The sequence below is a fragment of the Myodes glareolus genome, chromosome 3 (assembly GCF_982192425.1).
Source record: "Myodes glareolus chromosome 3, mMyoGla1.1, whole genome shotgun sequence".
NCBI classification, from domain to species: Eukaryota; Metazoa; Chordata; class Mammalia; order Rodentia; family Cricetidae; genus Myodes; species Myodes glareolus.
Genome location: NC_142028.1, coordinates 90,431,878 through 90,720,235, shown reverse-complemented (window position 1 = coordinate 90,720,235; position 288,358 = coordinate 90,431,878). Strand labels below are relative to the sequence as shown.

Here is a 288,358-nt window from a genome sequence, read left to right as displayed (position 1 = left end):
AAAATGGTAAGCAACCCCCCTCCCACCCCCAATTTATTTAATCAGAAGCCTAGAGTCACCCAACCAGAATGAAGCATTTCTTCCTAATGACGGCCTAGAAAGGTGTGCTGTGATTGCGTCCAGTCTCACAGGATTAGTCTTGGGGATGTCTGTCTCAGAGCAATGTGAAGCTAAAGGTGGTGTCTCTCCATGTGCACATCCTCAGCCTCAGGGTGGTACTGATCTGTGGGTAGTGGGGGCAGGAGAAAGAAAACACAGGGCGCACAAACCGCTGTCTCAACCAGCTTATGGGAGACAGAAGGCCGTATTGTTTGAGGCCGTTTAAATTGGGCTTTTAGCAACTGCACGTGAAAGCATCTAATAAAGGCATTTGAACAAACAAATACAAACCCCGAATACGGTTTCAGCTAGGGCTGCTTGCTATGAAGCAAAAGAACAGGAGGTGGGATGCGGGGAAGGAATCTGCTTTGGGTTTGATGCTCACAGAAAACGGGCAGATGTGACATCTTGGAAGTGGCTACCTGCCAACTGAGAGCCAGGTGGGGTGCAGGAATGGTGGGGAAGGCGAGCTTTTCAGGTGGTAGGAGGCAGAACAGGCCAGGACCCAAGTGAGGCAAGGCCTCTGAAGTTAAAGCTTATTCAGCAAAGGGCGGTAGGGTATGATGAGAAAGAAATGAGGTCCTGGGCTCTATAGTGAGAAAATGTGCCAGATAGGGAGCCTGTAGGGATAGTTTAAAAGGGAAGGAGTGGGGAGAGGTTACAGTTGGAATGTGTGTGAATGTGTATGCTTGTATGTGTGTATGTGTGTGCGTGTATGTTTGTATGTGTGTGTGTGTGCGTGTATGTTTGTATGTGTGTGTGCGTGTATGTATATGTTTGTGTGTGTTGTGTATGTTTGTATGTGTGTGTGTGCGTGTATGATATGCTTGCGTGTGTGTGTGTGTGTGTGTGTGTGTGTGTGTGTGTGTGTTTATAGGCCAGTCTGAGTTGAAAGATCATAGGCCAGTCTGAGTTGAAAGATCATAGGCCAGCAAGGCTAGGAAACGCGGGTAGGAAACTGCTGCAGAGGTCTACGTGAACACAGGACGATGGCAGCGAAGATGGAGGAACGCAGGCAGGGGACAGTGACATGCTCAGGCTTGGTCAGGAGAATCACAAGGTTGAAGACTAGTTCAGAATATTTTTTCAAAGAGCACAGTGGAGAACATGTCGCGGAAGCAGAAACCCCAGGTGTTGTTTATCAAGCGCTCTTGCCTTGAACAACTGTGTGAGACACGCTGTTGCCTTCTGCTCTGGGGAGACCAGAACAGAACCAGTGTGAAGAGGAGGGTGATGAATGAGAAATGAGTCGGTGTTCGATGGTACGGTCAGTAAGGTGACTAGAGCTGACCTGTGCCCTGGATAGCTCTCCCGGTAGTCGTAACTGAATGAAACATTGGTTGGCACACAGAACACTTGCTTTGTGGTGAGCACCATGGGCGCTGTCTTTCCACTGAGTTTACTGCAGCCCAGTCAATGTGATGCATGTGCTTTCAGCGCTGGCTGCTGCTGCCCTGACTCCCCTGGTGCCCTGCTCCGCAGTCGTTCTGACCACCCACCCTCTCCGCTCTCCTCCACTCGCCCATGCGGCCCTCACGTGCTTCAGCTGCCCTAGCGGCCGATGCCCTGACTCTCACAGTATGAAGTATGCCTTTCCTTCTGTTTTGACATATTTGTATGTTCTCTTCTATTCGTAAAGACAGCAATCACTTCCCTACCCCCAGCGTGGGCCAGGTTTCTTAGCAACTCCACTTGCCCAGCCCATGCCTGAAAGGGCACTCTGATCCCTCCCCCCTTGGTCTTTTGAAGACCTTACTTGAACCCCAGTTGTGAGTGTTCACCTCATCCTGATGGATGCAGTCACATGAGAACTGTCCTGTAATCCAGCTGGACTCCAGCTTTTCGGTTGTTTTTGTTTTTGTTGTTGTTGTTGTTGTTGTTGTTGCTGTTGTTGTTTTGGGTTGGCTGCTTTTTTTTCTGGTATGTGTGTGTGGTGTGCATGTGTGCTCATAAATGTGGAAGCCAGAGGTTGACATTAGATGTCTTTCTTGGTCCCGCTCCACCTTGTATATGAGTCAGGGTCTGTCACTGAGTCTAGAGCACGCCAGTGTCTATCCAGTTTGCCCAGGAATCTCCCATCTCTGACTCCCATGCTGGTGGGTGCTGGGGATCCAAACTTAGTTCCCCATGTTTAGGCGACAAATGCTTTTCCCACTGAACATCCGTCCAGCCCCGGACTTCAGCCTTCTAAATCAGGCTCCTTCTTCCTTTTTTTTTTTTAAATATTTATTTATTTGTTTATTATACAGTATTCTGTCTGCAGGCCAGAAGAGGACACCAGGCTTCATTACAGATGGTTGTGAGCCACCATATGGTTGCTGGGAATTGAACTCAGGACCTTTGGAAGAGCAGGCAATGCTCTTAACCGCTGAGCCATCTCTCCAGCCCCTCCTTCTTCCTTTTTTATTATCATATTTTATTTATTCATGAGGGAAGCGGGTGTGTGCATACGATGGTGAGTGTGGAAGTCAAAGGATAAACTGTGAGAGTTGGTCATCTCCTTCTACTATGTGGGGCCCAGGAATCGAACTCAGATTTTGGGCTTGGTAGCAAGCATCCTTAACCACTGAGCCATTTTACTGGCCTCGACAGGCTCGCTCTTATTCTTCTGTTGTAAAAGGAGCAGCGGGCCGCTTCCCACTGCCCAGCTCCCGGCTAGCTTTACCCAAAATAATTATATGGAAACTGTATCCATTTAAACACTGCCTGGCCCATTGTCTCCAGCCCCTTATTGGCTAACTCTCACATATTGATTCAACCCATTTCTAATAATCTGTATGTCACCACATGGCTTACAGGACTTACCGGGAAAGATTCAGCATGTCTGACCTGGCAGTTTCATGGTGGTGGCTCCCTCTCTCTGCCTTCTTTCTCCCAGCATTCTGTTCTGTCTACTCTGCCTATCTAAGCTGCTGTCCAAGGCAGTCTCTTTATTTGATCAATGAAGGCAACACATAGAAAGAAGACCCTCCTACACCATTCTTCACAGTATGCATTATGCAATTTGCTGTCTGTGAAAAGTTTTAGTGTTTTTGAAGACCCCTGGAGTGTCCATGGCAGCCATGATTATTTACAAACTATAAAAGCACAGAGGGCCTGTGGTAATGAATCGGCCAGCTGACTTCTCCAAAATATATACACAGTCAGTTAGTGTGACTGCCTCTGGGGTTTGTCCCTACCATATTGCACTAGCCATTGACCTCACTACACAAATGTGTTTCTGTCTTTCAGTGTTCCTTGGCAAGCCTCTATCCAGACCCACTTTCTAGCGCATCAGCCAGCTCTATCACTATAACAAAATACCTGAGGTAACTGACTTATAAGAAAAAAGGTTTCTATAGCACAATTCCGGAAGTCCTGATAATCGTCCCTGTAGCTTTGGACCTCTGATGCAGTGGTGGGGAGGGTGTATGGAGCGTTGTTGCTCAGGCAGGAAACAGGAAAGAGAATGAAGATTGGATAGAACCCCATAGTAGCCTTCAAAGCCACGCCCCCGGGCACCCTGGGGCCCAGGTCTTCATGGACATTTGCAGACCCAGCTGTATGTTGCTTGGCTCCCCTAGTTGCTCCACAGCTGCATCACATCTGTATAGAAGCCCCACAGCCTCACCATGATGCTCTGAAGGAACAGAGCCGACCTGGCCACTCTCTGTGCCCTCCCATTCATTTCCCAGAGGCACCTTATGCTGCTACCAGATTTATTGATTTATTATGTGTACAGTGTTCAGTCTCTTCACTTTTCTGAGGGGTGCCATTCCTTTTTCTTTTCTTAGATTTATCTATTATGTATACAGCGTTCTGCCTGCATGTATGCCTGCACTCCAAAAAGAGGGCACCAGATCTCATTATAGATGGTTGTGAACCACCATGTGATTTCTGGAAATTGAACTCAGGACCTCTTAACTCTTAACCTCTGAGCCATGTCTCCAGCCCCTCTGGGGCCATTCTTTAAAGCCTCAGAATGGCTAGACCCTCGCCACACTTCATTCATCATGGCCCCATGCTGTGCTTCTGGTACCTGCAGGGCCTACAACTCACCATCTGTCTGCAGACCTCAGCTGGAAGCTGGAGGCTACACCATCCCTCCAGTCTCCCACATCCCCCTCTTCCCTGAAGCCCTGAGCTCCTTTCCACGACCTATGTGATGCTCGACAGCCAGGTGTCCCCAAGCTTTTGTCATGATGACACATCGTCATCCACAAAGATCACATGGTAGAAACTCTCAATAGATTTTTTTGTTTGTTTGTTTTAATTCATGGTGTTCAGGAAGTTTACAGTGTTGTGTTGGGTGGCATCCATAACTACTCCCAGCAGTGTGGATGCTGCCTGAGGGCCACAAGTTGACCTAAATGGCAGGAACATTTCCCAGACAGCTACAGTGCCAGACATTCCATTATCTCTGCCTTACTCCAAGTCAGTCATTGTCCCCCGCCCCATACTACAGCAGTCTCTGCATTGTCCTCTTCATTCTTCCCTCTCCTAATTCATTTCCACATGCAAATCCAAGGGTTTGTTTTTTTTTTTAATTTGAGACACCACTCTGATAATTTGTAACTATGGTGATGAAGGATGCTAAAAAGAAATCCCACACTAGCTCAGCATTGAGTATAATAAAGGGTTATTTATTTAGGGGTAGACTCACAGATCACAGTCCTCTGCATGAACGAGAACAGGAACCGAATCCAGCAGCCAGAAGAGAGAGTGAGAGAGAGCCGCTTTACATGGGCGTTTATAGTATAAGAGGCCATGCCCAAGTGGGCTGGTAACTTAAAGGCTACTGGCTGAAGGACTTCCTCTAGCACTATGGTGTGTCACATCTAAAATTAATGACTAAAATCTATTGTATGTGTTCAGAATGCTGTACATCCATCCCCTCTATTCACTTCGAAACATTTTTGCCACCTTAAGGGAAGCTCCATACCTAACAAGCAGTAGTATCCAACTGGCCCTCTCCCATGCCCACACACTGCCAATCTACTTACTGTCTTCATGGACCTAATTGATATGTTCCTTGTAAACAGATACATGACTGTTCCTGTTTGGCTTCTTTCTATTGGTATAAAGTTTATGAGTTCGATCCCCGTTCTAGGCTGACTCCGTGCTTTGCATTTTGCTAATCCAGCCATCTGTTCGTGGGCCTTGGCTGTCTCTACCTTGCTAAGCAATGGGACACAGGTATTTGTGCGTCATGTGTCTGAATACTGGTTCTTAATTCTTTTCCAGCTGCTCAGCCATGGAGGGAATCCCCATGCAGTATTGGGAGGGCCCTCCAGAGCACTTTCCAGGCTGGCTAACCCACTCAACTTTCCCAGCAGCTGCGCTGAAGAATCTATTCTCTCCCTTTGCTAGCCAACACTCCTTTCTTTCTTTTGTTTAAATTACAGACAGATCTCCTTAGATGTGGTGTTACAGGCCCTTAATCCCAGCACTCAACTGAAGTCAGGTAGGGCTATATTCTTGAATTCTTGGCCAGCCAGAGCTGTATAGTGACACCCTGTCCCCCCAAAAGCAAAAAACAACCCCCCCAAATTACTACTTACCTATTGTGTTAAAAATGTCTTTCTGTTTTCTGATATATTGGTGCTGTGAGCTGAACCCAAGGCCTCATGGGTGTTAATGTACATTCTTCTCCTGAGCCATACCTCAGCCTACAGTAATCCTCTGAAAAATGTGAAAATAAAACCTAATTTGCCTAACATACTTTAATGTTTGGTCATTTTTCTTGAAATGAAATCTCTTTCCAATCCCCACACACCCTTCTGTCCATCAACCTCTTCTTTCGTGCTGTGTTCTAATTGATTGAATGAGTCTGACTCTGATATACCTCAGGGCCTTTACATGTATTATTCACAGTATCCAGAATGATTCCTCTCCAAATCCTGCTCTCTTCTGAATGCAATCCCTTTTCCTTCAGAGTTCAGTGCTGAGTTGCCTCTGTGCCTATCCACACCTCATTTAGCTTCCACTGTTTCCCCTCTGAGAGGGGAAGAAAATGCTAAAATTCAAAACTGAATATGGCTGTCAGAGCGAGGGTAACCCCATCCCTACTAAAGAAAGGTTCTCCTGTGCATGCGCCCCGCCCATTTTCAGAAGAAAACAGAAATCCACAGTGCCGCTGTCCCCGTGCTGCGAAGGACCTAGGAAGTGACTGCTCCACGAAACTGATGTGTTTTACAGTTTGTGTGACAAACTGGGAATTCCCAGAGGACTGGGGATGCAAGAAACTAGGAGACATTTGGAGTCATGAGACAGAAAGAGGACCCCAGACGCAAAGACCCAGGAACACGCAGAGAAAGGTGAGAAAGGAAATACAGACAGGTACTGGTGGCAGTGACTCTAGGATTGCTCTATGTGCCCATGTCTGGCTGACATGTAAATGCCCTATCTGCCCCAAATTTCCCTGAAATCTCATAAACAAGACCCTAGAATGGGTGACCAAAGGGGACAGCTGCAGGGCAAGAGCACAAGGCAGTGCCTAAGGAGAGCCAAACTGGACCAAAGATGGCAAAATGTGAGGATGCAAATATTGGAAAAGTTACCTCCAAACCACCAAGGGCAGGCAGCTTGTCTCCAGCAACATCTGGACACAGGGCAGCACCAGTGAACTCATTTGCCCTTCCCCATCAGCGAGCTGATGTTGGCTGCTGCCTGCCTTGCCTGTCTGCTTGCCAGGTGTTGGTGTTTGTCCAGGCAGGCACCCAATGAGAACTGACTACATTTTCTTCCGACTGACACTTACAGTTGGATTTCGATACAAAATGCATATATACATATAAGCACACATATATATGTGCATGTATGTCTACATGTGTGCATACATATATACATGTATATACATACACACAAATACAAAATACCAAAATGAGACCCTCTCGATGCTTATTTAGCCTGCTACACACACACTGGGTGAAAGACATAGCAGAAATTTTAAGATGCCTAAAGCAGTAAGGAGACGTTTTCTTATTAAAAGGCTGGAAGAGGTGAGAATCGTCTACTTATCAGAATGTTCCAGAAACATATCAGCATGAACCTACACGAACATCAGAAGGAAATAAATCCCTGTGTTTATGACCTTGGGCTAAAGAAGAATTTCTTTAATAGGCATAACTTAGTGACTGGCATAAGTTAAAATTCTGATACGACAAAAATAGTTACCCAGATGGGGGGAGGGGAGGTTTACTTACAAAAAAAAAGACTGACGATGACAGTCACGTGGTGGTCAGCCAATGCCTGTAGCCCATCAAGCAAGGGAAAACAATCCAGCAAGAAAACTGGGCTGAGAGGTCTCCGCAGTGAGAGGGAGACACAAACTGCTTCTGCTCCTGATCACACAGAAGGTCAACCTTTTCCATTACTGACAAGCTCATGAAAATGAGGCAGGATTATTCTTCTGCGCCATGAATAGGGGCTCATACTTGCACTCATGAGGCTGAGGCAAGGTCAGGAGTTCGAGACCAGCCTGAGGTACATAGTGAGACACTGCCTCGGGAAAAAAAAGTATTATGTATATAAAATATTGAGTGCGCACAATTTCAGAAGTGTTAGGACATTCGAAACATCTATGGGAGTTTATAAATTTATGTTGGTATTTTGGCAACTCAATAGCGACTTAGATGTACACTTTGACTCAGAAATTCCACGTATCCACACCTCCAGCAACACGTGCACAAGAATACTTGGTCTAAGGTGTGGTTGTTGCATGTCCTGCCTAAACAACAGAATGTTTAACTCAGGATACAGTGGCTTGATGTTTCAAGTATTGAAGAGGTAATTGCTCTGTTTGTTCTTTGTGTGATGTTAAAGCAGTCTTTTGCCTCCCCCTCTCTTTTGGATTAGGGTATATGAGTTATAGAAAATAATGCAGGTGTATTCCATACTCACTGGATTGCCCTCCTGGTTCTATCCTATGTCTCTGTAGTTCTTTCTATCTCTGTTACTCCTACCTAATTTTTCTAATCCACACGCCCCTACCCTGGAACATGCAAACCCCACCGAGGCTGGACCCCAATATAGTAGTGCATTTTATAATTTATCATCTCAGTTTTATTTCAGGACTGAGTTAAGAATTCCTGGCTGGCAGTGGTGGTATATACCTTTAATCCCATCACTCAGGAGGCAAAGACAGGCAGATCTCTGTGAGTTCAAGGCCTGCTTGGTCTACAGAGCAAGTTCCAGAATAACCAGGACTACACTGAAAAACCCTGCCTCAAAAAAAAAACCTTTTTAAATTTCCTCAAATAAAGATCACTATTCCCTATTCTATGTAGACCTGTGAGAATTTATACATATATAAGTTTAATCCTGTGCTACTTATGAATAGTCAGTAGACTATAGTATTTCCCATGAATGTTAATGCTTTATGATCTTAGCATATGTTTATATGCTTATAAAACAGAATCGTGCGTTTTTTTCTTTGACTTGCTGTATATATCTCATGTAGCAATAGGATGTGCTCCAAAACATTCACAGATTTTCAAGCCTAATGACTATATTTATTTTTTAGACATTTGTGTACTTGTATGGATGTAGCTTTTTATCCAGTTTGACATCTACATCCCAGATATTAAAAAAGAGAACATTTTATATAAAGGGGAGGAAAAAATGCTTAATATTACGGAATTCTGTTGTAGAATATCATTTTAGCTATGCAAAGATGCGCCATATTTATTTATGCTATGGAATATTACTTTAACTGTATTAAGGTGTGTTACATTTGTTTCTGCTGCATTTGTTCAATTAAGTAAAGATGTGTTACATTTGTTTCACCTTGCTTGCTTAAGGCACCTGATTGGTTTAATAAAAAGTTGAATGGCCAATGGCTAGGCAGGAAAAGGATCGCAGGGGCTGGCAGGCAGAGAGAATACATAGGAGGATGAGAGAATCTAAGAATAAGAGAGAAGGAGAAAGAGAGGGACACACATGGGGCCAGAAGCTAGGCAGCCACCGGCCAACCAGACCTAGAAAGAGCACGAAAGTAAGACATACAGACAGAAAGAAGGTAAATAAGGCAATCAAACAACAACAATAAAAAAAATCCAAGGCAAAATGTAGAAACAGATTAAAATAAGAATTAAGATAAGGTCAAGCATTCATAAGAATGAGTCTCCGTGTCGTGATTTGGAATCTGATTTGTGGCTAAAAAGGAAAAGCCTGCTACATAACACTGTTGCAGAATGTTTGATTAGCAAAAAGCACCTTCTGACTATTTTAATAAAGAGCTGAATGACCAATTGCTAGGCAGGAGAAAATAGGCGGGACTTCCAGGCAAGGGGAGGAACTTAGAGTTATGGTCTAGGTGCAGGAGAGACGCCAGCAAGATGAAGAGCAATGGACAAGAGGTAAAAAGCCACGTGGCAGAATGTAGGTTAATAGAGGCAGGTTAATTTAAGCTATTAGAACTGGGATCAAACCTAAACTCAAGGCCAAACTTTCATAATTAATAATAAGTCTCTGTGTCATTATTTGGGGCCTGACAGTCCCAAAGAAAGTCTGACAAAAATGTCCAGATACAGAATAGAAGTGGTTTGTGATCTCACGAGCATGTGGAATCTGAACCAGGGGGTCTCACAGAAGCTGGAGGAGACTGGTGCTTCCCAGAGGCAGGAGGCAGTTGTGTAAATGGAGGGGGAGGAGACAAGCAGATGGGTCCTGATTTATATTTCACCGGAAATGAGAAGTTCTGGGGCCAGCAAGATGGAAAAAGGTGCTTACTACATAAAGTACATACATACACCATCACCGACACCTACACGGGGGGGGGGGGGGTAGAGATTAAATGGCTTAAAATCTAGAACAAAGGCGGGCATGGTGGTACATGCCTTTAGTCCCAGCACGTGGGAGGCAGAGGCAGGCAAATCTCTAAATTTGAGGCCAGCCTGGTCTACAAAGTGAGTTCCTGGACAGCCAGAACTACACAGGGAAATCCTGTCTGTCTCAAAAAAGTGAGGTGGGGAGCTCGAAAGAATTTGGGATGTTTTAAATCAGAAAGGAACGATAAACATTGGAGGAGATAGATAGGCTTAACCTGACTTCGGCATTATACAACGCATGCTTGTAAGAAACTCCACACAAACCCCTATTAATGTGCATATTCATATAATTAATGCAATTAAACAATGCATTAGTGCTCTTACCATTAAGGGTGTTGATGTAATTTTATTTGCAATTAATATATGTACATATTTATGTACAAGTTTAAAAATGAATTTAAATTGAAAATATTAAATGCCTCTTATTAAATATAATAAGCAGTAATGAACAACTGATCCACACATAGAACAGTCTTGATGAATCCCCTAGAGGCTGAATAACAGAAGCCAGCCCCAAAAGCAGGAGGGGGCGAGGCACCAGAATAAATCCATGTAGTTAAACTTCTAGAAGATGCAAGGTGAATCTGTAGAACAAAAGATGCAAGCTGGTTCCTTTGCATACTTTTTCTCTTTCTTGAGCCATGTTCAGGTGCATGGCTAGGGCCACCTGACTACCCTTCCATGGAGATGTGGGTGATGAGACACAGAGATGGGAATTACTGGGTGAGCTGTGTCGTGGGGAAAGGTTAGGTTAATTTGGGACAAAATTTGTCCTTAAAGCACTTATTCACGGCACAACACTAAACATTTCAGTTCATCTTTCTATGGTGTGGGTAGGAGAAGGATGGACCAACTATTGAGAGGCTCTGGGTGAGAACAATGTGGGTCACAGGCATGAAGCCATTTATTATCTAGTTCTGGAAGTTCATCCCGGTGTTAAATAGCTTGCCCAGCGTGCAAGAGACTTCAGGTTCACTTCCAAGAACAACAAAAACAAAATGTCCAGGTGTGATCTCTACATGCCAATGTCACTCACTTAAAAGCCATGGCTGTCCCAGAATACCCTACACGCATAAAATAAAAAACAAACTGAGCTCAGTCTGGTGACACGTGCCTTTAATCTTAGCTCTTGGAAGGCATAAGCAGGTGGACCTCTGTGAGTTCAAGGCCGGCCTGGCTTACAAAGACAGTTCTAGGCCAGGGAAGGCTACATAGTAAGACCCTGTCTCCAAAAAATAGTCAAGTTAAGTGACTAGTGGTATTTCACGATTAAATGTTTTAGAAGTCAATTTTGCCCTAAATTGACCTAACTGTTCTTAATGAAACATCTCATCCTGCACTTCTCATCTCTGCATCTCCTCTTTCTTCAGCCACTCAAGTCTCCATGAGCAGAGAGCCAGGCGGCCCTACCCGGACGCCTGAACACGGTACTAGGAAAAGAAAAAGTATGCAAAATGTGTTCAGTGTGGGCACTTGGCTGGAGTTTTCTTTGCAGGAGAATGAATTGGGATGCCCAAAGGTCGACCCCACCCACGAGACAGAGCTGCCTAGCGTGCATTGCTCGCTGGCTAACCGATGGGCATATGTTCAGCCATCAGGAGTCAGTTTACAGAGCTGGGAAGCAGAGCAGATGAACAGGAAAAGGACACCAGCTCAGCCCTTTAATTATGGAAAGGATGGAAAGGGCATAGAAACACAGCAAACCAGCAGGCAGGTTGGGAAGGAATGGTACAGCCTCCGCACCGTGGCCTCCGTGGCCTCCGAAAGGCAGTGGCTTTTCCAGATCAAGTCTCTCCTAATCATGTAAGAAACTGATGCAAATACAAGATGTTTGGCAAGGACAGAAGCCAGGCAGGAGGTGGGGAGAGGAGCAAGGCAGCAGCCCTCATCCCGGGCTGACGACTGGAATTCCAAACAAGGGATAGGAACTTTCAGCCAAGTGAAGTGTATGGTTGGAATCGTAAACACTTGGCAGAGTTACAAGGAGCTCATGAATTCATGCATTAACATTGCCTGGCATTAAACAGCCTGCAGTGAGCCACGCCCCAGAAGCGGCAGCGGCAGAGGATGAGACGGGAACAGGACCAAGCTGAGTTTCAGAGCAAAAGCTTTGCAAACATTTCTAAGTTAATTTTCCTTTTTCAAGAGACCATTCTTTTTTCAGCAGGCAAAGAGAAAAATAACATGTTTGTACAATGCTGTCGTGTTGGTGTTTCCTCCATTGAATGAGAGGTGGCTGGTAGGGACAGGCTAGGGACTCTGCCTATCCCTGCTGTGACAGCAGCTGGGGAAGTCAGTAAGTCAGCATCCAGGTAAGAGGGTATGGGAAGTATCTTGTGTCCTGCACCTGTCGCCCAGCCGTTCCCAGCTTACAGTTACTCTAACTTGGGCGGTTCTCTCCAATCTTCCCCATTCCGTAAGCCTCATTTAATGGTGGATGACTCTAATGTCAGATAGTGTGCAAACCTATGTGAGTACCTAAATTAAAAAGAAAGGAAGAGAGAGAGAGAGAGAGAGAGAGAGAGAGAGAGAGATGTATAAACAGTCATATGCCACACAATGATGGCCACATAGATGACCATGATCCTATCAATTCATATACCCTAGTGATGTCATAGGCATCTTAGTTTATGTGAGTCTATCCCTTGACATCCATACAATTGACAAAACCATCAAAGGGTGTCTTCCTCAGAATGTATTCCCATTGCTCAGGAACACATGACTATAACGTAAAATTTGCCACTTAAACCTTTCTAAGCACGCAATTCCATCGAGCTGGGAAGATCTGCAGTGTTGTGCAACCACCACCCCTACTTATTTCTGAAACTTTCTCTTCATTCCAGTTTACAGATACTTTTCACCTCCCCGACTTGCAAAATAATTCCATAATTAAGTGTGAGAGCTAGGAAGAGTTTGGAGATCTCATCCAAACTTGGATAAATAAAGAAACTGATGACATTCAGAAAGGTTTTGCTCAAAGTCACCTAGCTAGATGTTGGCATGGCTGGAACTCAAATCCAGGCCCCTTGACCCTTAATGGAGAGTTTGGGCAGCGGGAGAATTGGTTCTGCTGTGCTCCCGTCTCATCCTCCCCGACCTTTTCCAGATATCCAGATGGATTAGAAAAACATAGATGTCATATGCCTACCAAGGGCTAAGGTACAGGGCAGACATGCTATGCTATCAGTGTTTCGTGGATGAATGGGTCAATATCCAAGCCTGACATAAACAAGGACAGCCAAGTTTCACTTATTACTGTCATATAGTCACAAGGTTAAAAAAAAAAAAATTGGAACTGTAAGTGAAATGTTATCTATTAGATATGGGGGTGGAACAGGTTTGGAGGCAATGCCGCTTAATTTTATGTGTCAGTTTAACTGGGCTTTAGGGTACCCATATATTGAGCAAATGTTATACTGGGTGTGTCTATGAGGACATTTTTGGTTAAAAGCCTGGATAGATCAACTCTTGAAGACAGAATTCTATCTTCAGGACCACACTCAAACTGGACTGCATTTGATTTGTTTTGTTTCTGGCTTTAGGCTGGAACTAGAACATTGACTTTTTCTGGGTCTTGAGCTTCCTGGCTCTCCCAGCACTCTTCAGGCATGGACTAGAACTAAACCTTGGGCTCTTCGGAGTTCCAGTTTGCTGACTGACCTGTAGATTTACTGGCATGGGCCAATCCTTCTGATAACTCTCCATAAACATATGTATGTGAGACTCATTGAAGACTATGTCCTTGGCACCTTTCACGGTGCCTGGCATGTAACAGATAATGCATAGAGGTTTTATCACATAAGCAGTAGAATGCATTGCTGTGGGATAATGCCCGTGTACACTGTAAAGATTTGTCACTCATATTGGCTTAATAAAATGCTAATTGGTTAATAGCCAGGCAGGAAGTCTAGGCATGGCAACCAGAGGAAGAGAATTCTGGGAAAAGGAAAGGCAGAGACGCAGTCACCAGCCAGACGCAGAGGAAGTAAGATGAGAATGCCTTACTGAGAAAAGGACCAAGCCACGTGGTTAATCATAGACAAGAATTATGGGTTAATTTAAGTTATAAGAGCTAGTTAATAATAAGCCTGAGCTAATAGACCAAACAGTTTATAATTAATATAAGCCTCTGTATGTTTCTTTGGGACTGAATGGCTGTAGGAACCAGCAGGAAACAAACTTCCAGCTACAATACATCATGAATTTCCTTCATTATATTTCCTCCACAGCCTAGAATATTGACACTATTGAAGAAAATCCTACAGAAAAAACACATGGTGTGTGGTGGGAAATTGGGCAATGGCTCATGAAATCATTTATCTGCTTCCCCATTCAGCAATCTATCAGTGCAGCGATATGTTATTTGTATACTGTCTACCAAGCAGCTCTTGGGCATTAAACACATGAAGAACATGAATATAGAGAACATGTGTACAACAGTATTATAGTTGTTCCCAGAAAGACAGTGCCTCATGCAGGTAAGCTAGAACTGTACAGTGGGAACATGTTTTCCCCAACAGAAAGGGAGAAGAGCTGGGGGACACGAGCCGCATCTTAGCAGTCACAGGATGCAGACACAGGATGAAGATGAGGTGGCTGGGCAGATGTTGAGTGCCACCCCAGCATTCTATATTCCTTTTAAATATCTTGGGAATGTGGCTCCTGAGTGATGGCAAGCCTGGCTCGTCAATCCTGCTCTCTCCATACTGCCCTACCATACATCTCTCTAAAACTTTACTTCTTGTCCCTCACTTAATGGCTAAAGAAATGACTAACTTCAGAGATCATCAATGTTTCTTTATAAGATGTGATTACCTCATTAGGTCATCATTTTCAGAAGTAAAAATTCAGAAACAAGAAATTACAGAGAACAGATTCAGGAAATATTATGTCCCAATACCACAAAAGAGAAAAATATCAAAAGAAGGAAGAAATTATCTTGCGGTGGAATATCTTACAGATATTTCGGTTTCTTTCAAAGAATATATACTTATGTGGGGGAATACACAAGTGTGAAAAATATTATATGTTCAATGTTAGAGATAACATTTTATGTGAATATATATATATATATATATATATATATATATAGAGAGAGAGAGAGAGAGAGAGAGAGAGAGAAAGCAGGTGGTATACACAAATACGTGAAATGCCTGTGTGTGTTAACGTTGGCTTTTAAGATTGTATCATAAATGTTACAGATATTTAATGTTCTCCCTATTGTCCTGGTTTTGTTTTTGTTGCTGTGATAAAACACCATCATGAGAGCACTTCCAAGGCAGAAAAGTGAGGATATCAGCTCAGCATTCCAGGTTACAGCCTGTCACTGTAAGGCTGTCATAGGGCAAAGAATTTAAGACAGTTGTTGCGTCATCACCGCAGTCAAGAGCAGAAAGAGGATGAATATGTACGTGCTGCCTCCCACTTGGCACCCTCCCTACATGTGCGCTGTCCAGGATCTTCCTCCCAAGTGTTGATGCTCTTCCCAGTGGGCATGTCTTCACACATCTCTTGAGGCAATCGAGACAGTCCCCAGTAGACATGCCCATAGGCCAAACAGATCTAGACAATTCCTCATTGAGACTCCTTTCCTAGTTGATTCAGGTTAATAATTAAAAGTAACTATCACTGGGCTAGAGAGATGACTCAGCATTTAAGAGCATTGGCTCCTCTTCCAGGGGACCCAAGTTCAATTCCCAGCACCCATAAGGCAGCTTGTAACCTTCTATTACTCCAGTCCTAGCAAGTCCTTCTAGCTTCTACATGCCCTGCATGACTGTGGTGTATAGACATGCAAGCAGGCAGAACACCCACATACATAAATAATAAGTTAAAGTTTTTAAAGTAACTATCATATCTACTTGTCTTTATTTTCCATACTTGTTCTTACTTTCTTAGTTTAATAAACACGATATTTTTGCTATGCTATTTGAAATGTATATTGCTTATCTTGCCATCTAGACAACTTGCCTAAAAGTGTCCCTAAATCCACAGCATCGTGGAACTGACTGCTGGTACCCATGGCCGTCTCTGCAGTTTTCAAGGGCCGCAGAATGAGCTGCAAGAGGCCAGAAGGCAGTTGGACACAACAGAACTCAGTAGCGAGTGTTGATTCAAACTTCAGAAGCCTGACTCTGAGTTGTTTATTTTAGGTGTGTTTAAAGACAGCACAATCTGGTGGAAACTATTCTTGTGATAATTAACTCAGTCCCACATGCATAACAAAGCATAACTGAACCTCTTTGAGAAACACAGTGAGTGAAATACCAACGAGACACGGCAACATCAACTCTCTTCATAAAGCCCGTGTGACACTTCCCATCAAGATAGCTTCTACAGATTGACTGAGAAAAACAAGTCCATGACAGTGAGTCTAGAGGAATATCCAGTGCTGGGAGATCTTCGACCCCACAGATGGTGCAAAGGTCACCAGGCTAGTTAACATGTCTGCCCCAGCCCTTTGAGTGGAAAACAGGTTTTGCCTTCCCTCCCTTGAAGGAATAACCCTATGTGAGTAACTTCCCAGGCTCCCCTAGTGCATGTCTGTGAGCAGAAAGATATCTGTGCCCCCATGAGAGTTCAAAACCAGCCCATCCCCTTGGCTATAGTCCATTGGTCCATGCCAGGCATTTGACCCGACCTAAGCAAATCAATTATATTCCCTGACAATGTGGAGAGTGAAGTGGTTTCCCAGTGAAAAGTCCCTTTGAACAGAACAAGTAAACAGGAGGGCTGCAGAGCAGCCATATTCCCTGCCTTGTAGACTAAGAAGTACAGTAGACTCCGAGGAGAGAGGGAAGGTGCTGATGTGAAAAGTGAAGAGATGGCTCAGCGGTTAAGAGCACTGACTTTTCTTCTAAAGGACCCGGGTTCAATTCCCAGCACCCCACATGGCAGCTCACAACTGTCTGTAACTCCAAGATCTGACACCCTCACACAGACCTACATGCAGGAAAACACCAATGCAAATAAAATAAAATAAAATAAAATGAGAGAAGGGACCAAGACACAGCTGAGTTTCCATGACAACTATATGAGCTCCCTCTGTCCTTGATGAAGTTGTGAAGCCCTACACTTAAATCTGAATGTTTATGTCGTATAGTTTGGGGCTGGAACTCGCTTAGTTGGTGCAGTGCTTGCTGCACAGGTCCCAGTGCCCGTGTAAGAGCTGGGCATGGTGGCAAAGGCCCTATAGCTCCAGTGTTGGGGACAAGGAGGATCCCTGAGACTTGCTGTCCAACCAGGCTAGGCAAATCAGTAAGTTCCAGGTTCAGTGAGAGATGCTGTCTCAACATAGAGGGTAACTGAGGAAGATACACACTGTACCTCTGACACTCTGTGTTTACATACACATGTATAAAAAGAGGAACAAAATGTTGGGTTTAATTTGAATCCATTAGCTTTTGTTTATCTCCTTTTTTTTGTCTCCTTTTTTGCTGTTTTTGTTTTTGAGATAGGGTTCTGTAGCATGAATAATAAAAACCCAGAGACAAACATTGGGGTTCATCCTGAAGATTAGAAAAGCAAAGCAGCCAAGCCACTAGAGAGCTCTTACCTCTAAGAAATCCTCAGACTGAAAGAGCAATCCTACCTCCACAAATCCTCAGAATGAGGCCGAGCTGAGAGCTGTCTCCTCCTGTCTTATATTCCTCTCTAGTGCTGGAATAAAAGGCAGGCACCACTCCCACCTGGCATCTGGGGCAAACTAGTGTGACTACTGGGATTAAAGGTGCGTGCCACCACTGCCTGGTCTGTAAGGCTGACCAGTGTGGCTGTTTTACTCTCTGATCTTCAGGCATGATTTATTTATTAAAATACAAATAAAATATCACTTCAGGATTTCTCTCTGTAACAACCCTGGCTGTCTTGGAACTCGCTCTGTAGACCAGGCTGGCCTTGAACTCAGAGAAATCCATCTGCCTCCCAAGTGCTTGGATTAAAGGTGTGCGCCACTACCGCCCAGCTGTTTGTTTCCTTTAAAAAATATTTTATGTTATGAAACCTGTTCTCATTCTGTAGCCCAGGCTGGCCTGTAATTTACCATGTAGCCTAGGCAACTCTGAAACTCGGGCAATCCTCCTGCCTTTAGCTTCCCTAGCATTGAGATTATAGGTGTACGCCAAAACACCCATCCTGAGCTTTTGTTAATTGAAACCAAGAATACTACGCACGCAAGCATCTTTAGGTAGATAAAAGTAGGCGCCTGGTTACCTAAGAGACTTACAGAACGGTACTGCTCTGTGAGAACAAGGATGATATATCCCAACATAGCTCCAAACACCTGGCCATCCTTGGAGCTGACAGCTGGTGCTAACTACGGAACCTGCTGTTGGATGGGCAAGAAGGAGTGAGTGAGGGTCTACCCTACCTTTGTTTTTAAACTTGACCTACATTTCTACTTAATAATTAGGAAGAACAGAACAGGGTTGATGAGAAGGACATTTCTAATCCTGCCTCCTTTTATAGGAAAAGGACTCGATACAGGTGGCTGGAAATTCCACAGCAATCTCATTGGCCCTCAGATGCACTTGCAATTAAGGAAGGGCAGGTTAAATGTGGCTGGAAACCTACCTCTTCACTGCTTAAAAGGCTTCATTGAAACACACAGAAAGTTCCTTCTTGAGGGAAAAGAATTGGGAGACTTGAGAGACAGTTAAGTATACTCGTTGCTCTTGTAGAGAGCAGCAAACCTAGGCTCGGTTTCCATCATCCATGTTGTCTCGGGGTTTCTATTACAATCATAAAACACCACGACTAAAAGCAACTTGGAAGGAGAGAGTTTATTTTGGCTTCCAACTCTCGGGTGGTGTCTCTGTCACCAAGAGAAGCCAAGTCAGGAATTTATGGCAGAAACCTGGAGGCAGGAACTATAGCAGAGCGAGGGGAAGATGCTGCTTACGTGCTTGCTCCCCATGGCTCACACAGCCTGCTTTCTTACACAACTGAGGACCACCTGCCCAAGGGCGGCACCACTCACAGTGGGCTAGGCCATCCCACAGCAATCATTAATCAAGAAAATTCCGTATAAGCTTGCCTGCGGGCTGATCATGTACGGATATTTTCACAGTTGAGATTCCCTCTGCTCAGATAGATCTAGATTTGTGTCAAATTTACAAAAAATGAACCTCTATACACATGGAGGCTCAAAATATCTGTAACTCCAGTTCCAGGAGATCCACACCCCACTTCTGGTCTCTATGGGCACCAGACGCACACATATACATGCAGACAAAACATTCACACACATAAAAGAAAAATAAATATTTTTTTGTATCTACCTCGATTCCTTTCTACCCTATATTTTGAGACAGGGTCTCTCTTTCCCAACCTGGAGCTCCCTGATTTGCCTAGCTCTGGATTAGTTTGTGGACCTTAAACGCAGATGATATCTGAGTGTCATCTAAGGCTACTTCCTACTGTGATTATTCCATAGTTTGGGTGCCCAAAAGCAGCCATAACATACCAGGTGCTGCCAGGCCATTTCTCTACCTTGACTGTCATCAAGAGTTAGAGGAAAATGCAGAGTCACTTCCCCCAAGGCCACGGCATCAAGCGTGTGTGGTGTATAAATAGGGTCACTTAGAAAAGCTCCGGCTGTTTTTGCAGCGATGAAATCAGGTCAGTCGCTAGAGTTTTCAACAACACCACGGTCTGACTGTGGAACATATGTTTTGAAGTCGTGAAGCCACTTGTCTCAACAGCATCCCTCAGTGCTGTATCGGCGTGAAATCTTCACAAGGACTTGTCTGACCTACAAAATCTAATCAGAGATTGCAAGGCCTCCCGGGAAATCGTGTCACCGACTCCCTTCAGAGTACAATGTCAGGCTCTTAACTAATGGATTAGACTACTGATCTGAAGCACTTCTACTGTGACCCTGTCTTGAGACCCCAGGGAAGCCTCCACGACAAGAAAACAGAAACCTTGCAAATGTAGCCGCCGTGTGTTTAGGACACACACGTTTAACACTCGGGGCACAGACTTCTAATTTTTGCCCAAACTGAGCTTTATAAGGTGTTAGCTAGTCCTCATTCCTATTTCTCTCTAGAACCACACAAGTGTTCACAGAGCCTTGGCTGTGTGCCAGGTGGTAAGAGGACAGAGTCTGTGCCCACACAGACTTCCGTGATGGGTGACCTTCGAATTGGGGTCGGAAGGGAAAGTCACAGTCACACAGAACAAAGGAAGAGAGACGGGTGTCCCAGGTGAGAGAAAGTCTACCGAGACGTCCAGATGAGGCAGCTGCTTGAGCTACAGCTTAAACACATGCCCGTCCCGCGCGCTGTTATTTTCTGTGGGGGATGACGTGTTGACACCTCTTGGCGCTAAACAAATCTCTGAAAGTTGCAAAGCACGTGCCTGTGAGCAGGCCTTTGTAAGGCGGTCCAACCGATCTGGAATCATATCCCTAACCAACTCTTTGCACCAGGCAACCCAGGTCCCCATCCCCCTGCTCTAAGTCACGCCAGGACCAGGTACAGGACAAAGAGGAGCCAGTCCTATATTGAAGAGTTTGTCAAAATATTAAAATATATATATATATAACCAGATAGCTCTGTGTTTGCTTATCCCACCTTGCCTTCCATTCCCCACTGTATCCCCATTAGAGCCCCTGCCCATGCTTTGCCTTGACCCCGGACACCAGGCCCATCTGGGCCGTCTCTCCAGGTGAGGCCTAGCCTCTCTCTTAGGAGCTGGGAAGAGCAAGCTTTCTTTATAGGAGCCTGCATTTTCTCAGCAGTTGGCCTTGCCATCAAGAAGATCTCCGACACCTCTCCCTCTCTTAAATCTGTCAGTTTTATTTCCAAACAGAAACCTCTAGTCGGTCTGCATTAAACTGTGTGATGGCGCAAAGTTTCCAAAGCATCTTTAACAAATGGAGGAGAAATGTAAAATGCTGTGGTTTGGTTTGTGGCTTTGAACTGCAGAATTTCTTCTCCTTCTTCTTCTTCCTCTTCCTCTTCTTCTTCTTCTTCTTCTCTCCTCCTCCTCCTCCTCTTCCTTCTCCTCCTTCTCCTCTTTCTCCTCCTCTCCTCCTTCTCCTTCTTCTTCTTCCAAATTGAGAGGCATCTTAGAGCAGACCTAGCTCAACCTGTTACCAAAAACGAAGAAATAGTATCAGGATAAATATTGCTGAGAAGTATTTGCATGTATACCACTAAAATATTTTTCATGCAAACTTTCAAAAGGCTCCGATATTAATTCCACACTTCGCAGGGAGTGTGGGGCTTAGTCACTTAGTGTTGGGCGTTCTGTGTCTGGGTGCTTGGACACAACGCTGGTCTCGGGGGTGTGCAGCTCCTTCCCGGTGGAGGAGAGAGGGAGCTAGGAAGTCCATAGGATGAAGACATGGTGGGTGCTGCAGGGAAACTGTAGGAGCATGGTGTCCGAGTAGCCTCACTGAGCAGGAGAGCTCTAAAAACACTCCATTTAGGAACCTCAGAGACAGGCCTTCCAGTCTAAAGATGCAGCTCACAGCAGGCCCTGAGATGGGTTGTGTGCAGGTGCTGAAGACACAGAACAGTGATAGAAATGACGTGATGCGGCTTCTTTGTCATCTGCTGTCATATTTATCAGAGGAGTAGAAGGCATTGTTCTTTCTCCAGAAGGACAATGTATGGACCTGGACCCTGTCTAAACAGCATTCCTATAATGAACTCCTCAATTCGACATACTATACAACACCATTAAGAAAACAACTAACCCTATTATTCCACGTAGCTAGTATTTTCATTCATCACTAATGTTTAAGGTACTCTATATAAAGGAAGTAAAACACTGGATGCAGCCACCTAGTTAGTAGCTCAGCATAAGCATCACCTACGGAGCTCTTTTTTTTAAAAAAAAAATGTAGTCCATCGGGCTAGAGAGAAAGCTCAGTGGTTAAGAGACCCTACTGTGTTCTTCCAGAGGACCTGGGTTCAATTCCTGACACCTACATAATGGCTCACAACCATCTCTAACTCCATTTCCAGGGGACTTCAGTTCTTTTCTAGCCCCTGTGGGCATTGCACGCATTTAGTATGCAGATATGCAAACAAGAGGAACACCCATCCATACACATAAAATAAAAATAAATAAATCTTTTTAAAAAATGCAGCCCTGGGAGTACGTTCTTCGATATTCTTCTCCCAAAGCCTCGGGTGGAGTCTAGGGGATCTTAATCTCCAGAAATTTCCCCGACTGATTGTGTTACGGGGCATGTGTAGAAGCCAGTGGTCACAGACACTCATACTGTCCCCTAGAGTCTCCTCGTCCCTCGCCGATGCAGACAAGTAACAAAGGCAAGCAATCTGAGGAGGGTGGTTTCATATAGCTCATCTCCTTTCATTGCCCAGCACAGGAAAGATGTGGAGTTTATCCCCACTGAATCATCCGACCCTGGGGAAGTGGGAAAATTTCATTCCCTCTGTAAATGAACTGACCTCTGGCCCAAAGTGCTCGGTTAGATAAACAACATGGTTATCCTGAGCCGGATCACTGCCGTGGGGGAGAATTTGAACTGGAGAGCCAGACAGACCCAGGTCTAGACACTGCCTCTGCCCTCCACAGACAGACACCCCACCTCTTTCATGCTGCTTCCCCACTGGTTATGTGGAGAAGTTGTCACCCGTTTAAGATAACTGTAAAGATTAAGTGGGAAAACGTGTACAAGGCTCTTGCCACATGGAAGGGGCTAAATGTGAAAATCAACTGCATGCCGTCTCCATTTTCTCCATGCAGAGTTGGAGAGCATGGCTGTGTGGTGAGAACAGGAGAAGCCAGATTCTGAACCACAGATATCCTGCCCCAAACCTGGCCAGCCTCTGGGTTACCGTAAGAACGGCAGCCGAAATGAAGCGCCAACCAGTGCATTGTCACGGTGACTCTGTGCTTCTCCTTGGCTTTGGGAATCAGCGCAAGCAAGCGAGCGGCAGAGAGCAAACTGTTGGAACACATTGTCACCCATTTGGTGGCTGGAAACCCTGAGAACACACTCTCTCGGAGCTCAAGAAAGAAGGTGGCAGCTGGGTAGACTCTCTCTGAAGGCTCTAGAGAGCAACCCCTCATCGCCTTTCCCAGAGACTGGCGGCATAGCTGCTGTGTCTGTTTCCGTCTTCATATGGCCTCCTCTCTGATCTCAGTGTCCTCTGCTCTGGAGTACCAGTCACTGGATAGAAGTTCCATTCTATATCCAGAAGGCCCTCGTCTCAGGAGTCTTAACTAAGTACACATGCAGACACTGTCTCCAGATTATGTTAGGTTCTGAAGTTTGGGGTAGACACAAATGGGGTCAGGTGGGGCACACTATTCAACCCAGTACACTAACTATGATTCAGATTGCTAAATATCCCCGGGGTCTGTTCTGTATTCATCCCTGAGGAATACCATCTTTGATTTAAGTAGATCAGGGCAACTAAGAGTATGATCGCATGACCAAGTCCTAGGCAACAAACTACAGTCAGAAACGTAGTGTGATTCCTTAAATAGCAGACATAGTCTCTCTCTCTCTCTCTCTCTCTCTCTCTCTCTCTCTCTCTCTCGCTCATTCTATCAAATGAAATAGATGTGATGGCTTGACCTAAACAGCTACTCTGGACCGCAGTGTGAAGCCAAGTGTCAAGAAGACCTGAGCTATTGGTTGCTCTCAAGAGCTGCACTCCCCTGGCTCACTCTTACTAAGTCTGTGTAGCAGAAGTGAACTCTGATTTCATACACTGTTGTTATTTAGGATTCTTTCTAGCACAGAGAGTTGGACCTTGTAATGAGCCTTTCTCTTTCCCACCAGGCACAGAGACTTCTTATTAATTATGAAAGTTCGGCCTAGTTTAGGCTTGTGCCATGAGCTCTTATAACTTAGATTAACCCATTTATATAATCTATGTTTTGCCTCATTTTTATCTCTCTTCTATCTTTTTTTTAAAGATTTATTTATTTATTATGTATGCAACATTCCTTCCATGTATGCTTGCATGCCGGAAAAGGGTGCCAGATCTCATTACAGATGGCTGTGAGCTGGGAATTGAACTCAGGACCTCTGGAAGACCAGTCAGTGCTCTTAACCTCTGAGCCACTCTCCAGCCCCTCTCTCTTCTATCTTGCACCTCCTGTTTCTCTTTATCCTCTGGTGTCTCTTCCTTCTCCTACTTCTTCTCTCTGCCCGGAAGTCCTGCCTGTACCTCCTGCCTAACTACTGGCTGTTCAGCCTTTTATTATACCATTCACAGCAACACGTGTTCACACGGCGTGCAAATGTCCCGCAGCAGGACCCAATCCTAACCAATCTTCCATCTATCTCCTGTCCCCTGATGGCTCTGAGGTATCTGAGGCTCTCAGAATTTAAAATTTATATATATTTATATTTTTAATGTATATATAAATATATATTAATATTTAATTTATATATAATAAAATATATTAATTTTATATATTTAAAATTATCATACATTTATATAATTTTAATAAAAATCATTGTGGTTCCAAAAAGCAAGTCTTCCACATCAAAATCTTACTGTTAAAACTGAATTAACAGTATTAATAGTGGATTAAGAGTTTATAGTATGTTTCACTATTGTATGTGCTTGTAACTTCTTTATGAGACAAACTGAATAAGATTATTTTCTGGCGAGGTTCCTCGGTCTCTGGTTGGCTGAGCCTTGACATTGCCAATCCAGGATCTATTATTCACAGGGTTGCCTCTAGGGTGATGCCCCTGCAAGCCCATACCCACATGGATTACAAAGAAAACACAAGAGATTGAAGAGGATCACTCGTTTAAGGAGTAGAATGGTCTTGAGACATCCATAGTGGCCAGGTTTTCAACTGTATGCCAGAGTCACATTCCTGGACTCCACTGCAGATGACAGAGTCTCTCCAGGGTCTTAAGCAAGGGGCGTGTGGCCCAAGGCCAGACTGCATGCAGTAGTCAGCAGCCCCCAAGCCCCACCTTTATAAACCAGTGAAGGTTGACTTCTTACCCAGGCCCCGTGAGCACGTGGACTGCTTGGGATTCCATTCCATGGCATTCTTATCTACACGAAGGGAACAGCCAATTTCAGGAACATTGCTTTCAGCCATGGTGTGGAGACGTGATGGGTTTTGTGCTGGCTGCCTGTCTGATTTGGTTGCTCAGTATGACATGACTTGGGGGTCAGAATGGAACCAAAAAAAAAAAAGGGACAGCTTTTCTATCACACACACCGTCTTCCAGCCACCATTTCTTCTGTTCTTTCACGTGACAGTGAGGAGCTCTCGCCATGTCTAGCGCCTTCATGACTGTGAAGAAAGGTGGCAGACAGCAGGAGCTCCATGGCACAGGGCCACAACAGGATAGCCGAGAGGTGTCCCTGTGGGGATCCATCGAGGGCATAGCAGAAGCCAGAGCCTCAAACCAGACCCTAACTCATTGCAATGAAGATTTGTAAGTAAAACCGCTGGGGAAAAAGGGTAGACTGAGTGTCAGTCACATCATGACACACTGCAAGGGTGAGGGGCAGAGATTGAGGGGCAGGAAAATCAATGGGATTGGGGTGCACGGTGTGAAATGCACAAAGAATCAATAAAAAGTTAAAAAAAAAAAAAAGACCGGCAGAAGGTGGGTGGTGGTGGCACACACCTTCAATTCCAGCACTTGGGAGGCAAAGGCAGGTGGATCTCTGAGATTGAGGCCAGGCTGATCTATAGAGTTCCGGGACAGCCAGGGTAACACAGAGAAATCCTGTCTCAAAACAAAAACCAAAAAGCAAACAAAAGAAGGCTGACAGGAACACGTATGGAAATGGTGACCCGCTTTAAGTGATGATAGGCTCCCATGTTTCTGGATCAGACTGAGTAGGTCACATGTCTAAATTTGGAAGCACCGTGGAGGTGTGGAGACACATCTTTTTCACACATACCACAGGAAGCAGGTTTTCATAAAATAATCCAAATATAAAATAATTTAAAATGTGTAGAAATCAGAAGGTTTGCATCTGCAGGAGGGAGCCGGCAGCAGGTCCTTGAGTGGCATTGGGAGGATGCATGGCACCTAGTGGCTGGTTCCTGATACCTAAGTGCCAACCAGCACCACCATGGTTGTTGCTGTGATGAACAAGGAAGTCAGCCACATTTACCTTAATCAGCTGTGTGACTGGCACCGGAGGGACAAACTACAAGCCCCTTGTTCCCCCACTAAGAACACAGAGGTCTTCACTTGAGGGCACAAAGATGTTTATAAAACTTCAAAGCCCAGTGAACACAGCCATTCAGTTGAATGAAAAACCACAGCTCCCTAAGCGCCCATAGGATCCACACTGGCAATGTCCGATTCCTCCCCTCTTTCTCCTCCTCCTCCCCCCCCTCACCCCCACCCCAGCACTGGCTCCTGTTGCCAGCCAGCATCTCCGCTGCGAATTTTAACATCAGTTATGTAGGTGTGTTTTCCTTCTGAGATGAAGGGGGAAAAAAAGACGAAAACCATCTTCCAATTATCTCTCATTCTCTCCTTAAAAAAAAAAAAGACTGTGTTAGCAGTTCAGCATAATTAATTCTTTCATTTAAAAAAAAATAGCCTTCCTCTTTGCCTTACGTCCCGTGACATCGCCTGGACCCTCTTTCTCCCTAGTTGCCACACTGCTCCGTGTGTGACGCTGTGGCCGCTGACCTGGCATCCTTGTCTTCCCTTCACTCCTTAGCAACTATTGGTAATTTCCAGATCTTTCCTCATACTGAAGCCTTCATGGCAAGGCCATCACTTTCCCCCAAAACTCAATGGACTTTCTGTCCTTGTTTTTACTGCCTTCAGCAGATTGTGAAAACATTCCCTTTGGCGCTTAGACCACGCATTCAGGCCAAGCATTTTCTTCTACCTCTTTGGTCCGGGCTATTTAAAGATGGAATAAAATGTTAAATGGAACTTTTCCTGATGTCTCAAATTCAAGTTGGAACCTAAAACTAGAAGGAAAGGTGAGTAGCCCCCATTCAGGAAAACTGTGACTTGCTAGGGAAGGACCAAGCTCTTGTACCCCTAGGTCATCTGAGGCCTCACTAGAGCCACTGTGATAGGCTGCTGGTGGCCAATCAGGAAAGGCTAAGGCTTTTCCCTGAGTGAGGAAGTCAGCACTTTGTCCTATTTCCCAGGAGATAAAATTAAGACAGTACTCAGGGTCTCAAAGGGCTGATGGCACTGACCTCTCACCCCAACTGGAAGTTTGAGCAATGTCTTTGGCCAGAGACAAACATAAGCCTTTAGAACACCTGAAATGTTCTAGGAGCTGAAAAGTCCGTGATCTGAAGACAGAAGCTGGCTGGAGGGGAGAAATGGTGGAACAGCCTAGTCCTGAGAGTCTAGAATGTTCCCTTGGGTCACCTGGAGTCCTTTCCACCCGATGTGTGGATTGCACACTCTCACCTTTTACACTAAATCAGTATGCAGGCAGTTCTTGGTCCATGGGGTCTGGACACAAAGGGAGGCACCCCCTTTAGGTCAAGAGATTGAAGTGGTACAGGGCTCCTCATTTCCCACATGCAGTAGACATCACAGGATCTGGGCAAGAGCCTACTTCTCAGTCAGCCCCGAGCTCTGATAGACGATGCTAAGCGGAGTCTTGATGCTCACTCCATGGACCTGGAACACAAGTAAGGGAAAACTATGGACATTCTGGAGCTGTTGTGGCAGGGCCTCACCCTGACTACTGCAGGGAAACAACATGCTCTTGCACAAGAAGTAGGATATGCTGGGGCTAATTTCCCTAGCTAGGGAAAAAGATGGGGCGTTGAGGGTAATTCTGAGACGTTGGTTAGATAATTTCTTCTGAATCGTGATCGCAGTTTGTACAGCTGTTTCCGGAGAGCGACCCAGGTCCCCTGCAGAAGGTAGACCATTTTGTTGTCTGTCATGCGGGGCACGTTTGAAAGCCAGTTCCCAAATACACACTTTGTCGGTGCTTTCTTTCCTCCTACATTCGTACCTTAACCAGAACAATCCAAGACCCAGAGAGGAAATGGATAGAAATATGGAGTGTTAAAAAACAAAGTTGACAAACCCTTCTACTTGATGATCGAAAGTAAAAGAAATAGGCTCCATGTGACATGGAAATTTTAATTTTCAGTGGTCTGGATATTTTCTATATATGACAATAGAAAATCTGAGTAGCTATGCTGTCCCAGGAGGAGTGGCTTGAATGAGATGATGGAAGAATGAAACTGGTTTGTTTATTAAATGTCCAATCAATGTAATAAGCAAGCTCTGATTCCTAAGGAGAAAAGAAAAAAGAAAATCAGAAAGGGAAGGAGGGAGGGAGGGAGGGAGCGAGCCAGCAAGCAAGTGAGCTAGGGACTTGCCTTCATGTAACTGGTAAGCCTTCTCCAAGACTCCCAGAGCACAGGCGGCTTGCTTTCATCTTCTTGCATGCTGGCTTCAGGTTTCTGTGTGGTATTCATTCCCAAACCTGTTTGTCAGGCACGGCCTTTGTCTCCCGCTCTGAGTTGAGGAAGAAAGAACTAGGCACTGATACCTGAGGAGCTCACCGAACATGGGACTCCATACCAGCCTCTAAACTTATCCCTCTTCAGGGTTGCCTGTTTATTTCACATTCAAAGAGGAAAATTTGGCTTTTGTCCCTTGGCTCAAAACATTTAAGCACCAAGTTCTGTCTACCTTGCTTTCTAATTATTTTTGTTTCATTTTTGTTGTTTTGTTTCGTTTGGGTTGTTTGTTTGGTTTTGGTTTTTTGAGACAAATGTCACTATGTAGCCCAGGCTGGTCTCAAACTCACAGAGATCCGCCTGCCTCTGCCTCCCGAGTGTTAAGATTAAAGGTGTGTGCCACCACCCCCGGTCCTCTAATTATATCTTAAAAGTACATTTGTTTACTTTGTGTGTGTCTGCATGTGAAGAAGTCAGAGGACAATTTAAAAACAAAAAATAAAAAAACAAAAAACAAAAAAACCCCAGCATTTTCCTTCCACCATATGGAGCCTGGGAATTGAACTCAGGTCATGAGGCTTGGCAGCAAGTACCTTTTACTGGCCGAGGCACCTCAGTGGCCTGACTTGATTGCTAAGTTCCTCTCACATCAATTCATCTTCCTCCATCCTCACTGCACTGGCTCACTGGCCAAAGTTTACCTCCCTCTCATTCAAAGGACTGCAGTGGTCTCCACCTGGACTCTTTGCTTCTGAGATAACTTGTTGATTCTTCTTGTTGATGAGACAATTTATGGATTCTTTTTCTCAGTATCCTTATTTTAAAAAGTTACAAAACAAACGTGTAGTGTGTCTTCTGGGTGCCAGAACTTAACACTAAACTCTGGGGATAGTATCCAATTACAAAACAAAATCCTAGGGCTAGGGATGTAGCTCAATGGTAGAGCACTTACCTACCATGCTAAGGCTCAGGTTCAATATCCACCCCCACTAAAAAACAAACAAACAGAAACCTAGACCAACGAAACCAGAGTCTTCCTTATGAAATTTACATTCGGCGGGCAGAAAGCAGATAGCAAGCCAAGAGCAGGTTCCACATCAGGAGTTAAAGGACTCAAAAGCTGTAGGCATTCAGTAAAACGCTCATAGAACTTTTGTGTGTGTGCATTCAGGGTCTGTCTGTGTTGAATTAGTAGAGAAACAGTATAGCCATTCAGTAGGATTAGGGGAATGTGCTTTGCTCAGTAATGAGAAAACAGATGGGCTGCAGTAATAGCTTGCCTGCCTAGAAGGTTTGAGGCTCCCGGCTTGATCCCCAACACAGAAAATTGCAAAGATAAGTAGACTATAATCTGTTTGCGTTTTTGCAACACTCTGCCTAGGCTGGGTTGTATAGGCAACACTCCCATCTCCGTGCTACCGGCCTCCCACCCTCCTTCCATATTAGTAATGCCCTTAGGAGAAGGATCATGTGCAAACAAAAGTCACTGTACTTAGGAAAAGAATAACCTCCAGAGCTTTCCAGGGAATGAAAAACATGTATGTCTCCATATATCAGCCACAGACTTGCAACCAGTGCCGATACCAACTTTGTGGTGGTGCTGGAATTCAGACTCACAGTCCAATGCACGCTAAGCAAGTGCTCCATCTCTGGGCTACGTCCCCTGCACAGGTAGTTTTTGATTCACTATTTTTTTCTTAGCAGATCACGTCCTTGATCAGATCACATGAGAGGTTTCTTTTCTGGTGGCTTTTTGAGTTTGCTTGGGTAGGAATAGAGTATCTTGATAACTGACTGCTTTTCTGCCCTTAGCAAATAGTGATAAGGCAAAAATGAGGCTGCCTTCATTGTAAAAATGGTGGGGTTACTACTGCAATCAGCAGTGTCCTCATCTGGCAGTGGGAAACAACAAACTATGGCCTCTTATTTTTTAAAGGTTTATTTATTCATGTATTTTAATATATATGGGTGCTCTGTCTTTATGCACATCAGAAGAAGGACTCTTCTTTCACTACAGATGGTTGAGAGCCCTCATGTGGTTGCTGGGAATTGAACTCAGGACCACTGGAAGAACAGTCAAGTGCTTTTAACCACTGGCCATCTCTCCAAGCATTATGACTTATTATTATACCCAGTGGTTGTGGGTAAGCAGACAGGTACTGTGCCTTTGAGAGTCAACCAGAGAGCCACATGTCAGAGCTGACATCACTTGAACTGTTGACGAACGCTTCATCAGAGGAAGAGGGAGGAAGTGGATAATTAGAGTCTTTCATTGCCTCAGCCAGAAAGTGACATGTCACTTCTGCTCCATTTACTAGCTAGCTACATGGCCTAGGTTAGTTAGGAGATGGGAATGGGCAGAAAGGAATGCTAAATACCTAAATCATTAGGCACTTTGTTCAGGAAGACTGCTTCGCCAATACCCCTTGCTCCCCAGTCTCGGTAAGTGTTACCATGACATGCTTCCTTGGTCAATGTCTACCTCTTCTGTGTCATATTGCACATATTATTATGCCTAATTAATCATTGCCTAACCTTCCTGGGTCTTCTCCATGCCTAAAACTCCCTTGGCCCTCTTTCTCCATCACCTAGCTAACTTCTATTTCCCTTATAGAGTTCTATTTACTTTCAGTACTCATGAGCAGTAATCATTGCGATGAACTCCAGATTCCCTGGCTTTCTCTCTACTCACCGTTCTTCTGTAAGAGTACCAGGGCTCCATAAGAGCTATGAAGTCAGACATGTTAAGAAGGGCAATCGTAGTATGAATGAGAAGACCTACCATAGGCTCTTATATTTGAATACCTGATGTCCAGTTGACAGAACTGTTTGGTAAGGATTAGGAGGTGTGGCTTTGTTGGAGGAGATGTTTCACAAAGCCCAAAGGTGAGCTCTGAGGGCAACATCCCACACCATCACCAGTTAGCTCTCCCCTACCTCGTGTTTGTGGATCAGATGTAAGGTCTCAACCGCTGCTTCAGGCTGTACTGACCCAGCTGAAGCCATATTCTCTCTCGTGATGGTCATGGACTCTAACCCCCTGAAACTGGATGACTCCAAATCAAATTCTTCCTTTTATAAGTTTCCTTGGTCATGGTATTTTGTCACAGCAATAGGAAAGTGACTAAGAGAAGCTGTCACTGGGACATGGGCAACTGTTGTGATAGGCCTGACCTGACCATGCCGGGATTTTTTTTGAGCAGTGTGAAAGAAAGATTTTTGGAACTTTGGGCTGGGGAAACAGTTGAATGTTGTAAGTGGAGCTTAACAGGCAGTCCTAGTAGGAGCTTGGAAGGCAATAGTACCAAGAGCAATGCAAACTGTGGAGGCCCAGCTCAAGAGGTTTCAGAGGGCCGAATATTAGCAACTGGACTAGAGACCATCTTCGTGATACTTTGGAAAAGAATGTAGCCGGGTTTTACCCTTGTCCTAAGAATCTGCATGATGCTCAATAAAAGAGTTTGGAATTTCTTTCATTAGTAGAGATTTAAGACAACCTAATAGCATTTGGTTACTAGTAACACTCTTAGGCAGATCTACAATGAAAAAGAGCAAATGGGGGCAAAAAGAAACACAAAATGTACAGTTTGAGGAGAAAAGAATCCCGGGAAATTTTGTATTGGAGCCTTGATTTGTGCTGCAAAGGATGAGGAGAAATGGAAATCTACAGAGAGATACCCGAAGTGCAAGGTTCCACGATTAGTGTAACTGGTGAAAGGAAGAGGCCTAAGAGGGTTTCCTATCCTAAAATGCATCAACAATCAAAGCACATGCAAATGTAATTCAAAGATGGGGCCAGGTTCCATTCCAAGCAGGCAACTTCAGTTATGTGGTTCTGGCTTCAGAATCATGAAGGAGATAGGAGTAAAGGGGTTGTGAAATCTTCCTCTGCAGTGAAGGAAAGCTGCTGAGGCCTGGCATGTAGCAGGGGAGTCCCTTCCTGGACACCCAGCAAGGCCACTGCATAAAGCAGGGAACGTGAAGCTGGATTGTGGTGGATACCCCAAGATACTGGAGCCGCCTGGGCAATGGGCTTCCTGCCTAGGAGAGCTGCAGACAGCTGCTATCTAAGCTACAGTGTTTGGAATCTGGCCTGCTGGGCTTCCTTCTTGTTTTTGCCCAGTGTCTCCTCGCTCTGCCCCTAGTCCTCACTTTTGGGATGTGTATTCTGTGGCACTTTATACTGGGAGTATATAATCTGCCTTTTGACAGAAGGTTACCATTAAGAGATTGCCTTAGGTCTTAGAAGAGACTTTAGACTTTTGAATGGTGTTGAAATTGCCTGTGGGGACTTGTGAAGTTGTACTAAATGCATTTCACATTATGATGTGGCCATAAACCTATGTGGGCCAGGGTTTAAATGAGAATGGGCTCCCATGGGCTCATAGTTTTGAATGCTTGGTCCTCAGTTGGTAGAACTACTAGGGAAGGGTTAAGAGGTGTGGCCTTGTTGGAGGAACTATGTCACTGGGGGTGGGCTTTGAGGTTCTATCTATCTGTCTATCTATATATCTATCTGTCTGTCTATCTCTATCTATCTCTCCCTCCCTCTCTCTTTCTGCCTCATGCTTGTGGATCAGAGGTGAGCTCTCAGCTCCTGCTCCAACACCATATCTGCCTACTTGCTGCCATGCTCCCTGCCATGATTGCCGTGCCGTTTAGAACCAGGAGCCACCAGATTAAAGCTTTCTTTTATAAGTTGCCTTGGTCATGGTATCTTGTTCCAGCAATTGAAAGTAACTAAACCAGCAACGCAAGAAGACCTCAACACATCTTATTGTAAAAACAAACAAACAAAGTAAAGGTTTTTAGAAAATAAGTGTTAACAGTAAGAATTCAGTCGGGCGGTGGCGGCACCCACTTTTAATCCCAGCTCTCAGGAAGCAGAGGCATGTGGATCGAAGCCAGCCTGGCTTGGTCTACATAGAAAGTTCCAGAACAGGTGGGACTGTTATACAGAGAAACCCTATATCAAAAAACAAAACAAATCAAAAAAATTTTAAAAAAAGGAATCCAGCCCACGGAGAGTAGAAATTCAAAGTAGGGGCTGGAGAGATGATCCAGAGGTTAAAAGTGCTCAGAAGTTTTGCAGCACTGGGGTTCAGTTCCCATTGTCCATGGAAGCTACAGCCCCTGTAATTTCAGCTCAAGGTCACTTGAGATCTTCCAGCCTCGGCAGCTCCTGAATACGTGTGGTGAACATAAATTCACATAGGTGTACACACATGCACAGAAATAAAAATAAGTTCATTTAAAAAATGAGCAAAATAATCAGAGGATGTTAGTCCTGTCTGACAAAGAATCTGTGTGGGTCCGTAGTGACTTTTAAATCGGAGATGCTAAAAAATTGCTAAGTGCTTCTTTGAGATCGAAAGTGTTGAATAAATGAGTTCTATTTCAATAAAAATAGAAAACGGTCATTTCCATGAAACTTTACAAGAAAAAAATAGTTGGAATGTAGGAAATACCTTCGCTTGCTGTGGAAAATACACATAATCGGGATTTTAGCTTCTTTATCAGACTTACTGTAAAATGCGTTTGAGCTACAACATAAAGATTACTCTACTTAAAGAAGAAATTCCTGACTGACCACCATTAAAGTCTAGGTGAGTCTGTTAATTTTTTTGTCTACACTGTATTGTGTATGTCCATTCTGTCTGGAGGCAGGAGGGCAGGGCAGAGCTCTGTCCAGGCCTCTGATGCTTTAGGGTATCATTAGCGAGGAGCTATTAATGCTTGAGATGAGTTAGCCTCTTAAGACTCAATCCAACGAAAACTTGGTTGGGCTTTGTGAATGAGTACCAAGGAAATATTTACAGGAGTGCCACGTGTGCATCTGCCTGAACCACACAGGTTCCTACGGCTACGGCACCTGGGAGGGTTTCAGCAGCATGTATGGAATTCACATTAACCCGGCTCACTGAAGCCCTTTGTCATACCCAGCCTTGGACTCCTTTTCTGTTTCTGAAGTAAGTTCAGCAGCTTGAAAGTATCTCAAAAGAAAGACTTGTTGCTCATATGAAAACTATTCTCGAATCATCGACTTTCGAAGCTTGGGTTCCCGTTACCGGCTTAATAAAAGCAAAGTGTTGCCCGTAAATGGTCAATTGAGCACCAAAGCAGAAGTAATGGAATATTACAGCCATAAAAGAAGTTGGATAAAGCTGGTGCGGACACACGTATGGCAGAACGAAGAAATGCAAAATTAGCTAAAATCAGAGGCGGTTGTAGCAGCACGCCTTCTGATGGAGCAGCTCTAACAGCAGTGACCCTACACGGTTTAACTAGAGAATTCTAGGATGACTGATACATTTGCTGGATATGGGATGGATATATCCAGCAATATATTTGGGGAAAACCGGAAAGAATTAAGTTGAAACCTTATCTCCAAGTTGGTTCAGAGGGTATACACTAATGGAGGGTCTATCAAAGAGGTATGTGGGCAAATTTGGAAGGTTTAGTGTCTTTGTGTAGGTATGGGCACTTGTATGTAGGTGCACACTGAAATGAGAAGTATGTGGCCCTATGGAGCTAGACCTGAGGGCGGTCGTGAGCTGCCCAGTATGGAGGCTGGGAAAAAAAACATGTGTCCTCTGCAAGAGTAGTAAGTACTCTAAGCCACTGAACCATCTCTCCAGCCCCACGTGTTAGTGTTATACAGGACTCTAAGCTAAACTGCTTCCATCTTTAGGAGTTCACCTGTGCTTGCTTGCCAAAGATCATCTCAGCTGGGATTGTAGACCTTACCTCGTGGAAGGAGGGCATGGGAAAGGTCACAGGATCCTCACCTGGGTATCCAGCTGCCCTTCACAGCCAGCTGTATGAAATTCTACCCTAATTGCACATGACCTGGGCATCTCTGGGAAGGGCTAGAAGATATTAAGTAGGGAAGGTTAAGGGAACAGGACTTCATCTACACCACCATGGGGGTTTCCTCACAAAGACTGGGTGCCAACCTTCCAGTGTGGCTGCTTTAAAGTTACCCATAATTCCTCACTCATTGCCTTTTAGGTGAGCTTGATAAACTCATTGGTTTCCCAAAGTGAAGTTCGGTGGACTCCACCATGGCTTGCCATTGAGACTGCAGGAGGAGGGAATAGATGCATTTACATCTCGCTAAGGGAAGGAACCTAGCAACCTTTGGTTAGTTTTGATTATCATATTGGATTGAGAAAAGCCTAGGAGAGGTAGTATGACCTCCCTCCCCCTCCCCGTGTGTGTGTGTGTGTGTGTGTGTACACATGCAGAGGTTAGAGGACAACTTATTAGAGTTGGGTCTCACCTCCTATCACGTGAGTCCCAAGAATGGAACTCAAGTCACCAGACTTGGTAGCAAGCACCCTTCCCTAGTGAGCCATTAGGACTCTAGGTATAACTCGACCAGTAGAGTACTTGCTTAATATTTGTGAGGCCCTGGGTTTCATCCCCAGCACTTCGTACACTGGATATGGTGGACCACATCAGCAGTCCTAGCACTCAGCAGGTGAGGGCAGAAGAATCAGAAGTTCAAGGTCGTTCTTAGCTGCATAAGGAGTTCTTGATCAACCTGGGCCACATGAGACTTTGTCTTAATTTTTTTTTTTAGTTTGGTCAGAAAATAACTCATTTAAAGTTATAGCATAGGGGGTGTGAGTATTAAAGAGATGAAGGCATTAAAAAAAGAGCCAAGGAATCTTCATCAGGAGAACAAGGAAGATGCCTTGTGATATCTCAAGAACTGGCTAGATCTCACCCGTTGAAGGTTCAAATATATGAAAAGCAAACTCATGTGAAAGGCTTTCCCTAAAGGGGAAAATAGCATTGAGCGCTCGACCTCCACAGATCTGCCTAGGAAGAAGTTGGTTCACCAGGGTTTGCTTTGCTATTCTCAGCTGCCCCGGTATGCAGAGGCCAGTGTAACTGTGACTCAGCTGTGAGGGGGCCACTGTCACTGAAGCCGGTGAGCCTCCCCCAAATTTCAAAGGGGAGGTCCAGCAGTGTAAGACGGGCTCTGAGTTCTTCTCGGCTGTCCCTAAGGTTGGTGTGTGAAGCTGTGAGGCCTTCGCTTCAATATGGAGGAGACAAGGAAGGTGGAGATGCTGAGAACATGGCGTCTTAGGAATAAAGACATAGGTGACAAGCAGAACCAACCCAACAGAAAGGTCTTGTGGGATGCAACCAGTAAGGTTGCCTAAGCGGTCCAGTAGTGGCATCACACCATGTGCCCTCAATGCTGGACATAGGATTTAAGGTTTGCTTTGATGGATCTGGGGCTCACTTTTGTCTAAATCTACCTCTCTGCCACCCCACCCCTACTGATTCCTCCCTTTTCAAATAAGAACATTTACTCTGTGCCACTGCATTGGGAGTAGTTAGCTTCCTACTTTACAGGATCCCATGACTAAGAATTTGTCTCAGAGGAGACTTTGAACTGGAACTTTTGAGCAATGCTGGAACCGTTAAGGCCCTGGGGGATCTCGGACTGAATGCATCTGCCTTCATAAGATGGACAGAAGCCTTTGGGGGGTGGGGGAGGTGAGGTCAAAATGTGCTGGTTTGAGTGTGAAGGGTTCTCAAAGGCTCACGAAGGCTTGATCCCCAGCTGCTGGGGCTACTGTGTGCAATTCTGAAAAGTTTAAAAGGAGAGGCCTACCTGGAGGAAATAGGTCACTGGGAACATGTCCTTGGTGGCCAATATCTTGTCCAGAGCCATCTCGGTCACTTTCTTTCTGTTTCCCATGCTCTGTGAATTAAGTAGCCTCTGCCATGTGCTCTTGCTATGAGGATGTTGGGCCCCACTGTGGGCTTGGAACCAGTGGAGAGAGGCACTGTGAGCTGAAACTTTGCCTCACACAGTAACTCTTCCTTTTAAGTTGTTTCTCTTAGGTGTTTGGTCATGGCACTGAGAAAGACTAACACGAGAAACCTAATATTTGTTAATTGCCTATGAGGTTAGGTAATTCGTGCATTGATGATAGGTGTCACTTCCTAGCTTGGCTTCATATGCGACAATTGCCTATACTGGTCAATATAATTGACCATAATTCACTACCCATCAATACAGAGACTACCATCGGGACTCAGGTAATTGATCTAAATGTGTGCTCAAGTGCCGTACTTCAGTATAGATTCACATAGCTAGGAAATATGCCAGCGTCTGAGTGCTAACTAAAGAGGTAAACTGATGGACACTGTCTAAGATGGCAGATGAAACAGAAGAATGAGCGTGTGTCAGCATTTGCCGAAACCTCAGTACTGTTAATTCTTTCAGTTCAGTTCTCCAAGAAGGAAAATGCCCACTAAAAATGTAAAGGACAAGAAATTCACGCAATGAAACGCCTGCAAAGGCAGGAATAGAAATGGACACACAGTACTGGCCCCAGGGAAGGAGAGAAGACCTCATAGTAAGAGTTCTAAACTACAGCACAGCAAGGCCAATGAACATGCCCTATTCTTCAGTGTGGAAGAGCGGCCTTATATTGAGAGTAGCTCTAGTACCCTTGCTGCCCAGGCATTGGCTGGGAACAACAGAGCTATGCAGAAACCCTGTGGTAGATCAGAATATGAAGTAGTTGGGCATGTTCAGTCGGCAGGGTCTTGACGTGGGAGATCTCGGTGGCACATCCAATGACCTTCATGATCTTCTCTTGTGTCCCATGGATATGTTTACCCAGGAACCTTTAGAGGACAGTTCCTCCACGGCTCCTGTGGTTCTCTGTTCCTGAAAGGATACTTTAAAGAGGAAGGTCAGTAGGTTAAACAGTGCCCCAGCTGCGATAGCTGATCTCAGAACTGTAGTTGGAAATGACCATCTCCTCCCTCCATTGTTGATTCTCCATCCCTCTCGCTCTCCACCATCACCTCAGCTGACACGGGTCTCCCCCCCGCCCAACACCAGCATGTCCCAACCCTTCGTTTCTGAGGGAATCTGATTACTTAGCAACCATACCTTCTCAAGACCGCACATCTTCTCATGGATATAATGGGACCCTTGCGAACTGGGGTGCCCAGGGAGATCAATACAGGTGAATACAACCCTGCCTTTTCCTATTCTCCTGGATGTATTGCCCTGGCTTGGAGACCAGCTTCTCCACACATCAGTGAAACCAAAGAACCCAAAATACTCAACCATAACCGTAATTCATAATTAAGTGCAACATTTGTTACCAGACCCGATCATGGTACTTTGAGAATTAGGACCTCACTCTCCCTGGGCTCAGAGTTCTGGGGACAAGAAGCAAAAATGACCCCTAACAGGTTCTTGGGAGATATCATGAGTAAAGCACAGCTACTCCATTCTTGGTTTCGACAGCCATCTTTTCTTTCATTTGGAAAATTAGAGTCACGTAGAGGTCTCTGGTCGCATGTGTTTGCAATAGCCTAACCGATGTCACCCTTCAGAGCATTGCCTTTGAGCTGGCATTTCAGTTGTCCTTCAGTAAAGCCATCCCAATCCTTTCTTAGGCTGGTTTCTCTAGGATAGCGAGGGACCAGTGAAACCCACAGTCACGGGCCTTCTCTCAAATCCCCTTCCCTTCAAATGGGAACTGGGTCCAGTGCCACGATGTATGAATGCCACATCCATGAACTGAGCTTGCTTTAAACAAGAGCTTGCTTTAAACAGAGCGTGCCCTGGAGGAAGGGCATGCACAGAGGAAAAATCCACTCTTAGAATAAATATCTACCCCCCGTAGGATAATTTCCCAACCCTTCCAGAACAGAACTTAGTAGCAACACTTGACTTTGTGTCCCTTTGGGGAATGTCTCCTCTCAGGTCCTCAGGTCTCCATGCCAGTTCCTAGCATTGAAAGGTGGGCAGAGATGAGCCTACTTACATAGGAACTCATGGATATAGGACCCACAGGAAGATGCCATCTTTGTCATCCGGCCATGCCATGTATGTACTCATTGTACCCGTTTTGGCATGGGAAATGGTGACAGCTGGCAAACCATCAAGGTTCTATCATTTTGACTGTTTGGGTTTTTGTGTGTGTGTGTGCCTTCCCAAATTAGATACTGACTGGTGGTATTAGTATGAAAGACAGAAAAGAAAATAGTCGCACTTCATGCCTACTCCTTTGCGTCCAGCTGTGCTTCTACTACCAACCTCCTCATTACCATAGTTGTAGCGTTTGGGCTGCAACCTGGCCCCTCAGAGTTCTTGTTCTGCAGTTTCTACTCAGTGCTGGGGGCAGAAGCTGCATCCGCAGCGGTGTTGAGTGTGATGGGGTCGTTTCCTGAACAAAGACATCCCCCAGGTCTCCTGCCCCTCTGTTCCTCCTATTAGGTACATGATGGGACAATTTTTCTTTTACTCTGAAGGCGTCTTGGCCTGGTCCTGGTCAGTGAACTTCTAAAAACTTGACTGAAGTGGCTAGTCCTGGATCTATGCAGGTTTTACCCCCCAACAAGTATGTGGCTTCCCGCAGCCTCCAGCATTAAGATCCCCCTTCCTGGAACTCTCAGAGCATCAATGGAATGACAGGGATCTTCAAGCGATAGTCTGACTGAGTAAAGACTTACCATAGGGCTGTGTGAGATGGCTGAGCAGGAACGTGCACTTCCTGCCAAGACTGACAACCAAGTCCAATCCCCAGAACCCACACGGTGGAAGAAGAGAACCAGCTCCCGGAAGTTGTCCTCTGACCTCCAGATATGCACACAAAAAGAAAAACGCAAAAACTGGGGGGGGGGGGGGGGAAAAGCACTTTTAAAGAGTTAGTGTGGCCCAGAGTTCAAAGCTGTGTAGGTGTTGCTGTCCATTCCACGTGATTGCATGTGATTTCCTGTTTCTCTCTCATTCTCTTTCTCACCTCTCCCACACCCCTGGAGTAAAAAATAAGGTAATTACCAAGCCAGTCACTGTGTAATATTGCAGGGTGAAAACCAAACGGATACATTTTTTCCATGACTCTCATTCCCAGCACAATTATGACTGGAGTTACTTTTCTTGGTGGAGTTTGCAGGAATCCGCCGTCCGTCTCTGGAATCTATTCGACAAGTCGGTGACTTCAACAGAGACAGGATAGGATAGTCATCCAGACACCCTTAAGGTCTTTAATGACGGTCATATTAGTTAGGGTTTCCCAGAAAAGCAAACCATGGGGTATGTACGTGGCAGTGGGGAGAACACAGAGAGACAGAGATGAAGACAACTTCTAAGGCTTTGCCTTTAACTCACACGACTATGGAAATTCAGTAAGCCCAACATGGATGAGGAGAAAGGTGGGGTAGAGGCTAGTTCAAGTGCACAGGCAGTCTGCTGGTGACCCAGGAGAGCAGAAATTGCGGGGAAGTTCGGCGTCTACTGGTAGCATTCCTCCGGCTGGGGGGGATGGGCTTTCTGTTCTGTTCAAGCCTTCAACTGATTGGTTGAGGCACCCACATTATGCTGGGCAGTCTGCCTTAATAAAAGGTCCCTGCTTAAAATATAAGTCATATGAAAGTGGCTTCGCAGAAATACGAGAATAATATTTAACTGAGTATCTGGGCATTGCAAGCCAACAAAGCTGACGCATGAGCTAACCTCCACAGTCGCTGACATCATTTCTGGGATGGGATTTTATTTTTGAGTCACTGTCCTTGCTCAGGAAGTCACAGTTGCGGAGGCAGTTTCTTGGCCTCCACAGAGAGATTCCTCTTGCCGCACTAGCTAAGGGTCTAAACCCGTCAAGCCATGGGAGTCAATCCTTTTCTCGCTAAGGATGGATTGGCCTCATGGGTAGCGAATCCTCTAAGATTTAGACAAAACATAGGTTCAAATCCCAACCCTACCAGGGGACCACAAGGGCATCATAGGATATCTGGTAACAATATTAGCTCAGGAAGTTGTCAAAATGCCCTCACTCGGAATGGTTATTCCCGAACACCCTTTTGGTACAAGCCTGGGACTGGTGACTGTTAATACCCTGAATTGCAGGCGTCTTCTCTTTTGGACATGGCCACTGCTCAGTCATTGCCTTCTGGGTCTGTTTCCTCAGATGCAGAAACCGAACCATGAGACATGCACTTTTATTTGAGGAACCACCTTTGCCCCCTTGTCCTCTCCTTCTGCTTGTTCCCGGATCCAGGAGTTAAATGATGTATTCATTCAGTACTTGGCCCTCTATTTCTTCCCTAGGGACACCAAATTCTATTAACCATCTCTGTATCTTTCGGTCGTTACAGTAATGGGCCCGGTTTTGGGTGTTAAGCGTAGTTGCCTGACCTCTGTCATTCTGGCGGTTTGTCACCCCTCTGGCTCTGTGACAGCATCATCCCTGAGCCATAAGGAGAGCCACCACTGGGTTGCTGGTGCCCCTCTCAGTGCTTACTAAATGGCCCTGCAGAATGGTCTCTTCCTTGCAGTGGATGTAAGCCTTCAATGGGGTCTCTGACATTATGTGAGGAATCTGTTTTAGATTTTTTTTTTTTTTTTACTACCTGCCATAAGAGCTCCAGAGTTTTCCTTCCTCCACCATAGTCCATCACTTTCCCTGGGCACATGGGAGACACAATACAGTTGATTTTACCCAGTCCCAAGGGAGAAGGCGGCAGTGTCCTTCCAACCAGGGTAAATCCTGCAGCCCCAAAAGATGCTTCAAGATAAATAGGTTCTCTCTGTCTCTCACACTTTGCTTCTTATTGCTTCACCTGATTCTCTTTCCCATCCTTTTGTAAAACCTTGTAGAACTCTGACGTAAAAATGGGGACATGACTCAGAGGCAGGGCACTTGTCTAACGTGAGTTTGGTCCCCAGAACCGAAAACAAAATAAAAATAAAAATAGGAGGTGGAGAGATGGTTGAGCAGTTAAGAACACTTGCTGCTCTTGCAGAGGACCTGGGGTTGGTACCCAGCATTCATATGGCAGTTCACACCTGCCTCCCATTCAATTCCAAGAGATCCAATGCCCATTTATAGCCTTCTCAAGGACCAGTGATAGCATGTGTGTGGTAGACTTACTCATAATAAACAGGCAAACAAACAAACAAACAAATAAATCATTGAAAAATAAAAATGGGGGCTTAGGAGATTGTTCAGTAGGTTAAGCATTGGCCCTACAAGCATGAGGACTGGAGCTTTGACCACCACAGCCTTGTGAAAAGTGAGTCGTGGCAGCGTGTGTTCCTAACCCCAGCTTTGGAGAGGTGGAGATGGGACTTCCTGGAGCTTCCCGACCAGTCGGTCTTGTCAAGTCAGTGAGTTCCATTATCAGCGAGAGACCCTGTCTCAAAACACAAGCCAGAAAATATTTAAGGAAGACACCCAACATCAACATCCGGGCTCCACATGCATGTGTACAAACATGCCCATACACATGTACACAGGTGTATAACACGTGTGTATACACAAACCATCTTAAAAAGGCAAGAACTTTGAAATAAGTTGATTTTGTTATTCCTTTTTTAAAAATATTTTACTTACTTGTTTACTTATGTGCATATGTCCATGTGAGTGTATGCCGAATGTGTGTGTGTGTATGTTTGTGTATGTGTGTATGTGTTCCCGCAGAGGACAGACAAGGGCATTGCATCCCAGCACGCACATGGCAGCTCACAGGTGCTGAAGTTACAGGTGGTTGCCAAGCTGCCGGATGTGGGTGCTGGGTACCAGACTTGGGCCCTTTGGAAGACCAGCAAAAACACTTAACCACTCAGCCACCTCTATAACCCCTAAAGGAAAATTTAATCTTCTTTTTTATGTGTATATGTGTACATGTGTGTGTGCATTCATGTGTACTCTATGTGTGCGGGAGCATGAGCATACAGAAGTCAGAAGAAGACATCTGAGAGTTGTGTGTCACCATGTAGGTGCTGAGACTGAACCCCAATACTCTGCATCACACTATCCAAATAGCTCAGTATAACAAGATTCTTCTATATCTCCTCTTTTCTTCTCTCCTCTCCTGTCTTCTCCTCTCCCCTCCTTTCTTCTCCTCTCCTCTCCTGTCCTCTCCTCTCCTCTCCTCTCCTGTCCTGTCCTCTCCTGTCCTGTCCTGTCCTCTCCTCTCCTCTCCTCTCCTCTCCTCTCCCCTCCCCTCCCCTCCCCTCCCCTCCCCTCCCCTCCCCTCCCCTCCTCTCCTCTCCTCTCCTCTTCCCTCCTCTCCTCTCCTTTCCTCTCCTCTCCTCTTCTCTTCTTCTTATGTTCAGTTCCCAGAAGTTAAATCGTCAGCAACAGTGTGTCAAACCTCATACCAAGGACCTCTTCTCCACTGTGGAATCTGATGAACAGGTTTCACATCTAGTTTTACTGCCTCTTTTCATTTTTCCCGTGTTTTTTTTGTTTTATTTGGTCTTGCTTTTGTTGTTTCTGTTTCCTTACTGTGTCAGTTTTTTAGCCTCCGAGTAGTCGGCATGAAACCCAAATCAAATGTGTAAAAAAAAGTTATGGAGAAATTGTGAGTGAAGGCAAAAATGAAAACAAGAGGAGGAGGGAGGGACACCATGAACCAGATCAGAACAGAGGAGGGGGCAGAGCAGAGGGGCGGGGTGGGGGAGGGGAGGAGAGAGGGAAGGGGATGAGAGGGGGTAGGAGAGGGAAGGGAACGGGAAGGAGGGGAGAGGAGAAGAGAGGAGGATGTAGAAAGAGCTCAGGCTGCAGTGGCACTCTGGGAATGTCTCGGCTGGGCGATTGGCAAAGGCTGCCCATTAGAGGAACGTTGTGCCTGGCAGAAATCTCCTCTGCACTGCATTCAGGCAATGCTGAGAACAGAGTAGGTGGGGTGGGGAGGGCACAGCCTGAGTGTGAACGTGTGGGTCTGGAGGATAGCTGCCGGTCAGAGGTTGCTAGCCAGCAACACTTCATAGAGCGTGTTCTCTTGGACAGAGATCTGAGTAACACTTCCACAAGCAGATATAAGCACAGAAGCGGAAAGGAAAGGAGCCAAGGTTTCAGGGCCGAATGCACAATAGAAGGGGAGCCGGCCAAGAAGCGTCATGGGTAATAAGCAAGGACACTCAATAAGGTAGGATGCATAGACTTCAGTATTCTGGTGCACTGTGGAGCGGCTACTTAACAATGATGCATCGCATACTTCAAAATAGTGTCTTCACCACAAAGTATCAGTATGATTTAATTCTTAGTGTAATGTTTACAGGTACCAATTCATCATATTATGTCCCGTGTGTGTGTGTGTGTGTGTGTGTGTGTGTGTGTGTGTGTAGTTATTGTGCATCAATAGCAAATATAAGGCAAAGGCATGTGTACATTTCACCTCTATTTTTGAGTGTACGGGTGTAGATAGCTGGTTTAATGACACGATTGGCATGAACAAGTCTGAAGAGATATGCTATTTAAAAGTGGTCGGAGCCCCCAGTCAGCGTGACACACACCTGTAGTCCCAGCCTGGGTAGAGAATTCAAAAGTCAAGGCCAGCCCACAGGAGTTCCTCTCCCTCTCCCATCCCCTCCCCTCACACACACACACACACACACACACACACACACACACACACACCACACACTCTGGGGTGCGTCTCAATGGCCAACATGTAGACAGACTTTGCTTCATTGATTTTCTCTGAAGCCCCTTTTTTCCTAGCTCGTGTCCAATCTTTTATCGTTCCCTAGGTATTTAAATTTATTTCCCCATTCATGGTCATAGCTGATCTGACGTGGGATGTGAGAGCAGCAAGCGCTAATGCTGCGGCTAGGTTTCCTGGGGAGGCGATTTCTACTCACCTCAGATAGACAGGGCTGAGGCCTGTGGTACCGAATCCAGTTCGGTGAATGGAGCAGTTTAATGGGTGTTATTTATAGAAGCATGCGTGAGGGGTTACCTACAGGAAGACTGCCAACCTTAAAGTGTGACACTCTTTAGAAGCCCCCGCACTAGCAACTGTATCAACTGAATCAATACTTAATCAATTATGTATCTTGGGAGAGAGATGGGGGTCTCACAAGCCTGTAAACCTCTCCCCTTCCACAAAGGATTATCACTGAGCCCAGCCTTGTGAGGGTCTCCTGCAGGTAATCACAGGCTCTCTGACTGTGGGAAACAGGGGTGTGTCCTACCAGGAGGACAGAGCTCCACGACCCAGAGGCTGGTTCAGTTGGTGATTCAAGATGGATGCTAAGAACAGCCAAGGCCAAATCTATAAAGACTTAGAAATCCAGGAGGAGCTGAGCTAGGAGCAAGGCTCACAGTCAGGAGATCACTGTTTCCCTACCCCAGCTGCTGGAAAGGCAGGCAGGACATGGGCTCAATGCATGATGATGTTGTCCAATTACCTGGTGTTTCTCCATTTTCACCTGCTCTGTCCCAGGAACTAGGCCCACAAAACACAGAAGTCCGAACACAGAGCCAAACACTTCGCGCTTCCTCCCTCTCGGGGACCTTGACTTATTTGGTGAGGTTCTTGAACTCCTCCTTCAGTCCACACATGCCGCCTCAACAATCTTTGGAGATGATTTTTTAGTCCACACTTTCTAGACCATCTTCTGTAAGTACCTCTCCCGTGTGCCCTGCGTGGCGTGAAAGTCGGCTGCTGGAGTTGAGTTGCTAGTCTTTCCTTCTTTCGCTTGTAGCATCCTCCCCCGTCTCACATTAGAACAGGAATACCATTCTCTCGGCTGGCAACTGAACATAGAACCAGGAGTGAACAATAAGAAGCATTCCTTAGCATTATTAACATTGATACAGCCCTTGGGCCGGGCCCTCTGCTAAGTGCATTTGTGTATACGACCTCAGCAAATCCTCCCGATAGCCTTAAATAACATACTTCTGTGTGTCTAGAGACACACTGAAATATCTCACAGTCCATGATTGCTCAGTAGGCAAAGGCGTTTGGTGCCAAGCTTGACCACCCAAGTTCCATGCCCGAGGCCCACGTTGTAGGAGAGAATTGACATCCACAAGCTGTTCTCTGACCTCCACATACGTTCTGTAACATTCAAACACATACACACACATGAAATAGATACGTCTAATTTTTCTTTAAAAAAAAATCTCTCATGCTTTTTATTTTAAGACAGGGTCTCTGTGTTGCTTCGGCCAGACTAATATTTCTTATTTGTCCTGCCCCGGCCTCCCAAGTGCTGTTGACAGGCATGGACTACCGCATCTGGCGGTTTCTCATGGTTTGAGCAGTTCTTCCAGTTACCCAAAATTGCACTGAGGTCACTGGACTCTGGATCCTGTTCTCTTGCTTCTATGGAACTTAGCTCTATTCCACCCATCTCAGGAAACTCTCACAGATCCAGCCCTTCCTGTGGCTACTGCTTTACACTATTATTATATCGGAGTATAAAAGTAGATGATTTTACACCGGGCCCGATGGCTCCCCCGCTGCGTCCCTGACAATGTACCCAGCCTTCCCTGTCCGCCATTCTCACTGCCATAAAGGTCCAGTTCAGCTCTATGGCAGGTCAGTTATAGGGTTCAAACACCATCACATTAAAGAGAGAGAGAATAAAGGCTCGACTAACCTACATAAAGTGTATGGATCCGTGGCTTTCTTGTCTTTATTCTTCCCGGTAGGAACTCCAGTGAAATGTTTTCACTGTACCTCACAAGGTTCCTAACACAGAAGGCACTAACTTCCTCCATTGTTTTCAGAGTTGTTTTTCAACGAGCTAAATTTATGGGGCCATTTCTCTGCTGAAAAGTCTCTGCTTTCCTGTTCTCTTTGGATTTGACACCGATGCCACCCCGAAAACGGAATCGTGAACACTATACCTGGATGCTCCTTATGTCACTGGTGCCTGTGTGCTCTGTCTCGGGACTCGCCTCACGCACAAAACCACTTGTCTGTCAAGACGTGACTTCTCAGTGTGTTCTCAAGTCAGAATCGAGCCATAGCCCAAGTTATGGAGCACTTTATTAAAAGCATTAACTAAAACAGAGCTCAAAATTCCTGAGAGTAATTATTCTAGGGAAAGATCCACTTCTGAATAACACTCAAACCCAGTGCCCTGTGCTGTGTCTGGCACATTGAGCACACCGTTATATATTGTGGGATAGTCAAATGTAATGCTCTTATAATTAACACTCTTTAACTTTTCCCCCTTTCTCTTTTCCGGTCTCTTTTCTTTTTCCTGGCAGTCACATGTGTCCCACAATGACCTCGAATGCACGATGTAGCCAAGAAAATCCCCAGCCTTTGATTCTCCTCCTGAGCTGTGTGGTTAAAGGTGTGCACCTTCATACCTGGTTTATGCAGAACTGAGGGTTGAAACACAGGGCTTCCGCGTGCTAAACAAGTCCTCCACCGACTAAGTACTTCCCCAGCCCTACTTAACTTATTTAATCCTACTATCATAATGCATAATTACAATGTTTGAATACAAGAGGCTGTTTTTATTAGGAGTACTAAGGCTTATTACACCTCTGCAAGAATTGTAACTCAACCATCCACATATTTTTTTTTAAAAAGGCTAACGTGAACACATGGTTCATATTTTAAGAACAAGGTAATTATGTAGATCATGATAATGGCCCATGGATATTGGTAAGTCCGTTGCAACTTGATAATTGCACTCCACGGTTGAGATTAGAGTGTTCCTTGTGTTTTTCTATAGAAGCTACAATTTAGAGTCGGCTTAAAACCCTGCAATGAAAGGACCTCTTCGGAATCATAAAGACTAGAATTCGCAAATCCTTGTAGCTTTCATCTCTTTTTCTCTATTTTTTTTTTTTAATGTGGCAAGGACAATCAATTCAATTTTTAAAAGTTTAATCAGTACACTGTCATTTTTTTCCAAATTCTCTGAAAACAGTTGAAGGAAGGTAACAAGAAAGGATTGATGATCTGAAACGTGGACAACGGTCATCACGGTTGTGTGTGTGTGTGTGTGTGTGTGTGTGTGTGTGTGTGTCAGAGAGACAGGGAGAGAGAGAGAGACAGACAGAGCGAGACCTAATTCATTCACCAGACTTGACTTCAAACAACACTTCACTTAGAATAATTTGCTGTAGGGTTTGAACCTGCCGTTGGGAAAAGGCTTCAAGCATATGCGGTTGTTGTTGAAGTTGGGTCAGCTCCCTGCTTCCTAGGGCTGTCCCTGTAGGTCTGCTTGCATACTTATTAATTACACTTAATTATAATCATTACATAATTCTCTCCTAGTGAGACCTGGCCCTTATCTATTAGGACATTTATTGTATTTTTTTTTTCTGTATTCCCAATGCATTTATATATCTATTGTCTGGAACACAACCGGCCTTTAACAGATGTTTGTCAAGGAGACGGTATTCATTTGGATAAATACATGTTCTGATCCTTAATGAAGGAGTCTGGATACAGCGCTTGCGGAGGCTGTTCCCGGTTCTTGCCCACTTTGAAGAATATCCCTTTCAAAGTCCCTCGGTTCTATGAAACCAGCCTCCATTTAAGTTTAAGATGCATGAGATTTAAATCAAAGGAATAAAGTTTAAAATAAAAGTGAGATAGTTTTGACATCAGAACGCTGTGGGTGTGAGCTGAGAGAGGAACACTTTCTTGCAGGGCTCGTGGTGGGAGAAACGGAAGAAAATGCTTCTGAGTTACAATTCCATATCTTTAAACTATGCTCGCTCCTCGGCCAGAAGTCACTTCTATCCTTTGGTCTCTGGAAAGGCGAAGGTCTCCAAATATAGACACAAGGATATTCAACCAGTGCAGACTGACGTAGGTTAAAAAGTCTACTATATCAAAATTAGTGAAGTACTTCTAGTCATTTTCACCATAGAGCAATATACAGCCCCAAACAATAATAATTTTTAAAATATTGGGAAAGAAAAGATTTCAGCGGCTAGACTGTGGTTGGTGTTGCCAACTTGGCAGGATCTGGGATACCTAGAAGACCAGCCTCCAAGCATACTTACGAGGGATTATCTAGATTAGGTTAGCCTATAGGCCTATGTGCTGGACACTGTTCTATTGCTGTGAAGAGACATCATGACCATGGCGACTCGTATAAGGAAAACATGTAATTGGGCTGGCTTACCGCTCAGAGTCTTAGTACATTATCTTCATGGTGGGAAGCATGGTGGCATGACACAGTACTGGAGTTGTCCCTAAGAGTTCTACATCTGATTTACAGGCAGCAGGAAGAGAGAAAGACACCGGCCTTGCTTCAGCACCTAATCCTCGAAGACCACCCCCCAGTGACACTTCCTCTAATGAGGCCACACCTCATAAGTGTATCATTCCCTATGAGCCTATGGGAGCCATTTTCATTCAAACCCCCACAACATACCTGTGGGGTTTATCCTGATTCTGTAAATGAAGGTGGGAAAACCCATGTCTTAATTTGCTTTCTGTTGTTGTGATAAACATCTAGACCAAAGCCTCTTTGGAGGAAAAAAGGGGTTTATTACATCTTATAGCTTACAGTCTATCCCGAAAGGAAGTCAGGGCAGGAGCCAGGATGCAGGAACTAAGGAGGACCACAGAGGAACACTACTTACTGACTTGCACCCTATGACTTGCTCAGCTCACCTGCCCAAGGCTGGTATTACCAACAATGTGTTGTGCTTTCCCATGTCAATCATTCATCAAAAAGAGTTCCCACTGACTTTTCGACAGGCCAGTCTTTTGGAAGGCAATTCCTCAATTGAGGTTTCCTCTTTCTAGATGACTCTAGCTTGTGTCAGATTGACACAAATACTAAAAATTAGTAACCAGAACATCCTTCTGATGCGGGGTATCCTTCTGTATATGTGTTGCTTTTATTGGTTAATGAATAAAGCTATTTTGGCCAATGACTTAGAAGAGTAAAGCCAGGCAGGAAACCTGAACAGAAATAGAAAGAGAGAATAGGTGGAGTCAGGGAGATGCCATGTAACTGTCGAAGGAGAAAGATTCCAGAGCACTACCAGTAAGCCACAGCCTCATGGCGACACATAGATGAATAGAAATGGGTTAGTTTAAGATGTGAGAGTTAGCTAGGAATCGTCTAAGCCATTGACTAAACAGTGTTGTAATTAATATAGTTTCTGCGTGATTATTTGGGTCTGGGCGGCCAGGAAATTAAAGCTTCGTCTCCGTTTACATAATGGCGCCCAAACGTTTGGCAAGAATTTCCACATAAAGCTTTAAAAAAACAAAAAAGGATTCTAGACAAACAAGAATAGAGTCAAGCGCAGCTTCTTGGTGACCATCTTTACTCTGGTAAGCTCTGTTTGCTGGTGGCAAGCAGAGGCTCGGCTCCTTTAAGAAAGGCTTCCTAACTCAAAATTAGCAGCAAAAACCTTGCAACTCTTTTAAGAGGCTCTGCCACCAAACACTTAAATGGAGTTTATGAGCAGTTGGTGGCATGCTTCTTGATGGTGGCATGAACTAGAAACGCCACAGAGTTGTGGCAAAAAACATGACTCCAGTCAGTACCACCACCATGAAGCTAGGCTCTCAGGAAGCCAAGGAGTGGGGAGGAAGTAGCTGCCAAAACTGCAACTTTAATCCTAGCCATACCGCTTAGCAGATTAAAGACTTACGTGATCAGAGAAAGATAGAGATATACAGTAAAGACAGATTCATATTAAAAGAAAAATTCTAAACAGTATGTTTAGAAATATACATAGCCTTGGGAGAGAAAAGAAAAATGATAGAGAAAGTCCTTAAGAAAAGAAATAGAGTAGCCAGGTATGGTGGCACACACCTTTAATCTCAGCACTTGGGAGGCAGTGGCAGGTGAATCTCTATGAGTTCAAGGCCAACTTGGTCTACAGAGTAAGTTCCAGAACAGCCAAAGTTATACAGAGAAACCCTGTCTAAAAAAATCAAAAATTAAAAAAATAAAAGAAATAGAGTAAAAAAAAAGCCATGTAAAGATGGAAAATAACAGACAATCTGAATACAGTATGTTATTGTGTTGTCTTTAAATTGTTTGACTGCTGAAGAAGAAGAAGCAACAGCTGCTAAAAGACATTTGATTATAAATGTTGCTGGATTAAATCAACCTATATATTTTAAAAATATCTTGATTTCAAAATATAAGCCAAAAGATATATCATTTTTGAAAAGAGATTCTGCTTTTGTTTCCACAGAAAATGAGATGCTGTGGATTCAATCTGGGTTAAGAAAAATAAGGTTTGATTAAGGAAGACCCCCCTGAAAAATCTCTGATAGGAGTGGATGGCCCAGATTATAAACATTTTAGAGCAGCTCTGTTGCAGTTTCCTCTGAGTTCTACATTCAGAACAGCCTCAAGACTGCTGCCTGAGAAAATACAGTCTCACAGAATACTCCAGTGAGGACTTGACCATAATCCTAAATTTTTTTTGGTACCCATAAGATTATCAGTGTCCCCAGTCAGCAGGAAGTAGCTTAGAAAACTACGCCCACATTCCCAAAGACAGATTATGGATATTTGTCTTTGTTTAGCATGTTGGTGACAAGTTGTTATGGCTAATGATCAGGGAAAAAAGCTAAACAAAGGAGATTAGATTCAGGGTTTTTGTTTTGAAAAGAAAAAAAGGGGAAATGCTGTGGGATCATGTTCTTGTACACTGTAAAGATTTGTTACTCATACTGGTTTAACAAAACGTTGATTGGCCAGTAGCCAGGCAGGAAGTATAGGCCTGGCAACCAGACTAAGAGAATTCTGGGAAGAGGAAAGACAATGATGCAGTCACCAGCGAGATGCAGAAGAAGTAAGATGAGAATACCTTACTGAGAAAAGTTACCAAGCCATGTGATTAACCAACGACAAGAATTATGGATTAATTTAAGTTGTAAGAGTTAGTTAGTAATAAGCCTGAGCTAATAGGCCAAACCGTTTATAATTAATATAACACCTCTGTGTGTTACTTTGGGGCTGAACAGCTGTAGGATGAGGCAGAACAGAAACTTGTGCCTACACCCTTCTCCTGTGGGCATAGCTACTCTCTGACTGGGATCCTGGAGTGTGCAAATGAGAAAGAGCTAAGCAGCCTGCAAACACTGCTTTCTGCTCCTGATTGTGGACGCAGTGTGATCAGCTGCTTCAAGCTTCCACCACTGACTGCTCTGCTAGGGTGGACCCTGTCCTTGAACCATGGACGGAAACAAGTCTCTTCTACCTTAAATTGCTTTTGTCGGAGTATTTTATAGTCACAGCAACAGGAAAAGAAACAAAGTGAAGGGTTTATAAGGTGAGTTTCACATTATTAACCAGTTAAAAGCGAACTGAGGCAATACTGAGTACATTCCCAGCACTGGCCTCCTCTCTCTAGCCCCAAAACATTGCTTCAAAGGGATATGTGAGCCTGTGGTGTTGTGGGAATTCATTCCATGGGTAGTTCCGGGGTACCGGTCTTAGGGCATGGCTTCTATATGTAGATGTGATCTCTTCTGAGGAAGAGGAGGGGTCTCTCTCACCCCTACTTGGCATGTCGGAGCAGAAGCAAGCCTTGTGGTTGTTCACATCTCCTGAGCAGAACCTGGCAGCTGGACCCACGGCCGCTTCCACCTTGTCTCGTATTCGTATATTTCCCGTTGAAACCCCGTAATAAAGACGTTTGAGAATTCTCACATTACTGTGGGGCAGTACTGTTCAGTGATGTGCTCTTCTCAGCTCCTGTCTACCTGACTCTGGGTTTTGCTCTGTGGATTTCCCTGTTGCTTCTATGAATAGAATCATGCAATACATAGCCATTGTCTCCAGTTTTTCTCACTTAGTGATCTGGAGGTTCACCTACCTTTTGGCAGTAGTTGCCTTCTTTTGATGGTGGAAAAATATTCCTCTGTATGTGCAGACTGCAATAGGCTATCAGTTCTTCACTCTGGGAATAGGGTTGTGTAAATACTGGGGTACTGCCCTGAATAATTTTAATGATAATAAGTATTTGAGAACAGTGTGAGGACTAGTAACCATAATTTGGGAGTAGAGTGATTACAGATGACTTATATTATTTATAGCATTGAGCCTAATCAGACTAGATTCCATTTCTTCATGTGTTATGTGAAAAAAATAAACCTTGCCTAATTGGATTTGTTTGTTTGTTTTTCGAGACAGAGTTTCTCTGTTTAACAGTCCTGGCTGTGCTGGAACTAGCTCTTGTAGACCAGGTTGGCCTCGATCTCACAGAGATGCACCTGCTTCTGCCTCCTGAGTGCTGGGATTAAAGGTGTATGCCACTAACTCCCGGCTGCCTATTCGTATTTTTAAGTGAGATACTGTAACATAGTTAGAAATATGTGGGTGGCCCATGGTAAGTACTGAATTCATGGTCTTTATTTGTGTGTGTGTGTGTGTGTGTGTGTGTGTGTGTGTATGTGTGTGTGTGTGTGTGTGTGGTGTGTAAGACAGAAAAGCACATCAGATCCCCAGGAGCTGGAGTGACAGGTGGTTGTGAGTCATCTGACTTGAGTACTGGGAGCAATACTATAGTCCTCTGCAAGAGCTGTAAGTTCCTATAAGGGCTGAATCATCTCTCCAGACCCTTAATGAGAGTAAATACCCTTTATTTATATACATTGGTTCTGCTTAAAGCATTTCCCTTTAATGCATTGCATGCTGGTGTGATGCAGGCTATTTTTGAGTGCATTTTCATGGGGCACCCTTCAGGTCCATGCTCCCATTTACTAATGGTCATTCCAGCTGGTGCCAGTCAAAGGCCATTAGATTTGGGGATCTCACCGACTAGGTAGATCTCTACACAGCATTTCTCCTTCCAGGTTTCAATTCCTATAACCAAGGAGCTGGCTCTCCTACTCTCTGCCATAACTCTCCCAGTCTTTGCTTCTGCTTTAATACATGTTACAAACACAACCTGCTAGGTTGTCCATCATAGGGGGCATAGGGACCAATGAAAGACAATGACTTCTTATACACAATTAGGAAATTTATGCTCAGATCTTACCAAATATACCACACCTTGCCCCATAATCTTCTTAGATAGACCTCTTTTTTTTTGCTTTTTTTTCCGTTGATGACTTAAACTTTTCAAATAACATACATCTTGATATATTAGAATTGAGGCTGGGAGTTCTCCGGGCTACATAGTGGTGCCTAGGGGCCCCTGAATTTGGAACGCGAAACCAAACGCGGGGAGCCAGGGCAGAGTCGGTTAGGAGTTCAGAGTCCTGCCACCACATTCTCGCTCACGCAGGTGTCATGGGGGAGGGGCGGAGCATCGGGGGGCGTGTCCGGGCTGGGCGTGTCTCCGGGCTCCGCCCCCCCTCCCCGCGTCGGCGGCTGCGGCGCCTCCCCCGCCCGCGCGCCCTTGCTCCGCGTCCGGCCCGCCTCGCCCCCGCGCGGCCTCTCCGCTTTCTCTCCCGCTTCGCTCCGGCCTCGCCGAGTCTGCAGCGGGGCGCCGGGAAGATGGCGGCGCGGGGAGGCAGCGCGGGGGGCGCGGGCCTGGGATCCGGACCCTCTGCTGGGACGGCGGGGGAGGCCGCGGAGCCCGCGGAGCCCGCGCTGCGCCCGGGAGAGGTGGCCGCGCTGCACCCCCAGGAGGTGGCCGCGCGGCTGCAGCGGATGCGACGGGAGCTGAGCAACCGGCGGAAAATCCTGGTGAAAAACCTGCCCCAGGACAGCAGCTCCCAGGTAGGGGCACGGGCTGGGGCCGGGGTTGGGTCACTGCAACCCGGAGGAGTCCACGCTGGTCCGGGTGCTGGAGAAAAGCAGGAGAGGAGGAAGGTATGCGCACCCAGCCCAGGACCCTTTGCCTCGAAGAAACCCTTCTGCCGCCAGCGAGGGAAACTGAGGCTGGGAAAGGCGGAGCCACTTGTGCAAGGGCAGGGGAATCCGGGGCGGGTGCCGCCACGTCTGGCCGGGACTTTGTGTTCCCTCCAGCCCACCGCGGCTGTTGTAGGTGAAGGCGCGTGGAGGAGAGCTGGGGAGCTCAGATTTAGGGGACTGGCTTCCGGAGACTCTCTCGAGAAGGAAGGGGTCCCTCGTAGGGTGTTGGGGACTTGGATTGCCACGGGGGCGGGGTCACGGGAAAGCTGGGAGAGTTCTGCTGCAGGAGCACTTGACCAAGTTTGTATGAAACAACTTTGCTCCGCTTGCTAAGGCCGCAGAGAAACGGAGGTTGATACAGCGCCGGGAGAGTCTTGCAGCCTTCTGCCAAACCAAGTATGGCAGGATTTGTTCAATAGCTTGCGCGCAGTTTAAAGTTAAGCTACTTGGTGTCTTTAATCCAGATTAACTGTTGCTTCTTAATTAGAAAGCCTGGACCGTTTTAACTTTTATTTTCTCACTGGGAACGTTAAAAGCTTATTGTAGGAGAGCGGGAGAATTTGGAGGAGAACCTGGGGTTCATAGTCATTCATTTTCATTCATGTTTAACCCCCACACTCTATTTCCTCTCTGTTTTTCCCTCACTTTCTCTCCTTTCTTTTTTTGAGACAGCATCTCAAGTATCCCAGGCAGGCCTTGAATTCCTGATCCTCTATCCTCCACCTATCACGTGCTGAGATTTCAGGTGTGCATCACACATTCAACAAAGTGTGTATGTGTGTGTGTGTGTGTGTGTGTGTGTGTGTCTCCGTCTCCCAAGGCTTCATGAATGCTATAGCACTCTGCCAACTGAGCTACGTTATCTTTCTCTCCTTTCTTGTGCACATGTATGCGTATGCATGTGTTTTTATCAAAAACACAGAACAATTTACTATTCTTTAGGTTTCTTACATGTACAGATGTTTGCACATTTCATCTATAGGTATTGGACAATGAAAACTAAAATGGGATGAGCTGCCCTGATAGGTTGGCCCACAAAAGGAATTTCATAAATCCTAATAAGGCTGATTTATGAAATTCCTTTTGTGATCCATACACAGAGTTGTAAGAGGACTGGCTAGTGACAGTTACATGTTCTCTGTGAGTCATAGATTATGACAAAAGCCTCCCTCATCACTGTTGGTAGACCTTATGTAGAAACAGTAAACACGAACCTACAACTTCATAACATAGGTGGGAACACAGTGCCTGTGCCCCTGGCAGGTGATGTTTTGTGTTGCTACCTGAAGGACCCCTACCATGGGAAGGCAGCCTTTCTGCTCATGAGTAGCAAAGGTCTCCATGGAGCTCAGGGAGAGGGGGCTTGGGAGAGGCAGATGGCATTTCTACAAAACAAATTAGACGAGTATCAACTCTGATGACAACCTAGCAGAAGATGGAGAAGTGTCTGGATTTCCTCTGTAGAATGTCAACTATTTCTGTTCTAACATTTCCCTGCATGAAGTCTAAAAATACTTAATGCAAATTCGAGTCAGTTCTGCCTGTTCCTGCTTCGTTGTTATCTTTTGCATTTGTGTTCCCAAAAGAGGTGGAAAATAAACCCGAGGGTCTTAGGAACTATTTCAGTCCTACCTCGGATCTATGATGACAGAAGGCTTTTGGAGACTTACATCTGTGATTGTTTGGGGGCGGGGGACATATTTCTTTCTCTGTTATGAACTTATGACTACTCCTAGTCTCAGGATTTCTGTAAAACTAGCAAGCATAAACTAGCAAAAAAAAAAAGTGGTTTAAGCTAAGATGTCTCAGTGAAGTCATTTAATATGCCACTTTTTTCCCCCCTGAACTGGAGATTCACCTAAAAGTCAAAACAGAGTTGCCGGTCAGTGGTTAAGCAAAGGTCCTGACATCGATCTTTTCTCTAGTACTGTGTATCATAAAATGTTTAGATAACTCTGATACACAGGTTTGAAATCTAAACAGATCAGTGTTAGATTACATGTAAAGAACGTTGAAGCATGTTCTTTGTTCCGCCCCCATGTTCACCGCGAGCCCCCTCATCCTCTATGTATGTTGGAGCATGTTCTTTGTTCCGCCCCCATGTTCACCGCGAGCCCCCTCATCCTCTATGTTGGAGCATGTTCTTTGTCCTGCCCCTATGTTCACCGCGTGCCCCCTCATCCTCAGTACTGTATTAGCTTTGTCCATATTCTGTTCATGTTCATAGCTAACGATGGCCAGTGTTACATAAGGAAGTAAAATTGGCTTAATTTTGTTAACTTCAAATAATAATTGAAAAGAAAGTCCAATAGATAATTTTTGTATTTTCACGAATATGTTCAGTATGATCTTTTTTTGGAAAATGTCTTTTTTTTCCTAGTGACTATATTTTTCTTTTTTTTCTCCTCTTCTTCTTCCTCTTCCTCCTCCTTATTCTTCTCCTCTTCTTCTTCTTCTCCTCCTCTTCCTCCTCCTCCTCCTCCTCCTTCTCCTCCTCCTCCTCCTCCTCCTTCTCCTCCTCCTCCTCCTCCTCCTCCTCCTCTTCTTCTTCATCTTCTTATTTGTCGTCTTCTTCTTCTGACAGGGTTTCTCTGTCAAAAAAAAAAAAAAAAAAGCTGTCCTGGAACTCACTCTGTAGATCAGTTTGGACTCAAACTCAAGAGATCCATCTACCTTCGCCTCCCCAGTGCTGGGATTAGAGACGTGCGCCACCACTGCCTGGCTAGATTTTCAATTTACTAATCAAAGTTATATGTTTTCATCAGGAAAGACTATATTCTATAACTTGAACTAGAACTGCGTACTTAACTGTTATACATGATTGTGTTTAATTATTAACCATGTGTTTGAAATACTCTATTTCTAGATGAGTTTGGGTATCCATTCCTTTATTTTAAAATATCACATTAAGAGCTGACTCAGTTGACTTCCTAGTACTGTGATTGAAAACCGTAACTAAAAGGGTTATTTCAGTTTATAGTTTATTATTCATCATTAAGGGAAGCCAGGACAGGAACTCAAGGCGGGGTCCTGGAGGCAGGAGCTGAACCAGATGCCTTGCGAATACTGCTTCTTGGCTTGTTCTCCTTGGCATGCTCAGCCTGCTTTCTTACACAACTCAGGACCACCTAACCAGGAGTGCCACCACCCGTGGTGGCAAGCCACAGGATTTCTTTAATCCTTTGGAGGTTATCTCAAACAAAACAAAACAAAACAAAAAACAAAAAAAACTACTATTCTTTGCTTTTCGTTTTTATTAGTATGTAGCCATTGAACCAAATGCCCGTCGTCCTTCCCTGCTTGGCCCTTCCCCTGGCCCCTTCCTCTCCCCAATAGGCCCCCTTCTTCCATGCCTTCTACAGTCACTAGCTTTTAAATGCACTGTTTCTTGCTGAGAAAAGGATGCTGAGGCCTAAACAGACTCCCTCTTGCTTGTCTAAGCGGCAAGAGGTCTTCCCTCTGAAGACCCAGCCGTACCTCACTGTAGTGTGGATGAGCTTTCTTTGTGTTCACCTTACAGAAGTGACAAAAGCCAAAGAACCCGATCCTTCCCCTCTACCTGAGGAACTGGTTAAAACCAGGCAGTAACTGGACCTCAGCCCATCTCTGCACAGTAGTGCCCTCCCCAAAGCGATCAATTAATTCATCTGGGTACAACACAGAAGACAGGCTGCCGGGGTGGGTCAGTGGGTAAAGGTGTTTGCTCTTAAGCCTGGGGCCCACATGGCGGAAGGGAAGAAGCTGTGCATGTGTGCACGTGAGCACACCCGCAGAATAAATAAATAAATGTAATAAAAATGTAAAACCTAAAGAAGCCGTGGCAGTTGTAGGGAAAAGAATCTTTCTCTTCCCTGGGGCACAAGTTGAAGAATGTATTGGCTGGGGACAGAGTGGACAGGAGAGCTGACAGGACACTGAGAAGCTGAGCTAGAGAGTCCTCTGAGGCCTCCCTCAGCTGAACTCCCCCCTCCAGGTGTCTGGATATTCGAGCCCTTGGTCTCCTTTGGTTTTCACTCCTTACAGATTGATTCTTCTTTAAAAGGTGTGTGTGTGTGTGTGTGTGTGTGTGTGTGTGTGTGTGTGTATGTGTTTGCTAGAAGGACAACTTTGAGAGTCTGCTACTTACTCTGTCTACCTCTTGAGGCAATTTCTCATTGGCTCACCAAGTAGGCTAGACCGGTTGACCAGTGACCCTCAAGGAACCCACCTGTGTCCCTTTTGTTAGTGCTGGGATTACAAACACACGTCACCGCACCTGGCTTCTCTGTGTGCATTCTCGGTATTCAGCCTAGGCTTTGGGCTCACAAGGCACATGCTTTCCTGACCGAGCCTCCCCCCCCCCCCCAGCACCTCGAATTGGTTCTGCTACAACAAGCAATAGCATAACAAAGAATCATAATAAAATATAAAGTCTTGGCACTTTCTATCCCTCCGGGGCTGTAGAAGGCATCTCTCATTTAACACAAGGGATTCTAGCACGCTTTTTAAAACTTTATTTTTAATTGTGTGTCGGTGTGTGTCATGTCTGCATGCACACACATGCGTGCAACTGTAGGTGCTGGAGGCCTGGAGCTAGAGTTCCAGAAGGTTGGGAGTCGCTTCGTGTGGGTCCTGGGAACTGAACTCTGGTCCTCTGGAAGAGCAGCGTGTGCTTTCCATTGCTGAGTTGTCTCTCTAGAGCTAACAGAAAGTACGTTTTGTTAATTGTTGTGTATGTGAATGTGGAGGTCAGAGGACAGCTCTGCTTCCGCCCTTACCAGCATTGAGCAGTAAGGACCTTTGCCCGGTGATCCATCAGCACTGGTCCTGAGGCTAGCACATTGTCAACACCTTTTGTTACACAGACAGCACAATGAGGAATCCTACTCCGCCCCTTTCTTATAGCCGGCTTGATCATATTGAGTGGATAGAATTTGTTTCCTTGAATTGTGATCGTTGATCCCTTTTTGACTAGTAGCTAAGCACCCTTCAGTTCACTGTCTTTAGGACAATTCCAAGTTTCCCAATCATCTTAGTTATTTTCTCTGAGCACACACTATCACCCTTTTTCCGTGCTGTCTCTTAAAATGTAGTTCCCCAGCTTGAGTCCCGTAGGATTGAGAAGCCCCTAGAGTTCCCTTTCCTCTGGGTATCTGTGATAATAATAGGTTAAAAATTTTTGTGTGCTTACCATTATCTGGATCACAGACTTAGTTTGTCTATAAATGTCATTTGAGGCTGTATAATCAAAATTTTCTTACTCCCATTTTTATTGATCAGGGAACAAATATAAATTCATCAGTGAACAAGTTGCCCAAGACCAGTGAACTTATTAGGGGTAGAGTGGAGAGCTAGCATGTTCTTTGCTTCCAAAGCTTGTGTTCTTGTCTCACACAGGGATACACCTTTAAATCCTCTTCCACAAGCTCTACTCTAAGTGTCTCAAAGGACGGGGATGTAACTGGATGTTTCTCTCCCACCAACCAGTTCCCAAATAACCACTCTGAGGCTTAACTTAATTACAAACTTTTTGGCTTATTAGCTCAGGCTTATCATTAACTAGCTCTTATAACTAACCCATTTCTATTACTCTGTATTTTACCACGAGGCTCATGACTTCTTGCTTCTCTAGGGGCAGCTGGCATTTTCCTTAACCCCACCTTCTTTGCCCCCCCCCCCTATCTCTGTTTGGATTTCCCACCTGGCTCTATTTGCCTGGCTCTTGGCCAAATCAGCTTCTCAATTAATTAATGGTAATAAAACATACAGCATTCAGAGGGACATCCCATATCGCAGGGATCATATCATATGCACCTCTGTGTCCGCACTGTTTAACCTAGAAGCTGCCAAGAGACACAGAACAGAAAGGGGCTGCCTACCTGCTTTATTCTGTCTGTCAGTGTGCTGGACAAGCTCACACTGTGGGCTGGATGGAGATGTGCTGCCGTGTGTGCCTGTATTAGCTCTTGGTAGTGAGATTGCCCCCTTCTCTTAAAGTTACCCAATTATGCGTCTGCTGAAAACTGTATTTTTTTCTCCAAAAAGTGCTTTTATTCATAACCATGGAAATCACCATATAGTTTCAAGGGGTTTTGCGTCTCTTGTGGCTTATCCCTGATGTCACTAGAGCACTGTAGACCAGGTTGAAACTCGCTGTTGGTGGCCAGTGCTGTCCTCATTATGTCTTGGGACATCACCGTTGTAAGATGCCTCCCATGGGCTCATGTGTTTGACCTCTTGGTCCTCCAGTACTGCTTTGGAAGGTTGTGGAGTCTTTAAGAGGTGGAACCTCTCTCAGGACGTGACCCTTATAGTTTGTAGTGTGCCCTGCCTCCTGTCTGGTCTCCACCACTGCACTTCCTTCTCCATGATGACCTGGACTTCCACATCATGAGCCACAGTAAACACAGACTCTGTGGTGAACTAAAGCCACAGTACTTCCTTTCGTCTGTCTCCTTTTACCTTTAAACAGAACGGCTTCACTGAATAGCTCAGGCTGGCCTCAGATTTACAACCTTCCCACTTCAGCCTCCGTGGCGTGACAAACCTGTGCCACCGTGAAACGCTTCATATCTGCCATTCGTTTATCACTCTCGGGTCCTGTGGCGACCGACACAGAGTAGGTAGTTTTCTTTTAAGAGGGCTTTTGGGGGGCTGGGTGTAGTGGCACATGTCTGTAAACCCAGAACTCGGAAGGTGAGGCAGAGGAGGCCTACTTGAGGCTGCATACATGAGAAGATGTCAGATGAAGGAAGGAGACGGGGAGCTGGGAAGAGGAGCGGTGGCTCGGCCAGTGTAGTTCCAGCCCTGTAACTGTGGGGACCTGAGGCTTGCAGCTCAGCACCCACAAAGCGGAATACGGTGTGCGCTTGTTATCTGAATGCCGGGGAGACAGAGACAGGAGGATTCCAGGGCCTTCTGGCCAGCCCATTTAGCTAAAGTGAGATCTAGGTTTACTGGAAGACACTGGCAAAATAAAATAAAATAAAATGGACAGCAACTGAGGAAGACACCTTGTGTCATCCCGCTGGCCTCCACATGCATGTCCATGCACAAGGGCTGGCACACCTGCACACACATGCATATACACCTGCACACACATATACCCATTGACAAATATACAGATTGATTAAAGATAGCTCGCTCCTTCCTTCCTTCCTTCGTCCGTCCATCTGTCCCTCCGTCCTCCTTCTGTCCGTCTGTCCGTCCTTCCTTTTTTTATTGTTGTTTAAATAGGGTTTCTTTGTGTAGCCTTGGCTGTCCTGGAACTCACTCTGTATCAGTTGGCCTCAGACTCAAGAGATCTGCCTGCTTCTGCCTCCCCTGGTGCTGGGATTAAAGGCGTGCTCCACCACTACGTGGTTTTAAAGATAGTTTTTAAAAGTGTATCAAGAACCTTATCTTGGCATTTCTTTGTAAGAAAAATGATTTTTCTTGTATTCAGGGACAACTTCCTGGGGCCCCTGCACTGCTTTTGCGGGTACTGTGTTCTCGTGTGCAGTTACTGTAGATTACGAACTGTCTCCTCCTCAACCTTACTTGTCCTTTTCTTTGCTAAACGTTTGTTTCTACCTGGATACGAGAATGCCATCCGAACCCACCAGGAGTTGCTCAAACCTGTATTTGTATCTGTATCCACTCCTTCTCCCTCCAGTGCCTCCCACTCCACCCCCACCAGCTTACTCTGATTATCTCCCCTTCCTTTGCTTTCCATTTCCTGGACTTTGGATCTTCTATTATCCTGCCTGTTTAACTACTTTAAAAAAGATTCAAATTAGTCTCCACTTCCCTGACTTTGGGAGTTTTTGCAGCCTAAGCTACAGTGAAAGTGTTGACGTCCAAGAACATGTAATGCTGGGGTGCTTTGGATTCTCAGATAAAGTTCCAAGCTTCCAGGAAAATTGTAAATATAGGCCCAGTGAGTTTTCCTTCCCCAGAACTGCTGCCACGCGCCTACCCAGTGCACACCTCCCCCATACAGTCACGTATCGCTTAATGAGGGGTGTGCACAGAGAGATCCGGTTCAGCAGTTTTGCCGTGGTGTGGGTATCATAGCGTACACTCACACAGACCCGCATGATGGCCGTTGGTGACTGCCGATGCCCCCCTGCAGTCAGGAGTTGGGGCACACACATGAAACTTCTCCTGGCCCAAGAAGACATGTTGTTTGACAGTGAACTGTTTGATCAGCAGGGCGATCTGTGAAATGCTTCTAAGAATGCTATCGTGAATGCATAGACCGGCAGTGTTGTTGCTGAGTATTAGCTGTCTTTAATTATACTGTCTACTTTAGTGTGAGTGACAGGTGCTGTGGGTTGTTTATACCAGGATCACCATGGATGTGTGAGTGTTACCCCATGATTCAACCTTACCACAGCTATGGGGCTGGTGTGTGATAGAAACTTTCACATATGCATCCTGCAGCCTTACGGGACCATGGCCGTTCTATACCTAGACCGTATTTGACAACATCATTATATGGCATGTGACTACTTTATCACGTATTTCTTTTAAACCAGGGTATCATCTGGCATAACCACACCGCCACCACTGTCAAGGTCCCCCTGGTGCCTCCTAACCTCAGGTTGTGCCTATTCTGGCCGGTTGCCCATCACGTTCTTTGCAGTGAAAGGGTTCATTCAGTCTAGTCACTTGGTGTGCTTCATCGCCCTGTCTGTTTGGCCTCCTTCAGCCTGAAATGACTGCTCAAGTCTGTCCATGACCTTTTCAGAAATTGCAGGCCAGGTACTTGGCAGAATGTTCCCCAGTTTGGGTGTGCGTGGTGTTCCCTCACAGTTAGAGCTGTGTGACTTTGGCAGGGGCTGTGTATCTTTGGCAGTAAGGTTTCAGGTGATGCACTGTAAGTCCCGCCTCCCTCCCCCATTGATGATGTTCAGTTTGAATCTCTTTTGGCCAGGCCATGAAAGTGTTCCTTTCACAATGATAAAGATGTTCAGGGAGATACTTTTTGATATCAACCGTCCTGTTCTTTTCAAAACACTCAAATGTGTTACCAATTCGCATCAGTATGGACGCAAGGTGTCCTGTTCTGTTCAGAGGGTGATATTTGACTACTATAATTACTTTGATATTTCAGTTGTCTTGGGTTTGGGTAGTGGGAGTTTCAAATGACTCCTCTTTTGTTTTGGGAAAGTTATAGATTCATAGAAAACTTTGCAGGGATAAGGAGAAGGCTTGGGATGTACCCGCGCTATTCTGCAAGCGTGAGGATCTGAGTTCAAATCTCTAGCACCCATGTGGAAATCTGGCCTTGGAGGTAACCCAACATCGGAGAGTGGGGACAGGTGACTCGCTGGAAGGTGAGCTTCTGCTTCAGTGAGAGACCCTGTCTAGGCAGTAAGGAGGAGAGCAGGAGAGGAAGATTCCTAGGAGCTCGCTCTGGCCTCCACAGCATGCCCATGGGTGTGCACCTCTCCACATTCACAAGCTTGCACACTCACACACCGCCTCACCACCCCTTCAAGTCCCCCCAAAGTCGAAAAGAGCATGCGTACCTGAGTTTCCTAAAGACAAAAGGAAAAACTGGCTAGAGTTAGTCCCCTGTGGCCAAGGCATAAAGTTGGAAATGGGTGATAGTAAAATGCCAGGCTGAGCCCTTTAGTAGGCATGGCTTAGATGATTAAGAGGTTATCAGCCAAATTAAGCCGTGGGTGTTTATTTTAAGGGAGTGACATGACCAGACATTTAGCTGCCAGAACCAAGTGACTCTGTTTTAGTTTTGCCTCCAAGGAATTTGTGTGGTGAATGTCCTGACCTTGTTCCTGCCCTGCTCCCAGTCTGAGGTTAGCGGGTCAGGGATGTGGCTCCAGGGCTGTGATGGGAGTGGGTGTTATCCTTGTCACAGAGACTCTTAGGACGCTGTGGTGTAGTAGATCAGTGCTCGCTGTGCTCTCCGCCGGCCAGAACAAAACCCCAGCCCCGTCGTCTCGTGCTCTTTGGGCGAGTCATTTACTTCTAGTCCTCACTTAAAATAGGGCCCCACTTTACGCTCTAGATATAAAAATCTGCTGCTGTGGTGTGAGGATTAAACAAAACACCGTCCACACAGTGCTGGGGCTGAAGTAAACAACCAATGGTTCCCGTTAGTTGACTGCTAAGACAAATGCTGAAACTTCCTGAGTTTCTTTAGGCCAAGTCAGAAACGTCCTTTTACCCCAAACCTGGGATCCAGGGCTTGGGAGATAACTCAGTTGTAAAATAGTTGATGAGCAGAGTGAAAACCTGTGCTCAATCCCAGCACCCCCCCCCCCCCCTTTTTAAAAAAATATTTCTAAAGCCAGGCATGGTGGCATTTGATGATAGTCCCAGCACTGGGGAAGTCCAGACAGGAAGACCGCTGAGGCTCATGGTTGGGCAGTGTAGCCCATCACTGAGCCCCAGTTCTAGGGAGAGACTCTGCTTCAAATTAGAGCCAGTTGTGGGGCAGTGATTCAGTGGGGATGTAGAGGTGCCTGCTGCCAGGACTGATGATGTGATCCAGCTCCCACAGGTTTTCCTCTGACCTCTCTTCCCGTGCTGTGGCACCCCCTCACACACTCACAAATGAGTAAACTGAATCAAATATGCTTAAAAAACCAAAACGAACAGAAAACTGAGGTGGACAGCTCTGGAGCAATGCACCTACTTATCTTAAAAATTTTGCTCAGTCTCTCCCTGTAGGACTTCCATTGTTTTCCCATCATCCTTCCTCAGCATCTAAGTGTCAGACTAGCATATATGGGGATTGCATTGATGAGGATGCTTGTTTTTTAAGAGTTGCTGGTTGCAAGCTGTGGAGATGGTTCGGTGAATAAGTGCTTGTTGCAGAAGCATTAGGACCTGAGATTGGGTCCCCAGCGCTCAGGTGAAAAGCTAGATGTGACGACATGAAGCTGTAATCCTAGCAGTGTACTGAGGCAGGAGGATCCCTATGACTTGCTGGTGATACCAGTCTCATCTGGCAGCCAAAGACTCTGCTCCTCCGGAGGTAGCACAGATACCCCTGCAGGAGTGTGCCCGGGAGAAGCAAGCTGACCGCTAAACATCATCAAGTACCTCCTGACCACTGAGTCGGCCACCGAAAAGATAGAAGAAACAACCCATATGTGTTCATCATGGATGTCAAGGCCAACAAGCCCCGATTAAACAGTGAAGAAACTCTTAGGCTTTGGTGTTGCCAAGTCAATACCCTGAATAGGCCTTAATGGAGAGAAGAGGGCTTATGTTTGGCTTCGTCCTGTTTATCATGCTCCGGATGTTGCCAGTATAACTGGGATCTTCTAAACTGAGTCCAGGAGCTAATTCTAAAATACACACATTTTTTTTTTCACCGTTAAAAATAAAAAGAGGTGGAGGGGCTAGAGAGATAGCCTAGCAATTAGGACTGCTTTCTACTTTTGCAGAAGACCTGGGTTCCATTCTCAGCATCCACAAGGCAACTCACAACTGTCTGTGACTTTAGGTGTAGGGGATCTGTCACCTCTTTCTGTTCCCCTTGGGCTCCTACACACATGTGGTACACATAAATCCATGTGCACATACTCACACACACACACACACACACACACGTTTTAGTGTTTTATATACCAGCTTACCCAGTATTATGTAAACATTGATGGGGTGAGAAGACACGGGTGGGAAAAGCTGAAGAAGCCTTGGTTTTGATGTGCGTTCTTCCCAGTGTCTGTAGGGATTGCAGTCTGTACTAGCCAGGCTGCCCGGTGCTGCGGCAGCGTACCTGAGAAGATAGCTTCAAAGAGGAGCGCTTGCTCGGGCTCATGTTCCAGAGGTCTAAGCCTGGTTTTGCTTGGCCCCCTTGCTTCTGGGCCCAGGGGCAGTCTGGAAGAGCTTGATGAAGGAGGCTGCTGACCAAGGGGCAGAGAGACAGAGAAGGGACCAGGGAGAAGATTTACCTCCCAAAGTCCGCAGCAGCCTCTGAGCCCCACCAGCTACGGACAGCCGCACCATCCGGGAGCCAGGCCTGCAATACCTACGTGATCCTTTGAAACAATCTCACTTGAAGGTCTTATTCTTGGAAGTTGACGTGGTGATCCACAATTTAAACGAAAGTGCAAAAAGGACTTTGAATAGCCGGGGTAATTGAAAAGAAGGCTCGTAGACCAACACTACCAGATTTCAGTAGTTATTCTAAATCTGTAATGACTTAATTAGTGTGATATTGATTTTTTTTAAAAAAGAACAGATGAATAGCTCAGCGCAGCAGACTAGAACATCCAAGTAGTCACCCACATGTACTCAAGCAGCCCAGTGAGGCCAAGACTCACATTTTCCAGCAGAGGGATCCCCAGGGAAGTGGGAAATTCTTCTGCCCAAAGTTGGCCCCTACCTAACACCACTCCGCAGTTCCTTAGAGGTGCATCATAACCCAAGGGCGAATGCTAGGAAATAGTGATCTCTTTATGACCTACGGTAAGTAAAGATTTCCCAAATAGGACACAACACGTTCTCCAGAAGAGAAAACATGATAGGTGGAACTTGGATAAAATGAATGACTTCTCATCAGAAAGACATAATTTTTTTTAAAAAAAAAAGTATATCATAGACTAGAAGAAAATTCTTTGTAGTTCACAAAGGACTAGTAGGCAGAATTTTTAAAGAAATTCTGAGTTGGACATGGGAGCTCATCCCTGTAATCTTAGCATTTGAGACGTTGAGATAGAAGGAAGTAAAGGTTTGAGACCAACCTTTGTTACATAGTGAGATAACCTGGGCTACACAGTAAGACTGTCTTGTTGTAGTTGATCAGATGGCAGGGGTTCTCTATTACGGAGTTTTGACTGTCTTGGAACCCACTACGTAGACCAGGCTGTCCTCTAACTCACAGCGATCCTCCTGCTTCTGTGTCCTGGAGCCCTAGAATTAAAGGTGTGGGCCACCATGCCCTGTATAGAGACACCCTTAAAGAAAGAAAAGATGGAGCGGGGAGAAAAACCACAGATACTTTGTAAGTTAGATTTACGAACTGACAAGATGGCTTTGCTGCCAACCCTGATGACCTGCGTTCACTTCCCAGACCCTCCATGGTGGAAGGAAGGAACTGACTCCCCCAAGTTGTCCTCTGACCTCTACACATTCACTTTAGTGCGTTCCCTCTCCTTCCCACAAAGTAAACAAATGTTAAAAAAAAAAAAAGTGAAATTAACAAGTTTAAAATTGGCCAGAAGGTTAGAAGAGATACTTCTGTTTAGGAAACACACATTGTCAGTGATTAAGTAAAAATCAGAGTCTGGGACTCAGTTACTCATGACGGGGAACCACAGTTGACTACCTGTGTGCCTACCAGAATGGGTAAAAATAAAATGTCAGGTGACTCTCCCACGTTGGCTCCCGTGTGACACTTGACAGCCATGATCCGCTAGTGAATCCGCAAGTGCTTCAAAGGTCCCAGAAACTGGCAGATTCTACAAAGGACAAACATAAGCTAAATATAGTTCTTTCTGAAAGAAAGAAAGAAAGAAAGAAAGAAAGAAAGAAAGAAAGAAAGAAAGAAAGAAAGAAAGAAAGAAAGACAGACATGAGTCTGGCCAAGCTATAAAGGTCAAGGACCCATATATGGTGATAGCTGGGCTGCAGTGGTCCACCTCAGCGCAGGCCATCGGGTGGGGACAGCAGGGCATTCGTGTGTGTCCTCCGTGTCTCTGTTGCTGTCTGACAAATCCACCGGTAGTCACTGGCTGGGGCTCCACCTTGATGACCTTATATAACCCCAGTCAACCTTCAGACACAATCAGATTAAGTTTCTGCCCTTTTAATACTTCAGTGGCAGTTAAACTCCAGCAGGAGCTTTCGAGGGGACAACACCTTCTTCAGACTGCTTTATTCTCATATATAGTTTACTCAGAAATTTTTTCCTAGTTTTATTCTCAAAAGCCCCAAGCTGGAAGCAACAGTAATAAGGGGAATCTTTTCCCCCACCAAACCAAAGACTTATATATATTTAAGATAGTATATAGTTAGGACAGGCTAGACAAGATGTTCAATGGGACAGAAGCATGGGATAACACATTGATTTGTGTCTGTCTGGAGGCCGTTGTCTGAGAGAGGTAGTGTTATGGTTTGCATCTGAAATGTCCCCACAGATTCATGATTTAAACATCCAGTCCCCAGCTTACGGTGTAATTTTGGGAGGTTCTGGAAACTGGAAGTTGGGACTTGGCTTCACTGGCAGAAATAGATCGTGATGGGCAGGCCTTGATGTTTATGTCCAGCCCTTGGTTCCCGCTGCATGCCATCTCCTGTTCTACCTCAATGGGAATGACCTCAACCATACAGTCTCAATATTGTAGACTGAACTGTCCCAAGAACCTTCCCCACCATGACTGAGGGGAACCCTCCGAAACCATGAGCCCCAAAGCAAAGAGTTCCTCTCTTAAGTTTTTCCTGCTAACGACTGCAGTGGCTCAGTGGTGGCTTGACAGTGGGTCCTCCTGCTGGGAAGAAAATGAAATTCATTTCCCAAGTAAGAGGAGCCAAATTCCTACTTCACACTGTGTTTAAACTGCAAGTTCATGCTTGAAAGCTCACTTAGGAAACTGAGGCAGGAGGATCAGGAGTTCAAGACTAGGCTCATCTCTGAGACCTCCCATCTCAAATACTAACCAAACAAAATAGTAAACAGAAAAACTGAAATGTAAACAGAAGGAAGCTATGGAAAAACAAGATTATTTTTATATTTTATAATTAGGAAGGATCCTCCTTAGCCTCCCTTCCCCTCTTTCCCTCCCCCCCCTCCACCTCCTACTCCTGCTCTTTTCTTATGTAACCCAGTGGCTTTGACTGAACTCACCACATAGCCAATGATGACCTAGAACTCCCAATCCTTCTTTCTCTACCTCCTGAGTGCTAGGATTGCAGGTGTGCACTTGCATACTTCCTTAGAAGAGACACTTTCTAAGCACAGACTCCACAGGTTTCATGGGGGAAGGAGCCGCTTGGTTAAAATGAAAAGCCACCGAAAATCTCAGCTAAGCAGAACAGCAGGCCATGCACTAAGGGAATACACTTGTAAAGTTGCTAATGCCAAAGGACTAGTATTCACAGTGTTTTTAAAGGAGAAAAAATAAATAAATAAAAAAACAAACCAAGCAGTAGAAATAAGTACATGTTTTTCAGAAGGAAAAACAAATGTCAGGGAAGTGTAAGGAGGTGCCTTGACCAGCCAGGACTGTACAGAGAAGAAGTACAGTAGAGTGCACACACATACTGGTTTGTAGTAGAACATGTGCGTGTAAAGACTTGACTAATTCCTAAATGGAGAAGGACAGCTAAAACTAAGTCATTCGAGGGATTATATGAAACCTAGGAAAGCTTCAGTAGAAGCTTCCTAAAATATATACGTATAGGAAGGTGGTCTAAATGAAATCACCAAATAACAGAGCAGACAGAGCCCCGACTGGCCATTTCTCCACATCAAATGAAGCTTCCAGTACCAGGAATGGGTTACATCTAATCAAGTTTTTGTCCAAGAACTTGTTCTCATGGACCCCCCAAACACCAAGGCTAGCTGGTTCTCTGCAAATTGACAGTAAGATCCTGTGGCTGAAGACAGTGCCTACATGGCTCACTGGGCACAGAGAGGTTGAGCTGGTGCTTGCCTAGAGCCTTCACCCCTATGGACTGGTGTTCACGGTACCGGAAGGTATTCTGCATGCTACCAAAGGACAAAGGTAAACTCTAGCCCAGCTACAAATCCTTCAGTTTACAATGGTGACCTGCCTGCAAGATACATTGGTGCAGTTGTGGTGCAAAGACTGTGGGAGTGACCAGCCAGCCTCTGATCTGACTTAAGGTCTACTCCATGAGATGGAACCGTACCTAACACTGCTTGAGTGGCCAAGATCAGCAAAGGACATACGAGAAAACCAATCTTACTCTTCTGCAAAAGACACGCAACAGTAGCATGACTCCTAAGGACGTTCTGCTGCCCTCATAGATCCCTGCCTTGCTCGGCCATCAGCAGAGAAGCTCCCTCCTGCAGCAGGTGGGAACAAATCAGAGACCCACACCAGACACTATGCAGAGAGTGACAGCCCTAAAAGAGATGTCTCCATCAAATTCCTCCCCTCAGGGCTCTGGGAATGCTAAAGAGGAGAAGGCAGAAAGAGTGTAAAGCCAGAGGGGAAGGAGGACACCGAGGAAGGCCTTCTGGACTCCACAGGGATGACACACGTGAGCTCACAGGGACAGGCAGCGTGCACAGGGTCTGCCCAGGTCTGCAGCAGGTGCTCCTAGACCTGAAAGGAGAACCAAGGGACCCCCATCCTTGACCCTGACACCATCTCCAGCAGAAGCCACCTGCTATCAGATGGCAAATTTCCTTTTCCCAAGGAAGTTTCACTGGAGGAGAAACAACCTTCTCTAAGGGCAGACCCCATGCCCGGCGGTAGATGCCGGCACAAAACTAACTCCACGTCATCTTTGGAGTTTTTCTTTGTCTCCTAATGGTAAGCCAGGGCGGTTTTTTTTTATTTTTTATTTTTATTTTTTTTTCCTGACAGGTCCTTTGTATTATATATTATGCCTTCCAGTTTTATGTTTTTATGGAATGCCTGTGTGTGCAAACAGGTGTGTCTGTCCCTGCATCTACATGAGTTTCTTGTGCTTTCTTTCTTCAGCCCCTTTCCTTTTCTGGTTGTTTTGTTCTACTCCGATTTGCTTGGTTTTGTTTCATCTTATTATTATTATTATTTTTATTATTCCTTAGGTGTCTGTTTGTTTTTTAAGGTGAGACAGAGAAGGTATGGGTGACCGTGTGAGGAGAACTGGGGAGGAACTGGGAGGAAGGGGGGAGGGGAAATGGTAATCAGAATATAGTGTCATATGTGAAAAAAAATCTATTTTCAATAAAAGAAGAAATGATGAACAACAGCAAAAAAGATGTGAATAATTTAATCCGTGATTGTGAGCTGGCGTGCCCCCAGGCTGGGAACTTGGACCAGCTGAGTGCTGTGGTCCTGAGCATTGCCTTCATCAGGAAGCCACAGGATTGGCTGCTAACACTCACTACTTGAATGAGGTCCACCCACTGCCTGGTCTTCCAGGCTCCTTTTCTGAACTCAGCCGGAGGTAGATTCTAACTGCATGTATAAAATCATTCTTAGCAACACCGGGTTCGTGTTTACCTGAGTCACCGAGTGCTGCAGCTAAATTGATATCTGAAATTAGCAGTCGTGGTGCCCCCACCCCTTATTAACAGGACACAAATTAAGACCACCAAGAGGCACAGTTTTATATCCACAAATCAACAACACCTTAGTCTCAGGTAACACAAGCACTGCAAGAATGTGGCTCAGCAGGACCTACGTACCCTGGGACTAGGATGTAACTGTCACCCCATTCTTCCACACGAGTTTTCAGTTCCTTCTGAAGTTAATCACTTGCAGCTGGCCATGGCAATGCAAGCCTGAACTCCCAACACTGGGGAGGCAGAGGCAGGAGGATTGCTGCAGGCCAGCAGCCCACCTCGTCTATATAGCAAGCCCCAGGTCAGCCAGGGCTGTGCAGGGAGACCCCGTGTCACTGTCGTGCAGGCAAGCACGCATGAGAGTTCTCCTGTAGGACCTCTAGTGTCTGAATGCCAGTAGATGCGTAGCATTTACAAGAATGTAGTAGTTTATGAAAGTTAAAATAGCATTAGCTGGAAACAGACCAGGCATTAGAAATAGAGTACCGAGTTTGAGCATCAAGGCCCAGGTGATCTTAAAAGGCCTACTGTGGTGTCACTTGTAAAAGCCCATGATAGTACACGGTAACCTATTGTTGGGCCTGACCGTCTGTGCAGAGAGAAAGAGGCAGAGGACTGTCTAGATTTATATATAGATAATCCTGGTATTTTCCAATTGCTTACAGTTTAAAGTGACACATTTGTTCTCTTTTACATTTATTTGTGTGTGTATGTGTGTGTGCATGTCCGCGCCATGCCGTGCATGTAGAGGTCAGAAGGTAACCTGAGAGAGTTGGTTCTCCTCTTCCATCATCTGAGTCCTAGGGATTGAGCTCAGGTTGTCAGGCTTCGCAGCAAGTGCTCTTACCTCCTGAGCCCTCTCACAGGCCCCTTGTTCTTTTTGTTTAATCCAAATTAATGGGATTTAAAAATAGCATACTTAGCCGGGTGTGGTAGCACATGCCTTTAATACCAGAGGCAGAGGCAGAGGCAGAGGCAGAGGCAGAGGCAGGTGGATCTCTGTGAGTTTGAGGCCAACCGGGTCTACAGCATTGACCTAGAGTTCTAGGACAGCCAAAGATACACAGAAAAACCCTGTCTCAAAAAAAAAGTGTTCTTTATTTATCTTTTTAAATAGTGTGTTTTATTGTGGTATACGTCAATCTGTGAAAGTCTTTCTTTAAAAAATTATTACTTTGAGTGTGTGTGTGTGTGTGTGTGTGTGTGTGTAGGCCATGATATGCATGTGGAGGTCAGAGGGCAACTTTTGGGAGTGAGCTCTCTCCTTCCACATATTGGTCCCACAGATCCATCTCAGGTCCTCAGGCTTGGTGGTAGGCATCTTTCTTACTCAACCTTCTGCTTGGCCCAAAAGCCTTTCTTGAAACAATTTGAGGCAGACAAGCAAAATTACACCTGCCAAGAGCTTAGGAAAGCTGTGCTCTAGGTTCGTGTCCTCCACATGGAAAGGAATGCAGAGCAGCTATGGCTGGTTGCTGTCTTGGGTAGGGTTTCTATTGCTGTGAAGACTCCGTGACCACAACAACTCTTGCAAAGGAAAACATTTAGTTAGGGTGGCTCGCTTACAGTTCAGAGGTGTTGTGGGATAATCTTTTTGTACACCGTGAAGATGTGTCTCTGCCAAGGCACCTTCTGAATGGTTTAATAAAGAGCTGAATGGCCAATAGCTAGGCAGGAAAGGATAGGCCGCACTTCTGGAAGAAGATAGGAACTCTAGGAAGAAGAGAGGCAGAATTCGCTAGTGAGATGTGGAACAACCTGGATGTACAGTATGGAGAAGAGTCATTGAGCTGCTACATGGCAGAACATAGATTAATATAAATGGTTTAATTTAAGTTTTTAGAGCTAGCTGGGAACAAACCTAAGCTAAGGCTAAGCCTTCATAATGAGTAAGAATCTCCATGTCATTACTTGGGAGCTGGCAGTCCAAAGAAAGACCCGTTACACAGAACTTCAGTCCATGATCATCACGGTGGGACATGGAGGTGTGCAGGCAGACATGGCATTGGAGAAGAAGCTGAGAGTCCTACCTCGTGCAGGCAACAGGAAGTGGGTCTGACTTACTGGGCAGAGTATCCTGAGCATAGGAAACCACAAAGCCCACCCTCACAGTGACACACTTCCTCTAGCCAGGCCATACCCACTCCAACAAAGTCACACCTTCTAATAGTGCCACTCCCTATGACTTTATGGGGGCTAGTTATGTTCAGACCACCCCAGTTGGTAAGGGCGCCTCTGTAATCAAAGCTGTTTATCCTTTGCCGAAACTTGGGAAGCTTCAGGGGATGTTAGTGAATCTGGCCTGAACACACTAACATCAACCGAAACTGCCAGGTTGACACACTCCTTTGCCATAAGGAATTTGTAAATGGTGTTGCTGAGCAGAGTGCTTTCAAAGTGTGTGTGAGAAGGAAACTCACGCAGCCAGGTCAGCTCCTGCATGCCGCCTTCAGTTCCAGTCCCTCAGGTCTGTGTGGCAGAGCCTAGGGAAATGCTGGCAAATGCCTCCTAGGACTCTGTCAGGCCTGAAATTTCTCCTTTGGTCTCCTTGCTGAGGCACAGAGGGAGGGATCACCAGCAGGGCGAAGAGAAAGGTCATTGGTTTTTTCTCTCCGGGGAAGCTTTGGAGGGCTTCCCAGGCACACCAGCCACACTGAAGAGCTGTGGTTAGAGGCACAGATATGGTGAAGATAAGATTTCTAAGTTGCAAAATGAGCCTTTGGTCCTGAAGATTTCCTCGGGCAACGCCCTGAGCTAAAGGGAAGGCAGGGCAGCCATTTGTTTACAGACACCTGATAAGGTGGTGAGTGGCATTGCTGTTCTTTATCTAGCACTCAGCAGCTGCTCACCAGCCAAGTGAAAGATTAGAGTCTGTGCCACCAAAAGAATACACTTGATCCCTCCAATAAAGTCTTCTCTGTGAAGCGTTAAGCTAGTCCGTTGGCAAGGAGTGTGGTTGTGCATTGGAGAAGTTAGGATTTTCTTAGGACCACAGTCGAAGTTTTCCAAGTCGGAGAAAACACAGCGTTTAAGATAAACCACATTGGCATCTGACCGGCTCTAGTCAGCAGACTGGTTCACAAAACTGTTTTGTGTTTTTAGGTATTTATAATGAACTTGCTAATAAGCAGTAGGAGATGCTTAACTTCACCTGTCTGTTTTGTGTGACCAATGATTGTTGTATTTTCTCCCAGTTTATGTTTTGTTTTGTTTTGTTTTGCATGACAGGGTTTCTCTGTCTTTGTAGATCAGGCTGGCCTCATACTCACAAAGATCCACCTTTCTCTGCCTCCCGAGTGCTGGGATTAAAGGTTTATGTTTTATAATTTGACTATTGTTCCTATACTGTTCTTTCTCTTTTGCACTGATTTCAAAGGTAAACTTAAAATTTTTCTCTTTTAGATTTTTAAACTTTATATAGATTGGTGTTTTGCCTTCATGTCTGTATGTCTGGGCACCGTGTGTGCATAGTGCCCTCGGAGGCCAGAAGAGGGGATCTGAACCCCTGACACTGGAGCTCCTGATGGTTATGAGCTGCCAAGAAGGTTCTGGGAACCAAGCCTGGGTCCTGGGGAAGAATCCTAAGCCATCTCCACAGTCCTAGGGAACCTTTCTAATGTGTGGCTATCCTCCTCTTTATCTTCCTTTTCTAAGTTGCTCTTAAGTATAAAGATTATAATTGTGGTCATTTTTAACTATTAATGGTTACTTGATGATGTACTACTCCTTTGAAAATGTAAGGGCGTGTTTCCTGGAACCTCTCAGGACCCACACTCAGAAGTTGCTGAGATCACTCACTCTACCTGAGTTCCTGCTGCTCAGGATTTCTTGACTTTTTTTTTTTTTAAGCATTCATATGTATGTGTATGCATATTCATTTTGTCTGTGTGTCTGTCTGTCTGTCTGGAGGCCCAGAGTTGGTATCAGATGTCTCCCTTGATCCCTCTCCACTCTGCTTATTAAGACAGGGTCTCTCATTTCTTCGCTGAACCCAGAGTTTGCTCGTCTAGCCGCTTTGCCCCAGGGATCCCGCCTCTGCTCCCCGGGTGCTGGAATTAAAGTTGTCTGCCATCTACCCATCTTTTATGTGGGTTCTGGGGATCCAAACTCTGGCCCTCACAGTTGTCTGACTAGCACTTTATCCATGGAGTCATCCCTTTCGCCCCCGGTTTTCTGATGTTTCATATAAGTAAGTCTGGTGCCTTCTGCCCACTAAACGCTAGGTGAGCACTGATTATAACAGTCGCGGTAGTAAGAGCTCAGGGGATTCACCGCTTCCGTGCTGACACCTGTGCTTTCTTCAAGGCGTTTGTCCCCTCCAGTGGGTTCCTTGTCATTTTCTACGGTGGGGTCAAAGATCCCACCAGTGATATCTATCTGTTAAGAACTGTGTGATTTGTGCCCACCCAGGGACACCATCCTGGTCAGAGTTACATGGTGAGACCCTGTCTCAAGAAAGAAAGAAAGAAAAAAAAGATGCAGAAGTTTTTTAGTACCAGATGCTAATTCAAAACCCTATTCACTTTGATATGTATTCAGATGCCTGCCTCATGCAAAGTGATGCAGGCGAAATATAAAAACAGAAAGTCATACTATACCTTGTTTGCTGTGAGGAGCATGAAGGGCTGACGTCAACTTATACTGTTTCTGTCACATTGTTTTTATAAAAACCGTTTAATTTAAATTTAGTTTAAAGTTTAAAAAAGATCTGCAACTTGCTTATCACAGTACATACAATAGACATTTGTTTTTTTCTCCATGTTTGTTACAGACATTTACAGGTCTATTTCCTGCTTAAACTGGAGCATGAAGAATAATTTAATATGTATTTATTTCCACAAGAGAGGCATAGGTCAGGACATGATGGTGATGGGCTTACGAGGGCACATTCTGCAGGAAATTGTCAGGAAAAGCTTCCCCAGAGCACTGGAGGTGGGATTTCAGGCGACCTGTGCCGCTTCGGTGACTAGTTAGTTCAGTCACTGTGCGAGCTAGATGCCAGTGCGCGTCTGAGCGGAGGTGCCAGTGAGGTGCAGGTTCACGCGGGCAGTAAGTGCGCAGTTTGAGCGTTAGATGGGTGTGTTGGAAGATAGCAGTTGTGGAAGGGAGATGGCAGCGTGCCAGGGACAGGGGAGTGGCAGTGTGACCGGGGAGGGTGGCAGTCAGACTGGGTCAACTGCTAAGCACTAACCCAGCTGATATCATCACTGACTTTTCACGGCTTTGTGTCTTTCAGGAGGTTCATGAGCTATTCCAGGACTATGAGCTGAAGTACTGCTATGTGGACAGGAATAAGCGAACAGGTGAGCGCTCCGTTGCAAGCACGTCATCTTGTTTTGATTTCGCATGAAGCTACTAGAGAGCAGGAAAGCTTGCTGTGTTTTCATCTGTCTTCTTCCCATGCTGGGCACTGAACTTAGGGCCTCTGCGAGTGATGGCAAGCATCCCACCCCTGAACTCTATTCCTTACCAGCTGTGGAGTTTCTAAGTGTGAAATACATCGGTGTGACTCACCGGCTACTTCCTGAGGGCAGTATTAATGTCCCGAACTTTAACCAGTAAGCAAATACAGTGTAACTGCAGGTTTGATTTTTAACAATGAATGTTGGCTGGTATGTGTTCTTCGGGGTGTGCTCTGTGCTTCCATCTGATAATGTTACTGGGTTCTGCGAACACACGGTGTGTAGCTTGACCTTCAGCTGGACAAATTAGGAAAACTTGCTTAGTTTTTCTGAGTATTAGTTTCATTTGTGAGATCAGAACTCTGTTCTTGTAGGGGCAATGATCTATAAATATCTGTGAACATTTTTTCGATGATAAAATCCAGTGCAGATGACGGTAAGACCCCTGTATACACGTGTATTCTAATGCAACTCGTTCATCTAGAAAGCTGGGGTTACAACTTGATGTGGAACACTTGCCTAGCTTGTGCGAGGAAATGGGTTTGATCCCAGCGTTTCCCCCCAAAGTGTATAGCTTAATGTGTATTGCTGAATTGGGAACACCCCCAAGTCCCTCAAAAGCAAAAACAGCAGAAGACTCCCAGATACAGAGGAACCCCAGTTCACAGCACTCTGACTGCATCTCCCCCTGGGGGAAACACGTAGGAATCTGTTTCCAGTCTGTGGAATATGGCATGATCATCCCTAGATTGTTCTTGTTCTCTTGGGCTTGAGATACCCTTTTGTTCTCCCTCCTAGGGGTCTTGAGAGGACAGATGTGTCTTTTTGTAAATAAAACGATAATGGACATAACGTGTGTTTCTTTAGGTGAAGGTTTCAGAGCCAGCATGTGGCTCGATGCCCTCAGACTAGATAACTTGGTTCAGTTTGATTGGTCTCACAGCCCCTTCCACTTCCTCTTTGGAAGCCCCACATATGTAACTCCCAGGTGAATGTCTTATTCCCCAATTGGAATATGAACTCAATGCTGAATAACAGTGCTCTTCCAGCGCCTAGTCTGTAACCAGACATACTACTGGATAAATAAGAAGGCCTTGATTGCCCAGGGCAGGAGGGTAGAGAGCAGGGATTCAGTGACTTGGCGCTTCTGGGTATTTGAATTTGGGTCTCATGAGTATTCTACCAGGAAAGACCCTGGAGATTGCTATCTTTCATTTGTGAGCACAGGAAGATGTGGCAAAAGGAAGTGGAAGGCGGGCTCAGACAGGTGTGCAAACTTGGGAAAGAGTGTTCACACAGGTGTGCAGACTCAGGCACGAGTGCACAGACAGGTGTGTAGACTGGGGCAAGGGTGCTCATACAGGTGTGCAAACTTGGGAACGAGTGCTCAGACAGGTATGCACACTCGGACAAGAGTGCTCACACAGGTGTGCAGAATTGGGAAAGAGTAAGTAGAGAACATAAAGGGATGATCAGAGACTTCAAGTCCCTGGCCCTCCAGCATAAGCTCACAGTTTTATGGGCTAATAGAGAACATAGCTAGTATTCAGTAAACCGATGTTTTGTGTATTAGGGAAAAAGGGTTAAGTGATGTGGCAGCCTGACTGGGCTGGGGAGGCCTAGAGCTGTAATGGGCATGTCTGTGGGGAGTATCTAGTTTAACTGGGGTAGCACATGACCTGGGGTCCTGGACTGTACAGAAAAGAGAGAGTTAGCTGAGTGCCAGCTTTGTTACTCTCTGCTTCCTGACTGAATGCTGTGTAACCAGCTGCCTCGGGTCCAGCCACCAGGACTTCCCCACCATGATGATGTATACCCCTAAACTGTGAGCCATGATACATTTCCTTTCCTTAGGGTGCATGCTGGCTGGTTTTATGTCAACTTGATCCAGCTAATCTTCATAGAGGAGAGAACCTCTATTGAGAAAATGCCTCTGTAAGATTGGACTGTAGGCAAACCTGTAGGGCATTTTCTTAATTAGTGATTGATGGGGGTGGGCTCAGCCTATTATGGGTGGTAGTGCCCTACTCAGGTGGTCCTGGCTTCTATAGAAAAGCGGAGTGAGCAAGCCAGGGTGAGCAAGCCAGTAAGCAGCATCCCTCCATTGCCTCTGCATCAGCTCCTGCCTTCAGGTCCTTCCCTGTGTGAGTTCTTGTCCTGACTTCCTACAGTGATGGACTACAGTATGGAAGTGCAATCCAAATAAACCCTTTCCTCCCCATCTTTCTTTTGGTCGTGGGGTTTCATCATAGCAATAGCAGCCCTAACTGAAACAGAAATTGGTACCAGGATGGTAAGATACTGCTGCGACAGACCTGGCCGTGTTGTTTTGGGGGAGGGTCATGAAAAGATCCTGGGATGTTGGGCTAAAAAAACAAAACAAAACAAAACAAAACATTGAGTGTTCAAAGCTTGGTGAGCTGTTCTGTGGGACTTTGGAAGATAAGGATGTTGAAAGCAATGCAGAGGATGGAGGCCTGACTTGCAATGTTCAAGGGGGAAGTTTAAAAATTACCTAAAGACTGTCAGGGTCGTTGCCAATTTGCTCCTTTGAATTAAGGTTCTGTGGCTCTGGAAGCTGGGGCAGAAGAATCAGTGGCAATGAATGAGAGACTAGCATCATTGAAGTGAAACCTTTGCTTGGCTGAGACAATTGATGCCTGTCGCCTGGGGCTGAGGAATTAGCGGTGATGAACGAGAGACTGGCATCATTGAGGTGAAGTCTTCTGTGAAGTGTTTACTGAGAGTCAACACACAGAACTTGTTTTCCAGAGGCGACCAAGGTTGTGCCTAGGGCTGGCAGCCAAACTTGGTAGTAGTGTAAGAGCCATCCAGGTGGTGCTGGTTTTGAAGGCATGAAGGGGTCATGGACAGCAGCTGAGGCTTGGTGCTGTGCGAGGGTCATTGGTGAAGGTGCGGCCTCAGTAGGAGTTGAAGGCCCAGGACTGAGGGGGTCATGCAGAGAAGTTGAAGCTTGGTACCACGAAAAGACCTCAGGAGAGGCTGAAAAGTGCAGTCCAGTTGCAGCAAGGGACCCCAGGATATTGGAGATGCCAGTACCAGGGGAAGGCCACCAAGAACAGCAGAGGTGAAATGGAGCCTGCTGGACCTTAGAACTCTAGCTGTGTGCCGCAGAGGGCGGAGCCGCAGAGGGCGGAGCCGCAGAGGGCGGAGCCGCAGAGGGCGGAGCCGCAGAGGGCGGAGCCGCAGAGGGCGGAGCCGCAGAGGGCGGAGCCGCAGAGGGCGGAGCCGCAGAGGGCGGAGCCGCAGAGGGCGGAGCCGCAGAGGGCGGAGCCGCAGAGGGCGGAGCCGCAGAGGGCGGAGCCGCAGAGGGCGGAGCCGCAGAGGGCGGAGCCGCAGAGGGCGGAGCCGCAGAGGGCGGAGCCGCAGGAGTAACCTAAGTCCATTGAAGGTGCCCAGAAGATCACGAGTGAATCCCAGATAGTGAACCAGTTATTTACACTGTTGGAGTTTGACTTTGCTTTGTTCATATTGTGACCATGCTCTGATTCTTCCTGAAGTAAGAAAGCACTTAATTTATTTTTGATTTTACAGGAGGCTCTAGGGAGTTGAGAGACTTCAAATTTGTAAAGAGATTTTGGTATGCAGAAACTTCGTATTTTTAAGAGACTGGCTATTTAAGAAACAACTTTTAAAGTGTTTGAATTTGTAAGGCTGTGGGACTTTTTAAGTACATAAAATGTTTTATACTGTGATTTTTTTTTTATCTGCTTTGTTTTTGTTTTTGGAGACAGGGTTTCTCTGTGTAGCCCTCGTTGTCTTGGAACTTGCTCTGTAGACCAGTCTGGCCTCAAACGCCTGCCTCTGCCTCCCAAGTGCTGGGAATAGCTGTGCTGTGATGTCTTTGTTAATGTCTGATCTTGGCGATGAACAGGAAAGGAGAGAGAGGCTGTGGCTCAGCAATGATACGCTGGTGTGTCAAGTTCACAAGGGGTCAGTTGTGCTGGCTAGTTTTGTGTTAACCTGACACAAACTAGAGTCGTCTGAGAGGAAGACACCTCAGCTGAGAAAATGCCTCCATAAGCTCAGGCTGTAGACGAGCCTGTAGAACATTTTCTTAATGATTGATGGGGAATGGGTGTTGCCATCCCTGGGCCTGGTGGTCCTGGGTTCTGTAAGAAAACTGTCTGAGCAAGGCAGTGTAAGCTGCACCCTGCAGGGCCTCTGTCAGCTCCTACCTCCAGGTTCCTGTTTTAGTTCCTGCCCTACCTACCTTCAGTGGTCATGGTGTTTCATTGTAACTATAGTAACCCCAACTAAGACAGGTGCACCTGTCAGGTCATTGTGTCAACAAGAAAAGTAACTAGAAAAAAACCGAAACAATTCAAGCTTTTTAAAAAAGGTTTTGGAAACCAAGAGTTAATTCTTCCAAGGGCTGTTCCTGCTCTCCCATTGGAAGAGTTGCCTGTTGTGTTGTCCTTGGCATTTGGAGAGCTTGCCCAAAGGAAAACGTATTGCCTTAATGTTAACATCCCTCTGCGTGGTAAAATGCTAACACTCCGAGAACTACCTGGGCATTAGGACCAACTAAAGGAGGTCAGAATTGCCCATGCTGTGAGAGTCTCCCTTTCTCCCCCATGTCTTTGCTCTGAAGCACATCCTGCAGTGTTCTGTTTGAATCTGATGAGTCAAGTGTTTGTGGGACTGTTCCACAGTGCTCCCTGAGGAGGAGAAGACGAGGCAGTTCTAGAAAGCAGCTCCTTTATTTGTGCATTGCTCTGTGGTATTGTAATTGGAGGCTTTCAGGATTTCTTGCAAAAGTTCTCAAAAATATTTATATCCGTTAGTGATGACAGATAAATTGATATAATTAAAATTTAATTTTAGCAAATATAGACTTTGAGAGCTCATTTGGAGGTCCTAGCAGGGGAGCTCAACTGCTTGTATACTCTTGACCAGAGACCAGCCCTCCCCTATTTGGGGAAGGTTGTCCTCTTTGACCGAGTGCTCAGCTTCAGGAGGGGCACATGGAGCAGCGAGGGAGGAAGGAGACGCCCTCCTAGGCAGCCAGATCAGCTGAGTCAACCCTGGTCACCAGTGGGATGATCACCCTCACACTCTCATTTTAACAAACAGGAATTTGCAGCTCACCGGTGTCACGCCTGTTTCTTTGTTGTTTGTTTGAGGCAAGGTCTCCTTGTCACAACTATGTAGCCCAGGATTGCCCTGAATTTATGGTCCTCCTGTCTGTTTCTCATGTGCTGAGATTTCAGGTGTGTGTCACCAGCCAGGCTATGTCATATTTTTTTTTATTTCATACATTTTATTATTTGATACTGAAATAGCTTAGGTAGCTTTTAAAATTGTTTTTATTGGGATTGTAGGTTAAAATATTTGCCCAAGATCAAAATCACGTTATCTTTTCATTTGGTTTTATTCATCAAAGTCATATATGAAATTAAATACACTCATGGGTGTTGTGGAATATTATTTTAACTGAGCAAAGATGTGTTACACTTGTTTATACTGTGGAATATTATTTTGACTGTGTAAAAGTGTGTTACATTTGTTTCACAATGTAAGGATGTGTGTTTAATTATGTAAACATGTGTTGCATTATTTTCATCTTGCCTGCCTATGGCACTTGATTGGTCTGATAAAGAACTGAATGGCCAATAGCTAGGCAGAAAAAGGATAGGCGGGGCTGGCAGGCAGAATGCGTAGGAGGAGAAAGAGAGAAGAAAGAGAATGAGGGAGAAAGAGAGGGACACACCGGGGGCCAGAAGCCAGGCAGTTGCCAGCCAGACACGATATGCAGTGAAAGTAAGACATACAGAAGGAAAGAAAAGTGAAAAGCCTCGAGGCAAAGGATGGATAAAGAGAAACAGGTTAATTTAAATTAAAAGAACTAGCCAGAAATGAGCCTAAGATAGGCCAAGCATAACGAATAAAGTTATGATTTGGGAGGTGGTTGGTGGCCTGAAAGGAAATTGTGCTACACATCGGTTCTTTGAAGCTAGCCAGTCTGATGTTTTATCATATGTTTAAAAATGACACTGATTAGTGTGTGTGTGCAAACACACATGTGAGCAGAGGGCAGCTGTGGCAGTGTGTGTGTATGCATGCGTGTATGTGTATGCGTGTGTGTATGCGTGTGTGTACATGCGTGTGTGTGCAAATGCACATGTGAGCAGAGGGCAGCTGTGGCAGTTGGTTCTCTTTTGTCATTCGGGTGCTGGGAGTGAGCTCATTCCAAGCCGCTCACTGTCTTCATGATTTTAGTGCTCTGAGAAGGTTGTGGGAAAAACTGGTTTCCTTTAGGTGTTTTGGCATCTTTTACTGTACTTTCAGTTTTTCAGGTCCTTCTATGAAAGTAAGTTTCTTAGCTCTTTCTGGGAAGAGGCCTTGTTACCTCATTTTCAATTGATGGTTTGTATAAAGGCCTCATAAAACTTTGCGTTGTTGTTGGGGGCTTAGAAAATACCCTGTGCAAAATCCCTCAGAGTATGGATCTAATGGTGGAATTCCTAGTAGAATTACTCAGGATTTTATTTGAGCAACTGGCCGTGAAATTAGTTGAGTTGAGGCTCATCATTAAAAAAAGACAATGACTTTTTTTTTTAACAAAATAAATTAGAATTTAAAAGGCAGGGGTGGAGAGATGGCTCAGTGGTTAAAGACATTTTCTGAGCAATCATGAGGACCTGAGTTTGAATCCCAGCACCTACGTCACTACCCAAGCATGGGCTCACAAGCTCCCATAACTGTAGCCATAGCTCTGTGTGGGCTGAGGGAATAGACTCTACCTCAGTCAGAGGGATAAGGTGGCAGAGAACACTGGCGCCCCCCCCTCTGACCTCCGTGTGCACTCACAGGCCTGCCCTCCCTATACATCTGCACATATACATGTGCAGCTCTCCCACGCCCCCACTAGAAAAGCAGTTTCTAAACAACAGCAGCAAAATCAAGAGTGCATTGAGGTCAGATTCGGTGGTGCACTGGGGAGGCCGGGGACACAGCAGCTGCATCTCTGGGTTTCAAGTCAGCTTGGTCTGTACACTGAGTTCCCGGCCAGCATGCACTAGATAGCGACACTTAAATGAGGTATATTTTGTGATAATTTTGCTTAATAAAAAGGTGTGTATTTTTGTATATACTAAGCCTTAGGCATAAAATGTCTGTCCTACTGCGGGTGACAGCAGGCGACGGATGGAAACACTGACCCCAAATCCTCTCACTTCCCTTGGTTATCTTGCAGCTTTTGTGACCTTACTGAACGGGGAGCAGGCGCAGAGCGCCATCCAGAGGTTCCATCAGTTTTCTTTCCGAGGCCGAGAGCTGATCGTGCAGCTGCAGCCCACAGACGCCCTCCTGTGCATCACCAACCTGCCCATCTCCTTCACGCTGGAAGAGTTTGAAGAGCTCGTCCGTGCGTACGGCAACATCGAGAGGTGTTTTTTGGTCTACAGTGAAGTTACCGGCCACTCCAAAGGCTACGGGTTTGTGGAGTACATGAAAAAGGACTTCGCTGCCAAGGCCAGACTGGAGCTGCTGGGCCGGCAGATGGGGGCCTCGGCGCTCTTCGCACAGTGGATGGATGTTAACCTCTTGGCCTCGGAGCTCATCCATTCTAAGTGCCTTTGTATAGATAAACTGCCCAGTGACTACAGGGATTCCGAAGAGCTCTTGCAACTTTTCTCTGGCATCCATAGGCCTGTGTTTTGCCAGGTATGTGTTGCTAAGACTTCATTTGAGGGATTCAAAAATAGCTGCATGCATCGCTCATCGATGTCTGTATGTGTGCCTGTTTATCTGTTGTATCCATGCAGTATCACAGGGGTGAGTTTGATTCTTCTCTAGTCTATAATGAGGACTCTGAAAACATGTTAAGTCATGCATGTAGTGCGTGCACTATGGGATGGTTCACGAGCTGGGCAAGGGGCTAGAGATTGAGACACATACACACACAGACAGAGACACAGGGACACGGGTCATCCTTGAAACAAGAATGCCAACTTTATTGTGCTCCAGGGAAGCTGATATAGGGATCCTTAACTGATAGCCATGCCCCAGCTCTTGGGACTTTCCAGCTGTAAACCCCACCAGAAACCATTCCCCTGCCATCAGGAATTCATGAGGGTCTCGTGCTCAGAGCAGGTGCAAGCGCAGGAAAACAGGCCGTTCACTCCGGCAGGCAAAGGGTTAAGTCAGGGGTCTAAGGGTCTGCAGCCCCCAACACATTCCCCTTTGCTGATGGGCCAAGCTCTCTTGCTTTGGTTCATTGTGTCCTAGCAAATCCATCGCTTACTCATTCCCCTCTCTTTCCACCCAGTTGTCCAGCGTTTATCCATTAAGCCGTTTGCCTCTCCGACTCAGGTTTTACCATTTTCTCTGGGCCAGTGCTAAGCTATGTCAGAAACAAAGAGCGTAGAACTCTGTGTCTCAGTGCTTCACAGTTTTGTAGATGGCTGACAGGTGAACTGGTACTTACACATCCTCCATGAAGCGTGACCTAAGGGAAGGCTGGAAAACTTGGATAAAGTGTAAGGCAAGCCCTTCTTTCTGTCTGAATGGGGTTGTGGTGGGTGAGGCATGCGGAGAAGATCCTGGCCGTCCTGGGGAGCGTTTCCAAGCACCTTATTGTAGTAAACGCATCCTCACAACTGCTTGGAGCCCAGCAACTTTCTGATGGCAGCCGGCCAGTTCTTCCTCTGTTCCCTGCGTGTCCCCCTTTCTGCCCCCTCCCTTCACTTCCATGTTTCCTGTCCCAACTCTCTTCCTTTCTCCCCTTTCTTTTTTTTCCCTCACCCAATGTTTGCCAAATTTGTATAGCACAATGAAAATTTTAGAGTCAGGCTGTGCACATGTGTATGTGGTGTTTAAATGAACAGATAACATTGTATGCATTTGTCATGTCTAGCGTGATGCTCTGAAGTATGCACACATGGTGGGGAGCCTAAAGCCAGCCAACTGACCATGCACTACCCACAGAGTTACCATCTTCTGTGAAAGCTCAGCATCCACTCTCAGAATTTTCCAGGAATACGGTGTATTGTTAATGGTGATGCAGCAGATTTTATAATAGATTGCCTGCACTTACGCGTTACTATCTAACTCAGATTTCATGCCTTGTAACCAACTTCTCTACTGGTGAATCCATTCTCCACCAGTGACTGCCAGTCTGTTCCCTCCTTTCTACGAGATTGGCCCTTTTTAGCTTCTGCACGTGAGGAGATTATGCAGCAGTATGCAAAGTTGAGACAAATGGCCCCATCTTCCTTTTTCTTATATCGTTGTCTCCCCCTCCCCGTCCCAGCAAAGCATTAAAGAAACCATCTAAGACTTGTAGGTAATTAGAGTACTTTGTGACAAACCTTTGACCCAGTCTTTGCTCAATTCTTGGAGAGGATTGCCTCAGTGATATGCTGATATTGTTGGATACTGAGAGTCATACAGAGCTGTTGTCCTGAGTATTATCCAGCCTGTGTGTGGCTTTAGTTCTCCGGAGGTAGACCTTTGGAGCAAATGTGGGGGACAGAGCCATCTGTCACACTGTGATACATGTGATACATGATCTGAACTGTGAACGTAGGAGTTGGCAGGAACCTTACAGGTCACCATGTTTAGCTGTGTGGTGGTAGAATCTGTTTGCTACTGTTTGGTTGAGTGACCCTTAGCTTCTGCTAAAATGCTTCAGAATAATGGAAATGTCTTTAAATAGTTCTGGTATTGAGCTGCATGGCCCACTCTAACACTGCTGATGTGGTTTTAAAGAGATTTATTTTGGAAGCCTTCAGGTGCTATGTCTTAGATAAGAATGAATGCTGGGCAGCAGTGGTGCATACCTTTAATCCCAGCACTTGGGAGGCAGGGGCAGGCAGACCTCTTTGAGTTCAAGAACAGCTTGGTTTACAGAGTAAGTTCTAGGACAGGCAAGGCTGTTACACAAAGAAACCCCTCTCAAAAAACAAAACAAAAACAAAACCAGTCATCCTACTGAAACAAGAGTGGCAGTAGTACGCTTCAGAAATCTACTCAGGCAACATTTGCATAGCTTCTTCTCCATGGATGTCGAGGTTAGGCTCCTGTCCGCGGCAGTCAGCAGAGAATGGCGGGAGATGGACTCTTGCAGTCAGGAGACCAAAGGGACTGCTGACTTTTACAGCTCTGATCTGAAGATCTGGTTTGAATTAGAGGAGGAATTGAGCTCTCAGAGGAATATTTGGAAGAGGTGGGTATTTTTCCTTTGCCTTCCACATTTGGAAAAAGCTTTGCAAAGAAAAACACATTTTAGGATAGTTTAAAGGAGTAAAGATCCTTCAAGATCCTTCAGGGGAAAACTGGAAAATTGGCTGAGTATAACAAGAAAGCAAAAGTTAAGTTTTAAAATAATAAAAAATACTATGAAGTATTATTTGTAATATTAGCATGTGATAAAAAAAACACACATTGTGTGTTTGTGGCTTCTCAAAGACACAAGCTTGATTTTGTCACGTCTGTCACGTTGGCGTGTCAGCGTATTTGTTAAGATCATTCAGATGTGCCCGAGTCTTGGAGCTGTGTAGTGACACATCCCTTCTTTCCTGCATTCTCCATGGAAGTCTGTAGAGCCAGGCCTTTACTGTCGCCCTACACACGCCCACAAGTGTACACACGCCCACAAGCTGGTGAGCCCATCCTGAGAGGTGAAGGCTGTGTGCTGTGGATGATGGATGATAGGCATGCGTTTCCTAAATACGATTTATTTTGTATGCTTTACCAGAATCCTGGGATTCACTTAGTATGTTGAAATAAAAGCTGACTGTGGCTCCTCACACCCATCTTCTTTTGATAACACCGTTTTTCGTTGACATGTAGTCAAATAATCAGTGTCTCATTATCCATGAATCTGATGACTTGTTTTCAAGAAAGTTTTAATGTAATTATTTAATTATATTTTCCTATTAATTCCTAAATGTGTGTGTATATTTCGTAATAAGTAGGAGACTGGTGACTGTTAAATTAGAAAATGAAAACACTGGGTTGAAATTCCTGTCTTCAGGGAACAACTGTATCTAAGTAAGTTGGGGAAGAAATTTAGTATTGTCACCAGTACAGCCTGAGGAACTGGATGTTGACTTTGGAAATGATTACTACAAACGAATGTTCATAAATCAGTTTTAGAATCTCTTTTTAATGTGCTGTGTGGTGTCAGCTTGCACAGGATGAAGGCGGTCATGGTGGTAGCTTTGCAGTGGTTGAATATAGCACAGCAGAGCATGCCGAAGAGGTTCAGCAGGTGGCAGATGGCATTACCGTCAAGGGGAGCCAAGTCCAGCTATCCTTCTGTGCCCCGGGAGCGCCGGGACGAAGCACTCTGGCAGCCCTCATAGCGGCTCAGCGCGTGGTGAGTGGCGTGCTGCCTTGACAGGCGACCGCTGTCTTAACCTCCCAAGTTAATGCTCATTCCCTGGGCTCTCATTGTTTCCTTTATTTTGGAGATAGTGCTTGTTTTTAAAGAAAGAAGTGTGGTTTTGAAAAAGCTGGCCAAGTGGTGTCTGTAGAACTAAGCCAGAAGTTAAGCGAGAAAGAGAAATAGAGTTCATGAAAAATGTATTCATCTTGAGTAATTCGTGGGGGCGGGGGATGTGTGTGTGTGTGTGCAGGTGTGCGCAGTCTATGTGTGGGCGTGTAAGTCCAAGGCTGATGTCAGGTTTTTCTCTTGATCGCTCTCCACTTTACTGCGGCAAAGGCTCTCACTGAATCCAGAATGCTCCCATGCACCCATTCCAGCCAGCCTGGCTAGCCAGCTTGTCCTGGGGCTCCCTGTCTGGTTCCCAAGTGCCGGCATGACTGATCAGCATATCTGCCTGGCTTTTATATGCGTTCTAGGGACCCAGACTTCAGTCTTCACAGCGCAAGTGCTTTGTCTCCCAAGCCTTCCCTCCAGCCTCTATCTGGACTACTGTTTGAAGGCATTTCATTCATCCAGCAAGTGGTTGAGTTACTGTCTGCTCTAAGTTTTGAGTGCCATATTTCTTTATTCTAGAAGTTGTCATAATATAAGTGCCACCCACTTATATTATGTGGTACCCACAGTGTGTGTTGCCCAGGGTGTATGGTACCCATAATGTAGTGCCCACAGTGTAGTACCTACAGTATAGTACCCTCAGTCCGAGCTGCGGAAGATGTCTGTCTCTTTATTGCTTCGTGGCACCGAACGCTCACCCCTTTCCTGTGACTTCCTCTAGCCTGAGAGTCCCTTAGATGTGCCCTGTGCCTTCAGAGTTTTCATCTCAGCCCAGCATGGATTTTGATGGGTTAGTGAAGGAAGGGATACTCCTTTGAAAGAATCGGGACAAATTTCATGATGAAGATGACATTTGAGTGTGACATTAAGGAATGGGTGAGGTAATGGCATGTGTTGATGGGGGTGGAGGATACGATTGCCAAATAAATACAGATTTTTGCATGAGACATACTCCTATTAAAAATTATTTATATTCTGAACTCCAAGTTTCACTGAACATCCTGTGTTCTTCATTAAATCTGGTGACCCTAAGGAGGCGGGCTGAGCAATAGTCTGAGCTGGATTAGCAGTTTGGAGAGGGGTAAGTGTTCAGGTTGAGCCGCCGATGTAGAGAGGCACATTGATGCTAAACAGTAGGGCATAGACAAAGGACTCAGGTTGAATTCAGCGCCGGAGAACTGTAGATAAGTAAACGGGGAAGGGACAGGTGACAGCCAGGCTGTGGGAAAGTCAGCCCTGAGTAGATCAGAGATCAGCAGAGAGAGAAAAGCAGAGGAGGGAGTGGGGCTGGGTCGGACGGCGTCTGTTAGCCCTCTCACCCCTACACCCCTACTGCACCTCCTGTTACTGAGTTCATGCCTGGCCCTGGATCTGCTCTGTCTCCAGAGTGAGTAATAATCTTTGGGTTTTCGCTCCCAAAAGCCACTGCTTAGCCATTTGTTCACTATCAGCTTCCTTTCCTCTGCTTAACTTGAGTCTTTGCTCAGTTGGAATCACCAAGCTTACAGTTCTGAACCAGTACAGCCACTGATTTCTGAAGCCAGGACACTGCCATCGTGGATATGAAATGGGCAGCTGGGTGGCTTGGTGGCCCTGCAAAGGAGAGGCATATGGCTTCTCTGCCCCCCACAAGTCTTCAGCTTGTCCTTTATCTGTTGTTTCCTGCCTCCTCCTGCAGTGTCTAAAACAGGTGGGCAGTGGTGGCACACGCCTTTAATCCCCGCACATGGGAGGCAGAGGCAGATGTGAGTTTGAGGCCAGCCTGGTCTACAGAGTGAGTTTTAGGACAGCCAGGGCTACACAGAGAAACCCCATCTCAAAAAGCAGAACAACAGCAGCAACAATAAAACAAAACAAAACAAAACAAACTGGGAAAACCAACCTGTACTTGTACCTGGTGCTTGCTTTTGTCATTCTTTCTGCCAGATAACAATGGTTCCTGGGAGGACCAGGTGTTAGATTCAGTCACCATACTCCCCACGACAGCTTGTCTCCTTCTCATGGCAACACGAACCAGAACACACTTAATACCCAGGATGTACATGGGCAGCGATGTAAAGTCTACCCCTTACCTGCTCATAGGAAGGGCCATGCCTCTTCCTGACAGCGTCCCCAGCTGGGAGCTCTGGATCCTCTCTTTTCTGCCTGACTTCATGTGTTCCACAGATGTCTGTCTTTGTCTTAGGCAAAGCCTTAGACAGCTGCCGTTACAGCCACTGTTTCTTTAACAGGGCCACTGTCTCCAGTTCCTAGTGTTCCATCTCCTCTCAGCCTCATGCAGAAGTGTCCGTCTTCTTCTTCAAGTAAGCTGCTCTCGTGAAGGATTTCTCTGTGTGTCCACGGGTTCATGTGTGTCCATGTGTGAGCATGCCTATGGAGGTCAAAGATTGACAGCAGGCATCTTCCTCAGTCACTCCCCACCTTGTCTTTTGAGAAGGATCTCACTGGACCAGGGCCTTGCCCATTGAGCTAGACTGCTTGGCCAGCAAGCCCCATGGTGTCCTGTCTTCCTCCTTCCCAGGACTGGGATTATAGGCGTACGCCATTGTGCCCGCCTTTTCTTGGCCCTCATACTTACATGACAGACACTTGACTGCCGAAACCATTTTGCCAGCCCCAACAGGGGTTTCTTAATATCCCTATCTGTTAAGCACTCTCTTCTGTTTGGTGGTGCAAACATTTAAAACCTTTCTTCTGCCATGAACCCTGGCACAGCGTTCTTTTGTCCCGTCTGTTCTTGCCCAGCTTCGTTCTGTCCCTGAAGGTTGGCATCAGAGGGTTACATATTCAGTTTCCTTGCTCTCTTCTCTCGTAGACTCCGGTTACTTCTTATTAATGGTAAATCTTAAGCATATGTTGGTGGATCAGTAAATCTGTATTTCAGGTGATTGAGAAGAATTGAGACAGTGATTTCCCGCCACATTAAATCAGTCACTCAGTTTCAGCGTTTCCGAGGAAGATTGCCTTTCTCTTGGGTTCACTCTTCAGTGTTCTGTAATAACTGGGTATGGAACAAAATGGACTGTGAACCCAGTTGTTCACCACTGGCCTCCGTCAGCAAGTCCCCAAATTCACTGTCCCTTCTCACCTGTGCGACCACAGTAATGGCCCCCACGACCCCCAGGCCATTTGTTGCGTCTTTCTAATCCATGGGGCACAAGCGTGAGCCCTTTCCCCTTAAGCTCTCCCTTTTTGTCCTTCAATGGTACACACTGGACGTATGTCTCAGTGTGACGTATGAGACCCCGTGGGTGGGCAGTAGGAATACTGAGAAAGCTTTTTTTTTTCCTTCAAATCTTAAAAGTCACTTTTTATGGATAATGGTTTATCTTTTACCAAGTTTCTGAGATTTGAATAAAAAAGAACAAGCAGGCACTACAAACTTTTAAAGTATTTCTGTGACAATTGAAATAAACATGCGACTTAAACTCAAGTTGACTGATACAGTGCCTTATTTTGCTTTAATAATAAATGCCACAACCAAAAGCAGATTTGGGGAGGGAAGGGTTTTTTTCTGGCTTCTGCTTACATCCATCACTAAGGGAAATCAGGGTGGGAACTCACGACAGGAACCTGGAGGCAGGAACACGTAGGAACCATGGGTATTGCTGCTTACTGGCTTGCCCTGCATGGCTTGCTCAGCCTGCTGGGCCCTCCCACATAAATCGCTAATCAAGACAATGCCCTCCAGCCTTGCCCACGGGCCTAGAAGATGGAGGTGTCTTCTTAATTGAGGTTCCTCTTCTCAGAAGACTCCAGATTGTGTCAAGCTGACAGAAAATTAACACAGATGGGAATCACACTGCCGATTTGTTTGGTGGAAGCTATTCTTTTAGTCAAAATTTTTAGTGTTAGAAAGTTAATTGGTTTCATTATGACTTTTTCTTACATGTGTCATTGTATTTTGCTCACCTTCGACATCTGTTCATGTCCCTCATCATGGGTCCCCGACCTGGTCCCCCCCTCTTTTCTTTCGTTCATTTATTCTTTCATTCATTCATTCATTCATTCATTCATGTGTATTTCAATGTGGATTCCCCATATGAAAGAAAACATGCGGTGTTTTTCTTTCTTTGTCGCCTCCTCCCCTCTTCAGTGCCTCCTCTCATGGTCCTTCATCTATGCTCATCACAGTTTTCTCTAACCCTAGTTGATCACAGCTTTTTCCGGAGACATTATTTGATTTATTGATATGTGTCTTTGACACACTTTTGGAGATGTCCCCAGAAGTGGCAGGCACCTAATTTTTTTTAAAAAACATGATCAGTAATTAATTTTGGAATTAAGACGACACCGACCTCACTGTCCTTGGCTGGTTTCATTGTCTTCTCGCTGCCTCTCTGCATCCCCATCAGCTTGTGTAATGCAAGGCTGAGTGCTCTTTGAGAAGCCGAGAATTGCTCTGTGAAGCCAGCCGCTCCCTGAGCCTCTTCCAGAGGGAGTCATTGATTACCTCTGAGCTCCAGCTGTGGATATTCTTGCTTCCTCCTCTTCTTCCTCTGCTACTTTTGACTGTGTTACCGAAGGTGGTCTTTTCCATCCGTTTTTGACATTTGATATGTACAGATGTAGAAGCGCTTAGCATTGCCTCCTTTTCCTTCTGTGTAATTTTCTGTTTTGTCTTCATCAGTCTTAGGAGTGTTCTAGTTTGTCCTTTCCAAGTACCAACTTTTGTTTTTTTTCTCACTGTTTCTAAATTTCCCTCTTTTGCTTATTTCTGCCTTCATCTTAATAATTTTTTTATTTCTGCTTAGCATTTACTTGCCCCCCCTTTGTTGATAGTGGGAGTGGTGAGATTGTGAGATTAATATTTTCCTATCTTTATCGATCACTTATAAGTCACTGCTTAACTCTGCTGGATTTTTTTATTTTTTTATTTTTTTTTGTATTTTGTGCTGGGAATTGAGCTCGGGGTATTATATGATAAATAGGTACTCTGCGGCCGAGTTACATTCCACGCCCTTAGTTTATTCTTATTTGTTTTATGGTAAGTACATTTATGGGCTGGTATGGTAGTGTAGTGAGCCCAGCATTGGGGAGGCTAAGACAGGAGAATGGCCATGAGTGCAAGGCCAGCCTGGGCTACGTAGCGAATTTCAGACAAGCCAGAGCTATGTAAGAAGACTGTCTCAAAAACTTAATGAATAAATAAATAAAGATAAGTACATTTACAGGTTTCCTTCCAACAAATACTATATTCATATGACTTAAATCTTGATGTATAGATGTTTCAATTTTTGGTGATTTCTTTTTTATATAAAAAAGATTATTTTACTTTATGCATAGGAAGGCTTTGATTTCATGTATGTTTGTGGCCCATGAGCATGACTGGTCCCCATGGAGACTGGAAGAGGGAGTCAGATTCCCTGGAACTGGACTTCTCTAGCCTCCTGTTTGTTTGCGCTTTTTTTTTTGCATAAAAGGAACTATTTAATTGTGACACATGCATATGTGTATATCATTAACCGTTGTTCTCATTTATCCTCATGAGCCCTCTTCCTTTATACTGGCTCTGCTTATTTCCCCAATAGTTACCCTTCTGGGGTGTGTGTGTATGTGTGTGTGTGTGTGTGTGTCTGTCTGTCTGTCTGTGTGTCCATATGTGCCCATATATCCCATTATCCTCTCCTGTCTCCTTCCCCACTCTCTTTAGAATTTCCTCCCCCTATAGTCCCCCTTTGACTTTCATGTCATATATAGTTTTAATGTATGCATACATATTTCAGTCTCAATTCTGACTGAGAGAAAATGTGCAGTATTTGTCTGAATCTGGCTTATTTCACTTACCAAAGTCAGCTCCAGGTCGATCTGTTTTCCTGAAAATTTCATAAATTCCTCATCTTTACAACTTAGTGAAGTTGCCTTGTGTGTATTACCAGATTCTCCGTACCCGTCGTCTGTTGGGTATCGAGGCTTGTGTAGGAACTTAGCTATTGTGGCTAGAAGAGCCGCGTGGATGTGCGGCTTTCTCTGTGGTGTGTCGACCTACAGTCCTTCAGGCATACACCCAGGAGTGGAACTGGGCATATGCTGCTTCTATTTTTAAAGTTTTGAGGAGCCTCTGTATCTACAGATGTCCAGTGTGGCTTCCTCAGCTCACCCTGTCCCAGCAGGGAACAAGAGAGGGTTCTCTTCTTGTCCATCCTCACCAGCAGTGACACAAGTCTAAATCAGTTCCAAGTTACACGCGATGGCCAAAGATACTAACACTGAAATTTATTGGCCATTTTTATTGTTTTCTTATTATTTCTATTCAAATCAGTTAGCCCATTTAGTGACTGGATAGTTTGAGCGAGTGTTTTGGGGTGTGTGTGTGTGTGTGTGTGTGTGTGTGTGTGTGTGTGTGTGTGTGAAGTTGTTGTAGTTCTTTACAGACTCTAGAGATCACTTGTTTAATGTGTTGTAAAAGCATCTCCCCGTTCTGTGGAATGTCCCGTCATGCTGCTGGTGATTTCCTTAGTCATGCCAAAGCCTTTGAACTCTGCGATCTCGCTTGTCTATTCTGGGAGTTCTTTCCTGTAACTTCCTTTCCAGAAACTTCTTCCCTGTGCCTCTGTGGTAGCTTCTCTCTGTCTTCTCACAGTTTTCCAAGTTTCAGGTCTCAACACCAAGGCTCTTAGTCCATGTTGAGTTGGTTTAGAGGCAACGCTGCTGGAGGTTTTTCTGCGTGTAGTGTAATGACTCCAGGTTTGTCACGTAGCCCTTATTATGTCGTGGCACAGTCTTCCTGTTTCCCTGTTTCTTCAGGGCTTTTATCACTGGGTTGAGGACATGTGACGGAGGCCTTCTCTGCATCAGTTGGACAGTGATGCGGTTTCTGTCCTTAGGCATGTTTGTGTGTGCTGTGTTGTTTGTGGATTTGCACATGTTGAGCCATCCTTGCATCCCTGGAGGGAAGCCAGCTTGGTCATGGTGTATGATATTCTACACGGGTTCTTGAATGTGAACTACAGATTTTTTTTTATTGAGAATTTTTAATACCTGTGTTCTTTAGGGAAATGAGTCTGGGATTTTTGTTTTTGGTGTTTCTCCTTTCCTTGGTTTTGGTGTCAGGATAATGCTGACTTCATAGGAGAGGTTGGCAGTTTCCTTCTTGTCGGTTTTATGGGGCAGCTTGAGGATCCCCCGTGTTAGCTGGCATAGTGGCTTTTTCTCTGTTAGGAAACTTTATATTACTTCAACCTTGCTGTTTTATTATCTGTCTCTGTTGCTTATATCCTATTGATTTTCTGTTGCTATTAATAGGTGTCTGGGAATTTATGCTTTTTCTTATGTTTACCAGGCTTTTAAATATAAAATTTAAAAATATTCCAAAGCAGTGGTGGTGCACACCATTAATTCCAGGTCCTGGGAGGCAGAGGCAGATGAGTCTCTGAGTTCAAAGTCAGCATGGTCTACAGAACAAGTTCTAGGACAGCCAGGGCTACACACACACACACACACACACACACACACACACACACAGAGAGAGAGAGAGAGAGAGAGAGAGAGAGAGAGAGAGAAAGTCCTTAGTGATCCTCTGTTTTCCATTAAAATTGTCATTTTAATTTCCAAATTTTTACCTTTGATTTTATTAACTGAGCCTTTCCCTCATTTTGTTAGTTCGACTTGGCGCTTGTCAGCCCTGCTTACTTTTTCTGGAGACTCTGCTCCTTGATACCTGTTGTTCCTGTAGTTTTTAATCAGTGAAGTTCATTCACTACTTCTGCCCTGATTGTTATTCCCATGATCTACTGCACTGGGCATTGCCTTGTTCTGTTTTTCCTTAGACCTCAAGGTACATAATCCTGTCATCTGACCGAGGCATGGACTCCTGTCTAATCCTGTCAGCTCTTTTCCAGTGTAAAGGCTTCTGGCTATAAACTCTCTTAGCTGTAGCCCAGAGACTCTGGGAAGTTATGTTCTTATTTTCATTGTTTTTCTAGACGCTTATAAATTTCCTTCCTGATTTTTTTTTTGTCATTGACCTGTTACCAAGTAGTATCTGTGTTGTCTCTTACCATTGATTTCTAGCTTTATTTTACTACCATATAAAATGCAAGAAATTGTTTCAGTTCCTTTGTATCTGTTGAAGATGGCTTTGTGGACCAGAATGTGGTCAGTTTTAGGAAACACTTCACGGACTGCGGAGAAGAGAGCGCTTTAGCTGCTGAATCGACTGATATGCTAAATCCATTTGGTCTGTGTTATAGTTTAACTCTGGGGTTTCTCCCTACACTTTTCAGTTCGAATGACCTAGCTGAAGATGAGAATGGGGCACAGAAATCCCGTGCTGTTATTGCATCAGAGAAATTGGAAGCCCCAGTGTCCGATGCTTGATGCTTATGTATTTGCGATTGTCTCCATGAATTGCTGTTGTTATTAGTGTGCGGTGGCCTTCTTTATCTGTTCTTATTTTGGTTTTCAGTCATTTTATCAGGCACCACAGTAACTATGCCAGCTTATCTTCCATTTTTTGTTTTTGTTTGGTTTTTGCTAGAACTTACTTTGTAGACTAGGCTGGCCATAGACTCACTGGAATTCGCATGTCTCTGCATCCGTCCTGAGTGCTGAGATTAAAGGCATGTGCCACCGCTGCCCGGCCTATCTTCTGCTTCTTTTTCTTCAGCTTTTGGCTCTTAGTCTGTTGGTGTCTTTGCCAGGGAGGTGAATTTCTTGGTGACAACAGCTCCTTGGCTCTTGTTCTGCAGCAGTCAGCTAATCTCCCTCTCTTCGTGGTGAGGTGAGGCTGTTCACACCCAGGGTCATTGTTGGGAGATGTAATTATGTTGGCTGGGTTATTCTTCTCTTTCTCCCTCTCAGAGTACAGTTTGCGTCTTTGCTTGTGCTGGACAGAGACACCCTTTCCTAACTGTTAATCTTGTGAAACTTCTCTCTCGAGCTCTCGTGATTGAGCCTTTTTTCCTCTTTTGTATGTAAGATCCCTTTAGTACCCTCTGCAGGGCTAGCTTGACTATCACAAACCGCCATAGTCCATGCTGGTCTTGGCTTGTCCTTACCTCTTTGTCACTTTTGAAAAGGTGCCATTGCTGCTTGTTGCAATCTTGGTCGACTCGACAGTTCTGGGTGCTCAGGACATGAACTAGACTGTTCATCCTTTCCTGCCAGCCTCCTGCTCTTCATGGCTGTTCTCTGGGGAATTACAGCAGGTCCCTTATGTAGACTGTTCCCAGACCCCAAGGGTAATTCAGTTTTAAGTAGTAGATTCACTCTCAGGGTGGACCTTGGCCTTAACCCCCGGAACTGGGGGAGCTCCTCTGTGTTCTCATTTGAAAAGTTACTGTCTCAGCCCTACAGGCAGTTGGAATTTGTGGCCTGGGGACATCATGGGCCTGTCCCATGGGTAGGACTGTCAGTATCTCTTCACTCAGGCCTCCCGTCCAACCTGTAGAATGAGGCTTCGGTTTTGCCTCTGCCCACCAGGAACCACCGGGCTGATGTTGTACTGAGCTTGGCTTGCTGTCTTTCTGTTTTACTTTTTCCTGTTTTTCCTGTGTGTTTCTTTGCACTCCTCCGAGGCCCTATCATCCCTGCATCTTGCATTTTTTTTCTCTTTGGAGTAGAGTCTATTTTTCCTGTCCCAACATTTCTTCTTCAGTATTCCCACAGTCAGCTTCTAGCCTGCTATATTGCCACCAATTTTCAAAACTTATTTTTCTGTTGGTTCCTAATAGTTTTATAGTTGGAAAACTTTACCCGTGCGTCTGGTCCGGAGGTAGGGCAACGTTGTGAGCCTTGTGTCATATGTGGCTGATTTCTTTGAGTGCGCCGTATGCACTTGGAAATGACCTTTGCCCTGTGCTTGAGGATTATAAAGTCATATGTGCACACGACTGCGCATGTGTAGGAATATGGTCTGATCTTACTTTTAGTCATGTGTAGTCTGATCTTACTTTGAGTCATCCTTCTTCATCTTCACTTTTTTCTTTCTTCATCGTCTTCATCTGTGAGTGTCTTAGAGCAGAAGATTTTCTCTATTATAGTCAGTTTTTCTATTTCTGCTTATTCTGTAGCTGTTGCTCCAGACTTCAGCGCGTTCTTAGATGGGTGTCTGTTGGTAGTTTCCCTGATTTATCAGTCTTTGTGTCTCCAAAAGGATTCCTTTCTTATGTTACCTGGCTCCTTCCACTTCCTTTGCTTTATATTTGCTGCCCCTTCATCTCTGTCTTTCTGTGTGTGTTATTTTAAAGAATCACATATGAAAGTCCATGTCTTTTTATTGGTGCATTTTAAACACCTTTTAGTGTATGTATTGCTTTTCATCCAGTTGGCATTTTGGCAGTCTGTTCCCTTACACTTTCTTTTAACGAAATGTTTTCATCTTTTTTCCATATTTCTAACTGTTGGGTAGACGTGAACTTGCCAGCTGTGCATCTTATCTTTCAATTAATTTCTTCCCTGTTTTTGTTTTCGTTTGTTTGTTTTGCGAGACAAGGTCTCACTATGTAGCTAGCCCTGGCTGTCTGGAAACTCATTATGTAGTCCAGGCTGGCCGCAAACTCAGAGATTCTCCTGCCTCTGCCTCCCGACTGCTGGGATTAAAGGCGTGTGTCACTATTGTCCAGAAGTGTTTTTCATTTTTAGAAATTGTGTGTGTATAGGTGTTTTGCCTGTTGTACGTCTGTGAGCCACATGTGTGCAGTGCTTGTGGACGCCAGAAGAGGGCATCAGGTGCTCTGGAAATAGAGTTCAGACTTTGTGAGCTGCCATGTGGGCGCCAGGGCTCAACCCCAGGTCCTCTGGAAAAGCACTCAATGCTCTTCCGATCGTCATCGCTCAGGTGGTGAGGGAGCAAGCACACATGTGCACCCCAGTGTGCAGTGGAGGGCAGAGGCCAGCTGTTTACTGTCCTTTCTCCTTCCTCCTTGCTTTGAGGGCAGCTCTTTTACTTCTACCATCATGCTGTGTGCTCCAGGCGAGGTGGCCTGTATGTTCTGGCCGGTTCTCCTGTCTCTGCCTCCCGTCTATTCCGGGCTTGCCTTACAGACGCGTGTGTCTGCATGTAGTTTTTTATGTGGTGTCTGGGGTTTGAACTCAGGTCTTCAGGGGTTTGTGGCAAGTGCTTTGGCTGGGTGAGTCATCCTCCCAGGTTGCATTTCCTACTTGGGTGGGGGTGTCCCTAAGTCATCAGCACCCTTTCCTTTCTTAGTACCAGGCTTCTCAGTTAACTCATTCACTGCTGTTCTGTTTGTTCCTTCCTACCTTACTGACCATGATAAATGTATCCAATTCTTTCTTTTAGAATTACCCTGACTATTATCTGTGTCATGGGCCTGGCTATTGTAAAGTTATGATAGTATTCTTTCTCTTCCATGTCACACAGCACTGTCTTGCATTTATTTGCCTGTTTCCTCACTGAAGTATTTCCTCCGAGGGAGTTTTGAATGAAGGCATTCATGTGATAGAGAGCTTTTCAGAATGTGAACATTCGGGAACAGTTTTCTTTCTCATATGAAGCACTAGCCTGCCTGACTATATAAATCTATCTTCAGAGGTTTTCCCTCACCGTGTTGGAAATGTTAACTCCTTGTCCCCTAGTCTGGTGTTTTTAGGAAGACGCTGGTTGCAATGGGCTCCTCGCTCCTTAGGAGACATGTTCTCAGTGGAAGCTTTAATAGCGATATTTTCTTTTCTTTCCAATTTTTTTATTTTTATTTTTATTTTTTTAAATTCTTTTATTATTATTATTATTATTTTGCTTTGGTGTTTATAAGGTTTACAGCTACGAGTGGGTGTGTGTTTTCTTTAGCTGCGTGTTTGGGGCACCAGGTGGCTGATTGTGGTCTCTGTGCTCTTTAATAATGCACATTTTTCAGCTCTTGCCTTTCCAAAGACACCTCTTACCTTTTATTCTCCTGCTGGGACTTCCGTTAGGCAGGTTCTGGTCCTCGGCCTGAGTTCCTGTCACCTTGGCCTGTGTCCCTGTCATCTTGCTGCCCCCGTTACCCTCACCTTGCTCTTACTAATTTTGCTTGCCTTTTCTGTTTCTTTAACCTGATCTTTGAGCTCACCGATTTGTTGTGAGTAATATTTGTCTGACTGTTGGACCTGCCTGTGAGAACAGAACAGAGATGAAGAGGAATGCTTTCTGAGTCTCTGCGGCTTTTCTCTGTAGACTAGGTACATCCCTGCCAGTTTGGGGACTTGCTTTTGAGAGTCGAGCATCTAATGCACGGGATGCACTTCCAGCAGGACCGTTTATAGGAAGCAAGGGCGGATTCTCTCTGCATGTGTTTGTTTAACATGCCAGCCCCTCCCCCTGCCCTTTATAACTGCCTTTGCTCTTTTAAGGCTACTTACCTTTTGGGGTACATCTGTCATGTTGTTGGCGTTCTTAGTTTTCTGTCTGGTGCCTCTGCTTTCTCTGTCACTGTCACAGGCAGTCCAGCCTGTTGCCCTTGTTTGAGTGGCTCTCTGATGTCAAATTATTGTTTTCTTTGACTGTATATTTTCGGAAGGGGGGGTCCGCTTCCTGTGTACCAGTGTCTGTAGGTTAGTGAAAGGGTTGTTGTACAGCTCAGTGGTAGAGTGGTGTGGTGCTCAAAAGCCCTGGGGTCAGTCCCCCATTCACAGACGTGCACACACCACATCACACATACACACACACCACACATACATGCATACACACCACACATACATGCATACAGACATACACCACACCACACACACACCACACATAAACATACACATACACATACTTACACCACACCACACACACACACATACAGCTACCATAAGAACTTGACAGGAAAGCAATGATAGAAAGAGTAGAGGGAAAGCCTGGTCTTCGCTAGGATTTACAGAAGACAGGCAGGGCGAGCTCCGCCCTGCCATCCTCTGGGCCTTCCCTACCACACTGGACTCTGCCTCGCAGTGCCTCTCTCTGCATCCTGCATCCAGGCCTGTGTTTCTGGGCTTTACTTTCCTCGGTGGTGATACCTCACTGTGCTGTGGGTGTGAGGACCTGGCCAGTGACCAGTGTCCTGCGCATCCCAACACTGTCTGGTCTTGCCCTCCACCGTGTGCTTTCGTACCACGTGCTACCAATCTTTGATTCTGCAGGCATCCATGGCCCATGGTGCTCTTTTTCTGCATAGCTTTTGCTGCCAGGAGAGCCCAGCTCCCCTGAAGGAATGGTGGAGGAAGCTACACAGTGCCACCTGCCAAAGCCTTCCCCAAATTCTCTTGTGGACCTAGACTTTCTTGCTCTCTGAGCGTGTCTGCCTGTACACCTTCTATCCGACAGAGTTTCTTGCCAATGCCATATCTATATAAGTCCATATTTCTTCCCCTCTCAACTTTATAGAATCTAGGTTAGGAGAGGAACCCAATTGTCCTTGTCAATTCTCCCCTTTCTTATGGTTCTTTCTTTCTTTCTTTCTGTCTGTCTGTCTGTCTGTCTGTCTGTCTGTCTACCTACCTACCTACCTACCTACCTTTCGGGATAGGTAGGTAGGTAGGTAGGTAGGTAGGTAGGTAGGTAGATAGATAGGTAGGTAGGTAGGTAGGTAGGTAGATAGATAGATAGATAGATAGATAGATAGATAGATAGATATAGAGATACACATTATTTCTATACTGAAATCCACATATATTGGGCTTTTTTGCATATATGTACATGGTACTCATGTATGTATGTACATGTGTTCATATGTGTGCGGGTGCACATGCTCATGTGTGTGAATGCCTGAGATTACTGTCAGGCACCTGTCTTCCTTGATCACTCTCCACCTTATGCACTGAAGCTTGGTCTCATACTTGAACTCAGAGCTCAGCCATTCAGCTAGTCTGGCTAGCCAGGCTGCTCTGGGAGCCTCCTATCTCTACCTCCCCTGTGCTTAGATTATAGGCAGACTGCATGTCCTCTTGGCTTTTATTATTTCATTCATTTATTTATTCATCCATCCGTCCATCCATCCATCCATCCATCCATCCATCCATTCATCCATCCATTCATTGAGACACAGAGAGAGTCTGTGTTCGTCTGGGGGTTTGTGCATGCCACTGTGCATATTATAGAGATTAGAGGACAATTTTAGTGAGCTAGTTCTGGCTACCATGTGGGTCTTAGGGAACAAACTCAGGCTGTCGGACTTGGCTGCAAGCCTCATTATTTGCTAAGCCATTTCTTTGGTCCCCACCCAGCTTTTCTCCTGCAGGTTCTGGGGGTTCTGAGCTCCAGTCCTCCTCACACTGAAGTGGCAAGCCCTTTATCTACCGAACAGCCACCTACCTGTCAGGATGCTTTTTAAAACTAAAAACTGATTCATGTTTTTTTGGTAGCTCTGCAGGTTGGTTCATCTTTGTTTCACCCTGAAGGATTAAGGGAATGAAATAGACTTTCAGAATAAGAAAATTGTGTTTGAAAGTCAGCCTGCATTCTCCCACCTTGGATCAACAGTGTAATAAGACTTCCTGGAGCGTGGGGGTGCTGACAATGTGTTGGCAAGTTATCACTTTGCTAGGAATTCCTATCTTCTTGTCATTGTTTCGTTTGTGTTTTCTAACGAGACTTGTTCTATTAAACTGTTAGTTCATTCGAAGGCAGTTGGCGTTGGGCAGATGTTAGATGCGTTATGTGTATGATAGGACATGTAACATTGTAGTTGAGACCTGTGGTAGAAAGCACATGGTAAATTCATGAATGAAAGCAAATTGTGTTTGTCAGAAAATAAGTCTTCGGTTCCTTCCTAGGCAGGAGGAACACTTTTGGGCTTTTGTCTTTTTCTTTTTTGCGCTTACGTTTCTTCTGATGTTTGTTTCTGCCCATGCTGAAGATGAACAGCAGCCAAAAGGGATTACTGCCAGAGCCGAATCCAGTACAGATTATGAAAAGTTTGAACAATCCTGCCATGCTCCAAGTTCTTCTGCAGCCCCAGCTGTGCGGACGGGCGGTTAAACCAGGTGAGCGCGCACAGCCTGCTTGAGCACAGACGCTGGCATGAAGTTACTCCTGCTGCACTGGATGCGGAATGTAGGAAATACCTTACGGGTTGAAGCGCACTTAACACTTGTCCAGCTCTTTCCTAAGAACTATTAATGATCATTAATTGGCTATCTGAGATTGTGCTATGTCTTGGTTATTTCGTAGGTACAATTTACTTTTGTGTTCGTTTTCTGTGCCATTAGTAAGGTTTTAAATATTAAACCTTCTGTTGCGGTGAACTTCCAAACCCAGTAACAGTGGCACGCCACTACTCCACCGCCTGGGTGAGCCAGGAGCATCCTGGGTGAGCCGAGTGCGGAGCATCCCTTTGTAATCATTGTAGTGACTTACCTTGTGGAATGTGCTAATTTGCTTCTCTGTGTTCATCTTTGTCGTAAAGGACAAAGTAGTTTCCCTCTGAACCAGATGACAAAGGCATCGTCCTCCAGTTACCCAGATCTGTGTATTGTCGCTGTACTTTGATTGTCAGAGTATTCGGTATTCTTTTTCTGGTGTTTCCTCTGAAACAAACAACTTTACATACACAAGCTTTCTGTGTTAGCGTTATGAGGAAATGCGGAAGTTTGGAGTAAATATATTTAGCGTAAGCATGCTTGGTGTGTTTATTCCAGTTCAGTCCCAACTGGCCTGATGCCAGCTCCCACACGAGGCAACACAGACCCACTGTGTGGCTCTGTGTGGCTGTCCCCTTAAGTCCCTAGCTACAAGTTAAAGGTTCTCTAGGCTATCTGAACTTCTGACCAACTAGCATTACGAATTTGGGAGTTGCCAGAACCCTTCCATTTGGTAATCCTCTAGAATGCTTGGTAGGCTTCTGGAAAGAACCATATGTATGATTATGATTTTACTAGAAAGGACCTAGCAGAAATATACAAATGAAGACCCTTAGTGTGAGGGCTCCTCTGTGCAGCCAGGCCGTGATACTCTCCAGCATGTCATTAGTAGGGGATTTTTTAAAAAGAGGTATTGATGTTGACAACTTCATGTGTATGTATAAAGTATTCTGATAACTCTTTGCTTCCCTTCATCTCCCTCCCATTCCTGTCACCCACCCCATCCCTGTAACATGATGGGCTGGCTTATTGGGGTTTCTGCCCTGCCCAGTACCCCACAGCTGGCAAGCCCTAAAGAAAATCACACACAGAACTCCATAAGATTATAAACTGATTGGCCCATTAGCTCAGGCTTCTTGTTAACTAATTCTTACATCTTACAGTAACCCATAATTCTTGTCTGTGTTAGCCATATGGCTTGGTACTTTTTTCAGCTGTCAGCTCATATGTTACTTCTTCAGTGGTCTGAGCAGGAGTGGCGGAATGGGCTTCCTCCTTCCTAGCCTTCTCTTGCTCTCGTTGCCCCACCTCTACTTCCTGTCTGATTGACCCACCTCTGCTTCCTGCCTGGCCAATCAGCATTTTATTAAAATACATGATTGACAGAATACAGATAATTCTCCCACACCCCATCCCTGTCACACACCCCATCCCTGTCACACACATCCTGTCCATACCAGTCCTTTTCCCAGACTCATGACTTTTGGTTTTGCTTTATGACCTGTTTAGTTTAACTGGACCTCGTGGGACCATTGGATTGACTATCCATTGGAGCCTGGTGTGGAACCGGTGGGTTCATAGCATAAGCCGACAAGTCTTCTTCCTGAATTGACCAGTAGAAAACAGTTCATCAGTGAGGGGTAGGGAGGGCTTCCTGATCTTCCGTCCATGCCTGACTGTTGCTGGTCCATTCTTGTGCCCAGCCTGTGTAGGCATCTTCAGCTGCTGTGAGATTGTGATTGTAATGGCTGTGTTTACCCAGGAGATGATATTTCACAGCCGTCTTCTCTGTCTCCTGGCTCTTACATACTTTCTCCTCCTTTCCGCACGGTGTTCCCTGAACCTCAGAGGAGATGGTGTCAATGTCTTGTTTAGGGCCGATCTTGGGTCAGTCACTTACTCTCTATACCTTGTGGGGCCATGCGTCTCTGAATTGCGTTCACCACCATTCCCTTGAAAGACAAGTTTCTCTAATGAAGGCTGAGAGCAGCATTTTTCCATAGGTACAATCATAAATATTTAGAGGGTAGCTTGACACTATGTCAGCTTGCTAAAAACAGTGCTCAGTTCCCATTTTAGGGCTCATCGTCTCCCTGGTCATGGGCTTTTGACCAGGTTTATAGAATCAGGCATGTGGATCCAATCAGAACCATTGGTTACCCACGTACCAGGAGTGCCACTGGTGCACAGGATGTGGCTTGCCTGCCAGGCTGGTCTTGTAGCTCACAGAGGTTACTTCTGGGTAAGACTGTTGATTCCTTCTTTCCTCCTGCATGGTAGCCTGCATGGCTCTTCCCAGAGCTGTGAAAACCAGCAGCAGGAACAGAGCTTCAGCCCAGTTCTAGCTTGGCTTTCTTTTTTATATCATGCATTTAGGGTATGTAGTGCGTACGGTTTGCTTTCCATTGTTACGTTCAACACCAGGAGCAAAAGCAACTAGAGGAGGAAAGGGTTTTCAGGTTCCTCTCACAGTTGATGATTGAGGGAAGTCAAGGCAGGAGCTCAAGCAGGAGCAGAGGCGGGGCCCACCGAGGAGCAGGCTCACTGGTTTGCTCCTCACTGCCTCTTCATACAACCCAGGACCACCTGCCCAGAGGTAGCACCGCCCACACTAGACTGGGCCCTCCCACATCTATCATTGATCAAAGAAGTGTTCCTCAGGCTTGCCCACATTTTCTCAGTTGAGAATCCCTCTCCCAGATGACTCCAGTCTGTGTCAAGTTGATGAAAAGAAAAACAAAACCCCCTAACTAGCACAAAGGGTACCTCGCCCTTGGCATTGCAGGTGTTGATTAATAACTCACAGCTTCTGGGAGCTGCTGTTCCCAGCCATACAGGGTCTTTTTAGGAATTGGAACTCTGTGGCAGTTTCATTGTATGTGGACCCCCCCACACACAATATATTACTTCTAGATTTTCTAGATTGTCCATAAAACATGGTGTTCATACATGACAGCCTCCTGCTGGTTGGTTATTGATTGGCAGCGGGCAGGAGCCCTGCATTCCTGTTACTCTGCAGTGCTTCTCCTGATGCAGTCCAAGGTTGTTCTGGTGTATAAAGACTCATACTGTGCTCTTAGGTCTTGTAGAAGAATATTGTCCACACCTTTGGATTGTGGGCATCTTTGATAATTCTGGCCCTCCGGAGCACCAACACTATGTATTTCCACCCCACTTCTCTATTTGAATTGGTTTGTGGTCACATAAGAATTTGGTTTTGTTTTGCTTTGCTTTTTAGATTTGATTTGATTTTTTAATTTAAAAACTATTTCTATAGGGGATGAGTATGTATACATAATGCAGATCCCTAGAGCTGGAGTTGCAGGCAGCTGACATGGGTACTAGGAATCGATCTCTGGTCCTCTGCAAAAACAGTATGTCCCCCATCACTGAGCCATCTCTCCACCCCCAGGAGTGCGTGTTTTAATGTTTAATGTTACTGTCTCTATTTTAAGATGTTTTACTATTTACATGGATGGAGATGTTTTTCCCGTGCCTGGCTTTGTCTTTGTTCGGGCTGGTCAGGGAAGAAGATTAAGTCTCACTTCAGTGAGCACAGGCCGAGCTGGAGGATGCATGCCAGTTGCTCTTCGGTGTTTTCTTGGGCAGTGGGTGGGTGCTGGGAGCAAGCCCAAGTGTGCTCCACACTGCTGAGCTGTACCTGCAGGCCTCATTGGTAGACCCAATGAACATCTAGATCCTTTCCAGATTAAGGAGGTAAAATTGCAATGAGGATTTGTTTTTGTTTACACTTATACATTTATGACCTTGGGTAAATAGCTGGTTGTAGATTTGAGTCATGTTGATGTTAACTTGGTGTGTTACCATTCTTGGTTTTGGATATGGACTCACTACCTTACTGGGAATGACTTAGTATTTTTTTCTGTTGCATGTACATTATGAAAAGCTATTGCCAGGACCTTTTCTGAATGCCACTTTGTGATTTATATATATTGTGATATATGTGCATACTTAGATGAAATTAATCATGTGTTTTCTATTTTATGGTTTTCTTCTCTGCATGTTATATATTCCAAAATTATCTCTTCTGAAATGTGTGGGGTATTTGGACTCAGAATTAGAGTATAGTTACTCTTTTTTCCTTGTATCTAGATATACAGTTGATTTCTTTGGAGATGAGGTCTCACTGTGTATTTCTGGCTGGGCTGAAACTTGCTGGGTAGACAGGACTGGCCTCAGACTCCCAGAGATCTGCCTAGTGCTGGGATTCAAGCCATGCCTCACCATGTCCTGTTATGTATAGTCACATTGCATCCTTTTAGCTTCTATGACGTAAGAATTTCTTTCTGCACATATATATTATCTTCAGTAAAAGACTTTTTATAAGATTTTTAAGGATGAGGGTTGCATCTTTCCCTATGCCCTACCTTCTGACAAAATTCTCCCAAACACCTGATAAGGCATTGGGGAGCTGAAGAGATGGCTCAGCAATTAAGAGCTCTTGTTGTTCTTGCTGGGGACCATGGTGGTAACTGTGTTCCAGGGACTCCATCTCTCTTCTCACCTCCTCGGGCGTCAGGCACTCTGTATTTACGCACAAGCATGGATAAAGACGCTGAGCCACTGCCAAGGCCTCCGTTAGTACCATGCTGCCAGCACAAGCTGTGCCGGGTGCTGGAGACAGGCAAGCTTAAAGACAGAAAGTGTGGGGATTCTAAACCAGCTTCCAGGATTGAATCACAAGGAAAGAAGTCTGTCACTCTTAGCCAGTAGATGAAACTCCCTATGCAGGTTAAAAGTTGTGAAAGAAATGCTTTTGGAACATGCTGTAATTTTAATTTCTTAAGTCACGTGGTTACGGTTTTACTTTGACTGACTCTGATCTTCTCAAAACAGTTCTCGGAGTCGCACCCAGCTTGTCTCATCTGCTGAGCCCATCCCTCCCCTCCGCGCTACTACACTTCAGTAAAGCACAACAGGTTTGTACACATCACTGAAGATTCAGAGGGACGACTCCCCCGACCCCAAACCTCCTAATCCTCCTGCCTCCATCTCTCAAGGATTACAATAACCATGCCAGACCTTGTCAAGAAGTTAACTGAGCATTTTGCATTTTAAAAATATCTGCCTGCCCTTCACCCTTTGTGTTACTAGGGATTGTCCTGGAGTTTACTGAGGCTGGCCAGAGCTTCGCTGCTGACTGACATTCCCAAGCTTTATTTTGACTTTTGGTTTTGACACAGAATGTTACCGTAGTTTCCAAGGCTGGCCTTTAACTCCTACTATGAACTTGTCATCCTCCTGCATCAGCCTCCTGAGGAGCTACAATTATAGGCCCGTGCAGCTGGACCTGATAGAGATCAACCTTTAATAAGGATAGTTACATAAAATCACAGGATGAGTGTGTGTGATCCAGTGCTGATGGAAACAGCCCAGAGAACAAGGTGTGTGTGTGTGTGTGTGTGTGTGTGTGTGAGTGATTGTGATCCAGTGCTGATGGAAAAAGCCCAGAGAACAAGGTGTGTGTGTGTGTGTGTGCGAGATTGTGATCCAGTGCTGATGGAAACAGCCCAGAGAACAAGGTGTGTGTGTGTGTGTGTGTGTGTGTGAGATTGTGATCCAGTGCTGATGGAAACAGCCCAGAGAACAAGGTGTGTGTGTGTGTGTGTGAGAGAGAGATTGTGATCCAGTGCTGATGGAAACAGCCCAGAGAACAAGGTGTATGTGTGTGTGTGAGAGATTGTGATCCAGTGCTGATGGGAACACCCTAGAGAGCTTAACTTACTGATTCCCACTTGTAGAATATTAAGAGCAGAATTTTGTGGTAATCTTTGCTAGATAATGAGTCAATAGTTTTTTTTTCCTCTTTGTGTGTGGTGGGGTATAGGGGAGACAGACGGAATGTGTGCCATGGGTAAGGAAGTCAGAGGACAACCTTGGCATCAGTCCTTGCCTTCTACCCTGTTTGGGGCAGGCTGTCTGCTGTTTGCTGCTGCATATGCTAGGCTAGCAGGCTCAGGTTTCTGGGAATTCTCCCTTCTCCACCTTCCATCTTCCCATAGGAGTGATGGGATGTTAGTTTGCTTGTTTGTTATGGGATTCGAACTCTGGTCTTCGTGTTTGCATGGCGAGGACTTTGCCCACTGAATCATTTCCCACCCTAGAGCAATAATAGTTTTAGAACAAAGCAGTTTATACAGTCTTAACTCAAAACAAGTTTATAGAAAGAAATGAGCAGTAAATCCTAATATTTAAATTTTAATCCGTGTTATAAAATAGTTCATATGTTTGTGAGAGCAAAGAATATTTTTCTTATGTTTTCAGATAAGTGTTTTCAATATGCACTTAGACGTAAGTAGCTGACATAAGTGTTTGCCATATTAGAAATAGACATTACTCATTAATTTCAGAATATAGTTAAAGATACACAGACCTATGCACAAACCAGTTATTTTCATTCACAGAGGACAGAAGAACTGTTTGTTGCTAAAGACAGCTGTTTTGTTACTTTGAGACAGGGTCTTACTAAGAAGCCCAGGCAGGCCTCCACCTCAGAATCCCCCTGCTTCCGCCTCACAGACACTGGGGTTAAAGGTGTGTACCACTACTCCAGGTTGAAAAACTGGCTTTCTGAAGGGAGAGAAGGGAGAGAGAGCCCCTCCCCCACCCACAGCGGTTATTCTGCTGTTGAGATAGAAGGCCCTGGTAAGAGCCACTTGGGAGGGGTCCAAAGGGATGGAACCCAGCCATTGTGGACATGTGAGGTCATCTGTCAGAGGAGGCGTGGTGGCAGGAACAGGAAGCTGATGCTCACATTTACCCAGATACCGGAAGTAGAGAGAATGAGCAGGAAGTGGAGCAAGGCTGTAAACTCTTAAATCCTGTCTCTAGGGACTTACTCCAGCATTGGGCCACCTTCTAAAGGTTCCAGACCATGCCACCAATTAGGGAACATTTCTTACTCAAAACACCACACCATCTTTCTTGTCTCTTCCCTCCAGGACTCCTGTACGTTGAGGTACGTTTTACTCGTCCCCGCGCTCTGTTGAGTAGTCAGCCACATGTGCTCGGTGCTGCCCCTGTTAAGGCTCCAGCTTTGGACAGCACATTCTCTTGGTCTCCATTGTTTCAAGGAGCATGAGCAGTCAGACGTGATGGCTTACCTCTGATCTCAATACTGGGGGAGGGCAAGACTGGAGGACTACTGTATTTAAGGTCAGACCAGCTACGTAGTAAATTCTGGGCCGGCCCGGGCAACAGAGTCAGATTCTGTCTCCAAACAACAATAAAAGCCCAACAACAGAACAGCGGGGCAGGCAGACATTACTTCCAATCAGGTATGAACACGTGTGAAAGGGAGCGTCAGATCTTGGATAATATCCCCTTCATGGTAGGACAGCGGTTCTCAACCTGGGGGTTCCAACACTTCTGGGTAGTGTTAAATGATCCTTTCACGGGGTCCCATATCAGATATCCTGCATATCGGATATTTATATTACAGTTCATAACAGTACCAAAATTACAGTCAGGAAGTAGCAATGAAAATAATTTGATGCTTGGAGTCACCACAATGTGAGGAACTGTATTAAAGGGCTGCAGCATTTAGGGAGCTCAAGAACTGTGTTTGGAGAAAGACCAGAAACGCAGTATTTGCTGTTAAGGCCTGCAAGTCCCTCTGTCTCCTGAACTCAATGCATCTCACTGTCCCCAAAGGACCTGCTCCCTCCTCCAAGTGTCTCTCTGTCTCCTTGGCCAGGAATGTCCTCCCTGAGTGCCACCTAACCAGCCCAGTCTTTCCCTAAACAGCCTTCAGATTTCAGCACACATGTTAGGTCCTCAAGAATGCCTTCCTGGAATCTGCCAGTCTTGAGTAAGATTCCCCAGTGGCTGATCATGTATCTGCTTGTATTTTTCTTCATAGAACTGCCATTTGTAATCTTGTTAGGAATATGATATATAGGGGCCATCACGTTACATTTCTCACTAGGTGCACATTATTCTATTCATTAAAAAGCATGCATGAAATATTGTCAAATGATTTATCAGTAAATTCATATTTCATCGTCATTAACGCGGGGATGGGGGTAAGGAGTGGAGAGGATGACAAAGGAAAGAATGTGGAATTGTAAGGACGAAAGCAGATGATTTGAATTAAGTGTTTTTTAGGGTTTCTCTATGTAGCCCTGGCTATTTCTGGAACTCAGTCTGCAGACCAGGCTGGCCTCGAACTCAGAGACCGACCTGCCACCATCTCCCGAGTGCTGGGATTAACGGTGTGCGCTCAGCATACCCGCCTAAAGTGCGGTTTCTTTTTTTTCAGACTAACTTGAGCACTGAACTCGAAGATGAGTTGATTATCTAACAAATAACTCTCCCATCCTTCCTTAACTTCATGTGGCTTTAACTCTGCAGAGCTCGGCTGTGGGTAGTGCGTCCCCCTTGCTCCTCCAGGCTCTGTCTCACCTCCCTTTGGTCCAGCAGCAGCTGATGAAGTTTGATGGCGCCCACACCAATAATGTGAGTGTCTCAGCCCAATGATGGGGGTGTGGGGGGTGCGATTTCACACATGTATCCGTCTTCCCTGGGCTCTCCGTTCCTCCCCCATGGAAACTGTCTCCCCTCACCCCTGCTGTAGAAGCCCGGCTTGCTCGGAGAGCCGCCCGCCATGGTGCTGCAGCCCGCACTGGCAATAGGGCCCCCACTCTCCCTGAAGACGGACCTGGGACACCATGGAGACGCACACAGAAGTAAGTGACCTTTTTGCCGGGAAGTCCCTGTGCAGTCAGCTTTGAGACTTGATAGTTTACCTCCATTCCTCTCTTATTTATAGGATGATTAAATTTAAATCTTGGTGACTTAAAATTTAAAGAGCCCCGTTGCCACATCTGATATGTTATTAATGGGCTTGCCTCCATGCCAAGATGAGACGGTCCCTGCTGGATGGCCTTTAATATTTCATGCAGGTTCACAACAGTGCCAGGTGAAGACATGGCTTCCCTTTGACGCTGACATGCTTGCCCACTGGGCTCACAGTAGTGCCAGGCGAAGACATGGCTTCCCTTTGACGATGACATGCTGCCCACTGGGCGCACAGCATAGTCCCCGTGTCTCCATTTTAGTTTCGCCGAAGAAGGACCCTCAGCCCTTAAACAGGGAGTAGCTAGAGTTTGTAAATTTAAGCCCTGTTGACTTGAGTCATTTTTAAATTACGTCTTAAAATGATTACTCAGAAGACAACTGATCCACATGCTCTGGGCACGTGACAGGCAGAATGTTTTTATTTTAGAAAACTAGAAATACGCCAGGGTTTCTTATTTTATTGTAATTTAGAGAAAAGCTTTCAGTTGGTCCGACATGAGCATGCAGAGTGAAACCAGCGCCGGTGGCCATTTAAGTTCCGTACACATAAGTAACACACTTCGTCTCCTACAATAAAACCGACCAGACTGCTCAGTTGAGTCTCACTGCGGAAATTGACCAGGCTGTGGTTAAATTGCCAAGGAATTTCTCGCAATGATCGGAGTCTGTCATCCTAAAATCTTTGACTTTCCACGACTGCGAGCTACGAAAATGTTTATTCCTCGTGGTAATGCTAGCTGATACACAGCTCTCTGTCTCGTGTGCTGTCTTAAGAACGCTGATGGTTCACCGTCTAAGCAAACCTATTCTGAGAGACGGAGGAGCCAAAGCGAGTCCTCCACCAGCTAACAAAGCTGCTTAGTGAATTTGTAGAATGGAAGTTTGATCTAGTCATCAAAATTAACTGTTTTAATTTCCTTTTGGCCTCTTGTTTTGTCTGCTTTTTATTTATTTATTTATTTATTTATTTATTTTTTATTTTGAGGCAGGGTCTCATTATATTGCCCAAGCTGGTCTTGAACTTACGAGGTCACGTGATCTTGCCTTAGCCCCTGTATATTTGGGAGATGCGTATTGCCATGCCTGGCTGATCTATGCATCTTTGTTTTATTTTTAAATTTGAAATTCATTTTATTTATTTTTTGTTTGTTGAGAGTTGGGCACACGTGTGCTATGGCATACACGTGGAATGTGTGTAGCAGCTTGTAGGAGTTGGCTCTCTCCTATCCCAGGCTCGTGGGATTTAAACCCTGCCCAGGGCCAAGTGTCTTTCTCTGCTGAGCCATCTCACCAACCCTGACTTACAGATTTAAAAAAATAATAATAATAATAATAATAAAAAGTGAGCCCTAATTTTCCTATGAAAACTTTTATTCTTTTCAGGATTTTACTTCCTATAAGTAATACATAACTTTTATTGATTTAGTGTTTGTCTATTCCTGAGCATTGACTTCAAGGACAACAGTGGCACTCTGGTGTTTAAGTACCAGATCTTTCCACTTAGAAATAGTGTTGATTTATAGTATTTGTGAATTTCCACGTGTAAATCTTCAACCGCTGCCAAGGCCAAGTTGCCAGGATAAAGACCGCAGACTCAAGCTGCGAAGACATGGGTGCAGCCAGCTCTTAGCAGCTGCCAGGGCTTGCTAACCGGGCTTGCTATGGAATCCCCATCAACTGAGGAAATGCTGAATTTTTAAAACCCTAGACTCAGCTATTCTCTTCAAGTATGGAAACAACCAAATTGCAATGATTGGGCATTTTAAAGTACTGATATAATTTAACTGTCAAAAAAAGAATCATAAGCTTTTAAAATAATAATTAAAATGTATCATTAAAAGTAATATTGAGGTTATCTTAGAAATTATTGAGAATTTTAACAGCATTATTAGTGTCAGGTTTTGTTTTCTGGTGAGCTCATAGCCTCTGCCCTCACCCGCTGGACTCCACAGTTCTCTGTTCGGTACAGAAGGGGCCCCGAGCCTCGTGTAACCGGGGTTCCTTTGCCTCTGTGGTTCACTCCAGCGTCTACTCTGATTCCAACGCAAACGACACTGGCAGCCGGCCTGGGCATGCTACCCTTCCTCCCACACCAGCTCACTGCCGGACAAGCCGGGCCGGGCCGTGGGACCACTCAGGAGAAGCAGTCGGCCTCAGCGGGCGCCACGGAAGCCAGTTTCTCAGGGTCGCAGCAGTATCTGCAGACCTTCCCAGGCCTTCCCACTGGCGGCCCACTGACAGGCCACCAGAAGACCCAGCAGAGCCCAGCGAAAGGCCCGGAGGTAGGTTCCAGGGCGAGAAAGCGCCTTTCCTCTCCTCTTTGTCCCCGAATTGTGCATTGTTCTGCGGCAGCCAGTGACTTGTGTGTGGTGATTGTCCCTACTGCCGTGTTTTCCACATCTTCTAAGTGGCAGCTCCAGATTACCTTCTGGAGCTGCTGTGAATTTGTTAAGGGTTGAATTTCATGCTCATTTGAATGATATCGATCCCTGGAGCATAGCAAGCATTCAGCAGCTGTGCACTGAGTGAGCAAACCTGCGGCCATGCGATAAGCATGCCACACGCAAACCCGGATTTCTCTGAGGCTTACAAAGGTGTCTGAGACAGGTTTGCTGTCCAGACACAGCAGCATTGCCAGGAAAGCGTCAGGAACATAAAAGGGTCTGTGGCTCTCCCAGGCAGACATGAACACTCAGGACTGCACTTCTTTCATTGTGCTTTTAAAAAAAATAAAATAAAAAGACAAGTATGCAAAGAAAACTAAGCTTTATCTTACCTATCTAACCAGAACTGTAGTTTTAAAAGCCTTTACCAGAGAGTAAAGAGTAAGCCATCTCTCAGGAGAATGTGGAGCATAGTGAAGACTCAGCCCCCATCCCTTCCTTTTCTGTTAAATGGATGAGGTCCTTGCTTCTGTGAGGTATGTGGAAGTAGTGGTCCTGTCTAACATTGTCTCCTGAGAGTTGGCTCACGAACTTCTCTTTCTCATTCTCTCTAGCTTGGCATTACTTTCAGGCCTAGAGATGAGCTTGTGCCATTTGTTTTTAGCCACATAATGAAAATTTAAATCTTATAACTAATGTGAATCCCTGCGTTTCTAGATATCAGATACAGAATTGGTTGTTTTATTTTGTTTCTTGCAAAGATGAATTCTCTGAGATCAAGTGAGAAGATACAAGACGCCTCAGGTTGTGCTCTACTTGTAGAATTCTGTTTATTTATTTATTTTTTATTGGGGTTGTTGAGACAGGGTCTCTCTGTGTAGTCCTGGCTGTCCTGGAGCTTGTTATGTAGACTAGGCTGGCCTCGAACTCACAGAGATCCGCCTGCCTCTGCCTCCCAAGTGCTAGGATTAAAGGCAGCTAGAGCCCGCAAATGATCACACTGTACAAGATATATTGAAAAACAAGTCCTTTTGCACTTTTAATTTTAGTGAATAGTTTAAATAAGCAAGTATTAGTTGTGTGGCTTGTAAGATCCTGTTGAGGACTTCTATGACTTTTGGGGTGTGTGTGTGTGTGTGTGTGTGTGTGTGTGTGTGTGTGTGTGTGTACTGTGATGTCCCTCATTCTTTTTACACCACTCATTCACCATCCCAACCTCTGTTTCTGGTGAATAGGCCGCCTCTAAGAATCAGACTTCACTCTTGGGAGAACCACCCAAAGAAATTCGCCTCAGTAAGAATCCGTATTTGAATCTGGCGAGTGTGTTACCCAGTGTGTGCCTAGGTAAGCAGGGCCTCTGGTCAGCCCTAGGGGTCCCTGGAGATGGTCTGTGATGACTTCTACTTTCATCGTCGACACTCGTGATACTTTACTGACAAAACTAAGCTCTAAATCACGAACTTAGTCTTTCGCAATCATCTCATTATTTGGGTAAAAAAGAAAATTAAAAAACTTAAAAAAAATCTTCGCAACAGTATTTTTTTTAAAGATTTATTTATTTATTATATATACAACATTCCTCCATGTATGCTTGCAGGCCAGAAGAGGGCACCAGATCTCATTAGAGATGGCCATGAGCCACCATGTGGTTGCTGGGAATTGAACTCAGGACCTCTGGAAGAGCAGTCAGTGCTCTTAACCTCTGAGCCATCTCTCCAGCCCCCACAACAGTATTTTTATTTAGGCAAAATAATCCTATTCAGTTCTTATTGCGCCATTACTGAAAATGATGAAGGAGGTGGGTTGTTTGAAGCCCTGCAGTCATTCGCCGTGCAGGCAGAATCATGAGTCTAAACCAGAGCTTGCAGCCTCTAAGTGACCTAGCAGTGCATTCGTGCGCGCTGGGTATATGACTGCCACTCAGCAGAAGCGGAGTCAACCAGGCCTTCTTAGCGTGGATCAACCCTTACTCAAACACAGTGCTACAGAAAAGTCAGTCATGGGAAACTGAAGAACACATTCATGTCGTCCGGGAGGGAAGAGGCTGGGTACCCAGAGTGGAACACTGTGACTTTTAAAAACCAGCGATAGTACTAATCAGAAGTAATCTACATTGTTCACGTAGGAAGGCGTCTCTAAAGATGATTTTAAATGGAAAAAGTGAAAGTGAGCTCCGCATGATTGCGGTGCTGCTGCTAAGCCTGTGCGACAACAGGCACGCGCTTGTGCAAATGCGGAACGTAGCTAGGAAATTGCAAACTGCTCTAACAGGCACGCGCTTGTGCAAATGCAGAACGTAGCTAGGAAATTGCAAACTGCTCTAACAGGCACGCGCTTGTGCAAATGCAGAACGTAGCTAGGAAATTGCAAACTGCTCTAACAGGCACGCGCTTGTGCAAATGCAGAACGTAGCTAGGAAATTGCAAACTGCAAGGAAAGGATTTAATATACATTTTTGGCATTTTACAAAGTATCCTCTTGAGCATTAATTATAATTTTTCTGAATCTAGGAAAAAGTGTTCTTCTAACGTGTCTCTTTGCAGTACACTGATCTCACGTAAAATCGACACAGACAACTTTTGCCTTAAGGGTGGTTAATTTGCATTTTATATGCATTGGTGTAGAACAGCGGTTTTTAACTTGTGGGTCACAACACCTTTGTGGTTACATATCAGATATCCTGCATATCAGATGTTTACATTATGATTCATAACAGCAGCAAAATTACAGTTATGAAGTAGCAATGAATTAATTTTACGGTTTGGGGGCACCACAACGTGAGGAACTGTATTAAAATGTCATAGCATTCGGAAGGTTGAGAGCCACTGATGTAGAATATCTGTCTGTGGGTTGGGTGTATAGTTCAGTGGTAGAGTACTTGCTTAGCATCCTTGAAGCCATGGCTTCAATTCCCAGTACAGAAAAAGAATAGAAAAAAATTTATTATTTTGCGTATGTGGCAACCTTCCATTTTCAATTACTGAAGTAGATGAAGCAGTGTGTAATTCCTCCTAGAGAAAATAAGTATAAACATACATTAGTAACATACCTGAAACAGGCTGTGTTTTACGCTGTTTGTAATGTGTTTTACACATTTTTGTCTTTAGCCACTGCAAGTAAAGGCACATCACACAAGACTGGAATCGCAAGCAACATTCTGGATGCAATCTCCCAGGGAAGCGAGTCCCAGCATGTCCTGGAGAAATGCATCGCTTATTCGCCACCTTTCGAGGATTATGCCCAGGTAAAGGATGCACAGGCCATGATAGGGAAAGTGGCTCAGCTCTACCTGATGCCGCTGAGTGTGGAAATATGACTACTTTAGCACTCTGAGAACACGGGATAGTTATCTCATGCTCATCTTTTAAAATTTGGGAATAGGTTCAAGAAACTATTTAATATTATTTTAAACCAAATATTTACCTCTTACGGTTTTAAGTCTTCAAACTGCAGCCCTTATACCACACCCAGCCTGTCACCTGCTTTTCGGTTGGACGTAGCCCCATCCATTCATTTACATATTTCCTATGGTGCAGCCGTACCCAGTGGAACAGACTTGCACAGCTTACAAGGTTAAATATTTATGCTACCTGACTCTTTCCTGAAAATTCTGCTGACCTCTGTTTTACGAGAATATAAACCTTAAGAACCCAAAGGGGAGAAAGCTCCCTTCACCCTTCATCATTGCTTAGAGGTGGAGGAAATGCTCACATTTCCAGGCGTTCCCATACTAGCTTTAGCAGGCTGTTTGATAGCCCGGGCTGACCTCAAGCTCACAGTGCCTCAGCCTCTGGAGTTCTGGGCTTACGTGTGTACACCACCGCGCCCAGCTGTATACCAAAGCCACACAGCATAAAAGAAGAGCCAACCCCCAGGATCTTTAGGTTTGTTCCAGGACTCCTGTGAATACCCCATCTGTGAATGCTAAGTTCATATCTGTACGGTGTCATGTATGCAGTCTTTCTGGGCAAATCTCCTTCATGCATCGATGCTCTGTAGATTACACACAGTAGTTAATGTGTTGGAAATGCTATGCAAATCCACTGCGTTGCTTAGGGAATAATAACAGGAAAAGCAGCATGGTTTCGGTGCGGGTGCAGTTTTTCGAATATTTCCCACATACAGTTGGTGGAATATATGGTTACAGAACCTGTGAACGTGGAGTATGAGTCTAAATTATGTCCTAAAGATAAATTAATATGAGGTAGTGGCCTTTCTTAACTTAAAAACTGGGGGTCAGAGCTGATGTCATGAGGAAGACATTCTCGCTTCCTAAGGTTCCATCTTTGTTCATGGATGCAGTAATTATGCAGATAAGCACACTGGAGATTGATTATATGTAAGGGGCAAAAGTTAAATTATTGGAGATAAAGTTATTATGAATATACAGTTGTGAAGATTAGAAACAACCAAAATATTCAACTAAGACTGAGTAAGCAAATTATGTTGTTTTTACTGTAAATATAATTCGGAAATTTAAAATGATGTAAAATAATGTGTAAACATATCCTAAAATCGTCATTAAAATAATAGTCACAAAATGTGGTTTGTATAGGAGAACAAGTTGTACTTTTCATAGCAGAAGAAACAATACATTTTTAAGAATCTAGCAAAGGTATGCATTTTAAACATCAAAGGAAGTTCACACTGTTCTGAACTGAGCTTTTCATTTGAGTATGACATTTGAAATTCGTCTTCAACTCTGCTAACTCGGTTCTTAGATGGTGGCGGTGAAGCCGATATGTGCTGTATGGAGCTGGTCACTCTCCTGTGGAGAGGTTCCGAGTGGAGCCTTGCATCTCCATGCTTTGAACACTTGTCACTTCCTTTGCAACGTGTCCTAGTCTGCTTCCCTGTCACTGTGATAATCACCAAGACCAAAAGTGACTTGGGGAAGAAAGGGTCTACTTGGCTTGTACTTCCAGATCAGAATCCATCGTTGACGGAAATCGGGGCAGAGGGACCCGGGAGCAAGAAGCATGGAGGGAAGTTGGGTTGGAGGGACCTGGGATCAGGAAGCCTGGAGGGAAGTCAGGACGGAGGGACCCAGGAGCAGGAAGCTTGGAGGGACATGAGGCAGAGGGACCCAGGAGCAGGAAGCGTGGAGGAATGCTGTTCACTCTTTGGCTTGCTCAGCTAGGTTTTTTATACAGCTCAGACCCACCTGCTTAAGGATAGTGCTGTCCACAGTGTACTGGACCCTCCCAAATTAATTATTAGTAAAGACAACTCTTAGAGACTTGGCCACTGACCAGTCTGACATAGGCAGTTCTTCAGTTGAGGTTCCTTCTTCCCAAGTGACTCTAGGTTTTTGTCAAATTGACAATAAAAACTAACTAGGCTGGGCAGTTGGTGGCGCACACCTTTAATCCTAGCACTTGGGAGGCAGAGGCAGGCGGATCTCTACATGTTCTGGGCCAGCCAGATCTAGTTCCAAGGCAGCCAAGACTACACAGAGAACCTCTGCCTTGAAAACCAAGCAAACCAGTCACCCCCCCCCCCCAAAAAAAAAAAAAGCTAGCCAGGACACAGTGGTGAGCATTTATCATTATCACCAGCATCGATGAGGGATTGGGCCAAAGGTTCTGTACACATTAGGCAAGCACACTACTCTTGTGCTATATCCCAACTCAGTTTTTAAACATTTTTTAAAAATAGTGCTGGGATTGCACTTGTATGTGTTAGACTGTGTAAACATTTCACCTTTCTCCCATGCCCGTGAGTTCTAAACGACCCCCGGCCTGGCGCACGTGGAAGAGCACAGAGGCGTAGTTAGCGCTCTGCATTTCTGCAGCTTGCGAAGGATTGCTCAGACTGCAAAGCCCAGCCCGTGTTGCTCTTGTAGCTCCCAGAAACTGTGTAAGTTTTTATACCTCAGAGATGGGAGAGATGGTTGTGTCTGATACTAGATAATATAATTTCTCCTTTAAGTAAAGCTATCGCGTTTAAGAATTTAATATTTGGTGTTTCTAATGATCATGAAGTTATTGTCATAAACCCCTGATAAAATCCGGAGTCGACACTGGGGAGATTCGGGCAGATGAGTTCAACGCCAGCCTGATCTACAGAGCAAGTTCTGGGGCAGGTAGGGCTTTTACACAGAGAAGCCCTGTCTCAAAAAACCAAACCAAAACAAAAATCTGGGGTAGATTTGAACAAAGTAGCTTCTGTTGGAAGTATTGGAGACTAACCGGTAGAAACCGAAGGGAGTTGGGTCCTGAGAGAGGGGAATTCCCCTCAATGACAGCCATGTTTCTGTGACTCTTTGCTTGACTTCTTTTTCTGTGCAAACTCTGCAATCTCACTGGCCTGCGGAGTTTGAGTAAGCCTTAGGACTGTTGGGTAAGTTGTGAAGTGAGGGGTCCTGGAACAGGGAAGGAAGTGCATGGGTAGGAGCACCCATGAGCGCCGCCGAAGTCACTGTGGAAACTGGGCCCAAACACACTTGATCCCTGAACTGCTGGCGTGAGGGAGACACCAGGAAACCTGGTAGAGAACCACAGCTTGATGGTCAGTGAAGCCCAGCAGAGAAGAAAGCCTGGACTTGGGCTTAAACTTCTAGAATAGATAAATATTATCTTCAGGGGAAGATAATAGAATCCACACCTTTTACATTTTTCATCCTTCGGGTCCAAGACTTAAAAAGTACTAGGAAGTTGAGCCTGGAGAGATGAATCAGCAGTTAAGAACATTGGCTGCTCTTCCAGAGGATCTGGGTTTGATTCCCAGAGCCCACATGGCAGCTTATAGCCATGTCTCAGCTCCAGTGCTGGGGATCCAACACCCTTTTCTGGCCCCCATGGGCACCAAGCCTACATGTGGTGCACAGACATACATGCAGGCAAAACATCTATACACATAAAAGAGAGTTAAAAATCATACAAGGAAGACAGAGCCCCATGATGTCCAGGTGTTGGTATTAATTAACAATGACATTAAAACATCAATGTGTACAGTGACATAAAGACGTCATGGGCAAATAGGGGATCTCAGACAGAGCTGACACATTTGAAGGAACTGAATAATTCTAGAACGGACAGAATTTGTTTGTGATGTTAAAAATGACCTTTGATGGGTCCAGCACAAGGCTGGGAAAACAGGAAGAAAAGATTCACGCTCATAAAGCAGCAGGAAGAAGGGAGACTGGAAACCAATGCGCAGACTCTTGGGAGCCCCAGTAACAGACCAAGCAGCTGGAAGTACATATCTGAAGAGGAGATAAAGTTAACAGGATGTCTTTGCTGGGGTTTCCACTGTTGTGAAAAGACACCATGACCACAGCAGCTCTTACAAGGAACACTGAAGTAAGTGACTTGCTTACAGTGCCAGAGGTTCAGTCCATTCTCATGACGGGGAGCATGGTGGAGCGCAGGCAGACGTGGCATTGGAGAAGAAGCTGAGAGTCCTGCATCGTGCAGGCAACAGGAAGTGGCCTGACACACTGGGCAGAGTATCCTGAGCATAGGAAACCACAAAGCCCGCCCCCAACAGTGACACACTTCCTCCAGCAAGGCCATACCCACTCCAACAAAGGCCCTCCCTATGGGAGATTATAGGTGCTAATTATGTTTAAACTACCGTACAGAGTATAAACTATCTGAAAAGCTAATGGTCAAAACTTGCTTCAAAAAGACTTAGAGCTCTAATGGGCAGAGTCTCCCCTTGAGAGGCAGGAGAGTTTTATCTACACATGGTAGTGCGCAGAAGTCATACTTGGGAAGGGATGGTCTGGGGAACAGCAGTGCATGCAGTCCGGAGCTCTTCCGCCTGGGCACCTCTGACATCTGGGATCGAATAACTGCCTGTTGGCGCCTCCCTGCATGTCTCGTGATGTTTAGGAGTCTTGTCTTGTACCCATTTGACTTCTCCAGCAATGAGAGCCACCGTTATGACTGGCAAAATGTGAAGAGGCGACCGGTTTTCCTTTCCTTGATTTATTTAATAGCAAAAATCGTACGGTGGTATCGATGGCTTGGTAATACATGAGATAGTCATTTTACAACACTAATGCCGGGGACAGTGCGGGGCAAGTGAGGTGTGATGATGATGGATTACATTTTACGTGAGTGTGCATTGCCATACATAGGGTAGTGTTGGCAGACTGCTCAAAGAACTGTGGCAGCATGTCAGTAGTTTAATGTCAGTTAAATTCTAAAAACATTTGGCCAAAGTATATTGTATGAAAACATTTTAATTAAACTTTAGAAAGAAGATCTGGGTGTTGAAAACTAAAAAAAAAATCTAGGTGTTGAAGAAACTCTGTCTAGACATTAACTGACCACGTGAGCTAACAGAGTACTGTTTGTAACGGCCACACCTAACAAGTTTGCACTTTTCACATGTTCAAGCTAATAAACAAAAACAAACGAGGGGCTTGTAGACTCATTGCAGTCATACTGTTTTATTTCAAATGATCCTCATTTCAACAACAACAACAAAAATCAATAGAAATGTAAAGAAATCAGGAAATCTGGCCCGTTATGGTGGTTTAAATAAAAACGATCCCCACAGGCTCATAAATTTAAGTGCTTAGTCTTTAGGAAGCCCACTTGATGGGGATTAGGAGGTGTGGCCTTGTTGGAGGAAGTGTGCCACTGGGGATGAGCGTTAGAGTTTCCTAAGCTCAAGCCAGGCCCAGTGTCTCCCTCTTCTGCTGTCGGCTGATCCAGATGTAGAACTCTCAGCCCCTTTTCCAGCACCATGCCCGCCTGCCTGTTGCCCTGCTTCCCACCATGACAGTAATGGACTAAGCCACAAAAAATGGTAAGCCAGCCCCAGACAAATGTTTTCCTTTATAAGAGTTGCTGTGGTCATGGTGTCTCTTCACAGTAATGGAACATCGACTAAAACACCCGTACAGGAAAAGCAGATAATACAGAAGAATGCTCATAAAGTATCTTTGATGTTGGACTTAAGAGGCAGTGGTATAAAACAATCCCAAAGAGCTAAAGCGAATCACACGTAAAGAAAGACCTTAGGCAGTGTGGGAGCCATGTTGCTCCAAACATGGTATCCATAGAGGAGAGCATAAAACAGTCAGATGGAAATTTTGAGTTTGAAAATTATAATAAAGCAAAGTAAAAGCTTCGTTAGGGGACAGCAGTCGATGTCAACAGGGAGAAGAGTGACAAGGATGGCACTCAGGTCCCTTGAGATGATCCCAGCCGACAAACGGGAAGGAAAAAGAACCTTAGCTGTGTGGGCAAGGGCATGCTGAAGCATCAGGAACAATTAGCATGGCTCAGAAATCCCGAGTTGCTATCTGACCGATAGTTTCACTCTGGATATATGTGCTCACCAGTGTATGCACTGGTGTTTATGGCGGGTTACCTGCTAACAGCCAAAAGGGGAAAGCCCAATTGTCCACCAGTTAGCAAGCAGATGAACAGTAGAATGTTTTCAGTGGATGGACCTTGACAGCGTGCAGAGGAGTTAGCCACGGAGCCTTGTTCATGAGGGTTTGTGTGAAATGTCCAGAATAAGTAAATCTGTACAAAAAGTCCGTAGATTAATGTGCAGAGGAAGGAAGAACCAGTGGGGCTGTTGCTGGCACCGTGAGAGGGCGCTCTAGAATCAGACCCAGTTGTCCAGCTCTGTGCATAGAGAATACTGGACTCTGGACATATGTTTAGATGTCTATTTTAAGTTATGTGCGTGGGAGCGGGTGCCTGCAGAGGCTGAAAGGGGGTGTCCGATCTCCCGGAGCTGGAGTTCTTTGCAGGGGGGGCTGTCCAGTGCGGGTGCTGGGAACTGAACTTAGGTTCTCTGCAAGAGCAATATGCACTCCTAACTGTTGAGCCATCCTGCCAGCCCATGGACTCTGGTAGTTTAGACACAAAGCTAAACTATACTAAATAGAGGATGCATTTTTACTTAGTATTTTGGAGGTTTTTGAAGCAGACCATAAAAAATGAAGTCAGAAAGAAATGCTAATTTAGAATCTAATGGCTTTATCATCTGAAGTATCTTCTTAGTTTAGGTACATACAGTTTGAAATTTCAGATTCTGAGGTAAAGATGAATAGGTCCGTCTGCATCAGATGGCTGTTAGAGCCCCTGTTACAGGAGACTGAGCCAGCTTATTAAATATTTAATACTTTAGTGTAACCTCTAATTATAATCTGACAAACAACCAATAGAATATTCCTTCCTGCTCCCTTATACTCAAGTAGAAGAAATAGGCCAACACTTATCTGTGACTTTTCAGCATGACATAGTCACTAGTTTCAGTAATGCGAGGGATAATTTAGGAATTCCTTCACTGTTTTCTGTGATGTGGGTTTTTCTTTCCACACTTGGCTTGCTGGCAAGAGTCCTCTGCACTGTGAGCTGTAGTCTTGGGTTTCCCTAGCTACAGGGATCTTTGCTGCCGCGAAGCTGGCTGCCCAGCCTAGGGAATCAGCCTCAGAATGTATGATGAGTTGGGGTGGCACAAACCCAAGAATAAACAAAAGGCTTGGAAGAGGCTGGGTCTCTCCTTAGAGAGCATAATGTTGCCACCTAGTGGCAAAATCGTGCAAACGGAAATCACACTATATAGCCCATGACAACACCACCATCTGCAGACCCATATAGAGCTTTCAGAGACAACTCATTCATTTATACAATTAAATGAACTTAAGGTGTGTAACTTATAGCTTGTGGCCACTGAGACTTGTCGAGTGATTTTAAAAATGTGACACAATGACTTTTGGCAGGTGAACTTTGGGGCAAAGATGAGAAGTTTATAGACAATGTGTCACACGGATGCCTGCATGTCATACAAAGTCCCCAAAGTAGGACTAGCAAATGCAGAGATGTGTACCACCTGGTTCTGCATCACCCTTCTTGGTACGGGTCGTGCGCCTCTGTACCTATACGAGTTTGGGCAAAGGCCTGGAGATTGAACAAAAGACACACACACAAGAGACCTGGGTCATTCGACAAGAGATCACCGAATGCCACTTTATTTAGCTGAATGCAAGGCTAATATACCTTGGCCCCAGTAAGGGAACTTCCTCCCAACCAGAGGGGAAACTGGCGCCAGCCATATGGGACCTGGCGCTGTAGGGAATTCCTTCCCAGGCAGGGGGTGGAGAGCAGTGACAGCAGTAAGAGAGACCTTGGTGCCCTGTAATTCTCCCAGGCAGGTGGGAAATTACCATACCAAAGGTGGACTGTGCCCTGTAGCTAAATCACCAGGCTAGCAGAGTGAGCACAAGAATTAGCAGGAAGCTTTAGCTGGCTGACCAGAACTGTCCTCAGAGCCGCACCCCAGGGAGTAAGGGGAGACAGGGCCCAACAGAGATGTGCAAGGCAAACATGCTTGCCATGTTAGAGGAACAAGGAGAGAGGAAGAGGGAGAGTCCCCAGGCAGGAGAGGCCTGGGCAACATGGAAAATGAAGTCACAGTGGGTGGGGACAGGACAGACAGGTTAGGACCTTACTAGACCCATGTATTTACTTAGGGCTGTATTCTAAGCTGTGACTGCAGAACAAACCAAGGTCAGCGAGGAGGCAGGGCAGTGCAGTGCAGTGAAAATGATGCTGGATGGCTCTTGGAACACAGTGGCTGACTGGAAGCAAAGCCGTTTGGGGAGGTTGAGGAAACGGGATGCTGAGGGTAGTCTGGATGGCCCAAGCTTTGTGACCTGGAAAACTAGAACTCTCACTGGCTGAGATGGGTAGGACTGTGGGTGGAATGGCTCCAGAGGGCTGGGAGGAGGGTTGATTTGCATGAATGGTCCGGAATAATATTGCTACTGGTTGGTCATCATGCAAGTCTGGTCGTGGTGGGAGGAGGACACTGGGGGAAGTGCCAGATTGGTGTTGTCACAAATGTGTGGTTGGTTGAGATCAACAAGGAGGAGCCCAGCCGTCATCATTCTGGACCACTCATTGTCTTGGTGAAATAGATGAACCATCTAAGAGTGAAGATGCTGGGTTCCCCCATGGTAGGTCGGGGGGGAGGGTGGTGAGTAATTCCACCGGGGACTACCCAAGACCTAGGGAACCTCCATGAAGTCATAACCACAGTGCTCTGAAAGTCTCAGCATTGTAATTCCAAAGATAAGAGTCCAGGGAGGCAACATGAAAGAACAAGAGGCAGTTTTACCGTGCTCTGGGGAGGGCCGTGCTGAAGGTGAATATCTTTTTGAAAGTATCCACACTGATGGGCAATGATTCTTTGAAGAAGGTGAGACTGAGTGCTTAAAGTGTTGTGGGGCATCTTGATAGGGAATGTATACATCCTAGTGTAAGTTCACCAAAGCAGCAGGGTTTTTTTTTGGGGGGGGGGGAGGGAGGCAGGCACTACTTGTCTTTATATATACCACATAGATGCAGGAGCCTTTGGAGGCCAGAAGAGAGTGTCAGATCCCTTAGAACCGGTCTCAGATGGTTTGTGTGCTCACTAGTGTGGTTCTGGGAGCTGAACCCTGTCCTCTGCAACAGTGATAAATGCCCTTACCATGGAACCATCTTTCAGCCCACAATGGTTTGGTTTGTTGAGACAGGATCTTACCATGTAGCCCTGGCTAGCCATAAATTCAGACATCCTCCTGCCTCTGCCTCCTGAGTGCTGGGATTGAAGGTATCAACACCACACCAGTTGGTAGCAGGGTTACATCATAAATTCCCTGCTGCCCTGGGATGTTGTTCTAGCCCTAAATGAGCTAATGTGTAGAAAGTGCCTGGGTGTGCTGCATCTTCAGGGTGAGCTTGTGCAGCATCACTGGACCAGACTGAGCTGTTTCAAGTGCATTTGACATTTCTTTTAAGATGTCGTGAGTCTTGATGGCAAGTGTCTTTTTCCATTGTTCCATCCCACTGGACCCTCTCCAGAGTCTGCTCGGGGAGAGTGAAGTGTAGGTAAAGCCCAGGGCCCAGGTCCTCGGAGTGAAGGGTGTGGTGAACGAATGGAGGCGTGAATGCTGGGGATAGACAACAGAAAGTTGCTTCGTACGCTCTCCTTCTTTGTGGCTGTTTTTTTATTTTTCTTACTCACTTTTAGTTATGAGTTTTTCCCAGAATACTGAGCTTTGCTTCAACAACCTCAGCTGTTCCCCATTCCAGCAAGCCTTACAAGCTGGCCGTCTTTGATGTACTGTATCAGAACGACCCTCTCACACTGCTACAGAAGTCCCTTCCCATTCCTACCCGCGCTTTTCTGTGCAGCTCTGACATTCATGCTCATCTCTTTGATCTGTTGATTCTCCGAATGATACAGAACTATCTGAATAAGAACACCCAGTGTCTAGCTGGTTGGGGAGAGTAAGGTGATCTAGAAGGGGACACTTGAGGCCCTTGCTTTCTGGGAAGGATGACACATGGGATACCCTGCCGCGTGGAGGGAAGAGGAGCAGCAGAGTTCTGCCCACTGTGAGTGGTGTTTGCGTCTTGCCCCGTATCTTTAGGGAAATCTTATAGAATGGGTTGATGGTTTGGAGGAGGAAAAAAAGAGAAGTTGATTCTATCTGAAGGGTTAACTGTGTTAGTGGCTAAGGTCTGTAGTGGCAAGCGTCTTTGGACAAAGGTATTGGAAGATGCTGAGGCTCAATGGGAGACAGCCAGGGAAGAGCTGCATGTCTTGCCAACTGTCAACATGTGTAGACCAGTCTGGTTTCACCTGTGTTCCTCCCTGCCACACACACCCCATAATTTCCAAGCAAACGCAAATCAGCGTTTGACTCTGAATACTCCCCTAGACCAAGGTTGTAAGAGTAAGTACCAACAGAGGGAGCTCGGGTTTTCAGTATTCTGTCATTCAGGATCAAACCCAAGGCAACTGCTGTGCCACTGGGCGACTCATGAGCTCTGGAGCCTTTTCTTGACAGAATGATAGAGGAATAGAGCCTGTCCCTGTGAAGCAGCCTCTCTTCTAAGGTTTTAAGAATAGCAGCTGATTCTAAGTACAGCATGTGAGCAGTCTCCAGCGTTAGAGAGCTGCCCACTTCCTCATCGGCTATTCTCACGCTGTCTACCTGCCTCGGCAAGCATCTCACTCTATGTGTAGGGAAAGGTCACAGGCTATGCTATACAGTATCACTGTACCGATTACGACATCTATGATGGGAAACTTTAGGCCCTTTCTGGATCAGAGTCTCTGGAAGGGATCTTGGAAATCTGATTACTTGGGGCACCAAAGTTTTGAGATCTCATTACTCTCATTGCTGTCCTTTCCCCTGACATCACTCAGCCAGTTCTCCTTCCCAGTTGCTAGGCAAACTTGCAGACTCCTCACACAGGTCCATTTTTGAGCCCAGCTCCTCCGTCAGGAACCCGGACACTAGATGCTGCTCTTCCGACTCAGGTGTGAGCAGGGTCAGTTTCCTTCTCCCACATCCCCTGACTGAGGTGAGGACTCTGAGGTCTGCTTGTAGTTTGTAAAGGTCCTAGATGTGGCTGATTGTGGTGCCAGGATGGAACATGGTCTCTTCCATGCTAGGAGGCTGCTCTTCAACTGAACCATACCCCTAGCTCTCTGCAGGTGATTTCTATAAAGATTTGAAAGTTTGATTTCCAGTATCAAAGGTGTTTTTGTATTTCTTCAGTTTTGGTATTCTGCATAATAATATAATTCTATAGTGACGCCAACTCAGAATGCTTTCCTTACAGACATTCTTACTTTCTCATAGGTATCTTCTTTGAGAAATGAGAAGCGAAGCTCCTCCTATCTCATCTCTGTCCCAGAAGGGGGTCCAGTAGAACTCACTGGCCAGCACCCTCAGGACACAGGAGTGAGCTACACAGAAACCTACTTGAAAAAGAAGCGTGTGTACTGAGCTCCGTGTCTGCTGCCCACTGCTGCGGTCCTCTGCAGTGTCTGCTGCCCATCGCTGCCTTAACTTCATTCACACTAGCCATATCCTTTCGATACGGGTTTCTGACGTCCCAGAACGAACTGTCATGCAGCAGGCAGATCAGCCAAATACGCAACTAGCAATAAGAAACGTCACTGGTTGGAGGGCATTTTCCACTAGATTAGATGTGTCTTAATCCTTGTGACAGCAGCTCAGCTCACTGGAGAGTCAGCATTCCAATAGTCCTTGTTTTGGGCCTGGGAACAATCTTGACATCATAAAGTCTGAAGCAATAAATGGGAAACAGTGTTTTGTTTCCTTAGCCTTAGAATGAATTTCTTAAAAGCCAATGTGCATTTACCTTACTCTCCCTAAGAACAATCTCATCCATAGTCTTGAAGGACCTTTCCTCAAACTGCAAGGGTGCTGGTATGGCCAGATGGATACTTGTCATGCAAACCCCATTAGCTCGACAGCAGTCACAAAATACCAACCCAGTGGCAGTGACGTCACTTCAGATGCTTGACTTCCAAGGTGTCATCTACCACTTACACCTTTTGTGGAAAACAAAGTACTTCAGTAAAAGTAACTTTGGTTTCATAATACAAGGGTTAGCGAAGTACACACCAGGGCCACGTGTAGTCTGTGCTGCCCATGAAGCAGTGGTTGCATTTCGAAATGCCTGGGGTAGAGGAGAACTCACAACAAGAAACTGCAATTTTAATGTCCCCAAGATCTTATTTGGAACGCAGTGAAGCTCACTCATTTACACACTGTGTACTTTTGTGTCACAGCGGGAACTGAGTAGCCTCGACAGAACAGCACAGAGCCTGCAAAGCCTGGGACTCTCCCTTCCTTCACACATAAGTCTGCAACTTGTCTCCCTATTGCTTTTATCTTATGGTCAGACATTCAGCCTTTGAGAGACTTGCACACGGCAAGGAGCCGAGGTTTGTGTGCCATTTCATAGCATGCAGGAGTGAAGACGTAATTGCTAGACAAGGGCTGAGACTGGGCAACACAGTTCCCACTGACATTTCTAAGGGGCTCTGTGGGACAGTGCGTGGGACAATTCTGAGCTGATAAAGCTCTACCTCACTGGTTTATTACTCATCCTCTGGTAGTGAAGCTGAAAGATAGCATCTATTTAACCCAGGTTACTTCAGAAAGAGTGTTTGTCTTTATTAATGTGACTTTGGATCTCACCATTTTATGAAGATCTTGGTATAAATTAGAAACCTCTTTCCATCTAGAAGTTTGTTCGTTAAGAGACTACAGCTGATGGAGTTTGGGATCTCAATGATCCTACTTTATAGGATCAGATCATTAAAATATTTTACTTGGGATTTATCATTTTTGACTATGATATAGCTCTCCAGCATTAATTATTAAGTCTAAAACTGGTACATGTTATATGCTTTGTAAAAATTTTACTTGGTCTAATTTATTGCATATACCAGCTTTCATTGAAAAATGACAGCTAAGAAGTTAAGACAATCCTAAGCATACTACCTATGGCTGCCCAGGAAGAAACACACAGCAGACCAATGGCTTCTCCAAGCCTGCACAGCCCCTTCCTTTTGCTGCCGCATTTAGTCTCTGCAGCACTTAGTTTTACTTCGGCAAACAGTACAGGAAGGATAGCAGCTGCTACAGTGGAGCTGTAAGGTGAGGAAAGAACTGAGAGAACTGAAAGGTGCTCTGCATCACAGCACATGTGGGTCTTCCTCTGTACAGCATGTGCCCATTATCCCCGGACAGAAGAGATGTACAACCCAAGTGATGTTAGTATAAGGTCATTACAACCAACCCCCAAAGTCTATGCTGTTATTTTTCTATGTTAAGCTAATGGTTTGAAATGCTTTCAAAATGCAGATTTAAAATTAAAAGGCATATGCATGTGAAGTCTTTAGTATGTTTATTTGTATAAAGAGTAAACAAAGTGCATATAGAGCGGGCCACAGGTTTGACATGTACAGCAACTAAACAAATTTAAATGGCAACTGTACTGTTGCTTCTAAAGAGATCTTGAATTCTTTCAGGGGGCTCAAAAGGTGAAAAAAATATCAAACAAGTATTAAACAGCATTAATAAGTTTGCCAGACTCTTGGTCATGAAGAACTTCATGATTCACATTGAATCAGAAACTGAACATTATTGATTACCTAGCTATCTCCAAGCAAACTGAGAATTGCCTAGTGAATTCTGAACTCCAGTCTGTTGTTCCCCGGGCTGAGTCTTCTCTTGGTAGTTTTGCAGTATGGGATGATGGTCAAAACAGTAATTAGCCTTTGTAGATGGTATTGTCTTCTGTTTGTGGTACTGTGATAGCTTGCCGGCAGGGGTAGTTATGAAGGGGTATGCACTGACATTTCTTAAAGGCAGGTGTCATAGCATCTGGGTCAGAGGAAAGCAGGCTGTGCAGGGAGAGCACAGGCCTAGTTCAAGAATAACATGCAGAGTGTCGATGCCAGGTTCTCCCCACAATGGGTACCAGTGCTTAGCCAAGAGAACAGCAGCTGGGCCACTGCACAGACAGCTTGAAATCGCAGCCCTACTGCAGAGCAGGACTAGACTATCACTGTGTAGATACTGAGATTTCAGGGCAAGGCAAAGTTTCAGCCAAGTCCACCAGTTTTTAATCTAAGATCAATATGCCAGCAAAACAGCGCCAAAAGTCCTTTGCTATGCAACTGATCATCTAATCTTTCCAAAGGGAGTGCTTAGGCACATTCTAGTTTGGTTGTCATTACTTTTCACTAAATTTAAGCTGTGACATATGCATGTACTCAGATATTTGTTGAGTGGCTTTCTTGGCATAATATAAACTTTTTCATTAAAAAAAAGTTTTTTTTAATAGCTTGGGAGAGAAGGACTTGATAAATGGGAATTTAAATGTTACTCATGCTTCTTATTTTAAAAGTGCTTCAAATCCTTCGATCAGGCTCTGAAAGGTTGTCCGATTAGACGGCTGGAATTCCCAGCATTTTCTCATAAGCTGATAAACCTATGAAAAATAAAAGCAAGAACAGTACAGATAATGTCAGATTTGTGAGATTTACAAAAAGAGATGCTGGAGGGATGGCTCAGTGGATGAAGTACTTGCCCCACAAGTATGTAACCAAAGTTCAGAGCCACGACACACACATTTAGAAAGCAGAATCAGGAGGGCTAGCTTCAAGGAGACCCTGCCTCAATAAATAAAAACCAGAGCAATCAAGAAGACACAACATCAGTCTCTAGCATCTATATGCACCCACATATTTGAAAACATGTATATTTATGTGCATACAACACAAAGACCGCCGCCCCCCCCAGAATTATTGAAAATAAGAAAAGGTGGTTTCAAACTTATTATGACTACAGAATGGAATATTTGGATAATTTAAAATACAGAAAATGATAAGCTATATAACCCTTTCACCACCATGATGCCTCACTCTGACCATCTAGAGACCCTATTGCTGAAAGGCTCAATCCAGTTTAGAATATAGAAAACTTAAATGCTAATGAGCGAGATGTGTTTACACAAGTAAGGAAGGTGGACTGGCACGCAGGGGATGGAGGGGACAGCTCCATGAGGGGAGCCTTGCTTGAGCATCACTATCGCCTACCCCAAGAGAGATTTCTCTAATACCTTATATGGATGATGGGAACAGTCCTCTGAAAGAGCAGCAAGTACTCATAACCAAGAGCCAACTCCCCAGCACAGCTTACGGGTCTTCTCTCCCGATCCTCTCCCCTCCCCCATTCCTGCAGGCTAAGTCAAGCTGTAAAACATTACAAAGCACGTTTCTTTCCCATGAAGGGGACACAGGTACCTCGTCAGGACAGTTGGGTGGACATGGCAGGCGCTTCCCTTCTTTCAGAGTATTCACAAGCCGTGTTACTGTCATCTGACCGTGAGTTGGGCCTATCATTTTCAGGAACAACTATGTAAAATAAAACCAAACAAAATAAGGTGAAGATCCCAGCCTAACTAGAAATTAAAGCCACAAAGCTTCTCTCCTCAATAACGTCAATGAAAATCTAAATCCGCTAACAATTTATTTCAGCTTTTCATCGGTTGGGAAGGCGTAGGGCATCCGTAGACCTAACCATTTTTTTCCCTACACCTAGCAGGAGTTTCATCGATTCTAGGGAAATCCTCATTTGCTCTTGAGGATCAGTCTATGAACGACATATGTGGGGAGCAAGCACAGCCACAGTTAAGTGAAAACAAAGCCCTACCCAGTGTTCAAAGCATTCATTCTCTCAAGGTGGCCCTCACCCTAAAGATCTGGATCATTTTAGAGATTCTGGACTTGTGAAGGCAAACTCTGCCTGACCATGAAAAGCCAGGCCAAAAAGAACATGACCATATCTCTCTTTGTGTGACACACTGATGAACTCCATTCAAGAGCAAAACTTAGCAGAAGAAGAACAGGTGCTTTTTCCACTGGGTGCTGGCTCAGGTGAAGGTGGCAGTTGGCACTTACAGCCATGGGACTGAAGTCCGAGTCGCAGTAAGTCAGCAGCTCGTGCAGTGTCACTCCAAAGGACCAGACGTCAGAGGCGATGTAAAATTTACACTGGATTAGACATTCTGGAGCGTACCTGAAGGGAAGCAGGGAATAAACCATTGTTTCCTCAAAAAAAAAAAAAAAAATGACAGAATACCTCAGGAAAGCCATTTCTCTGACTACACATGCATCTGAGTGAATGGAGTACCAGTCCTTACTGCTGCCACAGTGCACATCTGACATATGAAGCGGCAACCTAGAGGCTCACAGCATCTTAGCTGTCCTCAAATGAAAGGTTTGTGTTCCTCTTGTCCCAGGAGACAATCTTCTGGGGAGGAAACAGGCCCTTAAAGACTAACCCCAGGTTACAGCCCTACAAGCTCAGAGCCAGCATCCTCCCAGTGTCACTACTGGTGAATAACGCCCAGGTGCCCATACCAGGTGTCAAGGCATCCCAGAACTAGTTTCCTCAGTAGTCCAAATTCACTTTCCACTGTCCCAACCACTACTCCCCAGGCGTGTGGCTCCTACATGGGCTGGTGAAGCAGCTAACCCTGGTTCCTTTGTTCCTTTTTTCCCCTCCTTTCATGGTGACCTTCAGCACAAACTCTGCAAGTCTCTGGTGGCTTTTACTGAGATGAATTCCCAGCTCCCAAATGCAGGTTCCTCATCTCTGACTTTGTAGCCACCCACTACAAACCTTTCCAATGACCCTCTGTTTCAGTTCTGATTCCTACCAGCCACACAGCACAGGCCTCCTTCCACCCAACCTGTGTGAATCTTCCAACTTTTCCCTAAATAGGCACGTTTTTTCGAAAACCATGCCTGAAGGCTCCACAAAGTTGGCCACCATACCCATAACTCAGACATCACCAACTGGGTCACCATATCTCTAGCATTTGGCACAAATAAGAGCCTTAAAACACTTGGTTTTCAAACGAGAAAAGAAGTGTATGGATAGGCCTTGCAGGCTGAGAGGGCTATGTGTCTGCATAGAGACACCAGAATGAGCCTTAGAGCATGGGCAGCTAGTGGTCCGGGCTGAGAGATGGTGGATGTGTGGTTCCTAAAATCTAGCCAAGTCTCCCGTCTCCAGGATCTCCTTGACTCTGGCCTGTGTACCTTGTGGCCCTGTGACCCCACCAGGCCTTCTACATGGATGCATTATCAGAGCCAGCCTCCTCCACCTGCTCACGGTTATGAGAACTGTGGTGGGTGCTGTTGCACACGTGAAGCTACAGAGAGAGAAGCTGGTGATGGCCCAAACTCTCCCACTCTTGGCAAAGCCAGTGCTATCAAACTTCAGCTTTCGGCAGAGCAGCTGGTGGACACCCAAGCATGGCTAGACAGAGCCCTTCAACAGTGGTTATAACCCATGAGGCACAGTTAAGATGATTCACATACCAAAACACTGGGCTGTCGCGGTCATCCTTGACTGTGTAGTACTCCTTATCGGTTTCAATTGCTTTAGTTAAACCAAAGTCTCCAATCTTCACTTGGTGTTCACTCTCTACAAGGACATTTCTTGCTGCTAAGTCCCGGTGAACGTACTGTCGAGAACCCAGATAGTCCATCCCCTAAGAGAGAAACGTGGGTCAGGCCCATTGCAAAAGTCACTTCAGATTGTGTTTCCTATATTCTACTTCACAATGAGAAAGAAAGTCATTTTGTTCCCACATCACTAACATTTTGTTGTTCTAAGATTAAACGATCCAAAAATAAAAAGTCCAAACTGAAGCTGTTGGACCAAACCCACTTGCTTGTGTAGTGGAGGCTCATATTTCATGTGAATGGTATAGCATAAAAAAGCTTAGTCTAATTATTACAGTCTCCCACTGAGGTATAATTACTAACCAATTACATAGTATATTCTTTATATGCCTGTTTTGTTTTGTTTTTGTAAACATGCTGCCTTTCTGTTTGTGTGTTTTTACCTTACAGATCTGGATGGCATAGTTTAGCTGCTGTTTGAGGTTAATTTTGTTCTTATTCTTTGGCAGATATTCCTTTAGGCTTCCCGAAGGCAGAAACTCCATGATGAGCTTGATACCATTTCCCCCTGTTCAGGAGAAACTGGCATCAGGATAAGGCTGAAAACTGGAGGGAGCAGGGAACTCTGCGGAGAGGGCCTGGAGGGGTTTCAGCCTAGCCTCTGAAGCATGGGGAAGAGTCTACCCACTGGCACATAGACACTTCCATCGTGACAAGGAGTCACATCCCCAGGTCCTGCCTCAAGCACAAACCTTAGCAGGATAATGCAGCCCTAGTACTCTGTGCACCACTAGGCAAATGATCGGTTTAAAATTAGAGTCCATACCCTTTCACTACCAGCTTAAAGCACACATGAATAATGCACTGCCTTGCAAACAAGGCACAAGTATTAGTGAATACTATTAAATATTACTTGCTGCCTTGGCTTAGGTAAAGACAAAGCAAAATGCCCTAGGTAGTAATGGATCAGAACAGAGAAAGTGAGGGAGTAGTTAGCTGTCACTTTTAGCATCAGCGTGACTGTCTGGATTGGTAAAGTCCTATCCTCAGCATTATGTGTCGACCCCTGGAAAGACAGCTGAACCAACCTGTGGCTGAGAGAGAATCTAGGCAGCCTCCGGGAGGCCTGCAGCTGTTGAGGGCCACATCAGTATGAGACCTGGAAGCCTGACAGCCTACAGGAGCTGGTAGAGATGAGGCTAAGGACTGTCTGCCACCAGTGGCCCTTAGGACTCAGAGAACCACCAAGGCTCAGTTCACACCACATACCGTCTTCCATGCAGATCCCTTTGTACTTGACAATGTTCTCATGGTAGAGGTTCCGTAAGATCTCTATCTCCTTCTTCAAATCAGCTATGTGGTTACCTCCACTCTCAGGCTTCAGGGACTTGACAGCCACCTGTTCCCCTGTGTTGTCTCCCTCAGGATCATATCTGCAGAGCTCGACCTTCCCAAAGTGGCCCTGGAAAGAAGGTGTCCCTGCTATCAGAGAGGCCCAAACAAGCGAGTTTCACTGACTTCCTACTCACCTCAGCTCATCCTCACTGACCTTACTGACTGCTGCTGCTAAGACTCAGAAAGCAGTAGGTGACTAAGAGACCACATATCTACTGTGGTTTCCAAGACAGACAGCATACTTCAGAAGCAATGAGTCTATCTCTGGGTCCAGAGGACAACTGAGGCATTCTTCCAGTTCAAATCCCAGATAAGCCTAATTCAAACAGTATGAGGACTACATACTGGCTGTGCTTACAAAAATGCCCAGTACAGATGTTGCTAACCAGCTGACAGTTAGGATGTTAAGTGAACTATGGGGGATGACTATATGAAAACACAAATCCTGGGAACTGCCGTGCTCACATTAGTTGTTATCCACAGGAAAAGCTGTGACTTACTTTGGCACTCTCCTCATCTAAGGAGTCACACAGTATAATCTTGGAAGAGTCAGATAATTTTCCTACTTTGACCACATCTGTACTTGACCTTCTTCTCCACCTTAGAGAGGTCAAGGCTTTTGAGTGAGCTGTCATAGGCCCTGGGTACATATCATGATGTCATGTGCAAGTGCACATAACCTGGCATAGTGTCAGGTAGAGCAGGGTAAATGTCCCCCACACATGAAGGTGCTTTTATCCACTCTGATGCAGGATGAGGGGAGTATAGCCTGCCATGCAGACAGGTGATATGCAAACAGAAGGCAAGAGCCCGAGTATAACTTGCCTCTCCCAAGTCACGGATCCTCTTCAGGAAACGCTTTTCAAAATGAGTGGGATCCACTTCTGTTGTTGGCTTCTTTTCTGAAACAATATCTGGATCTAACCAAAGAGACAAGAAAACATTAGCCAGCAAGCAATAATCAGGAAGGCCACTCTCCCTGCCCCACCACTCTGAGGCTGGGACTCATCCTGGCTCAGACGTACTCTGCTCTTCCAGCTTGTTAATGTCCCTCATTATGGCTCGGAAGAAGGGTCTCTGGTTGGGATCATAGTTCATGCAGCGAGTCATAAGGTCAGCTAGCTCCTTGCACGATGGAGTCACTGGCCTGCAGCGGCTTTCATAAAATCTCTCCTTCTGTAAAGACGAATGGCACTTGAGAGACCAAGTACCCACCTCAGACCTTCCACTCCCCACCATCAGAATCAACTGCCAATCCCTGCTTTAATCCCCAATATCTCTGCCAAAAGGTAGATTTCATCAGCATGGGGTTTCTATGGCCTTATTGCAGCATGAGAAAATCCCAAATCAAGGGGAACAGGTAGCACATCTCACTTCTAAGATGCTGTGTTCTAGGGAAGCCCGGCAGCTTTTCTGGAAGAGTGTAGCTTCTTGAGCAACAGCTTTCTGAGTCTACAAATTCTGACTCATTAACTCAGTTACTGCACGACTCAGAAATAAATCAAACAGAGTTTAACATGAAATGTATTCTCTGCAGAATCAGACAGTGCAAACAGTAATACCAAATGTAAGATTAGTTAAGTAAGTCAGAGATGAACAAGACAGTTAACTCAGTAAGTTTATACAAAGGTTTAAGAGTCTCATGGGGAAGTGCCCACAACATTAAATTTAAAAACTACTTGCATACCATGCTGGAGTATTAGTAGCAGTCAGGGATGACATAGTGACCTTAAAAATTTTCTTTCCCTAATTTTTCTTGATTATTTTAAGACCAGACATAACTAATACCACTTTTTTAAAACTAAGTGAAATCCCTGCCTTCCAGTTTCCATGCTGGAGCTGGACTGCAAAGGCATGGAAGCATGTCATTATTGCCTCTTTGAGTTTATCTCCAGGCCACCCGCAACAGTCCTTCGGAAGGCAAGGCCCAAATCTCAGTCCTGTCTAGGGCAATACACACCGGGAGCTCAACAGGCATTTAAAACCTCAGGATAGTACTGCAACAGTTAGATGCCTAAGAACCCCACTAAGGGGTCATTATTCCCATTTTATAGACAATGGAGCTGAGACCCAAGGAGGTTAGTTACATTTGTAGGATGACAAAGCTCGCAGACCAGTGGGGGAGATTCACATCCAAGCCCATGCCCATTTCTTCCCATTGTGCAAGGCCCATGAGCATCTGAGATCTCACCCGCCTGGAAAAAACTGCTCACCTCAACCAGGGTCTTGTCTTTGAGGGGGATCTCGCCATTGTAGCAGATTTCCCAGAGTGTGGTTCCAAAGCTCCACTTATCGGCAGCCACACTCAGGTTCTTGGAGTCTTCAACACACTCGGGAGCGATCCAGGGGATTCGCTCTATGCACTCTGGAGAAAGGAAACAGACCTGCCTATAGACTGGCTCCTGGGACTGTCGAGTATGCCAAGCACTGCCACTGCAGGCAGAATGGTGGGCCAGCAGCCTGCAGAATTCCTGGCCACATAAGTCCTGTGGTTAGCCCATTAGACAGCAATTTTCCAGTTCTTGGCAGGGTGCTTCTGATCAGGGCCTGCTTAGCACAGAGGTCCTATTCTATAAAGTCCCCAGAAGGACCACCTTCTAAAACCTGGTGTCAAAAGCAGGAGGGCACCACAGGACAGAGCCACCGTGGAAGGGCAGGAGTGAACAAGGCTAGGGAAGAGGAAGGAGTGGGGAGGAAGTCCCACATATGCAGTCAGCTGCCCAAACACATACCTACTCTATGGTTCCATGCAGCTAGTATCAATTTTGTGTGGGTTTTCTTCTTTTCAACAGGACAGAAGGAAAGAACAGGTTAAACAAAAACCACATATCTCCTGGTGACCTCTCAGGCTTCTTTTTTTGGCTTCTAACCAAGGCCAGAGCCAGCAATCTCAAGGATATCTCTGCCATGTCCCCTGGAAATGTCCTTGACTAAAGCACTGGCCTCCACAGAGCAGCCTCCTAGCTGTCAAGGAAAGTGGAGCAGCAGTGTGGCCCCCAAGTCTAGCACTGAACTCAAGCTCACCTAACCTCCCTAGCCCCTCAATCTGTCCTTCTGCATGGCATATGCATCGGTGCCCTGCCATCAGTCTCACCCTCAGATCCACTGGGTATTATGGGCATCACTGGATTCCAGGTTTCTCTGCTTATACTGTAGTTATCAGTGACTTACCGTGGACAAGATCCTTGACAAGGGTGTCTGTCCAAGGACTACTGAATGATTGCCACATGATGGCCATAAATCAGGCTCCAAAGAACAATTTCTGCTCCTCCTCCTCCAAGAATTGGATATGTAGGGTCATTTCAGGATTTATTTTTCTTCATAGTTTCCACTCTCTTACTAACATTATTTAGTTAAATTCACTATGCTGAGTTGAGTAAAACTCAGTGCTGAAGATAGTACAGGCTTTAACAGATCACTAGCACCAGGTCCTGAGGCATGCTGGTCCTCCTGTGTGGCTATGTGGGTACTGAGCATAGTCTTAGCTGCTGTTTCTTTTGGAGCCGGAACTCTGCATAACGTAATCCACTGGAAGGATGGAGATCTCATCAATCTCCTTGTTAAAGGTAATGTACTTCCAAACTGCCCAATGGCTACAGCAGGCTTCCAGAACATGGCAATGGAGGATCCAGGATATCCAACTTCTTCCCAGCATCTATCTGACCATTTCCCAGAGCTCATGGACCCTGCTATCCCAGCACCACCGAACACAGCACCTTTGTCATAAGGACTAGAAAGTATCGACTGGGCTGTCAGGGAACTACCCTCCCTCTGTACTACAGCCTGCCAAGCCACAGCAGCAGCACTGTGTATACCTTTCTAAAGGAAGGCACAGCACAGCACAGCACCTTCTTGCTGCTGGTGGTGAGTGTCTGGTGCAGAGAGACAATGAAGATGGTTGAGGATGGACAGGGGACAGTACACTCACCTTGTCTGGACAGCACAGAGACTGGGATGCCAGGATCACTAAGCTTGATGAATGGGCCAATCTCACTGTCAATGCCCTCACGGGCTAGAAGGAGGTTTTTAGTACACACATTTCCATGGACTAGGTCTTTATCTTCCTGCAGAACGAAAGAGGTCCATGTGTTCTTGTCTTCTCTGCCCACACCCTCTGTTTCCAACCCTGGCCTCTCCAGTTCAGCCACAGCAGACCCCAACAGCCTGGCCCACCCATGATATTCTGTTTGATGTGTATATATCCTATGTCTCTTAGCTCCAGGTTCTTGATCAGTGAAATAGATAATAGCAGAGCAGCCTCACACGCTTTGTGCACTCTGGACTCTGCGAAGCTTCTGCAACAGCTGGCCCCTAGTAATGTGCCCCACAATGTTAGCCCTGATGGACACAGGGATTTCCCCTTATTCATTCAGTGTGCTGAAGGATAGCTGATCTTGATTGTCACAGCAGAGAAGAGGGAACTTCAATTGAAGACTGCTTCCATTATCCTGGCCTGTGGTCATGTCAGTGGGGCATTTTCTTATTTGCTAATTGATGCTATGGGCTGTACCATCTCTATCCAGGTATTATAAAGGTAGCTGAGCAACCCAGGGAAAGCAAGCCAGTAAGCAGCTTTCTTCTGTAGTCTCTGCTTCAGTTCCTGTCTTGGTTTCCCTCAATGATGTACCTGTAAGAAATAAACCCTTCCCTTCCTCAAGGTAGTTTTTGTGTTTTATCACAGCAACAGAAAAACAAACTAAACCGGTCTTGTTCCCCTCTTGCTATGCAGTACAGCTGATCCTCCAACATGATACCATTTTCCTCTAGACAGTAGTCCTAGGTAAGCCTACAGAACAGTGCCCAGTTACTATTTACACCAAGTGCCACTGCGTACACCCATGCAACAACACAGAACTCTTTCTTCTGCACCTGGAAGCTGGTAGAAGCCCCTTAGACCTGCTTACCAGCACCTCTCACCCTCACCTCCATCATACTCCCTCACCCCAAGCCCAAGAGAATACCCTAGGTCCTAATGGGGCTCACCACTAACGTGAAACTATTCTTACCAAGTAACTCAAGGCACTGGCCAGTTGTTTAGCAACTTTGAACTTCCAGGGGGTGGTAAGTTCATCACTTTTCCGGTGCATGAAGAGATCCAATGGTCCCCCTTCCACAAACTCTTCAACCATGATATCTGCAGATACAGAAATAGCCATATCTAGAACCTTCTGTCTAGGGAGAAATTCTCTCTCTCCCTTACAAGAGCACTCTTTTATAGACACTGCTCAGTGGTCGAGTTGGTTTAACCCCAAGTTCTTCCACTTCTAATCTAGATGACCCTAAGCAAGGGCTGGCCTCTCTTGAGCCTCAGCCTTCATCTGTATATATATATACAAATAGCAATGCTCCCCTCTCCTGGGTGCCGTAGGAGGAGGGGGATTTCCTAAACAAGAGGCCTTGGCGGAGTGTCTAACACAAGGATGCAGAAGAGTGGCCATCACCACTGCTACTTTCTAGCACCATACACTGTAGCTCAGAGTCTAGGCCACCCATAGGACAAAACTTCTTTTCAGCAAGTCTCTCATGTGAACACAAGAGTTGTCAGCACTACAAAGTTCATAAATCAAACAGCTTGGGTTTAAAAAAAAAAAAGCCAAAAACAAACAAAAAACTCTTCTTTCTAGATATTCATATCACAAATTCAGAGTAAAAGCCACCTCTCTGAGCAGCTAAAGGCCCAACCTGACACAGAGGAATCAGAGTCAGCTCCAGATTACTGGCAGGTGTCTCTTCAGCAGGTCAGCCCTAGCTCAGGATTCACACATATCACTTCCTTGAGCCCTGAGGTTCTTCACTGGATTGCCTCAATTCTAACCACATGGGCCCGGAGTAACAGGAAGGAAATTTTAAAGAAATAAGTAAAAAACAAACCATGGCCACAACTGACTTCTGCAAATGACCTGAAAAATACCTTGATTTTTTTCATTGTAAACAAAGGTCAAGAAACCCAAGAGCTTCACAGAACCTACCCACCCCAGCGGGCAGCTGTCCTCTGCTAGAGAGAAGAAACTTACTTTCCACATCTCGGACACAGACGCCATAGAGGTACACAATGTGTTTGTGGGAAACCTGTCTCATCATGCTTGCTGCCTCAAAGAAGGCCTGTGGACAAAAACAACAAAAGGATGACTAGGCTCAGCCTGAAAAAGAACTAGCTAAGAGACCATCAATAGATCTCAGAAAAACTCACCACTGTCATTCCCAGCCCTGAAAACTGCCCTCCTGGTTGTCCAGTAGCACGAAATATGCCTTGACCTCTGAGCAACTCTAGCTAAGGTATAGGATTTATTTAGAAAATCCAAGAATGCAGAGTAAGACTGGTGGGATAAACTACCTACCAATTTTCCCCCATCAACCCCTCAGGCCCACCTTATTATTATCCTCTAAATGCCATGAAATTCAAGGTTTATTACTGTTAGATAAAGCAGGAAGCCACAGTTCCTGTTCTACACTTAGCCTAGTTCCTCTCTAACAGACTGAAAGGTCCTCCTGGTCAAGTCATTTGACTCCTTTGGGCTTTCATGTTCCCAAATGTGTGGGACCTGGGAAATCCCTTCAGAGCTTTGAGACAGCTCTGCCTACTGCAGAGATCCACAGCCTCACACAAGAGCCCCTGGTGGACCGGACAGGACTCCTGCCCTCCTCTCACCTCCCTCACATCAGTCTTTCCTCACTGCTTTCACACAGCCAGTCGCTCGAGAACAACACTAAAGGGAGGAATTCTGACCGAAAGACAAGGCTGGGAATCACATGGCCAGAGCACAGAAGTTTCCCCAACCAGCTCACTTTACCAGCTCTAGAAATGGGGGCACACGTACCAGAGAAATGTCCCTGTGGCTGGGGTCTAGGACTTTGAGGATCACTTTTATCTTCTTCTCTTCAGCAATTCCATCATCATCCTTGTAGTCCAGCAGAGTCCCAGAGTAGATGTGTGTTCTTGTGCCTCTGCCGAGGTGCTCACCCTGAGGGAGGAAGCAGAAAGATGGCGGGGCTCTCTCTGCAGCTTCAAGATGGCTCGAGTCAGGGCTGACTCCTCAGTGTGACACTGAACATAGTGGCAAATGGCCTTGTCCTCATCAGGTCTCCAGAAACACACAGAACTCCTAAGCATGCACAGTGGTGATTCCCTGGACCCCAGCGAAGCCCCATTCCTGAAAAGCAGCTTCTTTTCCACCTCAAGGGTTAGCCTGTATCCCAGCTGCAGTCTATGACAAATCTGTGAACAATGTCCAACAGCCAGGTATATCAACGTCACCCAGGGCTCCAGAGCAGACTTAAAGAGGGCTCTGCCAGGTGGCTTCTCTATTCTTAGGCTAGGAGACAGAGGGACCTTTAACTCCTCAGTCTAATGCTTACTGGTCATTTAATTAAGATGCATTCCTTCATGGTGCTTAACCTCAGTCAGCCACTATAACTGGGGTGATAATGGTACCAGCACCTGCAGCATAATGGAGTAAGAATCGAGCAAGGAGCCTAGGTATAAAGGCTTCTGGTATAGACTGACACACAGTGTGCAGAAACTCCACTGATGAGCCCATGGGTTCTGTTTCTGAGGCTTTCAGTCCACACTCTTTTCACACTGGACCCCCACCCCCATGGCCCACCCCACCACTTTACAACACCCACAAGGACATGCATGAAAAGCTCACGAAGCACAAATCACATCAGTATCCATCCAAGCTGAGGACTGAGCTGGTTTTTACCAATGGGAAGGAAGGAGACCATACTACCAGGTAAGACCACCATGTACAGAATGATCCATCTGTTTCTAAGGACCCTTCCCGATTTTTAAATCTTCAGTACTTCTAATTTTTAAATCTTCATACTTGGAAATCAAAACATGATTCATAAAACACACTGAGCAGATAACACTGGCCCCACAAAACTTGCAAATTGGAGTATATTATTCCATGATTCTGAGAGCTCTTACATAAGCCTTTGCAAATACAGGAAATGGATTTTGGTGGATACCTAGGGAGCCCGTCTTGTTCTCTACAGAAAGACACACCACTGCTAATCAGATATACTAATTTACACAAATACCACCATTTGTCATCAGTCACAGCAGAATGGCCATTTGTCTTCCCTGTCTGCTGCATTCTGGCAAGGTCCTCCAACTATTCATTAGAGCTACAGCTATCATGAAGTGATCCATCAACATTATGGGAAGCTGAGTTCCCAGAATAGTCCATAAAAGGCATATGCTTTCAGGACAATTACTCTTCCCCAGGAGGATGACTTAATTCCAGGGGCTAGTTGACAGAACCAACAAAGGCCAGTGTCCACTCCAGCTTCCTCCCATGCAGTTCCCTGTTTGGGCAGAGACTTGGCAACTCACCTTCTGGGACTCTGCTTTGGTGTCCTTCCTCAGGAAACCATGTCAGCCCTTCCAAGACCAAATCTTGAATAGCCACACATGCCACTGAGGGTGGCAACTACACTGGTCAGCACAAGTACTTACCTCTCTGAGCCTGAATAAGCCTGGGGATTGTAGGTAGCAAAGGCTATCCCAGCAAAGGCTGGGGCAATGGTCTGAGTCACCAGGAGGATTCTTTTCTGAAGTTAGTTCTTGTCCTGCCCTGCCCTGTAGTCTTTGCTCTCTTCTATTCCTTTTGGAAGTCCCCTCTGAAAAAGCAGGCCTGAGCCCCAGAGGTACTAATACAGAGCCCCCTATGTGTGGGGATCATCATCCCAGACTCTTACCACAGAGACCAACCAATCTCAGTTCCCAAGTCTGTGCTCCCATACCTCTACCCCAAGTAGCCCCATAGCCTATTCATACATATCCATCAAGGACTAGTAGTTCAGGGGGTGGCCAATAGGCAAGATTGGGTAAAATGGAGGGTGTGGCTGAGTAGTCTTACCTGTTAAGTGAGCCTCCTAGTTATTTTTCCACTAGAATTTCCCCAAAGCAGACTTTATTTCCCCCTCAAATCTCCAGGGTTCCCGGTGGGGAGTCGAGATCAATGCTAGACAAAGGCCCGCAGTGGAGACTTACTTGTATAATATCTTTCTTAAGGATCCGATCAAAACTCAGCTGGCTCATGGGGTAGACGGGCTGCCACTCCTGGGCTTTCTTAGTGGCTACTAGCAGATTGGAGATTTCTGTGGAAGAGATCAGAGAATTCTGAGCACCATTCTGCAGGTCCTAGATCCTGGCCATCCAATGTATACTGAGCCATGGGGCTTACTGAACATGTGTTTGCTAGTTCTGTCATTGAATAAATTTAGGTAAATGCTTAATTCATACCCTCTAGGAGCTTACAGGCTAATGACAAAGTCAGCATGAGTTAGCAATCACAAAGAGAGCTATGATTTATCCAAGGGCAACACAGCAGAATCTGTCTTGGTAACAAAGTTTCCCTTAGGAAATGAACATTTAAATCTAAAACTGGCTAGGTGTGGCAGCACATGCCTGTAGTCCCAGCACTTGAGAGACAGTAACAAAAGAATCAGACTAGTGAGTTGGAGAATCTCAGAACTAAATTTCAAGAAGCTGGGGACCATGTCTGCCTCATTTTCTGCTCTATTTCTACAGCCTGAAACATGAATGCTCAACAAGTTACTTGGTTTTATGTTTACTTTGTGGTGCTGGGAATCAAAACCAGGGCCTTGTACATGCTAGGCAAGCACTCTATTCGCCAGCTCCAGAAAAGAATTTGTTAAATGTAGGAAGCACTGAGGATTCACTGAATGAGGAGCGTTGAGGAGAGGCTGATGCTCTGAGTCTAGGGAACCATTTGGAAAGGGGAAACACAGCTTTATGCAGATAGAGGGGGAAAAGCAATCTAGGATGAGTGTTTTAGAAATCTTGCTGGATGAAGCTACAACCTCTCTAAGCATGTGGGTTAGGAGTGAACCATTCCCCAAGCCCCACGATGTTAAACAGCAAACGCAACACATGACCAGGTCTGTCAGGTCAGGGTTACATGGGCAACAGGAAATTTATCCTCTGCAAGCTGCAAGGTAATAATGATGCAACATAACCTTCCAAATTCAGACATAGTGCAGAATCCTCTGGGAAGCAGGCAGACCTGTTACAGTCCCTGAACACATTACATATTTCCTTCAGCTGGACCAGAACCATTGGGGAAGTGACAACTCACAGATGGTCTCTCTGTTTCACTTTCTTGCACTGGAAGACAATAATGAGTTCAGGGAGAAATATTCTCCCATGGGAGTCCTGATTCTTAGTTTCTGATAAGGAAGTTCCCAAAAGATCTGTAAAAACTACAAGGCACAGTCCTTAGTGGCAATAAACTAGTAAGCACTAGTTACCACATTGGTTACCTCACCGCAATCAGGTTCCTCAAATCTTCTCCCTCAGTGTAGGGCTCCCTGCTTTTTTTCTGTTTACATTCACACTTTGTTTCTGGGTACAGTTCTACAAGCAACAACGGTTAATTTCTGTGCCCTCAGGACAAGCCCAAGAGGTAGGAATTGCCAGTATCCTTATCTGAACTCCAGTTCAGAACAAAGGCTCAAAGACAATCAGCAACCTAACCACAGGGCTTTCTAAGTGGAAAGGAAGGATTTACAGAATGCTCAGGACCCTGAGGTGCGATCTAAGTACCAGAAACTGGCTTCAGGCATCTTCTGGGTGCTCCTTTCCTTCTGAGCTATTCCTTCCACTGTTATCTTGACTCTAGCCTATTCCCTGGGAAAATGCAGATTAAACAGGAGCTGTCCTAGAAAAGGTGTCGATGTAATGAGGCTGTTTGGCTGGTGACATGAGGACAAGGGCTGGCGGCATACCATCTGGAAGTTAGAGAGAAGCATGGATCTAGAGAAGCTCATGACTTGATTATCTGGGTGTGTGCCTCCAGGCACCTGCACTAGGGTTGATATAGGAGAGGGGGCACATTTAACCACCATGAGCATGTTTTGTATGAAAAAACTGTGCCCTCCTCAGGTTGCTAAGTGAGACAGATAAGACCATGCCTAGAAGATCTTTAGTGTGCAGTAAAGGCTCCACCACTGGCAACAACTGTCATCATGATCAACCACTATCCTTGTCTTTCACCAGTGCTCCAGCCTTGTGGGTCTGAAGAGCTGTCCTCCACAAGGAGCGACTGAGTGGAAATAAGGAGCATGCATGCCTGTACTGAGCACTGACAGGTTCCATGGGATGTGGAGCTGGGCACTGGGCCTAAGCAAGGGTTTACCTGTCTATCATATGCTTCTGGTTGGCCTCCTGTCTTTCCCCTGGCTTTATTACATGAAGAGTTGTATGTTCTGGTATGAAACCCAGATCAAGGTGTCTGACTCTACGAATCCTACAGTTAGGAGAAGAGAGAAACTGAGCAACCCGAAAGGACACTCTTGTGTCACAGGCTCCCGATTTCAGCACTTCTTTAATTTGCAGGTGACAGAGACAAGAAAGCAAGCTCTGAGAACCAACAGGAGGAAGCTCCAGCCTGGGTTCCCTCAGCCTTCCCTCCTCCACAGACTTGGCTCACCATGGTACCTGCCCCTCTGCAAAGTGTATATAGATGAAATGGAGAGGATTGGGGTGAGATCACGTGTGTTCAAATCTGCACTCTTCCTCCATGTAGGGTGTGGGCCAAGTGCAATAGGGACAACAGCATCCTGAATTATTATGACAATTAAATGGCAAAAATCATGTAAGGCCTTCTAACTGGCAGATCAAACACTTACTAAGTGTTAGTAGCCATCATTATTATCCATTGCCACTACTCTAACTACTACTGATGCCATTAGCTATGGAGTCTTGAGCAAATCACTAAATACCTCTGAAACCAACTTCCTATGTGGGGAAAAAAAGACAATGAAATAGTCACTAAACTACCTAGAACATAGTAGCTATGCTAGAGTGGAAGCTATCCCAACACTATGACCTTATGGACAGTACTGCATACAATTCAGTGTGCACCCCAGTCTTCCCATGAGTCCCAGGGCAGCAAGCGAAATCCAAAGCTTGTCTTAAAAGCTCATAAACAAGTGAGAAAAGGAGTCAGGAGACACCCTCAGTGCTCAGTGTCCGAAGGGCCATAGGAGCAGCCACACAAGAGCTGTTCAGCTCTGTTCCTACATTCTTCCTTCCATAGCTACTGGCTTCTAGATCTGTGCTGCTAGGGGGTGATACTGACATCAGAACTCTGTACAGGGTGGGACCTGACAAGGAAAGCACATTTTAGTATCCAGTCTTCTCCATTCCTGTGGATTCTGTGTTCTCCCGTGGATCATGATCCCTAGGGAAATAAGATCTGTTTTAACATCCAGAAGAGAGGTCATGTGAGTAAATAGGACCGCTGGGCTTCAAGGCCCTATGGAGCTCTGAGGTCTCATGGGCAAGAGGCAGATGTGGTTTTGCACTTTGTGGCACATCATCTAGCATAAAAACAAAGGCTGCAGTTATTCTCTGAGGCTGGCAGGACCCTATCTGATAAAGAAGAACACAAGTCCTTCCTCTTTCACCAAATTCAGGAACTCGCCTTTTGCTGAGGCTAAAACATATTTTTTTCACATTGGAAACTCAAAGCCCTGCCTGGGCTGGAAGTATAGCTCAGCTGAAGGACAGGCACATGACTTGTGTGCGTGAGTCTCTGAGTTCAATCTCTAGCAATTCTGGAAAGAGAACCCAGACCCTTTCTATCTTTCCAGGTGACTCAAAGGTAATTCCCTTGAAGAGCAAGAGCCTGCACCAAAGCTAGTGTCAAGAGTTAATGAGCCACATTCTCTTTAGTCAAGGCCTGAGACTTCCAAGGACAGATCTGGCAAATGCAAAGTAGTATCTTGGGGTGGAGAAACAAAAACCCCAATATATGGGGATCTAGAATTCAGGTTAGCTCTGACTCCCAATTTACTATAACTCATCTCATTCTGTAAGATGAGCCCTTGGCCAGGTATCCCCCCAAAGCACACTTTCACATTCACATTCTGAGGCAAGATGTATACCTCAAGGGTTGTAGTCATTCTAATTTCAGTGTGCAAATCAAAAGCAGGTGACGCCCTGGTCACTAGCCTGGGTTTTACTTCCTGATCATTCTATCTAGCCCACTGTTTGCAGGAGGTCTCAGCTCCTTGGTATCACAGCCATGGCGTCCTATAACCCCAATCTTCTCTTCTTAGTTCCATTTCTTCTGCTTTCCGTCTCTGCTTCATAATGGCCCTCTAGAAGCTTTCTGCAGCACCTGCCCTGGCCTGCCACACTGTTTCATGCGTACTCATAGCAGCACTGGGCATGACTTTGCCTAACTCCTCCCTCGCATCACCCAACTCTTAGCTCAAGATCTGTCTCCTGCTGCCATGCCTCATGATTCAGAGATCTTTACTATTTCTTTTCACCCAAGGGTATTATCTCTATCACCCATCGAATACTGAAGTAGTCTCAGTGATCTGTAACATTTTCTGCACTGGACTACACAACCTCAAAGAACAGGGCCTGGGGCTTCCCATCTAACAGTTCTTTGGCCCACAGACATGCCAGGAACATTTGTCTGATACATAAACTGAAGACAGGTGAGCTATCAAGCCACTTCATTCAAAGAACAAAGAAATCCCTGTTAATTAATCCCAAACACTGTCTTTCCTGCAGTTTCATAGGGTTGTGAGAAGAGGTGAGTGTCTATTCTATAGACATCACTGGCACTAGAGCAGTGGTTCTCAACCTTTCGAAGGCTGTGACTCTTTAGTACAGTTCCTCGTGTTGTAGGGACCTCCAACTATAAAATTATTGCTACTTCATAACTGTAATTTTGCTACTGTTATGAATTGTAATGTAAATATCTGATATGCAGGATAACTGATATTCACCCTCTGTGAAAGGGTCCATTCAACCCCCTAAAGCGTCACATCTCAACCCTGCACAGGTTGAGAACTACTTCACGAGAGGGATGAGACTTGACATGGGGACAGACCTGCAACAGAACTCAAAGAAAAGCATGTGGAACTACAGTTGCTTTAACCAAGACAGCATCCTTTGTTCCACATGTTAAAGCATGACAAGTGGTAAGGGCAACTCCGAGCGGCACAGCCTGGCTCTGGCAGAGACAGACCTCGGGGCTTAGGCTGACAGCAGCGCTTTAATACAAAGCTTATGTTGTCTGTGCGCAGGATCTGCTTCTTGAGGTGGTTCATGAGGTCTCTCAGGCTGGGAAAGTGGTCGGCAGAACCATGCAGGCTGTAGCGGCCCTTCTGTACCTCAATCTGAAAGTTCTTGAACTGCTTCTGGCCACCCAGCACCTGCCATTCAGAAAAACAACCCTGTTTAGAATGGAGTCAGGCAATGTTAATGTTAGGGAGCACCAAGTAAGAGGGTGCAGAAACTGTACATCTAAAAATATCCCCAAATAAATTCCACCAACAAAACCAACCAAGCAGTAAGTCAATAATGAACAGTGCCAGGAAAAGGCACTGATAAAGGGAGTTACTATATTAGCATACAGAGATCTTATAGCTGCAGAAGAATCATTACACCTGACAGAAATGGCATATAAGATGGAGGCCATGAAAATGTCATAGGACTGTTGCATATTTTAAGAAAACTCGACACTTTTTAGAATACTAGTTGTTGAAAACTGATCCCTAAATGGCTGTCTGTGCCATGTCTTCTCAGGCTCACAGAACATGATGGAAGAAGGGGCTGAAAAAATGTAAGAGGAGACAGGAGGGCTGCAGTGTTACAGAACACCTTTTCCTGGCACAACACGACCGCTGCGTGTGAACTCTGAGTAGCTGTGATTGTCAGGACAAGGCTAGCTGGTTAACATCTTATCATCCTTCTGAGCATACGAACACAGTTAATAGCTGCTGGGGAAGGAAGGGGCATGTATTCCATGATATAGACACTAATAAAGTATAGCTAAGTGGTATAGCTTCATGGTATAGCTACTAATGTCTATGATCCTATAAGCAATCCTAATTAAGCTCAGTTGGTCATCCAGATAAAGACAAGACAATGGAAGAAGGACTTTCTGAGAAGAGGAAAGAGATTGGTCAGAGTTGGAGGTGGCAAGAAAGAAAGGGTTGGTTATAAAGGGTAAATATGATCATATTTATATAAATATATAAATATAATATATAAATATAAATATATAAAGGGTAAATATGATCATATATACATGAAAATATAATAAACTCATTATTATGTATAGTATATGCTAACTTTAGAAGATAAAAGTCTTAGCACATCCTAAAGATTATCCTATACTGTGTATGGAATAAGAATTCTGGTTGCTAAAATCACCCGGCACACCATGAACCAGCCCAGAACTGGTGTCTGGCTGTCCATCCAGTCCACAATTCCACAGAAAGAGTCTGAGCAGCTTTTTTCCATGGAATCTTCTTATACAAAGAAAGATATCAAGAATTTAGGTCAGAAAGATCTCCTTATGGTATAAAGTGGGAAAGGATATTTAAAATACCAATGTTGGCAAGGTTACTTCATACATAAAAATCCATCCAATGGGATAGCACCACCTCTATTATATGACCTCTGTAAGCTTTAACCAACGGCATGTATGTAAAATGTTGGATGAAACAGACAATCCTCTTTGTGGCTGTTTCTTTTCCCACTGTAACTTGACCACGGCTGTGTTACTCAGACACTGAATTAGGCTGGCTCTACCTCAGGAGGTGGGGCTATCTCTCCTAGACATCCATTCTATTAAACTTCCTCCAAAGATTGAAGAGAAATGAAAACAGGCATCCTGTGAAGGTAACAAGCCTGACAAGTTCTGAGCCCCATTCAGTCATAAGGCCCAGCTGTTCAGGAATACTCCTGCAGTTTTATCCAGGACGCCTGGCAGCACTGGGTTCCTTATGTGACTTCCTCCTTCCGTTCTTCACAGAGCCCAATACTAGGGTTCTCTGGTACTTCTTTTTTGTGTCTGATTTCTACCGTATGTTAATGCCTGGCCTCCATCTAGTAGGCTCTACCTACTCATTTTTCCAGTCTTGGTGAGCCTCACTATTGCTGGTAGACTTAATGTAGACTAAGACTGTAAAACTCACTATCTTCATCAGGCATTGTGGTATACATACGTTTAATTCCAGCACTCAGGAGGCAGAGGTCACCAATCTCCACAAATTCAAGGCCAACCTGGTCTACACGGCAAGTTCCTGGACAGTGAGAACTATGTAAAGGTATTTTTGTATAAAAAAACCAAATAAACAAACAATAAAAAACTCAACCCCAAACAAATACTCTTAACTAATCACCCTCATTATTCTCTAACATACTCCACTTAGCATTCTAAAAAGCTGCATGACTAGCAAAGACACCTGAGGGATCATGAGGCAGCAATCTTAAAACCATACATCATCTTCATTTCTCTCACTTCATTCTTGGTTTGAAGCCACATCTGGATGTTTATGTAGCAGACACTTTAGGACAGCAATTTATGTTAAAATGCCCAAAGCTACTGCTGGGGAAAAGAGGCCATGTTGATAAGGTGGCTTTCTGACACTAGTCTACATATACCAGAGAATGCCACAGGCAAACACAGTGGTATGTCTGGTGATCCTGCCACTGGGTATAAAGTAAGCCACTCTAGATAACAATGCTAAAATTCACCTGTGCCTGATGGGACGCAATTATCTGGTCATGTTCCACCTTCCAAAGCTATAGCCCTTCTGCCAAGAGATGGCAGAAGAGAAGAAAAAGAGGGTGGAAAGCAGGAGAGAGAGAAGGAAGAAGGGAAAAAGAAAGAAAAGAGGAGAGACAAGAATGAGGGAGGAGGGATAGAGGGAGGGAGACCAGCCATAAGGAAGGATACGAGGTCTTGGCTACCGAGTGTCCTATCAGACAGGATATTCTTTCCAGATTACCAGGAACTTGCTCATAGACCCAGGTGTTCTTCTCTGCCATAGCTCTTGGGCTGGGTAGCAATAGACAGACACCTTGTGGCTGCATCTCTTGGCCCACTCCTGTGTCCTGACTAACCTCAGATTTTTCAAAGCAGGTAACAGTCATGAGGATGTTGTCGAAGTCGGTGCAGCTCCACCTCAGCACGTACATCCCCTCCTCACTCCCTTCTTGTCGCAGCTTATTGATGGCATATTCTGTGCTGGAGAGAGAAAGTGGGCAAGGGACAAAGGCTCACACCACAGCACTTCAAATCCCAGCAACATCTACTTCATGCACTAGTGCAAATTTCCTGTACCATATTGTTACCTGCCAGGACCCTAAAGTCCTCTCTGACATGGCATGAAGCATGTGACAACATGGAGGAACTTGAGACACCCTGAGTATCCAATACCTAGGAAAGAACTCACCTACTGCACCCCAAGGCATAGAGGCCTGCTTGATTATCTCCAAGTTCTACAAAGACACTGTCTTCATGTCTCACCAGAAGAGCATCTCGTAATACTGGTGAGTAAGGGTTGCCAAGGATACAGCCCCAGGAGTCCCACGCTGGGCCTTTCCAGCCCCTCATTCTAACTGAAAAAGGAGCCCCATTGAGGAGGGCAGTTTGGTCCACTTTGTTTACCGCTGTGTCCTCAGTGACCCCAACAGGCCTGGTTCACAGTAAGTGCTTAATCAGTAACAAGCTGAATAAATACCTCAGTGATGAGCAAAAGAGCATTAGAGGAGAACAGGTCTTATACTCCTTTGCATTCCCCAATGCAGAGAGTCATGATGTGCAGAGGGCACAGAACACTGGTTAAATGGTTACCAGTGCTTGGTAAGCATGCTGACAAGTGTTGGTGAAAAGGACTGGTGTGGTCAGTGTGTTTTAGAAAAGCAGAGACTTGCCAAGCAGTGGTGGTGCAAGCCTTTAATCCCAGCACTTGGGAGGCAGAGGCAGGTGGATCTCTGAGTTCAAGGCCAGCCTGGTTTACAGAGTGAGTTCCAGGACGACCAAGGCTACATAGAGAAACCAACTCCCCCTCCTACACATACAAAAATAAAGAAGAAAAGCAGAGACTTCAAGAACTTTCTAACTGTGCCATATGGTCGTACCCTTGCTCATGTTGATCCCTCACCTGGAAGACATACCTTGTCTCCTCTTTGAGACCTGGGAAGCTATCATTCACTCTTCAATGCTTAATCTAATATGAATGGTACCTACTCCCAAGTAATAGATTTCAGCCTCCCGCAAACATGCAACATTTATTCCTTCACGTGCACTCAATGTCCTTGCTGTACATGCCAAAATAGCAGTAAGCAATGCAGACATGGTTCTGCCTTTAGGAGGCTCATTCTCTGGAAAGAAAGGCAAGTCAAACAGGAAGCATGGACATAAACTAAACATTGGTGGTAAGGGGGTAATGAACACCATTAAAGGAAAGCAAAGCAGAACACAGTATACAGGGACAAGGGATAGGGAGGGTTCAGAATGTTGTCACTTTATATAAGTGATTAGAGAAGACTTCTCAGACAAGGCAGGAGCCAACACCTGGAGGAGGGAGGGAGGGCTGTGGAGACCCTAGAGCAGTGGTTCTCAACCTGTGGATCCTGATTCATCTGGGAGTTCACATATCAGATACTTACATTTTGATTTATAACAGTAGCAAAATTACAGTTATGAAATATCAACAAAATAATTTCACGGCTGGGGGTCACCATAACATGAGGAACTATATTAAAGGGTTGCAGCATTAGGAAGGTTAAAACCACTGCCCTAGAGGAAGGGCATTCTAGACATGGAGAAAAGTCAGTGCCAATGTCCGGAGGCTCAACTGAAACTGGAGCACCAGAGGTGCTTTCAGGGTGGCCAGCTCCTTGCTCTGCAGTGCATGTGCCTATCTCCCAAGGCTGTGAGCTTTCAGTCAGTGACCACACACCACCAAACTACCCGTCTCTTGGGTAATCGAGATGAGAAGAAGGGGGAAAGCAATGGAATACAGATGAAGACAATTCCTAAGATTTAAAGATCTGCATCCTGTTCCCTTGAAGTGCTCAGTGTTGGACAGAATAAGAGGAGTTGGCTATGGAGAAGTGAAGAGGCTGAACTATGAAAAGCAGATACCAAATTAAGTGAGTAGTTGGGCCATGGCAAAAAATGACAGGAAGGGCTGATAGATCAGTGAGCAAAGAAGGTGCCTCCAAGTGCTTGCCACTGGCCAACTGCCCCAGTCTCAACAACAGGCACCCGTGGAGCTATGGGACTGGACGTTCTACCTCTAAAACCTAGGCTCTTTTCACACCAAAGGTAATAGAGGGCATTCTGGAACCAACCAGATTGGTCCATGACAGCCATTCTGTATATTGTGGACGATCAGTGGGGGAGCCACATCAGTGCAGAGAAAATGGTGGGCATCTGCTGTAAGCCGGAAGTAGCCATCTATCAGGGACACAAAGGACAAGGCCTCCTCGTGAGAAGAGAGCTTCAGTTCCTGGAGAGAGAAGACATAGCACAGTTACATCACTATTCTGATGTGGCTCGCACCTACAGACACCTTTGTAAAGCCAATTTTAAAGCAGGGCCCACCTGGCATACAAAGGCTTTCATGTCCTGACAGAAGAAACCTGAACAGCAGGAGAGGTGTGTGGGAGATGCAGAGAACTGATAATCAGAGCAAGACTTGGCAACCTGTTGGTGTTCTGCTCTCGTGAAAGACCAGCAGCCAAGTACTGCCTGCTCACAGAGTGGAGATACAGAGAGCAAGAATGTTCTCAGGTGGGAGGAGGACACACCAGTAAATCACAAGCTCTGAAGCCTGCCTCTTCAGGTTTAGAGCATCTCTACCTGCCACTGAGCTCAAACATAGTCAACTCACTATTTTTATGGGTCAAAATGGTCAACTAGTGTTTAACCAAAAGGATCTGTGTGTTCTTAACAGGTTACTTAACCTCTCTGTGCCTCTGTAAAATAGGAATGACTACCGCCACAGAACTGACACATGGTAATTAAAACAGGTGGCACTTGTCAGGGCCTTAGAAGAGGAAACACCTGGCACAATCTTGGTGCTGGTGTTGGTGAAGGAAAACAAACTTACAAGAGACAGGTATTTCTAGTGTCTTTCCTTGTCATAGCTCCCTTTGCAGCACACTAGCCTGGCAGAAACAGAGGCCTGAGTGCCTAGTGTGAACTCTGACCTTCAATATGGGAGCACTAACTGGGTGCCAGATGTGACTGGCAGCTCAGATAGGATGGAGCTGCTCATAAAATGTAAACCCCACTTACTGCTTTTCTTCCTTTGTTGTTACAAGGGTGCCCACAGTAAACAAGCAGACCACTGACCTGCTGTCATTACCACTCCCAGCCCCTCACATTCGTTGGGGGACAGTAACTCCTTAGAAGCCCTAACAATACTGGCAGAAAGTGTGGCCTAAAGCCAAGCAGCCTCAGACAAATCCTGTCACTTTCTCAATATGAAGTACAAGTCCCTATGGCTCTCTACTGTGGTCTCAGGTCCCCCATTTGAAACTGAGCTGATACCCTACATCTTACAGTTCTTCTAAAGCAATGCTTCTCAACCTTCCTAATGCTGAGACCCCTTAATACCTCATGCTGTGGTGACTCCCAACCATAAACATTATTTTCATTGCTATTTCCTAACTATAATTTTGCTACTTTTATGAATCATAACATCTGATATGCAGATGGTCTTGGGCAACCCGTGAAAGGGTTCTTCAACTTCCAAAGGGGTCATGACTCACAAGTTGAGAATCATTGTTCTAAAGACTCAACGTAGGCTCCTCACCACAATCTACAACCACCGCTGAGGGATCAGTAATATGCTTCTCCCTCCTTTTCCCACTTTCCACCAACATCTCTCAACATTTCTATTTCTCTGTTTACTTTTTAAATTTTTATTAGATTTATGTGTGTGCGCAGGGACACATGTGGCGGTCAGAGGACAACTTTCTGGAGTCAGTTCTCTCCTTCTGCCCGTATGTGGCTCCTGGGGACTGAACTCAACTCATCATCAGGCTTGGTGGCTAAGTGTCTATACCTGCTGAACCATCTCACCAGTCATTCACTTTACCTACATTTTTTTTCCTGATAAAGTTATTTGTTTTAATGTCCAAAAATGGGGAAGGTAGACTAAGAAAATGAAAGCCACTCACAACCTTAACACACACAAATGGCTGTGAAGATGGAACATTTGGTCTAAGGGCATGTGTACATGCATGCTAACCTCCAAAAACTTGGCAAAGTACATCAGTACTAGCTAATAGATCAATATTTACATTCTGTTTTTATCCCATTTACAGAGCTTGTTTTTTTTCTTTTAACAGTTTGGTTATGTAATATTCTACTACTTGTGTAAACTCACCATTTTCCCAGCCTTCTTTCTGCACACCTAGGGTGTCAGCAGCATTTGACACTGTAAATACTGCTGAACTGAACACTTACTTACAAGCCACTGTCTGCATCCCACATGGTTTCTGGAAAACATGTTCCTTGGGTTCCTAAACAGGGAACCACTGGAGTATTTTCAAGGTTTTTGCATCTGTTGTCAAACTGCTTTCCAGAAAGCTGTCAGAAAGGCAGCTTCTAGAGATGAGAATGTGACTCTGTGTGTCCCGAGCTCACCATGCTCTACCTTTGAGTGGTGCATTATCTTTCTGACATTGCTTTAGACAAAACAAGGTGTTTCCCTGGTGCTGACGCCCTTCACTTTGTAAGTAAGTCTGTCACACTAGCCTGTCCTCAATACATGGTATCAGGAGTGACTTCCCACAACAAAAACATGTTTATCTGGCAGAGTTACAACTTTCCCTGCCAAACTGTGCTGCTTGTCTAGGCTGTGTCTTCAAATGAGGTGACGTTCTCCCTGCTGTCCGAGAGTCCCTGGGTGTGCCTAACACCATGATGGGGTTGTTCTGTGGCCTGCCACTTGCCTGAAGTCTAATCATGTGGCAAGTGTGGCTTCCAACTATTTCATCTCAGATGACCCACCCAGCTCAGCAAAGGAGCAGACTTGCAGCCTCCATCTTTTTCTTTTAAAACTAGAGATTAATTTATGGTTTACAGTATGAGATAGATGGAAGATAAACCAGAGTCTATAGTAATAAGCTTTAGGAACAGACCTATAACACACAAGAGTAGCCCATACAGCAGAAAGACCAGAAAACAGAATAAAGGGAAAGAGGCCAGGTGTTGGATCCAGCTCTCCTGTGAGGTCTAGTGCATGAGCAAGGCAACCTTGGTCCTTGTGGAGGCCCCTCTCCTTACCCCTACTGCTCCTTGTCCAGTGTGCTGAGAAGGTGGGAAATTGGTGTTTCCTGGGTTTGAGAATGTCGGTCTGGTTGTGCAGTGATCAGGCTCTTAAGAGACTCTTGGGAGGTGGAGACTGGGAGGCATTAGACTGGCAGAAGCAATCTAAGGGAAGAATTCAGGTACCGGTCCTGGGACAGGGTCACCACACAGCAGGTTTTTGTCTAGGAGAGACCTCCATGCATCTTTGTCTGCCACACCAACATGGTACAATAAATAAAAGACTAATTTAACTCCTTTTCTTTCATATCCACGTGTGTGTGTGTGTGTGTGTGTGTGTGTGTGTGTGTGTTTGCATGTGCCATAAGTGTTCATGTGCTCACAGAGACCAGAAAAAGGCATCAGATTTCTTAGAGCTGGTTTTGAATCACAGGACATGAATACTGGGGTCCAAACTAGGGTCTTCAGAAAGAACAGCAATTGCTCTTAACAGTTGAGCCATCTCTCTGGTCCACTGTTCACTTCTTTTTATTAACTAAATGTTGACACTGAGATACCTTGAGGTGGTTAAAAACCCTAAAGCAGGTGGGCATTTGCAAGAAGCAAGCACAGTACTGGGATGTGCCAGCATAACTCTGAAGCAGACACTGACAGACCCTGGCAATGGGACTTCTGGCTTAAAAGGGACCTTTAAGTGGGGATGGAAGTCTGGAAATCATGTGCCACAGAACATCCTCAGCAGTGTGTCTCTCTCATCATCACATCTAGACTCTGCAGCACCTAAGCAGGCTTACCATGTTTCTGTTGTCCTGCTTGTTAATGCTGACCACAGACTCCTTTATTACAATGTGGGTGATTTCAGGGAAATAGGAAAAATTGTTCCAATCTTCCCGGAGTTTATTTTTCTCCTCATCCTTCTTCTGTTTATGTTCCAGTTTTTTCCGCTTCAGTTTATTTTTTTCCTTTTCAACAGGAACAACCTGATAAGATAACAGAAGTGACAGGATTTAGTTGGATTTCTCATTTTCTGTTGGTAAAAGGTCAGCACTTCAAACAATTTGGTAAAAAGCCAAGGCCCAGGGAAGAAAAAGTCAGAATACCTAAAGCCAGAGCAGGCTCAGAGAACCACTGGCTTATAAACAAATGATGGAGCCCTACCAGAGACTTGGATTTCATTCTCCAATAATCCTATCTACAACATGCATGCTGATGCTGGAGTGGACATAATGGGCATGTACCAACCACAGACCTCCTCACTTCCAGACTGAGAGTGTGCTTCAGCACAGGCGGAGAACAGATTTTCCCAAACATGAATGGGAAAAACCCAAGTTCCTCCTGCTACCAATGTTTTGACTTTGTAATAGTGAGGCTTTTCAAGAGATGATATGAGTCCATATGTCAACAACTGATACACCGAAGAACATAGCTGCATGAGTTTATCTAGTTGACTAGCATGAGCTCTGCAGAACACATTCCACATTAACTTCCTGTCTGTTCCAGTGACTTAACTAGTCAAGTCATCTGAGTCACCATTCCCCCAGCCATAAAATATCAACTTTTAATCTTCATGAGATTAGACACATGCCTATCTAAACTTTAACTACTATGCAGAAAGCCCTTGGTAATTTGGTATTGTTATTTTAGCAAGAAAATAAGTCAGGGAGAAAAAAATGAATCTTACATTTAATATTATTACTTATAGTAATTACTATATAGTTACAGCCATTCAGTCAACAGTTACTAGCAATCAGGTTCTGTGCCCATATGCCATTTAGTTCTCTCAACAACAGTAACTGCAGTCAGCCCACTCATTTCTAGGGTTCTACATCCACCAATTCTGTGTACACAGATTCAACAGCCAGTGACCAAAATGTCAGGCCTGTAATGTTGTGTCTGAACCACATGCACTCTTTTCTTGCCGCCATTCCCTAAAGAGTACAATATAAGTATTTACATAGAATTTACATAATATTTAGTATTATATGGCAATCTAGATATAATAAATGTATACAGAAGGCTAATGTATAGGTTGCATAAAAATACTATATCATTATCTATGAGACATGAGCATCGACAGATTTAGGTGCCTGCACAGGATCATGAGATAATACCTGCCTCTAGGTACTAAGGAACAGCTTCACAGATGAGTCCTATGTACCTATATGGGTACAATAACCCCCTAAAGCCACATAACCATACGGAGCAGAGCTGGAATTTGAACATGTCTCCTTAGGTTTAAACTCGTGTTATTACCTCATTTGACAAAGACAAACGGCTTCAGATATAGTTCAGCAGTAGAGCACTTGCCTAAGCATGTGATTTGATTCCAGCATTGTAATGATAATAAGTAAAAGTGGGGGAGGGGTATGTAGCATGTTCCAGGCCCTTGAGTCAATCAGTACCCAGTACAACAAAACAAAATCTCAATAAAGCTTCATAACACAAATGCAGTTATCTATTTTGTGAAGCCAAAAGCCTGCCGAGGCTCAGTTCTTGCCTCAGCTATGCCACAGTTATGATGCGAGGGAGGAGTAATACATGGCCTCCAGACAAGCTGATTCAATTTAGCCTACAGGGTGAGGTCATGGAAACAGGTGATTCTGACAGGCTCAATAGCACACTCCAGTGACACAGGATCTTCTCTTCTTCTTCATCAGATACCCACAGCCACTTACATTTGGTTTCTGCCGCCACTGGATTCCAAGATTTCCAGTCACCATGACTTCATAGAGAACATTGCCACTGTCATTCGAATGGAACCGACTCAATTCATTTTCTGATGAAATCAGTAGCATAGAAGTCTCAAATATTTCAGCTCCATAATGTTTTGTCAAAGTTTCCAAAGTAGCCAGGTATTTCACCTTCAGGTCATGTGTGGACACACTGCTGTCACAGATGGTCTTGTTGTTAAATTCCTTCAGGAAATCCTTGAAAACATTATTTATTCTCATCCTGGTAAGAAGGTTCCTCTGTCTTATGGATTTATTCAATGTTTCTGGAATATATCGCTTATAGCTAAGAGAAAATTTAAAAAAATTATATACAAGTTAGCAAGAAATAATTATAAATAGGCCTCTATGACTTTCCTTGAATGTATAGGTAAATGAGAAAACAGGATCTAATCCCAGAGGACCACAGATGTTAACAATTACAAAGAGATAGACACAAGTTAGAGAGAAGGCTCAGTGGTTAACTCTGCTCAGTGATGTGGGATTCCCTTCTGTATGTTGTAAATATGTTTTATTACCATTGGTAGGACAGAATAAAGCCAGGCAGGAAATCAGAACAGAGATATAGAGAAAAAGTAGGTGGAGTCAAAAAGAGGCCATATAGCTGCTGAAAGAGACAGGTGCCGGAACTTTACCCAGTAAGCCACAGCCTTGTGGCGATACACAGAATAATAGAAATGGGTTAATTTATGACTTAGTTAATAAGAAGCCTAAGCTAATAGACAAAACAGTGTTCTAATTAATACAGTTTCTGTGTGATTATTTTGGGTCCGGGCGGCTGGGAAATCAAATAGCAGTCTTCGCCTACGGCTCAGTGGTTAAGCCAGAGGACTCAGGTTCAATTCCCAGCACCCACATGGCGGCTCACGACTTCTGTAACTCCATTGCTAGGGGACACAACACCCTCACACAGACATGTATGCAGGCAAAATACCAATGTACATAAAATAAAAATAAATAAATTATGAAAAAAGAGATAGAAACAGAAGTAACCTCATGAGATGTGTGCCACTATCATAAACAATACAGCCACAAAGAACCCTCCCTTCATATTGGAAAGGTATACCTGAAGGTTAGCCCTTCTTTTGTGGTACTTGGGATGGACCTAAGGGCTCACACTGCTAGCCAAGAGACTCTAGCACTGAGCTATATCTCTTGCAAAAAAAACTCTTAAAACTTGGATTGTCCTTTTTGTTGCTGTTGTTCTAGATTTATTTGAGACAGTGTCTCACTATGTAGCCTTGGTTGCCATGGAACTTGCTATAGAGACCAGGCTGACCTCAAACTCACAGAGATCTGCCTGCCTTTGTCCTTGCCTCCCAAGTGCTGGGACTAAAGGCATGTACCACCATGCCCGGCTAGGGTTGTCTTTTATGGTTCACTGGTAAGAGGAATGGCAATTCAATTTCACAGATAGGCTGAAATTACATAGACTGAATATTAATCTCAAACCACATCTTAATACAATTTTCTATAACTAATAACTGACCATCCCTCACATCAGAAGTACCAGCTCCCAGGCCACAGTGTACAGGCTATAGAAGGCAGCCCAAACAGACAGCAATGCCACCTGCATTGGAAGCATGGAGAGCATGCAGGTCACTAATCTGCCTGGACACTTCACTCTAGTTCATGTTTCTGAGATTACTGGCTAGCATAAAAAAAAATTAGGCCACAATTTTAAGTATGTTTCTTTGTACAAATATCCAAAGATTTGAATCATGCAGAAAGATGCATGAGCACATGTAACATTACAGCTAGGTGATGTGGAACATGCTTGTAATATCAGTATTTGGGAGACTGAGATAGGAAGATCATGAGTTTGAGGCCAGCTTGGACTAGATAAAGGAAGGCCCTGTTTCAAAACTAATGAGCCAAATCAGTAACCTGACTCCACTATCCACTCGGGCTAGCAAGAAGGCTTACCTGATGTCTTTAGGAAGTTCTGGCAACTGCATTTTCTTCATCATGGCATAGTGTGAAATGGCCAGGACAGCCATCCCCAGGCACTCATTCTCAATGTCATGTCCATCCTGCTCTGTCTTGGGGTCCCGAATGGGAGCCAGGCATTTGATCAAATCATACTGTCCCTTAGGGGCAGAGAAGAGAAAAAAATGAGCCACCACCTAAGCTTTAGGAGCCACCCATGTTGACCTTGAGAGGATCAAAGATGGCCAAAATGTCACACAGCAAGGAAACGAATCAGAATGTCTCTGGTATCAAGGCTGTGTCCACTGAAATGGGGCACAAAGCAGTTAAGAGTTTTTCTCCCTAGATTACGTTATTCATTCATTCATTCATTCAGTGAGGATTTACTGAGTGCTTGTCAAAGTGCTGGTGAAGACCATGAATTCACAAAGCCCTATCATGGGGCTTTCTATGTAAACAATGCCTAGACATAGGCATTAGGTCTGAACTGAATCAGACCAAGACAAACGACACTGGGCTGACAGCATTAACTTCATAAACATGTCCTAGCCAGCCTAGTATAGGGACTGTGTGTATGGAGTTGGGCTTGCCGAAAGGGGAAGGAGTCACACTCCACAGTACATCATTACCACAAACCATCAGTTTGCTCCACATGTGTTATTTGCATTTTCAGGACATAAAAGTATCAACATAATACACTATCTCACAGATGAGGGAAAAGTGTAGCCTTCCACAAATCAATGGGGACTTTAAAAACAAGACTAAAAACCAGTACCCACAACTAGCCTTGTTCAGTACAATGATGAGCCATTACAGGTTCACATTTACTAACTCCTAACCTCCCTGCTAGACGTGTGAGGCACTACTTTACTTTACCTTAGTCCTCACAACAGCCCTGTTAGAACACTGATGGGGAAGAAGTCGAATCATGAGTAAGACATTCTCCTAGGCACTAGAGATTTGGGAATGGAGAAGCTACATTTCTGACCTCATGGAGGGACCATTCTGAAAAAGAGGAGTCACTAATATTAGGTGCTTACAAAAAAAGTAAATTCAAACAGAAGAGTGGCATGGGAACTGGGGGCTGAGAGAAAGCCTGATCCTGACTCCAGGGCACCTTCCCACAACACTGCAGCAGCTGTACCAACCCTCTGCTAGGTACTCCCACGCCCAGGAAGGTGAACATTCCAGCTACTCTGTCTGGGTGAGGTGGGTCTGGAAGAGAGGTTTCTACTGAGACACTTTCGTGTTTCATGTTTTTGTTTTATTTTGTTTTGGGGGGTAGGGGTGCTGAAGTTCCCCTTCTGTTCACAATAGGACTTTTTTCTTTCAGGTAAAGAAAGGTCACTGGCCAGTACCACAAAGTTTTGAAAAATAACAAGGATCTATGCTAACAATGCTTGAGAAGCAGAAAAAATCTGAACCTGAGATCTTGGGAAGAGAAGTGAGAGCCTGTGACTATCTGTGAACATTCTGTACAACTAACTCAACAAATCCTATGCTGAGACGCTGATTTTCCTGAAGGTGAGATTCTAAAGCAAGGATGACATCATCTTTGAAGCAGGGTACTCTTCCTCTCTTCGGGAGTTCTTCCTAGTCAATACTCTCCATAGTCTATCACTGAAGTCTGTTCCTTTAAGGCATTGGTGCGGGAGAATTGTCTGTATTCTGTTAATCATGTATTTTAATAAAACGCTGATTGGCCAGGCAGGCAGTATAGGCGGGAAAGCCAGACAGGAAGTAGGGGTGGAGCAAAGAGACTGGGAGTATTCTGGAAGCCAAAGCTCCCTCGGCACTCCTGCGCAGACCACCAAAGAGGCAGCATGTAACTTGCCCAGCTGAGAAAGGTACGGAGCCATGTGCTAACGTAGATAAGGATAATGGGGTAACATAAGTTATAAGGACTAACAAGAAGCCTGACCTAATGGGCCAGTTTATAACCTTATGGAGTCCTGTGTGTGATTTCTCTTTGGGATTTGCTGGTTGTGGGGTACCGGGCGGGACGGAAACCCCAACAAGCCGGCCCCCTCATGTTACATATGGCGCCAATGTGTGGATAACTGAATCCACAGAAAGCTTGAGAAAGCTTGGAAAAGAATAGAGTAAAGCATGTTTTCTTGGTATGGTAGCAGCAATTTCTCAGGTCTGCTCTGCTTGCTAGAGGCAAGCAAGGCTCTCAGCTAAGAGAGGCTTCCTGACTCAGCTTTAGCTGCAAAACTTTGCAGCTCTTTTAAAAGGTCCTGCCATGAAATACTTAAATAGTATTGATGAAAAGCTGAACGCATGCTTTTCGGTTATCAGTCGTAGCAGGAAAAAAGCTACACTGTTTTAAAATGCCGGCTTTCTGGACTGTCCTGCCAGGGCAATCTCTGACTCTTTCAGGCAGGCAGTCCAACTGAGTGTGGTCTGTGAGCAGAATGCTCCAGCTTGCTTGCTGGCAGGGACCTTGAAACGCCATAGAGTTGTGGCAGTAAAAGGCTCCAGTGGTACCTCTACCATGAGTCTGGAAAGCTAAGGAATGGACTGGATCTAGCCGTCAAAGCCATGGTTTTAGACTCATGTGGTCAGAAAAAGAGAGATATATAGTAAAAGAAAGATTCAAAGTTGAAGAAAACCTCTAAATGGTTTACAGTGTGTTAAAAATATATGCAGGCTGAAAGTTAAAGTTCTTAAAGTTAAAAGGAAAGAAAGAGAGTAGTTGGCTGTGGTGGTACACACCTTTAATCCCAATGCCTGGGAGGCAGAGGCATATTGACCTCTGTGACTTCAAGGGGTAGAGGTAGATTGACCTCTGTGACTTCAAGGTGTGGTAGTGCACACCTTTAATCCCAATGCCTGGGAGGCAGGGACAGACAGATCTGTGAGTTCAAGGACAGCCTGGTCTACAGAGTTATTCCAGGACAAAGATATACAGAGATCCTGTCTCAAAAAGTAAAAGTAAAAATAGAAGAAATAGAGGTTAAAATAAATATGGAAAATATACAAAGAATCTTGATACTGTATGCTATTATGCTCTCTTTGAATTGTTTGAATGCTGAGGAAGGAGCAACAGCTGCTAAAAGACTTTTGTTTATAAATGCTGCTGAACTAACCCAAGATAGGTATTTTTAAAATACCTTGGCTTCAAAACTGAAGTCAAAAGGTATGTTACTTTGGAGAAGAGATTTTGCTTTTGTTTCCACAGAAAATGAGAGGCTATGGATTCATTCTGAGTTAAGAAAAATCAGCTTTGATCAAGGGAGGCCACCTGAGAAATCTCCAACAGGAACAGATGGCCCAGATGTCTGAGTTCTTCAACCAGAACAGGTTCAAGACTGCTGCCTGAAATGATTGAGACTCACAGGAAACTCCAGTCAGGACTTGATTATAACTCTAAATTTTCTTTAGGTCCCCATAAGATTATCAGCGCCCCCAACCAGCAGGAAGTAGCCTGAAATACTATGCCCACATTCCCAACAAATGGACTATGGGTATTTTCCTTTGTTTTTTTTTAAAAAAAAAAAAGAGGGAAATGGTGCGGGAGAATTGTCTGTATTCTGTCAATCATGTATTTTAATAAAATACTGATTGGCCAGGCAGGCAGTATAGGCAGGAAAGCCAGACAGGAAGTAGGGGTGGAGCAAAGAGACTGGGAGTATTCTGGAAGCCAAAGCTCCCTCGGCACTCCTGCACAGACCACCGAAGAAGCAGCATGTAACTTGCCCAGCTGAGAAAGGTACGGAGCCATGTGCTAACGTAGATAAGGATAATGGGGTAACATAAGTTATAAGGACTAACAAGAAGCCCGACCTAATGGGCCAATCAGTTTATAACCTTATGGAGTCCTGTGTGTGATTTCTCTTTGGGATTTGCCGGTTGTGGGGTACCGGGCGGGACAGAAACCCCAACAAGCTGGCCCCCTCATGTTACAAAGCATATTCTCACTGAGTAGCTCAGGCTAACCTCAGACTCACATGTGAGTCTTTAAAGTGCTGGAGTTACAGGTGTCAGACCCCATGCCTGGCCTCCATGATTTCTTATGCAGTATCTATGTATCATTGACAAATTCAGTGTTTCTTGTCTAGCTTGAGTATACATCATGCAAGTACCCAGTGTCTTGGCAAATATAACTGCATAAAGCAAACAAGACACAGATACCCAGTAAATAATGTTACATAAATGAATTGATATAAGGCCAGCAAAGTGACAGAAAACAGGGGAAAGAAAAGTGCTTGGCCTGGAAAATCCAAAGCTGGGAGCCAGCTCCTTGGCTAGCATACTACCTTCCCCAGTCACCTGTCTTTCCCAATCACCTGGGCAAGAATATCACAGAACAGGCCATAAAGTGCTACTAAGTACAGCTGCACAGGGAATCTGAGCCCCACCTGGCCTCATTCTCCCCACAAACTGCAGGCCTCCTGGCTCAAGCTTCCTACCTGCGCAAACAAATACTCCAGTGAACTCGCATCAAGGAGTGGGGTCGCTTCTGGAACCTTTTTCTTCTCATATCCATTTTTTTGCTTCTTTGGAGAATGTCGCCATACAGACTGTTCATTGTCATTGGTTCCATGCCAGTTTGTAAAATAGAATCTAAAAATAGTAAGAACAACGTCAACTGTGGCAGAAGAGTCCCTGGACTGCTGGCTGGAGGGAGAGCGGCGTCTACCCAGGGCGGCCCACGCTGAAGCTGAATGAGGAACTTGAAATGTACACAGCCTTGCTTGAATCTAGAACCCTCATCACCCTGAGCCCAAACCCTTCTCGCTCTTCCAAGTGCACTGCCACAATGCACCTCCAACGCCTCCTCTGGGTCAGGAGGACAATGTCCTGGTAATCACAGGACAGCTCTTCTGACACCTGCTAACCCTGATCACACCTCCCTAGGTAAACACACTTGCTGGCTACAACTAGCTGCTACCCCACAGCTCTAGTCCTGCTTGGCTGTCCTGCCTCAACCTAAGCCCTTTCCATTCTTGGTCGTACCATTTCTGAAATCAAGCTCTGTCCTATCTACAATCGACACTAACATGGTAGTGTTTCTTAGGTCCCAGATGGCTGTTATTAAATTGGGGATGTATTTTACAATGAGCAAGGCTTCAAAAGAGAAACACAAAAACAGCAGCTGTGGTAACATGACGGAAGTGAGCAGCACTTTGCACCTCTATACCACCTAATCTTCAGAGCAACGCCCGCAGGGAGACGTCATTGCTTCCTTGTGCAGATGAGGAAAACTCAAGTTCACTGGAGCAAAGTGACCTAACACTGCAAGCCTGACTCACTACCACTTTGGCCTGTCACCTGTTGGGGAAGCAGTTCTGAGGTGTGGGAGAGTGGTTGAGCTACTCTTGCCCAGCTGTCTCCAGGCTACAGACTCAGCTGTTTAGGGCTCTCTCAAATAGGCCAATAAGTTGATAGAAAACCATGTCACTAAGAAGCAAAAACCCCCACCCTAGAGAGCTCCTCTTAGAGTCAGACAGAAAAAAAAAAAAAGAGCGAGAACAGGATACAGAGGGCTCTCAGACGTAGTCTCTGCCCTCTGTGAGTTCCCTGCCCCACAATAATACAAAACAACAGGAAGTGGAACACGTGTCATAAGCAGAACTACACTGCAGCTTTCAGAGTCCCCACATACTTCTCCTTTCCTCTATAAATATCTGCTAAGAGCTACATTTTACAACTCAGTTACTTGTGATTCAATAAAATGCAAACATTTCATGGACCCCTGATGAATCTGTGAGCAGTTAATCCCATGTTTAATAGGTAACTTGTCCAGAATAAAAAGTTATCCTGGAATGCACACAACCTGCAGGCTACAGGTTAAACATTCCTGGCTCTATAACACAGACTACAAGCAGGTACATGGAGGAGACAAGATGGTTCTGAAAGAACAAGATGAGCTGAACTGGCCAAGAAACAAGCAGGTACATCTTGAAACAGTGTGGAAAAGTGAGAGCTCCCTGGCAGCAGAGGCCACAGCTGTCTTGCTCAGTACCAAGTCCCCAGAACCTATACTATAGCAGGTGCTATATATGTGCCTGATAGATAAACAGCAAATGATGAACAAACTCAAGGAGTAGAAATCAACATGGAAAGGATGGATACATTACTTTAAAGGTAAAAATCAGTAGTTTGTAGCTTTTGGTGGTTGTGCACAGCTCATAATCTCTGTAGATCATGAAAGGAACTGGGAGACTGACTATGAGCTTTAGTGTTGCACACAGAAAAACCACAATCTGCACAAACTACACCAGGTCACCAAAACAGATGAGAGATTATCCCCTTGGTTTCCATATATGTTCTAGGAAACCAGATTTTTTGTTACAGTAAGAGCACAAAAAGACCCATCAGTGCAGTGGTGAATGCTTCTGTGGGCCCAGGCCTTACAGTACTCTTCACAGGAGGGACAGGACACAGCAGAGAGGAAGTCAGTGAGGCGCCATAAGCACAAAGTAAGGAGTGAATCACCTAGCCTGCTACAAGGTGCAACCCAGGCTCCAACTGAAGAGCATATGGGCCAGGTAAATTCTGCCCAGTGGTAGATAAAAACCACGACAGAACCACAAGCATTATGTTCAACATAGAAGATTCCCTGCAAGTTTCCTGAGAGGAGCACTGAGGACAGATGAGTATCTGAACCGATCCAATCCTTCATCTAGGACAGGATTAAACATGTTACTAAACATGTTTAAATTGGTAAGCAAGGTACAGTGCTGTATGCTCACAATTCCAGTATTTGGGAGGCTTCTGCAGGAAGACTGCAAATTCAAGGCCAGCATAGGCAATTTGGCAAGGTACCACTGAGGAAAAATAAAGTGGTGCTCAATTTATCAGCACAAATACTAAAACTGGAACAATACAGAGAATATTAGCATAGATCCAGTGCAAGCATAGCATGCAAATCTGTAGAGTGTTCCATATTTAAAAATAAAAGATGATTACCAATATTAACAACTTTCTAATTACTAATAAGACTAGAAACAAGAACATGTCACTATGCCTGGTTTTTTATGTAGGTGCTGGGTGGAGATCCAAACTCGGGCCCTCACAAGCATTTTATTGACTGGGCCAACTCCAGTATAACTACAAAATTCCCAAAATTATCTATTTACTGTAAAATAAAAAATTACCAAGCAGCTTACTGAACTTATCATACATAAATCCTGATAATACAGTAACAGTTAAAACAGGGTGGGGAGTAAGTGCAGTGTTCTTATAGCCCAAGCTCCTCTTCAGAATGATTAGCCAGACACACCTTGAAAGTTCCTTGCCAGATGATGGTGGCACAACCTTTAATCCCAGCATTTGGGAGGCAGAGGCAGGAGGATCTCTGAGTTCAAGGCCAGCCTAGACTACAAAGTGAGTTCCAGGACAGTCAGAGCTACACAGAGAAACCCTGTCTTAAGAAAAAAAAAGTTCCTGAGAAACAATACTAGAGATGGCTACACATTCTAAGTTTACATTTAAACACCACCTAATGAAAGTTTTTTAAGTATCTACAAAATTTTATTGAAGTCAATGATTTTCACTTATAAGGGTTTTTTGAAAACAAAGAATATGAATGCCTTATATTAATACATATCATAAATAACTATTAAATCATTAAGTAAAAACAGAAAACCACAATTAAAGTGCAAGAATATTTCCTAAAATAGACCCGGGATGCCACTGAAACAGTCGCCAGCACTTGTTTCTTGCTGCATCTTCTTCAGTGGTTAGATCACCAGAGGTCAAGCTCTTTGTAGACTGTTCTAATGCAAATGTTTGAGTTTAGGGTGGTATCTTTTTTCCAACTTCAAAGAGACTGTGGTAACAAGGCAACATCCTGTTGAAGCACACTGGCAAGTATAAAGTCGAGGTGACAGAACTGAAGCTTCTGTGCACTTCCTGGCAGCTAACACAAAGGGGACAGGCAAATGCAACCTGTCTTCCCAATGGAAAAATGGGAGAGTATAGTGAGGCAAGATCAGGTTTCTTGTAAATGTCACATACTGCCATACTGGACTCTGACCTAAGTCTGGATGCCTACCAGGAAAGAATCAGAACTGAAGAACATGTTCCTGTCTAGACTTCCAGCTGAAGGTCTATCTCCAGTTTTGATCAAAGAACCAGACCCCTGGCTGTGGGAAGTAAGATCAGAGTAAGAAAGACAAATCAAAGTACAGTAAGAAGGCTCAGCTGGGAGGACTAAAGAGTACCCTAAATCTGAGGTAAGAGGCACACAGCTCTCCCACAAGGTGAGAGAACTTAGGTGAGCACCAGAAGAAGAGAATTCAGTCTCCCAGACTGGAATGGTACCTCACAACCAAAATGCAAAGGACGTAGCAGCTGGGGTATTATAGAAGTTCCTAAGATTCTAGAAGGTGCTTCCAGCATGGCTTGATATTTTCTTAGCATCTGAGCTAATCTACTGATTTAACCAGATGGATACAAATCAAGATCTTTTTCAAAAATGGTCCAGGCTACATTCAAGTTTCCAGGCTAACCACGGTTAACTTGTGCTTCCCTGCTATCTAAAACACTTCCAGATCCACAGTGGCTCCTGGATACACTGATAAAGGAAAGTCTGCACTAATAAAGGCACCAATGGCCTATATGACCTTGGGACATTTAACAAAATTCATGGCATGGGAAAAAGTCAAATGAGGTTCATCAGAACACAAAGCATAAAACCAATGAAAATCAAGAGTCCTCAAGAGGACCATAGCATCGCTCTCGGAGAGTAACACTGAGAATTTATTTCTGTCACCTCCTCAGGTGGTATACAGAATGTTTCTTAGCCACAACCTTTAGTAGGAAATATATTTTATAACTTTTCTTAGTGTGTGTGTGTATATATATATAAAACATACCTCACAAGTTTTAAAATACAATGTGCTTAAGGATATATCTATTTCTTGTTTCTTTCCCTCTATTTTTTTTCAAGTTCTGGTTATAACCCACTATGTTAAACTTATAATCATGATTCACCACATGAAACACTTTCCTAGAGGGCTTGGATTCTATACAAACACTTTAGACAATGTAGCAGAGGTGATCAAATTCACATTAAATCACTCCAACATGGAAGATATTCCTCTCATACCAAGCAAATACAAAAGTTACAAACTACAATGGCTAAGTGACTCAGGTCTTCTGGCCAAACACTAGCCCAGGCAACATGAAGAAACCCGCTGGCACCAGCTCTGTGTACCGTACCTCATGCGGTAATGAAGCCGGAGAGACATCTTGTCATCCACAGTGATGATGCGGTTCGGAGCATACCAGAGCTTGGCGCTCTCGTCATACAGGGCGAACAAGTTGTGACAGAGAGGAGAAATGTCTGGGGAAAAAGCACACCAGAAAGATGTAGGCACATACATTGGTCACCTTTCTCCAAAGACCAGCATATGCAAAGATAAGGAATTCTTTCATCCAGAAACAATCTAGGCCACCTCATCCTCTCAGGGCAGATGTAACTCTCAACTATGTCCACTTAGGGATTTTTTATCATACTAATCAAGAACCACAGTTCCTCAGGAGCATGTACTGTGGCCACTTGCCAACCAAATTAAAGCAATTTAAAAATAAAATTTGGTGACATTTCTCATTATAAGGGTCTTACCAAATTCTGATTAAAATAAATAAAAGGGGCTATCTCAGAGGTACACAGATTCTACCTAATGTGCACCTTTTTAATTCACAGCAAGGAAGAAACATCTGAGAAATGTAGGAATTCTTCAATCTGCATCCTATAATTTGTTTTAGCAATTCTGACACTGTGATTATACATCATATACACAAATAAGTTCCTGGCTACCATACAAACTACATATTAGGATAAACAAAGTGATTTTGTCAGTGATTAAAATGTATTATCATTAATAATTAAATATACTTAAGTACTCTTTACAATAGCATAAATGTATTTATTAGCATTAACTAGCAAGAAGATCCCTTAACAAAGCTGGCAAAAATAGTGCTGTGCCTTCCCACTCCACTACTTGCTCTTTTAAAAACAGTCAGTACGGTGAGAAAGTCAGATTATGAAGTGCCTTGCTTCTGAACCCATCAGGAGATAGCACACACATGTATCCAAACAGAAGAATGAAGGAATATGAGTGCCAATGCCCAGCTGCCACTGTTATCTTTAGTGCTAGCCAGATCTCAAGTTAAGAAATGCTAAAGTTAAATTAACATCTCCATTCTTGCCCTCATAAAAAGAGTGCTTCTCCTGAAACAACAGTGGCATTACCAAGGCCTTCCTGACCCTCACAGTCTCTTTCCAGTGTGGACCCTGGGTTGAGAAGTTACAGGCTCCTGGGCACCTCAAAGTCCTCTTCCATCACTTCAAAAAAAAAAAAAAAAGTGTGGACTGGAAAGATAGCTCAACAGGTAAGGTCACTTGCCACCAAGTCAGATGACCTTAGTTCAATCCCTGGTACCCACATGGTCGAAGGAGAGAACCAACTCTTGCAAGTTGCCTTCTGATCTCCACATGTGAGCTCATGTGCATATGTGTGCACACGCACACACACACACACACACAAATGTAAGAAAAAAAAGAAAAAGAAAAAAGAAACAAAGAGGAAAGTCTTTCCTTTAGTTACTTCCAAGCACATCTTCCTTTGGAAACAAGAGCTAACATATTCTTTCCCATAGCATAAGCCTTTCCCTTTAGTTGGTGTTCTGGTGTATAAAACCTTTCAGGCAGAAACATGTGTACTGGGAAGTAAATGGGGCCTCCAGACAAGCTGCATTACTAACAAGATATTAAACTAGCTACAACGTCCCCACAATGTTGCTCTCAAAGCAAAGGGCACAGGTATGGAATGGACCAGGCTCTACAATATCACTGCAAGTTACTTCATCAACATAAATAGAGTTACTATAATCCTTTCTAATCAGCTTTATTGGAATACAACTTACAACTATAAAATCTACCTGTTTTAAGTGCTTATTCCGGTGAATGTCAGTAAATTAAGTGGGTGAGATATGTGGCTGTTTCTATAGTTTTATGGTCTCACTTTCCATCTAAAATTAGGTAGGCAAACACTATGCATCTCCATGTTGGAAAGATTATGAATGGAGAATATTTTGTTAGGAATGTTTCTTACCCTAGCAAGGTAACAGGCTAGCTCTAAGTAAAACAAAATTTATTAAGTTTCACGTTAGCACACAAGGGCCTCACCATGGCATTTTCATATATACGTATTTTTGTAAATAAATCTTACTTTTATAAAGAGATGAACAGCCTTACTGTCCTTTTCACAATCTAGTATGACCAAGCCACAGGGCAGCCCTAAGATTTTCAGTTCAACCAGCACCCATGGGAGAACAGACCCAGATAGCAGAATGATAGGCTTTAAATTTAAGGAGTCAGAATAATCACAACTACATTAGGGAACAGTACTACTTATTTTACTTTCACACTTGCTCTGGGTGCTTTACACAGCACCTCAACTAGTGCTGATGTTATTAAAATTACAGAGATGTTGAAGAAAAGATAACTGAGCTTTGGTTGGAAGTGATGGTTGAATGCCCGCAATTCCAGCAACCACTTGGGTGTCAGAAGAAATACAGCTTTGAGGTCAGCCTGGGCTATGTACTGAGTTCTACAACAGCCTGAACTATCGAATGAGCCTGCCCCCCAAGACTGAGCCTCACAAAAGATTAGGGTCATTCCTTGGTATTCGATAGCTAGCTCATTAATGATAAAGAAGTGAGAAGTAAAACCCAGGATTAGGAAATAAGGCAGAACCCTGGCTTCCAGAATGCACACCTTGTTCTCAACAGAAATAAAAGTCTATGTGTGCTTCTGGATAGTGTAGCACTGCAGCCTCCCAGCCCTGCAGCCAGTACTCACTGCACTCCTGGGCAGCCCTGATGCACAGTTCCTCCGCGGTGTACTCTCCATTGCCCAGGCGGAGTGGCTCCCTATCCAACAGATAGAAGGTCACTTCCACTCCTGGCTCAGGGACCACCTGCTTCACCTCAGTCTTCTTGAAGCTCCTCATTTTAGCACAGAACGCCATGGCATTGCAGTCCTCTTTTATATTTAGATACTGTAGGGGAGGAAAGGAAGACAATGGAATCATTCCACGTGCTGTTTGCTATGAAGGAAAGCAAGCAGGTATCTGTGATGTTGGCAAGAACTGCTACCCTTTTCCATTCTGAATACCAACTAGGTCAGGTATTACAAGAAATGAAACCATAGAAATGATTAATTATGCATGATCTAAGCAATCAGACTATATTCACAACAAACAGAATAACCTTAGGCATGATTTGGATGTTTTCTCTATTAGCATACTAGTTGTAGCTAAAAACTAAGCTCTCGTCTGGAGTCAATAGTGTTAAGGACTGATGATTAATTAGAATATTGCTGACCCTGCTGAGATCACAGAACTTCTAAATAATCTACAGAAAGAATCATAGTCTTTCCATTTCATGTCTATCCTCTACAGAACAGCAAGCTTGGTGAAAACATGGGCCATGCTGTATCTGTGTTCATGTTCTCATCTGAGGCCATGCATACAAAGTGACTACCTACTTATGTACTCATAAATCACACGGAAGGGTCATGAAAGATATGGGACAGGTCCCTATCACCTGAGGGAAGCAGAAGGACAGACATCTCACACAGGGCAAGACACACAAATAAATTCTTTGCCAAGAAAATCACTCACAGGGTCTTCAAAACAAGGGGTGCAGGACCAAAGGAGTCCCAGGCACTGAGCCCAGGGCAAGGCCAAAGGAGAAAAAGAGCAAGGGGAACCCCACATATCCTTTAGCCCTTGCCCAAGACCAATGACCTCCCAGCCATTTTCCTGTCCTCAAACTATTTCCTTCCTGCCCGCCATCTAAGCTTTGCTTGAGTTTCCAAGTATTATCTCTGTAAGAGAGATCAGATCTTCCACTAGTTGCCCATTATCTGCAGACTAGTCTCAAACTGAACCAGCTCTTTATCTCCTGGTTAATTGATCCCATCAACTCCTCTCCTCTCACTTCTAGCTGCTTAAAACTCAGGTCACTGGGTAACCCTGTCTCCCCACCCCCACCCATTCCACTCCCTGTGAGGTCTTCATGTATGCTGACTCCTCCACTGAAATATACTCACCTCCTAGCTTTCATGGCAAAGTTCAGTCTTCTTCAGAACCAGTCCAGACTAGCACTTCCTCCAAGAAGCCTTCACTGAATCCAGTTGTACCCTTATGCTGGAGGCCATCTCGCCTGTGTTACTAAACTTACCACACTAGTCACAAGGTATTATGGTCATCGTACACATGCACCTGTCTGCTGTGAATTCCCTGAGCATAGAACTGGACTTGTCTTTGTATACCCACTAAGAAGCACAGAGATTTGCATATAGTGGGCACTTGGAAGAGGATACAAGGATGTCCCAAACAGGAAAAAACCTCAGCACCAAATTCATTTACTTGGTCTATTAGCTGTCATGATAATAGGAAGTAATAAAATTTAAACAGGTCTCACTGTTACAAATCAAAGGCATTCAATTTTAATTTATAATATCCAAAATAAATTTAAAAAACAGAATCTACTAGAAATCAGGCTGAAAGATTAAGCTAATGGCTCACCTTGCACTTCAGATAATCAAAGGCCCAACACTTAGACTCTAACATAATCGCATTGAAAAAACAAGATAGAAACCAACAGTATTTTAAGTCTGCTTCACAACGTGATACAAAACAAACAAACTAACTAACTAACTAACTAACTAACTAAAAAACCAAAAAGCCCTTTGCCTTAGAGATTCTTTGCAGAAACAAAAGAGGAAAAATTCAAAGACAGTTGCACCTTAACTCTAAAGAAACAATTAGGTAGCCACATTTACAAGGCATGGCCCACTGACAGCTTCTGACAAGAGAGGGCCCACTGCATAAGGTGTCTCCTCAGCTGTTGAAAATGTAGACACATAGCTACATGACCCAAAGTAAAAGAACCTAACAGGTTCACTAGGGTTCTCTGGGTAACGCACCCAGAAAAACACACAATAAACTGTTAACAGTAGTGGCTATCCAAGAGAGGTTACAGAGAACTTTAACTTTACTTCCTGGAGCTTTTGGTGTGCAGGGACTGTTTAAACCAGCATATACAATATTGTGAATGAATAATATACAGATTTTCTTTTTGTAATCGGAGGACAGAGTATAGACAGTCCTATAGTCTGAAGATCACAGTTTAGTGCAATTGTGCACACATAATTCCCAACACTGGGTAGGCTGAAGCAGGAGGATCTCAAGTTCACAACCAGTCTGGGCCATAAAGTGAGGCCCTGACTCAAAAGAAAATAACCAGAAGGTAAATGTGTATACCTGCATTTATTCGGTTGTCCAGTGTCCCTGAAAAGCAAACTGTATTTTCTTCTTTACTTTCCAAAGCCCATTCGGAGCTGATCTAGAAACAAACAACAACAAAAAAAATATCAATCAATCAACTCGGAGGTAATTCGGTTTGAAAATAAGAGGATACTTTCATTAAGGAAACAGCAAAACCTACATTGGAAGGAAAATGCATTTGAAGGAAAAGGATAGGAATCAATTGAAAGAGACACTAAGAAGGCAAAGACAACAGAGGGTATAAAAAAATCAAAGATGTTTCATTGTTCCAAGAAAAGAAGCCAAAACTTTTGCTTCCTGTTGTAGAGTATCCTGTCCTAAGAATAGCTATCAATACCTCTCTCCTGATCCTATGACTGACAGACAGTTCAGATGCCCAAAGGTGTTCATCCTACAAAGTGTTTTTGGCAACAAACAATTACCAACTTATGGATTCAAATTTGACTTCTCTTTATTATTGAACACATTTTATCAGAATCTGCTCGAAGAAAAGTACAGCCCTGGACAGTACATGGCAGCAGAGATGAACTAGGAAGCAAGCCATCCCCATCATCTTACATCATTACTATGGGAGACAGCATGAATAAAAATTCAAAAGCAAGAGTACCACAGGACCTCTTAAGCTCCTCTCACTCATGTGGTGACAGACTAGAAATAGTAAGAGAGAACCCTTCTGCAATGGTTGGGACTGTAGTAGATGTAATGATTGTGGGAGTTGGAGAGATAGTTCAGTGGTTAAGAGTATTTGTTCTTGCAGGGGACCTAGGTTCAGTTCTCAGCACCCACATGTGTCATACAAGAATCTATAAATCAAGTTCCTGGGGACCTGATACCCTTTTCTGAGATCCAAGGGAAACACACAATGCTCAAATATGCACTCAAGCAAATATATTACATACACAGAAAATGTTTTTAAAACATTTGTAAGGCCAGGCAGGAAATACGAGTATGAATTTTGATGTGACAATTTTGGTTTGGCAACTGGGATACAAATACCTTAAAAAATACTCAAATAACAAATCATTTTGCCTTCAATTTAAAATAAATAAGAATACATGAAAACTGCTAATGATTAGACACACGATCTCATGACAACAGTCATTAGAAAATAACTAAATAATGCTGTGCTTTGTGCAGAAGTGGAACTTCAAAAGCCATGTTTAGATGTTTTCCATTCACTTTGCCTGGCTCTCTGCATTAGAAAAGGAACTAGCTGAGGAAAAGAACAAGGTGGTCCCTGCTCACATGGAGCTTATAACCTGCAGAAACAGCAGAACCAGGAAGAGAAATCGAGACTAACAGTATAGACTGAGAAGTGTGACAGATAGAGCCTGGGGCTCAGCGAGGCAGTCACACAGACCTGAGATGGAATAGATGTGCAGAGAGTGAGAGGAAGGAAGGTACAAATGCCAACAGTTGCAAACAGTGTGAGCAAACGCATCAGCATGTGCAAGGGTCCTGGAGTGAAAACCTATACTATTTCTTCTCACACCAGGCATAGGCAAACTTGCTAAGAACATGGCTACATACCCTTATCAAGGACAAACAATCCTGATGAGGAACTCGCTTTCAAACACAAAGAACCTTGCCCCAAACCAGGAAAGGGTCATAGACTCAGAGCCCTTTAAAAGAGCAGAAGAGATTTTACTAGTTCCACTAGGCCTAGGTTCTTTCCATGGAAGCTACTGTATAATCCTTTACAGTACTTAAAGGTGTTTATTTTTTAATAAATTTATTTACATATTAATTTTACATCCTGGTCCCGGTTTCCCCTCCCTCCGCTCCTCCTCTACCCCCTACTCTGTTCCCATCCACCCCCCAATCTGCTCCTCCTCCATTTCTGTTTAGGAAAGGCAGATCTCCCATGAATATCAACAAAACATGGCATATCAATTGCAGTAAGACTAAGCACCTCTACATGTATTAAGGCTGGACAGAGTGACCTAGTATGAGGAGTAGGGTTCCAAAAGCATGTATAAGAGTCAGAGACAGCCCTGTTCCCACTGTTAAGGATCCCACAAGAGGACTTTGGTTTTGGAAACAAAGTAAAGTTTCTTACTACACAACAAAGTCTTCAGTACCAGCAGCACAGACCAGCAGGAATCATGAAACAGCCTTTAAAAGACACACTTCACAGCGCATTTCAAGTGAATGTTAAATAGCTTAGAAAACAAGAACAATCCATAGTGTCTGGGTGAAAACAGTGAACTCTTTCCCCTTATTATACTGGCAACGATTTAAAAAAATAGCCTTTATTCGGTGAGAAAAGGTTACTGTGTGGCCCAAGTCTGTAGGTGCTGGTTTATGCAGGGGAGAAATAAGAGAAATTCTACAGATTTCTCAAGTTCTTTATTATAGTCTTCTGTATGTAGTAAGTACCTCTGATAGTTTCTGATTGATGGACAAGTAAAACAAACAAAGCAGCTTGTGAGTCAGAACATAGCCAACTCAGAAATTTCTATATGATGATCCAGACAGCTCCTGAAGTATTAGTGTTTATGTAAGAAATAAACAGATGATTAAATTTTAGATAGAGGACAAAACAGAAACTGAACTACACAGTTCTAAAGTTCCAGAATGCCAGCATCAGAGCGTGAGTGTCTGAGACAAAGACACTGGCAGACTGTGCAACAAAAAGACTAACTGATGACTCGAATCAAAGATAAGAATCTAAATAAAACAATGCATGTACTTGATTATTTTCACCAAAGACACCGTCTTGCCAGGTGCCATGGTACATGCCTTTTAGGCCTAGAACTTTGGAGGCAGAAGCAGAAGTCTTTGAGTTAGAGTCTAGCCTGTTCTACATACTGAGTTTCAAATCAAAAAGGTACTATCTTACCTACAATGAATTTATTTCATTTTATTGATTGTATTGTATTGGTTTTTGTTTGGTTGGTTTTTTTGTTTTGTTTTTCAAGACACGGTTTCTCTGTAGCTTTGGAGCCTGTCCTGAAACTTTGTATACCAGGTTGGCCTCAAACTCACAGAGATCCACCTACCTCTGCCACCCAAGTGCTGGGATTAAAGGCATGTGCCACCACCACTAAGCCCACAATGAATTATTTTGAGAAACCAAAACCTTTCTGAAGCACAAAGTACTGATAAAATGTTGAAAAGCTCAGAGAAAAGGAAAGAAAACTTTATAATTTTGAGTACTCTTTCCTAGGAACCTGCCGGGAAGAGCCACAGAATAAGCAGAGGCCTGGTTCCATGCAACAGTTCAGTCTGCTGAAGGTGACTTGGACTTGAAACTGGCTTCCCAGGCAAATTACTTAACAATCCTGAATCTCAATATTCCCAGTGGAAGTAGGGAGATAAAATAGCATTTATCTCACAGACTGGCAAAAGCTAAATACCACAAATAAAGCATCCAACAGACTCCCATTCTCAGGAAGGCCTTGCATGTGGACTGTAATTTCTGTCCATCTGATTACAGTAATGGGATACAGTTCCAGCCAAGGAGGAGCCCCAGAATGCACAAAGCATCTTCACGGTTTGTGACAGAGAAAACCACGGGCACTTCAGTCTGAGCTGTGTTAGACTAATCTGTGTGAGTGACAGGAGTCCAAATGTGGGGCTCTTGATTGGAGGACCTTATTCTTTCCACAAGGACTGGCCTACAGTCACCATTACCCCCATTTCCTCTGGCTCTATAGTAGTTTTCCATCTAACATCACCCAGGACACTGATCTCATTAGAAACCTTTTAAAACTGTCAGAAAGGAAGCCATTAAACCAGGTGTGGTGGTGTGGACCTACAATCCAGGCCCCAGGAGGCTCAGAGGATTAAAAATTCCAGACCAGCCTAGGCTACAAAGTGAGTTTGAGATCAACCTGGTCTGCACAGCAGGACCCTATCTCAAAACAAACGAGCAGCAAAGTCATAAACTGCCCCCTCTGGCTGTGCTCCAGCCCACGGTTACAGCAACCCCTGCCACCCTGGAGTGGGAAAAGCAGTGTTCCAGGGATTCAGCACAAGCCTACCTTTTCTGGACATTGAGTTTTTTTAAATTGATTTTTATTGAGCTATACATTTTTCTCTGCTCCCCTCCTTTCCTCTCCCCTCCACTTCAACCCTCTCCCATGGTCCCCATGCTCCCAATTTACTCAAGAGATCCTGTCTTTTTCTACTTCCCATGTAGATTAGATCCATGTATGTCTCTTTAGGGTCCTCTTTGTTGTCTAGGTTCTCTGGGATTGTGAATTGTAGGCTGGTTTTCTTTGCTTTATGTCTAAAAGACACTTATAAGTGAGTACATATGATAATTGTCTTTCTGGGTCTGGATTACCTCACTCAATATAATGTTTTCTAGATCCATCCATTTGCCCACAAATTTCAAGATGTAATTTTTTTTTCTGCTGTGTAGTACTCCATTGTGTAAATGTACTATATTTTCCTTACCCATTCTTCGGTTGAGGGGCATTTAGGTTGTTTCCAGGTTCTGGTTATGACAAACAATGCTGCTATGAACACATTTGAACACATGTCCTTGTGGTACAACTGAGCATCTTTTGGGTATATACCTAAAAGAGGTATTGCTGTGAACATAGTTTAGCACATGTCCTTGTAGTGTGATTGAGCATCCTTTGGGTATGTACCCTAAAGTGGTATTGTTGGGTCTTGAGGAAGGTTGTTTCCTAGTTTTTTGAGAAATCGCCATACTGATATCCAAAGGGGTTGTACCACCAGCAATGGAGAAGTAGTTCCTTTATCCCACATCCTCTCCAACATAAGTTGTCATCAGTGTTTTTGATCTTGGCCATTCTTACAGGTGTAAGATGGAATCTCAGAGTTGTTTTGATTTGCATTTCTCTGATGGCTAAGGATATTAGGTAGTTCCTTAGTGTCTTTCAGCCATTTTAGATTCCTCTGTTGAGAGTTCTCTGTTTAGGCCTGTAGTCCATTTTTTATTGGATTTGTTCTTTTGATGACTGATTTCTTGAGTTTTTTGTATATTTTGGAGATCAGACCTCTGTCTGATGTGGGGTTAGTGAAGATCTTTTCCCATTCTGTAGGCTGCCATTTTGTCTTGTTGATCGTGTCCTTTGCTTTACAGAAGCTTTTCAGTTTCAGGAGGTCTCATTTACTAATTGTGTCTCTCAGTGTCTGTGCTACTGGGGTTATTTTTAGGAAGTGGTCTCCTGTGCCAATGCGTTCAAGTGTACTTCCCACTCTCTCTTCTATGAGGTTTAGTGTGGTTAGCTTTATGTTGAGGTCTTTGACCCATTTGGATGTGTGTTTTGTGCATGGAGACAGATATGGATCTATTTCCATTCTTCTACATGGTGATATCCAGTTATACCAGCACCATTTGTTAAATATGATTTTTTTTCTATTTTGTATTTTTTGCTTCTCTGTCAAAACTCAGGTGTTCGTAGGTGTGTGGATTGCTATCCGGGTCTTTGATTCGGTTCCAAGGAACTTTTTAAGGTCTCATACAGTCAGGAAAACCATCAGCTGTCCTCTAGTCATACCACCAGTGCCTCCTACCAACAGCACCACAGACTGTCTCTCCTGAGACCCCAGCACTTTGCTGTGACCTGGGGAACATTCTACTGAGAACACCGCAAGATACTGTAAAGCTGCTGGACTCCAGCCAAAAGAATGACATAATATAAACACAAAAATGCATTTTTTCCTGTCAGCAAGTCAGAATTATAGCTTTTCTATATGCCATTCCTGTCACACAAAATCATTCACTTCTAACTATAGCAGCAATTCCGGGAATACACCACAATAGTAGATGCTGCTTCATTTACAATAAATTTCTAGGAATGAGCAAAATGATCGATGACAAGTCAATGGGTTGGACTCTGCCTTGTTCCCAAAGAGCCTGCTTTAGCCAAGAGGAGGTCTCTGACCAGAGCAAGCAGTACTCTGTTTAATTAAAGTCAGTAAGTGTCTTCCTAAAAGCCACACTGTACCAAGATACTGGGCAGTTCAATTCTGCTTTACTTTTCCTTCTTTTAAACTAATTACCATTAATGTATCTATAATATTATTAAAGAGGTCATGATAAGATTTAGTGAAGTCATCTCCACTGCCTTCCTTACAGTCAAAAATACGGTGGCAAAAGTGGATTCTCAGAAGGGGGAAGTTGGGCCAGGCCTGGCAGTGCAGTCCATCATCCCCCCACTTAGGAAAAAGAGGCAGAAGGGTCATGAAGTTGAAACCAGTCAGAGCCTCAGAGGGAATCCCCAGCTAGCCTAGACAACATAATGAGGTCTCGTCTCTAAAACAGGGGTGGAGAAGTGGCAAGGGAGATGACAGGCAGGTCACAGGCACATGTCTTTCAGTCAGGCTGCTTAAACATCCATCTAACGGACTTAAGAAGCACCTGCACCATGACAATGAAACCTGGCTTTTATTTTGTCCCTAAAAGGGGCTTTCAAATGTTTGGCCACATTCAGGATTCATAATCCCTTCCACAGATGAAAAGACCTGACTTAGGACAGTCCCATGATCAATTGCCAGTGAGTGGCACAATTCCTTGTCCAGTGTCCTTGCTGGCATTTTGCTCCTTTCTGGAAAAGATACAGGCTGCAAGGAATTCCCACACAAAACAGAGAACAGATACATAAGTATGCACACTAAAACCTTAGGGTCTATTTCCAGCTGCTAAGACAAACAGGGGCCTTGGCATCTGGAGGAGGATGTGGTAGGATGCCAAGAACTGGCAGTAGAGACTATGCAGTCAAGAAGGCACAGTGTGAGGCTTGGACTGGGAAGCCATCTGGGAGAGAAGCAGCTGCCAGACTGGAGAAATCAAGATTGAAAGTGGGGGAGGGCTGTGCTATTCTAGAAAAGGGTCAGAAGAAAGGAAAATCACCGGCATGGTACCAGCAGGTGCCTGGGAAACAAGCACAAAAGAAAAGGCAGCAAAGAGCAGACCTTACGGAGAAGCCCAGGAAGACAAGCGGCCAGGACATGTCTGGTCTTGAGCAGGTCTCCTAGACTCTCAGGACTCAAGTTCTGCCTAATGATAAAGTATTGGAGCTCTGTACAGATGGAGGCAGTTAGAAGTCTGGGTCTCTAGGCACTCAAACCTGGGTTGAGTCGTCAGACCTACTTCTTTCTGTGTGACCTTGGGTACTTCCTTAACTTCTCTGAGTTTCTGTTTCCACTGTAAAACAGTAATTATAAAACTGACTGCTTCACAAGATTGTTTTGATGATTAGAGAGTTCCCTAATCTTATGCTAAAATTAAAAGCTTAACAGCCATTAGATCAATTTTTGTTAAATTTACACTAGGGTTTAAATTATTTTCAATTTGAAGGGGGTGGCTCAGCTTTCAAAGTGTCTATTGTATGAACATGAGAACCTTGTTTCAGATTTGCAGCACCCATGTCAAAACTGGCACAGCTGCAACCTAAGCAGAGTGCGAGTGCAGAAAGTTGAAACCATGATGTTCACTGCCCAGCCTAGGAAAAATGATGCCTGAAGTTAACCTCCCACCTCCACACACGTGTGCACATACAAATGAACAGTACATACACAAGGTGGGGGGGGGGTGAGGAACAGATAAAGCATGTGGGAAACTATGTTGTCACAAATTGACACAATTTTTCACTAACATAATTTTGGCACTGTCATGAAACAAAAGACACAGAACCTTGCTAGCTGGCACACCTCTTGACAAAGCCTGAAGGAAACCATGATTTTGGTGATTAAGAAGTGACCCTGAGTTCCCCCACACTCCTTGCTAATTTGTGCTAATTTATTTGTGTGTCCTAAAATTTATACGAATTACTTTAGGGGCAAAAACCCATCTACATGGATCCTAGACATCTTTAACCTTTAATCACTTGGTATTCTCAGACACAAAACCCAGTCACTTGTCTTAGTAGTTAGGGTGAGAGTGTGAGGGAAGGCCACCATACTGGCACCACCACCAAGGCCATTGCCATTGCCATTGCCAGGTGGAGACTCTGCTTCCTGAACAACTCCTTAAAATCTCAGTACCCAGAGGAGAGAGTCAGGGTCCCTCAGCCCTGCAGCCTCATGGAAGACCACTCAGGAGACCAAGCAAGCAACACAGACAGACCAAGTGCTGGAAAACTCAAAACAGAACAACACTCACTCTATGCTCTAAAGGAATTTGGCTACTGCCTCAAAATATACTTGGATGAAAAACGTAAGAGAAAAAGGAGAAAAAAGTTTACCCTACAGAGTCTCCAGCACTTCTCTGTCAAGAAATTGCGATCAATATGTATGATTAACAGGGACTCTCCTTTTTTCCTTCAAGGCTGGAGATAAGCCCAGGGTACCAACTCATCCAAGTAAACACAACCACTGAACCACACGTGTAGCCCAAAATGCCACCCTCAAACTGCAGGCAGAGCCCTGAGCAGTCGGCACTGGTGCGACACGGAACACATTCAATGCTCCAGCAGGCTCCAGCAGCAGGTAGAGTCGAGACCACCCTTCTGCCCACCCACACCCCATTTTCTGTAGCACAGCCTCGCATCTACTCTTTAGGAACTATGACTGCAGTGAGAAATACATCTTACAATATCCATGTGCTTCACAGAAAGAAACTTCTGTCAGGTGAGGTGGCTCACCTGCAATCCCACACTCAAGAGGCAGAGGCAGGAGGATTTCTGGTGTGGGAAGTCCTTCTGTCTATGTGTTGCTTTTATTGGTTAATGAATAAATCTGTTTCAGCCAGTGGCTTAGCAGACTAGGGCAAGGCAGGAATTCCAAGCAGATAGAGGAGGAGAAAGAAGGCGAAGTCAGTGAGAAGCCAGGTAGCTGTCAGCAGGAGACAAATGTCAGAATCTTGCTGGTAAGCCACAGTCACGTGGTAATATATAAGAGTAAACCAGAAATACGCTTAAGCTATCGGCCAAGCAGTATTGCAAAGAATATAGTTTCTGAGTGATTATTTTGGGCCTGGGCAGTCGGGAATGAACAAGTGGTCTCCCCCAACAGATCTCCCTTTCTTATACAGTGAGCTTTGAGACCAACCTGAGTTACACATTAAGATCTTGCCTCAAAAATTCAAAAGGGAGGGGCTGGAGAGATGGCTCAGTGGTGAAGAACATGACTGCTCTTCCAGAAGACCCAGGTTCAGTTCCCAGCACCCACATGATAGCTCACAACTGTCTGTAACTCCAAGATCCAACACTCTCACACAGACATACATGCAGGCAAAACACCAATGAAATAAAAATAAATAAAAATGAACAAAACAAAACAAATAATTAAAAAATTCAAAAAGGAAACAAACAAACAAGTCTTATCCTCATTAGGTTTCATTCACTATTTTCAATGGTACCCTATTTTCTTCCATCAAATAATGATTAAAATGCTAAAGCCTGAAAATATATTTCACAGCTGACTAATAAAAATGGGCAGAGAATGATCATGAGAGAACTCAGTCTTCACTAGTGTCCCTCCTAGACAATTACCTCCTAGGGTCATACCATAGTTGCACAAAAATCTAGAAACTACATCTCAAAGACCCATCTTAACTTCTGCCAATTACCCCTAGCCTTCCCCATGTGTATTTCCACAGCCCCAGGTTCTACTTTTATGGTCACACTTCCCAATCAGTCTCCACAGAACTTAATAAGCTCAAATTCCACGTTTTTTATTTTGCATCTGGTCAAAAATTTGACCATATTTCAACCATATTTCCATTAGAAAGGGAGAAAAAATCTAGTGTGTGGCTATCAACAGGAAATATGGGAAGGTCACTGAGTTCTGCATTCTGGATAGGAAGAGGTATCATAATTAGAAGTCATTGATTATTTCTTTATCAACTAACTAGAAAAGGTATCCAGAGGCAGCTGTCATTTATCAGAACAAACACTTTCCACTCTGCATGTAAAAAGGTAAAAGCACATTAATGAGACTCATGGAGACTTTGAAGTGAGGCTCCGCACAGGTCTGCAGAATGCCCATCTCTATCGCTCTTGTCAAAGACACTGTCTAACAAACAACCCTCCAATTGGCTGGGCACTCCATTTACTATTTCTGATGTTTGGCTGGTGGGGAGGGACAGGGCAGGAAGAGGATACAAACCCCAGCCACAGTGCATCTTGTTTGTAAAGGTATAAAATCAGAAGACAAAGGATATTTGCTAAGAACACTCAGTAATTAGTGGAACATCATAGTAGATGTAAATGATTAACTGGGCTAAATATAGCAGGAGAAATGACTCACTGACTCCTAGACATCTTTAAATAACACAAACACAAAGTCACCATGTAAAGTCTGCATGCAGCTTAATGGGAAGAATAGAAAATAGTAAGATAGTCCCCTAAGTAGTACCTCAGAATGAGGCAAGGTGACTGATTGCAAATGTCGAATAAACCTGAACAAGGCAAAGAGCATGCTGTCAGTGAGCACAGACGGTGCTAACATAGTCAGACCACAAAGACTGAGGGGAATCAGCATGGGGAATTTGGTCGGGTCAAGAAGAACCTTAGCAGCTAGGTTCAAGGAGCTTTCAACTTTCTGCAACTGGACATTTTTCCTGCACATAGGATAATACTAAGATTTATATATATTTTTTAATTCTGTAAAAGATAAATGGATGATAGGTAGGTAAGTGATAGACAGGTAACGAATGCATACGACAGACAGATGTGTCTAGCAAAACATCTGGCCTGCAGAAGGCATGCAATACTCTAACCACTACAAAAGACATGGAAGTCAGTGGGAACTTTAGAGGTGGGAGGTTTGAACACAGTGAGATTAGGAGCTGACTGTAGGAAATACTCCAAACAAGAGAAATAGGGAGACAACACAAGACAGAAGGGCAAATGGTCAAACCCCTACCTGGAGGCTGAATGGAGGTGAACAGAGAGCAGAGCTAAGAGAGAGGGCTGGCCTGGGCACCAGGGGGATACAGGTGCCCACTAAGGAACCTGGCCTTTTCTCTCCAGATACATCTCCTGAAAACATATAACTCCTTCAGGCACAAGCAAATCTCATGTATGCACATGTGTGTGTGAAGGCAGAGACTTAGAAGGTAACAGGGAAAGTACATGCACAGGATGCTTGGAGGTCAATTGTATGAAAATGACATGCTTCTTTCCAAATATTATATCACCAACAGATGCATGGGTGACTACCTAACATATACGCCCATTCACTGCTCCCCACTGGCTCCAGCCCCAGAGGGAACATACCAAGATAACAAAAGTGAACTCAGCAAATAACCTAACCTCAAATATCTGAATAATCATTTGGGCATACATCCAAACTTTATGAACTAACTTAATATATACATACATAATACATACACACACACAGACACACACACACAAAACTTTTGGATAAAATACAATGAGAACATAGAGGTTTTCTGTGAATTACAGTGTAAGTGTAAACAAATAGGACTTTTCTCAGTTTTTGTCCTGACTGAAGAGCAGAGTTGAGACCTGGACTGACAGTGTAGGGAATCAACAATCCATAAGTGGTGATTCAATCTCCATGGCAACTGCAGCCCAGATATGCTCAGGGGGTTGCTCCTTGGAGTCAGTGGAATTACTTTTACAACGATATCCTAACACAAAGTCAGAAGAAAGATAATATCTATTAGATACCAAGAAAGATTCTTCTTACCCAGAATTCAGTGTTCTAGATAACAAACAGACATGAGGTGTATGTCTGTGTCTCTGAATATGGCTGTGTGCACTAAATGATGTTGAGTGAAATTTTATCTACCTTTGATAACTCAGATTCCCTCCCAGGCTTTCTCAGGTCTTAACCCTGGAATCTGACCAACTTCATTTGAGCAGAACTGAAGGGAGTGGGCTGCATTAATAGAGCCTTCATGGCCATTCCCCACCTTATCATGCAGTCTCCAGGAGCCTGAAGAAGTGCTCATCAACTTACCAGGCTCTGTGATAAGTGCCTAAGAGTATGAAGACTTCTGATCCTCACTGAGGCTACATCACACACAAGCTGGTTGTGTACAGAGTTGGTAAATGTGAGCCACAAACCCAGGTCCCTAAATGAAAACTCAGAACTTCCACAATGCTGCCAAAATAAATACTAATGAAGGCACTTCTACTTCTGAGCATTTCTCCAAGAGAATATCAAACAGCAAAGTCAGCTTAACTGTTTATATCCACAAATGAATGCAAAAATCAATTAATAAAATCATGAATTATACATAGCAGTACTGAGTACTGAACCTAGGATGTGCCTCACACTTGCTAGACACTAAGTGCTCTACCACTGGGCTACATTCTCAGCACTCCATCCTTTAAAAAAAAAAAGCTTTTCTAATTATCTTGAGACAGGATTTCACTAAGTTGCCAAGCTAGCCTTGAAGAGGTAGTCACACTCAGTGTCCAGCAGCAGATAACCAGGAGCTGAGAGCATAAACAGTACACTGTGTATATAGTGGAATACTAACCCATGAAAAATAAATGAAATTCAAGTATACTACAAAATTATGTAGGCTAAATGAAATAAGTCCAATATTATATAAATCTGCTTAAATTAATTATCTAGAGAAGTCAAATTCAGAGCCAAGTTTTGAGGGACCCATAGGGTTTAGTCAGTAGGGAAGTAAAGGAAGACTGCTTAGCAATAAAGTAATTCTGGAAGGGAAAGGTTGTCATGGTTACATGTCACTGTGAATATGCTTAATGCTAATAAATTACACATCTAATGTACAACCTACATTGAATTGATTTTATGTCCATTTTGGTACACACAAAACACTGGAGGAATATGGTCTCCCACCGATGTGGTAACCTATTCAAAAAAGTCCAGCTCTTTGGCTGGACATGATGCATCCACCAGGTTCATCCTTTGACTATGGTCTTTGTCCTATCATTCCAATTGGCAGCACCCCTGTTCCAGGCAACAGATCTCAGAAGGGATTAAGAAAAAGGCAAAAAGCAGAAGCTAGTCTTCAGGAAAGCAGTTGCCACCCAGTTATTTCTTTTGACATCTGGATGGCCAGAACTAACTTGCACGGCCTCAAGTTGGTGCCATCATTACAGAGAACATCCTTGTGCATAGCTAAAAGTTACTGTTGAAGAAGTAGAGGGAGCTTAGTGGCAGCAGAACAGTCTCTGCCATTCCCACCTAGCTGGAACGGTACGTACAGCATCCTTCTTCTCTCAGACCATCACTCTCACCATGATTCGCTTCCTCCTATATTTATTTAAATGTTCTTAATGTCTCTCTCATCTTGATATGATATAGCACAACAAAACAAAGGAAGAGCAATCAGTGACTCATGCTTGTAATCCCATCAAGGAGGCTGAAGAAAGGATCATGAGCTGGAGGACAGATTTTCATATGAACAGGAAGATGAAAGGAGGCCAGGCCAGAGGACCTCCTGGTTTAGCATCACACATATGGGTCCCAACTGTGACTTTTCACTCAGAAGGTATACTGACTTAGGACACTCCCTTATCTATAAAACAAAAACGTTAATTTTTTTCTTTGTATTGTATCATAATGTCATTGGCAGGGAAAAGAGGACTGTATGGTGACCCTAACAAAGTGCCAACCCTTGTGAAAATCTTGAAACACAGCCCATTTTTGTTCTAATCCCTACACCTGACTCAGAGCAAATGTCCTGTCCAGTAGCTATCCCCACAGATGATCACAATTCACAATGCCATGTGTCTCCCTGGCATGTCCCAGGCTCCTGGGAAATTTCCTTGAGGGCACAGACAAGATCACTTTTACTTTACCACCTGCAAGCACAGGGGGTCCCATGTCCTGAACCCCTAAGGAATGTATTTATTCATTTACCAAAATGATATTACATGGCAAGTATTAAACTAAGTACAAAAGGAGTAAGAAAGATAAAACTTTTCATATGTAAGCAAACTTTTTAAAAGTTGGTTTAGTTAGTAAATCAGACTCAGAAAATGTCACAGCTATTGGAGACAATAGTGACTAATTCATCTTACCCTACTTATATTACAAATGAGGACAAGGACCATATCAAGCTTAATTTACATGCAATGGCTTAACTAAAGAAGCATCCCAAACCATGTTTTCTGGAACTCTTTGCCCCTGGGTGAAATGGTGACTGTTCTATGGCATAGCACTCAAAAAAAGGGAGAAAAGGAAATCAGAAAAGGAAAACATGGGTTAGACAGAGTTAAATAGTTATTTTTGTTTATTTTTGGTTTTAGAGACAGGATTTCTCTGTGTAACAGTCCTGGCTGTCATGGAACTCATTTCGCACACCAGGCTGGCCTCAAACCCACAGAGATCTATCTGCCTCTGCCTCCCCAGTGCTGGGATTAAAGGTGTGTGCCACCACCATCCAAAGAGTCAAACAATTGACATCACATGGATTGAGTGTTCAACTTCTGCTAAATTATTTGACCAAGAGACCTATTTCTGGAGATAGGGAATTGAGACGAGGGTCTCATTATTTAACCTAGACTGGCTTCAAACTTGAGATCCTCCTGCCTCAGTCTCCTGAGGACTAGGACATAGGTGGGTGCCACCATTCTAGGGACCTCTTTTTCTGATGGAATGTTTTAAAGGCTCTCCATTAGATGATCTCTGTGCACTCTTACATTTACCAAATTCCTGTGTTCATCAGAGACACTACCTCGAAGGCCTTCTTTCCTGGATAGATGACAAAATGTAGATTTCCAGAAATGACACTCATCCATCTCTTTCCTCTCCCCTAGCCTGCTCTTCTTCATATAAACATATCTTAAAATTATACAGACAGAAGTGGGAAGTCAAATCTAAGATTGAAATACTATCAGATCAGACTTCAAAAGTAAGCAGGATGGAAGCTTTTATATTGTTATTTTAAGTAAATGTTCTAGAAACAAATGATCGGAGAAGTTCACCTTTATCTGCTCCTCGTAATCCAACTCCTTAGGACAAATTCTAGCAATTCTGACAATAGCAGGTGGGCACAAAGGAAGAAGCCCAAGGAAAGAGAGACCAAGTATCTAGGGATTGGGGACCTTTCAAAAGCCCTTCCCAAATGATCTCAGTTCCCATTGCCTAGACATTGTTTCTCCTTCAACCTACTTGATTTTCCTGTTTCTACCCCTATCTTTCTGCAAGTCTTCTCTTTTCACCACGTGATTGGTTGAGTTATATGACACATTGGCAGTGAGCCACAGCGTCTTCCCAGAACAGAGCCCACTTGTCAGGAAACCCCGCCTGGTTTCCAGAGCCAGAGGATGAAGAGATGTAGAGAGGGGAAGAGCAGAGTCCCCACTCTGCAAGTTCTAACAGCTTACAGGGATTTGAAAGTCCAAGCATGCATCTGTCCACAAAAAAAACAGATGGCTACAAACTACATGCAATTTCATAATTAGTAACACATATTTTACGAATGTATTTATCTCCTTACACAACACTTACATTGTACTGAGTACAACAATCTTTCCCATAGTAACAGAGTTCACAGATCCTCTGTACATTCTTAGACTAACATACAATCATATTGAAAGCATACAGTACGGTCTTGTACAGTCCTGTTACATTTCCCACACCTTCCTGTTTCTCCACCTGCTTTCCTTAGTGTTAAACGAAGTACATACCGAAAACCTCTGATACTTACCAAAATCACAATTCTTACACAATATCACAGAACAGATTCAGATGAAATTTCAAGTAGAAAAAAATCATTTCTGTATACAACCTTCCTACTCCTGTCTTTATGGATACAATTAAGCAAGAAACAAGTCATATGAGTGTTCAGTGTGATCTCTCCTTTGACTCCTGTTACAAGCTAAAAGAGAGAAGGGTCAGGTTCTGGTGTCTCATGGTCAGTCAAGTGTTCAGGCTGAAGCCTCTTCATTTCCCACTCCCAGGCACCTTCCTTCACCTTTTCCATATCTACACTGGCAGCCAGATCCAGATTCGTGCTGTAAAGACCACTTATCTAAGAAACTCTGATCTCAAGCATATACCTGTTCAATTCTCTGCTTAGAGCTTACATCAACAGCACCTCCTCCCTCCACGCCAGAAATCACCATCTCAAATGCCAGTGTTCACCACACTGTTTCATCAAACCCCCAAAGGTCAGTCTTGACACATCTATGTCCTCACATCCCACATCTTAACTATTATTAATTCTATCAGTATTAGCTTTGAAATATGTCCTAGAGCCAACAACTCTCACCACTGCAATGTGAGTCACCATCACTGTCTCAGCAGAAGCACCAAAAGGGCAGGAGCTGTGACTGTTGTGTTGCTGGATCTGCTGTGTCTTACACAGCTTGATAACCTGTGAATGGATGTTAGATAAATGACAAATGGGAATGACTACGTGAATACTGCCTCAGAACAGACAACAGAAAAAGTTAGGTCTTAAACCCAGATCTTCAGCTACTAAGAACAAAACTGCTTCCAGTATGCACGCTACCTCTTGAAGCGTTGAAGAAAGGGTATAGGCTGCTCCTACTTTCACTCTTGTGCTTGTTTTCCTTTATCTTTGTCAAGTACACAGATCCAGATATTTTCTTCTGTTAAGTCTTCTGCTCTGGCCCTGAGAAAACACTGTGAAGAAGTAGGACATCCATGGAACACAGCACACTAGCCTTCCTAGTAACACCTTTATAACTGGGTTTGAGGGAAAATTCCTTCTCTTTTGAGAAGAATCTAATTCTTAGATTTTATTTATTTTGATTTTATGTGTATGAGTGTTTGCCTGCATCTGTCTATGCATCACATGTGTGTCTGGTACCTGAGGAGGTTAGTAGAGGGTGCTAGGTCTTCTGGAACTGGAGTTACAGATGGTTGTAAGTCTCTATGTGGGTGCTGGGGATCAAACTTGGTTCTTTGCAAGAGTTGCAAGTGCTCCTAACTTTTGAGCCATGTCTCCAACTCCAGGGAAAAACTTATTTTTAAAAATAGAGAGACTGGAAGGCTGAAGAGGTAGTTCAAAACTTATCACACTTGCCCTGCAATCATAGGGACCAGAGTTCAAGTTCCAACACCCACATAACATGCCAGCCATCTTGCACATGCCTATAACTCCAGCTCCATGGAAGACAGAGACAGAAAAATTTCTGAGGCTTGTTTGTTCCCAGTTTATCCAAGAAAGTGTGAGCCCCAGGCTCAAACAGAGACCTTGCTTCAACAAAACAGGCAGAGAATGATAGACAAGGACATCTGATTCTCTCTTCTGGTCTCCACACATGTACACAGATACTCAGACACACGGATAAATAAAGCTTGGGGAAGGCGGGAGGAGTTACAGTTACAGTCCATGCCTGTAACTGCAGCACTTGTGAGGAAAAGACAGGAGGATTTCCATTCCAGCTTGGGTGACAGATAAATTCCAGGCCAGCCTGTTTCACAAAACCAAAGAGACAAACCCGAGACATGGCTAGCACTGATTAGAGCATAGGAGCCAGTCATCTTGTTCAACTCTCAACTGAAAAATTATAACATAGGGATGGGAGCAGATGCTTTAGGGAAGCAGAAACACATGTAACCATTGCATATAGATGTCCTCATGCATTCCTGCTGGTGTCCTCAAAAAAGAAACAGCTACCAGAAAGTGAAAAGGCTATGCTCTGTGGGAAAGAATTATACTGTTGTAGAGTTATAAACTTCTCAGCTTTCCTCATATCTAGAGTAAAAGGGAATTCAGAAAAAGTTCAGGGTCCCAAAATTAGAGGATCTGTCACAGTACCAGCTCTGAATTTTTTACTTTTCAAACGCAGTAAGAATATACATATAAAATGTGTTAGAACACACTCCCAGCCCTGTCATGTTGAGATCTTCTTGACTTTAGAGAACTGACCTCCTGAAAATTCAGGTTACTCTAAGAGAAATCAAATACAAAAGTGACATGAAAACATGATCCTTTATTGAAAGATGCTTCTATTAAAAAAAAAAACCACACCAAGTAGTAAGAACTACAAAAAAAAGTTAGCAAAACTATGCTTACACCAACATTACATTTGCCAATTAATAAATATAAAATTATGAAGCTTACTTTGCTCTTCTCATTAGCCTAAATCCTTCTAGGTCGGATTTTTCTCAGTTGGAACCTGAAACCTGTTCAGAAAAATCTGTTGTTTATCAGATATCCAAAGATGAAACAGGTAAAGAAAGGACAGTTGATAATGGAGTCTCTTGATCCCTTAACTGAAAGAGCAATACAGACACTTTAAACACGCCCGTCTTCTCTAGGGAGTACAGGAATATGGAGGAGTCAAGTAAGTACCATTCAGGGCAAAACTTTAATATACCAATCCACTATTCTTACCAATTCTTTGAATGTAAAACCTTCAGGAGGCCAAACAGTGCTCAATCTCATGGCACTGAACCTCTCAAGACAGCATTTGCAATTGACATATAACCTTATTAGTCTCAACATGACAGAGGTTATTCTACTAAATTACCATTGATACTGTTCAAGCTTTCAACACAGTCAAGTTTCTATTCCATTAGTCCAAAGTTTCACTCTGCAGATGGGAAAAATGATCATCAACTATGTTTTGCTTGAATATGTGGGAACATTTAGGGGAAATGGTAAAGAATCCTATCTTGCCTGGTCTCCATACTAGCAAAATGATACTTAAGTAATTTTAATTAAGCAAATGCAAGTCTGTTAAAAATGAAAGGATATACCCCCATCTTTAGAAAACAGTCTTGAGCCTATGTTCATAACAAGCAAATGCACACACATGCTCTGCTCAAGTGAGCTTTAAATGCACACTCTATCTGTAAATATGGCCTCTAGCCAGAGAAGTTGCATGATTAGATGTGGCTATTCGCTAGCCCAAAGACAAACGTACTGAATTTCCAGACAAAATTCCCATACAAGGTCACAGGGCTCATGAAGTCCCACAATCAAAAGCCTCATTGGAAGTTGCTATGTATATTCTTTATTAATTCTAAGGCCCCCAGAATTTCTACTTTTTGAACTTCTGATAATTATATCAAAATAATGTTGAAACTACAGTGCTCTCTTTACATCATATGTATAATTTAATATATGACTTAACCCAAAAGACTCTTTTTTTATTTTTTATAAAAAAAAACAACATATCCACATAGTTTATTTCTCACAGTTATCCCGACAATTGAACATTTCAAGAACATACTACAGAGAGATAAGAAAACAAAATAAAATGTTTTAAAACAAAATGTTTTAAATGATTCACGAAGAAAAAGTTTTAAATAATTCATAGATAAGAAAACAAAATAAAATCATTTAAAGCAAAATGTTTTAAATGGTTCACAAAGAAATCTAGCAGCATAAAAGAATGCTTGTGAGCTCTTGCTCACTCTGCAGACTACATTTAATCACTCATTAAGTAGTAATAAAATACAATCTTTTATGGATCTTGTGCAGACTACAAAAGAGGGAAAAATAATTATCACATATATGATTTTTATATTAGGCAGTTTTCTTTGACGAGTCATACAGACAACTCCTAATACAGAGGCAGAAGGCTGTGTATCTCAGAGGGATTAACGCTATGACTCAGACTTTACACCGTCTACCACTGGCACTCTTCACCACAGTCTGTACACATCACATGATCATCTTTATAAATGACTTTAAAAATACATCTGTGTGACAACTTTATGACATTCACACCTATGAGCTGGTTACGGAAGCAAAGCACAGCCACCTCATGCTTTGCACTTAGTAAGGACAGTTCATCGTGATTAAAAGTTAGGTATCAAACCGTTAAGCAGCTCCAGTCTACTAAAGGCCATCAGTGACCACCGGACAGAGCTCTTTTAGAGTACACATCCTAGAAGCAACAAATCAGCATTGGTTAGAACTTCGTCTATGAGTCAGTTACTGCGCTGAAAACTATTTTCACAAAACTAAAAGCCACTAAACTGATTTAATATAAATACCTTGTCTTCATCACCACACTTATGACCGAGGTCTTTGAAATCTCTGGGATTTACTCTCGCGTGAACGCGTGCTCTCGTTTCCATCTCACCCATCTCAGATCACCACCTACAAGGCTTTATGGTGGTGGTGAAAATCTCACCAGGGAAATGCTCAGCTCACCAGGAATGTTGAGCTGTTGATCTACAGCCACACGGTGCAGAGCTGTACTTGACAAGAACACAAGAACACTTGGGGAGCTCTCATGTTGTGAGTGTCCAAACTGCGCACACCTTCAATAATGCCGCCATTGCTGTGTGCTGATGAGAACTAGTGCCCACACTCTCTTCCAGGTCATCTGTTGGCTGGGAAGTAGTTGGGGTCAAGATAACTGTAACTAGTGCCCTGGGACACACAGTAGTCTCTGACTAAGAACGTCTCTGACTTATAAACAGGCTCTAACTGGTGATCATCTTTGTGAATATCTGTTTCATGTGGGCAGTCTGAACAAGAGTCACAGAAATCCAGAGACACCTCTGGAGGACAATCCTGGCAGTGCCACTGGACACCCTGGATAGGTTCTGTACCACAGTTATCACACTTAAAGCCCACATGCTGCACAAACCCACTTTCTGCTTGCATCTGCTGGAGCTTCTGCTTCTTTAACTTTTTAAACTGTAATAGTTCTTTATATTCAGGCAAACTCCTATACATGATAAGAATGCTTTCCTCTTCCGATGCCTCCTCAGCAGGAGTGTCCATGTGGAAGACTTTTTTTTTAAGTCTATTACATTTATTTATTTATGGCCAGGTTCATGCCAGGGCATGCACGTAGACGTCAGCAGATCACTTGCAGGACTCAGTTCTCACTTTTTACCATGTATATTCTGGGGATAAAACTCAAGGTTGGTGCCAAGATTTCTTATCTGCTGAGCCATCTTTGGAGCCTATTAACCCATAAGATTATAGAATGATTTATTAAGTACCTTTAATAAAACAAGAATATACTTTTTGTTTGTTAGATTTTTAAGACAGGGTTTCTCTGTGTACCCATGGCTGTCTTAGAATTTATTCTGTAGACCAGGTTGGCCTAGAAGTCAGAGATCTACTTGTCTCTGTCTCCTAAATGCTGGGATCACAACTTTCCAGAGACATAAAGATGGACCATGAATTTCTTAAGGGTTAAAAAGAAAGGGAATTGTATTCAAATGCAATGCACTGCTCTTTTTTTTCCCCTTAAGTTTGTGGTGCTGCTCCTTGAAAAATGTAAATGTTTCTGGCCTCTGTTCTAAGGAATGTTTGTAAGGAGGAGAGCCCCTGAAATCCAATCTTCTGCTGCCTCCTGACTACTTGGAGATTTATGGTGATATTTAGAAATATCAATATTGGCCATTCTGCAGTCAGGGCATCAGTCTAAGATGAAAACTGCATCCCTGTTCTCAGTTTTCCTCCACAAAGTTATTCCCCTGCACTTGCTCAACTGAGCATGCACTTCACATTCACGTTCCTCTCCCTCCCTCTTGTCCTCTGTGCCTCTCTCTCTGTCCCTCTCTCCCTGTACTTGGCATTTACTTTCTCTGACACATGAGCCAAAATGGAAAATTAAAGGATCGATGGAGCTGAGTCACATTAAACCAAGAAAATTATTTAGGAGCACAGAAATAATACTCATCCACTTATCAATTTAGTTGGAGAGATGAGACTTAAATAAAATTGAAGAAAACTGCTAGAAAGCATCTAAGCAATACTACAATATTTGGTGGGTGTTTCAAGACTAAAATAATTAGGTCAGAAAATCTTCCTTTTGTGGTATTAATCATGAGAACAAGGCGAAGATAAAATTTGTCATTTGACCTGGGATAGGAGGGTTAAAAGGGGTGCTATCAGTAACACCCAATCACAAGCATGACCCAGGCAAACAGGGTCGTATGGCCACAGAGCTGCTCATCACCATTTCTTACCCTTATCTATTTCCTCACCATACCTCTGCATCATCACATAGAATGGAGATCGGTAGCATCATCTCCATTATAAATAAGAAAGTATGTGCCAGGGACTGAGGGCGTAGCATAATGGCCAATTGCATGCTGGTATACAAAAGGTCCCTACATTCAACTCCCAATATAGCAAAAAACAAAGAAAATGCATGCCAAAGAGATGAGTCAAGGAACTCACCCAAGTTTACAAAGAGTAATTAATACTGTAGCTAAGACTCCAGACAGGTCTGCTGGCTCCCTAGCCAAATGCCCTATTATTAACTAATCTAATGACCTGGATCAGCTCAACAGCAATGAGAGCAAACAGAATTTCTTTCTTTTACAATAACAGCAATCAGCTTTTACATGCCTCGAGAAAATACTGTCCTGAAGGCTTCAAATAGAAACATATCTAAGTTTACATATTGATTTTTTGTTTGTTCTGAAGAATTTTTTGTTTGTTGGGGGGGGCTGTCTTCCTTTCTTTCTTCCTTCCTTCTGTCCATCCGTCCTTCCTTCCTTTCTAAACAGATCTCCCTATGTAGCCCCAGCTAACCTGGAACTATGTAGCTCAGGCTAGTCTTGAAGCTATAAGTGATCTTCCTGCCTCAGCCTTCCATTTTATGCCAGGTTTACAGTCATATGACACTATACCAGCTACAAACCTACATTTTGAGCATTTCTACTTCTAAACACCTTGCTATTTCATAATTTTCTTTATTTTTCCTTCCAAATAATCTGCACATAGGAAAGTTTTGGAAAACAGCACAAATGCAGGGCCATCTTGAAATTGTAACTAATAAAATCTTATATAATTTAAGCTATTTCAATATATTTACAGTAATGTATCTCTGTCTTCTGACTTGCAAAATAAGGGTTACAACTCTGTCAACTTTCCTCACATTCAGTAGAAAATAATTTGCAATGTTTTATAGAATAGTTGTCAGTTCAATGATCACCAAATCTAATAAGACCAGCCACACATTAGACTCACTTAGAAACTTTTTAAAAACATGTATTTCAATCTTTACCCTGTACCCTGTACCCTGGAAAGCATTTTATTAACTATCTAAGTGATTCTGAGGTTCAGCCCTTAATCCTGAAACAAATATAACCAACTCAAAACTCCCAAGGCAGATATACAGGTAACATGACAGCTCACTAGTAACCACAGTTCCATCATCCTCTCTCTTCTGTGGCCCCTATGATTTCTTCCTGTTGTGGGAGTAACTTCCATTGCCTCAACCAATAGTCGCTAAAATACGAGCCCACAGTGCAGCGGGGAGCAACTTCTGCTCCGTCAGCCAATAGTTGCTGAAATACCAGCCCACTGGGGCGTGGTATATTTCTCTTTTAAAAAGAGAAACATATCCGGATCAGGCCCTCTTGGTTCCGGCTCTTGGTTCCGGCTCTTGGTTCCGGTGCTTGCTCCCGGCTCCTGCTCCCGGCTCCTGCGACTAGGCTCCCTTCCTGACGGTTTATGGTGTATGTAAGTTTTACCCCCCAAAATAAATAACCCCTTAAAACATAACTGGTGTGGGATTGATTCGCCGATAATTGGCGCCCATGGGATAATAGCTTTGTACTTGTGAGTTATTGTTTTTAGACAAATATATTGGTATTGATTCTTATATATTGATACAAACTTAAATTATGTTGACTATTTTAGGCATGCATGCTTCTACCTCTGTTTAAAACATTTTTATGTATTGACATATATATATTGTATTGATATATGTATATTTTACCATATTACATTGTACACTTCTACCTCTGATTAAGATACTTATATATTGTTTATGTATTGATATATATATTTACCATATTGCAATGTATACATGCACATTGTTTATATTTGGAGGTCATATTGTCCCCATTTATTACACAGTTGTTTACTATTTCAGTCTTTAAATTAGATAGATATTAAAAATAATATAGATCAATAGTCGTCTAAATTTGTCATTTATAATTAGACTAATCAGGTTCTTTAGATACATAGACATTATATTCAATATAGATAGATAATCTTCAACCTCTTCAAAGAGCTATAAAAAATGGCCTTTAATCTAACTCAGAGTTCTATGGTAGAAAGACACAATCACTCCTGACAACACTGATCTATTCCCAAGAAAATGTTGAGCACCAAAAACACTCCACCTGGAGCCTTTCTTCTTGACAGAACTGGCCTTTGGGTAAAAAAATGCCCATACCTCAACTACTGACAGAGTTACAAAATATCCGTAAATGGATAAAACAAAACTATCATATCCTGCCAAGACAGGATAAAATAATTTTAAAAAATTCCTTGCCTTTAAAAATGGTATGTCAGTTACGTTAGGCCTTAGCCAAAATTGGTTGCTTCAACACTACAAACATAATTTTGGATGTTTGCCCAGGTAGCCAATTGTCTATATAATTTGTTACATGTTCTGAAAGTTTGATTACACTTCCTAATTACTCAGATAACATTATCTCCCTTCTCAGATCTTTAATGGGATTAAAGATTATATAAACATAGTTACTTTCTTTTCATGACATGGCCAAGTTATTTCTTATACAAGACTTAAGCTAATTAAAATAGGATATTTGTATTTATTGTATATAATTATATAGGTTTATACTTACTGTATATAATTTCATAATAGGCTTAGAACTCTCTTACTTAAACAAAAGGGGGAGGTGTTGTGGGAGTAACTTCCACTGCCTCAACCAATAGTCGCTAAAATATGAGCCCACAGTGCAGCAGGGAGCAACTTCCGCTCCGTCAGCCAATAGCTGCTGAAATACCAGCCCACTGGGGCGTGGTATATTTCTCTTTTAAAAAGAGAAACATATCCGGATCAGGCCCTCTTGGTTCCGGCTCTTGGTTCCAGTGCTTGCTCCCGGCTCCTGCTCCCGGCTCCTGCGACTAGGCTCCCTTCCTGACGGTTTATGGTGTATGTAAGTTTTACCCCCCAAAATAAATAACCCCTTAAAACATAACTGGTGTGGGATTGATTCGCCGATATCTTCCTATTGATTTCCTTTTCTATCCTCCCAAAGGCATTAAAACTTTAGAGAATGGGAGCTGGAAAAACTGGCTCAGAGTTTTATAAGAGCACTTGTTGCTCTTGCAGAGGATCTGGGTTCAATTCTCAGAACCCACATAGTATTTCATGACCATCCAAAACTCAAGTTCTAGGGATCTGACCCTTTTCTGATCTCCATGGACACTAAGCAAGCACTTGGTGCACATGCATACAAGCAGGGGAACAAAAACAAAACAAACAAATAAAACCTTTACAGAATGGCTTAGCAATACCACTGCCTAGCACTTACTGGGCTAGTCAATCTGCACAAAAGAGTTAGACCGCAGCATTAGTTCTATGACGTGGCACCCCATCTACATTTTACATTTTAAGATAGGTTGAAGTAGTTTCCAAAGTTATACTGCTTGGAAGTAGCAGAAAAAGAACACGAGCCCTAAATCTCACGCTTGACTCTAAACATTCACCAAGTAACCTAAAGTACTCCTAGTCCTTTTTCCTCAGAAGGATGGCTTCCACTGCAGCTGTACACAGCTGGAGTCTACTGAGGTCTAAATGGAAGAACCAAGACACTCTTGGATTTTCCTTGGACTGGTGCTGAGCACAGGCATCAGGAAAAGGTAGCAGACATCGGTTCCTAGAATAGAAACAGCTCTTTGTAAAAGCAACAGACAGTCCTAAAAAATTAAGTCTTCAGTCTCTGAAGTTGTATCAGAAGTGACTGTTCCTGCATGTAGTTTGGGACTTTCCTAATTGACTGGCTGCAGAGAAACTGTTTCAAAAACAACCCTGCATCACAAGTTTCCTAGTCTTTAGCTATTCTACTGCAAGAGGCAAAAACAGGCTTCCTCTCAGATACCCTGGATAGTGGGGTGGACAGATAATAGACTATTCAAATTGGAATACTTCAAAGTAAAGTTGGGTGATAACCCTAATTATGCTGGGAAGTTAGGCTTAAAGTGAAATGCCCTGCCCATGGCAGATTTCAAAAACAACAAAGGGGAAGTCAGTTGCCATAGGCTCACTTAAATAAGGACTCAGTTTTGGAGAGTATTATTCTAACTATTTGGAGAGTATTATTTTAATTAGGCATAAATTAAACGTGGAGACTTATTAGTTTTGAATGCGCAGCCTAGCATAGGCTCATTTCTGGCTTGCTCTTTTAACTTAAATTAATCGGTTTCTCTTTATCTACCTTTTGCCTCACAGTTTATTACGTTTTTTCTGTATAACTTACTTTCACTGTTTTTCTAGGTCTAGCTGGCTGGTGCCTGCCTGGCTTCTTGCCCCGGTACAGGTCCCTCATTCTCTCCTCCTCCTTCTTTCATTCCTCCTTCTCTTTCAAGCCTAGATTTCTCCTCCTATTTATTCTCTCTGCCTGACAGCCCTGCCTATCCTTTCTCTGCCTAGCTATTACTGTTCAGCTTTTTATTAGACCAACTGGGTGCCTTTAGGGAGGCAAGATGAAACAAAACCAACACATCTTTTCATAATTAAACAATGCAGCATAAACAAAAGTAACACATAAAGTTAAAGTAATATTCCTCAGCATAAACAAATGTTAAAATAATATTCCACAACATTCAGTTTCATTTAAACATTCTTGCATCCTACTTTGTGTAGATATTCTGTACTGTACTGAAGCGCTATGGAAGCGGACTCAATCCTGTAATTCTAGATAAACGTGGAGTAGGCAAAGTTCCACAGAGAAAAATACAGGGATGATATGAACAGAAAAACAATAGATATTAAACAGGAAAAACAGGTCAGACTGGAGGTAACATATTTCAGGCAAAAGTTAAGAGGATGTTGCAGAAATCTACACTCCGAGCACAAAAAGTCCTTCCTAGTGCATAGCAGTGCACTAGGGCACACATGCGAGCAGTGGCTAGAAAGAGAAGGAAAGCAGTGAGGAAGAGGCAGGCCAGACTGGACTCTCAGTCATGCTGGGAAAATAGAATGTTATAAATACAGGTTGGAGGAGGCCATGAAAAGCGAATTTAAGAAACCTCCATATTCACAAATCATTTAAGAAGAGCAGCAGACAGAAGACAAAAAACAAACATAATGGTCCAAATAAGCAGCAGACAGAAGATAGAAAACAAACATAATGGTCCAAATAAGCAATGCTGCTGATCTGGCTGCCAAATAGTACTAGATGGTTACTGCTGTCTTCTGTACCTGTCTTGACTGTCATGCACATGAACTCCCCACAGCTTGGGTTACCTGCAGAAAATCAAGCCAGTCAACATTCCAGGATGGATTGGGGAGGGGCTCCCACTCCTAACTGAGGAGCTCCAGTAGATGGCCCTGCACCCTTGCACATACAGACAGCACTAAGAGGACTCAGTGAGTTGTAAAAAAAAGTTTAAATGATATGAAGGTGGGAGGAGGAGATATGATGAATGGGGATCCAGGAGAAGAGGGAGAGGAGAGTGTGGATATGATCAAGATACATGTATGAAATGGAAAACAAATAAACAAAAATCTTTTTAAAGAAAGAAATTATGTGGGGTTGGAGAGATGACTCAACATTCAAGAGCACTTGCTGTTCTTACAGAGGACCCAAGTTATGTTCCCGGCTTTCACATGGCAGCTCACAACCCCCTATGTAACTCCAGATCTAGAGGATTTGACACCTTTTCTGACTTCTACAGACAGCAGGTATAATGTGGTGCATATACACACATGTTGATAGAACACTCATACACATAAATAAATCTTTTTAAAGATTTTTAAGAAATTAAGCTGAACTTAACATTTACAAATCCTCAGACACTGAGCTAGGCACTAGAGAACAAACAGAATTCACTCAGTGCCTTACAGAAACTGAAATCTAACTAAAAAGCAAGGATGGCAACAATTTTAATAGGGTAACCAGAGATATGGAGTAAAAGGCCTAAGTTAAACAATGGAATGCTTTTGCTGTTAGACATTTCAATATCTATGAGGAAGAACACTAACATAACTTTAGAACTTTAGAAATAAAGTCCTGAACTAATGTAGAAATAAACAGTTGGGAAAGAATAGCCATTCCAAGAAAGAACTACTAAAGATGAACAAAAGAAGAATATTTACACAGCTATATTTAAAACACAGCTATAATAATTGATCTTTTCTAAACATACCATACAGCACAATACTATAATCTCTTCTAGACTTAGAAGCAGTAAGTCGGATTCTAATAAAAGCCAGTATAGGTTACATACATAAATAATAAATAAATAAATAACCTCACGTAAATTTGCATCCCACTTAGTAGTGATGTGATTTTTGAGACAATTCTTTCACCTGCCTCTTTTCCCTGGAAAGTGAAAATGACCACATCTCTCACCTTATTTGTAGGACTGAGAGTAAATGAGTCAAGATCCCTGTTTAAATGACAGCAAACACCAGTCTCCAATATTAGTCCCTGAAATCCCACTAAAATAGAAGTTATAACTTTATTCAAAGTATTTATATAAAATAGTAGAGTTAAGGCTTTTTTTTTATTTAACTAAGGAGCAAAGCCACAAATGGGTGATGGGAAGATGACAGGCTAATCTGCAGCTACCATTAAGAAGCAAGAAAATGAATGTGTGGGAATAGGAGAACAGAAGGCCAGTCTGACAATGGCAAAACAGACGAGCAAGCCAATGTCAGCATCAAGGCCTCAATGTGCCCAATTGGAAGGCACTCTCCAGAACACCAATGACAAGTGGAGAAGAGAAGAAGCCTCTAAGAATAAGAACCATTTTCTAGTCTCTACCCTAACAAAAGTTTAGACCACCCAATCCCACAGATTTCTCCCCAATAACGAAAATGTTCTGCGCCTATCCTGTCTGATATGGTAGTAGTCACCCAACGCTGAAACTGTGGTTACTGGCCCAATGACCTGACTTATTAAATATTTAGTAATTCAAAACTAAATGAGGGTTGAGGGTGTCACCGAAGCATGTGTTTAATATGAACAATGCCTGGAGTTCAACTATTAACACAACAAAGTTAAATGATTGCTATGTGGCTAGAAGCTGTGGCTTGATCATGGCAGGTATAAAGGCTTATTTTCTGGGAAAGATATAGAGACTAGAAATACCACGCAAGCCAGAGGAACCTCAAGCACATCAAATGTCTCTCCAGACACTCTGGGTGCTGCCAAGTTACACCCTCATTATGGTCTCAAAGATGTGGCAGTCATTACTCAACTCTAGAAAACTGGAGGACTATGACCATCTCACCAGAAGAGACTTCAGGATATTAACAGCTAATGGTTCAACCCAGTCATTCCAGTGAAGTTCAAAGTTCAGAAGCCACAAGCTCAACACCCAGCTCTAACAAACAGCTAAAGTAAACAGTTGTCTGTAGAATGTCTCCAGGACAGACAGAGAAAAAGGCAGCTCACTATAAACAAAGACTCCACAGAGAGTATGAAATTCTTCAAAAAGATAAAAGAAAACTTACCAAGAAGGAAAAAGCAGTTTCTTAAGTTACATTGCAGAGAACAAAACCACTAAAAGAAAAAAAAATGGAAATGAAAAGGCAGACTGGAAAGGGGCCTTATGGAACTTTCTAAATTGATGCAAGTTCTGTTTTGTACACAACTGTCAAAATAGAGCACAAGCACTTGGGTTTGTACACTCTAGAGCACACAAGATTATACCTTAGTTGTTACAAGGTTAACTTAAAAATTTAAGTCAAGGTTTGTCCTTGAACAGTTTGAAAAGAGACAAAAAAATAATTTAAAGAGGACCAATCCAGACAGTGACAAATCTGAGTTTCTAAAGGAAAAACAAGAAACAACAGAAGACAGAAAATCATCAGCAAAACCAAGCAAGAAAGATTTCCCAGAAGAGAAGGCCACAAGTAGCCGGAAGGAAAAGGCTGACACAACAGAGGAAGATAGGCCTGCTCTGGGCTTTCCTGAGAATCACAAAACACTGGGAACAAGTCTGTGACCTTCCTATAGAGAATAAAGCATGCCACATGCTGAAATTGAGACGTTAAAATACTTACAGGCCTTAAAACAGCTGCAGAGAAGAGAAGATGAGGACATCATCATCCAAGGCTCTCAAAATTCATACGGTAAAATTTCCAACCTAGAAGTTCATAAGCAATCAAATCACCAACAATGGATAAAAAAAGGGGAATCAAAAAATATTTATTGAGTATCTCAAAATAATTTACCAAGAAGCTTATAAGCAACCAGAGTCAATACAAGAAATAGCCAAGCAAAAGGGAATACAGGAATTGCTCACTGGGGCTGTAGTGGCCATCCGCTGTAACCATGCCACACTTAGTACACTGATGTTCAAGAAATAGAGACGAAGCCAAGCATAGTGATACACTTGTATTCCCAGCCCTCGGGAGGCTGAAGCAGAAGACCAAGAATTCACAACCAGCCTGGGCTACACGAGACTCTGTCAAAGAATGGGGTAAGGAGGGTGTTATGCTGAAGGCTGTCATCAAGAAGATCCCTAAAGACTGTGTATCAAGGGCCCAAATGTCTAGGTAGCTCTGGATCACATTCCTAACTAAATAAGGGCTTTCTTTATTATATTTTCTTTATTATATTTTAGAGTATCAGGGCTCTAGTTCTCCTTTCCATGTCTACTCGCTGACTCTGCAAAGAACATTTTATAGAAGCATTCTGCTTTGGCCTATGATGGAAAGCTGAATAAAAGCCAAGAAAAGCAGCCACTCTCCTTGACTTGACACCTTCCCCAATTCCAAACAGCTGAGCTGCTACAGCCTCCAGGCACTCTAACTCTGAAGAGCCCTGTCTCCATAACTACCTCATTAAAAGGTCCCTACATCAAGTCTGATCACATACTAAATACTGACTTTCATCAGGGGCATGATCGTCTAGGAGTCTCTATCTAACAAGGGCAAACAAACCATTCCTTACATACTCTGGCTGGCACTTGCTAAGAAAGGAAATGACTCCCAGGATAGCCAAAACAATCCTGTACAATAAAGGAACTTCTGGAGGCATCACAATCCCTGACTTCAAACTCTACTACAGAGCTACAGTACTGAAAACAGACTGGTATGGGGATAAAAACAGACAGGAGGACCAATGGAACCAAATCAAAGACCCGGATAGCAATCCACACACCTACGAACACCTGATTTTTAACAAAGAAGCAAAAAATATCAAATGGGGAAAAAAGGCATATTTAACAAATGGTGCTGGCATAACTGGACATCAACACATAGAAGAATGAAAATAGATCTATATCTATCACCATGCACAAAACTCAAATCCAAATGGATCAAAAACATTAACATAAAACCAACCACACTGAACCTCATAAAAGAAAGTGGGAAGTACACTTGCACTCATTGGCATAGAGAATGGATATGAACTGTCCACCACAGGAGCAGATGATTCCCAGTTGAAACCGGCTGGCTGCCTTTGAAGTTAGACTGTGTAGCCTGTGAACCTTCTTCCAGCAGCTATGATGAGCACAAAAGACCAGAGCTTTACTACATGGACAACGTGACAGCCTTCCTGATTCCCAGTGTCCCTGACCAACACTACAAAGCAGCCATCTCACATGAGGACAGAGGACCTCTTAGGGAATGTCTGCAGGAGCTCCAGAAGCACTTCATCTTTGTCACTAACAAAAATGGCATCCACGGCCTGGAGAACATTTCCTTCTCTAAGCATGGACTCCCTCATACTTGTCAGCAAAATTGTTTTGAAGGACTCTTTTCATTTTTTTCTACTCCTTTGGTGAGCACTCTTGATAGGCAGTTCATTCAAAAAGCTGAATATAGATAAACTTAAAGAACAAAAAGAAACAAAGAAAAATGGCTAGCTCCATACAGAAAATGCATTGTGATATTTCCTAATTAACTGAGCCAAACAAAACTGTTGGGCAAAAGAGGAGGTGTGCTATCAAGGATAATCCTTGGAAAGTATTTACAAGTTTGAAAGTGACTAAACCATACTTTAAATAAAATATAATTTAGGTGGAATAGTGATAGTGGGAACTTCTCCAGAACTGAATCTTACTGGGCCTGTCCCCTGGGCAAGGAGCATATGCCCAAGGAGTTCTAACCTTGTCTACACCTGTCTACTCTGGCTCTGGGTAGGTCAGAAAAACCCCCTAACCCTCATTTTGCCCCACTGCGAAACTTGGGGGCAGAATAAACAACTGTGAAGCTCCCTCAAAGTCAGCAGGAGCACATTATGATGCATTCTAACTTGTGAGGACTACCAGAGGAGAACACATCTATCTGATGCAAAACTGTCTCTAATTTCCAGCTCATAAGAAAATTCAGGAGACATGGCTTCAAATTAAGGTGCCTTACACACAGTTTTAGTTATAAAAGCTTTTTATTAATGCTGTGCTTTAAAACAGTTAAATATGCCAGGCGGTGGTGGCGGAAGTCTTTAATGCCAGCACTTGAGAGGCAGATCTCTTTGCGTTCTAGGAATGTTACACAGAAAAACCCTGTCTCAACAAACCAAAAAAGGAGGTGGGGGGGAAGAAGAGGAGAAAAAGAAAGTTAAACATATCCAGTGACTTTTAACCTGAAAACTTCTAAAGCCAAGGGGAAAAAATTAAGTTGAACCTATGCCCACTTCTATTATGATTCCAATTTTTAAAAGTAACTCATAAATGTATATGACTCACACATCCGAATACAATGAGGCACTCCTTTATCATTTCATCTTCTGCTGCCAGTAATCCCACCTTATGAAGTGCCAAAGCTCTTAATAAGTATAGCTTGTTTCTGGCTATACTCCAGAAACCAGCACAGGACTGCTGCAGGAAGGAAAGCAGCCTAAAGGAGGATTCCTGGGCTGTGGACTATAAGGTTCCAAGTCAAAAATGTGCCTTCTTCACATCTCCATAAGCAGTGGCTTAGACTTCAGACACCTGAAACATATTAGCTACTCCTTCAGCTTATGTGGTCCTTTGACATCTATGAAGTGCCTTCACATCTATCAACTAAATTGATCCCCAGCAACCTGTTACAATGCTTAGGAAATGCTACTGAGTTGATGTTACAGGGAAGAACAGGGGTTCCAACTTTAAATGACCTGTCCAGGGGTAAGTAGCAGGCAAATGCTGGGAAGTGTCCATTTCTGACCAAATTGGTTTGTGATATAAGAATAAGAGTCGAGGTAGCTCAGGGGCAGAATGGTTAAAACCTAACCTTTTGCTATTCTTGTTATTTTACTAGGAGGAGGAGTTCAACTTTTCAAAAACACAGTGACTTCCCTGTCCTTTTCTTATCTCCTCTGTACCCTGGGCTGGTGAAGGCACTACTTTCTAAGAAAACATCAGCTAAAACAAACTGATATAGTTGAGTAGTAGGGTGGCTCACCACTATAATCCCTTGGCAGACTGAGGAGAAAGAATTACAAGGTTCAAGCCAGCATGGTTACATTGTAAATTCAAAGCTAGTCTAGCCTTCACAATGAGACCCTGCCTCAAAACAAACAAACAAACAAACTGTACAGTATGAGGACCTGAGTTAAGATCTCCAGCACCAACATTAAAAAGTCAGGCTTGGCTACAGTTCAGAAGCAGAGCGTGGAGGCAGGCAGATCCCAGGGCTCACAGACCAGCCAGTCAAGCCAGTTTCTTAGTGAGAGACCGTTTCTCAAAAACTAAGGTGGAGAGTGGCTCGAGAAGACAACCTGGTCTTCTGGTATTCACTTATGACTCCCACATGTGCATATCCTCTTCCCACATACAGATACCAAAGACAAGGGGAGGAAGGGAACAAGAGGGAGACGAGGGGAAAGAGCAGAGCATACTAGGGGCAGGGAAGAATCAAGCCTGCATAAAAAATGCCAGCATTCTTTTGCTCCCATCTCATACAAATCTAGCGAGTAAACCCTGTCTGCTTTCAAAATGAAGAATGAGAGTCACAACTGGAACAAGATGCAATGACAGCTCTGTGGCCAAATCCAATGCAGTCCCCTCCTGTCACCTTTCTCCACCTCAGAATCAGAACAGAAGCCTAGAGAGAGAGAGAGATAGCAAGGCAGAGAGACCAGGTGTGCAGAGGTGCCAGACAGAGACAAGTCTTCCCAGGAGTACTCGATACCAAATGCACCCTCTTCCATGCCTAAGAAGACAGTTCTTGACATGTGTCCTCAAGAGAAATCACTGGCTGCAGTCTAAGGAGTTGGTGTAGCCAGGAAGATGATGTCATCAGATTGCACGGGCAGCAGAAAGCAGAACAGCTCAGCTTTCTCTCCAGAGGTAAACCCTGAGACATTCCACAGTCCTTCCAAGAGACACAGCTGGTTGCATCCCCTTCAGACACAAAAACTCCCTAAGCATCAAAAGGTGGTATTAGGTTCCTTATGTGGTTGGTTCTAAGAAAATACAATATAAAAACAAGCCTTACCATAAAATATTCTCCCCACTTAACTACTACGGAACCACTAATGGAGACTGTTCCTCTACTGCAGTGACTCTCAACCTTCCTAATGCTGCCACCCTTTAATACAGTTCCTCATGTTGTGGTGACCCCCAGCCATAAAATTATTTTGTTGCTACTTCTTAACTGCAATTTTGCTACTGCTATGAATCATAATGCAAATATACAATATGCAGAGGGTCTTAGGCAACCCCTGTGAAAGGGTCATTCAATCCCCCAAAGAGGTCATGACCCAAAGGTTGAGAATGGCTGGTATACAGGATCAAGGTATTTCTCCTTGAATTAACCATTTCATTAGCAGCTACAACTGATAATTGCTGGGAATACGGAAATTTACTGTCTCCTTACCTTTAATTATACATAAAGGGCTGGAATCCCCTGTCAGTTTATCCAGCCAAGTTTACAAGAAGTCACAATGAGGGAATTTCCAAAGCCTCAGACAAAAGCATAAAGGCCACTTATCTATTCATCTCACTTTATAAACAATTTCACAGCTGACTAGAACCAAAGCTGAGAGAGAGGAAGATCTCCCCTCCCTCCCTCCACTCTTTAAACACTCAGTATGAGTTAGGTTTTTGGGAGGCATGCTTTTCAAATGCTACTTTTAGTAGCTAAATTCATAGAAAGCTAGAACTTTCTAGTCAATCACTAAAACACAATCAGAAAACACTTGGAAAATTTTAAAAACAAATTTCCCAGTCTTAGCTCGGATGAGGTCTACCTTAGGATTTGTGTAGAAAATGGTAGGTGAACAAGCCAATCAAGAATATCATCTCCAGGGAAAGAGGAGCAAGCCTTCAAAAGTGGCAGCTGATGTCAATCAAACCTGGTGTAAAGCATATTCTGCGTCTTTTGGGCTGTGTGGTCCATGGCACTTGAGTTCTGAGGACTCCTATTTCCACATCTCTAATACCAAGTCCCTCTCATCTAACTACTGTCAAAGACCAAGCAGATAAAAAACTAAATAAAAGCATCAGGTACTAAATAAAAGATAGCTATTAACTACTGAAAGTGTAAATTTGGAATGCAAACATTGTATGGATGGTCACAGTAGGCACCAGCTCTTGTCCACTCCCAGGCTCACCCTTCTCATCCATTCCTCCACACAATCCTAAGAACCCCAGCCGGCCATGGAACACAGCATCATCAGCACCATTAAACACTTTCCTAAGTGTCAAGATCACCTGCAGCCATTTACAGCCTTGTGGAGAAAGTTTCTCTTTGATTCTCTAAATTCCAATCTCACTAACTCTTACTATTTTAGCTCATTATCAACTACATCAAGGAGCAAGAGATGAAGTTCAACATAGAGAGCTTGCCTACTATGTGTAAGGAGCTGGGTTCCACCCTTACCTCACAAAAAAGAAGTGTTTGACCAGGTGGTGGTGACAGAGCACACCTCAGGAGGCAGAGGCAGGTGATGTCTGTGAAAAACAGACAAAAACAAACAAAACGAAAGTTTTAATTACACTACAATTACAAATGGTTCTAGAATATCACTGAAGCAGAATTGCAGAGACTTGAAAAGGTAAAATGGTGAGTGGAGAAATAACAGAAAACTTTACTTGTTACACAGTACACAACCATTCCAATACTTTCCAAAGAAGCTCACAGGGCAACCTATACCACAAAGGAGAGCCCCTGTTTTAAGATTTTTCTGGCTTGGAGTACTGTAACTAAGCATTGGAATCAACTCACATCCATTCAGGCCATCCTCTTCTCTAAACCTGTAAAATCACCAGCTAAGAACAACCCTTCAATCAAGTAAGTTTAGAGCCAAGGTCACATACGTCATGACTTCATTTCTTCCCACATACTTCTTAGCACTTGGCCACATCTAACTAATGCAATCAATACAGGAGACCAATGGTTTCCAATGTCCCTCAACTCCTGTTTCTATTCTTGTAATACCCTCCCCTTTACTTCCCTGAAATGAAAATTAAATTTGTGTACTATATGCAATGCATATAATTTCAAAGAAATCAATAGAATTAACTATAAAGGAGAATTTGACAAAAAGAAGTTATAAGAATATGTATTCCACCCCATCTGCTCTGCCGCGAGTACACCAGAAGAAATCGTAGTCTCTCGCTTTCAGCAATGGTAGAATAACCATGAGTGCAATTGTAATACAGCAGACAGATCCTGACATTTAATTTTGGTGACAAAAATACAATTATTTATGAAAATATTCAACTGTTTTTAACAGAGTTACAGCAAAATAACATGAAATATATTGAGTATATTCACTCACAGATAGTCACATCCTGGATTTTTTAAGTATATCAAAATGGCACAAAAACTGCTTTTTATAAAATGGAATTAGACTCCGAAAATTGCAAACAGAAATCTTTCCTTGCAAGAATGTTTGGAGAGACGTCTGATAGTCATGTAAGCTAATGGGAGGCTTCCTTTCACAGGGCTGTCCTATGTACATTATAGGATCCCTGGGCATGCTCTCTCAGTGTTCACAGGATCTGAATTCTATCAACAGAATAAGGCCTTGCAGAACAGTCACTGTGCCAGCTATGCGCTGCTAGGATGCCAAGTAGTCTTGTTGCCTTGTATGTCTTGCAGTAACCTTAGATTAGGCTTCATCCCTAAGTAGGTACTCAGTAGATCTGAGAAATTAAGTAATAGTTCTTGCAAAATCAGTACTCTCAAGCAAAAGGGAGATAGATAGCTTTTCTCAGATTAGAAAGTGGAAATGTTGACATATCACATTCAGAGACACCTAGTAATGAACCTTCCTAATAATGAACATCAAGACCAGGTCAGCAAATACACATGAGAGGTGGGAGATGAATAGGAGAACACAAAAGTCTGTGAAAGTAATGCAAATTCTCTGTCCAAAACTACAGTAGTGGATATAGCATACATCATGATATATTCACCCAAACATGAATATACAAGAGTGAACTAGTATTAACGTCAACAATGGACTCTGGATAAGAGCTTCATAATAAAGCAAACAAAAGTACAACATTGTGACATGGTTTCTCTAGCTTGGGAATGGCTTTAAAATCCACCCCAGAGTGACTCTAATGAATACTGCCAACTGACTAGGTTTCCTAACCTCAATAATATGGGAGAAGACAGTCAGTAAATTCAGAAACACTTCCAGTGAGGATGCAGAGCTCTCTACCCTCGCATCCCAGAGTCCCCACTACCATCACCTGGGCACCTGTTCTGCCTTGAGGCATACAGTGCTACACACTTGACGCTCGAACAATGACAGGGCAAGATACTAATTCCTACTTTTCATGGGACTAAATGAGACCTAAGTCCAAGTATAATAGTAAAAACCTAGAAAGGCCAGATCTAGCTCCAAGCCAGTACTACATGTCTGCAGGTACCTATAAAAATTCCTGTCTGAAGGAATAGTCACACATCAAATTTTAAAAATTCATGATTTAAAAAAAAATCATGATTAAAAAAAAAAAAAAAACAACTGTCTTTTGCTCAGCCAGAAGAGAAAGCTGACAAATAGGTCTTCAGATCAAGCTGTATGTGCCAGGCACACGAGTGGTCTGATGCATGAAGACAGCAGGCTGCAGAAAGGTCACCCAGACATGCTGGGTGCTGGCCCTGCCTATCATCTTGCAGGTATTCCTTTACATGGCTCCTTCTTCACCTTTTACACGACAGTATTCAGTATTCTGTATGTACATGCTGCAGACACCATTAGGTCCTTAGTTACCTGACATTCTGTATTGACTACAATCACTAGACTCACGGTCTGCTCACTGAATGCTTCAGATCAGCACTCAACATGAATTATCTTGTTTCATCTACTTGCCATTTCCATTTTTCAAGTAAAGAAACCAAGGTCTGGCAAACCAGCCTCCATAGGTACACAGCCGTCACTCCTTTTTTCATACCTGCCATCTCCTTATGACAGTGACCTGAGTGTGTTCACCTAAGACACTCCCTAAAAAGGAAGGCTTTTGTTTGTGAAGTACTGGGTATCAAATCCAGGAAGGTAGACTTGCTAGACAGATAAGCCCTCTACCACTAAGCTAAACCTCTGACTCCTGTATTTCTGTTTTATGCCATCTGCCAGTCTTTCTTTGTTTTTGTTTTGTTTTGGTATGTGTGGGGTTTTTTGTTTTTGTTTTGTTTTGGTTTTGGTTTTCTGAGACAGGTTTCTCTGTAGCTTTGAAGCCTATACTGGAACTAGCTCTTGCAGACCAGGCTGGTATCGAACTCACAGAGATCCACCTGCCTCTGCCTCCAGAGTGCTGGGATTAAAGGCATGCACCACCACTGCCTGGCTCCATCTGCCAGTCTTTCCAACTACGTATCTTCATTTAGTCAAAGGCCAAGCATATATGTTATCAATGCTCAATAAATACTTGTTGAATAGATAAACGTATAAATGAGGTTCAAAGGGGTTTAGAAATATTCATAACATCATAAATATAATTCAACAGAAAAGATAAACTTAAAACCTGTATTTTGGCTCAAAATTATGTTCTTTATGGCCTACCATCCTACCTCCTTCCAAACTGATGTTTAAGAAGTACCAGCTAAAATAATAAATGAATCAACCATGGCATCCTTACATTAAGATGTGGAATGTCATTGCCACGATGAAAACAGTTGTCACCTTACAAGATAACATTTTCTTATTGTGAATTAGCAATCAATTCAAACATCTACTAAGCACCCACAGTAAGCAGATCTGTATACCACCTAAATAATGCAAAGCAACACAAGGTCATTGCATTTGGCAGGAGGGTAAAGGGCAGAATCAGAACTACAGCCAGGCAGGCTGTACACTGCCAAGAATGTCCAATAGAGAGGTGTGGTAGTAGCAGAAATCTCGCCAGCCTTCTATCAGCCAGGTTTGTCTCTGCTGCAAACTGCCCTGCCCAGACAAGGCTCTGTCTTCTCATACCCAGAGAAGCAGCATACACAGAATTAGCAGGGTCACTCTCGTTTCTTAACATTAGGCTTTGGCATTATGGGATATTAACATAAAAGACTCCTTATTAAGAAATCAACCCCACCTCTAAAGCTCCTGATAGCCCTGAAACATCCAGTTCACTACATCAATCCAGCCCGTTTATCAGATGAGGAGCTATTACTTGTCAAAGCAGAGGAGCCTGAAAATTTAGACTTGGATGATACGTTTTCATGCAATAAAAAGAAAAATTCCACATCAAAAATACCACCAAAGTGTGCTCAGGCCATTTACCCTAAAGTCAGCATCTCAGTGTCTATAGAGTAGGGTAAACTGCAAATCTCCTACATGAGCACATATAAAAACCAAGAGCAAGCTAGCGGTCATGTGTCCTTGCTTCTAGCTCCCCAGAAAGTCCTAACTGCTCAGCAGAGGAAAAAAAATGGCTTAGAGAAGCATTGGTATGTGGCATGTGCACATAGACACACATGCATACAGACACACACACACACACAAATGGCAGTAAATATGTAACATGAGGATTTTCAACCTGTATTCTGAGAAACTAAAGGGTTCTAGGTACTATAGCTGTATACATATGTATTAAAGTTTCATTCTGAAGTATATATACTTCAATTTTTCAGATTAAATAAGCCTCTACCGAATTAAATTTTATAGGGAAAAAAATGTCCCCGAAAAATCACCTATATACCTACACACATCTTTCTGTAGATGCAAGAACAAAGCTTTTCTGACCAATTCTAAACTTGTATCTGAATACTGTATTAATGTGTTACTGGTTCTAATGGAGGCTATATCTCTATTCTTTCTAGTTTAGCCTGCATTGCTCCTTTAAAATTGCTCCAGTAAGTATAATATATACTTGTAGCACGTCCAACCCAGACAGGCAACGCAGACACATCTGCCTGTTTGTGCTCTTATTACAGGGAACAGCCAGTTATGCAACAAACAAATTTTTAACAAGTTGCACTGTAATAAAAGGAATGATCTGAGTAATCATCCATTTTGCACTTTGTGACAGAAAATGGAAGTATTTTTAAAATAATGTGATTCTCCTTTGAGAGCAAACATTCCTCCGTCCGTCTTTCAAGCTTCTAGGTTAATTTAAAGAACATTTTTAAAACTCTAAATTTCCTTTCTGTCTGTCAACAGTAAGGTTTCATATACCTTGAACAGGTACCTATACAACCTCAGTGTGACTCAGCCAAGTCCCTACCTCCTACAAGGCAAAAACAAGAATCCACCATACCCAGCCAATATGGCACAGGGCTGACTGGCTAAGTCCTAGGCCATTAACCTATGGGAACTCAGGCCAATGCTTAGGAAGCCCTTGTTCTTTAGCTTTACCAGATGGCAGGAATTCCACATTCTTCTCACCCTCCCACTGCTGCCTATTTCCACTGCTGTAGGAAGAGGTAAAGTTACCTGGAAATAATCTAAAGCTGATAACGGAACAATAATAAAGGTCCAAAATCAGTCTGGGAGTACTAGTGTTACTCCCAGAAATGTACCCTAAGAACACATAAGATATACACATATAGATCCAACTGCTTGGGCATTAATCACATGTTGTTCATAATGGGGGTAGAAACCCTTATAAACAGGACCTGGAGAGATGACTCAGTAGTTAGGAGCACTTACTACTCTTGCAAAGGACCTGAGTTCTTTGCCTAGCTCCCATATCAGGTGACTCACAGCTAACTATAACTCCAACTCCAGGGATCTGACTCCTCTGGGCTCCAGAGGCACTCACAGTCTGACTCTCTTCCTCTTTCTCTCCCTCTCCCTTCCTCCCTCTCTCTCCCCTTCCACCATCCCCTGCCTAAAAAAAAAAAAGGCTAAAAGCAACTAAGTATTTTTAAAATAGATATTGGCTTTGAAGGTCGATATCCAGATAATCTACTCTAGAACAGTATTATGCAATATTAGCATTTTGTGGATCCACTTCCATCTCATCTACTACACACACCAACACTACTTTGAGGTAGACATCACATTACTTTATAAATAATAAAATCAAGATTCATAAACAATTTAATACAAGGTTATTCACACAGCTAAGAAATGCAAACTTTACTCACTTTGCAACCAACAAGAGCTAATTAAGCCAGGCATGACACTACTACAGACAGTTTGATTGCTAAGCTTTATCCCAGCGTTTATTTTGAAGGTTTACAGAAGATACAAAGAGAGTACAAAGCTGCGCAGCTATTTCCAATACCAATTAATACTACTTTGGTTTTTAAATCTACACAATGATGAAATTATCTATCCATCATCATTAAACAATCCCCATGGCATCTCTGATGACCCGACTACTCTGCCCTCCCACTACAACATCACAAGGGCAAAGCAGAGAAAATCACCACCTTAGTCAGGGTTACTACTGCTGCGATGAAACATCATGGTCAAAAGTTGAGAAGAGTTTATCTCACTCACAGCTCCACATAACAAAAGCAGCGAGGTCTGGAACCTGGAGACAGGAGCTGATGCAGAGATGATAAAGGAATGTTGCTTACTGGCTTGCTGCCCATTTCTTGCTCAGCCTGCTTTCTTACGGAACTCAGGACCACCAGCCCAAGAATGGCACCACCCACAAGGAACTCAGCCCTCCCCATTGATCACTTATTAAGAAATATCCTATAGCTGGATCTTATGGAGAAATTTTCTCAATTGAGGCTCCCTCCTTTTTTTTTTTGTTTGTTTGTTTGTTTGTTGCCAGTTCCCCCACACACACACACACACACAGGGTTTCTTTGTATAACAACCCTGGCTGTCCTGGAACTCACTCTATAGAACTGACTAAACTCAAACTCACAGAGATCTGCCTGCTCCTGCCTCCCAAGTATTGGTATCATTGCCTGGCCAATTAGAAGTCTTAGGTCATTGCTGATACGGCCTGCAGCCATGGAAAAACATACAGATTTTTTTTTGTGGGTGGGGGTGTCCTTTTTGGGGGAAATTGTGTTTTCTACTTTTTGCAGTACTAATACTGAACCCCAGACTTCACTCATGTTAATCAAGAATTCTACTTCTGGCTATATCCCAAAACTTACAATTTTTAAATAAGTACAGAATTTTAGGAAAATAAAAATAAGAAAAGACAATAATGACAAAAAAAGATAAACATAACTAAAAACTACACCACTGTTAGCCATACCAGATATTTTACTCATTTACCCAGTGACACATAAAGTGGCTACAACCGTGACCTCAGTCTTACAAATAAGCAAATCAGATGCAAAGAAGCCAAGCTTCCTGAAAGCCCCACAGCAAAGAAAACGCCCCCCTTTCCTGACATAGAGCACAGAGTTACCCTCAGTGTGGCTTTGAACTTCTAGGTTCTTAGATTCCAGGAAGCTACTTTCAGCAACAACAGTCACCATCCAGGTATCAGATGTGAACAATCTACAGCTCAGCAAAACCATTCCTGAGCACAGCAGTTTTCAGCCCCTGAGAAGTTTTGCCTAAACAAGATGATGCATTGTTCTCTGGGCAGGACTCCAGGGAAAAGAGACTTCTGAGGATCTACACACTGCATAACAGCAGGCCACCAAGCCCACTCACCTTGATTTTTTCACACTGCTGAGAACATGACACCTCTACCTTGGGCTATCCTCCACCCTTCACCTCCCTCAGTTATGTGGGCAGTATCTGATGCTGGACCCTCCACACGAACTTGTACACAGGCCTGCAGGATTAACACTAGCCCAGAGGAACTTCATGTCACAGATACCACCAAAAGATGGAGTTAGCATAAAACATAAATAGTGTATTTCTGGCACTGTAAAATACAATCTATTTCTTTCATCGAGCATGCTGCTGGAAGCTGAGCATGGTAGGTAGCACATGTCTATAATCAGGAGGCTGAAACAAGAGGGTCATGAGTTCAAACTCAGCTTAGAATACATATCAAGTTCCAGTCTACTGATGAATAACACATTTCTCATATTAAATGCTATGATGGAGAGTTGACTTTAAAGTCTTAGGACACAGATTTAGATTATCCCAAATTATATGTTCCAACAACGTAATAATTTCATTAAGTTTTTATACGAACAAAGTCATAAATAAAGAAACCTTTCAAACACATTGGTGGGTACACCAAGACGGCAGGTGTGTCCAAGAGGGAAATCTCTGCTATAGACCACAGAGGCTATCTGATGACAATCTTGGCTTTTGGGTTGGTGGAAGCTTGTGGTTTGTTACTATATCCCAAAAGGTTTCACATGATAGTCACAGGATGTTGGGTTAGACATAACACAGTGGTGGGCAACGAATGCTGATCAAGGAGGCTAAAGATAGCCCAAGATAAACTGGACTGTAACATTCCAGCCTCTCCACAATCAATAATGTTCTAATCAGTGAAAGCTGTAGCTTCTTTTCAGGAATTTTAACTCCATGTCTAATCTGGACATGAGGACATAAAGACACTGGAGAGAGAGAGAGAGAGAGAGAGAGAGAGAGAGAGAGAGAGAGAGAGACAGAGAGAGACAGAGAGAGAGAGAAGAAAAAAAAGATGTACATACTATACTGTCTAGAGATGGTCTGAATGTAGTATAAATACATGCCTATACCTTCAAGAGTGTAAATACAGGAGCCCTCTGAAATTAGAACATTCACAGAATGTGACCTAAACACCACGAAGAAAGGTAAATGCCGACCAGAACCCAAAAATGGATACAAAGAATGGAGGAGGTGTGTGGAGGTGGGGGGGGGGGGTATCCTAAAAGGCAGAAAACACCTGGAGGAGAGTGGGGACCAAAAGTAGTCCCTTTTCCTGATCCCCATCAGGGCTCTGAAGAGGTTACTGGATCCTCAGAGACACCTTCCTAACCTTTTCTAGCTTGGGGACTCAGAAACTTGCTCAACAAACAGTGCAATAAATGGCACAAAGGCACAAGGTAGGAAGCTGCTTAGGGTGCCCCTGCTTTTCCAGGAAGGACACAAGGGCCAGGGAGCCACACAGCAACCAAGCAGCAAAGCACTAAGTGGTGTTTGCACTGGGAATACCTGGCATCCTGCAAAACAGTGGCTGTGGTAAGTCATAACAAAGCTACAGCAGCAAGGGACAACCGCTGCTAACAGAGGAGCTGACATCTCCATTTCAAACAAGATGGAAATCTCAGGCCAAGGACCTCTCTGCATCTCTTCAACCCGACTGATACCCAGGCTCTGTACTTCTGAGTTTTCTCAGAAAATATTCCCAGCTACTGGAACTAAGAATTCTGGCTCATCCTCCAACAGTCTATGTCAAAAATCTCACTGTCCCCTGTGAAGTCTCCTGACTTACCCAGAAAAATAGGGGACACTGTCTTCTCTGTGTCTCCACAGAAATGTGGCAAACACACATTCATGTCACCAGCAGACTACTTAATGCTGAGGCTGTGTCCTCAGAGTGAGTAAGGAGAATATGGTGCATGTGAGCAGATGAGTGAAGGTCCACCAGTGTGAGCTCAAGTGTCCAGAGCTACAGCAGCTGGCAGGAGTTTCATGATCCATTTATAACAGCAATTTAATCCTCAGCATGGATTACATGGCTCGTCCCATCCTCTGACATGGGAGTGGACTCTGTACCCTCTGACAACGGAAATGAGAACCAAGATGCACCTGGCATCCTCCACTGGGCCAACAAACAGAATGAACTATGTCCAGTTCTGCGACAATACCTACACTCCAGACAGAGAGCCTGTTGAAAACAGTTATGTAACTAACTCATCTCTGACCTTTTCCTTCCTCTTCAATCAAGGATGAACCCAGGAAGACAGGCTGTAAGTTCTCAATAGCCTGTCTTTCCTTCCAACTCAGCTGAGTAGGCAGTCACTGACTATCCAGCATGCCCTGATCTGACAATTTATCCAAGGTGTCTTTAAGGCTGAGGGTGGGAGGTTGGGGATAGAGTAAAAGTGATATGCAAATAAAACTGACAGAACCCAGAGGAACCAGAACACTGCCCCAGAAACAGGTGGCCTAAGGACACCTCTCACCCTGTTTGTTTCACCAAGTCCTCATGGGGAATGGTCTTCACAAGCATCAAAAGAAGACTCAGCAAGCAAGAGGCTGATGAGTGAGAGCTAAGTAAGATTTGCTCATGAGGCTATTCAGTTCCCCTTTCTTTTCATCCTGGACACCACAGGGTTCAACCACACAGAGGGTAAAAAAAGAATGAGAGAAAACAGTAAACCTCCTCTCCCAAGACAAGAGCACCCATTTTTACCAGTAGATTCAACAAGTCGCTACCTTTATCCTCAACTACACACAATTACATGTGCATAGATATTATGTAGATATTTAAGATAAAAATACTAACTAGATATTTAAGATAAAAATACTAGATGTTTAAGATTTTAAAAAAATAGGAGGTGGATGATGTCTCAGAAGATAGTGTTTGTTCTGCAAGCATAAGGTCCTGACTTTGAATCCCCAGAAGTTGGGGGGGGGGGGGGGTGTGGACGACCAAACACGGTTGTACATGTAACTACAGCACTGGGGGACAGAGATAGGCAGATCCAGAGTTCGCCAGCTGGCCAGCCTAGCTGAAAGGGTTCCATCAAAGATCCTGCCTTAAGACAATAAGACAGACGTGAAAGAGGAAGTCACCCCATCTTTTCTCTGGCCTCCCTGTGGACATACTTATGATAAAATTTCTGTGTAAGTTCATATTCCTGTCCAGTCAAACGAGGCACCTTATGTCACTATCTGGACCCCCAAGACTTCTCAAAAGCATAACTAGAGACAAGGGGTCAAACAGGAGGGCTGGATTTGGGGGTGAAAAGCAGCTCTGTGATCTTTGAAAAGGAGAAGGCCAGGCAGGGCAGTACACACTTGTAATCACAGCATTTGGGACTCAAATTCAAGGTCAGCCTGAACTACACAGTGAGTGGTTCTGAATCAGCCTGGGTTAAATAGTCCCAAATAAGTATTTGAATGAATGAATGAATGAATGAATGAATGGGAAAATGCTAGGACACACCTCATAGGACCATTAAGATATTAGGTTACTTAATCACTTAACACATGTAAGTACTCTTGTTTCCTAAGTAAATGAGAGGTAGAGCCAGTTTTCTTGGAAAATACTATTCTACCTTTTAAAAATTCTTAATGTGACAACACTGAATTGTATGAAATTATCATCAGTATTTGACATTTTATGAAGGAAAACAGAAGTTTCACTGGAATGAATCTAGTAGATAGGAACAACCACGTAAAGCAGCACACTCTAAATCCAGAATCCTAGAGTGGCTCAAGTGATCTCACTGCAGAAAGAAACAGACAGGTGTCAGTCTGGGGCTAACCCTCCCAACTACGCTGGTCTCAAGGCCATATGAAGCCTGAGTAACCCTGAGTATTTGGGGGAGCTAATCAAACACCATGCTGGTTCCCAGCCACCACTTGTTACTTTGACAACTATTATTTCTGGGCTATCACTAAAGCCTACATCCCACAAGAAGCTCAAAGGCATTCAGGGGACAAACCACATCACTGGGAAATGCCACAGGATCCTTCCATGGCATCTCTGGTTTCTAGGGAAATCCCTCCATGAATGCCACATCACAGTGTATCATCTGAATTTCTGTCATTATTCCAGTTATACTTGCAGCCTTTCAGAAACTAGTTCCAAAAGATGCTTCAGACACTGCACCTTGAGTATCCTGTCTTGAGTCTTGTAATCCTGTCTTGTAAGTCTAAAGTCTTTAAAACTTAAGATTTTTGTTGTAATAGGCCGCTTGTTTGTTTCCCAGCCACCTAGCAGCTCAGACCCGAAATAACCACACAGAAACTATATTACTTAAAACACTGTTTGGCCCATTAGCTCTAACTTCTTATTGGCTAACACTGATACTTAATTTAACCCATTTCTAGTAATCTGTGTATCACACGTGGCTGTGGATTAGCAGTCTGTCTCCAGCGAGGCTACATGGCTTCTCTGACTCCTCCTTCTTTCTCCCAGAATTCAGTTTAGTTTTCCCTGCCTACCTCTATTCCCTGCATAGGCCTAAGACATTTTCTTTATTAACCAATGGTATTCACAGCATACAGAGGAAAATCCCACATCAGATTTTTGCTTATGTTCAGGTTTTATTCTAGAACACAGACTTTCCCTATACTACCCTAGCAACTTTCTGCCAACCTCAAATTCTTGCAAAGGTGTTTTTAATCTTCTATTTGTATATGTGTATAACATGCTCCTATATGCACAAGTGTGTGAATGTGGGTACACATGTGAAAGAGCACATGTGCAAGTCAGTGGCAACCTTGAATGTCAATCCTCACCTTCTACCTTGTTTCAGATAGGCTTGTTTTAGGGTTGAAGGTTCATCCCTCCATCACTGCATCTGCTAAGCTAGTGGGCACGGCTTACAAGGATCTCAGTCCCTGCATCCTGCCACCCTCCATGAGCTGTGAGATCACAAGCACACAGGCCCACACTTATGTAGACTCAGGCCTCAGACCTGTATAGAAAGGACTTTATCCACTTAGCCATCACCCCAGCGCAAACAAAGTTTCTTTTGGGATTCTCTCTTGGGAAGCCTGCACTCAACCTAGGCATATACTATTGTCCTTCTTGTACATGTCACCCTTGTCTTGGGTCTTTCTGGGTAGTCTCCTTGCTGTGGTTATGCTATATATATCCCCATGAGCACCACTTAACGTTCATAACTGAACTTGATGTATAAAACATAAGCTTCAAGGACAAAGCAAATACCGTTTCTAACTTTCTCAAAGTTTTAAAAATATGGTTAGTATAAGAATAAATTCTCAACATCCAGAAAACTTAAATTTTCCCAAAATAATTCATCCCTAAGGGCTTAAGGGAGCCAAGAATTTGCTGTAACTTGCATCTACATCTGAAAAAAATTCATCTCTTACCTTCAGTGAAGCACTTTAGACACACAATACAACAGTGTCCCTAGGAACTCTTTTCTCTCACCCACATTAAACAATCAGAAATGAAAAGTCAAAATGAGGATATCTCATCTTGACCAACCAAATATGTGATCATGGTGAATATTTTCAAGGCTTTTCTGACCTCAGTTTTTGTTGTTGTTGTTGTTTTGTTTGTTTGTTTGTAAGAGAGATGAGAATGGGGAAAAGTATACAGAAGTACAATTCTTGACTGGCTTGGAGTTCTCCATGTAGACCAGACTGGCTTCAAACTCACAGAGATCTACCTGCCTCTGCCTCCAAAATGCTGGCATTAAGTTGTGTGCCACCACCCAATTTGGCCTAAAAACTTTTATATAGCCAAAGACAGCTAGAACTTTTGGTCTTCCTGCCTCTACCTCCTAAATTCTGGGATTCTAGACATGAGCTACTACACAGTCTGAGGAATTAAACCCTGACCTTCACGTATGCTAGCTAGCAAGCATTTTACTAAACTACATTCCCCAGTCCTGAAAGAGCAACTATTTCTTAGTGGTAAAATCTAAGAATTCTTAAAGAAACTAGCACAGCTCTAACTCCTATTATACAAGGAAGCTCTGGTCATAGATAGAACTTCCAAGAACTGGGCAAGGAAAAAAAGCAACGGTTCTGTACATTTCTGGCCTCTAGAAATCCTTTGGACTCTTAACAAGAGCCCAGGTCAGCAGTCAGGAAAATGGTGGTGGGAACTCTCCTGGAGCACCTCAGTAAGTTCCTGGACCAGCTGAAAAGCCCTTTTGTGACGCTTAGGGTAAGAAGTTGAAGTTCAAGAAGGCATTTGTTGCCGAAGACTGAATTTTAACAGAGCAGTCATCTTGGGGTTACAACTTATTAGTGGCAGTGTGCTATATTAGGAAAGAATTATAGTCATGTAAAACAAAACAAAACACACGCTGGACAGACGGTTCAGTGCTTAAGAGCACTGGCTACTCTTGCAGAAGACATGGATTCAGCTCTCAGCACCCACACTGTAGTTCATAACCACCCTTAACTCTAATTCCAAGGGATCCAACATGCTTTCTGAACTTCATGGACACCATGTGCAAACAAAACATTCATACATAAGTAAATCAAAAGTTCAAGAATATATACACATACAAACTATGGAAAGAGGCCTTAAAGGGAGATTCACCACCTACAAAGAAGATGCCCTGGAGCTGAGCAGGAGACCACACAGGGATCGTCTCCCCTGGAAGGCCTTTACTGACTGCCCAACACAGGCTGGCTTCTGCATGCTATGTTATTTAGCATTCCAATTAGACCCAGCATGTATAACCAGGCCCATTTCTGCAAGTAAGCAAATGGTGGCTGAAAGACGTTACAGTAACTTGCCCCAAGTTCCAGAGCTATGACTGAAACTCACACTCTCAACTGCTGAGACTTTCTGGAGTACAAATTAAAGACTCAATAAAAATTAAAATCCTCTAAGTCAGTCGGGCCCTTGTAACCACACTTCCTTCCAGTGTTTCCTCTAGTATTTGTTTTCTAGGTCTTGACAATTCATATTTAATAAATAATGTAAATTTCTGCTTTCTGTATTTTCCTTTTCTAGAACACCAAAAACATTTAATTAGAGAAAATCTTGTCAGAGTAGGGGAAAAGAAGGGAAACGGCTGGGTGGGGGTGAAGTGGGGGGAGTAATGCACAATGCACACACACACCTGACACTGTTTTAAACACAAGGACTCAATTCTCACAACAAACCTAGCAGGTAGATACTAGTGTTTTCCCCATTTTACAGGTGAGTGAACTGAGACAAGTCAAAGACCTTGCTCCCCACAGCATAGTTACTAAAAGCCCAAGTTATTCCACCTTACAGCACTGTCTCTGCACTTGACATGTCCAGTCAACTAACAGAATGAAGTTGAACCAGAAGATCGAACCTCTTGCAGAGCAATGATTGATTCATAATATCACAGGTTTAATTTTGTGTTCCAAAATGTTATTATCCAACTGACTGCCAAAGAGAGTAGAAAATGAAGAAAGATTGAAAATCCCTGATTTCAGGTTTGTGCAACAGTTTATACAAGAGATATAGCATATGAAAGGTAGGATAGATGGTTGGAATACGGGTCAGGGGTAGAATGCTTGCAGGAGGTTGCAGGTTCCATCCCCAGCACAACAAATCAATATAAATAAATAAACTAGGCAGACGAGTGAATGGACTGAGAATGGGGCACCTCAAGTTGCCTTTTAACCTTAACTTCATATTAGTGTGTGTTAATTAAAAACATGGCTCCATATCCAGACAGACTGGTAAATGGCTGAGGTAATACGCTTCTTGGCAACAGGACATCTCAAGCAGTGGGCACATCAGCACACATTGTGGATTGAAAGAAGCTAAATAGAGCAAGCTCACAGCAATTCCCACTCATCTGAGCATGAACACTTTGCTCCCAGAACATCCTGAGAAGAAACAAAAGCATGAACAGGATGACGAGGAATTACAAATCAAAAGCTGGTTACCAGTGTGCACAGCAGGATGAGGCAGAAACACCCAGAGCAGCATCACTGTGTATTCAACGGTGTGGCAGGGGGTTAAGATGAAAGGGAATTTGAAAGGGAAAAGATGAACATAGTTTTGGACTTGTTAGCATTAGAATTGCCAAAACGACTGTCAATTCACAAAACAGTTAAAAACAGGTCTCATGTATTTGTGCCGTGTTCACAGAAGTATCATTCACAACAGCTTTAAGATGGAAGCAATCCAAATGTCTGTCAATACACAAGAAGATGAACAAAAATGGTAATATGCACAGTAGAATACTATTCATTCTTGAACATGAAGGAATTTCTCATGGATATACCTTGAGAAGATATTTTGTTTGTTTTGTTTTGTTTTTCAAGACAAATTCTCTCTGTGTAGCCCTGGTTATCAGTTGTGGTGGCGCACGCCGGTAGGATTTGCTGAAGGAGGCAGAGGCAGGAGGATCACAAGTTCAAGGCCAGCCTGGGAAAGATTCAGCATGTCTGACCTGGCAGCTTCATGGCGGGCAGCTCTCTGACTCTGCTTCACACATGTGGAAGTGCATGTGCACATGCTGTGCACGTGTGGAAGCTGGATCTCTCCTTCCACCCTGAGTCCCACAGGTAAACTCAAGCTGTCAGACTTTGGAAACAAGTGCTTTCCCCTGCTAAGCCATCTCACTGGCCCCACTGTTTTAAGTTTTCTAAAAGACAAACTTGCTATTGTTTACAACTCAGCAGTATGACAAATCCCATTGCCTAGAAAGAACCAATCATTAGGTTTTTCTCCAGACATCTCTGAAAGGATATTAACAATGAATGCACAGTATTCTAATTAAACCCTAACTATGTGTTGAACATATAGTTATTACATGAATGACCTAAAATTAATTCAAAATAACATTTTAGAAAACATCAATAGAGATCAAAATGCCTGCCATTGAAGAGTTTCTAAAATATGTACCTTTCTTGTTCAGTATAGGAAGGTTATAATTATTTAAATGCATATCCTACAGCTTTTAACTATTAAACAAAAGGGAAGACTATTAGAAGAAAACAAAAGCTCCTGTTCAGGCCCAAGTCTTAGTCAACACAACGCTGCCTCAGAGTTTCAGCTATGAGTAACTTCACTGAACTCTCCGCTCCGGTTGCACCCCACCTTGAGAAATCGCTGACAATAGAACTCTCTGAAAGGACAAGGTATGGGTTGGTAAATTTTGACTCAAATGTGGATAAAACGGACAGTGGCCATAGGCACAACTGAAGACACTGAAGCAAGCCACTGGAGGCTCTGCAGAGCCAGGGGACCCTGCACACTGCAATAGTTTCAGCATTACAGGCCCAACACTAGAGTGTGTGCTTTCCCTAAACCAGAGCACAACAGAGAAGCATACAGAGCTTGAGACCAGAGTGTAAAATAGTTTCACCTCCTAAAACCTAATTTCCTTAAGTCTCAAATTAAAAGAAACCAAAGCACATTTATTAGTCAGGAGCTTTCAAACCTCTGGAGAAGTGGATGTTAGGGAGGAACAGGGATGCCCGCATACAAGTGCATGTCCATGTGTGCACGCAGAACTCAAAGGTAAAATTTGAGTGTCATCAACTTTGGTGGTCGACGTCTTAGTTAAGTGTATGCGTGTTCTGAGATGGGGTCTCTCAACGGAACCTGAGGCTTGCCAATTAGGTGAGACTGGCTAGCCAGTGAGCCCCAGGAATCCTTCTGTCCACTTCTCTAGCACTGGATTATAAAGCACATACTAGCACACCAAGTTGTTTACATGGATGCTGGGGATTGATCCTCATGCTTTCAGAGCAAGCACTTTACCAACCGAGCCATCTCCCCAGCCCATCGCCTTTTCCCACTGTTACTGCTCCTGCACTGGGTAACTGTTGCATGGACATAATAAGGAAGACAGGAACAAAAAGAGAAGTCTTCTTTAGAGCAGGGTTACTGCTGCTTGCTTTTTTAAAGACTTTACTTTTACTTTATGAGTGTTTACCTGCATGTATGTATGTGCACCATGTATGTGCATGGTGCTCATGAGGCCAGAAGAGGTATCAGATCCCTGGGAACTGGAGTCACACACAGTTATGAGGTCCCATGTGGAGGCCAGAAACTGAACGTGGGTCTTCTGCAAGAACAGTCAGTGAGCGCACTTAAGCACTCAGCCCATAGAGCAAGGATTCTTAGAATCCTTAGAAGTTTTTCCATGTATGACTCCTTTCACATAGAAATTTACACAATTCAGGACATAAAGGGATATAAACCAGATACATAAATCAAACACAGACTAATAATAAAACATAAAGAAATCTTTTTTGAGACAGGGTCTCATTATGTAGTCCTGGTTATCCTGGAAGGCATGATATAAGCCAGGCTGGACTTGAACTCACAATGATCTGCTTGCTTCTGCCTCTGAAGTGCTGGAACTAAAGGTGTTCCCCACTATGCCCAGAAACTTTAAAAATAACTCCTTAATATACATTTACCATTTGCTAAAGACCAAAACAATTTTTTGCTGGTTATTTTTACATCAAGAATTATCTCTTGGCAGAACATTTGATACTATGTCCTACAGTATCAAATTTCAAGGTTGATCAATGTTTTGATTTTTATAATCACCAGGGCTGAGACTGCTGCTTCACATATACACATAGTACAAAAAGGCAGAAATAGCTTAACTATTATATAATAGGTGATTTGTCTAAGCAAAATAAAATACCTAGACCAAATAAAGATATTTAAAATGATTTTTATGAAGGCTACACTGCAACAGAACTTTAAAAATGTTTAAGTAAGAAAAAGCAGACTATATATACTCTGCAACAAAAATTACATAATGCAGACTCATATATGCATTAGTGGCAAAGACTGGAATAGAATTTTCTTTATTGTAAAATTACTTATGCAAAAATACTTTTTCCTTTATTCTAACAATAGTCTCAATGTATAAGTAAACGTCAACATTAAAGAGAACATTTTTCTTTTCTTTTTTTTTTTGAGACAGGCTTTCTCATGTAGACCTGGTTGTTCTGGAACTCACTTCGTAGACCAGGCTAGCCGCAAACACACAGAGATCAGCCCCTGCCTCTGCCTCCTTTATGCTGTGATTAAAGGCATGTGCCACCACTGCCCAGCTAAAGTGAACATTTTCATTGAAGATTTATTCATTATTAAAATGCTTAAAACAGTATTTTTAAAGAAAAAGTTTAATCATTCGTAGCAGCAACTTGAGATTGGTTTGGGCATAACACTGCCTACCCTTCAGATTATGCACGCAGGACACCTCCCCAAACAAACAGCACCATCGCTCCTCTTTTATAGGATACCATTGTTATTAATAGCCAAGTAAACAGACAAAGCCTAAAGAATCCTACTATCTTTTAGATCACCTCAAAGTCTTCTGCCCATAAAATGTCTCAGCCTCAGTGTCAAAGAAATGGCTCAGCAGTTAAAAGCACTTGCTGCTTTTCCATAGAACCAGAGTTCAATTCTTAGCTCCTACAGCCATCTGGAACTACAGCTCCAAGGATCTGACATCCTCTTCTGCGTGCATAGCACCCATACACATATATACATAATTTAAAATTTTTAAAAATATCTCAGTCTCTTTGGAATTATTTCAACAAAAAGGTATTTAATTTAATAAATTCTACATGTGGTTATTTTATAAACAGCAGTATCAATCAATAACAAAACAAGCATGATGTAACACACAGTTATAATCTCAGCACTTGGGATGCTTAGGTAGGAGGATCACAAGTTCAAGGCCAACTTGCATCAAACAACAGCAAGAACCCACCAAAGTACTAGCTCACTGGTCACTTCCTTGCCACTCTCTTTCTTCCCCTCCATTGCCAAAATAGGAAATGAGCCATTTCCTGAGGCTCTTTGATGTCTTCCAATTGTCATGGTCTTGTATGTCAACAACTTTAAAACTACTTAGATAGTTTCGATGAACTAAAAACTAATGTGCTCAGGTTGACCGTCTTCATGATCTCTTAAAATCATGAGAGCTCTAGTTCTAACCTGAGGACAGTAAACAGGGCTCCCAGCTAACAAGGAACTAGTGCAACAGCCTTCCCTGACTCTCAAGAGTACCTGGTGAAGGCCCTTCAAAATGTCCCCTTCTTTACCGAGCAGAGCAGTATTTTCATCTGAGTGGCAATTTGTAGAAATAGTCTCTTTTGGTGTTGCCTGATTCCTATTACTTGATTTGGGGGTTTTGTTTCGTTCTCTCTCTGGTATCTGAGCTGGTGAAATAGTTCAGGTGGTAAAGAAACTTGCTATACAAGAAAGGATCTGAGCTCCATCTCCAGGAGGCATGGTGACACATGTATAATGCCAGGACTACAGAGGTGAACACTGCCAGCCTAGTCAGTCAGTGAGACTCAGTCTCAAATACACATATTTGGTGACCAGCCTGTGAGGGAGCCTGAACATCAACTTCAGGGCAACACACAACGCCCATATACATACAGATCACACACACACACACACACACACACACACACACACACACACACACAACATGGAAAAGAAAATACATTAAGCAAAAGAAAAGCTATAATGGGCACTCGGGTTTTTACCTCTGAAAGAGCTCTTCAAATGTTCTTTCTCTAAGTTGGTCTTAAACTCCCGAGTTCCCATCACCCTCTACCTCAGCCTCTTTTGGTTTTTAGAGGACTCAACAGCCTCTTCATAGGATGTCTACTGTACACCAAATATAATGGCTTGGTTCAGGATATATGTATGGACCAGCAAGAGATGATAGTTAAGCATTGCAATTTTAAGTTCCAGAACATGGCTGGGTTGTCTGACATCCAAATCTTAAAAGTGAGCCAAAGTAAGCAGCACACACAAAAACACTTGCAGTCTTTTTTTTTTTAATAACTTATTTTTTATTTTATGTGCACTGGTGTTCTGCCTGCATTCATGTCTATGTGAGAGTGTCAGATCCCCTGGAACTGGAGTTACAGATAGTTGTGACCTGCCATGTAGGTGCTGGGAATTGAACCCAAGTCCTCTGAAGAGCAGACAGTGCTCTTAATCACTTAGTCATCCATACACACACACACACACACACACACACACACACACACACTTGTAGTCTTTAGTTTAAGGACACTGCTGCTCTTTAGAAGTTTCATCCCTCAGTAGTTGCTAGTTAGAAAACATTTTGCCCCAATACACACTGCTGTATACATGGTGAATTTTCAAGTCAACATACAAAAGGCCAAATTAACACAGAAAGTACTGAGATCCTAGACCTCTGCCCTGCCAAAACAGAAAACTGTGCTGTAGCCAGAAAACTAGGAGCAATTTTATCATCTCAAAGGCCAGTGGAGAATAAGCTAGAAGTATGCAAACTCTCAAGGGAAGTACCTTAGGACCAGAAGGCATAATTCAGGAACTGAGACTAATGGTCAGGTCAGTCTGTTAGATTCGATACACTGGAAAGCTCAATGCTTCTTCTACATATCTACATGTCCATCCTAAAGATGACTGTGTTTCAACTATATGATACAGAGAAAGAAATATCAGCAAACAATAAGGCATTTCCTATTTTTTTCTATTCTTTTTCTTTCTTTCCTATTTCTTTTTTTATTTTTTATTTTTTTTAAGAGAGAGAATCTTTCTATTACATAGCTCTGGCTGTCTTCAAACTATATAGAACATGTTGTCTTGAACTCACAGAGTTTCTCTGCCTCCCAAGTCCTGGGATTAAAGACTCAAACTTACCAAAACACGAATCTCATTTTAGGACAGTTAAGTGAACCCAAATATCCTGCTAAAAAAGAAAGACAGAAAGAAACAAAAAAAGAAGAAAAAAGAGGAAGGAGAAATAGGAAGATAAAGGAGGAAGAGAAGAGAAAGAAGGAAGGAGAAGAGAGACAGACAGACAGACAGAATATTAAAGGGGTCCTACAAGGAATGGTAGTAGGTCACACCTTTAGTCCCAGCTACTCAGGAAACAAACTGAGCCTAGAAATTAATATGAATATATTTATCAGGGCAACATATATCCACTGTCCTCAGCAACTAGGAAGACATTACAAGTCTCAGGGCTAGGAGACAGGCCCTGTCCTAAGTACTCACTGGCCTGCCTATTGCCTGTTTCACCCAAGATATTTATCCTTTAACACCATGTTAGTAGTGCAGATGGCAGAAACCAAGGTGCAAAAACTACTTAGATCCTTCCCCTTTTCTATCTTAATGAGGCATCTGGTAGACAAGTTAGTTCATTAAAACAGGAATCTCTTGTCTGTTCCCAGCCCACCCTCACTATAAGGATTACCTCTGACACATAAACCCTGCACTCATGAGATTCTTACATGGCTAAGTTGTAGCCTCCTTCCCAACCTGAGAGAAAGAGCTCTACCAGCATGTATGTGAACTCTGAAATTAGACATGGTGAGGATTCCTCAGGAAGAAGAGCTAGCTTACCTGTTTGTTACCTAGACACAGAGAAAAGACAGCAAAGAAAAAGGTAGGAAGACTAGGAAGACAACAGTCCAACATTAACTGCCCTCTGACCTCTCACAGTCCTAACATAATGCCAAACAAAGCACTGATTTCATCATCAAAGGCCTTTAGCTACTCCAAGGCCTACAAGGGCAGTCATGTGCTTGTGAGAAAAGCAAGCACCATTTGTCCAACTATGCAAAGCTCAATTTTAGTCACCTACACCCAAATCCATGACCCAACACACATGCTGCCCTTTTTATAATTCCATCATCAAGAAAGGGAAGCAGAATAGAAAATACTTCTGTTAATAAAAAGACATGTACAAAACAAGCAGTAATTAAAAGAAGGATTTATGGGCCTGCAGAGATGGCTCAGTGGTTAAGGCACTTGCTGTGCAAGCATAAAGACTGGATCCACAGAAACTCATAGAGATGCCAGGTGAGCGTGACAGCCTGTCTATAATTCTAACTTGGAAACACAGAGGCAGGATCCCCAGAGCGAGCCAGCTATCAAGACTTAAATATGAATAAGTTTTGGTATTGATTAAGAGACCCTGCCTCAATGAAAAAGGTAAACGAATTATGGAAACTGATTACCAGCATTAACCTTGGGTCTCCACGCATGTAAATGGCACAACTCACACACATGTTCACCCACAAACAGGCCAAAAAACTGTATGCACACATAAACATATCACACACATACACACATAAATACATGAAAATTGAAAAAAAATAAAAATAGAATCTAACATTTGACAGTCTAGTAGAAATACTGATGCAAAAATTATTGTAAAAAAATTGTAGCAACCAAAAACATGCCAAATTTAATTTTGAGTTTGCTGGCAAGGAAACACAACACATGTTTCTTTTTTTCTTTCTGGTTATAAAACCAAAGCATATCAATTCCACAAAAGGGATATTAATGATTTACCTGAAATTTATTTATTTAAGCCACCAAAAATTTTCACAAATCTGAGCCACTGAACTCGCCCAGATACTCTGCAGTAAAATGCCTGTGCTTGGAGTTCCTCATACAGTGTGTACAATAGTTATGATCCTACACAGAGTTTAGCATTTATTCAATGAAGTTCTCAGAGCCTATCAGGGAAGAGGGTATTTCCATGAAGCAGTTCCCTTCCTCAGGAACCTGTGACCATACAACAAAGATAAGTGTGCAAACAACCCAGAACCTGGGTACAGTGGGGCAGCTAACAACTAATAGAGAGTGATGCAGGTGGAATTCAAGACTACTCTGGGCAATGAGATCCTATCTCAAAAAGCAGGGATGAGAAAGAGAAGGGAAGTAAGTTGAGGTCATGCCAAAACATACTTAGATGGAAAAGTTGGGGCTGTTTCCCATAGGCAACAGGGCTTCAAAAGCCTGGAGCCCCAGAAATCCTGTGACCTCCATCAAGCATGGAATCTGCATGGAAGACAGACTAGGCAAGAAGGCTGGGGACAGGAAAGGTAGAGTAGCTAGAGGTGAGCTCCAGGAAAGAAAAGCCAATTTGAAGGCTGTGGTGAAATCAGTCAGCTGGGAAGTCATAGCTGGGGAAAAGGAACTTGAGAAGGAACATCATCACCAGGGTAGGATGGGGAAAAGAGCAGGGAGAGATCAGTAAGAGCGAAGGCCACATATGGCCGGCTACCTGTTTGTATAGGCAGAAACTAACAGGCTTTTACATATTCAAAATACGTAGAAACAAAGTTTTCAGTGTCCACATATAATGGAAAACACTGGACCTTCACACAGGTTAGTTTATATGCTACATATAGTACAGTTTATATGCCCCACAAAGGCAGATACTATGTGGCCCCAGGAGCTGAGATACATTATTAAGAAGAGCAGGGAAACCGTCCATCAGTATGACAATGTGTCAGAATGAGCTGGCATCAGTTTCAGAGCACTTAAATGCAAGGTGTCAACAAGTCACCACTTTAAGAGATCCAGTGGGATACGATGCAGGGCAATTAGCCCAAATTCCAGTGAGGTGCTGCTTCTGCTCCTCCCTCTCTTCTCCATCCATCCGTACCCCCACCCCCACCCCGCGCGCCCCTATTAGTTTCCTCCTGATCTCTTCAAGGCCTACTAGCTTCTCATACTCACCTTCCAAGCCCTAACTCAATAGTCATGGCTTCCTCTGAGAGGTGGCCCATTCCCCAGCCTACACATTCTCTATTTCCTCATTAATATGTTCTACTCTACTTTCCACTATCTGAAGCTACACTGAAATTATTTATTGGCATGTTTAACATCTAAGTATGTTTGCTCCTTCAGGGCAGGCACTAAACCTCTTTCACTCAAGCCCTTGTCACAAGTGCCTATGTTGCTTGTCCCCAATGTTTTGCACAGCGGAAAAAAATTGTTCAACCAATATTTGGGAAGGTAAGGAGCAGAGAGGAAGGAATAAAAAGAACTGGGCACAGGCAAAAGTGGGACGGACATCTATACCACTTACACAACACATGAACCTTGAGAAGAAGCTCCCTGGGGGAGGGAGCAGTCAGAAGAGGAGAGCACAGCTACCCACAAAGAGAACTGACACAAGAAAGAAGAGTGCTTACTGTGCCCCAGGCACCGGAAGACAGTGGGGCTGGGGCATCTGCCAACAAGGAGCCCTGTTACATAGCAAAGGCAGGAAAAAAAAAAGGTTTCAACACACGACTGCAAGGTGAACTCAAGAAAGCAACCTGGAGTATGAAGACAGCAGTCTGTCTGTAAAGGGTTAAGGAATGAGTGGGTGGAAGGAAATGAAAGATTCAAGACATTTGGCAGTAGACTGATGAAGTGGAGAGAGAAGGCCCCCCCCCGGAGGAGTAGCAAAAAGTGGGGTCTTATGTTCTTCTTTTTTCAAAAGATGATACCATCCCATCATGTTACTGCCCAGTTTAGAACCTTTGACTTTCTGTTCACCACACCAGAAAGCCCAGAGTAACATGAACCACAGTATACTACCTGATTAAGGGCCGCCTAGATCACAACTCAGATATTTTTTCCTCTTTGTATATAGTACAGAATGTCTGTCCTAATTCAAAGACTTTGCATATGCTGTTTCTTCTAACCAGAAAACTTTGTCTGTGTGCCTGTGCCTGTGCCTGTGTGTGTGTGTGTGTGTGTGTCTATGTGGGTACCTGCATGTTGGTGTACATGTCCATGTGTGTGTGTCTGTATGTGTGTGTATATGTCCATGTGGGTTCCTGTGTAGCTGTGTACATATCCATGTGTGTGCCTGCATATGTGTGTACCTGCCCATGTGGGTGCCTGCATTTCTGTATACATGTCCATATTGTATGCCTGCATGTCTGTGTACATGTCTATGTGTGTGTGCATGGCCAGAAGCTGATATCATATGCCTTCCTCAGCCATTCTCCACCTTGGTTTTCTTTTTATAAACACACATATACAGAGAGAGAGACAGAGAGAAACAGGGAGAGGCAGAGAGGCAGAGAAGATACAATGGAAGTCAGTGGACAACTTGCAGGAGTGAGTTTTCTCCTTCCACCATGTGGATGCTGGGAATGGGACTCAGGCCTTCATGGAGCAAGCCCTTTAAACATGAACCATCTTCAGAGATAGAAAAGTTTCTTAACCTCTTAGCACTGCCTCTTTCACCTTTCAGATCTTAGTATACAAAAAACTTACTACACAGAGCTTGCTCGCTTTATACTGTTCCATCTTTGTCTTAGAGCAACAAGACATCTCTTCTGACACTTGGCATAAACATCACAAACATTTATTTAACTGCCAAGTTGCTCTCTTCTAGTAGCAAAAAACCTGAAGGACAGAGTCAAGCTGACTTTGTTTTCACATACATCCATATAGAGCTGCTAAATAATAAAGTATAAAAACCTGAGAACATTTTTATATTGGCCAGCTTGTATATTAGACATGGCCTATTTCCTAAAGCCACATCAAGAGGGCTTACCACTATGTTCAGGCCAGTTCAACCTATGACCCCCCTCCCTTCTATGTTCAAGCACCCTGAGTAGAAGATCTCTGTAAACAAGCGACTGAGGGAGCTGTGTAGAAGTACCATCAGATATCACCTGAGTTTCCCAATGTGGTAACAGACAGCATTTCCCAATGTGGTCAGCAAACAGTCAGCATTTTAGAGTTGTTGCAGCTGAACAAAATCAATCAGTATGTAACATTTAAGCAATGCATATGTTACTTTCTTTAGCCTAAATTATGCAAATTAATCCTAAAATGTCTTTGTAGGTGTGTGTGGCAAAAAAAAAAATATTATCTTTATAATGCAAATTGCATCTGCCTGCCTTCCTGTGTGGGGCCAAAAACCAACTTAAAACCAAGATTTTCCACAGGAAGATACATGTTTACCAGGTTATCCCCCCACCACCCCTCTCTGATTCGTGCATGTGTGTGTATTTCAGACACACCACCAGCACAAACTCTAAAGCCATCATTTTACAAACAGGTCTGCCTGTGCTCCTCTGCCAAGAACCAACCAGCATGAAAGATTATTTTAAATTCTACTAATTGAAAAAAATGCTATAAATTACAGCTTCATCATGTTCAGAGAAAATTAACTGTATTAACTATGTAAACAAGCCCACAGATATAATCATGGTTAATTGGTGAACCCGTCAGTTCTAATACCCTTAAGCCCTTTAAGATGTTATTAAAAATAAATGATAGCTGCATTCATTACAAATTGTTTTTACTGCTACTTTGTGTAGTGAGACCAGCCTCATCACCCAATGTTCCTGAAAATGTTACATCTAAGTTAACTCTTCAAATCTCTCCAGGCAGTCTTCCTACAGAGTCAGGTTGGTGCCTTTGCACCACAGTCCTCCACAGAACAGATGCGGGGGTGTCTGTCTTTCTCAATCTTAAATGGGAAGACAAGAAAAGATTCAGCTACACGTCAAAGCACATGGATAAGAAAGGAATGGAGAGATGGATTAGCAGTTAAGAACACTGGCTGCTCTTCAGAGGACCTGGGTTCAATTCTTAGTGCCTACAGGATGCCTCACAGTAGCCTGTAACAGGACCTGGCCTCTGCGGGTTCCTGCACACACATGGTACACATAAGTTCATGCAAGTAAAACATATATAACGTAAATAGTCATAAATAAAATTTAAAAAAATAAAGGTCTCAAGACTGCTGTTTCAAACACCTGTTCTTTTATCTATTTCTTTCTTTTGACAAGGGAGGAGGAGGAGGTTGTTATTGTTTGCTAGCCTGTTTGTTTTTGAGACAGAGGCTCAGGCAACCTGGGCTGGACTCAAACACTCCATTAGCTGAGAATGACCCTGATCTTCCTGCCTCCACTTGCCAAGTGTTAAGATCACAAAAGTACACTACTATGCCTGGCTTATTGGTTTTTAATCAATACCTAAATTCAATAAACTTGTCCAAAAAGAATGAAACAGAGCAGCTGTTCTCTACCCCTTCCCTGAATAAAGGGAAGATTCCTCGCAGGATTTTCTTTGTAAAGAAACACCTTTGAATCTGTCCTGAAGGAAGCCTGAGAGCAGCAGCTGATGTCTCTGCCCCCTGCTTGCACACCAGCCAACCCCTGAGCAAGGTGCAGGAAGTGGCCTAAGGGAAGAACCTAAACTCTCCCTTCATCCCACACAAACTACAACAGAAGCCCTTCTCATCTTTACCAGTTATCAGCCACACTGGCAATAGTGACATTTCAAATTGCTACACTGTTCACCACGGGTTCCCTCTCCAGTAAGTGCCCCAGACTGTCTCACTCAGGTTGGGGTCTCACTTTGCATAATCCTTCTACCCCTCAACCACCAGGACAAAGCTGTGCCCTGTGCCTCCAAGGATGTACCTTTCTGCACATATTCTCTAATTATGACTAGCTCTTAGGTCTCTTGTATTCAATCTTTGATTGACGTGAAAACCAGTTAAATTGTCAGAGTACTTATAGCTTTAAAAACAACACAAAATGGGTTTTGCTGCACTTCAGGGAAAGCATTATGGACTTCTTGCACCTAGTTTGACTCCAGGCTTTCCTGTTTTCCTGGTAGACTTGGGAAGAACTGAGAAATGATGAGTAAATAAAGCATTTTTGGTACTGGGAAGAAGGAAAGGGTGCTGTGGCACAAGGTAAAAGCTGATCCTGTACAGAACTCAAAGTGCTTCACACTTCTTCCATTTGCTTATTTTATTCTCAAATGCTCTCATTTTTCCTCCTCATCCACGGACAGAGGCCATAGTCCTGACCTCTTCCTGATCATAGACTCGAGAGTCTCTGCATACAAGCCGACCCCAAACTGCCTCACCTCCAGATCTCTCCTGAGAAGGCTGGACTCTAATCGGAGTGTGCAAATAAGTCTGTCGCCCATCTTCTATAGATGCCCAGTTTTACTTCAAGCCTCCGCTCATACTGTATGTCTTCCTAGCATTCCATCCGACCTCAGAACAAGGGGACTCACACTGGTCAAGGATCTACTCAAATGAAGCTTCTTCAAAACCACTGGCTGCCAGGTGCAGTAGTGTGTGTCCTAAGTAACAGCTATTTGGAGGCTGAGGCAGGAGTATTTCTTGAGCCCAGGAGCAAGACTCTGGTCCCATCTTTCTATATGGAGAGTGTACACACTTTCATGCATATAGGGATATGTGTCCATATGAATCATAAGTAAATCTCATGTGTGTTTTGGGAGCCACTCATTTTGTATTTTAAGACAATATCTCGAAAAACAACCACCAGGGCCAGGAGTGGTGGCACACTTTTAATCCCACCCCTTAATCCCAGAAGGCATATGCAGACAGATTTCTTTGAGTTCAAGGCCAGTCTGGTCTACAGCCGGTTTCAAGGACAGTCAGGGCTACATAGAAACCCTGCCTGCCCTCCCCCCAAAAAAGACAGGACCTCTTACTTGGAGCTGCAGCTCACATATTTAGCTAGTGTAACTCTAACTAGTCAGTGAGTCCCAGGGATCCCCAAATCAGCGTTGGAATCACAAGCACATGTCAATGCATCCAGTCTTTTATATGAATGCTGAGGATCACACTCAGATCCTCATGCTTGCACTCCAAGCACTTAATCTACTCAGCCACCTCCCAACTCCACCTGTCTCTTCTTAAAAAGCATTTCTGAGCAGGGTTTAGCTCTCTTGAGGGACCTAACAGTCTTAATTTTCACCTCTGCCATAGCACCACTCACTGTAAAAGCTATGTATATTTATACATAGCAAATTTATTTCTGTATGTGTCTTAGTCATCTGCCAAGCACTTAGCAGGTACCAGGGGATGTTTATGTATAAAAGAGAATGAGCTGAATTGTAATATATTTTAAAAAAATAAGCTACTCCTTAATCTTCAGATTGCAAAGGAGTCCTCTGAAGGTTTGTAGGGCCTTTCTGCAACCACACCATGGATGGGACTTACTCGGTCTGCATGCATAATCCATGCCACCAAAACTGGGTACACCCTCAAGGTTTTTCTGCCATACTGCACACTCTATGAGGGCAGGGATTCCTGTGTATTTTATTCCATTTACTCACTCTCTGTGACTATTATTAGTAAGAGGTCAATACATACTTACTAAATTAATAAAAGGACAAAGTGTCATGTGAATTTGGATATTAAATAAACCAGTTACATAGATTAAAAATATTTCAACAAATGTCAACTGTCCTCTGGCCAGAGTACCCTTAAAAGAATTTTTCTGTTGGCTCCTATTTCTAACCCCAGCACTTGGGAGGCTTGGAACAGGAGGCTCACACACAATCTGAGGCCACCTAATGGTTCCAGACCAGCCGAGACTAGAGGAAAACCTGCTCTCCCAACAATTACTATTTCTTCCCTTTGCTCCTAGCGCACATCTTGCCTTGGGACTGAGGATGTACGCCGAGTACTGGGGAATGATGTGAAGAACCAGACATCATAAAACTTCAACTGGAGGTATCACAGGAAGGAACTGCAAGTTTTATTGTTTCTGGTTGCCACAACTATGAAAACTGTAGGTGTACTTCAAAGGGAAGAGCATTCACAGGAATCTGTTTCCTACCCATGAAACCCCAGCACTTCAACATGGCAGCTGTTTAAAAACCATGTTACCAGAAAGTTCTTGAGACCGGAAGCTACAGTGGCATACCTCACTGAGGATGAGGAAAACAAGAAGCAGAGGAAACAACAACTAAAGGACGTGGTACTTAGCACAAAACACATTAACAGCGATTAGTCCATGTCTCTGGACCTCTGTATTACAACATTTTTTAGGGAAAGATCTGTTATTGTCTATCCCGGGCTGATCCCCAACTCCTGAATTCAAGCACTCCTCCTGCTCCAGCCTCCCAAATACTTGGGACTACAGATGTGCACCTCACTTGGCTGGAATTATTTAAAAAGGGAAAAGGGAGGACATAGAAACAAGCAGCATTCACTTGTACATTCGGCCACCAACAGCTCTGCTCCCTTCTATGGTTAAGTCTGCTTCCAATTTTAACCACGTTCAAAGGAAATGTGGTGAGAATGTGACTGTCTTTATATGGGAAAAGCAAGGGAACATGGAGGGTGTTTGTCTCCTCTACTTACTACTTTCTTACATTTTCTAATTTTTCTACAGTGAGTTTCTTCTTTGTTGTGAGAAAATAAGCTATATGTTTAAAAAAAAGAAGCAGAAAAACAACAAGAAAGTTCTGCCCAGAAAATGAAACATACTAAATAATTCATTAACATTAAATCATTCCCCATACTCTAAACTCAGCACACAAACTTAGTGTCTTCCTCCCCCGCTTCCACTGTATCCAATAATTCATTTATGCAGCTTCTTCAGAGCAGCTCTAGTTTCTGTGTCCTTGGGCTTCCATGCATTATGTTTGCATTAATGACTTGGCTTCCCACAATGACTGCAGAATAACTAACCTAGTGCCAGGAATGAAATAACTTGTCACAACATGAGGCCAAATATCTCTTTTCTCACCTGGCATCCCCAAGCATGCTCTCTCCACCTGAGCACTAAAGACAATCTGAGCCAGGTAACACTTTGTTATAGGAAGAGCTGTCTTGTGCATTGCTGGATATTTAATAGTACACCTAGCCTCTACCCACTAGATGCCACCTTTCCCCCCAGGGTGTACCTTCCAAAATGCCCTAGAGAACGGTGCTGAGCATGAAACTTTACCAAGTTGTTAACCACTAGTCTGCAAGATTCATCAAGGCTCCTTCATGCATGTCTATTCTATGGCAGGGCTCCATGTACCATTAAGCCACAGTACATCAGAGAACATCAGAAGGTGCTTGATCAGCTAGATTCTGCTTCAGCAGCCAATTCCCTGCTCACCTGAAATTTCTTGTGTGAAAATTAGTTTATTTCATTTTTTAAATGATCTATTTTTATCTTATGTGCATTGGCGTTTCATCTGCATGCATGTCTGGATGCCCTGGAGCTGGAACTGGAGTTACAGACAGTTATGAGCTGAAGTGTGGGTGCAGGGAATTGAACTCAGGTCCTCAGTGCTATTAAGTGCTGAGTCACCTCTCCGGCTCCGGGAAATTATTTTTTAAAAATTCTTTGCACACAAGCAAGGTGTGGTGATGCTCACCTTTATTCCCAGCACTTGGGAGGCAAAGGCAGGTGGATCTCTGGATTTGCGGCCAGCCTGGTCTACAGACCTAGTTCCAGGACAGCCAGAGCTACACAAAGAAACCCTGTCTCAAGAAAACAAAAGGAAAAGATTCTTTGCACAAATATGCATATTTCAGACAACAAATCTAGTAGCTTAACATCATTTCACTAGATTATACTAAGGAGATACAGCATACGGGTGCTTAATGGGGAAAACACAGAAAATCTGACAGCAAATACGTGTCCTGCCTGGTCTTCATTGGGCTGTAAAATGTCTTCTATTATTACAATTATTTATATAGTGTTCTCTGTATAAAAATGGTTCTAAATCCACATATATTCTCAGTAGTTGCTTCATTTGTGTTTCTCTCCAAATATATGTGTTTCTTCAAGTTATTCAGAAGAGCAGAATGATGTCTTCTGGACAGTATTAAAGTCCATAGCTGCTAATGAGTTGGTGCGACCAGTCTTCCTTAGAACCACTACTGTTTGTAAAGGTAAGCCTATTTAAACTGGCAGACTTCATGGTGTTCTTTAGAAGACCCAAGGTGAAGTTCCCTCATGCAATTTAAAGCCAGTATATTCCTGTAAAAGCCAGCTCTATCCTCAAAACTCCCTATTTTTCACTAGCTTCTGATAGCAGTTGCCCAAATTAAGGATTTTACAGCCTAACTCCCCCTAGCACCTTAAATTGGTAAAAGGAGGTCACCAAGAAGCCAGAAAGAAAATCATCTGTAAAACAAACTTATACTAACACTTGCCTCAATTACAACAAAATGGAACATGGTTACATTTTGGGAAATGTTTGAATACTCTACCAATATTCATTCACTTTCTAGCATCATTTTCAGAGCCAGTAAATAGTGTACTCTGGCATGGGATTGCAACAGCTTAAACTAGCTGTTTTCAACGTGAAACACAACACTGAAATCTGAGAAAGAAAGACAAAATACAGCAGTGTAGAGAAACTGAAATACAGTCTAAGTGCCTAGTTAAGATGATACATCAAATTAAGTTATGATTACTATTCATAATGTTCACATTGCCTCTAGTATGATGTATTTGGTTTTTTTTTTTCAACGTGGTCTAGATCCACACAAAAGAGACATTTACTCCATATTACAAAGCATGCTATATCTGGTATAGACAGCTGTGGCTGTCTATAATGCTGGCTGGCAGTCTCCACTAACCTTCACCACAGAGTACAAAAGAACACATTGATCCTTCAATAAAAAGTACCCCTGGATCTTGGGAAACGGAAGCCAGGAATGAAATGACTTGCTACACAGCACCCCGAATCTTATTTCTCACCTGGTACCCCCACACATGATCTCTCAAATTGGGCACAACTGATTGAGCCAGACCATACTTAGGGGGGTGAGGGGTATGTGTATTGTTGCTACCCCAAATCCTAATACTTGAAAAACATCAGAGTCTCCGAAATCAAAAGCAATAGGCAACATAAAATGTGGTTTTGGAAAGGAAGGAACAAAGATTTAATCAATATAAAATGTTCATCTTTTTTTAAAAAAAAAAGTTTTTTACACTGCATGTATGCCAATACATAACTCAAATATTTTCTTTTTAAAATATTTATTTTCCGGAAGGCAACACCCAAAGACCTGATACTTGTATCTAATTGTCTCCGTGTTCTACTTATTAAACGACCCAAGGTGTTTATGCCTTCTTCCTTGAAAGAAATAGTGGCAATTTTATACTACCATAAGTACCGGCGACTGAGCTCTATGGTTGGGGAAGAATTTTAATAGCATGGATACTCATGCATCCAAGCAGGGGCTGAAGACAGAACACAGGCGTGAATTAAGACTATCAATTAGGGCACAATCCTTGTCCCCCGGGAAATCACCGAGAACACACCTTCGAAGGGGGCACACAGGCACCTGGTGATAACCACACCTCTGATCTAGTCTCCCCAAAGAACTTCCTTCGTAAACACGCATCCCAGGAGCCTGGGAGTGTCTCCACGGTGTCTACAGCTTCTGAGACAAGCGGGCGGCCGCGCAGAAGCGGCGCGAGTTGGGGAGCCACACTACTCCAGTTTCGATGAATCGGGTCCCTTTGGGTAGGAACTGGCAGTCCCCTCTGCCCTGTCCCTTCACCCATGGCCCTCCTGCTTTCCAGCAAGCTGCGGAGTTCCCGGGCGCGCCCCACACAGTCCCAAAACCCAGAAAGTCCCCCGGCAAGAGCCGACCATGCAGGACGCGGGCCACGACCCTCGGCGAAGCCCTGCGGTCAGGCTGTCCCGGCGCAAGGGGCGGTCGGCGCGCAGGCCTCGGGGCCATAAACAGGATGTCGGCGGCGCGGGCCGCTGTTCGCGGAGAGGCCCTCCTCCTCTCCGCTCCCAGCTGCCGCCTGGAAATTCCCGCCCTGGCCGCACCGGTCACCCCCGGTCGCCCCGTTTCGCGCCCCTCGCACCGTCCCCGAGCTGACCGCGGCCACCCGTCTCCACCTCCCCACCGTGACACTCACCACTTCCGTGTGCGCCGGGCCGCGCGGCTCCGGGGCGAAGCGTCCGTCCGGGTCGGGCGTCCGGCTGACGAGTCAGCCAGCTGTCCGGGGCCCGGCGTGGACCCCGCGGCTGAGAAGAGGCCCCGAGAGGACTAGCAGGGATGGGCGCGGGCCCGCGGCGCGTCAGCGGCTGCCGGCTACTCCGCGGCTGTGGCGGCCTGCGCTCCAGGACGCGCCGGCGCCCGGCCCCTCCACCGCAGGCCCCGCCCCCACGGGACCGCCCATGTAGGCTACGCCCCTCGCCCGGCCCGGCCCCCCGTGACGTCAGATGCTTCCCCCGTAGTGGGGCGGGGCCAAGACCCAAGCCTGAGGACCCTGGCGTCTTCTCCGCCTGCTCGCCACGCCCCCATCCGGTCTCGCACACGCGCGAGCGTCCCTGCTAGTGTCATCTTTCTACTTCGTAGGAATTGGTCTCAAATCGGGTGTAGTGGCACATTTCTTTAATCCCAGCACTCCGGGCGGCAGAGGCAGGAGGATCTCTGTGAGATCGCCTGACTCCAAAAAAGAAGGAGAAGACGTAGGCGTGAACTCATGCAAGGAATAAGAATTATCAGAATTCACTTCAGGTCGCTGAAGTGACCTGTGCCCTTGGAGGCATTATCCCTGTCCCTCGGTGTTTACCTCCGCCTACATCCCAGCCACGCCAGAGGACTCAGGAGAGACTTGTTTTGCAAGAACCTCGTCTGTCACTTTGCCCGTTGCTGTGATAAAATATGTGACAAAGAGCAATTTAAGGAAGGGAAGGTTTATTCCTTGTAGAGAACACAGTTGAAGGGATACAGGCCCGGGCCAACATGATGAGGAAGTCGAGGTGACAGAAGCTGGAGGTGAAAGATCACATTGCACACGTGGTCAGGAAGAAGAAAGGATGAATGCTTACATCGGCCTTCTCCTTTGTTTTACATCCAGGATCCCAGCAGGTGGATTGGTACTAGCCCCAGATTAAAATGAAATGTATCCTCAAGGGCACAGCCAACAGGATAACCTAATCTACATAATCCCTCACAGGCCTGCACAAGGCTTGTCTTGCATATGATCCTAATTTTGATAATCCTCCAGGGATGGCCAGGAGATAATCTATACACTCTCTCACAGGCTTGGATGGTCTCCTATGTGATTCTAATGGTCAAATTGGCAATACTAATCATCATAAGGAGTTAACCAGATACCAAGCCTCAGGAGTTGACAAGTTTCTTCAAGCCCAGCCTATGCCCCACATAAGAGGTCTCAGTAAAGGAGCAGGTGAGACTAGCAAATGATGGAGGAGATTAATAAGAATTAACGTCCATTGATTGATACCTAATGTGTGTCCAGTGTCATCTTTCACATAGTAGGTTTAGTCTTATTCAACACACACAGCGTGGCTCAAGTGTCTTAAATTTTGGCTTCTTAAACTGTGGATCTTCTCGTAATTTAGTGTGGGGTGCTCACAGAATTGTCATCAAGTAAAAGATTTCTAAAATGTGCAACAACCAAAATTAATCATCAAATTTAATAATTTAATAATCAAATATAATGAAACTAAGGTAGTTCTAGCAGTGCCTGTCCATTCTGAGTCCAAATATGTCGTTGCAACCTTGGTTCTGAGCACACAGTGCACTTTGGCCGCTGTGCGCTGTCGCACACAACATCAGCAAACAATACCTGAAGCACCTTGGCTCAGATCCACCGTTATGAATGGCACCATTATTACTTTCAACTGTATATAGAAACCTTACTATTGATAGGGGCACTCGGTATGACAAAGACTTTGAATATTTCTCCACTTGTTCCACACCATGCATCAAATTAGTGTATGTTTGGATTGGATTCCACTAAAATGCTTGATTTTCAAAACTGACTGAGTAGAGGCTGACAAAATGGCAGGATTGTCTGTCGCCCAGTTTGACAATCTGATTTAATCCCCAGAACCTACATCATGGAAGGAAAGATCTGACCACATGTGTGACATCGCACATATACGGCTCCCGCGCACATACCTATACACACAAAAATAAAAGATAAATGTTAAAATTAAATTAAAAATAAGATTGCTGTTTCAATCACTCAGATTTCACACACACACACAAACAAAAGTTTATTGTGTTTTGACTTTCAATTAGGACAGAACTTCCAGCAATTTCTGAAATGACCTTAACATACATCTGTGATTTTTGTACTACAGAGTTGTGCAAAGTGGCATTCTCGGCTTTGAGAGTAATACCATCAAATACCAGCCAACTCCGAAAGGCATCAAAGGTGTTCTGAGTTTGCTGCACCAAATGTTTGGCCAAGATTAAACTCTTTATGCAGAAACAGACAAGCACTTATATTCTGGTTAGTTTCCTGTCGGCTTGCTACAAACTACAGTCTTCGAGGAAGAAGGAGCCTCAGTTGAGAAACACCTCCAGCAGAGGCAGAGTGGCCTGTAGGCAAGTCTGTGGAACAGTTTCTTGATTACTGATTGCTGCTAGAGTGCCTGCCCACTGGAGGTAGTACCACCCCTGTAGAGTCCTGAGTGGCATAAAAAAGCAGGCTGAGTAAGCCATGAAAAGCAAGCCAATAAAAAGTATTCTTCGATGCTCTCTGCTTCAGTTCCTGCCTCTAAGTTGACTTTCCTCAATAATGGATTCTAATATGTAAGCTAAAATAATTCTTTCCTCCCTCAACTTGTCTTTGGTCAAATTTTTTTTATCATAACAAAGAAAACAACAGTCTAATTTGTGTGAAAATTCACCTTTTCTTTAATAAATGATAAAATTATATATGTGTGTATATATATATATCAATGAGTTATTTTTAAATAAAATTCTTTATGATCTATTATCAATAGATGTTTGATTTATATATCTACATATCCAAGTCTGCATGAAAATTTTTCAGGTAGAAAGAGTTACCATGGAAAAAAAGTTTAAGAAGCCCTGACTAAAGCAAGATCACACTGGAGCAAAGAGTCATACTCATAGCAGCCTACAAGCAAATCTTGACCTGCAAGTTGACCTCCCAGTGCCTGCGAGTTTCCCAAATTCAGGAAACTCAAACGCATGATTTGTGGTTGTGGAAAACTGCTCTCTCCCCTGAATAAAAGGGGCAAAAATTGAACTTGGTGCTATGTTTTGCTCTATCTTGTTTTCTTGGTTTTATTTGTTTGTTTGTTTTTGAGACAGGGTTTTGCTCTGTAGCTAGCACAGGCTGGCCTTCAACTCACAGAGATCCACCTTCCTCTGCTTCCTAAGGTGCCAGGACTTGCCACGACACTCCGCTCGCTCTCCTATCTTTATGTCTAATTTTTAATTTGTTGTTGTTGTTGTTGTTGTTGTTGTTGTTGTTGTTGTTGTTGTTGTGACCCACTGAGTTTAATTAGTGTTGCTTGTGTAAGCCTGGGTGGGGAAGTCATTGAATGAAGCAGCAGCAGCTTACCAGAGGCTACAGCCTCGAAGAAAAAAGACTCGCTGTCTTCAGCAAACCTGTTCTGAAGAATGATCTAGCTGCTCATGAGGCAGAGTGAAAAGATGGCTTCCCTAAAGTGGTATCCACTCCTCTGTCTCAGACAGGATTCAAAGAAAAACAGCCTTTCTGATCCCTGAGTGCTCTTGGGGGGTTCAGAGAAAAAGGCCATGGTACTTTTTCTCTTTGCTACGACAAAAACCCTAACAAAACCTACTTAAGGAAGAAAGCCTGTTTAGGCTCACAGTTTGAGGGAATGGTTCATCGTGGTGGTGCATATATCAAGGTGTCAAGCCAGGAGGTGGCTGGTCACATTGTATCCAGTCAGGAAGCAGAGAGCCGGGACGGGTGTGCATAGCTCGCTTTTTCCATTCTGTTTAACAGGACCCTGAAATGACGCAGCCCACATTTAGGGTGGGTCTTTGACCATTTAAATCAGTGGTTCTCAACTTATGAGTCATAACCCCTTCAAAGGACCCTTTTCACAGGGATCACCTTAGATCATCATAAAACACAGATATTTGCATTGATTCATTACAGTAGCAAAATTACAGTTATGATATAGCAACAAAATAACTTTATGTCTGGGGATTATCACACCATGAAGAACTGCACTGAAAAGGTGCAGCATTGGGAAGGTCAAGAGCCACTGAGTTAAACAGATCTAGAAACTGTCACATGCCCAGAGTTTTAACTCTTAGGGAGTTTCGGATCCTGTCCAGTTGACCACAAGCAGCAATTCAGTGTACATGGAAAAGAGACCATGTCTCCCACAAGTCACAGGAGTCAAGGAAAACTTAGTATTGTCATGCTGTGTGGCTAAATATTGGTAAAAGGTGAGTCTTAGGCAAAACTTTTACCAAAAGAGCATGATGTAAAGGGATAGAAACAAGTTTTTTTTTGTTTTATTTTTTGTTTGTTTGTTTTCGTTTTTTAAAAAATGTTTATTTTTCAAAGAAAAACGGCAATAGCCAATTGGAAACCTACTTATTCTTTCAACTCCAATTTTGTTTTCTTTAAATTTAGAAGTGACTTACTGATTTACTATTTTAAACAAACCCCCCCTTTCCCCTTTAAATGTTTACCAACTACTCGTGCTGAATCCTTCCAAGGAGATTGCTCCAGCGTTTATCTCCAGGTCCTCGCTTTGCTCCTTTTACCAAAAAATGCAAAACACAATTCCATCGTGCATCTTAAGGGCTCCAAACGTCAAAAATAGGAAAAACTCTTTGGAATAGCCAATTAAGTTGAATGAAAAAAAAATCCACACGAATGCCGTTTGGTTGGGGCAGGAAGGAATCCACTCCTATGTTCCTGGTAATCTGATCCCGCTCCATGAATCCTGGTAATTCATCCTCCCTATCCTATCCACATTATGATTTGAATCCAATGATCCAGCTTCAAGGATTGGGATCCAGTGAGCCCTCTCCAATCCAAACCTTTATAACCAGCAAAACCAAAAAAGAGGAGGCAAAATGTTAGATACTGTTATCAAAAAAGGTTTCTGGGGAATGATGAGTTATGTCTGTCATTAGTTTAACAGATGTACATCAATAACTATCAAATTCCCCAAAACAAGTTAGAAACAAGTTTTTAAACAGGTTTTTGTCCCTGAAGAATCATCCAGGGCAGGGTTCTCAGCCTCGGTGACTTCTGAGCCTGGAAACGCCTCTTCAGAATAGGACGATTTTATGTATCATACTTGGCAGCATTTCTGGTCTCTGCTTTCTAGAATCCAGAGTGGAACCTTCCCCTCTCTCTCCCCTCTGCCTCCCACCTTCCTCCCAGCTGTAGCAACCAAATCCATCCTCAGAAATTACTTAATGTTCTATGTGGAACAAATTGCCGTCCCCTCCAACTAAGAGGCACTAAACTGGGCATGTAATGTGGACGATGGATTAGAGGACCAGATCAATTTTATTAGGAAATAACATGAAGCAGTAATAATAATAATCACCCAAATGTACACACACAATTTCACACCTGATTTCACTCCAAAGAACATTTGCTCATTAGTCTGTTATCCTGCCGAAATCATTACCCAGCTAACAATGGGAAAGCATAATCCAACAATGACACTTCCTACTAAAAGGTCGTACAGAATAACACTCAACCACCGAGACTCTGTGGTGCAAATCACGAAATTTAATTACAATCGACTAGAGAGATGACTGGACAAGCAAGAGCCCTGGCTGCTCTTCCACAGGACCCAAGTTAGATTCCCAGCTGGCGCACAACCATCTGTAAGTACAGTTCCAGGAGAGCTGATGGCCTCTTCTGACCTCCCCCAGCACCAGGCACACGCAGGACACGCAGGCATATATGTAGGCAAAACACCCATACACATAAAAATAAATTTAAAATAATCTTTTTTATTTAATTACAAAAAGTTGGAAACTGAAGAACATGAAAGCCCCTGACATACAACTCTAACATAAACATGACCTCTCTCCATTATTGCTCCTCTAAGAATATTTTAAATTTATGTATACTCATGCTTACATTATATAGTTTATATATTGTATTACATAGCTTTTTAAAACTTAAATTATATAGGTTCTTAAACTTCACTTTACAAGCGTATTGTCCATGCTCCCATTTATTTCCATAACTAATGCATGGCTGTATGCAAGGACCATTTCAATCCCAATTGTGAAATGTGATGTTTACACAGTCCCTTTCAGAGAGATTCGCAGAAAGAAAGGTTACTGAGTTAAATGGCACACACATTTTTAGATTCTGCAATCATAGGCTCACAGTGACAAGTTACTTTCCATGCAGTTTTCACAAATGCACCATGACTGCAAAGATACATGCAGTATCAAGTTCAGCAACAGGAAACTTAACTTTTAAAATCGTTTGCATCTTTACCATTGTGGGGTTTCGCTGGTTATTAAGGAGATCGATAATTATCTGCATATTTTCTCATTGATGTCCACTTTCTAAAAAAGTTTACTTTAGCAAAGACTACGCGAGGGAACTGGTAGAATACTTGCTGCCTTTATGTTTAGCCTGTCCTTCTGGGATGTAGCATATCATGTCAACTTATAATAATGAAATATTTAATAAGAGACTGTGACATTTTGGCATTCAGCTTTTTCAGCATCCCGTTTGCCTAAAACATTATTTTGGTGGTGGTTCTTTTCTTGTTCTCAAGTATGGTGGGTTGTTGTAGGCTGTCTAGCTTTCTTTAGGGCTTGTCATTCATTTGTTAGCTCTGTGGTTTTTGCCGGGATTCTTAAGAAAGGCGTCCGCTCATCTTAGATTAGATAAACCGATACAACAGATACCAAGTATCAACTATGTGCCTCACATTGTTCCGGACTATAAACACTGAGGTTCAGCAGCACAAAAAGTGTTCCTTGGAGCTGGAGAGATGGCTCAGGGTTAAGAGCTCTTGATGCTCTTAACAAAGGATCAAGGTTCAGTTCCTAACACCCACTTGGCAATGTATACAACCCTCTATAACTCAGTTCCAGGGACTCTGACACCCTCTTCTGCCACCATGGGCACCAAGCATGCCTGTAGTGCACATACGTACGTATTGCAGGCAAACTCTCACAGACAGAGAAATAAGTCTTTTAAAAATCTATTTTTAGAAAGTATGCTGGATGTTTTATGTCAAATTGACACAAGCTAATGTCATCGGAAGGGCAGAAACTTCAATTAAGAAAACGCCTTCCTAAAATCGGACTGTATAAAAGCCTATAAAACATTTCCTTGATTGGTGATTGATGAGAAAGGGCTAAGCCCATTGTGGGTGAGGCTATCCCTGGACTGGTGGTCCTGGGTTCAAAAAGAAGTCAGACTGAGAAAGTCATAAGGAGTAAGCCAGTAAGCAGCACCCTTCCATGGCATCTGCAGAAACCCCTGGCTTCAGGTTCCTGCCCTGTTTGGGTCCCTGTCCTGACTTCCTTCAATGGTGGACTACCATGTAAAAATGGAAACAAATTAACCCTTTCCTTCCCTACTTGCTTTAGTCGTGACGTTTTAACACAGCGATAGAAACCCTAACTAGGACAGAAAGTGTCTTGTCAAGGAAGGTCATTGAAAACAATTAAGTGTCCTGACGAGCTGTGATAGTCTGTCTCCCATCGTGGCATAGGAACACTGGATTATAGATGCCTGGTGTGAGAGGTCCTTCTGTCTATGTGTTGCTTTTATTGGTTAATGAATAAAGAATAAAGAAACTTGCTTTGGCCTATAGCAAGGCAGAACCTAGCTAGGCAGGGAAAACTAAACTGAATGCTGGGAGAAAGAAGGCAGAGTCAGTGAGAAGCCATGTAACCCCACCGGAGACAGAAGCTAGAACTTTACCTAGCCTTGTGACGATACACAGATTAATGGAAATGGGTTAATTTAAGATAAAAGTTAGTCAGAAATACACTTAAGCTATTGGGCAAAGAGTGTTGCAAATAATATGGTTTCTGTACGATTATTTTGAGACTGAGCAGCCAGGAACAAACAAGCGGCCTCCTACTACAGATGCCCACTACTGTGCTCAGCTACACATGGGTTCCAGGGATTTGAACTCAGTTCCTCATACTTTCAGGGCAAGTACTTTATTCACTCACTGGGCCATCTTCCCAGCCCTCACCTTTTTCCCCTAAAAAGCAGTCTCTTTCCGTCACCTCAAAAGGAAAGGAAAGTTAAATGCTATTTTTTTAAACTACCAAACTAATCTTAGATAATCACTAGTTGACCTTCTCAATGTGCTTACTAACCTATTACATCAGCTTCACCTTCGATACAGAAATACCTGTACTGAGAATTTTCCTTTTACTTAATAACATGCAAACAGTAGGCATCTAAATAATTAATGGCAGATTAAAAGTACAAGTCATGGGATTGCAGGGATGGCCTTGTCAGCAAAATGCTTGCTGGGCAAGCATGAGGACCTGAGTTCAGATCCCCATAACTCATTAGAGCCTGCACGCGTGCGCACGTGTGTGTGTGTGTGTGTGTGTGTGTGTGTGTGTGTGTGTATGAAAGAGAGAGATACAGACGGAGTCCCAGAGCTCTCTAACCATCTAGCTATTTGGAGAGCTTCAGGTTCAGTCTTTAAAAACTAAGGTGGAGAGTCTAGAGTAAGACACAATCAAATGTCAATCTCTGACTTCCATACACTGTGCCTAAATGCATACCACACATGCACATATACACATTAAAAAATTAAAGAGCCAGGCATGGTGGCACCTGCCTTTAATCCCAATATTTGGGAAGCACAGGCAAGCTGATCTCTAAGTTCCAAACCAGGGACACATGTGTGTGCGTGCACGTGTGTGCACGCGCGCTGTCTAAATAAATAAATAAATCTAAAAACATTTAATAAGATCTTACCCTAAAGGTACCATGTGTCGTATGTAACAGAAGTTCTAAAGGTATCTGCTGACTAAATCATTGAAAGAGAGCAGGCCTATGAGTCATACACATGCCTGACGGTGAATCCTCATGTTAAAACTTTCTGGGCCACAATATTTTGGGGCATGTCACCATGGCTATGAATTTGACGTGTGGGTAAACCATCAAACTATTGCTTGAGAAAACCCTGAACATGAATTTGGAGACCTTTCTCAGCCCAACTCTGTAAGACACGAAGGTTATTCTTCAACTCTCCTACGAAGACACTCGTTGACTATGCCCTCAGTCTAACACACCGCCACAGCTGAGTAATTGCGGTGACTTTAGAGCAATCTGACTAAACCTTGAACTTCAGCTTGGCCCTGACACTGCCTTGTACCCCTCCAGTCCTCTTCAGGGTCAGCAGCCAGATGCTTGTCAGCCGGTTTGTCCCATGACATTGTAAAACTGGGTTTATGGCTATCTATAGGCTGGAGAGTGCAAAACAGTATAATAGTAAAATAGGTGCCATGCAAGCCAAAGGACCTGAGTTCAGGTCCCCAGAACTCATACAGTAATACGTGTCTGTAACCCCAGAGCTCCTGTAACAAGATACGAAGCAAAGACAAAAATTCCTGGACGCTCAAGGGCCAGCTAGCCTGGTATAGCTAACAGAAAACAAGAGACTCTATCTCAAAGAAAATGAAAGGCAAGAACCAACTGGGGCGGGGGTGGGTGGAGGATGAGAGGGCAGCACACCTGACTCCCTTCTCTGCCTCTGCAAATGCACCCACACCACACCCATGCATACATACACACACCAGAAAAAGAGAAACAACCACTCCAGCTTCTACAGAGCCAATCGTTCTGCAGAGAGTTGAATGTGAAATGCATAAGCCATTGACTCTATTCTTCTTAGCCTGACTACTCCTTTATAGATGCCCACCTCAACCCAAATGCTAGTGATGGAGCCTCCAAGCTTCCCGAAACTCTTGCCTCCACTACAGGTGTGCTGGGATTACAGCTGCATACGACTGTATGGGTGCTGGGGAATTGAACTCAGGTCTCCTGGCTTGTGTGGCGATCACTAAACCCACTGAGCCAGACACTAAATGAGACCTCTGTTGTTGAGTCACACCCCTAACCCTTTAGGTAGCACCCTTGCTGGCTGCACATTTCCCCTAAGAACATGGTGTTTTGTTAGTCATTCCAGTACTTCCTGCAAACCACGCCCCCTTGGTTTCTTCTCTTTCTGATTATCATTCGCTACTTGTAAGCTCTGAGCTTCTGGATGTTCACCACTGCAGCTGGTCCTTATGATGGGCCCCCTCGTCCTTTAGAGTCCAGTGCTGGGATCCTACTCCTGTAGAGGAGGCTGCCACCCAACTTCTTTACAGCGTCTTCTTAGGGGTTTTGGTAAGTAGTGTGATGTTTGGGTCTTCCAGAGGACACAGACATCTGGTCTTGTGAGATAATACCATCTAACATGCCCTCCTTCCAAACCTCATTTCTTCCTTTATTTACCACTTTTTTTAGGTCTTCCCATCACTTTTTCCACACTTCTAAGAGGACCCATAGTAAGGCTGCCGCATCCTGTGGAGTCTTTGTGTTGAAGAAGAATTGATCCTACACCTCTGCTGTAAAAGTAGATATACTGTCCTTGGAAAAGGACAGGTGACGTATCATTTCTATTATTAGTATTAGTATTATTATTTGGTTTTTGGTTTTTCGAGACAGGGTTTCTCTGTGTATCTTTGGCTGTCTTGGAACTCACTTCGTAGACTAGGCTGGCCTCGACCACACAGAGATTTGCCTGCCTCTTGGCTCCCAAGTGCTGGGATTAAAAGTGTGCACTACCACATTCGGCGTGACTTCTCATTTCTGTTGGTGACCAAAGTTCTCCCCCTGATCTGAGTACTGGGCAGCTCGACTTTAAATTTTAATCAAGCATCTGTCACATATGTGACAATGCATGACCTGCACTCTGTGTGCTGTTTTTATACTGGCTTCATCTCATTAAGCGTCTTTACACGTCATTCGGTTGTCTGCCAAACACTGTGCTAAATACTGCACACGCATTACCTTGTGCCGTCCTGGTTTCTCTATGGTGAGGTCTTGAGCATGATACCCAATTTCTTCTGTCAGTGGGGATAATGATAATGTCTACTTTACAGGGTTGTCACGAGGACTGGTAACAGTTAACACCAATTGTCTTTAAAGTCCACTTGGCTTTTTGGCCACAAACAATAAGTCGAACCAGTTATTTTACATGATACGAATGTACTAAAGTCTAGAAAGAGAAACATCAGTTTATTCTAAAAATACTTACCAGAGAGAGTAAAGTATTACTAATCATATTTATTATGGCTTTAATCAAATTGAAAGCTTTTGCGGTTCCTGTAATTAACAGCAGTGTAGCAGAATCAATCAAGCTGGGATGTAATGAATCTTCATACAAAAAACTCATTTATTTACTTCTACATTTATAAATGATGGCTCTTTCTGAGGGCAGGATGCCCAAGAAAGCTTGACTTTAAAATCCCTTGTTTTACAAGAATGTTAAGATTACTTTACACTGACTATTAACATGGAGTCTTATCCTGCCCTTGGGGTTTAACAGATTGCATTAATAATTCAGACCCTAGGCTACTCTGACAACTAAGTGTGGCTTCCTCAATGCTGGTGAGCTTGCCAGTAGGCAGAAATTTAGGGCAATCCCTTAAACCTTTCTCCTTGCATTGGATTACATTGTATGATGCTTATCAGCATGAAAATGATGTGACTTTACTTTTTAATTTTTGCAGTCTCCCTCCCCACAAAGATTTTTAAAAACCAAGTTCAATTTGTGTTGTTCACATAGTCACTTGAGCATAGTCAAACTGCTGTTGGCCAGTCCCTAAAGAAAAGTGAGTTCTTCTGCACCCCACCCCTGCCAGTAGCCATCTATTGCAGGGAACTACACTTCAGTATCCATATCACAATTTGAGGGGCAGGGGCGGGAGAGTGGTTTCAAGACAAGGTTTCTCTGTGTTCACAGCACTAGCTGTCCTGGAACTCACCCTGTAAACCAAGATGGGCTCGAACTCACGGACATCTACCTAGCCTCTGGCATCAGCATGTGCCACAGACTTCAGCATGACTTTCAGTGGTAACATGGGCCATGGACATCAACACGACCCCCAACTGCAGCAGGGCCATGACCCCAGATTTGACCCCACCCCCCACAGCATAGACCATGGACATCAACATTGCCTCAGGTGGCAGCACAAACTGCTCCCATCTACACACACACACACACACACACACACACACACCAGGGCTTGAGAGATGACTCAGTGGTTAAGAGCACTGCCTGCTCTTCCAAAGGTCCTGAGTTCAATTCCCAGCAACCACATGGTGGCTCACAACCATCTGTAATGAGGCAACACTGTATACATAATAAATACATAAATCTGTATAAATGCATAAATATGTAATATGTTATGTATCATATATGATATATAATATATAATAAATACAAAGATGTATATATAATAAATAAATCTTTAAAAAAAATGAGTTAGTACCAGAATAGGCTCCAAATCTACACACACACACACACACACACACACACACACACACACACACACCATGGGCATAACAACCCACAGACATCAGCATGATTTCAGGCAGTACAGGCCACAGGCGCCTTGGATAGCAGGACCATCCCCACTGGCGGTGCTGACCACAAATATCAACATGGCCTCTGGCGGTAGCTCAGGTTCAATCGCTCTCCACTGTGTAGGCACTGCTCTGTTCCTCATCACAGTGTGTGGCAGCAGATGTCCCAGATGATACAATGTTTCAGAGTGCCTCTGTCGCAGTTTCCTCTGAGCTCCACATCCAGAATGGCTTCAAGGCTGCTGACTGAAATGATCCAGGCTCACAGAATACTCTAGTCAGAACTTGACCATAATCATAAATTTTCTCAGAGTCCCCCAAATACTTCCAGAGCTCCCAACCAGCAGAAAGTAGTCTAGGGAACTATGCCCACATTCCCAAAGGATGAATCATGGATATTCATTATCATTTAAGAGGGGTTGGATACAAGTTGTTATTGATAACCATCAAGAAAAGGGCTGAACAAAGGAGATTAAATTCAGGGATCCCATTGTAAAAAGAAAAGGAGGGTATAAAAATGTGGTTATGCACGTTAGAACAGAAAATTCCAACCTTTTGGATTCACCAAAATAGGACAGATAATGGAGTATTTTCTCTGAATTTGTCAAATGCTAATGGACTAGATTATTGTTAATATAATTATTGCCTGTATATATTGTATATAGCTATTATATATACTGTATATAGTTTTTCTTATATTAGTTATAAACTTTTTTATTTTAGACAAAAAGGAGGAAATGTGGTGATATTCTGTTTGTGATCTAACAAATAAAGCTTGCCTGAAGGTCAGAGTGCAGAGCTAGCCACTAGTGATAGAGACCAGGCAGTGGTGGCACACACCTTTAATCCCAGCACTCAGGAGGCAGAGGATCTCTATGAGTTCAAGGCTAAGTCTCTATGAGATTGATTTAGTCTAAAAGAGAAACGGAGTCAGGCGGTGATGGCTCACACATTTAATTCCAATGCTGGGGAGTCCCATGCCTTTTGTCTCAGCACTAGGGAGGTGCAGACAGGAAGGGATATGGCTGGGCAGAGAGGTATATAAGGTGGGAGGAGACAGGAACTCATAGCCTTCAATCTAAGAACTCTTACAGACAGGCTTGCCCATTTTGTCTGAAGATTCGATAGAGGTAAGAACCAGTGGCTGCCTGCTCTGTTTCTCCATTCTTTCAGCCTTTACCTCTATATCTCACTTAGAGTTTTCATTATTAAAATCAATTAGAATTTGTGCTACAAAGGGGTCTTACTCACTAAGCCATATCCCCAGCCCCCAAATACTACGTAAAAATATATTTTTTTATTTGTGGTTAGTTGACTCTATCATTGTAGAACTTGCAGATAAGGAAGGGCAGCTATATAAAATTTCTTTATTTTGCTTGCTGATTTTGAGACAGTCTTGTTTCTTCATATTTATGCCAGTAAAACATTTATAGAGTGCCTACTATACATCAGGTACTGTAGTATATAAGTTCTCAACCTGTGGGTCATGATCCCTTTGGGGGTCAAATATCAGATATCCTGAATATTAGATATTAATATTAGGATTCGTAGCAGTAGCAAAGATAAAGCTATGAAGTAGCAATGAAATAATGTTATGGTTTGGGTCACTACAGCATGAGAAACTGTATTACAGGGTCACAGCATTAGGAGGGTTGAAAATCACTGATTTAAAGTAAAAAAGGGAGAAAAGGAACTAGAGAATGACTTGCAGTCACCTGAGTTCGTCAATGGTAGGAGTAAACTTGATTTGAAGCCCCAACCCAGTAGAAGAAGAAAGCCCTTTCTAAAGAGGGGTCACTTCCGCAGAGCATTTTCAACACCGCACATCTACTCTCCTTTGCACAGTGTTGAAGTAAAAATAAATGCAATGTGTGCCTTCTGGGTTTTTCCAGCCGCACTCACGGGATGCCTGCATTGGCAGCAAACCCTGTGAGGGAGGTAGCTGTAGGGAGAACTCACAATGCTGTCATTTAGCCAGCTGATCTCTGTTCTCCCTCCTTGTCACACAGATTCCACTGCAGATTGTTCCCAAGAATCCAAGCCCCCCCCCCGTAGGGTAGAGGCAAGTTGTCCCCTACACCATCCCCACAACACTCCCCACCTCACTTTTCCACCCCCAGTGCCTTCCAACCTTATTAATTACACCAAAGCTTCCCAACCTGCTTTTCAGCCAGGTGGTACTGATGCTTGTGTCTTTAATCCCAGGATTCAGGAGGCAGGTGGATCTGGTCTACAGACTGAGTTCCAGCCAGGACAGCCAGGACTACAAAGAGAAACCCTGACTTGAAACAAACACAAACAAACAAACAAAAACCAAACCAAACCAACAAACAAAAATCTTTGCAACCAGTTTTTCAGTTTTTCAAAGCTTTGGGCCTTATAGGGAATTCTAGGAGATGCTGGGCCTCCATCTTATTCCAGAGGAAGCTGCATAAAGTCAGCCATAGAACTGTTTTCTGAATTCACACATTCGCTGCCCACATCACTCCTTGAGCGAACCTCCTTCACTGTCTTCCGTTTCTCTTTCTCTCTCTGCGCGTGTGTTTTACCTCCAGGTTTTTCACAGTTGGCTCCTCTATGGCTGACTGTTCTCATTTCCCTCCACAATGCTTACTTCTGTGCCTCGGGGGTAATGGGTTTCAGTCTTTTATGTAGGACTTGCCCAGCTTCACCATGCTTAAGCCTCCATAAAACTTTCACATGACAGCTATTTGATCTAAGGTAAATAAATGACAGTACCTCTAACAATGGACTGAGTCTTTAACCAGTCTGCTTAAGACAGCTAGCAATGTCCACTCACATTCTACCAGAAAGATCTGTAAAGGATAAATATGTACTCAAGGTGCCTACCATCTGCTTTATTTCCCACCAGGGACTTCTGAGAAGAGATTAGGTGTTTGTCAAAGGTCACAGCATGGCAGAGCAGGGGTGCCAAACTTCAAAGCACTGGTTCCTCTGGCTTTGTCACACATATCCACTAATGAGGTCCTTTCAGAGATATTTTAATTCTCATCACTATGCACTAAGACACAAATTAAATAGGTTTGCTGAAAGAAAACCGACTCTATAAATGGGAGCGAGCGCCTTCACTTCTCTGAACTTCAAGGTCATATTTGCACACATGGTTTGACACAGTTGATATCAATACTGAAGTAACAGCCACACAATACTCAGCCACTGATATAAGTAGTCTAGCCACTGGCTGAAAAGACAAACCAATTGCATTCTTTGGAGCTTCCGTGGGTTAAGTGGTAATCCTTCTTCCTTTTACACCATGGCAAATGGAAGTTAATTCTCAGGTCTGACGTTCATATTAGTTGATTAGGTGCTTCTAATTCAGCAAACATATTACATTGAGGAGTGGTATTTGCTGACTCACACAAGAGCAGATTTAACCATTGACTCAATATCACCCAATAGCAATCGCCATCCTAGGAGGTAAATTGGTACCACTGTCAACATCCTTTGAACTTTTCTCCATAGCAAGTACTATCATTTGAGAAGAGAGGGTGGCAAAAGTCCTCTCTTCCAGTCCCTCAGCTATAAAAATTCCTGCTGCCTTGTCCATCATCCCTTCCTTTATTCCTTCCTTTCTTCCTCCTTCCCTCCCTTCCTCCCTTCCTGCCCGCCCTTCTCTCTTACTTGTAGCCCTGTAACCCAGGTTGCCTTTAAACTTCCAACCCTTCGGCTTCCGCATCTTGAGTGCCAGGATTACAGCTATACACCACTCCTGATGCCACCTTGTGTTACCACTTGTTCCTGTTTCCAGGTGTGTGTGTTTTAGTACACTGCTCCTTCAAGAATCGGTTTTCGCACTTATGAGATGACTGCCATTATGCTTGCTAAGGTTGTCATGAAACTTAAGCTAAATCACAAATCTAGATCACTTGGTGTATCTGCCATGTTGTAAGTCATAAGAAATTGATTATTAGAAGAGACCAGGATTTTAAGCCCTAACATACAGAAAAGAGAGGGGGACCCCTTGGAGCTGGGGAAACCACTGACCCATCTGCTGTACAAATTACATCACAATTTTGCCTCTAGGCTTACCTCCCCAGATGTTTATCTTCTGGAATTCACAAAAACTTCCTTAGACCCCACAAGAAAGAAGAGAGCCTCCCGTGGTCTCTCAGATTACTTTACACCTCTCAGAACTGTCTTTTACACATAGATTCTGGCCAGTCTGCAGATCTCATGCCAGGCTGCGAGTGAAGACACTGCATGGCTCATTCTTTCATCGCTGTGTTTGCAGCCCTTGGGTGGACGAGCGTATGGGTGAAGGGAGAGATACTAAGAATGAGGCAACATAACCACTTTAGAGATGGGGCCCAAGAACCCATATTACTAGGCAAAGCAGCTTTTGTTCTACAGATTCACCTAAGCCTGAATCTAAACAGACCAGTAAGGCACATGCTATTCGCAGAATTGTTAGTCAGTCAAGGGTGGTTAAGAAATCTTTGCAAACTTTCCAGGGAAATGCATGATTAGTGGTGATATCAGGCATGACCAACACTGGATAAAGCACGTTGTTAATCAGGGAGCCCAGGGAAGATGATACACGCCTGTAGCTCACGAGGTTAGCAGATCCACCTCTAGTTAGGAACAAGTCTTTCCATGCCTGATCTGTGATCAGCAGGGTGGCAGAGACTGGGCTCCAGGGAGCAGGCTCCCTGCAGTCGTGTTTGCTGCAGCCGGTGATGTAAGATCTAAAGATAGAACGCAGCTATGGAGATAGATCATCTGCAGACAGCCCTTCGGAGTACCTACAGAGCATTCTAGAACACAAGGAAGTCGTGATGACAGTGACTAGCTTGACTTGTCAAGACACATGAATCCCCATCTTATTCTTTTTCGTAAAGACAACTGAAGATGGTACTGCTTATTAATTGATCGCTTACACCTTCCTCTTTTTTTTCTAAAGTGACGTACTAGAATTGCTTCCCACGTGCCCAGGGGCTCCCCCCAAAGTGGAAGATGTCTTCTTGACTCCACATTAGGTGCCTTCACATAAGTATCCAACGCCAGTCACGTCAGGAGGACTGCCACCACGGAAACTTCCAGCCATACAGATGAGGCTTCCAGCACCAGGCTTTTAACCCTCGGCAAGCACACCACTGATTTTACGGTGGACGAGCCTAAGTAGAGCAGTTGCCCCAAATGAATGCTGCATCAGGGAAACGCGGTGTTATAGACATGCTTTGACTGCCTGTATCCCACAGCTCCGGGCTTGACCAAAGTCTTGAAGACAGTGGCTCACACTGCCAGTGTGGTACCATGGTCCCTGCCTGGCTCCGGGGACTTTGTTTGAGGACGACTGAGAAGTCTGTTATGACCTGCCACAGACGGCTGAAAGGGCTGGCACAGAATGCTCGCTTTAGGCTGCCTCACGCTAACCAACCAGTGTCTGCAGATAATGTTAGAAGCTTACAGAAAAAAAAAAAGAAAGAAAAAATGGAATGCAAAAGGCCACAGTGAAGCTATGCAACAAACCCCCTTGGAGGAGAGAGTTTCTTTGGAAAGTTGTGACAATCAAAAAAGGTGTGTGTGTTATGAGTGAAGCCACTCTGAGTCACCACATACATGCTCCTGACTCACCTAGGCCCACAGCAACCCAACCAGCCAACTGTGAACAAAAACTACGGACACCATCTGTTGAAATATACATTTCTTCAAGGAGGAAAAGCCTCACAGGAAACCAACTCTGCTGAGACGTTGTTTGTCCAGAGGGGTAAGAAAATAAATTTCTGTTTTTAAGCCACCCTGGTTTAAACAATAAAACAAAGGCTTAAATAGGCAAACCAAACCCCACAAAACCCCACCTTTCCATCTCTGCAGACTGAGTCTGTGTTGGGACTCTCTTTAGCACTCAGCAGGACTTATACTGAACTTAATAATACACCTATGAGAACAACTTAGGGTTTTCATTTTAACAAGACTTTTGTCATTAGTACGTTGCCCTGGCTACGTGCATGACTTTCTAGATTTCCCCCATAGACAATGGTGCCTTAAAATAGTAAAAATAAATGAACGAATAAATAAATAGGATAAATCTCAGAAAACTTAGTTTGGTCATTGTGGTAGTTTGAATGTGATCAGCCCCATAAGCTCACAGTGAGGGGCACTACTAGGAAGAGTGGCTTTGTTAGAGTAGGTATGGCCTTGTTGGAGGAAGTGTGTCACTGTGGGGACAAGCTTTGAGGTTTCCTATGCTCAGGATACTGCCCCGTGTCTGCGACCATTTTCTGCTACCTTCTGATCAAGATGCAGCCAGCACCATGTCTGTCTGCATGCCGCCATGCTCCTCGTCATGATGATGACCATGGACTGAATCTCTAACACTGTAAGCGGCCACTCCAGTTACATGTTTTCTGCTAGAGGAGTTGCTATGGCCATGGTATCTCTTCACAGCAATATAAACCCTAACTAAGACAGCCATGGATTCTTGTTTGCTTGTTGTAGCTTGTGTATCTTTTGATTTCTGTGTTTGTTTGTGTGTGTGATATACCCTTTGAGGCATGGTCTCTCACTGTGCCTGGAACTAATTTGCAGCTAAGCTGGTGACTAGTCAGTCCCGCTGATCCTCCTATCTCCACCAATCAGGGGGCTAGGGTGACGTGAGCGTTCAACCATGCCAGACCTTTTCTGTTGGCTTTGTGGGTTTGGAGCCAGGTCCTCACGCTTGCTCTGCAATCATTTTATCTCATGTGCCCCTTTCCAGACTTTTGCCAATGCATTCATACATATGATACCAAAACACGAGCAAGAAAATAAAAGAAGTTGAACCTTAGGAAATTAAAAACTCTTGTACTTCAAACAACATTATTAAAAAAAGATTAAGACATAGAGAATAGGAGAAAACACTGGTAAATCATACATTTGTTAAGGATTGAATCTCTAAAATATATAAAAGGTGTCACTGTGAAGATATCCCCAACAAAAATCCCATAATCTCCTCTTTCCATTCCTGAAATACTTGAAAACATAGGTCACACTGCAGCCATGTTATCAATATGCTAACTTTCATCAACTAAAGCCAGATCCGTCAAGAACAGTGGGAACATGGAACACTCTTGCCACACTCTGAGCCTGATGGATGACACATAAGGGGTCCAAGAAGAATACTGATTACACTAATGGCTGCAAAAACAATTTGAAGCAGAGGCTACAACATTACCCGTGTGGTAAGATTTATGTTCCGGTGCTGAGTTCATGTGTGAGCTGTGCGAGTGACATGGGTAGGAAACTTGGAGCTCTGACATAATTCTTCATGCTGGGATAACAGGCCTGCCCTACCCACTCTCAGGAACAATTGCAGTGGGATTGAAGGGTGACAACGTACACACTGAAAGCACTTGCTAATCCCAAAACGCTAAACAAACATCACTTGTATTCCCGCCTCGGTCTTGAATTTACAAAAGCAGCCGCTGCTTTCCCAGTATCCCCTTTATTCTTGGCTGTTGATAAATGCTTCGTCTTTCTCATGCAGTAGAGGGAGAACAGGAGGAAATCAACCTGCTGGTGATAACCATTTCTGCATAGATCTCCCTCCAAAACCAGCTAAGCAGTTACAGCGAAAGCTAAATACCGTTGCAACCCACTGCAGAGACAGAGGATGATGGGCTGGTAAACTACTCGGAACTTCCATTTGCAACACTGGGAGCTGTGTCTGCTGGGCCCACTGAGAAGGAGAGGTGAGTGTGACCTGTAATCTATCTTACTCGACGCTGTCAGCTTCCCTTATAGCCCCTTCAAGCAAGCAGACACTCTTAAAGTGCTGTAAATGGAACTAATAGCATGTGTTAGGAGAATATTGACAGTCTACATCAATGATGCTTACCCAAGTGAGAGACCTACAGATATTTCAAAATCTGATGTTCTCTGAGCTTATTTCTTTGCTACTTAAAGAGAAAGGTAATCCATTAATGATGAGAAGACACTTGGAAAGGGTAACATACAAGATTTTATCAGTCAAAATACTTTCCTTTGGGTTTGGGGGGGGTGTTATAGGATAATCGGTTGCCTTACACATGAGAGAATATATCACATTGCCCTTTGATTTATAAGAAATGAATGTACCAGTGGCCAACAAGATGGTTCGTTGGGTAAAAGTGCTTGCCACCAACCTGATGGATAATCTGAGTTCCATCCCCAGAACCCATGTAAATAAGGAGAAAACTGACTCCCTTAAGTTGTCCTCTGACTTTCTAATGCATACTGTGGCATGGTTCATACACACATACAAACACACACACACACACACACACAAATAAATAAATAGTAAGTATTGATCTTTCAGAGGACCCAAATTTGGTTTCCAGTACACACACTGGGTGGTTCACAATCATCTATAACTCTAGTTCCAAGGGAATTTGATGCTTCTAGCCTTAGAGCATCTATACTCACTTGTACACACACACACACACACACACACACACACACACACAATGGAGCTTTGAAAAAGAAATGGATATACCAAAAGAAGAGCAGTATGTTGTGGATATTTGTACACTGTGTGAAGATAAATTGCTGTGATTGGTTTAATAAAAAACTGAATGACCAACAGCTAGGCAGGCAATATAGGCGGGACTTCTAGGCAGAGAAAGGAAGTAGGAGGAGATAATCGAGGTGAGGCAGAGATGCCAATGAGACAAGGAAGAAGTCAGGCATACAGAAGGAGAGAAAGGTAAAAGGCCACACGGTAAAATATAGTTTAATAAAAAAAGCAAGTTAATTTAAGTTATAAGAGCTAGGGGGACAAACCTAAGCTAAGGCTGAGCTTTCATAATTAATATTAAGTCTCCATATTATTATTATGTTGGAGCTGGCTGGTGGGGCAGAAAGAGGCTCGTTACAGCAGTGTTGTTTTGTTTTCTCTTTTCTCACTGTCACCACAGACCCCTACCTATAGTCATGACATGCAGGTCTTGGTTCTTCGTTAGAACCTCTCCAGTCATGGGAACAGGAAATATTATTTGTCCGTTATTCTTGCTTGACTGTTTGAATCAGGGGAATCAGGGTTTCTCTGTGTAACAGTCCCGGGGATTAAAGGCATAAGCCACCACCACCTGGCCTCTCTCCCTTATTCTTTTTTTTTTTTTTTTTTTTTTTTGGTTTTTCGAGACAGGGTTTCTCTGTGACTTTGGAGCCTATCCTGGCACTAGCTCTTGTAGACCAGGCTGGCCTTGAACTCACAGAGATCCGCCTGCCCCTACCTCCTGAGTGCTGGAATTAAAGGCGCGCGCCACCACCACCTGGCCTCTCCCTTATTCTTATCCTGCACGTTTTGCCATTCCCTGTCACATCATCTTTTAATATTTGCTAGCTGCTGCTTGTCTTTTAGTTCCATCATAGCCACCATATTTAAGGCTTTTTTAAAAAAATTCTACTTTAAAGCAGACCAGGACAGAGACAGTGCTTCCTAGTTGTTCTTCAAACCTTTATCGAAGATTTATTATTACATTTTATGTATGTGTGTCTACGCGTGTGTGTGTGCGTGTGTGTGTGTGTGTGCGCGCGCACGCGCATGTGGATGCTAGAAGGGGTCATTGGATCCCTTGGAACCAGACCTTAACAGGTTGTTGTGAGTTAGTTACATAATGAAGTCGCTAGGAATCAAACTTGGGTCCTCCGGAAGCACAGCCGGTGTTCTTATTGCTGAGCCATCTCTCCAGCCCTGGTTTTTAAGTTTTAGATGGGGCCTTGCTATGTAGTCTAGACTGAGGCGCATGATCCCCCTGCCTTAGCCTTTTCTGTGCCTTTACAGGTGTGCACACCACACCCTGATTTTCTTCATCCTGCGATGCTTCCATCCATCTTTTACTATTGTACCAAATGTAAATTGTTAAAGGAAAGATATCTATATGTTTTATATAGTTTAAGATATATTTCCCTATGAAGTAGATGCGATGACCATACTTCTTGAAAAAGAAACTTAGACATATGATCTGATAATTACATATATAGAGAGACAGATATATACATACATATATCTGTATATATGGAGGCAAAAGCTGGACTTTTCTTTCTACACCTTGAACAGACTATATTGTACATGGTCTAGACATACTACTTGTGGGTTGGTGGTTGAATTGACTCTTCTTAGTTAGTATGGGCTACAAATCATACACTAGTAGATTAAGAAAAATATAGTCTATTGTGATTTTTTTTTTTAGTTAGAAAAATATAAAGTTAACTAAAAGCCAGTAAGGCCCTTGTTGTGCAAGCCTGGAGACCTGAACTTGATCCCTGGAACCCATGGGCTCTAGCTTGTTTTCTATTGCTGCCATAAAACATTCTGGCCAAAAGCAACTTGGAGGGGAAAGAGTTAATTGGACGTCCACATTCTGATCACACTCCATCATTGAGGGAAACCAAGGAATGAATTCAGGACAGAAACCAGAGGCCAGAGCTGACAAGAAGGTCCTGAAACTGCTTACTGACCTGCTCAGCATGCTGGTTAATATAGCTCAGGTATTGCCTGCCCGGGGTAGTGCTGACTACAGCAGGCTGGACTCTCCTACATCAACTGATCAAAGGAACGTCATGCAGACTTGTCGACAGGCCAGTCTTAGGGAGGCATTTTCGCAGTGGAGGTTTCCTCTTCCCAGATGACCCCAGCTTGTGTCAAGTTGACAGAAACCAACAAGCATAGCATGTAATGGTAGAGGGAGAAAACCACTCCATAAAGTGCTCTGACCTCCACTTGCACCCTCCCCCAAAACACATACACACACCATGTGCACACACACAATAATAAATAAAATCAAACATAAAAATGAATTTGAACTGGGTGTGGAAACACAGGCCTATAGCCCCAGTCCTGGGAGAGGCTAAAGCAGGAAATTGGTGAGTTATAGGTCCACTTGGGCTAGCAAACAAGATTTTAACTAACAGTAAGTAAATTCACTAATTTAAATTATTCCCCAATATTTTAAATTTTATGGTTTTACGTAAAAATCAAATTGTCTAGGGAAGCCTGAAAGTCTCCAAACACTAGGCTATTAGAAGTCAACTCAAGTGGCTGAAAATGGTGACACACACCTACCTGTAATCCCCATACTTGGGAGCAAAGGGAAGAGAATTGTTGAGTTTGAGACCAGCCTGGGATACACAGTGGGACCCTATCTCTAAATAAACAAGGCACACAATACAAAGTGAAAGTATGTAATAGTAACCCAGTTGACAAATACTTGAACACCTTCTATTTGCCAAGAATGTTCCTAAGCCCTGAGAATAAAATAGCCAACAATACAAGCCCCTGGCTCTCAAGAATATTACATTTTAAGATTACGAGGAAATGTACGAATAAAAATATGTGATCGGGTAGGAAGTTACCAACAAAAAGTAATTCTGAAGAGGGCAACGAGCTGGATTACTGTAATAGAGGGTATCTAATGTCCTTATAACCACAAGGTCTGGTCTGGTCTGGCAGACTAACAAACAAGGAGAGTCTATGACAGTGTGATACGTTTGCCAGGCAGTTAGCAATGAGACTTGATGGGAGGGTGGCCTCCCTCCTCATTCCTGACCACGGACAAGCCAGAGCAGGGAAAGAGTGTTCTTATCTGAGGCAGAGATTATGCAGCTATCTCTTGTTTCCGCCTGAGGAAGCCCAGAGATCAGAAGAGATCATCTTACCCTGAAAACTTCAGTTGTGAGAAATGAAGTTCAGTAAACCCAAACAGGAAACAAGAGACAACACAAAACTGTCCAAACAGATCTGCGAAGGACCTTCTAGGAAGGAAAGAGAAGAAGAGAGAGGGAGAATGAGGGAGATTAAAAACTCAAACAAGCTGGAAAAGAGATTGTACACAGCTGAAGAAAGGATTTTTAAAGGGGAGAGGAGATCCTAAATCTAACCCAAACGCAGCCCAGAGAACCTATAAGGAGATATAAACTATGAAGGAAGATTTAAGCTAGGCACACTGGTTTAATCCCAGCCTTTGGGATTCAGAAGCAGGCAGATCTCTGTGAGTTCAAGGGCCAGCCTTGTCTACAGAGTAATTTCCTACTAGCTGCCCTTCCAGAGGATTGGGGTTCAATTCCCAGCACCCACATGGCAGTTCACAACTGTCTGTAACTCCAGTTCCAGGGGATCTGACACCTTCATGCAGACATGTATGCAGGTAAAATATCAATGGACATAAGATAAATAAATTGTTCTTAAAATTATTTAATGATTATTACGTAGAGCAGAATTGAACCAATGACCTGGGCTGCAGTGGGTCTGGGACAGTGAACTCCATGGGAGCAGGAACGGATCCAGACCAGGGACAGTTGCGGAAGGAAGACTGGGCCAGCAACATAGGACAGAGCAGGCCTAAAGTGGTGAGCTACACGGGAGCAGAACTGAGTGAGACAGCGAACTCCACAGGAGCAGGTACAGGGGAGTAACCACTGAGCTAGCGGGTCAGAGTCAGGGACCTCTGTGAGTCCGGGCATGAATCTGGAATCTCCAAGGAACTAGGCCTGAGCCAGGACCTCGGCGGGTCCGGGCCATTTGTCTGGGACCTCGGAGGAAGTAGGCAGGAATCAGAAACCTCTGTGGGTCCAGGCATGAGTCTGGGATCTCTGAGGGAGTAGGCCTGAGCCAGCGACCTTTGCAGGACCAACCCCAAGTTAGGGACTTCTGCAGGAGTGGTTCCAGACCAGGGACATTTACAGAAACAGGTCCAAGCCAGCAACGTAGGCCAGAGCAGGGCTGAGACAGCAAACTCCATGGGAGTAGAGCAAACCCTGGGAGCGCTGAGCGATTTCCAGGAACACAGAGTGACCACCGGGGTAACCGGAACCGTGGCACTGATTGCACAGCAAGGAGCAACCATCTGAGCCTTGGATCCACTGCACCTGGAAGAATAATCGCCAGAGTCACAGACAGCCCTAACCACACAAATTAGAGGAAAAGGTGAGTAGACAAGATAAGAAAGAGCATTATAGACCAATCTCACTCATGAACATAGATACAAAAATACTAAATGAAACACTGGCAAATCGAATCCAAGAACACATCAGAACCATCATCCACTATGATCAAGTTGTCTTCATCCCAGAAATGCAGAAATGATTCAACATATAAAAATTTGTGTATATATATTCAACATATAAAAAATTGTGTATACTTGCACATTGTTTATATTTGGAGGTCATATTGTCCCCATTTATTGCACAATTGTTTGCTATGTCAGTCTTTAAGTTAGATAGATATTGAGAATAATATAGATCAATAGTCATCTAAGTTTGTCATTTATAATTAGACTAATCAGGTTCTTTAGATACATAGACATTATACTCAATATAGGTAGATAATCTTCAACCTCTTCAAAGAACTATAGAAAATGGCCTTTAATCTAACTCAGAGTTCTATGGTAGGGAAACACAATCGTTCCTGGCAACACTGATCTATTCCCGAGAGAATGTTGAGCACCAAAGACACTCCACCTGGAGCCTTTCTTCTTGGCAGAACTGGCCTTTGGGTAAAGAAATGCCCATACCTCAACTACTGACAGAGTTACAGAGTATCCGTAAATGGATAAAACAAGACTGTCATATCCTGTCAAGACAGGATAAGATAGTTTTGAAAAGTTCCTTGCCTTTAAAAATGGTATGTCAGTTACGTTAGGTCTTAGCCAAAATTGGTTGCTTCAACGCTACAAACATGATTTTGGATGTTTGCCCAGGTAGCCAGTTGTCTATGTGATTTGTTACATGTTCTGGAAGTTTGATTGCACTTCCTAATTACTCAGGTAACATTATTTCCCTTCTCAGATCTTTGATGGGATTGAAGATTATATAAACGTAGTTACTTTCTTTTCATGACATGGCCAAGTTATTTCTTATACAAGACTTAAGCTAGTTAGAATAGGATATTTGTATTTATTGTATATAATTGTATAGGTTTGTACTTACTGTATATAATTTCGTAGTAGGCTTAGAACTCTCTTACTTAAACAAAAGGGGGAGGTGTTGTGGGAGTAACTTCCGCTGCCTCAACCAATAGTCGCTGAAATACGAGCCCACAGTGCAGCGGGGAGTGACTTCCGCTCCGTCAGTCAATAGCTGCTGAAATACCAGCCCACTGGAACGTGGTATATTTCTCTTTTAAAAAGAGAAGCAGATCCGGATCAGGCCCTCTTGGTTCCGGCTCTTGGTTCCGGTGCTTGCTCCTGGCTCCTGCTCCCGGCTCCTGCGACTTGGCTCCCTTCCTGATGGTTTATGGTGTATGTAAGTTTTACCCCCCAAAATAAATAACCCCTTAAAACATAACTGGTGTGGGATTGATTCGCCGATAAATTTGTCAACGTAATCCACCACGTAAACAAACTGAAAAATAAAAACCACATGATCATCTATTAAGCTTTGACAAAAACAACATTCCATTATGATACAGGCCTTGGAGAAAGCAGGGATACAAGGAACATACCTAAACATAATAAAGGCAATATTCAGCAAGCCAACAACCAACATCAAACTAAATGGAGAGAAACTCAGAGCCATCCCACTGAAATCAGATAAGGTTGTCCACTCTCTCCATATCTATTTAATATAGTTCTTGAGGTCCTCGCTAGAGCAATAAGACACCAAAGGGAGACCAAGGGATACAAATCAGAAAAGAAGAAGTCAAAAAGTCAAACTCTCACTATTTATTGATGATGTTATGGTTTATGTAAGCAACTCCAAAAATTCTACCAAGGAACTTTTACAACTCATAAACACTTTCAGTAATGTAGCAGGATACAAGATTAACTAACTAACTAACTAAATAAATAAATAAATAAACAGTAGCCCTCCTTTACACAGATGATAAATGGGCCAAGAAAGAAATCAGAGAAATATCACCTTTAACAACAGCCACAAATAACATAAAATATCTCAGAGTAACTCTAACCAAACAAGTGGAAGACTTGTATGACAAGAACTTTAAATCTCTGAAAAGAGAAATTGAATAAGACACCAGAAAGTAAAACGATCTCTCATGCTCTTGGGTAGATAGAATTAACGCAATAAAAATGGCAATCTTACCAAAAGCAATCTACAGATTCAATGCAATGCCCATCAAAATCCCAGCAAAATTCTTCACAGACCTTGAAAGAACAGCACTCAACTTCATATGGGAAAGTAAAAAACCCAGGATAGCTAAACAGTCCTGTACAATAAAGGAACTTCTGGAGGCATCACAATCCCTGACTTCAAACTCTGCTACAGAGCTACAGTACTGAAAACAGCCTGGTATTGGCATAAAAACAGACAAGAGGGCCAATGGAACCAAATCAAAGACCCGGATATTAATCCACATGCCTTTGAACACCTGATTTTTGACAAAGAAGTAAAAAATATCCAATAGAAAAAAGAAATCATATTTAACAAATGGTGCTGCCATAGCTGAATATAAACACGTAGAAGAACAAAAATAGGTCCATATCTATTACCATGCACAAAACTCAAGTCCAAATGGATCGAAGACCTCAACATAAAGCCAGCCACACTGAACCTCACAGAAGAAAAAGTGAGAAGTACACTTGAACACATTGGCACAGGAGACCACTTCCTAAATATAACCCCAGCAGCACTGAGAGAAACAATTAATAAATGGGACCTCCTGAAACTGAAAAACTTCTGTAAAGCAAAGGACATGGTCAACAAGACAAAACGACAGCCTACAGAATGGGAAAAGATCTTCACTCACCCAAATATACAGAGGTCTGATCTCCAAAATATACAAAGAACTCAAAAAAATTGGTCATCAAAAGAACAAATAATCCAATAAAAAATAGAATACAGACCTAAACAGAGAACTCTCAACAGAGGAATCTAAAATGACTGAAAGACATTTAAGGAAATACTCAATATCCTTAGTCATCAGGGAAATGCAAATCAAAACAATTCTGAGATTCCATCTTATACCTGTAAGAATGACCAAGATCAAAAATACTGAAGACAACTTATGCTGGAAAGGTTGTGGGGTAAAGGGAACACTACTGAATTGCTGGTGGGAGTGCAAACTGGTACAGCCCCTTTGAATATCAGAATGGCGATTTCTCAGAAAATTAGGAAACAACCTTCCTCAAGACCCGGCAATACCACTTTTGGCTATATACCCAAAGGAAGCTCAATCATACCATAAGGACATGTGCTCAACTATGTTCATAGCAGCTTTGTTTATCATAGCCAGAACCTGGAAACAATCTAAATGCTCCTCGACCAAAGAATGAATAAGGAAAATGTGGTACATTTACACAGGAAGAAAAACAAATAATGACATCTTGAAATTTGCAGGCAAATGGATGGATTTAGAAAACATCATATTGAGTGGGGTAATCCAGACCCAGAAAGACAATTATCATATGTACTCACTCATAAGTGTCTTTTAGACATAAAGCAAACAAAACTAGCCTGCAAATCACAATCCCAGAGAACCTAGACAACAATGAGGACCCTAAGAGAGACAAACATGGATCTAATCTACATGGGAAGTAGAAAAAGACAGGATCTCCTGAGTAAATTGAGAGCATGGGAACCATGGGAGAGGGTTGAAGGGGAGGGGAGGGGCAGGAAGTGGAGCAGAGAAAAATGTAGAGCTCAATAAAAAACAATAAAAAATTATTATCACTGTGTGTCTAAGAGTGAGGGTGTGCATGCGCATGTGTAACATCCACATGTACACACGTAGCGGTCGATGGCCACTTTCAGAAGTTAGTTCTATCCTTCCTCTGAAGGTTCCAGGGACTGGAAGAGCCTTCAGGCTTGCATAGTAAGCATTTTTATGTAGCACAGGGGCTGAGGATGTAGTTCAATGGTAGAAGGCTTGCTGTTGTGCAGATTTATGTGAAATACCCTAGAAAACTGTGAACTGATGCTCAACGAAAGACAGACTTCTGGACTGTGGATTAGTAAAGATTTTACTTATAGGCAAGGGGTCAGTCTGAAGGGGTCATCATTTTATGTTTTTTTTTTCTTTGTTTTCAAGGAGGGTTTTATTTCTAAAGCAGAGAGACCTTTCTTTCTTCCTCATATTTCCCTCTTTGGCTCCACCTTATGAACAAAATGTTCAGATCCCCAATATTCCAGCATGTCTGGTCTGCACAGGTACTTTTTAACCTTAATTCCTAAACTAAAACAAGCGAGGGGAAAACAGCTGTTCTAGTGAGCAGCGAGAATCCAAACAGACTGGGCAATTTCTAAGGTTTCACGATGGAAAAAACAAAAACAAACAAACAAACAAAAAAACCCTCACACTTAGCCTATTTTGCTTTTCAGACAAAATGCCTCTCCAAACTTTGTGCAAATCCCGAAACTGTTCCAGGAGGGCGTCTCGGAGGGAGAGTGCTGGCGTTCAGCTCACATTTACTGGACTTTGCACAGCTGGAACCAGCGCCCTGGGCTGCAGCTCTTCCCGGAGTATGCAAGTGGCCCAGACAGGCCAGCTCCGAGCTCTGCAGCCCCACGCGGCGTCCCCGAGGCTCGCGCTGGCAGGTCGCCTGCTTGCTGACTCCACTTCCTCTGCTCGCTTTCCCGGAGATGCCCGCCCACGCCACCGCCACCCTGCCACTGAGAAGTCACGCTCCAGCCTCTGAACTGCTCGGAAGCTGCCGCGAGGGGAGGCAGTGGCGCGTGAACGCGCGAATAGGCAAGGGCCTTAGAGTGGAACCAGGAGACAGCCCTTAGCTGTGGCGGTCTTTACTTAGTTTAGGTAAGATAGAGCTACGTTGATTTTCCTGGGGACTGAATTCGATCTTAGTCTTGCAAGAGAGTGTTGATTTAGGCCAACTCTATCAGGTCTCCACCCGGTGCCACTGTCAGGAACCCCGGGCCCAGATGTTTCGGAGAGTAAATAAGCCCCGCCCCCCAGGAGGGCAAAATAACTGTAATCTTAACCCCCACCTCGCTCATCTTTTTTCCTCTGCATCTCAGTTTCACTGTGTTTACCAGGTTGTCTGGTGTCTGTCTACGTCGCTGCAATTCTCCTGCCTCAGTCTACTGCTGGGATAACAGGCATGCGCCACTGCAATCCGCACCTTCCATCACCTGGTTCACTAGAAGTCCCTGACCCCAACACTTTATTTAAAATACTGTCCAGCTCTTCCGACAAATCCCACATTAGCACCTAGGGCCCCAAGCACTCGCACTCACACCGGAAGCAGAACTCAGCTTCTCCTCGCGGCCAATGCCCCAATCATTTGCATCTCATCAATCTGTCCCATGTCTAGCCCGTCCCCTGACTTTGAAGAGAAGCTAATAATAGTGTGACGGTCAGGCCGACTACTGCCCGAAGAGCGCCCAGGAGCCGTCAGCCGTCATGCGTGCGTCACTACGCCTGCACCGAGCGCTGTGCCGCCCCAGCAAAGCGACGGTGGCGGAGGAGGCAGAGGTGGCGCAGTGTCCCTGAGGCAGAACGGGAGCCCCCAGTTTCGGCCGCGCCCCACGGGAGCCGCCGGGAAGTTAGATGGAAAGAGTTGACGCGGTGGCAGCCTCCCCCACTTCCTGCGGGGTCCCCCGTCGCGGCCCCATTGCACAATCCCTGCCTTGCAATTGCCGCGTGACTCGCACCCAGCCCGAAATGGTTCCCAGGTTTCCCAGTCTAGACTAGAGACGCAGCGTTCCCGCCTTAACCTCAGGCGCCCTCCAAGCCTTATCTTGACTTGGCCGCGCTTTTGTCAAAGGAAGGCAAGCCCAGGCCCCTCCAACTCCAGGCTGGCGCCGGGTGGCTGCAGCGGATTCTGTGCTGAGTTTCTATGTTGTACACTTTAAGGCAGCACGTGTTTGGGGACTGAGGGAGAAGCAGGCGCCTGCCATAAAAGAAGAAGTGGGAAGCTGTGCCGGAGACCCAGCCTGGAACTCTCCAGAAATCAGCTGGAACCCCGACTGTGGGTGCCCAGTCAACCGGGGATGCGTGCCTGCTGGAGGCAACATTCAGAGGCTGTGTCATAACACCATGCCATCCTTACAGACAGGAAACCGAAGGTTAAATGTGTGCCCGAAGTCACTTAACTAATGTGGACAGCAGGAGTACAAATCTCTGATATTCATAAGGACGAAGTGGAGATCAGTTTCCCTTTTATGAAAGAACCGCTTGCCTTTCGCAGTAATCCCTGCTAGTTCTGACGCCTCATATACATAAGAATTGAAGCTCAAAAGGAAGCAGTAAGTCTAGCACCTAGAAAGGCTAAATTTGGCAATGCCCGGGCAAGGGATCAGCAACTCAGTAACTTGCTTCAGTTATTTCCACAAATTGAGAACACTCACTAGTCACACGAAATACCTAAAGAAACAGAGAGGGGCCACGAACGAATATTTCTCTAAAGTCGTTATCTAAAATATGAGGTTCCCACTGACCTTCCTTAAGATGTTCGGCGTTCTGCCACTGTGCTAGCCCGTTCAGGAGCGAATTGTCAAGAGTTGCTCTAGCCTGGTCTATATCGTTCAGGCTTGGAATAGATCGGCTGCGCATCTTATAGAACACAAACTGAAAATCTGGGGAATTCAATGGCAGGATTGCAGGCTAGCTTGTTGTCTTGGTATTTCAAGGGTGACCAATTACACCAAATGTTAGGCACCAGATGCCTAACAAATAGATATGAGGATTGAAGGAAACCATATTAAAAGTGGTAATCACGAATGAAGGTATCTTTTGTGGGCTGTAAAAACTTCTGCAATAATGGTTATAATTCAGTTATAATAATGCAATTCAAATACAAGCTCTTTTTTTTTTTTTTAACAGAGCTTCTTTGTGTAACAGCCCTGGCTTTTCTGGAACTCACTATGTAGACCAGGCTGGCCTTAAACTCAGAGATTCTCCTGCCTCTGCCTCCCAGGTGCTGGGATTAAAGGTCAGCACCACCACCACCCGGTTCCAAATACAAACTCTTACCCATGAAGAAGTTCATATAATGGGGTGGCAGCTCACAACCATCTTAACTTCAGGCCCTGGGATCTCACACTCTCTTCCGGACTTGCTGGCATCTGAACACATAGAGGTATGTGCCAATATACATAAGTATGTAATAAAATAAATCTGAGAAGAATTTGCAAAGTTAACCTAGGGACAGTGGCACATGCCTATAACCCTAGCCCTGGAAAATAGAGGCAGGAGGATTTTGAGTTCATCCGCCTGAACTACACAGCAAGTTCCCAGTCAGCATGACGTATAAAGAGAAAGCCCCTACCCCCAAATAAATAATAAATAAATAACATTTATAAAATAATAACTTTAGATAATATTCATTGTTACAGGATTTTAAAAAATTGAATCAGTGAATCTGATGAGACCTATGTCCACACATATGTAAACAGAGCCTGAAGAATGAAGAAAGGAAGGGCCCTTCAGAAAGTAGTGTTGGGGTACTCTAACTTTTCAACATTTGTGTATTCTTAAATGAACACAAACAATAGAGAATTAGTAATGGGAATACACTAAAACTGGGGCATCTACTCATCAGATTTCACGAAATGCCTGTCATCGAAGGAGAAATAAGTATGGATATGGAACACATTATAGGGCTAGAAGCTAAAACAGTTTCTTTGCAAAAGAGGAAATTCGAATTATCATGCAACCTTGTAAGAGATGAAGAAATATCCAACCTTGTAAGGAAGGAGGGAATTGCAAAGTCCAGCCTCACAGGGACGTCTTTGCACGCCTAACCCACAATTCCGAGCAAAGAAGGATGCTGTGTAACAATGAAAACTCTTGCACACTGCTGGCACGCGTGTGCCTTTGTGCAAGTAATCTGAAGTACAGTTGGTCTTGCAAACTACAAGCAGCGTGTAAACCGCCTGCTCCAGGTCACCTACCATAGTGCAACTCTTTCACTAAGAACATGCATAGGCGGCTGAGGGTGTAGCTTCGTTACCTCACAGAGTTCTTGCCTAACACGCACAAAGTCTTGGGTTAAAGTTTCAATACCAACAAAAACAAGAAGAGAGAGGAGGAGAGGAGAAGGAAAAGGGGATAACATGCACATTAATTTTCACAGCACCGTTGTCCCTAATAATAAGAGAATTGAAGGGAATCCAAATCTCTGCCAAGAGTTGACTTTATAAAAGTATCTTCCTAAGAGGGACTGATACAGGATATGGAAGGAATGGACCAGTATTAACATTTGTGACAGAAGCAGTGCTGGAAAATGCAAGTCAGAAGAAAGTACATGCTGTGAATTCGTTTATCCAGTGATTCTCAACCTTCCTCATGCTGCGACCCTTTAATACAGTTCCTCATGTTGTGGTGACCCCCCACACACAGGTAAAGACCCACAGGTTGAGAACCGCTGATTTACGCAAAGTTCAAAACAGGCAAAACCAAACATTGTTTGGCAGAAGGATATGTGCACAGGTGATGATTAACCTAGAAGGGAGTGATTATCTTTTTTTTTTTCTTTCTTTCTTTCTTTCTTTCTTTCTTTCTTTCTTTCTTTCTTTCTTTTTTTCCCGAGACTTCGAAGCCTGTCTTGGAACTTGCTTTGTAGATCAGGCTGGCCTCGAACTCACAGAAATCTGCCTGCCTCTGCCTCCTGAGTGCTCGGGATTAAAGGCTTGAGCCATCACCACTGACTGGGAGTGATTATCTTAAGCTTCAGGACATTGGTTACCTTGGTGTGGGGGGGATGAGCAGTTGAGGTCTCTGAGGGGACTTGCTGTGACAATGGATGATGTTCTAGGAAGAGGCTAGACATGGTGCTCACTTTAATCTTAATTCTTTAAAATATGTACTTATGTCTTCTATCATCGTCTATGAAAAATGCACTTATACTTATTTGTGTATGTATGTGTGTGGGCACAATGTCAGAGGACAGCCTGTTACAGTTGGTTCTCTTCTTCTACCATGTGGGTCCTGGAGACCAAACTTGGTAACAAAGCTCCTTTCTATCCACTGAACATTTCGCCAGCCCTAGTAGGATTAGATTTTTAAAAACCGCAGTTGGCTAAAAATAAACAAACAACAACTTCCTCTTGAAGTTTTGCTCTTAGAAGCTGGAGGTTTCATTCTTAACCAAACCAAACCATTTACAATCATTGAGTAAGTTTAACAATAAATACAACTGATGAGCTCTCCCAAGCCGACAGCGGCTACATCCGTATTAGGATAACCATAATCAAGTCCATTTCACTAACCTTCATGACTTATCATCATAAAGCGAACAATAAATTTTGTCTTTTGAGCAGGAGAGATCTTCTTCTCGCATGTTAGATATAACCACAAAACTATCCGGTTCCACAGGATAGAGACTGAAAGGTTTTTGGTAAAATGAGCTCTATTTGGTGACTGATTGGCAGCCCTCTAAGCTCTTTGTACTGAATCATGAGCGTGGCTTTCCATCTGTACAGTCTAAGCTGCTTCGCACAACAATACTCTAATTTGAAAATACGTTTGGGTCTGGATGCGTTGCTTCATAGCTTTTTGGTCATTGAAAGTGTCCCTTCTTTGTGGGGGCTGGGAGAATGGCTCTGTCCATACCTTCTTGCTACACAGTGTAAGGGCCTGATTTTGATCCCAGAACCCAAGTGAGATGTGGTGCTGTGAGCTGGTGAGGTAGAGACAGGTAGATCTGGAGCCTAGCTGGCTAACCCATTTGTTTACTCAGTGAGATACAAATGAAAGCTCCAGTCTCAAAAAACACAGAGAATAATAGCACCCCCTGAAACACAACAACCTCCACAGGGATGTCCAAATATCTGTACCCACACAGACACATGCACTTGCCTACTTGTACTTTCAAACGCACACACACACACACACACACACACACACTCACACACATTTGGTGCTGGGAATCAAAACCTAGAGCTACACAAGAGTATATGAGACATAATATACTTTTTAAAAAATATTTATTTATTTATTATGTATACAATATTCTGTCTGTGTGTATGCCTGCAGGCCAGAAGAGGGCACCAGACCCCATTACAGATGGTTGTGAGTCACCATGTGGTTGCTGGGAATTGAACTCAGGACCTTTGGAAGAGCAGGCAATGCTCTTAACCTCTGAGCCATCTCTCCAGTCCGACATAATGTACTTTTAATAAATAAATAGATAGCTGGGTGTGGTGTCATATACTCTTAATCACAGCACTTAGGAGGCAAAGGAAGGTGAATCTCTCTGAGTTTGGGGCCAGCCTGGTCTACAGAGTGAGTTCCAGGATAGCTAGGGCTGTCACACAGAGAAACTCTGTCTCGAAAAACCAATAAGTAAACAGGTAAACCGACAAACAAACAGACAGATGACTAGAAAACAGGATTTCACTGAGTAGCTCAGGCTAACCTCAAACTCACAGAGGTCCCTCTGTCTTTGCCTCCCAGATGCTGGGACCAAGCGTGTGTGCCAAGATGCCCTGCAGAATACACATTTTAAGAAACTAACAATTTTGTTCTTACAGGGAAAGCCATATACCTGATTTCATATTTCCGCCTTTAAAGGTAGCTTATTATATTCTGATTCAGTGGCAGGTGCTTGCCTTCTCCAGTGCAGCTGGGACTTGACCTGACTAGGGGCAGCAAGAGAATGAAAAAGATACAGACACAGAGATACATTTACAGAAAAGTTGAAGTTATGTGGGCTATGCTTACTCTGGTGGGGTTACAGAAACCACTGCAACAACCTAGAACCACAGCGGGATTTATTATGTATCGTCTAGGGGCAGGAGTCTGGTGTCTGGCAGAATCCAAGATAAGACTGAAACGGTCCCAGGAAGAAGGTAGGTCGGTACCGCATTGGAGATTGCCTCACGTCTCTCATCTGTATTTCTGCCAGCTCCACAAGTCTCTGTTAAACAGCTTTGATTATATTTCTGGCCCTCATGGATCAGTCTCCAAATCATCTCAGGGATGGCTACCTGGTGAGAGACTGACCCTTGTTCTAGTTCCACCTTTAAGATCCCAGAGTAGAGACTGTGTTTATGACGGTCACAGCCTCAGTTTAGTAACAACTCTTGGTAGGGAAGAAGGTTCAGGAGAGCATAAAAGCCCCTCTCAGTGAGAAGAAAAGCTGAGTGAGCCCTAGAAAGGCCTCTGTCTCTCCTAGGGATGCTGAGTGGAAGTGTTTAGTTAGATGCAGATTCATATAAGAGTACTATGAGAGTCAGCTGGAGAGTCAGGGGCAAGATGAATAGCTCAGGCACTAAAGGGCTTGCTGTGTAAGCATGAGAACCTGGTTCCAACCCATGTAAAAAACTGAGTATCCTGTTATTTTGGCAGCAGAGGCAGGAGGATCCCTGGGGCTCACTGACAAGTCTAGTTAGTGAGTGAGCTCCATGTTCAGCAAGGGACTCTGTCAATAGATAGAGAGATAGATAGGTAGATAGATAGATAGATAGATAGATAGATAGATAGATAGATAGATAGATAGATAGAAAGATAGATAGATAGATAGATAGATAGATAGATAGATAGATAGATAGATAGATAGATAGATAGAAGAATGGATAGGTAGGTAGGTAGGTAGATAGATAGATAGATAGATAGATAGATAGATAGATAGATAGATAGATAGATAGATAGAAGAATGGATAGGTAGGTAGGTAGGTAGGAAGGTAGATAGATAGACAGACAGACAGACAGACAGATAGATGATAGATAGATAAATGAAAGAGATGGATGGATTGATGAATGGATGGATGGATAGATAGATAGATAGATAGATAGATAGATAGATAGATAGGTAGATAGATAGATAGATAGATAGATAGATAGAATGGATAGGTAGGTAGGTAGGTAGATAGATAGGTAGGTAGGTAGGTAGGTAGGTAGGTAGATAGATAGATAGATAGATAGATAGATAGATAGATAGATAGATAGATAGATAAATGAAAGAGATGGATGGATTGATGGATGAATGGATAGATAGATAGATAGATAGATAGATAGATAGATAGATAGATAGATAGATAGATAGATAGGCAGGTAGATAGGTAGGTAGATGATAGATAGGATAAGGAGAATAAGATAAAGAAAGAATACATAACATCAACCTCGGCCCTTCATATACATACAAATGTGTATGCATACACATTTACCATGTACAGATAGACAAAATAACGTTGGTGGGTCAAAATTACATTGAAGAAATTCCTGGATGTCAAGATAAATGGCCCAACTGTGGTATAGATTTTTCCATTATACATGTAAGGTTCAGTTAGTGTAATGAGACTTTATCAGGATCATTATATTCATTATAGCCACGAAACCTGTGCAAATGAGAGTCTAATTAAGAGCTCTGCATGGTGGCCCCTGCCTACAATCTCAGCATTCCAAAGTTGAGGTACAAGGACTGCCACGATTTACAGGCTACTCCAAGTTGTAGTGAGTTCCAGCTCAAACTGGGCTGGAGAGTGAGACCATGTCTCAATAACCGCAAAGGAACAAATGAGTAGAGATGCCACCAAAGCTGATGACCTACGTTTGCTTCCCTAAAACCCTCAGTGGAAAAAACTATCAGAATTGCCCTCTGACCTCCACAGCTGCACTGTACACACACATACATGTATGTGCACATGCAAACACAATTTGTGTGTGTGTGTGTGTGTGTGTGTGTGTGTGTGTGTTGGAAACAACCTGAGAGTATCTTTCGATAAAATGATTATACTAACTATGGAATATCCATCCGACACAGTTCAACATAGTCATTAAAAAGAATGATGCCTCAGGGCCTGGTGACACAAGCCTGTCATTTTAGCTACTTGAAAACTGAGGCAAGAGGATTACAAGTTCAAGGCCAATAAAAACAAACAAATAAAATAAACAGGGCTGGAGGCATAGATCAGCGGTAGGGCATTTACCGAGCCTAAGAGCTTGGGTTCAAACCGAAGCACTGGATTATTTTTAAAAGAGAGATGTAAAGTTATAATCACTGGCATGAAGAGGTCTGTGACAAACCAAAAAGAGTAAGCAAAGCAATAGGATGATGTAAGCATCACGATTCTATGTGAAAATGATTTAAAATGCATAACTTTAAAATCGTAGAAATGTGGGGCTGGATAAAGGCTCTAGGGGTTAGTGAGATGGCTTGGTGGCTCCACAGCACCCAGGTCCAGTTCCCAGCACCCACACAGCAGCTCCCAACTGTCTGTAACTGCATTTCCAGAGAATCCTCTCCTGCCTTCTATGAGCACCGTACACACAGGGTACATACCGGCAGACAAAACATCCAGACCTATTGAATTAAATAAATAAAAGTAGAAACATGTCTGTAAGAACATTCATGAAACTGTTAAAAGTGGTTTCCTCTGGGGAAGGAAGTGGCATTAATAGTGAGGGGGCAGATAAAGAACGAAACATTTTACATGTTTTTGTACTTTAAAAGAACAAAGAAAATACTTATTTAAAACCCAGTTAAAAAGCAATCCAATTCTGTGTTCAGTTAGACTGGAAAGGGCCATGGAGTCTCGGATTAGAATAGCAAGCCTAACCTTCAATGAGTTGTCGAAGTCTACATTCGACAACTAGTACTTGCCACTTGCTGCACTGTGGGCACAAGCCTTTGTTTACTGATTCCTTCAACACTTAAAGGGCCCCATGGGCTGGGTTCCCACATCTGACTGACCAGGGAACCGAGACTCAAAGAGGATGTTACTGCCCTTCGTCACCCTGCTGCTACGTGGCAGAGTTCAGATTCTGGCCCTAGATCTCTGCTTTTTCTTGTTTGGGTTTTTGCTTTGCTTTGTTTTTCTCTTCCTAAGACAGAAGAGAAAATGTGTATCCCCTGGCTGTCTTGGAACTCACTCTGTAAACCAGGCTCGAACTCACAGAGATCCACCTGCCTCTGCCTTCTGAGTGTTAGGATTAAAGGCTTGTGCCATCACACACCTTTAAAGTCACATGACTTTTTTAAAGTCAGGGCCTCTTGTAACCCAGGTTAGCCTTAAACTCATTTGTTACAGCGGTGAAGATGACCTTGAACTCCTGATCTTCCTGCCTCTACCTCCTAAGTGCTGGAACCACAGACACGGGCCCAATGCCCAGTGTCCGCTTTGATCATGTGTGCTAAACTACATTCACGCAAAAGCACTGTGTCATTCATTCACTCCACCCCATTAGCTATTGTCTCTCATGTCACCTTGGGGAAAGCTGGTACTCATCTCTCAGTACTTGGAGACACCTGTTTTCAAGTTCACGTGTCCGCCAGACTTTTGAGCTCCACCCAGCAAGGAATCTCTCTTTCACTCTCGATAGACCACTGTTAATAGGTGGGCAATTTTGAACGCTGTGTGGTGACTTAATGTGTGGACAAATTCTTTCACATGCAGTTTAAGAGGTGGTTTAATTCTCCTCTCTCAGAGCATTGACTAGATGTAGTGGTTAACTTCCAGTGAAGAGAATGAAATGAAGGCAGCATGTGAATTTAGGAAGCAGGATGTGAAAGTCACATTGCCACAGCCCAGTGGTTCTCAACCTTCTGACGCCATGACCCTTTAATACAGTTCCTTAAGTTGTGGTGACCCCCGGTCAGAAAATTATTTCGTTGTTACTTCGTAACTGAAGTTTCGCTACTGTTATGAATCGTAACGTAGACATCGGACATGCTGGATATCTGGACACATCCCCCCCCGTGTGTGTGTGTGTGTGTGTGTGTGTGTGTGTGTGTGTGTGTGTGTGTGTGTGTAGGGAGGTCACAGCCCACAAGTTGAGAACCACTGGCACAGAGAGCATTGTATTCTTTCTGCCCTCTCTGTCTCTGTCTCCCCCTCTACCCCCTCCCCCTTTCCCTTTGAGAACTCCCAAGAAGAGCAGATGCCAAGCCGGGAGGGAAGGCCTTTGTGGTGAGAAGTTTAGTCCTCCAGCGAACACCTGGAGAGGCCCTGAGGCTTCCTGCTAATGGTCTGTTAGATAGCTTGGAGGTTGATTCTCCATGCTCAGGGAAACCTTCAAATGACAGCCACCAGCTCTTGGCTGCAACATCCAGTTCCTGAGCTGAGTACCCCCAGCGGAGCTGTTTCCACACCTAGGATTCACAGAAACTGTGAGGTAATTTTTTAAAAAATTGCTTAAAACCTCTAAGAATCGGGATATTTTTACTAAATTTATATACACATGTATATTAGGTATATATAAAAATTAATGTGTTTTTCTGATTAGAATTTCTATGCACATGGTATTTTTCTGGGTTGACCTAAAGCATCCTTGGATTTGAAGACAGTGTGTTGGAGATTGGATTAGAACTGTTAAAGGAGATTTTAAAAAAACAAAACAACAACAACAAAAACAAACAAACAAACAAACAACCCCCCCCCAAGAGGATCGGAGAGACGTCACTGTGAGATTTTGTCTCCGAGCAACGTCAGAAGCTGTACCTGTGAAGCCTCACCAACATGACCGCCCAAACCAGAGCTCAGCAAGGAGGATAGCAACAAACTTGCCAAACTGAATGGGTGAAGCCCACAAGGCCTCAGTCCTACATAAAGAACTCAAAGGAACCGAGGAAAGCTGGGAGGAGAGAGGTGGTCCTCCCTACCGCGCCAGCACAGTCTGGAACCACGAGTCTCGGTGGAGGGTGTCCAGGTTGAATGAAATCCACAGAGCAGGAGGTTGAGGTGAAACAGCAGCTTGTTTATTGTTCTGCTGGGGCTAGCTTTTATACCATGGCACCAAATGGGGAGGGGGCTGCGAAGGGAC

General features: G+C 43.8%; 2 protein-coding genes, 1 long non-coding RNA gene and 1 other non-coding gene across 6 annotated transcripts; 2 read left to right on the top strand and 2 right to left on the bottom strand.

The window, feature by feature from the left end:
• The first annotated feature begins 54,389 nt into the window (after positions 1-54,389).
• On the top strand, positions 54,390-134,468 carry Raver2 (ribonucleoprotein, PTB binding 2). Of its 2 annotated transcripts, XM_085686306.2 has the most exons (12): positions 54,392-54,699; positions 77,253-77,319; positions 84,638-85,107; positions 88,574-88,765; positions 103,666-103,792; positions 108,746-108,828; positions 112,262-112,366; positions 112,485-112,596; positions 114,734-114,990; positions 116,328-116,436; positions 118,200-118,336; positions 129,707-134,468. In XM_085686306.2, exons 1-12 carry the CDS (start codon positions 54,475-54,477, stop codon positions 129,851-129,853), a joined length of 2,031 nt encoding a protein of 676 aa, XP_085542432.2. In that variant the 5' UTR covers positions 54,392-54,474; the 3' UTR covers positions 129,854-134,468. The 2 variants fall into 2 exon arrangements, with proteins under 2 accessions (XP_085542433.2, XP_085542432.2); XM_085686307.2 differs by lacking the exon at positions 88,574-88,765 and having other exon boundaries at positions 54,390-54,699.
• Positions 131,773-247,498, bottom strand: Jak1 (Janus kinase 1). Of its 2 annotated transcripts, XM_048453157.3 has the most exons (26): positions 247,300-247,492; positions 208,074-208,156; positions 178,282-178,363; positions 175,812-176,010; positions 173,165-173,288; positions 168,406-168,559; positions 163,988-164,151; positions 162,008-162,347; positions 160,127-160,312; positions 156,404-156,561; positions 154,166-154,289; positions 151,278-151,464; positions 146,258-146,364; positions 144,078-144,221; positions 143,274-143,361; positions 142,266-142,393; positions 141,188-141,323; positions 139,473-139,624; positions 138,285-138,435; positions 138,085-138,179; positions 137,134-137,326; positions 136,308-136,432; positions 135,778-135,950; positions 134,350-134,467; positions 133,693-133,803; positions 131,773-132,878 (listed from the first exon to the last, which is right to left on the bottom strand). In XM_048453157.3, exons 3-26 carry the CDS (start codon positions 178,285-178,287, stop codon positions 132,783-132,785), a joined length of 3,459 nt encoding a protein of 1,152 aa, XP_048309114.1. In that variant the 5' UTR covers positions 178,288-178,363; positions 208,074-208,156; positions 247,300-247,492; the 3' UTR covers positions 131,773-132,782. The 2 variants fall into 2 exon arrangements, with proteins under 2 accessions (XP_048309114.1, XP_085542431.1); XM_085686305.2 differs by lacking the exons at positions 131,773-132,878; positions 133,693-133,803; positions 134,350-134,467; positions 135,778-135,950; positions 136,308-136,432 and adding an exon at positions 136,739-136,990 and having other exon boundaries at positions 137,024-137,326; positions 247,300-247,498.
• On the top strand, positions 170,785-170,891 carry LOC125412715 (U6 spliceosomal RNA). The gene has a single exon (XR_007235665.1). It is a non-coding gene; the product is annotated as a U6 spliceosomal RNA (small nuclear RNA).
• Positions 247,499-271,920: 24,422 nt separating the features above from the next.
• Positions 271,921-278,043, bottom strand: LOC148122742 (uncharacterized). The gene is made up of 3 exons (XR_015737551.1): positions 277,891-278,043; positions 273,670-274,083; positions 271,921-272,610 (listed from the first exon to the last, which is right to left on the bottom strand). It is a non-coding gene; the product is annotated as an uncharacterized LOC148122742 (long non-coding RNA).
• Positions 278,044-288,358: the final 10,315 nt, after the last annotated feature.

Coding starts and splice junctions, on each gene's coding strand:
- Jak1 (XM_048453157.3), bottom strand. Junction 151,465..154,165: donor CCTGCTTTGAAAAATCTGAG/GTTAGTCAGGAC, acceptor TCTGAATGGCAG/GTGCTGGGTGGCCAGAAGCA. Junction 134,468..135,777: donor CGCGACAGCCCAGTGTTTTG/GTATGTGAATCA, acceptor GCTTCCCTTCAG/GTACGCTCCAGAATGTCTAA.
- Raver2 (XM_085686306.2), top strand. CDS start 54,475: ATGGCGGCGCGGGGAGGCAGCGCGGGGGGCGCGGGCCTGGGATCCGGA. Junction 54,700..77,252: donor CCCAGGACAGCAGCTCCCAG/GTAGGGGCACGG, acceptor TGTGTCTTTCAG/GAGGTTCATGAGCTATTCCA. Junction 114,991..116,327: donor GCCCAGCGAAAGGCCCGGAG/GTAGGTTCCAGG, acceptor TCTGGTGAATAG/GCCGCCTCTAAGAATCAGAC.